This window comes from Camarhynchus parvulus, chromosome 17, assembly GCF_901933205.1.
Source record: "Camarhynchus parvulus chromosome 17, STF_HiC, whole genome shotgun sequence".
NCBI lineage: Eukaryota > Metazoa > Chordata > Aves > Passeriformes > Thraupidae > Camarhynchus > Camarhynchus parvulus.
The window spans coordinates 5,570,739-5,838,920 of NC_044587.1; the positions used below are offsets into that span (position 1 = coordinate 5,570,739).

At 46.3% G+C, this 268,182-nt stretch overlaps 14 protein-coding genes, 1 long non-coding RNA gene and 1 other non-coding gene across 42 annotated transcripts; 8 read left to right on the top strand and 8 right to left on the bottom strand.

Annotated features, from left to right (window-relative positions):
- The first annotated feature begins 4,107 nt into the window (after positions 1 to 4,107).
- On the top strand, positions 4,108 to 11,562 carry WDR34 (WD repeat domain 34). The gene is given in 10 exon segments (XM_030961739.1): positions 4,108 to 4,140; positions 4,142 to 4,285; positions 4,927 to 5,181; positions 5,845 to 5,954; positions 6,970 to 7,127; positions 7,558 to 7,667; positions 8,359 to 8,526; positions 8,935 to 9,167; positions 9,867 to 10,024; positions 10,605 to 11,562. Coding segments are annotated over 10 exon segments (1,608 nt in total). The 3' UTR covers positions 10,844 to 11,562.
- On the bottom strand, positions 11,007 to 56,904 carry SPTAN1 (spectrin alpha, non-erythrocytic 1). 5 transcript variants are annotated; one of them, XM_030961734.1, is made up of 57 exons: positions 56,774 to 56,904; positions 48,452 to 48,691; positions 47,712 to 47,837; positions 46,248 to 46,388; positions 45,104 to 45,250; positions 44,434 to 44,567; positions 43,639 to 43,783; positions 43,394 to 43,548; positions 42,004 to 42,139; positions 41,480 to 41,581; positions 41,116 to 41,253; positions 40,587 to 40,697; positions 40,056 to 40,133; positions 39,726 to 39,881; positions 39,176 to 39,380; positions 38,867 to 39,048; positions 38,348 to 38,591; positions 37,906 to 38,028; positions 36,977 to 37,194; positions 36,166 to 36,258; positions 35,702 to 35,836; positions 35,159 to 35,307; positions 33,737 to 33,796; positions 31,402 to 31,600; positions 30,728 to 30,832; positions 30,216 to 30,239; positions 29,827 to 29,862; positions 28,784 to 28,831; positions 28,362 to 28,453; positions 28,061 to 28,205; positions 27,766 to 27,947; positions 27,500 to 27,599; positions 27,180 to 27,377; positions 26,909 to 27,055; positions 26,266 to 26,369; positions 25,976 to 26,138; positions 25,489 to 25,503; positions 23,667 to 23,798; positions 23,190 to 23,327; positions 22,741 to 22,845; positions 22,322 to 22,530; positions 21,568 to 21,688; positions 21,300 to 21,421; positions 20,728 to 20,860; positions 20,247 to 20,345; positions 19,818 to 19,977; positions 19,521 to 19,597; positions 19,175 to 19,384; positions 18,672 to 18,968; positions 18,094 to 18,206; positions 17,260 to 17,277; positions 14,137 to 14,191; positions 13,427 to 13,623; positions 13,003 to 13,056; positions 12,446 to 12,592; positions 12,011 to 12,158; positions 11,007 to 11,330 (listed from the first exon to the last, which is right to left on the bottom strand). In XM_030961734.1, the coding sequence occupies exons 2-57, from the start codon at positions 48,686 to 48,688 to the stop codon at positions 11,205 to 11,207; spliced, it is 7,434 nt and encodes a 2,477-aa protein (XP_030817594.1). In that variant the 5' UTR covers positions 48,689 to 48,691; positions 56,774 to 56,904; the 3' UTR covers positions 11,007 to 11,204. The 5 variants fall into 5 exon arrangements, with proteins under 5 accessions (XP_030817594.1, XP_030817597.1, XP_030817595.1 ...); XM_030961737.1 differs by lacking the exon at positions 33,737 to 33,796; XM_030961735.1 differs by lacking the exon at positions 25,489 to 25,503.
- LOC115911053 lies at positions 11,860 to 15,359 on the top strand. Its single transcript, XR_004061231.1, has 3 exons — positions 11,860 to 12,176; positions 14,389 to 14,536; positions 15,223 to 15,359. It is a non-coding gene; the product is annotated as an uncharacterized LOC115911053 (long non-coding RNA).
- Positions 56,905 to 58,224: 1,320 nt separating the features above from the next.
- On the bottom strand, positions 58,225 to 68,108 carry GLE1 (GLE1 RNA export mediator). The gene is made up of 16 exons (XM_030961342.1): positions 67,956 to 68,108; positions 67,343 to 67,564; positions 66,688 to 66,816; positions 66,376 to 66,524; positions 65,994 to 66,054; positions 65,461 to 65,715; positions 64,493 to 64,721; positions 64,254 to 64,369; positions 63,964 to 64,033; positions 63,496 to 63,638; positions 62,475 to 62,665; positions 61,948 to 62,077; positions 61,532 to 61,636; positions 60,520 to 60,602; positions 60,310 to 60,373; positions 58,225 to 59,614 (listed from the first exon to the last, which is right to left on the bottom strand). Exons 1-16 carry the CDS (start codon positions 68,049 to 68,051, stop codon positions 59,546 to 59,548), a joined length of 2,112 nt encoding a protein of 703 aa, XP_030817202.1. The 5' UTR covers positions 68,052 to 68,108; the 3' UTR covers positions 58,225 to 59,545.
- Positions 68,109 to 68,485: 377 nt separating this feature from the next.
- Positions 68,486 to 85,770, bottom strand: ODF2 (outer dense fiber of sperm tails 2). 10 transcript variants are annotated; one of them, XM_030961618.1, is made up of 21 exons: positions 85,033 to 85,716; positions 84,696 to 84,774; positions 83,859 to 84,012; positions 82,587 to 82,703; positions 81,781 to 81,957; positions 80,524 to 80,690; positions 79,369 to 79,498; positions 78,935 to 79,066; positions 77,993 to 78,067; positions 77,279 to 77,350; positions 76,597 to 76,713; positions 75,541 to 75,726; positions 75,139 to 75,248; positions 74,314 to 74,449; positions 73,613 to 73,723; positions 73,334 to 73,438; positions 72,620 to 72,778; positions 71,642 to 71,742; positions 70,954 to 71,116; positions 70,501 to 70,626; positions 69,578 to 69,754 (listed from the first exon to the last, which is right to left on the bottom strand). In XM_030961618.1, exons 3-21 carry the CDS (start codon positions 83,964 to 83,966, stop codon positions 69,578 to 69,580), a joined length of 2,469 nt encoding a protein of 822 aa, XP_030817478.1. In that variant the 5' UTR covers positions 83,967 to 84,012; positions 84,696 to 84,774; positions 85,033 to 85,716. The 10 variants fall into 10 exon arrangements, with proteins under 10 accessions (XP_030817476.1, XP_030817482.1, XP_030817481.1 ...); XM_030961617.1 differs by having other exon boundaries at positions 83,859 to 84,027; XM_030961613.1 differs by having other exon boundaries at positions 83,859 to 84,241.
- A 770-nt stretch (positions 85,771 to 86,540) lies between these two features.
- Positions 86,541 to 92,295, bottom strand: PTGES2 (prostaglandin E synthase 2). Its single transcript, XM_030961300.1, has 7 exons — positions 92,069 to 92,295; positions 90,940 to 91,134; positions 90,782 to 90,837; positions 90,052 to 90,204; positions 89,347 to 89,547; positions 88,929 to 89,046; positions 86,541 to 88,533 (listed from the first exon to the last, which is right to left on the bottom strand). The coding sequence occupies exons 1-7, from the start codon at positions 92,282 to 92,284 to the stop codon at positions 88,405 to 88,407; spliced, it is 1,068 nt and encodes a 355-aa protein (XP_030817160.1). The 5' UTR covers positions 92,285 to 92,295; the 3' UTR covers positions 86,541 to 88,404.
- Positions 92,296 to 93,786: 1,491 nt separating this feature from the next.
- C17H9orf16 (chromosome 17 C9orf16 homolog) lies at positions 93,787 to 98,388 on the top strand. The gene is made up of 2 exons (XM_030961408.1): positions 93,787 to 93,914; positions 96,857 to 98,388. The coding sequence occupies exons 1-2, from the start codon at positions 93,827 to 93,829 to the stop codon at positions 97,048 to 97,050; spliced, it is 282 nt and encodes a 93-aa protein (XP_030817268.1). The 5' UTR covers positions 93,787 to 93,826; the 3' UTR covers positions 97,051 to 98,388.
- CIZ1 (CDKN1A interacting zinc finger protein 1) lies at positions 97,904 to 117,205 on the bottom strand. The gene is given in 16 exon segments (XM_030961406.1): positions 97,904 to 99,056; positions 101,725 to 101,846; positions 102,931 to 103,000; positions 103,599 to 103,778; positions 104,108 to 104,208; positions 104,211 to 104,220; positions 104,813 to 104,897; positions 105,312 to 105,442; positions 105,761 to 105,943; positions 106,883 to 106,962; positions 107,317 to 107,396; positions 110,188 to 110,248; positions 111,153 to 111,288; positions 112,270 to 112,436; positions 114,899 to 115,017; positions 116,889 to 117,205. Coding segments are annotated over 16 exon segments (2,217 nt in total). The 5' UTR covers positions 116,993 to 117,205; the 3' UTR covers positions 97,904 to 98,468.
- Positions 117,206 to 124,460: 7,255 nt separating this feature from the next.
- On the top strand, positions 124,461 to 189,853 carry DNM1 (dynamin 1). Of its 6 annotated transcripts, none has more exons than XM_030961770.1 (23): positions 124,461 to 124,777; positions 148,026 to 148,099; positions 148,643 to 148,792; positions 149,166 to 149,369; positions 149,873 to 149,971; positions 150,651 to 150,811; positions 151,666 to 151,808; positions 151,887 to 152,022; positions 153,175 to 153,242; positions 154,257 to 154,395; positions 162,428 to 162,514; positions 162,697 to 162,767; positions 163,231 to 163,282; positions 164,495 to 164,506; positions 165,762 to 165,875; positions 176,225 to 176,334; positions 176,930 to 177,041; positions 178,208 to 178,219; positions 179,477 to 179,647; positions 179,820 to 180,061; positions 180,397 to 180,615; positions 183,921 to 183,957; positions 187,831 to 189,853. In XM_030961770.1, the coding sequence occupies exons 1-22, from the start codon at positions 124,617 to 124,619 to the stop codon at positions 183,940 to 183,942; spliced, it is 2,559 nt and encodes an 852-aa protein (XP_030817630.1). In that variant the 5' UTR covers positions 124,461 to 124,616; the 3' UTR covers positions 183,943 to 183,957; positions 187,831 to 189,853. The 6 variants fall into 6 exon arrangements, with proteins under 6 accessions (XP_030817630.1, XP_030817631.1, XP_030817626.1 ...); XM_030961771.1 differs by having other exon boundaries at positions 187,834 to 189,853; XM_030961766.1 differs by lacking the exon at positions 183,921 to 183,957.
- Positions 189,854 to 191,380: 1,527 nt separating this feature from the next.
- GOLGA2 (golgin A2) lies at positions 191,381 to 210,373 on the bottom strand. 5 transcript variants are annotated; one of them, XM_030961762.1, is made up of 28 exons: positions 210,287 to 210,373; positions 208,957 to 209,079; positions 208,540 to 208,620; positions 205,111 to 205,245; positions 204,506 to 204,549; positions 204,318 to 204,381; positions 203,808 to 203,867; positions 203,251 to 203,331; positions 201,506 to 201,544; positions 200,922 to 200,984; positions 200,590 to 200,683; positions 199,838 to 199,944; positions 199,238 to 199,296; positions 198,888 to 199,029; positions 197,785 to 197,874; positions 197,511 to 197,618; positions 197,328 to 197,415; positions 196,500 to 196,843; positions 195,580 to 195,693; positions 195,077 to 195,301; positions 194,662 to 194,761; positions 194,503 to 194,579; positions 193,782 to 193,935; positions 193,580 to 193,647; positions 193,204 to 193,306; positions 192,843 to 192,949; positions 192,517 to 192,685; positions 191,381 to 192,409 (listed from the first exon to the last, which is right to left on the bottom strand). In XM_030961762.1, exons 1-28 carry the CDS (start codon positions 210,332 to 210,334, stop codon positions 192,162 to 192,164), a joined length of 3,135 nt encoding a protein of 1,044 aa, XP_030817622.1. In that variant the 5' UTR covers positions 210,335 to 210,373; the 3' UTR covers positions 191,381 to 192,161. The 5 variants fall into 5 exon arrangements, with proteins under 5 accessions (XP_030817622.1, XP_030817621.1, XP_030817623.1 ...); XM_030961761.1 differs by having other exon boundaries at positions 196,500 to 196,846; XM_030961763.1 differs by lacking the exon at positions 208,540 to 208,620 and having other exon boundaries at positions 196,500 to 196,846.
- SWI5 (SWI5 homologous recombination repair protein) lies at positions 210,333 to 213,891 on the top strand. Its single transcript, XM_030961747.1, has 6 exons — positions 210,333 to 210,356; positions 211,177 to 211,433; positions 211,529 to 211,577; positions 211,954 to 212,075; positions 213,003 to 213,097; positions 213,348 to 213,891. The coding sequence occupies exons 1-6, from the start codon at positions 210,333 to 210,335 to the stop codon at positions 213,410 to 213,412; spliced, it is 612 nt and encodes a 203-aa protein (XP_030817607.1). The 3' UTR covers positions 213,413 to 213,891.
- A 1,894-nt stretch (positions 213,892 to 215,785) lies between these two features.
- On the bottom strand, positions 215,786 to 219,950 carry TRUB2 (TruB pseudouridine synthase family member 2). Its single transcript, XM_030961653.1, is given in 9 exon segments — positions 215,786 to 216,406; positions 216,409 to 216,663; positions 217,312 to 217,448; positions 217,818 to 217,890; positions 218,435 to 218,516; positions 218,825 to 218,886; positions 219,408 to 219,482; positions 219,580 to 219,708; positions 219,835 to 219,950. Coding segments are annotated over 9 exon segments (957 nt in total). The 5' UTR covers positions 219,935 to 219,950; the 3' UTR covers positions 215,786 to 216,362.
- COQ4 (coenzyme Q4) lies at positions 219,731 to 225,451 on the top strand. Its single transcript, XM_030961654.1, has 7 exons — positions 219,731 to 220,065; positions 220,137 to 220,316; positions 220,748 to 220,844; positions 222,379 to 222,481; positions 222,590 to 222,719; positions 223,495 to 223,588; positions 224,125 to 225,451. The coding sequence occupies exons 1-7, from the start codon at positions 219,933 to 219,935 to the stop codon at positions 224,285 to 224,287; spliced, it is 900 nt and encodes a 299-aa protein (XP_030817514.1). The 5' UTR covers positions 219,731 to 219,932; the 3' UTR covers positions 224,288 to 225,451.
- An 878-nt stretch (positions 225,452 to 226,329) lies between these two features.
- Positions 226,330 to 226,418, bottom strand: TRNAR-UCU. The gene is given in 2 exon segments: positions 226,330 to 226,365; positions 226,382 to 226,418. It is a non-coding gene; the product is annotated as a tRNA-Arg (tRNA).
- A 142-nt stretch (positions 226,419 to 226,560) lies between these two features.
- Positions 226,561 to 236,502, top strand: SLC27A4 (solute carrier family 27 member 4). 5 transcript variants are annotated; one of them, XR_004061227.1, is made up of 14 exons: positions 226,561 to 226,648; positions 229,005 to 229,171; positions 229,852 to 230,246; positions 230,948 to 231,106; positions 231,469 to 231,538; positions 231,644 to 231,735; positions 232,263 to 232,372; positions 232,800 to 233,009; positions 233,222 to 233,348; positions 233,538 to 233,675; positions 233,811 to 233,975; positions 234,381 to 234,527; positions 234,766 to 235,375; positions 236,367 to 236,494. XR_004061227.1 is itself a non-coding variant. In XM_030961701.1 (14 exons), exons 2-13 carry the CDS (start codon positions 229,011 to 229,013, stop codon positions 234,921 to 234,923), a joined length of 1,932 nt encoding a protein of 643 aa, XP_030817561.1. In that variant the 5' UTR covers positions 226,561 to 226,648; positions 229,005 to 229,010; the 3' UTR covers positions 234,924 to 234,926; positions 235,267 to 236,502. The 5 variants fall into 5 exon arrangements, 3 of the variants coding, with proteins under 3 accessions (XP_030817561.1, XP_030817562.1, XP_030817560.1); XR_004061228.1 differs by having other exon boundaries at positions 236,370 to 236,494; XM_030961701.1 differs by having other exon boundaries at positions 234,766 to 234,926; positions 235,267 to 236,502.
- Positions 236,503 to 243,335: 6,833 nt separating this feature from the next.
- URM1 (ubiquitin related modifier 1) lies at positions 243,336 to 260,103 on the top strand. The gene is made up of 5 exons (XM_030961535.1): positions 243,336 to 243,407; positions 246,037 to 246,107; positions 258,005 to 258,086; positions 259,090 to 259,138; positions 259,850 to 260,103. The coding sequence occupies exons 1-5, from the start codon at positions 243,373 to 243,375 to the stop codon at positions 259,916 to 259,918; spliced, it is 306 nt and encodes a 101-aa protein (XP_030817395.1). The 5' UTR covers positions 243,336 to 243,372; the 3' UTR covers positions 259,919 to 260,103.
- The last annotated feature ends 8,079 nt before the right edge of the window (positions 260,104 to 268,182 follow it).

The following is a 268,182-nucleotide window of genomic DNA, read 5'->3' on the forward strand; positions in this document are numbered from 1 at the left end:
TTAATATCAGTCCACATTGCTTTCTAATATAGCCACTGGCTTTAAACATAGCAGTTAAAATTCCAACAACTGTTTGAGATACTACAGATGCAATATGAGTTGATGAAGTGATGTACAGAACAGATAACTAATTTTTAGTCATGCATGGTTACTGAATGTGGGATTAATTGAAGGGATGTCTGTTTTCTTTCACGCTGTCAGCACTGCAAAGGGTCAGGTACCTTTGAGGAGTGGCACAGCAGATTGTACCTTTATTTCTGAGATGAGATGCTGGACATGCTGCTACGAACTCAGCAGGAACTAGAGGCTGCTGAGACCAAAAGGAGAGAGACACTGCCAGTCACCTTGTTGACAGCAGCAATCCCCTGCCCAAGGCAGAGACTCCCAGCTGCCACTGAGTTCAGAGCACCATGGCAGCCAGGACTGAGGATCCTGAGCCTTTCACAGATGCCTCTTTGGACAATCCATGGCACTCGGCCCCGTGCCAGCTCTGCTTGCCATTCCAGCCCTGCTGGCAGTGCCTTTGTGCCCCTGTGGCTGTAACTTGCTGCCACCTGCCACAGAGCTTCCCCCTGCTCCTTCCTGGGCTGCTTACACTTGACTAAAATCTTTGTCTTGTTCTTAATCATGAAGGAATGAACAGGGGATAAACAATACCTGTACAGGGCAAGAAACCACAGCCATATTTATATGGAACCCCCAATAATTCTGCAAAGCACAGTAGGTCATGATTTTAATGGAGATGGATTCTTTTGATAATGTATCATGTCTTTTGGTATAACAGGACTTCAGAAGCAAGCTGATGTTTTCTGCTAACAAGGAAAAATAGGTTTTCAAAGCAAAAAGGGCACAGCATTTGTAGGGACATTTGGGAAGGGGGACAGGGAAAAGGAGGTCACAAATCAGAGAAAATGCATGAGCCTGTTACAGATGGCACTGGAAAATAAATAGCTGGGGGATTCACACAGCTTGAGGTAACTCACAGAGTCCACATGTGGACCTGAACCCTCATCATACTGAGCACCTGGTGGGGTACATGGACATGGGTTCAACACTGACAGTTGTGGGGACCTCACTTCCCTCAAGGTTTGGTGAATTTCAAAATCATCAATTTGTAACAAAAAAGAAACACGGGAGTAACTGATTGGATATTGTCCATACTCAAATAACAAGCACAAAATGTCAGCATAAAGCCACTTCAAACTCCAGGTTACATCCTTTGGTTAATGCAAAGGCAACAGTTCAGTACCCAGGCCTCAGGCAGATCACATCTGTCACCTCGGGCTGTTCAGCAGTGCACAGGTGAGATGGGAACTATCAGGGAACAGCATTAGGTCTTGCTGGTTATGGAAGCTGGAGAAACAAGTAGGTTCTGGAGTGACAATTCTTTGAAACAAACCCTTGCTGCCGGTTGAAGAGTTTTGTTTGTTGGCGGTTTGCTATGAATAAACGAGAATACTAAATAAACGAGAATACGTATAAAGTTCTGTTCCTCTGAACAGTCATCAAACACTAAAGGCAATACCTTCGATTCCCTGTCAAGACCAAGTCCAAGATCTCCCTCATGGCCGGATTGATCTGTGCTTGTTGTTTTATTCTTTACGTGCATCTGTTTGGGGTGGAAGGAATGGAGGGGAAGGTGTAAAAGGAGAAGGCACAGTTACGACTCTCTGTTTTCGGGTACAATCTCCTGTTTCGTCCGTCTGGAGCCTCAACAGAACTGAACGGTTGCATTTATCACAAATCGAGGGCAGCGACTGCACCCCTAGTGGGGGAATTTTTACCGAGATACAGCTCCGAGTATTTCTTTTGCTCAGGTCACAGCGATCACACGCTAGCATGCAGCTTTTTTCTGATTTTTCCCCCCTCGCTTTCGTTTTTGTTTTCTCTTTACCTCAACCTTCTCTTGTTGTTTTTTGATGCTGATTTGCTCCATTATGTAAAAGTGAAAACTTCCTACACTTTGTCTTATGAAACCGGGAGGGAAAAGCACAGATCAGCCCCGTAAAAGCAGCCACTTAAAAGAGACTCGGTAGCCTCAGGCAAGTAACAGCCCTCCCCCACTCATCCCCGATTTTGCCTTATTTCTGATGATGTGAAGACAAAAACATCCATATATCTGGTACTGCCAGGTCAGGGGAAAAAAAAGCAATGTAAGATTTCTTGAAATACCTTTGATATATTGAAACCCCAGAGAAACTGGAATAAAGGATCAAAGTGCAGTTACTTACAACAGTCCTTGTCTGGAGCTGTTTGCTCCTTTCTCATCCTCAGGGAAGAAAAAGCCCAGACATGCACCACGATACAGAGAACGTGTTCTACATTTGCAGTAACTTTGCATAAAACCGGCTAAAAAAATTGATTTATTTCTGTCTGTTTCACTTACTTAAATTCCAGTTGTCTTATCTCTTTGCCATCTCAAAAACCCACAAACTTTTCTCCTTAAGTCCTCTCTGAGAAGTTATTTAAAGTTTTTAAATTGCAGTTTGTGCTTAGCATTTTTATGATGATGCAGCCTGTATATTAATTCACACTCATAATATTTACTCCTCTACTAAAGAGTAATATGCCTCTGCAGTTCTAATCATAGCAATTAAAGATAATTTATTGATGACTGAAGATGATCTATTTATAGAGGATAAATCTTAAATATTAAGACCCTCTTAAGAAAACTACTCTGCTATTGGGTTCAAATATTTAATATCAGTTTTTCAACACATGAAAAGCTGCCCCATGCAGTGACCCAAAGCCAGGAGCCTGCCTGCAGGAGAAGTGAGCTGGGAAAGTGCTCATTTACATCCAAGATGGTCTCTGACTGCCATTGCTCACACTTCCACATGAACCAGCTGCTGCTGGAGATGCCAGGCTTGAACTTTGGAAATTCAGATTAACTCCTGTGCTCATCAGAGAGAGATGACAGGGCTAAAAGGGCCATTAAACCAGCCCAAGAGTGTTTATGCTTTTATGTTCTTGTCTTTTCTATGGGGTATCATGATGGTCTACTCCAGCCAGGATTTGAAATTCTAGAGGATTCCATTCCATTGAGACTTTTTGCTTTTGAAGGAGGTGCTACTGAACCTCCTTCTGCTCGTTTCACTGTCTGTAAAATGGCTATAAGAGTTCTTTACCGTTCATTTTAGGGACACTTACTTCACTGTTAATTGTGTAGTACTTTAAATTCCTCAGCAGAACCATTGCGCTCAGCTGTGATATAAATGGACTCACACGTGCTCAAGAGGTGCAAGCACTACAATCGTTCTGCTGAGCTCCTACTCTGTATCCTGCAGCCTTGATTCCTATACACAGGCCAGACTCCTTCCCAGCAACAGCCGGAATAACTCCACTGAAGTTGGTGCATCTGTGCCTGCTTATGCCATCACTAAATTTAGCCTGTGCATTCATCATCAAGTTGTTCCAATGAGTTAGTTAGAAAAAATGTCCAAGCAGAGTCATGCCTGTTAGGGATAACCACTTAAATAAGCTCCAGCACCAATCCGTGTCCTTGCGAACAGGAGCAGCACAGGGTATCCGGGCGCAGGGGCCGGTACCCGGGTACCGGGCGGCTCCCGGAGAGCAGCCCCGCGGGCGTGCAGCCAGCCCGGCCACACAGCAACTCAGCCTGGGCACGAACTACGCTCATTCCCCATCAAAACCAACCACGGCAGCGAGCAGAGCAACGAGCCAGAACACACCCCGGGCACTAAGTGTGCCTTGACCCAACCCCATTCCCGGGCAACCACACGGCGATTGCCAATAGAGCTTCCCTCACAAGGCGGCCGCGCTCGGCTTTGTCGCCCCCTCCCCGCCGCCATCTTAACTCCTGCACCCCGCGCCCTTCGCCTGCGCTGCCACCCGTGCCCGCAGCGGGACCAGCCGGGCCCAAGCGCAGCTACGGCGGGAGCGACCAAATGGCAGAAGCAGCTTCGGCCGGACCCAGGGCTCTGACGAAGCTGCCGGGATAGGCCGCACCGCTCTCCCGTACAGAGCCACCGCCCGCCCAGCCCCGCCAGCCCGCGCCCTTCCCCAATATGGCCCCGCCCGGCTCACTTTGCCGCTCGCAAGCCGGCGGGCTCGGCGCTCGGGTGACGTCACCGCGCGCCCGTTTCCATGGGAACCGGAGGCGCGGGCGGCGGGAGCGCCACGGGCCGGGACTGCCGGGAGCGACTCCCGATCCCCCCGTTCCCCCCGGGCCCTCTCCCGTCCCGGCATGTTCGCGGACAGGACGGCACCCGGTGCCGACGTGCAGTCGCTGTGGAGGAGCGCCCGGAGCGCGCGCTGCGAGGCGGTGAGAGACCCCCGGGGCGGCCCCGGTCCCACTCCTGGATCGCCGGGCCGGGCAGGGGGCAGCTGTCAAGGCTGTGCCTTCCCCGGACCTTCTGGGACCATGCCCCGATTTGCCCTCTCCCTTGTTCGTCAGCGACCCCCCCGCAGGTCCCGCGGCTCCAGCGCGGCCCGGGACCGAGCCCTCCCGCTCCGGTAGTTGTTGGCACCGTGCGGGGCCGGGGCGGCGGGGCCTGTGCCCGCCCGCCGGCTCAGTCCCGTCAGCGTTGTGCTGATTTAGCCCCGGTGTGCGGAGTGGCAAAGAACCGGCCGAGCGGCTGCCGCCCCGCAGCTGAGAGCTGCTAATGCTGCGCTGTCACCGTGCGCTCTGCTCGCTCCTCACTCTGGAGCTCGCTGCCTTCTTGCCTTCTCCCGTCCTTCCCATTCCATGCTTTAGAGCAGTGCCTGGGTCTGGCATTCGGGCATCTCTGCCTCCAAGGTCACAAACGCATCACCAACACCTGGGCAAGTACGGAGCTACCATGTGGTTAACCATGAACCAGAGGGGCTGGAGTGTCTCCGTGAAGCGGCAGAAAGGGGAAGGTGCTTTGGATGCCTTGTGCAACACTTGTTTTTCTGCTTAGACTGTCTGTCTTCTTTCACTAGAAAACTTGCCAGACTGGGAAAATTTCAACAGCAGAAGCTGCAGCACAGTCTCATACAGCCCGAGATGCTGCGGTGCAGACAGAACAGAGCAAAGATGCTGTCCAAGACGTCCAGCAAGAAGTCCAAGTAGATTACACTGGGCTTCTGTCATTCCTTCAGAGAGTGGAGGATGCTGTTATCAAAGAACTAAATAAAAACTGGAAAAGTCATGCCTTTGATGGCTTTGAAGTGAACTGGACAGATCAGGATGAAACAGTAAGTGACAGAATTGAGATCATTGTCCAAGCAGAGTTCAGTTACTCTAAGTTGTTAGTCCTTATTGCTGTGATTGTTCTTGCCATGTTCTAATAATTAAACATTACCAGTTGGGCTGCCTTGGGGTTTTTTCAGCTTTCTCCTTGCTTGGTAAAACTGTTCTTCCTGCTGGTGACTGAGCTGTAGCAGCAGTGAGAGGAGGAAGCCTGCAGTTGATGTAGGCTTTTCTTCAGCCCCTTCAGAGCTCTCCAGCCTAGCAGGGATCTAGGAACTGTTGCAGTCAGTGAGTTGGCAGCTCTGCCTGCTTAGGTTTGTTTAGTGCGTGGTGCTCAGGAATGGAAGCAATTTGTATCAGTACATGTTGGGACTGGCATTTTCAAACTGTTACTTGTGAAGCTCAGTGAGTGCCAAATTCACACCTGGCAGCTGCTGTAAATTCTTAGGCACAGCCTTCCAGAGCTGTGCAGTCTCTGAGAGGTTGTTTGAGTGGCAGTTGTGTTGCGGGTTTGTTTCCCTACAGGAATTCAACAACCTTTTCACATAAATTCTTGGACTGAGGAAAACCCACACTGTAACCCCACAATCACACCAGGGGTAGGCATGGATCTCATTTCTCTCTGTTCCGAGATTGTTGCCTCAGTGCTTGGATTTGATCTCTTTCAGGTGTTGTGTTTACATTCATTGTCATACCCAGAGGCTCAGGATCAAAACCTGCAGGTCACCGGTGTGTCATGGAATGCCACAGGATCTGTCATTGCATGTTCCTATGGCCGGTGAGTATCCGGAGGGATTTGGGAGTGCAGCTGAGGCTGATGTGATGGCTCAGGCTGACCTGAGTGCTAGATATGTTTGCTTTCTCTGCAGTAACAAACTGACATATATATATATATATATATCCACTCCTTATGCTAGTTAAATTATTAATTTTAAAAGTAACAAAATCTCAGGCAAGTCCTGAATTTTTCTTTTATTTCTTCTATCCTCCCCCTGCCCTGAAAATGGATACATGATCTTACTGATTTGTTTCTAGGTAGATTCTGTTTGAAAGATGTAAAGAGCAGATGCACTTGCAAATATCTGTATGTGAGGTTTGGGAGAATGCACTTTATCTTCACTGAGATCATGATGTTTAATGTGGTCTGTGAGCACCCTGGATGAACCTGGCACCTTTTCATGCATGTGCCTGGTGCCATGGACATGTAATAACATGCTTAAGGATTTCTGAAATATAGGTTTCACAAATCATTTATCTAATCCATTGATGTCTGTAGCAGCTCCCTCTCTCTTGGCCCTACTTCTGCCCTTATTTTTTTTAATGTTCCTCTTTCCTTACATTAAAAGCCCCAGCTAAAATGGTTTCCATGAGAGAATGCATAGGGAAGAGTAAAACAGGGCAAACCTGTATGTTAGCTGCTCCTTCTGCTCTCCCAGTCTAACACTGTTTGCAGATGAGGATGTGGGTTTTGTGTCTGTGGGTACCCTCAGCAGAATTCCTTCCATGAACTTTCCATATGCACCCTTTTGATTGTTCCCATTATTTGAATGGTGAGTAGGTCTTGGAATAGGGAAATTGTACCCAAAATTTACTGGCTGCACTTTGAGGTAAGCACAGACATGTTCCCTGTCACATTGTGGATAAACCAGCCCCCAGAGAAGTTCCATCCCCTCAGGATTCCTTCATGATAGGACCCAAAGCAGCACACTGAGGTGACCATGGGGAATCTCAGAGCTCTGCTGGACTGGAATCTCTGGAACACACAAAGCAAGATGCAGCTTTTTGTTTTTCAGGTTGGACAATGGGGACTGGAGCACAGAAAAATCCTATGTTTGTACCTGGAATCTGGACAGAAGAGGGTTGAATCCACAGCACCCTGACCTGGTGGTGGATGTTCCCAGTTCTGTCATGTGCCTGGCTTTCCATCCCTCCCAGCCATCACTGATAGCTGGTGGGTTGTTCTTACCTCAGACCATGCTTAAACACACCCTTTTTTCCTGCAACCTGGATCCTTTGGTTTCTCTCTCTGAGCCCAGCCTCAGATTTCCTGTAAAGGAGCAGCATTGCAGCTCCTCTAACTGAGGAACTAATGCCCACCAACACAGATAAGTGCACTGTAACATCTGAACTGGGACTTGCTGCTTCTTTAGTGACACCTGCCTTTATATCCCCCTCTCAGAGAGGTGACAGAAGGAAATCCAGCCCTGGCTGTAAGGGAATAAACTTATTTCAGCAGAGCAATATTCTCTTATACCAGAACTGGCTGTGCCCTGCACAGAACTGCCCAGCCTTTGAAGCTGGTGGGTCTGTTTAATCATTGCTCCATTTGTGCATTTGTTCTGAGCTGTCAGACCTCATGTGTTTTGTATTTGTCCTTTCAGGTGGCCTGTTCAGTGGGGAGTTGGTGGTGTGGGACACCAGCAGGACAGAAGACCCTGTGATCTGGAGGACAGGGATGACAGATGACACCCACACTGACCCAGTCTATCAGGTAACAGAGAACACTGACAGCACACAGGGCTGGGGCAGGTGAGAGTTGCCACTGCTCTGTGTCATCTCTTTGGTTCCCATCCACAGCCAGGCAGTTCACAGACATTTCAGCAGTTATATTCTTTTTTGGTTGGTTATTTTCCCCCAAATCTAGCTCCTGAACAGACAGTCTGTAAAAAATAACTTCACTGTCCAGGATAAATGAAAAGCAGGCTGATTCCCAAACTGTAATTGTTTATTAAGGGAGATGCAGCCAGTGATACTTGGAGTGGTTTAAAAACACAAATGGGAAAGTGTCACTGATCCTTGGAAGCTTAAAGCCACATGCTCTAAGGGAATTTACAAGCATGTCATGCAGTCTGGTTTCCTAAGGATTTTGCCCTTCTGGGGCCTTGTGACTCTGGACATTCTGTGTATTTTTCTCATCTGCTACTCAGGAAAATGCTGTTGTTTAGAGCTAGAAAGTGCCATAAATGCCCATCCCAAAAGTGAGGGCAGGTGAACCATAGAAACTGCAATAGAGATTCAGCCCTGAACACTGGATGTGTTTCTGTCCTTACATCAGTCTGTGCCAGCTGTCAGTAGAAGCTCGTTTGGTACCAGGCTGGTGCCTGGTTCTGCTTCTGTGCAGGCTGCATGGTCTGGGCAGTTGTGACAGTCCCCGTTGTCCTGAGCTCTCGCCTTTGGAACAGGTTCACTGGTTACCTGACACCAAGCACAGAAACCACGCCCGGCTGTTGAGTGTGGGGACAGATGGGAAGATCCTCGTGTGGAGGGAGGAGCGGGATGGGCGGCTGGCCTTGGCTGAAGGATTTGCCATCATGGCTCAGCAGATCCCTCGCAGCACTCGGCTGAAGAAGGTGAGTTCAGCAGCTCAAAGAGTGCCCTTTCCATAAAAACACTCTGAACCCTGGAGCCCTAGTGTCAGAGCTTACCCTGCTCCCAGAAGGGCCAGGAAAAACCTGTGGATCAAGGGTGTGCTTCTGAACAAGCACACCCTTGATCCACAGCTCCTTTGCCATACAGAAATCATTCTGAGAAGACTGACAAGAGCTGAGGTTTTGCCATGCTCTAAAGAGAAGTTACCAGGATGGAGAACTTGTAATGTTAATTCATGTGAACCCATTTGTAGGAAGGATTCAGTGCTACAAACACGGAGCTGTCGCAAGCTGTGCTGTGAGCAGCCCGCTGGGCCCCCAGCAGGCCCTGCCTGCCTGCGCCTCTCTGGGGAGCCCCAGCTCACACCAGCTCTGTCTCTCTCTGCCCAGGTGGCCTGGGGAGAGGCAGCCGTGGGGGTGACCTCGCTGTCCTTCTCACCCTTCGATGCCGGTGTGTTCGTTGTGGGTGTGGAAGGTGGGTACTGCCTGCGGTGCTGCACCTCGGCCCAGGGCCCGGCCCTCCCGCGGCCGGGCGGCTCCGTTCCCCTCAGGGCGCCGGCCGAGCTCGCCTTCTCCCCTCACGCTGGGCCCGTCTACTCCGTGAGCTGCTCGCCCTTCCACAGGCAAGTGCTGCATGTGCGACACAATCACTGCCTGGCTCTAAACACAAAAGAGCCCCTGGGGTGTGTACAAGTTCCAAAAAAGAGCCACCTGGCATTAGGAACTTCCCGTTGTGGGAGAAAAACCATCCATCGGCTCTGGTGAAGCTGCCTGCTGGACTGTGGGCACATGAGCAACACTAGCACCTTCCTTAGATCATCCTGTTTGTTACAATTAATACTCAGTTTAAAGCCAAGGAGATGAAAAACTCCTTCACTTGGGCAGATCACTAAGTATCTTACTGAAGATTTTTCTGCCATCAGTTGCTGCCAGAATTTAAATGAGAAGCTCCCATCTCTGCCAGCAATTCACCCACCATCCGTGGAGGCCCCAAGCCCTGTTTCTGTGAAACATGCTGACAGCCCAGGTTTGCATTTAATTTGCATGAGACAAGCCCAGCTCGAACAATGCCCAGCTCTAGATCAGCAGTTCTCAGGCAGCCCTGGGCCACAACCCATCGGCGGTCAATACAAGCCCTCATTAAGCTTAATTGAGGGCACTAACAAACAGCCCACAGCACAGCCTGGCAATTGCTGCTTTAGGAAACACAGACCTTTACAAAGCAGGAATATTGTCCGAGGTCATGCTCCTTGACTGATTTCTGTTCTTTATCGTTAGCAATAAAACAAAAAGAGCTGTTTCTTGCTTCCTCCCTCCCCCAGGAACCTCTTTCTGAGCTGTGGGACCGACGGACAAGTTCACTTGCACTCCATGTTGCAGACACAGCCCCTCTTTGCTCTACAGTTATCAAAGAAATACCTGTTCTGTGTATGCTGGTCTCCAGTTCGACCACTGGTTTTTGCAGCTGCATCTGGAGAAGGCAAGTAACTGCAGGTGCCTCCTCTTGAGCATAAAATTAAGAGTGTTCTGGGTATTAATTAGTCAGGTCGATTGTACTGATTAGCAGATCCCACAAGCACAGAGCAGTGGCTATTGTTCTCACTGTGTAATTAGTACAAAGGAGTAATTTCTAACTTTAACAAGGTGAACCAGCAGTTATTTTTCACTTCTGATGGTACCTTTAAATCTGTTGCCACAGTCATTCACAGGAATACAGTACAGCAAGATCACTGTGGCTAAACCTATTTCCAGCTTGTTTTTGACATCTACTTCCAGAACTAATGGCTTAAAATGAAAACTTTTTCCTTAGAAAATTGCCCAAACATTTTTCAGTTAAAGAATGGAGATTTCACAGAATTTGGCAAGCTGGTTTCAGGTTTCTGACAGTAGAACAAATCCATCCTGCCTGCAGTAATGTCAGCTGTCTGTCACAGCCTAGACACCCATCAGCAGGGGAAACAGGTTAAAAATAACTCTCAGTGCCAGACTAAGCAGATACTCACCTGCTGTTAGAGAGATGTCTGTTGCCATGAAGCTGCAATGAATGTCTGTGTCTGCAGGAGAGGTGCACCTGTTTGACCTGGGGAGGAGCACGCAGAAGCCCACAGTGTCCCTGAAGCAGTCTGTGAGTGACTGCCCTGTGTATTGTTTGGAATTCAACACCAAGCACACGCGGCTCCTGGCAGCAGGGGATGCTGCTGGGACAGTCAAAGTCTGGCAGCTGAGCTCCGACTTCACTGAGCAGGGACCAAGGGAAAAGAGTCACCTGGAGCAGCTGGCAAGTGAGATCATGGACTGAGGGAGCAGCATAACAGCTGTGTGAAACTTGTAACTGCCCTGACTCCAGCAACAATTCCCCACTCACCTGTTCCAGTGTTGGCCTGGAAAACACAGGTAACCAACAGCTGGAATTGCCTCCATATAACAGTTAAATTTGCATTTAACCATTAAACACAAGATGATGTGGTTCGACCAGTAACTTTTATTGAAGCACACTGCAACATGTTTCTTTTCCCTAAGAGTTTTAAGCTAAGCACTTTAAGGTTACATCATAAAGTAACATTGATTATTGTAGAGCACAAAGAGAGAGAGACACATGCAGAGCTACAGTCAGCAAACGTGAGCATGTCCTTCGCATCTTTTGGTTCTAGTGTTTCAGATCAATTCACAAAGAGTGAACGTGTAAATTCTATGTAGTCGTAGGCAGAAGGCAGTTCCCTGCCCTTGCCATCCATGTAGGGTTTCATGTGAGAGATGCAATAATCGGCCTGTTCCCGGGTCAGGTTCTGAAAGAGAGACAGCGTGGGGGTGAGAGGGCTCTGGGGCTGCCAAGGGGCATTGACAGGCAGCCCTCCCATTCCCCGGGGCAGAAACCAGAGCAGCACAACTCCGCCTAGCATGGAAATGCTCTGGCTGTTGGCATTATTTGGTTAAGGCTTGGAAGGCCTGACCAGAGTCTTCCCACCGAACAGAAGACAGAGCAGGTAACTGGGACAAGGAAGCACTGCAAACTCTTTATTTCCCTGCCAGCTAGTGGTATTCAGACAGGAAAAACTTGCTGTTTTGACAGGGCAGTGAGAGGGAGAAAATGTTCATACTGTCTAAACTTAGGCTCAAGCTCTTCCTTTGAATTGCTGTCTGGAGAAACATCCCCCCTCTAATTTCCCAAATGATGGAAGGGAAGTTCTGAGGACAGTGCACTCCATTCCAGGCCTTTAAGTAGCTCTTGTTTTATTCAACCTGAGCAGTTCTTTGGTACCTAAAGCTTTTCCTCTTCCTCTATAGAGCCAAGAAAGCAACTGAGTAGGACTGTCACACAATTTCTGTGTTTGCTGCAGGGGATCCCCTGGCAGGGTCAGAACTGACTCAGCCCCAGTGACATGAGCCTCCAAGCCATTAGTGCTGGGCTTTATCTATGAACAGAAGTCTTGTGTGTTCCTCCCTGGGGTCAACAACCAGCACTCACCTGGTAGAGCTCCTCCTTGGTCACGTAGGGCTTCCCCTCGGAGCTGAGGGCACGGAAAGCGCTCTCGATCTCCTCGCTGGATTTCACGTTCTCCGTTTCCCGGCTGATCATGAAGGCCATGTACTCCTGCAGCGAGACGTGTCCATCCCTGCCAGAGAAACACAGGGTGAGCACTCAGAGCACAGCACTGCCAGTCCTCTCAGAGAGGGGCTGAACTGTTCTGGAAGGAGTGAAGGTCTTAATGCAGGAGACTCAACACTAGATCATTCTCTCAAAGTGAATTTCTTTACAAATGTCAGTCTTGCTTTCCTTAAGGCTTTCACATGAGTGACTGTAGAAACAGCCTCAGCTCTCAGCCTGTGAAGGACCTGCCAGCCAACTCCCCAGCCAAGACCCCCATGTATTTTGCAGTACAGAAAGGTCCAAATCACATACCTGTTGGGATCTACAGTGTCAAGAATAGACTCAAACTCAGGGTCTGGCTCTCCTTCCTCAACCATGGGCAGATCATAGCCGAGAGAGCGCAAGCAAGACTTAAACTCCTGGTGGTTGAGTCGTCCAGATTTGTCCTTGTCAAAGTGCCTAAAAACATAAAACCAGAACCCCCGTGTGTCAGTTATTGAGTCCTGAGAGCTGTAAAGTGAGCTGAAAACTAGATCAAGGTTATAACCAGCCCCTATTCTGTACAAATGAGTTTGTATCAATAAATAGTTCTATCTAGCATACATGAAAAATATGCACAAATTCTTAACTTTCCTTAAAAATCACCCCTTCCCCACCAAAAAAAACCCAGCTGTATTTTCAACTGGAATGCATTAGCACTGCCAGCAGCAGGGGCTGCAGGCTGTTGCCCTCTGGCAGAGAATGGAGCAGCTCCGCACAAAGTAGGGCAGACAACAAAGGAGCCACAAATGGATCCTGCAAACAAGAGCCATCCATGTGCCAGAAATATCTCCCAAGCCTTCCTCTGGCCTGTGTTCCTTGCAACTCACTTGAACATCATGCTGAACTCCTTCAGGGCCTCCTCAGTGACTCCAGTGGTGTTCCTGAAAAGGAAGCAGCAAAGCTGAGTAGCAGTTCCTGAGCTGTGGTACTCAGTCCAGCAGCTGCACCACACAGTGAGGACAAAGGAGCAAAAACCATTCCACATGGGAACACTTGTACACACTTATTCCACAGAATAAAACTGTGCCACTAAGATCCCACCCTTGCTCATGGCCAACAAGAGCTATTCCAAAACTGCTCACTTCATCCCTCTGAAGGGAACTGGGAGGTGGTGGGGATGTACAAGCTCACTGCATGCATTGTTCTGAGCACAGACCATGCAAGGCTGGCTGCAGGCATGGGCAGCTGTGGCTCCTGTCTTTCCCCCCACCCCAGTTAGACACTTGAAACCACACGTGGGCCAGGCAGTACCGGGCTTGGATCTGCTGCTCCAGGTTGTGTTGCATCCTCATCCCCAGCTGGTCCAGCTGGTCCCACTGTTGTGCCAGCCCCACAGTGCTGTGTTCTGTGTATTTGTTGTCCAGGATAAGTGCCTCTTCCATGGCTGCTCCAAGGTCCTCAATTTTCTTTAGCTGGCTCCTCATAGCTCGGATCTCTTGGTGCTTGCGCTGTGAGAAGCGAGTAGAGAGGAGAGAAATCATGGAGCACCAAAAAAACCCCAAAACTTAAAAAAGTTAGAACAGAGGTTGGCAGGGGAGGAAGGGTTATACTCTTCTTTTTCTCCTAGGACTTTATGTCCATATACTGGGATTTGTAAAATAAGATTCAGAGCAATGTTCATCTTCATGCTCACTTTTCTAAACTAGAGCTTGCAAACCAGTTCTGGAGACTAAAAAACTTCTTATTAGGAAATGTGCTAAAAATACTGTATCCTCTCTGCCCTACCCCACCTCCTTTAGGAAAAAGGGAAAAAAAATGGAAAACTACATCAGTGTTGTTTAATGGCCTGTGATGAAGTAGACATCAGATATGTAAACAGATAATCCCAGAGGTCTCTTCAGTATTCCAAATGTCTGAAATCAATTAAGATTTTCCCACACAATTCCATGCATTTCCCTTCCTGCTCTGTGTTCCCAAGCCAGCTGGAAATGCTGTTTTAACCATAGGTGCATATCACTTACTTTAGTAGCTTCCAGCTGTGACTCCAGTGTTCCAGATTCTTCCACCATACATGACCTAAACACAGAACAACAGTGAGAGAAGGCACTTATCTCATAAAAAAATGGCATGTGGGGCTTGAAATTAACAGTCCTTCCTTGAAATGAAAAATCCTTTCATATATTTAAACACTGGTTTTGTGTTTTGTTTATTCTGACTCATCCTATTTCAGACTGACTCTGTACATTTTGTCTGATTCTTATTTCTGTATATAGTTAATTTCTAGCCCCATTCGAAAGGCAACGTGATCAGCAGCCACACTTCATGCCAGACTCAAAGCACCCGCTTTACTGGACCTCGTGGAATTAGAATTTAGTGCAGTCCCACCCCCTGCCCAGCACACACCACACACACCAACTGCAGGTGAGTCACTGGGGATGGGCTGTATTTGCAGTCAGGTACAGGAGCTCTACAAAGGTGTGTTACAAAGGGGAAAATGAGGGTAAAAAAAGATGGTGAGAACTACTGGTTTGGTTGAAAAGTAATCTCAATGTGGCATAATCCTTGCAGAGAGCTACAGACCTCTGCTGCTCAGCAGTGCCTGGTGGAAAGGTGCCTTTCCCACCCCACCTCTCCATGCTGCACCGAGAGCAGCTGAGGTTCAGCCACTCTGCCCAGTGATTTCCACCCTGAGCTTTACATGCAGGTCCCCACAGTGGCCAGGGGCTCCGAGATCTCCTTCATACAGACTAGCTATGGACAGTCTCTGGATGCTCCTTTTCCCCCACCCAAGGATCCCAAGCAATCTCTAAGCAGCCGTGTTTGGGAATCTCTGTCCTTCCAACACGTACGGTGAGAGCTCGCACTGGATGACCCGCACATGGACAGTGAGTCTGGGTGCTGTGCAGATGGGATGTCCTCTGACTCTGGGGTATTAAACTTCCTAAAACCTGAATCTCTGATATTCCAGTCACTAAAACCAGGTTTTCATCCCCACTGGACTCTGTCTTCCCACATGTTTTTGAGCTTCTTGAGAATGGGGATTTCAAGTGCTGAATCACTCTGTAGCAATAAAAATGCACCAAACATCTGGGTGTTTCTCACCACAGGGTTAAGGCTCAGACTCAACGCCCGCCTAGAGATGAAGCGCACGCCCAGAGCCTTGAGCAGGAAGCTGGGAACCAACCGTGGAAAGAACCAACAGGGAAACAAAACCTCCAAGCATCTCTAAGCCGTGAAAGTTAGTTGGAAGGAAAGCGAGCCTTGGAATTAACGAGTGCGTTTGAAAACCAAAGTGAGGTAAGAAAATAAGAGGAAAAAACCTTCCAGATAGATCATCCCCAACTTCATACTGATAGACACGAATGACACGACGATATGCTATGCTAGTCAAAGGAAAGAAACCAAGTAAATTCCAAAAAGGAAGAAAGAAAGAACAGAGGAAAGAACACACCAAAACACGGCCACTGCAGTGGAGCCACACTCCAAGCCAGCACTGCCTTGCAGCAAACACAAGCAAGTATTTAATGAGAGAAAATTATTTAAATGCTGGTTGCACATACACAAAAATAAACTGTTAATATTTTCATGTAAGTCACAAATAAATGAGTCTCGGTAAGAGACAAACTGAAGTTTTGAAGTTAGCTCATCTACAGATTGTTTAAAAGCATTTTTTCCCCTAAACTCCAAATTGTTCTTCCTCCCTTCCCCAAAGAACACCCCTCCCAGGCAGTGCTGGGCACACACAAGCTGCAAAGCAAGGAGTGTGCATGGCAGCTCTCCTCCTGACACTTCCTGAAGCTCTGCCTTCCCTCTCACGAAGCCAGGCTAAGCACAGCCAGTGCCTCTTGGAACTAAATCCACGTTTTTAATCTATTCACAGAGAATTAAGGACAAATTCTGCCTGGCATATCAGCAGCCCTCTGGTAATTTGTTCAACAAAAGAGCCTGGCATGAGGATCTCTAACTCTGACCCTGTGTCTTTCAGTGAATGGCTCCTTTCTGTTCACTCGTTCTTGGATACCAGAACTAATCTACATCACTGCTTGACAAAGGAGCAGGGAATTCAGCATCCATTCCAGGAAAATCTGCTCCGTTCCATTAAACTGTACAACAAAGCCAGGGCAAACTATTTTTATCTGGCAGAACACAAGAGACTGTGATCATTACAGAGCAACTAAGCAGCAGAATTATCTGTGAAGATTCCATCCTTCTATTAGGAAAAGCTTTCTCTTTAGGAGCAAGGCTCTGGCCTCCTCCAGCCCTGTGCACAGGCTCACACACAGCCTCTGCCCTGGCCCACAGACTGCTGGCATTTGACATCACATCTTATCACAAAGCTTCCACTGTGCTGAGACTCGTCCTGCTGAAGGAATTTAACTGGGCAGACACATTTGCAGAGGCTTTGGTAGTCTGAAAACATTTAAAGATCTTATTATTTCCTTTCCACTTCCAGACAAATGGCCAGCACACATCCTCATCAGGAACCACTGCTGTGGACGCAGAGTGGGCTTAAAACTGCTGGCAAATTCCAACAGCTTCTTCAATTCATGTTGGAAGGTTGGTTTTCTCCTGTCAAGGCAAAAATCTGTGTGGGCCATGGTTCTGTAGCAGATTAAAAGTGGGCAGTTCATATTTGCAAGCTACAGGCTTTTAAGATATGTAATATCAGCAAAATGTTGTAAGAATCTTCCCTTCTCCTTATCAAAACTTTGGAGATTTCATTGTTCTCAGAACAGTTATGGTCAAATGTTTTATTTCACCTGGCAAGTCTCTTAAGCTGAAAAACCAGAAATGTCAGAATAGCCTGCCTTTGGAAAGGAGCTACACTCTCACATATCTCCTCAACTAAGGATCTTTTCCTGTGCAAACTCTCAGAGAAAGCAGGAGCAAAAGTCAGGAATTCCATGGTGTGCCTGTGGCTGCCTGCTGTAATTCTGCTTTTGACTAGGAGATTCTTATGTTTCTACTGCTTTATAGCTAACTACTCCAAAATCTTGTTTCCTGTGTCTGTGCACCTCAGCAAAAGGTTGCTCTTTTTAAATAAGAGGGGTTTGAGCACAGCTTTCACAAGCAATGTAACAGGAGAAAACACACAGAGCAGAACACATCACCAAAATTTGAAAGATACAAAATTCAATACTAACCCATCTAGCAGGTAAGTCCTGTAGAATGTGAAGATCCAAACATCAGGCAGCAGGACAGAGACAAGACAGTAAGAGAGGGATAGAGATTTGGGTGGGAAGCAAACATCAAAAAGTTAAAAATCATATTTATATTTCATTATTTCATGAAGACACATACAGAACTATTTGTAAACACACAGACAGAGAATCACAGGGTTACACAGAACAGAACTCACCTCCTCTGACCCCCAGCCAGAACCTGTCAGAGCTGCTGACAGCACTGACTGAGTGCAGCCACCTGCAATGCTCAACCTTGAGACTTTTTATTCCTAACACAGTTGTTTTATCTTTACTTCCTCTCCTTAGAGAAAGTTATTATTAGAACAGTAGCCCAGGGAAATTATTACAAAGTTTTAAGCTCTTTTCACATCTTCTTTCTCTATCTGAACTCTAGTAAGAGTCTCAATACACTGCTCAATACAAAAGGGGAATTAACAGAAATGCCAATGGCACTTCAAGTCTGCTTGGAGCTATTTGAGCTCCACCTCCCCAGCTGTGCTACAGCCTAGTTCAGGAATAACTGGAGAAAAATTAAGTCCTGGATAACTGGAATTACTGCAGGAAAATAAATTCAGAAATAGGAACATTTTTTAAGTCTGGTGTTCCAGGGCTTTCCTTTCCCCTGTAGCTATTGGGGCCTCCCTCAAATCCCAGCTGCAGGGAATGGACAAGTCCTGATGTGCTGTTTTTCAGTAGGAGACATTCACAACTTTGACAGTCCAAAGAGATGGAGGATGCACACAAATAGTACCTAAGGGATTCTCTAAGGGCAGGTCCTGGAAAGACAAACTATACCTGGTCTCCTGAATCCACTGATGGAAGGCATTGGCATGCTGAGCAAATTCCTGACGCAGTTTGTCATTTTCTTCCTGCCTTCGCTGTTCCTTCTGCAGCTCCAGTTCACGTTCCTGAGAAATGAACAACAGTAATTTCAGAGAAATAAAGGGACTGGTCTCATCCTGTAACAGAAAGCAAAAACTAAAAGCACAGTTCTGAGCCTCAAAACAACATTGAGTCCTCGGTGCCCCGGATACCTAGAGAAAAGCATCTCAGGTGGTAATTCAGAACTGAAGTCCTGAGAACTGCAATTGAACCAGCAGTTGCTTCACTGGATAGCAGAGTTAAATGTCTATTACAGTTAGGAAATGAGGCATGTGCTTTGCCTTTGGAAGAGCCACAAATGGAAAACCATGAGAACAACTGACAATAGCACAGGTTTATAGTTAATGTCAATTCTTCTTTGCTCACGAATTTTGAGATATTTTGACTGTATTATGGTGACAAACTCTTGTGCCCATTATCTCAGAGAACATCTTCCAGGGAAGACTGAAAGGTTGTAAAATATGAAGAGACTCTTTCCCTCACTGACTTGCCTTGATAATTTTCTGCAGATTCCTCCAGGTTTCTTCAAGAGCCTCCATAGTGAACCAAGTGTAGGGGTTGGAGGCCACACGGAAGCTCTTGATCTGGCGATCCAGCTCTGCCAGCTGGTTGAAATCAGCCTGGGCAGAACTTAGGGAGGAACGGAAAGCGTCGTGAGCTTCTCTCAGGGCTTTGATTTCCTCCAGGGAGTTGCAGCGCAGAGGATCCGTCAGGTCCTCCTCAGCATTCTCAAACCAACTGTTGAAGGCAGAGGCCTTCTTTGCAAAGGTCAGGAAGAGATCCTCAACCTTAAAAAGAGAAAAAACCCCAGTTGTTCAATAATGGAAATATTCTGTATGAGCTCATCTGGAATTAACATGCAAGAGTCTGCCTTGCAAGCATCTCAGAAATTCTTATGTTAATTCTCCAGGATCTCCAAAATGGTTAGTTGCAAGTGTGTATTTTTTATCAAGTGCACAATTAGATTTTTGTAGCCCCATGGTTGGTCACTCACCTTTCTGAAGTGCTCCTGAGCCTCCAAGAGTTTCTTTTTTCTGGTAGCAGAATTAGCCAGTAGCTGATTCCAGCGTTTCATCAAGGAAGCATGCCGGGCCTCGATGGCCTTGGACTGGATGTGCTTGGCTGCAAGCAGCTGGTCTTTCAGAGCAGTGATGTTTGCAATTCCCTCCTGCTGGAAAGCCTGAAGTCCAGCATCAAATGTTTCCTGAAGCATTAAAAGAACAAAAGGCATTTGTTTAACCTTTCCAATACCCTGCATATATTTCAAACATGGATTCTTGTGTGTTCACAAGAGTTCAGCTGGTCCCTTCCTCATGGGTGGCAGCAGCATCAGCACTGACCTGTTTGGTGAGCAAGGTTTGCACTGAAGAGAGGTCACGTCCGTAATCATCTGTCTTCAGACTGTTTTCCTTCTCTCCTGGAAAATGAAACAAATTTTGCAAAAATGTCATTTCTCCATCTCAAACATTCCCTCTGTTCCAGATCAGGTTACTACAAAGGCATGAAGCAGGGACAGCCCTGCTGATTACTCTGGGCTTAGGTCTGCTTGTTACAACAGCACACAAGGAGCTACTGGAGACCTGTGGAAATGAAGGAGTTTAATGTTTGTTTGTGACCAAATATTGTACAGAACGTACCTATCCATGACTCCACCACATCTGCTTTCCAGTTGAACTGGAGGAAGGCTGAGTTCTCATCCAATTTGGCTTTCCTCTGAGCTGCTGCTTTCTCCAGATCTGACACCTTGCCTCTGAGCCCCTTCATCTTGGCAGTGATGTTTGCCTCGTGGTGATTGTTCTATGTGACAGGGAAGAAAAAAAATACAGCCATCCTGTATGATGTTAAAGTCATCTGAGGCATTCAGGATGTTGGTGACAGAGCAAGGACTTCAGCTGAAAGATATTGTCTCAGAAACAGCTTTGAAAGCAAAATACCAACAGCTTATTCAGCCACAAAAAGTGAATAAGAGCTCTTTTCAAAGACATGACAGAGAAGAGAAAGTCTACTGTAACATGAAGATGTCCTGGGAAGGCTTTGAAGGTTTCTCTTTACTAGTTCATACTCACCTTTTTAATGAGATCCTCTCCATTAGCACAGACATCATTCACTCTGTCCTTGTGGACAGTAAAATCAGTCTCAAATGCCTCATGCTTCTTCAGCAAGCCCTGCAAATACAAGACACAGGCACTCCTAAAAATAATTTCTCACCATTTATTAAAAAGTAATTAATTTTATAAAACAGCATAAACTTCTTCTGTCAAAAATTAATCTTAGCTGGTTAGCACAACTTACTGATTTTCTGTGGACAAAAAGAAACTGAGACTGACTTCCAATCAGAGGTTAAGGGATGCAAAGCTACATCAAACTGCAAGTAATTTCTACAGGAAATAACATTATTGGGATGCTTTTACAAAGTGAATTTACATTTTTACAATGTAGGACTTCAAAAGGAACAAACAACCTCTAAATTGTAAAGACAATTAAAATGTTTGTTATGCTCTAACCAACAGGAATGCAACAATAAAGTGCTGACAACTTCCTCCATACCTGGATAGCAGCAAGTGTGTCCCCATAATCCTCACTGGCTACCAGTGTCATTTTCTCATTGATCCAGGCTTCTTCTTCCTCAACATTTGCTACAAACTGCTGATACTCCAGAGACTCCTCCAGACGCTGCCCCCTGTGTGGGGAAGGTAAAAGTAATCAGTTTTATGGCATTGAGATGTAAGATATAAAAACAATGTGCAGAGTCTGAATCTTATCATTCACACTTCACTCCTCCAGCAGCAGCCATGGCTGGAGCTCCAGGAATTCCTTGGACTACAAAGCCTGCAGCTGCCAAAGGACTGAAGCAAACTCTCTCCCAACAGTTTCTAATCAGGAAAAAATTCCTGGTAGTGGATTAAAGCCAGCTGATTGCAAGCCTGTGGTTTCCAACTGGTGCAAGAAAAGGATAAATACAACATACACCTCAAAAAGAGGTTCATGTTTCTAACTAAGGAACGTTGTCAGTAGTCTTGTAGGGTCTGTGATCAGTGATAGATGCTGTTACATCATATTCCTAATAACCCATCCCCATGTAACTTTGAATTAATACTGAATTTTATAGAAATTCATACCTAGCAGCTGCCAGCTGTTTTAACTCTTTCCAGTGATCCACAAACTGAGCCAGTCTCTGCTGTATCTCCTCCTTTCCAATTGTGTTGTCATCTGAAAGCTTCTTACCCGTGTCCAGGACACCCTAAAGAGAAACAGTTATTGGAACATCACCTGCCTTCCTCATGTGCATTGTCTGGGGTCCAGCAAAACTACTGCTGGCTTTCATCTCTTCCACAGTCAAGGAAGGTGCTGCTTATAGAGGAATCTGCCATGGGAAGAGGCTTTTACCTGGATAGCAGGTTCATGGGCAGCTAATTCTGCTTCCAAGCGCTTGTGTTTCTTCCTCAGGTTCTGCACACCAGTCAGGTCTCTGCCATAGTCCTCTGAGCTGACCAACAGTTTCTTCTCTCTAAATTCAACAGAGGAGAGAGAAAGATAAAATATGAAAATTACTTCTAAAGGTCCAACCTGACAAAACAGAAAACCCCTCAGATGCACAACTGCTCTGCCTTGCACAAAGATCTTGGATGCAAATTCCTGTGTGAAGAAAAGAAGGTGACAGAGGGCCCATCATTTATCTTTGAAGGACAGAATTCCTTTGTGCTGTTTTCTTTTTAAAAATATAGATGTCTTTTGTAAAGTTGTCCAAATTTTGTTTGTTTTAAAAGCATGACAAAAGAAGTGCTCTAATCTGAATGATTTCTATCAGCCTCATGTTTTTCTCTCCTCCTGAGGTACCAACACCAATGTGGAAAGACCATTTGATTAATGACAACTGACTACAATGAAGAAACTATTTGAAACTGAAAAAGGTTTGAATTTTTGGTAGGAGCATTCCCAAAAATACTAGAATAAAATGTCTGAGTCTAAACAGTGTTTTTCTGCTTACTGGGATTTGACCAAAGAAAATTGCAGATAAGAAACCACACCCAAAGCAGCTTTTCTGGACTCCTATAAACACACAGTTGTTGGAAGACAGTTCTAAAGCCAAACTAAAGGATGTGAGTGACATTGGCAAGCCCAGAACTTCCCAGACACCCACTTGATCCAGGACTCCTCATCGTCCATGTCACGGAAGAACTGGTGCAGGCGGTGGCTCTCGTTGAGCTTGGCGCGGCGGGCGCTGGCCATGCCCTTGATGCGCTGGAAGCGCCCGTTGATGGTCTCACGCTTGTCCTTCACCTGGGACGTGTCAAAGGCGCTGCTGGTCATCAGACTGTCAGCCTGGCTGTTCAGGTCCTTCAGGCGGTCCTGGGCACGGAGGGGAGAGAGCAGGGATTGCTCAGAGCTCGTTTCTGTGCTCATTATGTCAGGATGAAAATCAGAATCTGACTCGCAGTTACAGGTTTTGTTAAAAAACACATTTCGACAAGTCTGTGACTGCAGCAGGTATCAGGAGCTGTACCCATAGAATTTGCTTATGGCTGATTTATCTTCCAACACTAAAAGGGAAAGCAATACCTCGTGAGCAGATATATCAGCTTCCAGTAACTGGTGTTTTTTCAGAAGGTTGTTAACAGATGCCAAGTCCTTCCCATAGTCTTCAGATGCCAACAAAGCCTCCACCTGGGATGGAGAAGGAAACATGGAACGAAGAACAAATTGTGTTTCATGAACTCCTTGAAAATATTATGCTTTAAAACCATGCAAATTACTGCTCAATTTTCTACTAAACCTTGACCTTGGCACATGTTTAATACGTAAAAGGTTCCATGAAAAAATTTGCTTCTTCTCACCTTATTGTTCCTAACTAATAAAACATATACAAGAATTTTACTAGTCATAAGGTTTTTTTAAAGTAAACCTAGACTTGCTCAAAGGTAAACAGTGCTCCACAAAATTTAACATCAGCAAAGGTAATGAAAACTGAAAAAAAAAGCTTTGCAAGTAATTAACTCCTATCTTATTACCTCTGAAAGCCAAAAGTCAAAGTCCTTGATGCCAGTATTGAAATTCTGTTGCTTATTAGCTTCTTTCAGTTTCTGACTCTTCTCTGCTGACTTCTGTACCAGGAATTGCCACTGGTCAGCCAGGGCAGCCAGGCGTGCCTGTCAGAAAGTGGGAAAGATAAGTAAGTGTCATAAATGAAACATGAAAAAAGTTCTGATCCATGCAAAACCAGAACATGGTGGAAGTTTGGCTGTTAATTCCAGGTATGCAAGTTAGAGTCACTATTTTGAGCTGCCCAGCTATAATTTACACCTCATCAGAGGATCAGAAAACTTATCCTCTTTGAGACCAAAGCAGAAAGATTCATCTGATCTGCACTGTGTAGTTGAAATACAAAAGCTTCAATAAAGCAAGATTGGTTCTAGAGGGACACGGTCCTGCCTCAGTTACCAAAACACTGCTGAAAGCAAAGCCAAGCAAGACTGGAAGGTGCCCACCTTGACGGCGTCCTCGCTGCCGGCGCACGCACCCCTCTCGATGAGGGAGTTGCCCATGTCGATGACGCCGCGGATGCGGTCGGCGTTGGCGTGGAGCTCGGCCTCAAAGGCCTGGTGCTTCTGGTGCTTGCTCTGCAAGGACAAACCCAACAGCATCAGGCTCTGCACAAAGGGCTCCTCCATTGTTCTCATGGGCTGGGTGCTCATCAGCTTTGTGCACAGGCTGAGCTGAAGTTCTCTCTGGGTAGGGAATTTACTGCTCGCTCCAGTGGTTATTCTCATTACCTGAGTAACCACCAAGTTTTGACCTGGCAAAACTAAGGGTGAGCTGATACACAGAACTCTGGCAGCATGCTCTGCATTTCACAGGTGCCAAGGCAAAATTCCCTGCACTGAGCTGAGCTGTAAATGCAGTAAAGATTCCTAGTTTTCAATGCAGCCCTTTAAAAAGCAGCAATTACATATACCCTGAGTAGAGTAGATCATCCTTTCTACTCCAACAGTAACTGCACAAATTCCTACTTCCCTTCCTAATGTATAGGTAACTAACAGAAATCACTGCTCCAGCTTATCTGCTTTCTGCACAGTTGTGGTATTAGACATACACAGCCCCATTGTATATATAGATAAATACTGAATTAACAGTCAAAAACATCTATTAAAACGTAATTGAATTATTTGTTACGAATTTTTCACTGCCAAGTTGAGAGCACCATGAGAACAACAGGAGCCTTGGTGTGGGAAGGAGAGTGCAGCTCTCATGTATCCACGATCCATCCACCCACCAGGAATATGACAACAGCACAAAAGTGACACGACAGAATTTGCAAGTATAAACTGGAAATGCTAGTGACATTGGACATGGGTAGAGAGTGTCCTAGAGAATGGGATGAAAGGAAATGTTAGATCAAAAATAAAAAAGGAAAGGTACTATAGCACTGATATGAGAAATTCTGCATGAACTGCTTCATTTTGGGAACTGTAACCCCCAAATCCTGAGATTATGAAAGCATATCCTTCAAAGCTAGATCTAACAACTTGGAAACTTCAATTTAAAAGCTGCCAATTGCATATCTTTATATAATTACCATGACAACAAATTGCAGACAAGCCTTTCTAGTTTAATATAATTTTTTTCCAACTAAAAAAATAGTAATTTAATGTACCACACTCTGAAGTGACAAATTATTCCTTCATTTCTTACTCATTGGCTTCTCCTTTCTTTGTTCTATCTACTCCCTGCACATATCCTCATTTTACTCCCCTTCTTGGATTCTTACAAGTGCTGTCAGCTTTCCATCTGGTACATCTCTTTTTCTGGAGTGTTCTTTCTGCTTTATTCCCTTCTATGCTATTGCAAGAACTAAGCCAATCAAGATCTAACATTTACTGAATCCTCCATCTTCAGCATTTGATTTTACAAACACAAGCTCATGAATTTGACATTATGCTCTGTGTTAAATCATCACAAGTGATGATCAAACAGCCAAATTTCTGAAAAAGGGGGACAGAACCCCATTTTCCTATGGGCTAACCCCTAAAAACCCCTAAATTACATAATGAACACAGCATAAATTAAACAGATCATGCAGAACACCTGCAAAACAAATACATAAATAAATGATGCTGAATAGGAGTGAACAAAAAAGCCACACCCATAGGACGAGGATCAACAGCTGTACCTGGATGGAGGTCAAGAACTAACAGAAAAAACAAGAGATTACATGAACTGATGGATGGAGCAGCAATCAGAGTTTGGGCTTACACAGAAGCTTATACAGAGAAAATAAATTCACATACCAGGCTAGTCCAAACTACTTACCAGCAGTTTGGAAAGCTATAAAACAGATTGAGAGAAGTAGTTCAGTGCATTCATACTACTTCATAAACCAGAATTAAAACATAAGAGATAACTTTATTCCTTAATACTGAAAAATAAACGAGATTTCACATTCTAGTTGAGACCCAAGAATTCCATTTCCTTATTGTCTAGATGCTGGGAGAGAGACAGAACAGCCACTTGGGTTTCTTTAGGAAACTTTCTGCTGCAGATACCACATATCTTATTAATTATATGCATGAATAATTAATTATAGGCATGAATAATTACTAACCAAGTCCTATTTTGGGTCTCCTTTCATGCATAATGTAACTTCCATTTTCTCCTTGTTGAAAGGAGAACATGTCCAACATGATGCACTATTCTGTCATCTCTGAACAAGAATTCCTGAGCATGGATTTTCAAACCAGAGCAGGCCTTGCAAAGTTAACAATGCTATTCTGATTTTTAAGCCAAGAACCACATTCACCTGGATATTTGTGGGATCCTTATAGGACTCATCACTTGCAGTCTGGAGCTTTTCACTGATCCAGGCTTCTATTTCATCCACATCACGACTGAACTGCTGGAGGGTCTGAGACTCTCCCAGCTTTGATCTCTTCTCAATCATTTGGGCTTTCAGACGAAGCCACCTGTGGTAATTTGACACATAAAATGAACAAAATACGACAGCCACATGAGGCATCACCTTCAACAGCTACAGAAGACCCCTAAAGAGGATTTCCAGGCATCTGCCTTCTCCTCCCAGGCAGCACTGACCTGTCCAGGACCTCGTTGCGTCTGTTGGCGATGACGCCCTTGGCATAATGATCTGCAGCAATCAGCTGGTCAGCAAAGGACTGCAGGACAGCAATTTTCTCTTCCTATTCAAACCAGAAACCATGAATTAGAACTGTGGTTTCCTAAAGTCAAATGATGAGCAGTGTCTTGAACAGAACAAGCCTTTTTATCTTCTTTAAATTTACATTACTGGGACCCTATGAAGGAAGTCTCTCTTCTGCAGGACTGCAGAGTTTAACTTAGAACACTTTTCACCTGTGGCTTTTAGAGAAAAAAAGCTCTTTTGGACTAAAAACTTCAGCAGTATGGATCTCTCAATAAATCTAGACAGTTTTCTGCTACAAGAAACTGGAAATAGACTCTTTTCTGCCACAAATAAAGGTAAAAAGTAATTCCAAATCAGTATATTTACACAAGTACTTGCCACTATTTCTACACTGTTTGTAAGCAATGAAATACATCCTGATCTACACAAGCTGCTTCAAAACTTCTGCAGCAAATTCCACATGGCTGAATATTTGGAACTGAACTTTAGAAGCCATACATAGCAGAAGTCCTTTTGCTAATGATTCACATGAGAAAAAGGAAACTATTTTCCCCTTACTTCAGCTACAATTCTCACCTGGACATTGATTGCTTTATCAAAATCTTCATGTTTCTTGATGAGTGCCTCCACACTGTCCAAGGAGTCTCCTTTATCCTCTGTATTTAAGAAAGCCTCCCGGGCAGCCATCCAGTTTTCAGCTTGCTCACAGTCCCGATGAAACAGCTGGGGAGAAAAAAAAATCCAAAGCATGAGCAAGACAGCTCAAGAGCACTGTTATCACCATGAAAGTCTAAACTTTTTAATGAAAAGAGGAATTATTTTTCTTATCCAAACTGCAGCAGAGTACCTGTAGTTCCAGGCACTGGTCCAGCATCATTCTGCGCTGGACCCAGGCCTTCTCCAGGTCTGTCCGTTCTTGGTCCAGAATATCCAGTTTCTCCTTGATCTCAGGGCTGGCATAGTGTCCATGGGCAAGAAGTTGTTGTCCAAACTGTTCAAATGCCTGGAAAGTGCCAGCTCTTGCATCTATTTCCGTGCGGTGCTCCTGCAAGGGGCAGAGATGTGCTGCTCAATAACCAGAGCTGGAACTGATCTATTTTTGGAAGTCTAATTGGAAAGTATCAGAAAAAAAGAAGCATTGTTGATATACACTTTTCTTTGACATACCTGGTGTCTTTCCAATAAAGCTTCAGCTCCAGTCACATCCTTTGCGAGTTCATCTGAGGAGACCAGGCCCCGGATGCCATTGATCCAAGACATGAGGTCCCTGTGAACACACAGTAATAGGGCATTTTTCCCTTTCTCTACTGAAATAAGTCACAACAGGGAGAACAGTCCTTTTCTGAACCCTTCACAGAAATATTCCTGTGGAACAATAAGCCACGTATACTTCACTAATAATAAACAAATTGAGAGGGGGATCACATCACTACCTGAAGTCGCTGAGGAAACGCTGCAGGTCATGAGAATCTCCCAGCTTCTCCTTGCGCTGGTCAGCGCGTTTCCCCAGACTGTTCCAAGCCTGATTCAGCTCAGTGCATTTTTCTTGGAGATCTTCAGCAGATTCTGGATGTGACTGGATTAGACGCTGGGCAGTTTCACCAAGAGAATTCACCTGGGATTACAGAAAGGGAAGTGAACACAGTGAAGACAGAGAGAACTGCTATAGTCCAATCATTTCTGGTAGATAAAAACAAAGCTTTTGGGTTTTCTTCCTCAGAATCTCACCTTGTCTCCCAGAGCTGCCAAGTCTCTCTCAAAGCCCTCATGTTTGCGCTGCAGAGCCTGAACACTGGCCAGGTCATGCCCATAGTTGTCTGTATTTAATGCTTGATTCTTCTCCTCTATCCATTCTTTGGTTTCATCAGCATCTCTGATTTGAAGGAAGAAAAAGCAAAAAGGGAATTAAAAGATCACCCTCCACTGAACAAGCTGGGGATTGAATATGATTTGTTTAGAACAGATCCTGCTATATTTTAGAATTCTTTTCAGACAAAGCATTTGAGTTAAGACCAAACAAACCTCTCACCTGTGGAATCTCTGGACCTCGTGGGCACTGCCCAACAACTGGCTCCTCTCCTCTGCCAGCTGCTGCAGGGATCTCCAGCGCTCATTCAGCTCCTGGATGAGGGAAGTGAAAAGTCAAGACTGGCCTTTCACTACAGGTAAAGGTTACTTAATTCTGCTTCATTCCAGAAGAATGCACAAATTCAGACAGCTTAGTTAGATAGAAAAATTTGAAGGGCTTCTCCTGAGCTGTAAAACCAAATTATTTTATGTATATAAGATAGTGATGTAACTTGAGAAGCAAATACTGTATATACTAATGCTTCTTGAAATAAATTGATTCAAAAGAGTTTATAAAGCTTAATGATAGACAAAGAATATGGAAAAGGAGGGTAAAAAATGTTCACAAGTTCTAAATAAGGTCAGAGAAAGTTGTGGAATTACCTTGATTGAGTTGAAGGTTGCCACAGTGTGTACCATCAAACGTGCAGACTGTGTGAAAAAGCAGAAATAAAAAATATAGTATTGAAGTCAAATCTAACCAAAAGCACAACCAGACTGAAAGAAAGGTCCTTAAAAAACCAAACAGAAACCACTAAGAAAGAATGTAAGTAAATTACAAAAGCAATTAAGAATAACTGGCTGTAATTCCTAAGGTCTTATAGAGCAGAGTAAGAACAGTCAGAATTCACAAGTAAGCACTGTCATGTTAGTGTAAACTAAAGCAAACAAATCTTAATGAGGACAAAGATGAGGAAATTTAAAGGCAACATTCAATACATTAATTAAAAACCCCCAAAATCTGTTTGCTAAGTTACTATAAGACTCTTAGAATTCAATGTACATGTTTGTAATTTGCAAAAAAATACTTTAAAAGTCACCAGTTCCTGGCAACATGGCTGCATTTTCTGTCAAAATATTGCATACTAACCTGGTTTCCCCACATTCTTACAGCTTAAAAGATGTACAAGCAGCTTTAAGTCTAACAGGGTGGATGCAAGACATAAAACATGGGAATGAAATGCTAGGGAAACACAGTGTTGGATAATTTAAAAAATATTGAAGATATTTTTGTGCTTTAGCAGGTGACAGCTCTTCCACTGTAAGTCTCTAATGAATGGAGAAAGGCTTCTTCTAACTATTGTAGTAAATAAGCTGGAGATGACTAATGGGATACAGCATATTCCTTACTAAAGAAGTATTGACATAAATGGTTTTGACTTTGAGGAATAAAAACATTTTTGTTGTAGCAAGCAGAAAGCAAAGAACTCATGGAGAGTGAACAAGGGATTATTCAACATCTACTGCCCAGAAACTGGAAACCCTCATACTACAAGCTCAAAGCTAAACAGAGTTTTGTGGCAGAGAGGTAAAAAACAGGCTGTTGAGAATTTCTATGGTACAGGAGAAGCAAATGGTGTAAAAAAGATGATGTGCTAATTTTTGTTTTATTTTCTTGTTGTGTGCTACTAAGCAATGACACCTACCTTCCAAGGAGAGGCTGTCTTAGAATCAGTTTCATCCTGTTTGAAAATGTGAAGAAACAGCTTTAAATACAAAGCAGAATCTAAAACTATCAGAATACAGTAAAAAAAACTTGAAAATATCTCAGTGTTCAATCCTTAAAGGAGTTCAGTACATTTCTTCATGCAAGTATTTGTATCAGTTTGGATTATGCTGCTTGCTGAGATCTGTGATGTGGGGCAAGACACTCGGGAAATAAAGGGATCATAGATAAGATAATCTTTGAATGTCCATTCAAAGTCATTAGTGAGTTCCATCATGGAAATGAACTACAATTATGGCTGAACTTCTCCTTGTACATCCCAAACCTGTTACAATTGCCATTCCACCCACCTCAGAAACCAACACTTACCCTGGGCATCATCCCATAGACTTCCTGCAAAGGAGACAGGACAAACAATTTGTTATTTTCTAACAGAAAGAATGATTATCCAACATGCTTCACACTTAGCTGGCACAGGATAAAATTACTTAGCACAAGTATGTAAAAAGCTGGCAAAAAAAACCCAAACCAAAACAGAAAACCACAAACTCCCTCCACTCTGAATTGCACTCTACTTTATTTTTCTTTTTCCCTAGCAGTCCTCACCCATTTTCCTGAAATTTAGCATAAGTAAATGCTAAATTTCAAATTCATATGAAGCAAAGTTAATGAATGGATTCTCCATGACTTTTAATATTATTGTAAAGACTTTCCATTCCTAAAAAAATTTTTATTACAGAATATAATTCTAAAGGTCTTTCTTGGGATGGCCACACTAGAAAAAAGCCTGAATCTTGCAATGCCAGACAAAGATAACAGACAAAAGAAAGGAGGAACATCTTTTGCTTCTTAGATTAGAATAAAGCAGAAGAAAAAAGCACCTGTTGCTGTACTGCTTGTACTTCATCTGCCATCAGCCCTTCTGACTCCAGGTCCTTGGCAACCTTGTTTATATCCTTCAGGCGTGACTCGTTGGCTTTGAGATCCTACAAAGAACAGGGAAATATCCCAGCATTAAAATTCACCCAAGCAGAACATGTGGAACAAGGTGGCTCCCCAGGAGAGCCCAGTGTGTGAACAGCAGGAATTGAGCACAGTGACCCTGAATTCCCAGACAGCCTGGGCCAGGGAATCCCAGCTGCCAGATTTTTTACCCTCCATATCTCAGGGAAATAACTCTACAGATGGAAACCAAATGCATCTTCCCTTTCAATAGGAATAACTTAGCTGAAGGTTATGCTTTACACAAACTGAAATTCCTCCAAAGCTTGGCAGACTCTACTGCAAAGTGTTGAAAGAGAGTTTCAGCTCTCTAGGAGCTGAGAAGCACGGAGCAACCTGGGGAATGTAATCAAACTGAAGACACTTTAATATGAGATTCTCTGTCCTCACAAAATTAAATTTAAAAATTCATATATGCCTTCTATGGACATTTTATGTCCAATCAAAGCCATGTTTCCCCCTCAGCTATGAAAAATTGTCATGGATACATGATCAGAAAGCCTGAAGGGAAAGGCCAAAATTAACACACACACTATGCAGCATCACAATATACCTTCTGAAAATCATCAAATTTCTTCTGCAGAACTTCCACCTGCTCCAGATCAGCACCCACTTCCTCACTGGTGAGTGCTGCTTCCTTCTCATTGATCCACTGCTGGAGCTCGTTGGCTTCACGGAAAAGCATGAACTTCTTGCAGCTTTTTTCCAACATGCCTTTACGTTTTTCTCCCAGTTCCAGGAGAGAGTGATACCTGGGACAAGCAGGAAAGGAAAGCAGGGAACAATCAGATGGAACTGAATCCAGTCACAGGAATTTCCTAAGTACTGGAGTCCCCAAAAACGGGGAATCCCTGAATTTATGCCCTATTCTGCTACAGGATGAGCTACTCATGTGCAGTTGGGAATGAAGGCTGTCCATGTCTCTCCTCCACATGGATTGCACACCAAAATGAGAATTCTCACATGCAACACCTCACTGGGCAAATGCAAACCCAAATCACAGCCTAGACTGGGGTAGGCTCTTAAACCACAGGATCACTGCAGGGCAGGAATGACTCCATAGGCTCTTGCTTGCCAAGGGATATTTTCCTAGAGTACATCAAGTTCGCCATCAGGCTATGAAAATCCCCCACCTTTAGGACATAAGCATCTTCACTAGCCATTTGCCAGTACAAAATCTGCTGAATGTTTAAGCAAGGTGTGACTCTTTGATAACACACCTATATTCAACTGAGAAATCCATGAAATTGATTTCATGTATGCTTTTTCTATCTGTGGAATTCTCAACATCAGTGATGTAACTCCTCCTTTACATTAGACACAAAGTGAAACCTCAAAAATCTTTAAATTGGTCTGCACAGGCAAATAAACCTCTTAAAACCAGCCAGTTATTTAAAATCATCTTGTAATCAACTAGACACAGATGATCCTACAAGAACTTTTGCTATTGCTGAAAAAAGCCAAGAGCAGTTTTGCAGTTACTGATACTGAATTATAAATCTCTCTAGCACTGCATAATGCCTGTTTTTTAAAATCCTGCATTCAGAAAAAACACACTCTTAATACTCATTTTTACTTTAAGTCTTCCAGAAGATGAGATATTTTAGCTGCATCTGGAAGGGCTTTTATGTCCTGAATCAGTTTGGACATTGGTCTACCACAATGATCAACAGCAGCAATAGATTCTCATTATTAAGCACATTCCTTCTGATGTTATTAAATCAAATAATACCACTGCTGAGGTACCTGCAGGGCCTCAAATGGGGATGTTTTCATTTCCCACCCCAAAGCACAAGGCCACAGACTGAGCAGTTACAACCTCCCAGCTTGAGGAGTGCCGTCCTGCAGCATTTTCCTAACCAACAGCTCAGAGATGACAAAGTCCCTTCAAAAAAATCCTCAGTATCCTGGGCTGTAATACAGGTATTACCAAAGTGATAAATCAGCTCTCCTTCCATGGAAGCAGGGACTTTGTGGCTTCCTGTTTACTGTAGTTTAAGAGTGGGCAGAAAGGAACTAAGGATCTTTCATATTAGGTTTAAATAGAAACTTTCTACCCTGACTTGAAAACACTGTTTTGAAGCCTGCCCTAACTGCAGCTGTTTGCCTCAGCAAACAACATTAGGTATTAAGTACTTGTAAAGCTCATAGAGGATCTGGGGCAAAATTCTTTCAGAAGCAAACCTAACCTCAGAGCTGCTTTGCAACACTTGAGAGATTTACATAGAAGTGTCACTTTTAATTTTCAAGAAATACATTTGCTATGACAAGCCAGGCACAGCCAATGAACACCGTGGCTTTGGATCTCCCAGCAACTTCCACCAGTATAATGCAAACTTGATATCTTTTCCAGGAGACATGAACACAGGTTTTAAAATCTAGTCAATGTTAAAATGAAGGAATAATCACCCTATATAAATAATGTTTTTGAGTACCCAGCGTGAATGTTACTTTATATGATAAACCATGACAGCCCCACCCTGCCTAAACTCTTAAGACATTCAGATGTGATCCAATACTTGATAGATGTATTTTATATATATTTATATAAACAAGCTAATATTTCCATCTGCACCTCAGAAAATGCAGGAGATGCTTTTTAAGAAAAACAGTCCAGATATCCCTAAAGCCTCTTTGGTAAGCAAAACCAGAGTGATGGAATAAACATGAACCAATTCAGCAGCACAGAGGTGCCCAGCAAGATAAGCAGCTGGCTGTGAGGAACAGAGGAAACACAGACCACCACATTCATCTAAACTAATCCTCCTTGCAGAAATGGCCTCCTTCACGTCTTTTTGGAGCAGCATTCCCAAAGAAAGAAACAAAGGGAAGATGAGCAGTGACAGTGTGGAGACAGCATGGTTTAGGAAAGGGCTAATCCTACTCACAGTTCTTCGACCTGTTTCATACGCAGAGAGACACTGCCGACCTCCTTAGTAATGAGAGTCCTGCACAGACAGGGAGCACAGCAAATGCATGCGAAAAATTAGTCAGATTAACAAAAATAATGAAAGCAGCAGCTCCATCCATGGCTGGTCTGTGGTAGGAGATGGGTAAGAGTTCACATTTAAATGGAGAAAATTAGGTGTTGTTCAGAAGCAAAGCAAATCAGATCAGGAGTACAATTCATGTAAAGAAACCTCAGCAGTACAGTTGAGCTCTCTCTATAAGGTCTCCTCATTTCCTCATGATTGTGCCATGGGATTGGAAACTAAAAGGTGGTCCCCCCTCCTTGGCTCTAAAATAAGGCACCCTGTTCTAGTTACTAAAAGCCATATGCAAACCCATGGAGGGATATTGATAGGGATTGAAGGGATATTTAATAATGATATTATTAAAATCCTGACCAATGTGCCACAATTCTCCAGCATTTTTCTTCATGCTGGTAAAAAGGTTTTTTGTTATGGGTTGGTGGGGGTTTTTTGTGCGATTTTATTTTATTTTTTTAATTCTAGAGCTAAGGCTAGTAATTATTGCATGGCACTGTAATAACTGATGACTCAACACAACTGAGTGGGAAGAAATTCTCACACAGAACGACAGCGTAGCTGCGCAAACAGATGGGAGTACACAGAAAACTTTCAGCTTCAGCTTTCAAGTGGCTTGATAAGATGGGCTAGCACTCACAGCTATCACCCACAGCCCTTGCTTGAATTAATCTCCAGCCGCCATGTGCTTTAAGAAGGTCACTACCAAGCAGCCTTGCAGTTTTCTGCTTGAAACGATATGCTGCTCTTTTAAAAAAAAAGATAAAAGTTGAAAAAAAAATGAAGGGGGGGACACATTTTAGCTCCTGTAATGGCAACAAATAGTGGCACCACATTTCAGAAAAAAAAGTGATGAGCTAGCAGCAAAGTAGCCCCAGCTCATAAGGAAGGCACCTTCAGAGGCAGCCCTGTATAGGGAGAGCACTGTACTTAATGGAATCAAATTTAAGAAAGCTTTTCAAAACAGATCACACGTTAAGAAGTGACAACTACATATACAAGAGTTGCTTAGGACATATATAATTCACAAACAAGTTAAGTAGTTAAGTACAACAACAAAAGGAACACAAAATACTCAAGTCAGACAGTAAGTTGAGCTCTAGTGTCATGAGTTTAACGGTTAAAAATGGGAAAAGCAACAAGAAAATCTAGAGTAGGAATAAAGCAACTGAATCTGATGACTCTGGCAAAGGAGCCCCTTGTTTTGCTCCAATTAATTACTCCCTAGTGTAAGAAGCATTAACCTAAGCTGGTGGCAATCTGTGAAGTAAAGGCCAAGCCAGCTGATGCTGGCAGTGTCACATCTCATCAGTCAGAGCTTACTGGTTGTCGATCTGCTCCTGCCGCAGCGCGATGCTGCCCTGCTCCTCCAGGAGGTTCTCTCGGGATGCAGACTGGGCAGGATCCAGTTTCTTCACATAGGCAGCAGGTACAAACCCCTGACGGTCATTGACTTCCACCTTCCACCAGTCCTGGAAGCAAAAAAACCACAAAGCTCTGTGAGGACATCATCAAGCATAAAGAATGCTGGGCAACTGAATGCTGCAAATCAGAGACTTCTATTAACACAAGGAAACCAGTGATGCTCTCAACAGTTTGCTCTTGTTATGGAGATCATTTCAAACAGTCTTTTGAAGATGTCTCCCCTTGTATTTGGCCAGAAGTTCCTTCACATCAGGGAATTAAAGTTCTCACAGACATGTGCCCTGTCTTGGAGAAGTTGGCAGCTATAGAGGAGTGATGGAAATGAAGTGAAGTTCAGCTGAAGTGCTGAATGGGGACATGGGCTAAATGTGCCAAAACCAAACAAAACATACAGCACTGAGAGAGCCAAGCACAGCAGCAAAGCAGGAGGCCAGAACCCACCTTGTTGGTGCTGTTGAGTAAGGTGAGGATATCGCCTTTCTTCATTGTCACCTCCCGGGGACTCTTCTCCTGGTAATCATAGAGTGCCAGAACGAGCTCTTTTCCAGTTTCATCATCTGTGGGAGCAACTTGTTGCTAAAAAAAAAAGCACAAGAAAAAATGAGCCGCTCTGTGTTTATTACAATCAATGCTGTTGTCCTAGAATAGACTGCAGCCTTAGTTAAACCTACTGGAGGGTCACTTTAGGTGCTGTCTGAGCTCAAACCCTGAAAACCACCACATTAAATTGCTTTACTTCAAAACAATACAGCTGTCTTATGATTATAAAAACAGACTGCTATTTTTTTTGAGAAAATCAAGCACAGTCTGCAATAACCTCCCAAAACCAACAACTGTTATTGAGCTTTGTTTTTACCTTTTGCTGACCCATGAATTTTAGGTACATGACTGGCATCTCTCCTTACCCTGCATGACTGGGCCTGTTCCCTCAATGCCTGGATGCTGCTGCCATAAGCGGAGAGATCAGACATCAAAGCTTCATGTTTCTTCAGAAGAGCCTGAAAGTGGATGATAACAACAACATGCACACCTTGCCATTTTACAAATATGCCTCTGCTTAAAATATATACTTTGATTCCACACAAAGGGAATGGGGTTTTTTCAGAGCTGCCAGCCTTGTGACTCTCATGGGAATAATCACTTCTATTTATTCACAGGCTAGATAGTAGGCCTAATGCTTCTGGTGCTTTGCCTCTACCTTATCTCAGCAACATTCTTTTGTTCTGACCAGAAAGAACTATTTCCAGAGTGATACGGGTAAGTTTAAAGTGTGCCTTTAAACTGCACTTCATGTTGATAAAATGTCAGTCAGCACTGCCTGGGATGTGGTGTTTGACTGCAGAATGATATCAATAAAACAAATGCAGACAAAAAAATTACTTCCAGGCCAATGAATTGCTGAAAACCAGACTCAAACTGAAATGCTCATCCCATGAGGAATTTGCTGATATTATTTTCATTATACTTAAAAAAAACAAAACCCTGTAAAAGAGTGCATACAGAGGTAAAGCTTTCTCACAGTTGGTTTAATATACTGAGCAGCAGAATTTCATGTTGACACAGAAAAATATGTCATCTTTTGACTAAGAGCCAAAATCTTGCTTGATGCAAGAATCCACCCTCAAGAATACTGAAATTATCACAGCTTATTTTTTACCATTGGACAAATCTTCACTGTACTTATGCAAAATTGATTTAAACAAGAATCTCAAATACCTCAGCAGAGTCTTCATCTTTCCCATAGTCTGTACTGCCTACAATGGGCTCCTTTTCCCTCATCCAGGATTCGGCCTCATTAGCATCAGCAAAGTACTGCTGAGCCTGCAGGGAATCCTCCAGGTCCTGCCGACGCTGAGATGCTTTGGCTTTCAGAGAGTCCCACTTCTGGTTCAGCTCGTTCAGTTTGATTTTCACATCCTCAGCTGCAAAGTGTCCTATGGAACAGAAGGAGAGGGAACTGAAGGACCTCAGCAGACAAAAGTAATAGACATTAAAAGATTACTTGTAATTCTTCAAGGTCAAAAAATTAGTCCAATTTAAAGTCCATTTAGACTAGAATTATAAAAACATAACTCAGCTGGTCCTTTTGCCTCAGACTGGAAAACACAACCTGCAAATCAAGCTGTACTAGCATATCTTAATCAAGAGGAATAAAATGAGACACATCATAACATTTCTCAATGATGAAACAGAAAAGGTCATCGTTTTCCAGAGTTCTGGCAGCAGACAAATATTATTTCAGACCTGCAGGATATTTTTTTAAATTTTCATGTTAAAAACACCCAGTCAGAAATAAAGATGCCTATTTATTTAAAAGCGAGAATTACTGTTTTTGTAAAGAATTTTCCCTCACATCATGATTACGTACCTCACATAGAGCCCTTTAACAGATTTACTTATAGAGACTAAATACAATAGGCACAAAATTGCTAAATAAGTGTTCATCAAGAGTAGACAGAGAACTCTCAAAATTCAGACAGGTTCCCATCTAGGAACCTATTTTTATTTTCAGGTGAAAGGATGACCAGGAGTTCAATCTGCTAGCAGGTACATGCCTATTATCAGGATAAAATCAGGCAGTAATTCTTAACTGTGCTGGGACAGACAACAAAAGACTGACAGAGTTAAAAAATATTGAGACATACCTTCTTCCACCATAGCATTTCCCTTCTGTGTGACTGCTTTAATGCGAGGCTCATGGCCTGCAATTTCTGCCTGCAAAGCCTGGTGCTTCTTTAACAGATTCTGGACACCAATTAAGTCCTTGCCTGAAAGATACAAAATAATTAAATCAGCTAAATCGGAGTCACTAGATGAAACAAAAATTTCAAGGCAGCTGCAGCCAGCAATACACAAACTTGCACAGAGAGAACTCTAACAATGAGGACAGAGTACTATGGAAAGTATGTTACCATGGCAATTATATAAGCAACATAACAGAGAGCCAGGGGCAATGGCAAATATAACTCTGGGCGATGTTAATTACACCAAACAGCTCTGAAATTTTCAGAGAATGTTCTATAAAGATACAATTTATAACAGAGTAATTCTGACATCTGAATCCTAGAGATCCCAGGATGGACCAACCTCGGTTTGTTGAAGCTGCAATAGGTTCTTTTTCCCTAATCCAGGTCTCCTCGTCCTCAATGTCACGGAAAAGCTGTTGCAGGCGAAGAGAATCTGCGAGTTTCTGCTTGCGAGCCACCATGGGGTCCTTCAGAGCTTCGTAACGAGCCACTAAAGCTTCTTGTTTCTTCTTGATATTGTCAGCATCAAAGTGCCCAGCCTCCTGGAACTGGCGGGCCTGGATGGTAATGCCATCTATCCGATCCTAAAATTGATCAGGGACACCATTAGGTCAGAATTTCTGTGAGGTGGCTGCAGTGACTGAGAAGCTAATTTCTATTAAAGTTATAAAGGTATTTTTTCAGAGACATACAAGTTATGTTTTAGTTCAAAATTATTTCTGATAAGCAAACTGTAAAACCCAAATCTAAAAACATTATAAAAACCAGACCTGCTAAGGTCTCTGACTGAGCATATCTGAAAACACTATCTTTTGAGTGAGCAGATCTGAAAAGGCAGGAATAAAAATTATTTCCTTACCTGATGGGCAGCAACATCTGCCTCTAGCAGTGCGTGTTTCTTCTGAAGATTCTGAACATTAGTAAGATCTTTTCCATAATCATCAGAAGCCAAGTGTCCTTCTACTTCATACAGCCAGAGCTCAATGTCCTCCACATTGCGATTAAACTGCTGCTGCTGATTGGCTTCTCGCAGTTTTATACCTGAGAGAGACAGGCAAGAGGAGAACAGGACAGGTAAGTCAAGTAGAAACTGAAGTTAACTCATTTCCTGTCTTCTCCCAGCTAAACTCTCTAGAAATTTGCCCATATACTCCTGAGCAAGTCCTACCTTTGAGCTCAGTGGCCTCCAGAAGTTTCTTCCACAAGCTGATGACCTCATTCATGCGAGCTGCCACCTCATCGGATGCGTAGTGCTTGACATCAATCAGCTTCTGGCCAGCTTTCTCCAGGGCATCGATCCGGCTCTGGTTAGCAGACAGCTCTGCTTCAAAAGCCTGGTGTTTCTGAACTTTACCTTGCAAGTTTGATGGATCCTACAGATGAATAAAGAAATAGAACATTTCAATGCAAAACCAGTACCCAAAGATCTCTGAAGGATTTTTGAAATTGGACAACGTTCATAGACATGCCACGGTGTAGCCAGAGGATCTCGTGCCAAAAATATGCCTTAAATCAGAATCCTTAAGCTACTGGATAGGCACAATTACTGCATGATGGGAAAATGCCTCTTGAGGCTAGGAAGAAACTACACAATTCCTCCTGTTGCCTTTAATACCACTGACTATCAGCAACATTTTAGCTGATGTTGCTTCATGTCATTAGACTGATTAAGCCTAGTACTGCCTTAAAAGCATTCTACCATTAATCTTTGTGTTTACCTTGTAGGCCTCATCAGTTGCAGTTTTCATCTTTTCATTAACCCAGCTCTTGAGTTCATCAGAATCTCGGAAAAACTGCTGCAGATGGAAAGAATCCGCCAGCTGAGCACGGCGGCGCATGGCTCTTTCATGAAGGGCATTTCGGCGGCTCAGCAGCTGAAAAAAGAAGAAAGTAAAAGGTTTTTAAATTCTTCAAGCTCGTAAGAACCATCACTGTATCCCTCTTGGGACAATTCCACTGACTTATCCTATATTGAAGTCAAACCATGTAAAATAATAAAGCAGAACAAGATTTAACGCCTACAGTCCAAATGTATTTTGGATACTTACAGCATCTCTGCGTGTAGCAACATCATCCATGGCATAGTGGTTATTCTGAATCAACTTCGTAGCAAACTCATCTAATGCCTAGAGGGAAAACAAGTTTCCATTTATTTGGTGTAATAGAAATTGCTTGTGCAAATTTGCTTAGTATATCAATTCCCCAAAGTTTATCACAGTAAAACTGGCAGAAAGCCATTAGCAGATCTATCCTTACACCCTTTTCTCTCTGTACCCTCATCCTCTCCATGTGGAAGAGTGCAGTTTTTTGACAAATATTCATCCACCTGTGTGCTGGTATGATAAGGATGCACCAGGCTACCTGGTTCTGAGACAGAAATCAAGCCCTATCCCATACTTTTCCACTCTTTTCCATTTTAGAGACAATACCTGTTATTTAGAGCTAATACATCGCACATAAGAGAAGATCATTCTGCAAAGCCAACCCCATCCTTTACCACCAGTGACTCCTCCCCAGCGAATAAATGCCCTTGTTTCACTTCTTGTCCATTTAGTGATGGCCTAATGTCAATGTCTTACTGTGATTTTCTCCTCTTGGGCACTTAGGGATTTCTCAAAGTCTTCATGCTTCTTTAGAAGAGCCTCCACACTGTCCAGAGAATCACCAAGGTCTTCATTCAGCAGAAAAGCCTAAAGTAGGGACAAAGACATTTTTATGTTTCCATACTCAGCTGCTCTAAGTGAGCTCAAGCACAGCCAGGAATATTTCCTGCCATATATTACTGAAAGGTGAAGATGGCATGGTGTTTGTTTTATGCTTCTAACAGTCAATAATTCTTTTTAGCTTCTTATTCAACCAGTATTTTACAAGAGTTAACACACATAAAAGCCACATCAAGCCCACTTGTCACAGCTCATAGTTTCAGCATTAGATGGAAACAGCCATTGCACCATTTCAGGCAGTCAGATAAATAACTCTGCACAGCACCCACTCACTCGTGGGTGTTCATGGCACTGCCAGCAGGTAATACCGATTGCTTGAGCTTACAAAGGACTACCCAGAAATTAAAGTCCACCATATCTGGAGAATTCAAAGATATGCACTCACTTCTTGTTTGCTCATCCAGTTGTCAACTTGCTCAGTGTCTCTGTAGAAAAGCTGCAGGTCCATGCACTGCTCATACTGCTGCCTGCGGAGCTCCCACAGTTCCAGCAAGGCAGACCTTTCATCTGAGAGGATGGTCAGCTAATTGATTGGGAAGAGGAAAGTATAATAATTTAATTAACACTCTAGTTCACTTCCATCTCAATGTAAAATCAAACTGTGACTCAAAAAAAGTGGTTAGCACTGAATTGAAAATGACCTCCTGTATAAACAATGAAATCTCCAGTTCCTGATGTGATCATCCTTTTAAATTAAGGGACACAGAAGAAAGACAAAATTCTTCTAGAAGCTCTTGCTCTCAACTTACCTTTTCTTTAACTTCATCAGAAGCATAGTGCCCAGCAGAGAGCAAAGCCTGGCCTGACTCATCAGCAGATTTGAAGCTGTCTTCATGGGCATCAATTTCTCCCTATGGAAGGAGATATGAAAAAGCTGTTACCAAAATTTATCTTAGCACAGAGTGTCAGAATTGCCTTACAATGCACATAAGGTAGGTATAAATTTCTACATTAAAATGAAACTATAAGTTTATTTGAATTGTATTCTTTCTGCTTAATTATAGGAATTCCTCATGATGGAGAATGAAAACAATCATTAGTCCAACTAGCTGCTATCAGGCCTATTTTTAATAAAATATTATCATAAGCATTCTTAAATACTTAGTATATATCTACCATCTAGAAACAATTTAAGAATATTAAATCAAGACAGCAATCTAGTACTGTATCTGTTGCATGATCAAAGCATTCCAGTGCTACAACACTGACTCAGACTGTGTTAGACACACAAATCAGAGGGCTGCTGACTGGGTTTTCTGTATAACCACTCTACCTTATGTTCCTGATGTCTGTCTAGAAGGGCTTCTGCCCCAGCCACATCATTGGCAAGTTCATCAGCATTTATCAGAGCCTTCATCTCAGTCACCCAGCTGGTGAGGTCTCGGAAGTCTGCGAGAAAGCGCTGCAGCCTTAGGTAAGCAAAGCAAAAAATGATTAGGAATAATTAATTTGCAGTTTCTCTCCCTTTCCCCAAAGAAAGGGTTACAAACATAAAAGCTGTTCCTCAGATACAAATAAAACAACACAAAAAGCTGCTCAGAATATTAAATAACTAAATATGCTTTCAATCAAAAAGGAAGTCTTTTGAAGTTATGGAAATGTTGGGTTTTAAATCAATGTCTCAAAGATATATTTTGCATATAACTTATATTGTAAGCAAAATTAATATTCCTAACTACACACCGAGGACAACAGAAATAAAAATATAGTTCTCAAGATAATTCAAAGGGCTGCTTCTGTCACAACCATAACAGTATGTGGGGGAGGGAACTGACGGAAAATTTCAAGTGCACATGCCTCAGCCCTAAAACAAGCAAACAAATCCTCAAATTCCTTCCAGAATGCCTTCAGTTGTTGGCTTTGGCATATGCTTAACACTTATCAGCAAATGCAATCAGTTTCTGTTTCCCTTTTATATTTGCTGTTAATTGCTCTGAAGAGACTATGGCAGGGGAGGTAAAGAAAAAGATTATTTGTGTGAGTCTCCACTGCCAAAAATCCCACATTGTGGGAAGGAACAAAGGGCAGAAAAACAAAACCAGAAAGGATGTAAACTAACCACCATATTTGAGTTAGTTAGTTTTTAGAATGGTTTCTCAACAGTAATCTAACAGGTTATGTTTCAGAGACCAGGTTAGTGTAGACAAGACTGGACGAACACAAATTCCACAGCAAAAAAAACTACCATAGAAACAGGGAATTCATTTGGTCTCAGACAATATATCAAACAATATATCATACTCCAGTCTTCATAAAGACTCTAAAAGACTAGTGAACCGATTTGTAATAAAAGTATTAAAAAAGCTTTTTTTTCCCAGCAAAACTGAAACATATTCAAATAATGTACTTCCAAATGCATGTCTCAACTTAGATGGAGAAAATAGCAAATGTCCTAAAACACCACTGTGTCTATTTTGATAGTTGATCCACATCCAGAGAACGACAAAAAGCTGCAATAATTTTTCAATCACATAAATATTTCTTTTACTACAAGAAGTTAGTAGAAAAAAGAATTTGGTGAAATAGAATTTGGTCAAGACTGCTCTTAAAACACCAGAATCATCTCAAAATTTTGGAACTGGCAGCCCTTTTTCTCATTCCAAGAGGCCTGTGTCAGATGTGCCCAAGGAGGGAAGCAGCCCTGTGCTGCTGCAGTGACCCACCTGTAGGAGTCGTTGAGGCGAGCGTGCCTCTCTGCGGCCAGTGTGCGGATCTGCTCCCAGTTGGCGATGAGCTCTTCCCGTTTCACTTGAATTTGGGAAGCATTTATGGGGTGAGACTGCTGCAAACGGTCAGCTTCTGCACACAGGGCCTTCACCTAAACCCAAGCACAAACAGAGTGAGCTTCCAGCCTTTTCCACACTGGTTACCTCATTTAAACTGTAGGTGAAATACATCTCATGGGTACCTTATCCTCCAGAGCTGCCAGGTCTCTTTCCAGGCCTTCGTGCTTGCGCAGTAATGCCTGCACACTGGCTAAATCTCTGCCAAAATCATCTGAGGCCATCAACTGCCCTTTCTCCTTAATCCAGCTGATTGTTTCATCCACATCCCTTCAAAACAAAGCACAAATTGAAAACAGTTTGTCTTGTATGGAAAAAGGAAGGAAGCAAGATGTGTTCCCATACATGTGCCAGACGTACCACATACAAACCTATATATATAAACGCTGCAGCCAACTACAAACATCCTTTAGAAAACAAATAAATAGACTTTCTCTGCATCTCAAGAAACTATTAACAGGCCACTGCCACCAGAGGCAAACCAGGAATTACAGCACCACTGAGCACTGTCATAGAGTGGATCCATTTCCCACTCTGGACCCTTCCCCAGCTTAATTACAGCAAATCTCAAAATGCTGTAGATGGAGATGAGAATAGAAAGACATTGCTCAGAGCCTCCAGAACAATTGGGCTGACATCCAATAAAAAAAGCACACCCCATTTAAGGTTCATCTAGGACAGAACTGGGGGAAAAAGCCCTCAGAGGAAAGGAGAGCAAAACTGCCAAGTTCTGAAAAGCTCCATCAGAATGATCATTCTAAAGTAATTGTAGAAAAATGAGGTCTTCATTCAGCAAGTCATGCAGAAGAGCAAAGCAAAAGGAGACAGTAGCTCCTCTCATACTACTGTCTGCAGCTGAATGCATCATTAAACACCCACACAAGGGTTACATCATTCAGCAGATCCAGCCAAGTTCATACCTGTTGAAACGCTGAACTTCAGCTGCCCCAAAGAGTTTTCCTTGCCTCTGAAGGGCAAGTCCCTTAAGACGCTGCCAGCTTGCATTTACTTCATCTTGTTTGGACTTTATCAGTTCCTCTTCAGGATGTGTTTCCTGGCAAGCAAAGTAAAAATGCTATTTTCATATGTTCTTTGCTTTTACATCCATTGACAAAACGCTGCTGGTCTTCAAGGGATCAATTTATAATTACTGTCCTTTCCAGATGATCACTCAATTCAATAGTTTCCCTGAAATTTCACTGTGCAAACATTCAATACTCATGTAGTGTTTTCCCTATATACTGATTAGTCCATGGGAAGAGGGCTATAAACAGTATCTTCTGTTTCTCTGGAATGCCCTGCCTCCATCCTTCATCAGGCCTCAGATATCAAACCAGAAGAGATATTAAACCTCCTTGTCCAAGGGAAATAAATTTAACCCCAATATGACAGTTTCTCTTACTAATCACTGCTCTTCCCATTTTCAGGAGCACTCCCAGATGGGACAGTTATTCAGGCTGTTCAGTAGAACAAAAGTGAATCAAAGCTTAAAGATCTGCCCTGAACCAGGGGGGAAGGAGGGGAAGTTACAAATATTTGTTGTGGTAACTGACTTGCCAAGAGAGATTTTCAACACCAATAAATGCTTACCTGGATAAGTTTGCCAGCAAACTGGTTCACTTCATTTACTCTTTCTTCATGAGCTGCAAGGTCTGTCTGGAACTCTTCAAACTTCTTTTGCAAAACTTCAACATGCTCTAAGTCCTGTCCAAGCTCTTCTGATGTCACTATTGCTTCCTAGCATATTAAAAAAAAAAAAAAAAAGTTAATTTCAGTATATCCTATGGGAAATCACTATTAAAAATTAGGAAGCACACTGTCCTAATTTTCAATAGGTCAAAGACAATCACAGTGTTTAAGGTCAGACTTAGAACTATGAAGTTTAATGAATAAACTCCATTCCCTGCCCTATTGCAGAAAATTCCCTGCCCATTATTGCAGAAAATATGCAAGATCACTAAGGGGATTATTTTTTCCTCTTCCTTAGTCATATTAATTTTTCAAGTACAAATTCCTACCACACAGAGTGACTAGAATTTGTTCCTTTTTACACTGTTTATGGGCATTTGCTGTAGGCTTCTGATCCAAGATTTCTGCACAAGTGCAGTGCTGTATTCAGTAACAGTTATACAGGGTTTACAGTTTGAACCCACAATGATACAAAATAGCAAACCATCATTTAAGGAAACCAGAGTGAATATTTTGTGGCTTTTTTTCCTTTTGATAGTGTGGTTTGTGGTTTGTTTCCTTAGAGTTCAAAGAATCAAGAGCCAACATTCCTCCTGCAGTTCATGTCCTTACAATATCTAAAGATATTCCAATCTTTTAGTAGCTATCTACACACTGCTTGCTGCTTGGGCCAGTTCCTTTCTGAAACAAATAATTTATAATATTTAATTTAAAATATTTGCTTTACATGTTGAAGACGTCCCTTAGAGGAAACTTGAATTTTATTTGTCTTCTCAAAGCAAAGAATGAGTTGATTATGCTAAAAGTACTCTCCAACAAACAGGCTTCCTCTTAGACTAATAACTTCTATTGTGGCTGCAAAAAACCAGCAGTACTTTGCACATGTACTGCTGATGTAATGTGAATAACTAAATAAAACACACAGGTGGCCTTCACAAGCTTTCTGAGACTACCTGACCTCCAGCAACTCTATGCTGACAGAAATTTTTCACACAAACACATCAAATTTCCATCAAGGACACACTAAAGGGAGGTAAGTATACACCTTGTCATTGATCCAGTCCAAGACATCTTCACATTCCCGTAAATATTGCACCAACTTCTGTGCTTGCAATAATTTCACTCCCTTCTCTCTCATCTTTTCCATCAATAATTCCCATAGTCGGTGCAGCTCCTGCAGTCGAGTCTGAAACGAAAGGATGTTGTTATTAAAATCCCCTGTCAAAGAAGATGAGATTTATTCCCTTCCTGTCCTTAACAGTAGATTTATTTATTTTTCTGAAGTTGTACATCCTAAATCTTACTTTAGACAAAGGGCAAGGGACAAACCTCATGATTTTATCTCTAGTGAATAGTTTTCAAATTATGTAAAGTGTTGTAACACAAAATTAGAAATCACAGAACTGAATATTTAGACAGTTGTTATTAAATAATGAAGCTATCAAATAGTTATCTTTAAGTAACTGTGACCTAAACACCTTGAGATAAAATTTTATTTAAATTCTATGCTAATATGAAGTCATGCCAAAAACTTGCTGCTCTCCCCTTCAAATGTTCAGTCTTTTATATGAAAGTCAACTCCCAATAAGTGTATAGCATCTTCCTTTGGGAATTCTTATGACAACATATTTGTTTTAAGTCAAACTTATGCCATTTCACTGTATTTTAACCACTTCTCTTAACACTAAAGAGTAATATATATAGCTAACTTTGTGAAGTGACATGATATGGACACACTAGGAGCAATTATTAGTTTTAATACTGAGTTTCTCTGGCTGCACTTGGCCTTTCAATACTATTGGGAGCCACTAGAAACTTTATAGACAAAAAAAAGTAAAACCACACTCCCACACATGCAGACAACTTGCAAAACAGGAAAGTAACTGCTCCACCCATTGTCTATTACACTTTGCTCATCGAGACCTGAAACTTGAAAGTCATTCAAGAGAAGCTTTTGAACATCATGGGCGGATACCACTTGATCCACTCAGAAAGTTCAATTAAAGAGGTTTCAAGGGAGGAAAGAGCTCTGAGCACTGCCCAGAAGGATGGTGCAAACTGTCAACTAAGGAAGGAAGGAGACATTGCAAAAACAAGTTGCACTGCAGAGCCACAAGCTTCACCTACTCGTATGTGGGACCCCACTTGGGTGGCCGTGACTATCGGGCGCTGGGCAGTCCGGTACGGCGTGAAGGACTGAACCAGTAAAGGCAAGTTAGAATGATATGCTGAACTTATCAATTAAATTTGATAATCACTACAAAAACATCTCATCTTTAAATAGTTCTCCTCAGAACTGGATCCAAAAGAAGGTATGAGCTGGGTTGCTCGTGAAAGAGAAAACCACCTCTGAGCTTTACAAATACAAATTTTTTCATGATTTCACTAATCAAATACCTGTAGAATGTTAAAGAGGAGTTTTGAAGACAAAGTTATCTGTGCAATCTGAACAAAGTGCTCAAGGAAAGGCCTGTAAGAAGCAGCAAGGGAAAAAAGCTTTAAAACTCACTCTTATGGTTTCAGATGCAAAATGGCCTTCATTGATCATCTGATTTCCAGTCTCATCCAGTTTAATGATGGCTCCTGAATTGGCCTGCACCTCAGCTTCAAAGGCTTGGTGCTTCTGCAGCTTCCCCTGAAAGGAAAACATCAAAGAATGCAACTGAGATTTGGTGCGGGGACTCTTCCACATTCCCCAGCAGCAAGATTTTAAGTCTATTTTATGCATATTCAGGACTGACAAATAAATATTAAAACTGCACAGTTGAAATCAGTTGTATCATGTGGTGGATCAACAGGTAGATCCAAACACCCCAGTTTCAGTTTATTATTTCTTGTGTTTGCTGTTGCACATGACAGTGTTCAAAGCCCTGAGAACCTGTCAGCTAGTTCTACCCACGCAAGCTTATTTTCTACAATTTTTATTTTGTGGAAACAATAAGTGATAATTCACTTTTATTCACGGAGTTAAGGCATCCAACAAATTCTAGAATTAAACAAAGTTGATTTTACACTACATTACACTGAGCAACTTTTTCTATGCTGATGTAGCATCTAATCCATTATTAGAAATACTGCATCAGCAAAAAAGCCAGGCTTTTGAAGAGCACTTTGCAAGGTCATGGGTATTTGCATCCATCTTTCTTCACTCTCAGATCAAGTTTCATTTCTGTGTTTGTTCTATCCCAGCTGACCTGTAACACCCTAAAATCCATAGTACAGGAAATAGAAAGTGGCAGGATGACTTGCCTGCAAATTGCTCGGGTCTTTGTAATTTTCATCAGATGCAATCTGCAGTTTCTCTTGGATCCATTTTTCAAGCTCATCTGCATCACGCTGGAAGAACTGGAATCGATAGGAATCTTCAAGCTTTTGGCGCCTTAGAGAAGAGAGCTCCTTGAACCTGTGGTAACGGTCCAAAACTTGCTGACGCCTTTCTTGGATATCTTCTGCTGTTTCCAGCACTTTTACACCACTTGGGTCCATTTTCTGAAAGCAAAAATAAAACCCCATTACGTTTGTCTTACAAAACATTGGTAGATCAGGAAGAGATTCATGCAGAAAAAAAGTGGTTTTTTAAAAATCACACGTGATTTACTTACAGTCTCACTCTGTGTGTGCAGGTATGTGTATAAAATTTTGCATATAAATAAAACCACACTTGTAGCAGAAAGTGGTAAAGGAAAATTTACAAAGACATTTAACACCTATTTGGTTTGGACAAATATGGCTGCAGTCATGTAAAGTCTGTGTCATCTCAAACTGTAGCATGCAAGTGTCCAACACAACAGCTAAAAAGGTGAGTTTGTGCACAAATGTGTGTAGATACAGACATGACATATTTCTTGTACAGCATACAATAGCTCTAAATATTTTATTTAAAATATTCAATGCCAAAGAATATTACTCTTCTTTGAACAACAGTTAAGTGGTCCACATGTATCTATATACACTTACATATATATATAGACCCACATTCTCTGTCTGATGGATCTCTTCTTTATTCTCTCAATTTGAAAAGTTACAAATCCATCCAGTCACTCTCTACATAACCTTTTAGAAGCCAGTGAGAGGCTTCACAGATGTGACCTTAGTCAAGTAAGTCAAGGAGCATTTTGCTTAACCAATGATCTTGCTCTGGCTGAAAATCCTTCCACATTGGTTTATGTACTAAAACCTAATATTGTTACCACAGGCAGCAAAGACCTGAATACTGATCTGCTTTTTCTCCTTTTTATTAAAATTGCAACAACCTTTAGTTTTCAGTTCCTCAAACTTCCAAAAGCAACTTGATTTTCAGTAAAAGGTCTGGGGACTAGAATAGAACTCTAACACAAGTTTTAGAAGTGGAACTATTATGATCATTGAAGTTTGAATATTTAACCACTTATTTAACAACTAACTGCATATCAAGAGGTTGCTGCAACAAACACTCCGTGCCTGAACAATTTTGCAATTAATGTCTTTGTGTACAAGTGATTACACCAGTCACTCACTTAATGCTTTTCTACCAATTCTGCACTCTCCAAACTAAAGGTACTTCTCAATCCTATCAGACAGGGAAGAAAGCCAGACTAGAATTGAAGACTAAAAGGCATGGACAATCAGTTAAAACACATCATTAAATAGTAAATTGTTATTTAGTCATAATTAGCTGCATGCTTTAATTAGACATGTATCTTGCATAATTGTATGGAAAACTCCACAGGTTGGAAAGTGATCCACAGGGCCATGTTTTCCAAGCACTTGTAAAAGGACAATCTGACAGAAAGGAACATATGGGGACGAACCCACACATTCCTGAGCTACCCTTCCAAGGTCCCCACCCTCCAGAGGACAGCCGTGCCAGCAGCACTCCTGGCTCCCATGAACTCAGCCCCAGCTGCACTGCGGCACTTGCAGGAAGGAAAGAAAATTCAGCTTTGTTTTTCCTTCTACTCATTACTGTCAAAAGAAGGCAAGGAAAGAAACCACCCCAGTGTGTGCAGACTGTGTTACAGAAACGAAACCCAGGTTTTGCCTGGCGGTGCTACCAAAATCTCCACTTGATTAGTGTATCTGAGTATTAAAAGCTCAAACCCCTGAACATAACTCGAGCTCAGGCACAGATATGGTTCCCTGAGAAAGCAGCTGTTTGTTCCAGCACTCTTTCAAACAGCCTTTTTCCACCAGCAAAGGAAGTTATTGCTAAAATCTTCCTTTCCTGCTCTGTCATGCTGTGTTTGAACGCCAAAACCACTTCTTTTAAACTGCATTGTGTTCTGGAATAACACAGTGGCAGCTGGTCTAATGTACTGCATGGCTGGAGCCCCTCTGCTGATTCTGGGTTTGGGCAATGCTGGGAGAAAATTAAATCCTGGTCAGTCTCTGGAACCCTGTAAACTCATTCACTGTACAATACAACTCAACTTGTATTTCAATATTAAAAAATAACCTCCACAAAGTGATTTGAAAACATTTTAAATCATTTAATTATTTACAATATTAATTTTGGGAAATATTTAAATTATAATTTCAAACATTGTTACAATATTGAAAGTCAAATGGGAGACCTTCTGTAATTTACCCTGAGAGCTGGTTTTCCTCTCACCACACAAGCCAGGCAATCTGGCTCCTCTTTTTGCTGGAATTGGTTAAAATAAAGGCTCCTTTTGTAACTACAGTGGAGCGAGTCAATTGTAAAAGAAGTGCTTTAGTGGAGCAATAATGGACTGTTCTTCCTGCAGCCCCAGCCGACGTCAGCAGTGTCTGTGCTGCCAGAGCCACCAGGGAGCTCAGAACTCAAAAGTCCTGGATGCTGCAGAACAATGCAGTCTCCCTGCCTCCCATGGTATCACCTCCAACTGCAGCACTCCCTGGAATACCAAACACCCCTCCAAAACAATCCCAGAACTTCTTGGTTCAACTACACCCTTTGAAGACACCTAGGAGACACCTCTGCACTTCCTGCACGAATCCCACCAAGTAAAAGTTGTGCTTTGTGTTTTGAAGGTGAACAGCAGTGGGATGTGACTGTGCCGGGCTGTCCCCAGATAACCGGAGTCACCCCCCGGCCCCGCCCAGCACAGCCGGTGCAGGCTGATAAGGAAAGGGCTCAGGGAAATTTCCAGGCCCCAAACGGCAGATCTGGACTGTCCTGGTGACATTTCATTCCTCCTTTCATGCTGTAAGACTAGCATTAGGTCAGCTTATGTCTTAACTAAAAAAATCAGAAATGCTTCTTCACACTGCACCGTTTTGGTGATGTTATTAAAAAGGAAAAGAAACAGCCAACAAAAAGAAGTAGGAAAATTAAAGGAAAAAAACTGGAACAACAAAACAAACTTATTAATCTCATCCTTCCACCTCTGCCTTCCCCAGTCAAATCAAATGATACATAATAGCACACTAAAATATACAACTGCAGGTATTTACAGACACCGCAGTGCAACAACGATGATGTCAGCAACACCATTCAAGTTTGGGAACAGCGGCATCGAGGTGGGTTCAACAGGAATTACAGTGGTGCCACACAGCAGAGCTGTCAGCATTTCCCTTACCAAAACATGTTTTCAGGGATTTAAAAGCACAAATGTGAAATACATTCAGTGCTAGGCAGAAGATTTTAGTATATTTTTAAAAGCAATTACAGAAAGCTTCAAAAAAATTTAACTCCTTTGCCTGAAAAACAATCAGGTATCACTATATAGAGATCTTCAAAAGTAGTAAAATAATTTTCTCTTAAGACAAGTCCTCATGTGTTACACATATTCATCATACATGACCTCAGCAGTAGCCTGGAACAGGAATATTTTCCCTACCAAAACATTCCTGCTTCCCAAGTATGCACACATGAACAGCTCAATGCATTTTTTAAATGTTCATCAACATCACACATCGTCAATCTTGTCTAAAGAAGATTTAACTGATATCAGCTACTCCCTCCTGGGGAACAGGAACAGATTGCTGATCTTTCTTCTTTAAGCAAAAAATGGATGTGAAAATAACCTTCAAAAGGACAGAGGAAAAAAAAATAACACACATTTTCCCCAGCTTTCATTTTGCAGATTCACAGCTCCCTCAAAACACCAGGGAAGAAACAAAACCACCATGACTGCCTGGCTCAGGGAAGTCCATAAGTACTTGCACTGCTGGAAAATCAAAGAGAATCCTTCTGCAAACATGCACAGCTCCTGCAAAGGGAGCCTGAGCATGCTGTGTTACAGAGAAGGAGCTAAAGGATGCCATATCCTATCCTAGAGATTGGGACAATATTGGGAGAAAATTAATGCCCAGCCTTTTGGTTTGTTGAATTTAACTTTTACAAAATAAAGACATTTTAAGGTTAGACAATGTACAGCAGAACACTGCGTCCAAATAGGCTACTAAGGAAGGTCACTGACAGCCCCAAACCTCCACAAATTCCAAGCCAAAAAAATCAATCAAGCACTGCAGTACCAAAAAAAAAAAAATCAAGATGTGCTGAAGTTGCTTGATGCTGTAGAACTAACCACAGTGCAGGTAAAATTCAAACCAGCCCCAAAATTTAAGGTATTGCAGGGACACAGAAAACATCACATTAGAAGGAAAAAAAAAAAGTAAATTGTTTAAACCAAAGTGGTTGCAAAGCTAGTGATTTAGGCTGACAAGAGGCTTTGAGCACAGCCTCAACTATGCACTTCTGAAATATGAAGACAGATAAAGACCTGTTCATTTTTAGGCATTTAATCTTAAAATCTCCATTCCGTTATTTAAACAAGAGCAGCTGAATTGCTCATCTGAATTTGGTGTCTTCACATAGAAGGGAGCTTTTTGGATTTGCTTTAACATCACAGACCTTTGATAAAACCATCCAGGGCTGGCAAGGACTGCACTCTGCTGAGACTCCTGAGAAAGCAAATTACCTTGACTGCATTGCAGAAATGCAGAGTTTACAGGTAATGCAAGATTATATAATTAACCCCAGCATTTTTCATCCCCATTTGTTATCTTTTCATTATCCTTCTAATTGCAATATAAACATTTACATCACTACCATTTCCAAATAAAATCTAGCTGCTTGTGTTCCCCAGCTGAAGTCTGATCCATACATCCTATTTATTTTATCACCACTGAAACAGAAGCATCACAGTGTAGAAACAGTTACAGCACAACAACTCAAGGATTACAAATCTGTGCAAGCGGATGAATAGGAACCAAACCAACTTTGAATGCACAATGTTCTACACTGTAAATCTCTTCACAGTTGATTTGCAGAAGCTATAAAGAAAAAGTTTCTGCTCAAGCACATTATAAAATAAAAACCTCTTGGAAAATTAATCAGTATCAAAACTGATTATATTGAACTATAACTCCTATAAAATGTTCACACACATGCATCACAGACAGAAATTAGGCAACTCAAAGTATTAAAGGAAAGGCAGATCAGACTCACACTAAGTGCAAATAAAGCACCTGCTGTACAGAATAAATTCAAACCAGTGGCTTTTGTTACAAACAGGTCACTGCAATAAAGGCAGGCAAGTGTGGCAAGGGCACTTCATGCATTATGGAAAAATACCTGGACTTTGACTTTACGAAACGATGACAACATGATGGAAGAATGTAGAGTCTAAAAGGGAGGGGGAAATCAAGATAACATTCAACTAACGACCAGCATAAGGATATGGCTGAAATGTTTCTGTCACAGTACCTGTTAATCACTTTCCTTTTGCTTCCTTGTCACATAAAACAATTTGGTGTTAAGTGTTACCCAAGCTATTGAAAATGACAAGACCTCCACATGCAAAAAAGGTTACAATATCAACAGGAAAACTTCGTTAATTCAGTGTGTACTAACCTTTCCAGTTAGTTCAAAACAAAACAAACCAGAAAACCACCATAACCAGAAGGTCAAAACAGAAAGTAAAGCAAGTTTTCTGGACTTGGCAAATGATGGTTCTTGGTACAGTATAATCAAGTGTGACGGCTTAATTTGTAGACACAAATTCAATCAGAAGGTTTGGAATGCAAATCTCTACAAAAATGTTGATTTTCAATTGCTACAGCAAAAAATGGACAAGTAGCAGTTGCGACAGAAGGTATTTTTTGAGATGCAGCTGTTAAGAGTGTCCAATCCACTGAATTTTCAGCTGAAAATTTCCTTGCCTTCCCCAACCCCACGGACATGCTGCAATCCCTCTGTGGAGAACTGCAGCAGCGTGTGTGTGCCCTTGTGCCTGCTGGAGCTGGGAGGTCTCTGTGGCGTTTGTTCAGCTTCACCTGTCAGCTGCAGCAGAGCTGGCACAATCCCCTCTGCTGGATCCAACACAGCCCAACACGGATCCAACACCTCCGCTGGATCCAACACAGCCCAGCACCTCTGCTGGATCCAGGGGCAGCCCGGCACATTCCCCCTCTGCTGGATCCAGCACAGCCCGGGCCGGGCTCCATCCCCGGCATCTGCAGTCTGCTCCACCCCATTCTTCTGCTGCCTACACTCACTCCAGGGACAAATGGAAAAAACAAACTCCCACACTACACTAACAAGCAGAGGAGAAAAAGGAGGAATTCATATTATTTCCTCCGATAAAGGGGAAGTGATCAATTGTCTCCAAAAAGCAATGTATTTATGATTGAAACAGTTACAACCCCATAAATACATTACATAGGCCAAAAAAGGGCAGAAGATACCAAGCTATTTGTGTTAAAATACTAAGGTTAGTTGTAAATGTCATAGCTGAGAAATACAAATTTCTCACCAAGAGGGTACCACTGTCCACCAAGAGAATCAAGGCTTCTCTTAATGCTACTGCTGTGCAGGAGAAAAACCTGCAAAAATGCTTAAAATGTGTAAATGTAACCACCATATTTGTTAGGGTTGCTACCTTTGTTATTAAAAAATCAACTAGAATTGTGTTTAATTTCCTGAACTACGGATCTCATATAAGCATTACATATAAATCCACTTCTTTAAATAAAATTTTGATTTCAGTCTGACCAATATGGATATTGTGGCTTTTTATTTCAACAAGAACAGAAATAAATGACTTCTTGTGAACAGTGTAACCTGTTATCTTATTGCAAGTATTTTCCACAGTTTAACAATTCCATCATTGCAGTTACAGATCCTGCACACAATGCAGCAGAAAACAACCCATTTTCAACCTTTTGTCCATTATTTTCTCTGCACAATCCATAAATAAGGACAAATGAAGATTTCAAGGAAGAAAACTCTGCTAGTTGTATATAAATGCATGAAAATCCCACAGCGGGATTTAAAATTTGTGTTGAACAAATCTGAATCCCTGACCAGGGCCTTTTGGTGAACACAGTCATTGGAACCTTCTGGCACTTTGCTGAAAACAAAAATGCCAAAAGAAAATGGATTATTTGTTTTCCAGAAAGATACAGAACCATTTCAGGCTGAGTTGGCTTTTTTTGGGTTGTTTTTTCATTTTTTTTCCCCTTGATATGCTCATTCGCCATCTCCAGACAACTGCTCTTCAAAATCTATTTAAATATGTATGAAAGACTGCTCAGGAGTCACGTACATTTTCGACAGGAACACGAACTTGGTTTATGATAAAACAGCTACAAAAAATCCTGAACAGCCAATATGAACCTGCTGAAAAAATATACATTGATAATTGCTTGGTTTTCCTTCAATATAAGGGAAAATGGTTGCCCTACTGGCACATATTTATGACCCAGCAATGCAGATTTATATTGTTATAACCAGGTAAGGTGTATGTGGGCAACAAATTGAGAAACGCTTGATTTGGATTTATTTTAAATTATAAAAAAAAAAAAAAGCTATTTTTTTAATGACCAGGGCAGGGACAAATCCTGATTCTTTTACAAAGGAAGCAGTAGACCTTGCCCTACATACAAAATAACACATATGAAAGGAACAGAGGTCGGGAGATTCTGTTGGAACGCCTCTCTGCTCGGCAGCTCCGTGAGCCGCCCCCACGCCCGTCCCTGCCCGGAGCCCCCCGGGCCCTGCGGCACCGGCTCTGCCCCGGCCCCTCCATCGCTCCTTCCTCCTCCTGCCGCATCTCCTGACCTTGGACAGGGCTGGGCAGCCGCGGGAGCCATTGCTGTGCAATGATTCCCGGCGCTCCGGCTCCATCCCCCGGGAATTCTCCCTGGGGAATGCGGGCTGGCAGCCCTGAAGGGACGGGCGGGCACGGCGGGGGCTGTTACCCGCCGGGGATGTTATTTATGCTATTTTCCGCCTGTTTGTCCCTCCGCGGGGCGCTGAATGGGATTCCAGCCGCGGGTCGCGCTGCTCAGGACGGCTGCGGCCGCTCCCTGCCCGCCCGCCCTTCACTCGCGCCGCGCCCCCGCCCTTCGCTCCGCTCCGCTCGACCGAGGCCCGCGGGGAGCCCCCGGGCCCGGCTCCGCGGCGCCCCTCGGTAAAGAACCGCCCTGCGGAGCCGTGGAAGGCGAGACCGAGAGGCGGCCGGGACGCCCGCGGAGGCAGGGCCGGCCTCAGCCTCCCCCGGCTCACCCGCACACCTGTGCCCGGCTGTGCGTTTGGGGCTGGGTGAGCCCGAGCGGAGCGCGGTGAAGGCCGCGCGGCGTCCCCCGCCCGCCCCATCCCCTCACCGGGTCTGTGGGTGCGCAGGGACGTCCCGCCGGCTCCGCGCCCTCGGCCACGGACCGCGCGCGCAGCCCGCACCCACCCTTTTATAGCCCGGCCGGAGGTGACGTCAGCGCCGCAGAGCGGCCCTGCCCGGTCGGCGGAAAGAGACGAAGAACTTCGGAAAGAATCGGGAAAAGACAGCGGGGAGGCCACGCCCACCCGAGCTCCGCCAGTGAATGATGGGGATCCGGAGAGAGCCGAGTGAATCCGGAAAGAGACGAACAAATCCGGAGAGACCGAGGTGTTCGGAAAAAACCGAGGGAGAGGGTCCGGAAAGGAGCGAGAGGTTTCGGAAGGACCGAGCGGTTCCGGAAAGAGCCGAGCGGAGGAGCAGGGCGCGGAGGGCGTTTGTGCCCGGCAGGGACCTCATCGGGCACCACAAAATCTCATTATTAGAGGGGGAATCCGTTAAAATGTTCGCGCAGGGGGTCGGTAGAGGGGTCTCTGCCCCCTTCTGCGGAGTCAGGGTCAGTTTGAGTTTCAGGGAGTCGAAGTTCTGCGGCTCAGTGATGGGGACAGGCCACCTGTGCAGCATTCAGCCACGGTCAAAGCAGCAGCTTCGTTAGTTTTACATTATATAGATATGTATTTTTATATATATGTATAATACACACACATATATATTTATAAAATTTATATGCAGATGTATAGGTAAGAGGGGCTGCTCGAAGCACCGTGCAGTGTCACCCAGAAGCCTGGCAAGGACACAGCATCAAAAGGCTGCAAGCGCCTGTCAAGGGAAAGCTATTTCTGAAAAGCTGATGCATAAATTCAAAGGAAAATGAGCCTTTAGCATTAAATCAATGTTTAAAATAGACACATTCTACTCTAAAAAAAAAAAAGTAATTAGAGATTAGAGGGCTGGAAGGCAGCAAGAACGTTATTGGCTCAAAGTGGTGAGTGGGTTTGATGGCTGTGTGAATTAATAACACTTTTGAGTGAAGTACTTAATTGGAAGCACAAGCACTTATGGTGACACTGCATGCCTGGGACTGCCTGGAACTCCTGTCTCCAAGCAGGAGTCTGACTCACACCAGCTTTGATGGATCTCATCCTGAAGGCACAGTTATTTCCACAGCTGCAATGCTCTCCTTGGTCACATTTGATATAAATGTACATGCAAACCACCAGGGATATATGCATATGACCTTATTTGCATTGCATCTTAACAGCACCAACTGGCTAACATCCAAACCTGCTAAAATGACAAAAACAAGTCAAACACTCAGCTCAAGCAGCAGATACAACCTCAAGCTACATCTAAAAACAAATATTGATTCTTATGAAGCACACACATTATCCATTTAGCATTCATATGAGTATTTTTTAAATAGTAGGTATGTGGATTCTCTGTACTGAGGCAGAAAAGGATATATTGTTTTTTTATAAAAATATATACTTTTATTTACCCCACAAATGTTAGAAACCCCAAGTAGCTGTCAGCAAAAAAAAAGTAGTTTTGTATTTCACAAGTACATCATCAAACTCTTCCTTGGGTTTGGCACAGGCAGACAATTGTTTCTAACAGACAGGACCAATTACTGTCTTGGCAAAGTGAAATTATCTCCACCATAATTATGAAATATGCAATATATAATTAAAACATCTCCACTCAGTATCAAAAAACTTTGTACATTTTCAAGTACACTAATAAAAGTTGCATTGCTTCAGAGTTATCTGACAGAAAGGACACCAGGAGGACATTTCCAATTTCCCAGAACAATCACAAGGTAACAGTAGTCTAAAATATTCCAGAGTCAGTTTACAAAATACATAAACCAAATACAAATTTAACTTAGGTACTAGACAATTTTAAAGACAATGTTAAGTGTTTTACAGGCCTGAATTACAAAGCACATGTTACAACCTCTTCTAAGCAATCCCAAGAACTATATGGAAAATCAAATTATTATTCTCATATGAGAACATGAATTGTTCTACAGCTTCAAACCATGGTGCCTCTAGGAAAAACAAACCCCAGTCTGATAAAAATAACATTTCCAACTTGCAACAGTATATTGCCAGAATAATTAACCACCTTGTAGAACTCAGAAGTAAATTTTCTCATCTTAGAGGCCACCAAAACAGTTCAAGGACAGCTCACTGTAAATCCAACAGATTTCCCATCTCCCCTATTCATCAGGGAGCTGTGGATTTTCTTGACTGCCCCTTCTCCAACAGAAAAAAACCATAGAATTGTGATTGTTACAGGAGCTCTTCTGGAGCCCCCACAAACCTTTTGGAGCAGTGAGTCTACCTCCCCTCAACCCAGAGTCCTGCATTTTGGAGTGAAGTTACATCCAAGGGAGACACCAGAGTCAGCACTGCTCACCCTTCACTAGCCTCACCACAGATTTTAGATTATGTTGAGACAAACAAGTCCATCAGCATAATTACAGTTGATTTATAAAAGATGTAAGAAATACAAAAATAAATTTGTAGCAGTAATTTTGAGATTGATTATGCTGGTAAGAGTTCATAAAGCTGTGAGGTATTTTCACTTCCATGAGCCAAACAGCACTGTGGAATTTTTCAGTCCAAGAGTCCTTAACTCCAGAGCCATCAGCACAATGGACTTAAAGCATCTTCCACTGCTTAAAAATATGAAGGAAAAGTCTTGAAGTTTCAGTAATTTATTATACAAAAACTTATAAAGATCTAATGCAAAGATTAGCTTTAAGTCTAACAAATAAATCTTGAATTAAACATTAAGGGGAGAGGAAATACAGGCTGATTTATGTTCTCCAAAAGGAAGGTGTCAGAATGCCCTTTGGTAATGGAATTTCCTCGGCACGTAGACATTTCTAATGGAGAGAAAGACAAATAATAAAGATAAATAATAAAGATAAATATTTTAATTTGGCATCTCTTCTCAGGAATTCTGATGGCTCTTACTATACATGCAAAGCATTGCTAATAAAATGTACCAGTTTAATTATTAAATGAAAGTACAACTCCAAAGCTGTCATGTTTTAATATCATAATCCAAGTCAACATTCACAGAACAATTTAAACAATCAAGTAGTTACAGTTTTGCAAGCTTTATTTTAAAAAATATGCAGAATGCAATGCTAAACAAACACTACAGAAAGCAGTTCAAATTGTCACTTCCCCATATATTTAATCAGGACAAGTGCTAAAAACAAACAACTACTGATAAGAAACAGCCTTGACAGAAGTGACTCAGCAGAATCCTCCTCAACCTGTACATCTCCTCTCACTGATCTTCCTTTATAACCAAAATACATTTTCATTGATAAAAATTAGATGTGAGGGAAGAAAGCAGGGAGATGTTCGATATCATAACTATCATTAAGGTAATTCAGCAATTGAAAAGTTACAAAAGATGGGTTAGATCACAGAGAGAGGTCTGGTGGGTGGCAAGCAGTGCCAACCTCATTATCCAAATGATGCATATATTCAGTGATGGGAAAAAACAAAACTCAAACCAAAACATCTTGAAATTAAATGAACAAAAAAACCCCCAAAACTGCTTTACCTGCACAAAATTCTTCAAACGTGACAAACAGCCCATCTGGCCAGAGCTGGTCACAGCTTCGATCCTGCAGAAATAACAGCACGTTTCAAAATCTATTCAGAAAGTTGGGTTTGATTCACAAGTGGGTGTGGGGGTGGATGGCAGGGATTGGAAAACATGGATGAGTCATTTCAGAATGAACACCAACATGCCCAACCTCAGATATCATACCTTGGGATATAGAATTTCTGGATAAAGAACATTGTTTTCCAGAACTGAATCCCATACTGCTTCATCAGAGCATTGCCACACACCTGTGATACAGAAAGGCACCGAGTGCAGGTTACAGAATTCAGTTTCAGACTTGCATGACAGCTGCAATGAACCTGCTCCACACCAACCACTTAATGCTTTACTCAGACATTTAAAGAAATACACCTACACTAAAACAAGCAAATCCTCCAAATGCTATTAGTGCTACCACAATCACCTTCTTTCCTGTTATATGAATCTTGACATCCTTCATTTCACCCCAGTCTCCCTCCAAAAATAGTTCTCTTTGCTAACACCATGTGCTGGGGTACACTGTGGTCATTTCCCCACTGTGATTGCTGCTGAGTGCAGTGATTCATCAGCTTTCTACACACAGTTTACAGGACAAATGCTCCTCTGACTTCACCACCCCTAACACTTTGCACTTTCTCATCTGTACTTTTACAGTTCTTTAGAAGCATTTGAAGAGCAGAGAAGCTGCTTGTGCTCAACAGTGTTTGTGTCCCCTGACTTCAGCCTTTAACTTTGGCTCTTATTTAGCACAGGCCTATTATCTCAGGATATAGGATTAATATCCATCAGGCTCTGATCTTTTCAGCCTGAAAAATCTATCCTGTTTTATGAACTAATTTGGCTGGAGCAGCCACAGGACCTCCTTGCACAGTATGAACTGCCAAGTACTTAGAACAGACCTTATATAAGATCATACAGCTATTTTTAAAATAACAGAAACCTTAAACAGAATCAAATACAACAACAGAAGTTGTGTTTATAAAAACTTCAATTTTGAAATAATTCTGTATTTGCAAAGCTGTATTTGAAAGAATGTGGAAACATTCATGTTCCTTGCTGAAGGAATAAGAACAAGTTAAAAAAACCTGCTGTGAATCTCACCTCAGCAATCCCTTCAGAACCCAAAAGGATGTAAACTGGGGACATTTAACTACTAACAGTTATCCACACCACTTACTTCCAGGAAATCCAAAAGCAGCATAGCTGTCACATCTGCCAGAGGCTCCAGATTCAACATCTGTGCAAGCCAGCGCCACCCATAGCTCAGACCATGAGGATGAGCCTACAAAGCAACAAAGAAGCTACTCAGCTCTTGCTTTATGACTTGTAAAACACAATTATCAAAACAGACAGTTTTGTGATTGACTTTCTTCTTTATAAAACTTGATCATTGTGAAAACATAAAGGAAGTAGAGGTTCACGCCATTAATTACTTGGCATTGCTTTGTTCATCATGTTTTATGATCATTTTCTTTCAAATATATCCTGAGCTAGTTTAAATTCAGCACACCTCAACTACAAAACAAACTTCCAAAACATTTAATAGACTCCTGGGACAGTAATAAGGTTCTAAGTATAATGCCACACACATACCCCTTGTCTGTTTCCATACGGCCAGCGGAGCTGAATGATGGCAGCATAGAGACGAATCATTCCTGACATCCTTTTAAGAAAATGATCTTGTTCTTCCACTTTAGAATCATGAACTTCATATCCAAGCATCCTTAGTAGGAGAAAACATTCTAGTTTTAGTACAGCAAAACACATTCACTCAAGTCCCTGCAGCTCTCAGCTTACTTGAAGTCAACTCTACTGAGAACAGGGATTTTTCAAAAACATGCAACATGCAAGAATTATTGAAAGGCTGATCATCACCCTCTGGATCATATGTTCCACTATGTGGTGAGGCACTGGAAAGGACAGGTTGGATGGGGCTCTGAACAACCTGGTCTAAGAAAGGTGTCTCTGCCATGGCAGGGGGCAGGAACAAGATGGGTTTTTTGTGAGTGAACCTCCGGAGTCAATGCCTGTGTGCTCAGGGATGGGGGAAAGTGGAGCTCACTCAGAATAGTCTTCATCCTTGCAGGGTTCATGCAGAAAAAGCCCAGTAGTGAATTTACCTCTGATACTCTTCCACAGAAGTCCCTTCTTTCCGAGCAGGGTAAAATGGCACAGAATATGGGCACTTTTTGTGCAGATGAGCTAAAAAGATGTCTCCGACTCGAGGGTGTAATTCCCAGATTCCTGAGAGCACCACAGCAATTGGGAAAGCTGAATCATGGTGAAAAGATACTTCTCCTTCCCCATGTTTCTGGAGGGTAGAAAAGGAAAGTCAGCCACCACTCCTTCAAGTAATTCCTCAGGCAAAAAAAAAAAAATTCCTAATTTTTGTAGTTAGCCTTTACTAAAGAATCTGAACGTTTCCATGGCTATGAACCAAGGATAGAAAAGCTGATGAAGCCACATATCCTCAGCTCCCACAGAGGATGACAATAAACTGTGTCTCAAGACAGAAAAATGGGATTAGCAAACACAGGCTTAAAGTGCAGGCTGCACAGATATTCTCAACCCAAAGAATCACTTTCATATATTTACAAATTAGTCACAGTTTTACTCCATGGGCTGATTTTTGCATGCATTTGTTCCTGCAGGGAGAAAAGTTTCAAACAGCCCACATTTTACAAATAAAGACAACAGAAAAATACTGCCAACTCCAAAAAACAACTTTAACTTCATTTCTTGATAGGTGCTAACAAGAAAGCAGGGACTGAAGTTTGCCTCCTGAGCATGAAGGTTGGGGTTTTTTGTCCCCCAAATTCTGCCAAGATATAAGGTTTGAGCCTATATATAGTTTTGTGATACACCATAAATTAACTGTCAAACTATTTTCCACAACACTGCACCTACCTAGTTCAAAATATGTAAGATGTAAGCCTGAAATTTAAAAGTGTTTTTCCTCCCAGAAGAAATAAAATAAGGGTTGGAAGTGAAAGAGAAACTAAGTTTTTTTCACTGCATTCATACAGGCAAACTGAACACCCAAGGATTTTGTTCTTCATAGCTGAAGAGACAGTTCAGTGTCCAAAAGCATCTCCTAGAGCGCTGGCTACCTGTGCCACCCCAAACAAGAGATTTCCTCACCACAAACTTCTCTGCAAGCTTGTAGCAAACAAACTCCAGCCCCTGTGGATGCTGAGTCACAGACACCGTTTGTCCTTCAGTCTGAACAGGCTTCCCAGACAGCAGATTATTGATCTTGTCAAACACCTCTCTCAGCTTAGAGCCTGCAAATACATAAGGAATGTATGGAGACAGAAGATAAGGGAACAGCAGACAAGTCTTACCCAGAACACACCAAGCTCACCAACACCAGACCCAAACCCCAAAGGGCACCTTTGCTCCCTCTGATTAATCAAACTTAATCCTGATGAAGAAAGATGCTTCTGAGGGAAGCAACAGGCCTTCAAAACACAAGCAAACCCTCCTGCACAGATAGGCTGTGTGCAGGTCAGCTTCCTGCTACAGGAACACTTTATATGCTTGTGCCCTCATAAAATCTTTAAAGCAAAAGGAATTTCAGTGGGATTGAGCTCTTGGTGTTTTCCTGACCTGATATGCTAGAGATCTGGCTCACAGGGATGGTAGCAGCTTTCTGCAAGTTTGTTTTTATCTTCTTCACCTGGAGAACAAACAAACAAACAAACAAACAAACAAACAACTTTAAAATCCTTTCCAAACTAGTACATATACATATATATAATAGTTTGGATGAGCAGAGTAATAACAGGTTGCTACAACACAGTTTTTAATTTTTTTTGATGAATGAAAATGAAAACTATCCTGTTTACCCTAGAAATTAATATAATCTCTCTTCAATAGTATTAACAATTTGTTCATACCTCAGTGTTGCCTTTGCAGTTTGCAATTTCACTGAAAGCAGCAACACATTGCTCAGCAGCATCCTGAAGCTGCTGGTACCACTGCATGATACTTTCTTCTGTTTTAACCTGAAGTCCTGTTATTAAAAAAAACCAAAAAAAGATGGTAACTCAGAAAGACCTAAACCTCTAGTGAAAAAATGAATTTTAAAAAAATGCAAGTCAAAGGAATAAAAGATTTTTAAAAAAGCCTAACCAACCTTCCTTCTGCTGCTTTTCCCCTGTTTGTTGTGCAGGGACAGGAGTCTGACTCTTCATCTGCTCTTTTTTCTCCAACTCTTTCTGCTTTTGTTTCTTTTCCTCTTCATCTTTCCTCTTCTTTTCTTCTAGAGCTGCAGTGATTTCCTGCTGCATGCTGGATATCAACCCTCGCATCTCCTGCAGGGCTCGTTCAGTGCTGGCCACATCTGCTTGAGTTGGGAACCCTCTCTGCCATGAAACATGAGAGGTAACACAGCTTTAATCTCTGGTTCCAGGGTCAGAGGGCCATCAGCAAGCACAAGGAGCCTTTGAAGCATTTGCCTTCAGATAATCTGGGAGCTAACTATGTATCTTATCCCCATCTCCTTTATTTGTACATAACATTGGTCCTAATATTTGTAAATAATGCAAGTCCATGACTAAATCTCCTAAGATCTTGGACAACAAAAATTAAGAATACACTTGGACAAGTGCAAGTGAACTCCAGTGCAAAGCCCTGACAGCTCCCTCTGCTGAAAGCCAGCTGCGACAAACTGGAACACAGGATTAGCCTTATTAGTGCTTTATCTTTCAATACTTGTATCCCATCCTAGAAAGAAAAAATGTCAAGGAAAAGCCACTGCAGAAAAGCTCACGAAGAGAATCATAAGATGTTCAGTATTTAACAATTCATGAACCAGTCCACTGTCACAGAGGGAACTTTACAGCACCAAGAGTTTACAGCAATTTAATTTGAATCTTTCTCCTGTAGAAGTTCTCATGCATTTTGATAAGCCATTTCAGGAGAACAGCTGAAGTGCCAGAGGAAAGAATTCCCCTTTGAAATTGGGTGCTTTATAGGATGAATATCTAAAAACATTGCTGTGACATCTCATTTAAGGGCCTCATGACAAGCTACCTTTGAAGACAGCTACAGAGAGCTTTAGGAAGGAATGACAGCCCAAGTTAACACCTGCAGAGCCTGTACCTCGCTCGTGCTGCGGATGAGCCCTGACACCAGTCCACAGATCTGGTTGCCACGATTGCTGTAGGCAGACAGATCAATTCTGGGCAAGTCTTTGTGCCTGTAGTTGGGATCAATTTGCTGGTTCAGCTGCAGCAGCTCCTCCTGGATGGAATAAAGGCGCCGCAGCCTCTCCTGGCCCTCCTCCTTGCGCAAACGTTCCAGCTCCTCCTGCCGCTGCCTCTGCTGCTCTGCCTCACGCAATTTCAGGTTCAGTATCTGGGGAGACAAAGACACAAGAGTCATAAAATACCTCAATAACTCCAGTTGTACAGCTCCTTCCTGGTCTGATGGCTCCAGCTTTACAGGGCCTTCCTGTTCCTAGGACACAAGTGCCTTTACTGCATTTCCACATTGCAGCAGGTACCCAGGATAGCACCGGAAAATCCATCCTCACTTCAGAGTGTCATGAAAATACAAATAAATCAATTGGTCTTTCCAGTTCCCACCCAGCAGTCATGGTCTTTTATGAAAGACAATTCTTAAGAGTCTCAGACCTTTGCTCTATGTCGGTGTTCTTCCTTCAACTTCTCTTGCTGCCCCTGAGCCTCCTTTGAGCTACAACACACATAAAGACAGAAAAACTGTATTCAAGACATTCAGGAGACAAAACACAAACCAACACACAGGAAGCCACTCTTAAACCAAGCTAAAGGAACTTTAGCTATCACAAATGTTGCCTTTTTCTAACCATTGAAACCTCAACAATAGCCAAACATCTACTCTGACAGCCAAACTCTAACAGGATAGTTAATGTAAGACAAACAGCAAGTGAAATTTCCAACCACAAGTGACTAGTACAGAACTGTCAGGAGCAGGAATTAATCTGCACTTTGATTAAATGCTATAAAATTCTAGTAATACCAGAGGTAATCTCACCTCTTCTCCATTACTTCTTGCAACTCTTGGAATTCCTGATGCCGCTTCAGCTCCCGCAGTTCATCAAAGCGCTTCAGCTGCTCGCTGGCCTGGGCATAGGCTGCCCTCACCATCTGCTCCTGCTCCTCCTGCCGCTGTCTCAGCCTCTCCTGCATTATAGAGGGGCACCAAAGGTACTCAGTGAACACTGTGGACAGAAGAAAACACAAACTAAACTGCCCAACATTTATAACTTGCTGTCCTTGCACTGTTACCTCTGACTCTGGAGCTCTCCTGGGATTCACAGACACCCTCTCAATCATTTTTTCTTACCTTTGCTTTCAGCCTGTGTATCTCTTCATACATCCGAATGCAGCCTTCGACTTTTGCAACTTTAGATGACAGAACTGCTGCTGGAACAACTTCTTGCTTTGTTTCCTGGAGACTAAGATGATCATTTTCCTGCATGGTAAGCATAAAAGCAAAATCAGCGACTAAACACAGGATCAGCAACTCACGGAGGAAAACAGAAAAAGCAAGTCTCCTGAACTATTATTTGCCCAGCTTCCTACCCTTCTGCCTTGTAAAATAGAGTCAGAATACATGTAAGTCACACAAAGACTCCAGAGAACCCAGTGGGGTTACTCATGGAGTTTTACAACAGCCCTGACCCTCCTCTGTGACCTTATGGATCAATCCTGTGCTGCCAATCCATAACACAACAGAGCTCCAACTATTTTCCTCAGTTACGGTGAAAAATGGAGTTTGCTTTGGGTCCACTCTGAAACATTTTCCTATGAAAATCTTGTTAATACTAATTTTATCATCACCTGTTCATACTACAAAAATAATTAAAACTAAGGATGTTTTCCCCATAAATTAACAGAGCACAAACCAGCCTTGATCTGACAATTTATGACAGCAAGTGAGGACCTTTTTTATTCTCACACCTGCTCCATAAACATATGGATTAAATTCAGAAAGCTACCTTGGTCTCACTGGGCTCTGCAGATGAAGGTGGTGATGAGCTCCGCCGGCTGTCAGGCGGGATCTTCTCCGCAGACGCCCTTTTTGGGAGTGGGGTGGATTGTTTGGGCGTTGAAGTCCCAGAGAGTGTGATTTCCTCTGCTAATTGCCCACTAAGGCTGTCCAGCACCCAGCCGCAGTAAGGGGAGAGCTCAACGGGAGCCACACATCCTTCCAAGGCAGCCTTGAGAGAAAACATTCTCCGTGAACGGGGCACAGCCTCAATTTCAATAAAACTTTAACACACCATGAGCACACCTGCACAGTTAGTAGCTGCTTTATCATCGCAGCTCAGCATCCCATTTAACCCTTTTTTCTGCTGTCTTTCCAACACTTTTTCAGGACTATCCTACTTTCGCAGGACATTTGAACCCCCTCGGACAGCCCCGCTCCCTGACCCGGCGCTCCCGAGCCTGGACCCGCTCTGGGGCTATTTCAAGCCCTCAGTGTCACCGGCATGAGCGGCCGCTGTTTCCCTGGACCCGCTCTGGGGCTATTTCAAGCCCTCAGTGTCACCGGCATGAGCGGCCGCTGTTTCCCAGCGGGCAGGGCCGACTCCTGGGGCGCGCCCTCACCTCATCCTCCTGCCAGTGGCTGCAGTAGCTCAGCCGGCCCTTGCTGGAGAGGCGCAGGGCCTCCAGAGTGTCGAAGCGGAGCTGCCACGACTCCATGACGATCGTTCACTGGCCCAGGGGCTCCCTCACGCCCCCCAGGCTCCCTCACGGGCGGGCCGGCCCCATCCCGCCCCTTCCGGGCCGCGCTGGCCGCATCCACCGCATGCCGGCGGGACGGGCGGTGCCGCCCCCTGGCGGAGTGGCGGGGCCCGGCCCGGCGTCGCGGGTTCGAGTCCCGCCCCCGGCAGGGCTGCGCTAAGGAGCGGGCCGGGAAACAGCCGCGGGTTCACCAATTTCCCATTTATTCTGTGTATTCTTGCCCAGAGCTGCCTTGTGCTGCAGAAGGAGAGGGAAGACTCCACCCGTGAACCACAGAAATAGTTTGGAATTCAGCTACCTGCAAAACAGCCCCGGGATGTGTTTGCTTTTCCAAACTCACACACAGCACCTGAAGAGAAATCCCCATCATAACCAATTAAAATGTAGTTTATTGGTTTCTCCCCTAGCACTTCTGGGATTTTTCAAGTGTTAAACACACACAATTACAGATCTTTCAAAAACTGATTAGCTTAGAAAACTTTCATGGCAAATACTGCCAGTGACCATACGACACAGCATATAAATAGGATACAAAAGAGAAAAATAAAAACAAGGTTTATTTTTGTCCTCCTAAGAGCCATTTAGAAGAAACAATAGGAAACCAGAGAGCACATGGACTTTAGAGACTTGAAACACAAAAGACCTGATTTTCCAGAAGATGCAGGAGAATTTGATGAAGAAGTTGAATATCTCCAGCTGCTCCTTAACTGGCTTAAGGCAAAGTCAGGATTTCACACACCCCCAGAACTCACATGGCATTTGCACCAAGATCCCAAATGAAATGACACCGATTTCCTTCAAATTTAATTGTTTTGGCTCAGTCCTGGGTGGGTATAGTCAGGATCAGAAAATCAGGGTAAGAGGAGTAAAGCAACATTAGTATCACACTCACAAATAAAGGTAAGGATCAGGGAGTATATAAGAATCAAGTATAAAAAACCAAACCAAACTCATAATTTCTGGTATAAAATTGTTACAAACACTGTGGTTATGCAGGAGACTATCTCTTGTGAGTGTAGAGCCCAGGCACCTCAGTTATTTTCAGCATCACACCAACAGTATAAAAAAAAGATTTTAAAAAACCCCCACATGATCTCCCCAACAGTGAAACTGAATGAGAAGTGAAGCACGAAGAGAGCTCTTACAAGAATAAACACACTCAACAAACCTCTGACAGGTTTTAAGAGCTGAAACCACCATGACCTAGCAGGAGGAAAAAGATCTTTTCCATTATATGCAAAACCACCTGGTTTTGGGGCTCAGTTTATGGTGTAACACCAACCTCCAGCACCAAACCAGTATTGCTGATATTGTCTGATACCCCACATTTTGATCAGATGCCAACATCATTTTATTTTGTCATTCTGCAATAAAAAAAAATCTCCCAAGAGTGACCCTGAAATGCCATCCGGTTTTCTAAATCTATATGGCTTTTGAAACAAAGCTTCTGTGTGCTTAAAAAAGGTGCAAGGAAAGCATTGCTCTCAGAGAAGAGAGCGAGTGGGGCTGAGGGAGGAGCTCAGAAAAGGACATTCCCTGAAAACGTTGTCGTAGGAAGACTTGAGGAACTGGACGTAGTTCTGCATGCTGCGGTTGGTGCTCTCCGACTGCTCCAGCCGATCCCGCAGGTCCTGGAGGCGGCTCTCGTATCGGCGCTCTGCCTGCACAGGGGAGCACAAAAGCGGCTGAAAGGCAGCAACATTCACCCTGTTCGTGTTAAACTCTTCCCCCAAAGTGCTGAGGAGAGCCAGAATTAGCACAGCAGGAGATGACATTACCATAGATGGTGCTGTGATATTTATAATTTCTGCTCGTTCCCAACTCCATTCAGCAATCAGCTGATAAAAGCAGGCGATAATGTGGTTTATCAGTTGGGCTTTTAAAATGTGTTAGCTGTAGTTACCGGGAATGAAACACACCCTTTTCTGAAAAGGAACTTGACCTGATCCATCAGCTAACACAATTCCAAGTAAAACGAAAGCAAGGAACCAAGGTAAATAGGACAAGACAAAAGATTGCCAGTCCTCTAGAAGAAATCCTTTCATCTAGTAGAGGAATTGCACCCTCTCTGATAGAGGCAAAATGAAGTTGAAATCTGTCCATAATACCTGGTGCAAATCTACCTTGAACACAAGGAAAATCTGATTCTTTTCTTAAGCACACATACCTTTACACCAGGTTCATTCACATCATTGTACTCTGACCTGCCTATCACTTACTACACAATCCTGAACTGGTGACAGCAGACATGTCCTATGTCACACATCCATGGACACACACAACAGCACATCACATTCAGGCACAGCTCTGCATGACTTCAGCAGCACATCCACAGGATGATTTATGGAATCCAATTGTTGCCAGGGCACCACCAGAACAGCAAGAGTATCCCCCACAAGCCACTCACATCGTCTTTGCTACGATGCAACTGGTTCAGCTCTGTTTTATTCCTGCTCAGCTGGGTCTCCAAATCCAACACCTTGGACTGGGCTGCCCTCTCTCTGGAGACTGCTCGTTCTCGAGCTTGTTCCACCTACACAGAACAACAACTTTGTTAAAGGGATGTGTGTGGAAGAATGTTTTTTCCCTACCCATTGCCCACAAAAACCCTTTAAAATTTAACTGACACATTCTCATACATAAACAGCAGCTCAGTCTTGTGCTTTTCTCTGTTGCAAACCAAGTTCAGTCCTTCAACAGTGCTGACAAATAGCACCAGCACATTATTTGTATTTCACTGAACATGATGATTTTAATGGGTTTGGTCATAAGCTGAGAAGATATTTTCAGCATTCTTGCTGTTCCCCTTTCACAGCCTGGGTAGGTTTGGGTGAACTCACAAACATGAAAAATTACTCACTTGTCTTTTGGCATCCTCAATGGCCATCTCCAGCTGGCGTGCCAGGGAGCTGCACTCACGGCTCTTCTCCTCCAGCCGCAGCTGACACTGGTGGATCGACTCCTCACGTTTTGCTATGACCTGAAGGAATTCTATGTTCTGGGCACTCGTGGACTCTAGTTTTCTAGTTTAAGACAATAAGGGAAGGAAACCTATTCATTTTAAATGGAGTGTGTTTCATTCTGCCTTTTGTCAGGTCCTGACTCCTCTGGTAATAGATTCTATTCCCGCTTGAAAGGTGAGAGCCCCAGGAAACAGTTCTCCAGTCCTCAAATCAAAATTTCAAATACTGAAGGACCAACAGAGTACCCATATACCTGCATTTTCTGAGACACTGTCACTAAAAGAAATGTATAAAGATAGGTAAAAATACTGTAGTATCTAATAACCTCAGAATGGCCAGGACAAGGAGCTGGTTTCTTTGCTGTCTAAGCCATCATCCTGTCTAACAACATTCACAACAGGTGCTGCTGCAAAAGCATATAACTCTCAGTGGATAGCTACTGATTAGAGAACCTTGTGGGATAGGCAAATGCACAGTATCCTGGAGGCATGTGGGGAACTGGAACAAAACTGAAGCTGTTTCAATCCCCTGTAAAAACAATAGAAATGGAAGGTTAAAAAAGCAAGAGAGCCTAGTATTTCTAACCTTTCTAGCTCCTCCACCTTCAAGGTGAGTTGCTTTTTCTCCTCTTGGGCAGACTGATATCTCTCTCTTGTCATCTCCATTTTGTCCCCCTGGAGGTCAATCTAAAAATTACAGGAATTAATTACTTCACAGAGTAGTCACCACACACACACACATGTCCAGCCATCTGAAACATATGCAGCTCTCAGAAGGAAATATGTTCCATTCATAACTTCTGGAGAGCTTCAGAAAGGGAACCATAGATAGAAAGGAACTAAACATCCATTTTGCTGATGCTTCCAGTTACAATCTGGGAAGGCGTAGGAAAACTCATCTGTACTGCAAAAGAAAAAACAGGCCTGTAAATTCCTGCATGTACAGCACCAGCTACAAACCAAGCACACACACAGAAGAACAACAGCCACAAACATGCCAGCAGCTCACAACAGCATCAGAGCCTGAAACACACCAGGGAGGGTTATAATTCCAAACCAAGCAGACTAAAGTGGTCAGATAGAGATCATGTGCTGTTGTGAGGCACAGCTGTAGATGTCATCCCGTCTGAAATTGTTCTGCAATACTTACACAGTCTTTCTGGGAACAAAAAACAGAAACTGGGAAAACAACCTGAAATGAGAGTGAGAAAATGGTTGGGCCAGCACCATCACCAGAAAACTACAGGAGGGAAAGTTGGCAAGAGGATGAGATAACAGAAACAAGGGCTGGCATTAGCAAGTGCTTCCATGGCTGCTAACAAGTCCCAGAAAGATTCTGCCCCAAGGGATGAGAAACCTTTCAAATATTAAGGAATGCTACCAGCAAAGCCGCTAACTTCTTGCACAAAGAAATGGCACACACTTTATTTTGCAGTGCACGTTTAATCTTTTCAAAAAGAGACGAGAACAGAGGCGATGTTTGAACCTTGCTGTGATTAGAAACTCATTCTGATTTCGCAGTTGAGGTTTGCACTGGTACGGGTACTTTCTGCCAGTCCCTTACCAGCTGACGGAGATCTGCAATCATGCCACACAGGTCTGTGTTCTTCTTCTCGTAACACATGAGCTGTTGATGGCACTCTGCCAGCTGTGTCTCAGTGTACTTCAGGATCTCAGGCAGCTTTTCCAGTTCAGCAAGCTGGCTCTGGAACTTCTCACGAGTCTGTAATTAAAGAAGAGAAGGTGAGGAACTTTCAAATGTTCATAGGATCAAGACTAAAAAATTTCTCAACTTCAATTAAGCTTTGTTAGTCCACAACCATGATGACACTGTGGATATTTGGCCAGTGCTGGAGTTCAAAGCCTAAGGTATTTTCCTGCTCCAAAAAGCTTTCACTTAGGATCTGAAATTCCCTCTGGATTGTGTAAGATTGAGTATTTTGGATTGTGGGCTTCAATTTTACTGGAAATACAAAATCTGCTTCTGAGGTCAGCTGTTACACATTAGATTACGGTGTAACCTATCTAATCCACTGTTCAAAACCACTATTTCTGCAGCAAAGGACACACTAAATAATTTATACACCTCTGAAGAATGCCATATAGTCAGAAAGAAGCTGCTATGTTCATTCTGCAAAACCCATTGAACAAGTCCTGAGAAAAAACTGATGCAAAAGGCAAGATAAGCCTTCTATTTCCTATTCCCAGCTGTTTTTCACTAGATTCAGAACACTAAGACCCATGAATGTCTACAACATGTCTTTAGAGGGATAGTTACCTCTTCAATCTCCCTGTTCATTTCCTCCTTTAACATCTCGTTCTCTTTTTCACACTTCTCCAGTCTTGCTGCCAGCTCATCAGCTTCCTTTCGGGCCATCTGTGCCTGGACATTCAAAAAAAGACCCCAGACTTCATCTGTTATAGTTTTCAACACATGTTTGCAATGCCTTGGAATAATTGAAACTGCTCCAGCTAGCAATAGCTAAGGCATTACAGAATAAGCCACAGTGGAAGGAGAAAACACCTTTGTGCAAGGGCTGAAGGTTCTGAGACCTACCTGTGCCGTGTAGGTTTCAATCAACCCTTCGTAGCTCCTGACAGAGTTCTGGAGATGTTGCAATTCCATCTGTGCCTGGTTCAGTTTGTCCTCCATTGAAATCAGAGCAGCCTGAAAAAAAGAAAGCATCTTCCACTGAGTGCTTGGAAGTACCTGCCATGTGAGCTATCTAATGATGCCTAGACTAAGAAAATACAGTTTTGTCCATGCAAGTTGCCAAAACTTTCCAGACTTCAATAGACTGCCAAATTTGCATCAGCAGAGCACAGAGGTTTGGGATGGAAAAAAAGATGTAGGTCACCCACAAGATCACTCATGGTAAAGGACAACAGAAGAAATATGCCAGTCATTTTTTTGTTCTGGAGATTACCATTCTCTCTCTATAAGCTACAACAGTTATTTGTTCTCTGGTCAGCAGCATGAAGGTGTAAGGACAAGATTCAAGATCCCAGCTAGATGAAACAGTAGTTGGAGATACTTCTAGCCAAAACATGGAAGGAACACAGTTCTCCCAGTATGTACACTCCCTGTGCCTGCTCCCAGCACACTGGCCCTGTCTCAGTCAGGTTATATGAACTGGTTTAAACTGTATAGGAACAATGGGTGAAATTTTACTCTGTCCTCAGTGGCCAAGCAAGTTGTTATAATTCCACCTTCTTTTCCTCCCAGCATTTCATCTTCAAACCCTCAGAGTCACTGACCTTTAGTTTTTCATTGTCTTTCTTCAAAGCACTGTTCTCTCCAGTCAATTGCTGTAGTTTATCCACCAAAGCTTCGTTTTCGTCCCGTGTCTGTTCCTGGATCCTTGCCAGTTGTTCCGTCAGGTCTGCAACACGGCTGCCACACAGAAAGAAAATTAATCCTTAAGTGACAAGAAGAGTAAGGCTCCTAACCTTTGAAAACTAGCTTCAGGAACATGGCTTTTCCCTATCCTTTCATCTTCCTTCTCTAGTCATGTATGCACACCTCTCTGTTAACACTGTTTGACTATTTCAATCTTTTTATACCTCCTGGAAATTCACTGGAGTTGTCCCCCTGGAGCTCAATTGAATTGTCTCAAAGATGCACAGGATAAAGATACACCTCTCACCTCATACCTACTTACTTTTCCCTGCAGCAACATCTGTACTGCAGTGATACCAACATATTTATTTACCTTCACAACAAAACTGGCATCAACTATACTGCTTATGTCTTTTCATATCTTCCATTACAGTTATTCAAAAAGATCTCAAAACAAAAATCATCTTAATTCAAAGCATTACAAAATGACAAAAAACAGTTTTAAGAGACAGCAAAGCTTAAAGAGTCTGCCCTTGCTGTGGCACGTCAGCAGCAGAAGTCACATATCTCTCTCCACCTCTTCAAACTCTGCTCTAGCCCTTAGGCAGTGCTGATTTTGCTTGGTTATTTACAAGCAATCCAATTAAAATATTCATTTCAATGCTATTATTCAATTAAATTATCCTTGAGCTTTGAACTCATTCCCACTCATGCTTCTTTCTCTGCACTGATTTTACTCTAACCTGTTCAGTGTAACAACTTCCAGTTCAAGGTCATCCTTCTCCTTCATTGCTTTGCTGCAGCGATTCCTCCAGCCCTCAAGATTGCACTGGGCCTCAGCAACAGCGGTTTCCTGTCAGACCAGGGAAATACAAGAGGGAAAAAAGTAAGGGAGAAGGCAAAATCATCACTGGTGTGAGATATGCAGACAACACACAGAAATGCCCTTAACTGAGGACATGCAGTGAATACAGTGACAGCTAAGCAAACTGGATTTGTTCTAAACTTGGCATAAATGGGCCATGGCATTAAGACAGAAATAAATTCCATTAGTCGAGAGAAAAGAATCTCCCCTGGGCTGCTACTAGAAGTCAAGAATTTAAAATCATGACCTCAAACTAGGCCTCTCCTGCGTCAGCAGGTACCTTTTCTGCTAGCTGGGCAGTCAGTCTCTGCACATACTCCTCACTCCGCTCTGCCCGCTCTTTCTGTGCACGGACTGCTTTCTTCAGGGCCTCTTTATCACTCTCTGCTTTGCACCTCAGGTCTTGCAGCTGCTCCAGAAGAAGATCCATCTCTTCCTTAGTGTGATTTTCACTGATCTCCATATTCTGCAAGGGAACCACAATATGGATTAATGCACATATTACACCTGCAAACCCAAAGCAGCAACTAATTTCCTAGAAATGATGATGAGAACCAGGCACAAATTCCCAGTGTTCAGTCTGGAGGTATTTGCAGTCAGGTTTCATCTACACAATCCTGTCTAAATGCTGAAAGAGATGGCAGCATGACATCCTCCTTTTCTTCCAGGAGTCTTCTTTTCTTCTTTCATAAACTGCTTCCTAAAATACTGATTTCTCTCCTGATCAAAATAAATACTGTTTTAACAGTCTTTTGATCTACCTGAGAAAATTCTTTTTATTGATGAAATGTTTGCATATAATAATGTTGCTTTATGCAGCTCTTACTAGACCAGATTAAAGCTCCTTTAAACTATTAGCACACTTATGTTCCTTGTAACATCATCCCAACATATGCTAAATATAAAAGTCTAGTCAAAATACACGAGAGCAACTTTCTCCTCCTCATTTATACTGGAGAACAGATGAATGAAGGTGATCAAACTGGCACAGCATTCTTCCAAAAAAGCAAATTAAATAGTTTCAGTTTGTCTTGATGCTTGACTAAACCAAAGCCATCTTTTCAATAATTATGGCGCAACTAACTTAGGAAAAAGAAAATCTAATTAATGCACATAGACCTTAAGGCTAAGATTTTGCCTCAGGCCTCAGAAGTGAAAAGATTTCTCTTTTCTTACTTAATTTGAAAATCATGCTGTGTGTTAATGCAATAAACATCACCAGCCAATATTTCAGTCAACCAGACTCCGTAAGAAGCTTCTGCTACTCCCCTTGTGAGTGAATTCAGTCCATGGGAGCAAAGGAAGAGACAATCCCCAGGGAGCAGTGCAGCCATACCTGCAGCTGTGCGAGCAGACGGTCGTTCTCAGCTTCTCTGCTCCTCAGCTGGGCTTGTAAATGGGCTTTCACAGACTCCAGGGATCTGGCAAGTTCAAAGGCTTTCTTTGCCTGTTCCTAGATAAGCAAGAACAAGACAAATATGATTTACTCAACAAGTTAATAGAAGAAACACTTTACAATAGGCAGTAGTAAGCTCAGATTTCTTCACTGAATGACCTCCAGCCACCTCCAGGTGGACTCTCACAGCTCTTCAGTCCAACCACAAGGGACCAAATGAGCAGCCATGTATTTTACAACACATGTGAAGGACTAGCGTGAAAGGTATATTCTAGAGCAAAATATCCTTCATATCTGATCTCTTCCACTGCATTCCCCCCTTTAATTCCTAAACTAAGGAACAGATTGTAATTTGCCATTGGGAACAAACAGGACCTTAAACAGAATGGCAATTCAGTGCCCAAGCAAAGAGAATTCTACCTATCCATCCCTGTCAGAGGTGTCTTATTAACAGAATATGGAACCCACAACAGTGTGAGTATTGGTATCTGCCTAGTTTTATAAGCAAGCCAGTCATCTGATCTCAAAACAGCAGTCTGCAAACAACCTCATATTTTGGACTGCCTGGGGTTTTACAGAACTGGAAAGTAGAAAAGAGGGAAAAATAGAAAAACAAAATTACCTTTTCTGCCACTATTTGAAGTGTGAGGGTTTCCACTTCTTTTTCTTTTCCCTGAAGCCTGATTTGAAGTTGCTGGAAAAACAAATACCATGCACATGTTCAGGAACAAACACATTTAGGATGGCAGGTAGATGGCAAGAGGTGTAACTGCCTCCTTGTCAAGACCACCTGATCTGTGGCATGGCCTGTTATCCACAACAACAGCATCCTCATCCCCAGAAAAACAGGATGCATTCTACTCAAGCAGGAAGCAAAAGGGATACACATACATTTGTGCAACAGGGCACAGGATATCCAGTCAGGACCATATACACTCCACAGACTAAAAAGGGCATTTACCTATGTCTCACAGCAAGTTTTGTAGCTTCTGTAAATACAGGAACTCTTGTCTCAGTTTACAGAGAAGGAAATTAACAAAAAACTGGCACTCATTCAGGTAACTCATTCAGTGACAGAGCCCAATACACAGAATTATTCCCATTCTAAGCCCCCATACTTCGAAGGCAGTGAAACTCTACCCACTTTTAAATGCAGGTTGTTAACCAGAGGAGCAGTGTAGTAGCTCTGATTACCACAAAAGCTCAAATAATGATTCTATTGACCTAAAAGGCACTAGAGTAAGATTTGACAGTGTAATATAAGACAAAGAAGGCCTTGTCATTTTAGATCTCTCTGCTGTATCATTAAAGAAACGACAGATTGTGGTTTGCTCACCATGTTCTCTGCATCTAAGTCAGCCAGCCTTTTCAGCAGCGTTGCTTGTCGATCCATAACCTTCTGGGCATCTTTCTACAAAATAAATGCATGAGAAAAATTGTTAACTAAAAAGTCCATTTTATACAGGTTCTTTAAATGGAACTGGGAAAATCAACTATTTCCTCCCAGTTGCAGCACCAATTCTTAGAAGATATACAGAAACATCAAACTCACTAAATATTTCACATATCATTATCCATCCCAGAAAGCTCTTCCACTTCCCAGTCAAAGATTAAAATAAAGAGCATGAGGCAATGTAAGATCATTCTGAACTCTCCCACTACTCAGGGAAAGTCATGTGGAAGAATTCAGACCTTTTATCCAACCTCACTGATGGCTAAGGTAACTGTTACCACCAGCCTGCTTTTGCTGAAATGGAATATAAACTACAGAAAAAATAGAAATTTTGTTTTTCTACTGCTCTTATAAACAGTAGAGAATGGTTCTGTACATGCAGCACAGAATTGTTTCCAATTTCTCTGTTGTTGCCCTCAGAGCCTACAAAATCAAAGTTCCAAATATCCATAGGCTCCCATTAGCTGAGGCCATATCAAGTCCTCAGACTCCAGCAACAGCAGCGTTTGAGACCAGCAGGATCAGCAGATCCAGCCATATCCAGAAGAGACAGCTGGGCAACACAGCAGGGCATGAACCTTTTAATGCAGTCAAAGACTTAGAGACTCTACCATCCTCAGAGCAGAAAAGCCAGTTTTACTCTATGAATTAGGCAGAGATAAAGAAAAATCCCAAATAAAAAATATCCAACATTTATGGGTTGACAGGGTCTACTGCAGGGCTGGGAAAAAGAGTTGAAAGATTTCAAACTCAAAATTCCCTTCCAGCCCACGAGACAATACAGCCTCCTGTGATCAGCCAGGTTCCACACCCAGCAGTTCTCACCTCCCGAGACTGATGCTCTGCAAGAAGTTCTCGGAGTGTCCGGTTGGTTTCTTCAAAGGTGCTCAACTTCTGGAGGAGAAGCTCTTTTTGTCTTGTTAGAGCATTTATATCTGTGCTGCTCATGTGCTTCTCCTGAAGGAAAAACATTAAACAAACAAATGAAGAAACAAAAATAAATAAAGGAATGAGAAAAACTAAACATAGTAACTCAAAACCCACAAAACAAACAGAAGAATGTAATTGTTCACTTCTGTGCAGAAGGTAACGGGAAGTAAATACCCCACTTTAAAACCAAACCAGCAAACACCTTAAGGGTGGTTAAATTCCTCCACTTTTCCTTAGATTTTAGTGGATTAGCAACTATAACTTTACTTTTTTAAGACAGCCATATAACAGGACAACGTAGTAAGGCAAGAACAAAAAGGAACACCTACAATGTTGAGTCTCCCAATGGTATTTCTCAGGGCATGGATCTGTCTGGCAGCTGCTGCTCCATCCCTTTCTGCTTCACTCAGCTTGGTCATCAAACATTCCTTCTCCTGCTGCAAGCACTCCTTCTGTAGCCTGCAAGGAGAATTCGGCCATCAGAGGAACAAGCAGCTTTGGCAGCTTTACCAGCCACTGTTAATGTAGAGTTGATTGGGTTAAAATTCATAAAAACCTCAAATCAGAGGATAAAAGCTCTAAACAAAACCTGTTTAAGATCTACCCTCTTTCAGCGTGGAAGCTGTTTTGAGAAAAAGCAGTAAGCAGACACCAGGAGCTGGCTAAGATCACAGCTATGACATTCAGAGGGGACAAATCAGGCTTATACCAAAAGTGAACACACTGCTAAACTCGAAACACAATGCTGTGCTTTTCCTGGGCGCTTATGCCACACCAGAAATAAGACTCCAAATGGCCAAACAAAAAACCAGAAGAGAACACAAAGATATGCAGTTCAACGTTTTTAGCCAGCACTTGTAATCTCAGAAGCATTCCTAGAGTTTTCTGAGAAAGGAACCGAAAGTATTAACTTCCAAGTAATATTTCTTAAGGAAAATTAAAACTAACTCTCCTAAAACACTAATGTCCCCCTGGAGACACAAACTTCATTAATTCTTTAGATACAAAATAGATGCAAAAATGTCAGACTTGCAGACCTCCAGGATCACTAAGAAAAAAGCCCATGGTTCAGTCCTCTCAGGGGCTGTCACTCCTGGCTCTGTATGATCTTTATAAAGGTAAAAAATTGTCCTCTAGTTTTCAGCTCCATGTTTATTCATTCTATTGTTCTATCAATATCATCACAATTCAAGCAGAACCCCTTAATCTTCAATATACTAACAGCAGAGCTAGGCTGACCCTCCACACAAGCCAGCTGCTCTCAGGTTCCTCTCAAAGTAGGGATATTTTCCCATTCCAAAAATCATGCTACAGCCCTTCTCTGCAGCTACTGCAATCTGGAACCCCCCTCTAAAAGGCGACAAAAAATCCAAGTGCATCAGTTCTTCAGCAGCAGCTACAACCTCAAATCATGTCAGCAGTAAAGAAGGGAGGTGCCTGTGGATACCACAAGTTCAGAACAGTGAGAAGTGAAGCTTTCTTACACAGTCAGGTCCTTCTCCTCCTTTATACGCTCAATGTTGCGCCGGAGCCGCGTGTTCTCATTCTCTGTTTCTACCAGCTCTTGTGTCATCTCATTCAGTTCTTCCTTCTGCTCCTCCAGGAGACGCTTTGTGATTTCCTCCTGTTCCTCCATTTGCTGAATCTTGACCTGAGGATATTGGAATAAAACTTAAAGCAGGGGCTTTGGAAGCGATACACGGAATCTACATCCCAAATCAGTCAACCACTCATAGTCAATTAACTTATTGAAAGTATAAAAAAAAATTAAGCATCTCCTCCCAAGCGACAAGTGACAGGACATGAGGAAATGGCCTCAAGCTGTGTCAGGGAATATTCTTCACAGAAAGGGCTGTTCAGGTATTGGAAAGGACTGCCCAAGGAGGTGGTGGAGTCACCATCCCTGGATGTGTTTAAAAAAAACCTGGACGTGGCACTCAGTGACATTGTTGAGTTGATGAGGAGGTGTTAAGGTCATAGGTTGGACTTGATGGTCTCAGAGGTCTTTCCAACCTAGTCCATTCTGTGATTCTTAATGATTCTGTGGTTCTAAACTTGATTTTTGTTTTATAATCATGCAAGTAATTCCACTAAATTTTGTAGCATAAATAAAATGGAAAATGCTTGATGTAAGAATCTACTTGACTCAAATCCTATTCCTGTTCACTGATTTGATGCCCATGTAGCTTTGAGTAAAATAATAATGCAGAATTTGCCACTCTGAGTGTTAACTTGATGTTAAAAATGCAGTTTATGCCCATCTTGATGCATTTTATGAGAGTTGGGAACATCTCCCACATATTTTTAAGTGGTGTCAAGTACATAAGAGCCTATTTGTCTGGAAAACACAACATCACTGGGCTGCACATTTTGGAAACTGAATCAGAAGAAACAATCTCATTGAATAAGGGGATTTTTTGACAATAAAACATCAATGCATTGTATTCACTTCCTGGAATCATCAGTTTTCAGATTTTGGGCTTGAGCAGGAGAGATCGTTTGGAAACTAAAGCACAGCAATACCTTATTAAATTAATATTATTTTGAAATGTTTTATAATGTGGCTTAGTGAATTTCTCACCAGGATAGTTCAGCTATTCTAAACAATCCAGATTGATTTTCAAGCAAGCTACCAACAACATGGGCAGCCATCCATTGCACCAAGACCTGCCTCCAGCCCCCTCTTGTCAAAGGATCAGCTACAAAGCCCCAGCCAGCAGGTCTTTCCACTGTCTCCTCACCTCTTTCTTCAGTGTTCCCACCATATTCATTAGGCTGTCTATCTTCTTCTCATATTTGTTAATTTTGCAGCAGGTGGGATCATCATCGTCTGTGGAGAGGTCACTGAGGCGCATTACGGACTGCATCCTGTCACACTCAGTGATAGGTGGAGCTTCTAGATGCCCACCTGATTCTTGCTAGGGAATAAAGGGGATAATTTTTTTAGTATAACATTATAAATAGTATTTTAACATTGCCAAAAAACAGAGACTGGGTCACATCACTGCAGCAAGGCTAGGAAAGAAAAAATATTGTTTACAAACAGCTCTTCTCTTTCCATCTGGGAAAGGTCAAGAATGCAGAAAGAGTACAAAGAAAAAGAAGAAAATCTAATCAAAGCTCAAATCCTCATCTAGGAAGTGCCAGGAATACAACAGGCAAAACTATCAACCCATGAGAAAGAAAATATGATGCAATGCTACACAAATGCTCCATGCTTTGGAAGACACTGAGAACAGCAGCCCCTCACTGAGCCTCCAGATGAGATCTTGAAGTGCACCAGTAAAATCACAATAAAAAAATAATTGTGTCTGGCTTCTAGAGATAGAAAGGCATGGCCACAGGCTGTTTATGAATTCTCAGTTTTTATACATTAAAAAAGACTGAAAAAGATTTACATTGGAAAAGATTTTCAGAAGACACTTCAAATAGATGGTAGGGGACAGTAGCCTTCTTTCAGATCTGCCCAACTCTCTCACTACACAACTGCTCTCTTCAACCTTGGCTAAACCTCAAAGCTTGTTTTAAAGAGCAAAACCAGGTGTACCTCCCACTTCAAGATGGTATCACGAGTGCTTGTTTTGCCTGGGGGTATCCAAGGGGCCTTAGTTTTCACCCGAACGGCTCGCACACCGTCCCCTTTAGATTTCTGTTTGTGCTTTTGCTAAAGAAAGAGAAAGTAAAACAAATTACAGACCCTTAAAGAACCATTTGCAATTTTTAGTGCTGCAAAACCAAACGAAAGATCATTAATACAGAGCTATCAGCAGTGTTTCACAGGATGCATCAGATGAGATGAGGTAGCAGCCACCAAAGGAAGCTGACACCAGCCAAAAGGAAAGGTGATTGCACACTCAGCTGACAGGATGGCTGGATGTAGGACCTGACAGAACCCTGGGAGATCCCTTCTCCATCCCAGATTCACCTCACAAAAAAGCAGCTATATCATTTGACACCATGATCGATTTTGGGAAGCCCTGGAAGTGTTTTCCCTACTCTGTAGTCAACTAGAAGATCCACATTTATTTGTATTGAACTTGAGCTGCTCTAACTGAAAGAGAGTTAAAGTGTTTTTGCATAATTCTAACCTCAGAGAAAAATCAGATGCTGTAAACATTCCCTACTGGCAATTAATTCATTATTTTCACTGTCATTGCATCCCATTATGAAATTTGCCATTAGCAACAAACACAGAATTAATAGAAGACTTAGAACAGGATGTCTGTAGATGAGGAAGAACGAGATAGCAACTTCCATCAACTTTTCAGAACAATTTTCCATAAATATCCAGCAACAAAAGAGGATATGGGATAGCTAGAACCTCAGCTTCAGTTTTGCCTTGTGCCTCCTGTGGATAAGGCTGGGAAGAGATCTTGGCTGCAGAACTCAGTGGACAGAGAATGTCCTTAATGCCAGAAGACGGTCTGAATGAAGATTCTTTTTCTAAGTACATTTATTTTAATGCAATCAAGATGCTACTTGAAATGCCTAAAGCCTACCTCTCCTCAAAGCTCTCCTCCTAAAAACAGATATGAAGCCAAATAGAAAACATTATCAGGACACACATCCAAGAAATAAATTTATATCACACTGGAAGCAACATTTCTCACATGAACATGAAAAGCAATTCTGTATCACACCAAAATCATATTTCAACAAATAACATAGCAAATGTGTCACTGCAAATTCACCACTGAACATGAAATGAAGTCTCATAACTCTAACACAACAGTAGAACAGACCTGGAAGATTTTGTGATGCTTCTAGGGCCATTCACCTTCTCTGCAGACCTTACAACCAACCAGGTACACACTCCTACCTGGCATTTTGCAGGTGCGGTTTTCTGCCCCTTTTTAATATGGACATGGACAGGGGTGTTTTCATCCACATGGACGTGCAAAGGGGGAGATGAGCAACGGTTCTTCATGGCTCTTCTCCCACAAATGGGAAAGGGAAATGCAATGAAGGGAAACCTGTGAATACGGAAACTGGAAATAACAACATTTCCTTCAGTGTTCAGAGAGAAACAGTGGCCAGCCTTGGTTAACATCTGAGCTTTTTAGCAGTAGCATCTGCCATTTTGAACTTCATGCTATTCTTCTGTAAAGCCAGGATTAACACAAACAATTCCTCTGCTTCCAGTATTTTCTGCTTTTAACTTGGTTACTGAAGATCAAACACAGCTGGATCAATAGCAGGTGTCTGTAAGAACATTGAAGTTCAAAGTCTTAAAGCAAGTGAGAAAATCAAGGGTTCCCATAACCAAAAAGATCTGATTACAAAGAGAAATTTGAAGCAGGGAGAAGAAGAGAATTAATTGAAAAGTTAAGAAAAAGCATCAGGAAATCATCATACCAATCCATCCTAGAACCCTGAACCTGTATGCTCCTTCATATGTGCTTAACTTTGAGCATCTTTTTTAAGCATAAATCCTTTAAAGCCGTTGCATCATAGCATTTCTTTAATCTCCACAGAAACACATAACCATAACCTGACATAACACAGAAAAGTCTAGAGACACAAGGTTCAGATCATCATCTTGGAGCCTCAGTTGATGTAAAGGCATAATGTAATTGCAAATCTTACACAAAGCCACCAGCAGCACTAACCTGACTCTGGCAGAAAGGATATTGTCAGCCTAAGTAAAATTACTTACAGCTATTTTCAAGCTCTTGGCTTTCCTGCACACAGTCTTGGGTGTAGAGGAACTATCTTCAGTGACAGGCGAGATACACCTGTTACAGAAATAATAAAATGATTTAGAGGAAAAGGCGCCAATTTCTTAACATCCTCTTCCTTTTGATTTAAGAGAATACCAAGGCTCAAACATCAAGTACATGAACCCAAAAAACAAAAGTTGGTGTGCCCTAGTTTCCTCTGTAAAGCACTGGATGAGGAAAGGACAGACTATAATTCCTAACATACCGACAATGGAAATTGTTTTAAACAGTGGAAACGTTTTGTACAATTACATGATGGCACTATTCACTTACAAACTTTCATATTCTAGCCGCAATTTTGAAGGAACACAGCAGCACTTCCTTCAGTTCAGGAACAGGGCAGGGACTGACAGAGCCTTCGAATCACCACGAGTGACAACCAAACGTCCAAACGTCACTGTGCCTGCCTTAGCAACAAGGCTCACACGTCAGTGTTCATTCCTCCTGCAATCTCCGCAGCTTTTTCATGGAATTTGCGGTCACCTCAGGCTGGCAGAGCCGCGGTCCGGGGGCCGTGAGCTGCTCGCAGCCCCGAGCAGGGCAGGCCTTCAGCCGGCAGGGCCCGGCAGCTCCCAACGCCCGCCCGCGCCGCGCCGTTATCCGGAGCCGATGGCTGCCGCTGGCCTGCCAGCAGGAAGGAGCCCGAAAGGCAGGGAGGAAGGAATAATTCCCGGGGCTCGGATACCCACACGGTGAGGGGACATAGAAATGGTGAGGAGACACCCTCCGGGGCAACGGAACGCCCACACGGTGAGGGGACACTCCACAGGGCGAGGTCCCCCGCCCCGCCCTGCCCTCCGCGGGCTCGGCGCTCTCACCAGGCAGCTGCGCGCGGGGTCCGCAACCACTTCAGTTCCCCATCAGCGCGGCGAGAGGTGCAGGGGCGGCCGTGGACTGACTTGTGGGCACCTTGCAAGCACCAGGCACAGGAGGAGCGGCCGCAGGGTCCCGGCTGCCGTCGCCGGCGTCCCCCCCGCGGCTCCACCATTGGGCGATTCGAACGGCCCTGAGCGGTGGTAACCGCCCCCGGTAACCGCCCGCAGCGCCATGCGGCCGGCGCGAGCGGCCTCGGGCAGCCCGGCCCCACCGGCCGCAGCACCCTCACGGCTGCAGCACCCTCAGGAGGGGCTGCTCATCCCTACAGAAATGGGGAGGTCTGAAAAGAGGATGAAATAAGTGGATTAATAAGTAAATTTTTTTGGCGTTGCCTTTGAGATGAGTTTTACAGTCTTAAAGGTGACACCAGAATTGTGTACGCAGCCACTTTTACTGTTAAGCAGAACTATACGCAGTTCTGGCCGTCCCCAACACAAGGACACTGAAATGTTGGAGGAGACCACAAAGTTGATAAGGGGACTGGAGCACCTTCCCTATAAAGACAGGCTGAGAGAGTTGGGGCTGTTCAGCCTGGAAAAGAGGTCGTGTGGAAACCTCAGAGCACCTTCCAGGATCTGAAGGGGGCTACAAGAAAGCCAGAGAGGGACTCTTCATCAGGAACTGTAGTGGTAGGAGAAGGTGAAAATTGAAAGAGGGGAAATTTAGGCTAGATATTAGGGAGAAATTCTTCCCTGTGAGGGTGGTGAGACACTGGCACAAGTTGCTCAGGGAGGTTGTGGATGCCCCAACCCTGGCAGTGCTCAAAGCCAAGTTGGATAAGGCCTTGAGAACCTGGTCTAGTGGGAGGTGTCCCTGCCCATGGCAGGAGAGATTGGGAGTAGATGATTTTTAAGGTCCATTCCAATCCCTTAACATTCTAAGACTCCATAAAAGGTGATACAAAATCCTGAAACAATCTTTATTTAATGTAATATTATTGGCATGTTAGTGTTACGGATATTCATCTTGAGAGGACTGATTCATGTACCACAGCAAGGAGAAGTGGAATCACTGAGCCCTTGGTGCTTCAGATTCTCATTTAACATGAAAATCTCTTCCCCCCTCTCAGGTTGAGGTGGATGCTGAAATTATCATCAAGGGTTTCTTCAACCTCCTGTTTATGCATGCTCAATAAAATTCTTTAAAAGAACATTGCCTGTTGAAACTATGGAACACAAGTTTCAGTACAGAACAGTTTAAAGAAATACAAGTCACAGCAGCCACGCAGCCATTTGTACTGTAAACATTTTCTTTCTCCCTTCAATGTCAGATCATAACTGAATTTGGAACTAGTCCTCCATTCAAAAAACCCAAACCTCTATCACCACCATTGTTATAACCAATAAAGGTACTCTCCCTGAACACATACTAGACAAGCAGTTGTATTTACAGACCAACTTCAGCTGCACCTGAAATATACAAACAAATCAGATTCCCTGAAACCTGCCTGTTCTAGGGAAACAGAACTCGATCAAGGTGGTAATTAAGGATACTTGGGCTGTGCAGAGGATCACTCACATTTGAAACTGCATTGTCTCTTGCTACGACAAATATGGTTTCTGCAGTTAGAGAGGGACTTTGACAAGGGGTAGTGGCTTCCCACTGATAGAGAGGAGGGTTACCTGGGATGTTATAAAAAAATTCTCCCCTGTGAGGATGGGGAAGCGCTGGCACAGCTTGCCCAGAGAAGCTGTTGCTGCCCCATTCCTAGAAGTGTTCAAGGTCAGGTTGGACAGGGCTTGGAGCAACCTGGTGTAATGGAAGGTGTCCCTGCCCAGGGCAGGGATTGGAACAAGATGGTTTTTAAGATCCCTTCCAACCCACACCATTCTATGATTCTACTCAGCACAGCTCAGAAGACTTAGCTACAGGTACAGCTCCTAATCTGACTGCCACATCAGCAAATCCTTTGTTACTCTTGCATGACAGAAACAGCTAGAGATCCCCTGGCCATGCAGATGGCTCTTAATCCTTATTTTCCTAAACAAGAACAAACTGATCTTCAGGGATATTCCAGAGAGATCTCATGCAAGACATGCCTTTCCAATAACTGCTCTGCATTTGTGATTTCAGTGTAGGCCATGTTCTTTGGGTGTAAAGGGTATGGTAAGAACTCAGATCTCACAAAGGGGACAGAATAAAGCCAGCCTTTATCCTTGCAGACCGTACAGAATCAAATCCTGAGAGAACCGTTTACATGGAAGAGTGAAAGCAGATGCCTTGCTGAGTGCAGCCTCGCTGCTGTCAGAGGAAGGGTGCCTTCTCCAGCACTGCAGATTCCTCCAGTTCCCTTAGCAAGAGGTTTACAAGATGCTATTGCAGGAAATATTGTCACTTAAAAACCAGTATCCAGTGTCAGTCAGGAAAACACTTCAGGTGACATGGATGAGTAGCAGAAGACAGCCTGAGGCAAAAGCTGGTCAGGCCTACCACATCTGACACAGCCATAAACCAGCCAAGAGTATCTTGCTATTACAGTAACCTGCTCTGAGGATGTCTCTTGTCTGAAAGAAGCCTTTTTGCTGCATTCTTCAGTTCAGAGCATCTCCTTTCCAGCAGCATCCAAAATCTCTTTCTTTTACCTGTCCCCATCCTTCTACAAACACCCAGCTGGACCCTTCTCTCACAGCAACTTGATGTTCCAAACGGGGTGGTCTCTGTGCCCACATGTCAGTCCGTTAGGTGTGACCAGTCAACTCTAAAAATAAAAGCCATTTCTTCTGAAGTTTTCACCATGCAAGTACTTCAGGGAGGCAGCTGCAGCTGGCATCAGATTGCAACTCCAGTTTTTTCAATGACTTCTTCCATGCGCTGGTACCAAGGCTGAATACTGGTGTGAGCCATCATGTCATCAAAGGCTTCCAGCCCTTCCATGACCCGGAGTACCCCGTACACTGCCTGTGCAGAGCAGAGAGGTCAGAACAACACTGAAAAAGCAGTGGAGAATGGCTTAGGGTTCAAGCGTCTCAACAGCTGAATCAGTATTGCCCTTCCCCTGTCCTGCCATCTGATCCATCCTCCTGATTAGCAAGGAGGAGTGAGTGGCAGAAAGGTAATTAAGAATATGCATGTTTTTCCATGAGGAAATAGTAAGGATCAGGATCTATGTGCAGTTATGGAGAAGTCCCCACCACATGGGAACTGCATTACTACACAAAGGACAGTGTATCTCGTGTAGCTCAACTTCTCTGCCTGTACTTGTATTAACCATTAACCATCTCTGTATTAACAGAGATGAGCAGCAGGATAATTTGTGATCCACCTGACAATAACGACAGGGATGAAGCCCTTACCAGGTCAGCGAGGTTTGGCTGGTTCCCACCCATGAACTGTCGATTTTTGCCAACAGCTTTCACCCACTCGTTAACTGCTTCATACAAATCTTCTCGGACATCATCTCGAAGCTGGTGTCTGCATAAAGAGAAGAATCAGTTTGAACACACAAATTTGTTTCTTTCTTTAACCTTCTATCACCTCTCACCTTATGGGCTGGTCTTGGTTTGCAAGTATTTCAGAGTGAAGGGGCAGTCAGTAATTAAACAGTGGATGAGTAGAGGGGTTTAGTACCTCCAGTTACAGAAGTACAGTTGTTACTCATACAAGATTAAATGGTTCAGTTTGAAACTCAGGTTCTGCCCTTTGACAGCTGGGGTTCACAGCTAAGGAGGAGCTATTTCTCCTCTTGTATACTTGATGCTTAGTGATACCAACCTTTTCTTCAGCCTCTTGCTAACGAAGAACATGGCAACAGCCCCCACGTATTTGGCAAAGAGACCTTCCAAGGTGCCAAACTTCCCCTCACGGACAATGTAATCAAAAGATGCCAAGGCTTCTTTGGGGGTGCGGTAAACATTGGGGGAGATGAGGTGAACAAGCCAATCATCTGCCCATTTTCTCCACTTCATTTCTTCCCTGCGAGGAGTCAAAATAAAGTTTTCAGTGAACAAGGTTAATACAGATAGAAGGGCTACAGGAGGCAGGATCACCGTTGCCTTAGCCAGAGATCCTTCCAAGGTCAAACACTCTTACCCAGGTACGCTGGTGGCCCCTCTAAAATGCACCCAGCAGCGCTATCTTTGGCAAGGCTCCTCCAATCTCCAACTGAATTTAAGACTAAGATAGAGCATTAGGTTTTCTGCCCAATATGAGAAATAAAGCAGGAAGGAATTCCCTCAATAGAATTCCTCTGTGGCACAAAGTAAAGGCCAAGAAGGAAACTGGAGGCAGCTGAAGGCCTGTACGCAATGGTGGTAGTAACTAGGCTGTCTAACAGCTTTGTTTTGAATTATGTAACACAGCAAACCAACTACTGAGGCTTGAAACACTAACAGGAGTGTGACAAGACTAGTCAGACCTAGTGGGATTTTTAGGAGGCTTTACCTTAATTGGAGAGCCCAGAAACTGAAGAGCACTTACACTCTCACTTCTTTGACAGGATAGACTCTTTTGGTCTCCTTCTCATCCAGCATGAGCCAGTATTTATTCTCATACTCAACCACCTCCTTGCCTTTTTCAGTCACTGTTTTAACAGGTGGATAAAAGGACACGATTTCTTCTAAGCTATTCCTCCTGTGAAAAGAAACACAGCACTGATCTGGCTCCTACAAAAAAAGGAGCAAGAGCAAAGGCCAGATTCAAAGATACACACTATAAAAGTATAGTGCACCATGTTCCAGATTCTATTTGAAAAAAAAGAGAGACTGGAACAGCTACTTGCAAATAACTATTATTAGTGCACATGCCTTTGTCTGTGGTGGAGCAGAAATTTCTGCAGGCATAAAACTTCCTACCATTCTCAAGCATACCTAAAGGACAGGCCATAGGCACAACAATGCCATTTCATTCTAGATGTTATAACTGGCTAATTGTGAGCTCAGTTCCAGGACTAACACTAGTCCATATTTAAGTAGGTTTTGTGCAAACAGAATCTCACAGATGAGAAAATACTTCTGAAAGGTACAAGCTTTGCTTTACATCACACACATCACAACATATATAGGCATCACCCATAATATCACAACCAGGCTCAGGGTCACCCAGAGCTTCAGAGCCTGAGGTCAGCAAGAGACTTACGGCACTCTTCTAAAACTCTACTTAACCTGGGCCCTCCACATTCAACTCTTCTCTCATCACCCTGTTTCCTTACCTGGAAACAAGATAGGTCTTTATTGCACTGATTATCACCGAGGAGTCGTTCAATTGCTGAAAAACAGGATTAAAGCAACCATTTAAAAGAAACTGGTTAAATTGAAAAGGAAATTCTTCAAAATCTTTTCCCCAAGGCTCCAAGTCAGGGAGACTTACCAGAGGGCTCCCAGCATTGGCTAGCAGGATGGGCACCTTTCTGTAGGAAGAGAATTTGATCTCTTTCCTCATGATTGGGTTCACTTCCACAATTTCATAGGGCAGTCCATGATAATCAAGAAAAGCTCTGACTTTGCTGCAGAAAGGACACGTTTTATACTGGTAGAGAGTGAGCTGCAGGCTCCCTGCAGGCAGCTGGGGAAGAAAGAGAACAGAAGATTTCATTTTCTAATAAAGACTAAACGCTACCTTCCTTCCACCCTTATTTCTGTCCTAAATGTTCTGACGTTCAGTATCTATGTCTGATCATGAGTATATCTTGGCTATCAGATGCTTTCTTTAAATGGTGTCAATTATTTAAATATTCACTATCCATTGGGACCAATAACCTGTTTCTCTACACATCTATTTAATGTGCTGGAAACTCCTCCTCACAGCCAGGAAAAAATAAGTTAAATCCAGACAGCTTACCCCTTTATGGTTTCTATTCTGTAAAACAGAATTTTATAGAAAAACAGAACCATTTGCAGTAATATTCAAATAAACAAAAATAAAGCCTTTACAAGACAATCCCTCCCTGACAACAGCCTCTGTTGAGGCCAAAAGGTGGGGAGAGCAGAGTTTGCATTTGATTTTAGGCACGTGTCTGCCCAAATTCACATTCCTGGGATTAACCAACCTGGGCACAACTGGCACAAGGCAGGGAAAGCCCAGGGCCACCGTGACATCACTTACGGGATGTTTGGCAAAGCTGCTGCACCTCAGCAGCCCTACAGGCCGTGCCTATCATTCCGTACACATTAAAGAACAAATGCAGACACCCCGCTTTGTTTCTCATTCACAATTTACTGGGTTACACAACCCTGCGCGGATGCCGCGAAAAAGCAACGAGAAAAGGCTCCACATCCCCAAGGAAGCCCTCACTGACAGCCTTTCCTTACGGCTCCTCAAGGAATGCTCTGCCAGGGGCCTCACAGACCGTTTTAAGCTCTTCCCTCACTCAAAGCGGGGCAGAAGGAGCCGCTGGGTCCGCGGGGAGCCGCTGTCCCCGGGGGCTCGCTGCGGCCGCAGCGGGGTCCCCGCAGGCCTCGGGGAGGGCACGGCGGGGATCAGGGGGAGCCGGCGTTACCTCAGCGGCCGAGTGCTCCCGCAGGCGCTGCCGCGCCGCCAGGCACAGCCCGGCGGTGCCGCCCAGAGCGAACGCAGCGCCCAGCACCAGGCGGCCGCCGCCGCTGCTGCCTCCCCGTCCCGCCGCGGCGCCGAAGGTTCGTCCCGGGGCCCGCAGCCGCCAGGCTGGCGGCAACAGCAGCGCTCCAACCCGCCAGACGCGGCCGGCACCCGCCATCTTCGGCTGAGGGCGGGCGGAGAGCGGCCGCTCCGCCCCGGGCACGGCGGCACCGCCCGGCACGGCCGCGGCTCGGGGCTCGGGCATGGCAGCGCCGCGCTCCGCTCAGGGCACGCCCCGCACGGGACGGACCCGCTGCCCTGTAACACCAAGTCTGAGAATACACCAGAGTCTAAAGTGGGAGTAAAAAAATCAGTTAAAAGGGTGAGGGAACTGGGCATGTTCAGCCGCGAGAAAAGGCAGCTGAGGGGATTTCATCGATGTCTGTCAGTGTCTGCAGAGATGAGGCACAGAATGGATCAGGCCGTGGTGCCGAGCAGTAGAACAAGAGGAACGGGCAGGAACTGATGCACAGAAAGTTCTACGTGGACATGGGGAACATCTTCTGCAGTGACCGAGCCCTGAACAGGTTGCCCAGAGAGGAGGGTATGGAGTCTTCCTCACTGGGCATATTCCAGAACTGTATGGACACAATCCTGTGCTGTGTGCGCTGGGGTGACCCTACTTGGGCAGGAAGGTGAGACCAGATGATCCACTGTGATCCCTTCCAACCTGACCCCTTCTGGGATTCCCTGGTTCTCTGCCCGGTGGGGCTGTGGAGTCTGACCAGCACATACCCACAATGCAAGTGCACATCTCCACGCTGAAAGTCATCATTTGTTTTATTAACGTGTGGTTACATCCATTCATTACACTTATATTCAATTTCCCTATTTGGGGTGCAACACAAATCTGACTCTGCAGTGCAGCAGGATTATTACTCACAGCATGGAGAGGTGGCTGCAATGTTAAATGAGGACATGACATTTTCTTTTGTCTTTGTCCCAAATACGCAGTTAATAACAGGATCCTTGATCTCAGGAGCACTGCTTGAATCAATGCTCTAATTGTGGGTTATTTTCATCCAGTGTCTTCTCCCCCAGAGATGAAAACACCACGCAGTGATGAGTCTCCTCAAGGTGACTGAGGTGCGGCTGATATCAGGTCAAAGACAGGGAAGGGCAAAGTGAATCGTGCTTGTTGCTTTAGGGAAGGAGTGTGAAGGTGACCTGAGGCTGGTTCAAGCCGCTTAGTGGATGAAGCAGCGCTGGTGACAGGGCTGGAGTTGGGAGTTCAGCAGCAAAGCCCTAGCCGGGACGGGGTGGCCCGCACGGACAGAATGCAGATTTATCCATACGGAACATCACTTGTGTTGGGAATGAAGCGCTTAGTGCTGATGGTGGCCCCTAAGCGGGGTAGTCCGGGAGGACCTGAGGACACTTGGGGAGGGCAAGGACACAGCCTAGCGCTGGGCACGCGTTTGGGAAAAATCCCCGAGGAACGAGGAACGCGGCGCTGACCCCCGGGGCTGCCCCCAGCCCGGCGCTGCTCGCCGCGCCCGCCCGCGCGCCTGCGCTCCGCGCCCTCCGCGCTAACCACAGAGTTCACCGCAGCGCCGGCCTGCGTGACGCGAAGGCGCCCTGCCCTCTCATTGGCTGGAGGCCCTGCGCGTGCACGGGCGCGCCGTGCGGGCGGCGCCGAGGCGCGGGCGGGCGCGGCGGGATGTCGGGGCCCAACGGAGACCCGCACGTGTTGGGCGGTGGCACCGGCGACGAGGGCGACGAGGGCGGGGACACCTTCGAGGAGGAAGGTGCGTGGGGGAGAGCGGGGCCGCCCTCTCGGAAGAGAACCCGTGGCGCAGGATGGCCTGGCCCGGTCCCCTGAGCTGCTGGTGGCAGAGCGCAGGTGTGCCCAGATGTGCTCAGGTGTGCCCAGATGTTCTGCTGGGAGCGGTGCCCAGTGCCAGAAATGCACCCACTGCACGGCAGTGGGGCTGAGGGATTGCAGGGTTTGATTCCCACCCAGCTATGGGGCACCGAGCTCCTACGTGTTGCCCTGGGATGGATTTTTTTTTTTTTTTTTTGTGAAAAAATTATTTTGTGCCTTTGTTGGTGTACGGGTGCGGATGTCAGAAAAGAGGATGTTCAGGTTTCGAAACCACAGGGCAGATCATGTGGGCAGATCTGGAGAAGTAGTCATGCATGGAAAAAGGGAATTTAATGCAGCTTGGCAACTTTCACTTTGGGGCATTTCTGCAGTGCCTGGGTATGCCGGTTCTGATACTGCCCTGTCTGGTTAGAACCAGCCCATGGAGAAAGTGAGACAACAGCGGAGCAGTAATGTGGACGTAGAGGTCACTCTTAAAACTGGAATTCTTTCAGAGTAAGCACTTTGCTACTCTTCTGTTGGAAATGGTGGAGCTGGGTTCTGCTGTTTCCCAAAACATTCTGCTTCCAGATGTGACCCACACAGGTGATTTTAGGAGTTGTGTCTGGGATCTAGCTGCAGTGACAGGACAATCGTTTCTGCCCTGAAACACCCCAAGTGTGTTCACTGCTTTGATCATCACAGTGATTTGTATTTCATATTTTTTGAAGAGCTAAGAGACACATTGGATGTGATGGAGAAAGTCACTAAATTGGATCTACATCCTAACTAATTGTGTTGTTCAGCTTGGAATTAACTGGGCTTTTTCGTGCTGAAGGGCTGCTGCTATTTCCTGGTCTAGTGGGGCTGAGGCTGTGGGTCTCTTCCTTCACCTCAAGTAGGAAACCTTTTGATTTTTGTCAACTATTCTTGTAAGGATGTAGAGGAGTTAATGCAATTGCCATACTCCTACTCAGTGTTTCCAATAGGGATGTGGTTATATTTCCACAAAAATCCACCAAGCTTGCAACTAATGGAAAACAATCAAAGGTTTTTACAACTTATTTTTAAATGGGTAATTTTTTTCATTTCCCAAAGCTGAAGAAATTATATAACCTTCATTTGAGTTTTAGGCACGGAGAAAATTAAGCTTCTGCTGTGATTACAAACTCCTTGCCAAGCTGATGAATGTCCCTTGCCAGAAGTAGTTACCATGTCTGCTTGGGATCTGCTCACCATTTCACTGGAATATGGTGCACCAAATTGAGAAGCTGTAACTCACATACCTTGAAAAATGCTGATAGTTTGAAAAACACTGATATCTGCCACCTTTTTGGAAAGTATGTGTTTGTGGAATTGATTTTTAAATGCAAGAACATCATCAGTGCTATTGCTCATAGTGCTGCCTCTATGTATACAAGGCCAAACTTTTATTAATGAGCTCAAATGCAACATTACACAATTCTCCAAAGAATTAAAGGCTGCAACACTCTGAACAGCTCCAAAGTTATAAGAAAAGGAGGATAATTATTTTTGTATAATGAAACTTCTTAGCTATTAATAATGCAAATGACTTCAATGTTTAAATACTGGAAGTTCTTTTAAAGCTGCTGGAAATGGCAATGCCTGGACCTGGTGTGCTGGGGCACCAGGACACCCTGGCAAAGGGGCAGAGCTGGTCTGGGGGATTTCAGCACAGCCTGACCGTCCTAGGGCACATCCTCATCCTCCCTCCTCTCCCCACATCCCACAGCTCAGCCCAGCATTCCAGGCACTGTGAGTATCACACTGGGCTCAGAGGAGTGGAGAGGAGCCAGCCCCAGCCCATGAGGTTGGGCTTGTCCCACCCACACAGGCATTCTTCCCTGTCCTGCAGCCCCTGATCCTCACAAACATCAGCCCACAGGTCACAGCTCCACCTCTGCCTCCCTGCACTCACCCAGCTGTCTGCCTTCAGAAAGGAACATGGCACTGGCTCCATCTGGGGACCCCTGCATCCTCCCAGGGGTCCTGAATAACCTCTGCAGTTTATCTTGTCTGTTTTTTCAGTTTGGGGTTTTGTTGTTCTTCAGGATTGTGTGAATATTGCTTGGAGCAATCCAAAAGCAAGTGTTGCAGAAGCCCAGCACTCTTCAGCTGGGTAACAGTGCTAACACCACTGTGAAATGCCATTGTACTGAGGCAAACTGCTGCACTTGAAACTATGCTGTGAATAAGAAACTGTACCTGGAGAATCAACTGCCAGGATCGTCTGCAGTGAGTCTAGGTTTAATCTGAAGTACCCAGAACCTTAATAGAGCATGAAAATCCTGTGGCTGAACTCGGTGCCCAACACTTACCTTCCTGTGGAAATAAAGGTGCCACTACCAGAACCTTTGGGCTCATCCCCTGCGCCTCCCACAGCCACGATGGCTGCACTGTTGTGGCAGCCTGACTCCAGCCAGGCCTGAGTGAAGCACATCCCAGCTTGGAAGCCTTACCCAGTTCACAGAAAACAAACCCTACAACATGCTGACAAAGTGCCTCTACTATCAGAAAAGGGGATTCCAAAGGCAGCTGAAAAGGCTGACTTGTCTTTGGCATTTATCTGGTACTGCTGCAGTCAGCACTCAGCCTGTGGCTGGCTGTGTGTGAGATCTGAGTTGTGCCCACAATGGCTTTGGACTGCCCAGGTACTTGCCTTAGATCTTGTTACCAGTGTTCCAGCTTCCCATTGGCCTAATTTGATCAGGGAACAGAGCACATGCAGGATACAGTTACATTTTAGTTCACCCACCCAGGGGCAAATAAGACACAGCCAGAATGCTGCGGGCATGTTCTGCCAGAGCTCTTCCTGCCTGCTCTTTGTATTTAAATTGTTCAGTCTCTCATTTCCTTTGCTTTTAGAATATGCAGCAATAAACTCCATGCTGGACCAGATCAACTCCTGTTTGGATCACCTGGAGGAGAAGAATGATCACCTACACATCTGCTTGAAGGAACTGCTGGAGTCCAACCGCCAGACCCGGCTGGAGTTCCAGCAGCAGAGCAAGCAGCTGAACACAGGAGCTGATGTACAGGGATCCCAGCCTCCTGCTTAGTCTGACCACACACTCTCAGCTGGTGTTGCTAAGGGGACAGTTACTGGTCACCAATTTAATGTAAAACTTGAATAGCAGAGGTGCCTCGTTTCTGTTACTTGTTCCTTTCTGTGTTTGTATCCTGCCATTCATCTCCATGTTGTTTTCCTTTAGCTGTGTGACAGGGCAGAAGCACAAGGGTGGCTGTAGGAGAGCTGGTTCTTTTCTGCTCCCTAGCACGAGCCTGGCACTCACACTTGGTTAAAGCTGGTTGTAGGAAACTTGAGCCCATGCAGGTAGTTTGCAGGCAGGCCCTCTTCACAAAGTGGAAAAATTATCTCTGCTCTCTTTCCCTTAAATCTAAGCAAGGAGTATTATGGCTTTACCCCCTTTGGCAGGGGCTGTCCTGAATTCAGGCTTGTCCTTAAGTGTAATGACACTGGAGAAGATGAATGATGAGCCCTGGAGGAGAGCTTAGGATAGCTGCTGCCTTGAAGCTACAGCTTCTTCTCCCTTAGTCACATTAATTGTGATGTATGAAATACTGGCATATGGTTCCAGATCACCGGACACTTCCACTCCATTCCAAGCAGATAAACTACCAGGGTGATGTTTCTGACCATTGTGACTGGGAGCTGCCCCACTCCTTCAGCTGCCATTAAGGACCAAGGTGTGGAGAGAGGCAGAGCTGCCTGGTGAGCCCCCACCACAGCATCAGCAATAGAGAGCAGAGCCCTCCCTGTACATTCTGACAAGGCACAATAGGTCTGCTCTGCACTTTGTGATCTTGTCAATATGTCCTAGAGCCAGCACTTTTGAAGCAAGTCTTACTGTTCTACTTATGTAGTGTTAAAGGAGTTTTTTTGAAAGTTAAAGGAGTTATTTAAAAGAAATCTGTTTTATTAAAATTAGTTTGAAACAAACTTTGTTCCTGAGAGTCTCCACTATGAGAACAGATTGGATTAAGCTTTGTGGTATTAACAAAGGACCAAGGTGCGTGTTTTTGCCTAGCTTAGGACTTGTCCAAGACTGCTTGTCCAACAGTGTGTATCTTAGAAAGGAAAGTGTTCTGAGAAGCAGAATTCAGCAGAGTCTCTCAAGAGATAAACATTTTCTCTGACTGGAAAGAAAATGAGAGGAACTACAAAGAATTCTTAAGTTTGCATCCATCACTCTGTGAAGTTTGTCCCCTATGGAAATCCCATTACCATCTTCTTTCAGGTTCAGCAATCCAAGCCTCAGTCTTTCCACGTAACTGCTGTATCCCAACTGTACAAGTAATAAGCAACACTATCCTGTATTAGACACGCTAAAGCCAGGCTTATTTATTCTTAAAATAAAAACAGCAGTAAAGTTCAAGGTTTTGCTCTATTAAAAGACTCAGAAAATAAACATTTCCAGCAAATATCATATTGTAAAGGGCTCTCTTTAAGGCCACTCTATCTGGGTTTGCGCCTGGAAGAGCGTCTGGACCCAGCAGAGGTGAGACTGCCTGTCTCACCTTTGGCCAGGGAGGAAGGCTCTGCTGCTGCCTCCTGGCCTGCATCTGCTGCCTCCTTCTGTCCTAAGCCTCCTCCACTCCCTGGATCCTGGTGGTCGTCTGTGCCTGCCCTCTGCCTGGCTGTGTTGGCTTCTTCCTCACGTCCCAGGGGCTCCCCTATGGTGTGGCTCTCATCGGAGAACAGGCAGTCGGCACTAGTGGCAGTGGACTTGTCCTGTAGACTTTCTTCTTCTACAACCATGATACCACATACATCATCAGTCACACTGGCCAGGCTCTTGCCCTCTGGCCTAGAGGTGGCCAGCTCACCCTTACCCTCCAGAGACCTTGAAGTTTGTTCTTGCAGGGCTGACAGCTCTGTGCCCTCCTTATCTATCCCATGATCATCATTCATCTTCTTGCTGGTATGTGCTGTTGTAGCAAGAGGCTGTTTTGGATCATCCAGCAATTGGGAGCTGGAGCCCTGGGAATGCAAAGGAGCCTCGGGGTAGGCAGTTGTGGCACGATGCCTTGCTGCCTTGTATCTCTGCAAATACAAACAAACCAACGTGAGAGAGAAGCCCAGCTCAGCTCCTGTCACTGCAGCAAAGCAGCAGCTGGTCCAGGAACACCTGTACAAAAACAGTGGTGAGTGGCAGGGGCACAAGTGATCTCAGCAGCTCCTGGCCTGGCTGCTGAGGCTCTCAACAGAGAAGGGTCAGCTCCTGTGAGGAAAAGTTTATTAAAAACTGAAGTCCCTCTCGCATTACTTAATGCTGAGCCGAGTGCATGGCAGACCTGTGGTTCCCGAGACAGAAATCATGATCTGGCAACTGTTAATGTCAGTCAGACTCAGGACTCTGTAGATGTAACAGTGCAAGTGACAGCTCCTGCTTCAGTTACTGCCAGGACACATACCCCGGGCGTGTGAGGCTCTGCACAGCCCTCAGCTACTGCTGGGATTAATGTTTATCAGCCAAAGCAAGGCTTAAGCTGAAAGCTTTGTATTTCTTCACTGTGTTGATATAATCTGCACAGTCAGTGGAACTGTTGACAGGAAGGCTACGATATCATATCCATTATATCTCATTACAAGTCACTGGGATTTTCCACAGAGTAAAGGTAAGCATATCATCAATAAAAGGACTCATTTGCACTCACTATCATGATGAACCAGTAGAGGTCTGTAAAGAGATTAAAATGGCTACTACGCATGTTCTAGATGATTTCAGGAAAACAACTCACTGTAGCTAGCTAACACATGGCAGGAACCAAGTCTTCAATGCCCAGAGAGACGTGACCTAAAGGAACAAACTGAAGTTCACTCTTTCCCACAGCAGTTCCCTTCATAATCACCTCCCTTTCAGCTGCCTGCTAAAGCGTTCTTTGAACTGGCACTAGCATTACACCTGACAATTTAAGGAAACAATTTCGAGCACAATGCCTTTCACCAGTCTGCAATGTGGGATTACAGCACATCTGACAGGCAGCTTTACATTGTAATTCAGTTTATCACTGCAGGCTTGTTCTTCCTCTGTCCTCACAGAGGGATATGAACAATATCATATCACACTGGAATTGGATCAGTTGAGTCATACTGTACCCAAACCTAAGCAGGTCCAGGCATGCAAACTGGTGTGCAGAGTGATGCTGTAAATTGTCTCAACAGCACACAATTCTCTGCTTTGAAAACCTCTGCTGAGCTACTCTGCTGAGAATACCCCAGCAACTGGCAGTGATTTAATTCAGATTGTGACAACCCCAAGGCACCCAGGCAGCCAAGAATAATAGTTATGTGCCTGCAGACATGTAAGACTGGACTCTTCTCATGAACTCCCCAGGTCATTCTGGCATGCATTTGAAGAGCATCTGATTTCAGCTCTAAGTGGGCCAAAAGAGTGACAGAAGTGGTTGTTGCTGCAGATTCACTGTATGCTGATCTAAAACAAGCCAGGAAAACAGCAAGTCCAATTCCTTAATTCCTGAAATGACTAGCTGCAGGAGTGGGAGAGGATGAGCAACCATGAAGGAACAGCCGTGGTCTCCTCCCATTCCAAATCCACTGCTCTGAGTGCTGGCAGAATTCTAAAGCACTCCACCCCTTCCTGGAGGCAGTGATGGCTGACTGGGAATAGTTTCTTCTGTCTGAAGACTAGAAGAAAACCATGAAGTTTTGGGGGTCAGGGGTCTATGTATGTGTGTTTGGGGCTTTTTTTAAAACACTATTAAAAAAGGTGGTAGGGAAGCACAGCAGTTTTTGTGGGTGCAGGCAGAGGACCAAGCTGATGTGGAAGCCTCCCTCCTCACCAAGGAAAGGGAACAGTGCTCTCCCATACAGGAGGGCCCAGGCAGTGGTCATGGGATAGGGCAGAAACAGTGCAAGTCCTGTGTACCCTCCACAAGTACTAATCCAGGCCCCTTACCCCCTGGCAAGTCAACAAGGACAGAACAATGGAGGCAGATTCCAGGCCAGCCCAGTAGGAAAAGCTTTAGATACGAAAGCAGCAAGGGGCAATACGGCTTCTTTAGGTGGAGCCAGAAAAGCAAAGGAACAGCATCAGTTTGCAGAGCTTTGTGCTAAGGAGTTTCTAGGAAAGGGCAGCAGACAGAGAGAGACAGACAGATAGACAGACAGACTTCCTCTTGCAGGCTGACCCTGGGGACAAATGGACTCTCACCAGCTTGTAGATTCTATCACATAGAGTCTGTAATGTTAAATTTTCAGATTTCTAAGGTATCTGATTTTACCAGGCCTCTTCCTGGATGAATCACACCCACACTTTTGGCTAAAGGAGCTGTTCTTGCAGTGTCACACCTGGAGATGCGTATGCACCAGCTTTCTTTACAAGGAACAGCCTCTCTCTCCTGCTCAATCCCACCTTGACCAACCTGTAATCTAACAGAGAAGAGGCCTAGGCTAAATGACAGACTCCACAGGTTCAGCAAACAGAGCGGACACTCTGAGGAAGATTCCCAGCCAGAAACAGGCAAAAAGATGACAGCAGCAGTAGCTGGGAAGCAGGACTTAACTGGTTTTAGATCTACAAGGGCCAAGGGAGACAAAGACAGAGCACACCAGGAGAAAGCTACAGCATAATGGACACCAAGGATGATGGAAATGAGCTGGAGACAAGACGGCTAATGTGGTGGATTCACTGGAGAGACACGCACGGGGGAAACAAATGCCAGGCCATGCAATCGCCAAAGGGTCTAACCTGAAAGTTCTCAAAATGCATCAGGGACTTGCAGTGTGCGAGCCGGGCAGCGGAGTCGCTATGGTAGAATTTGTGACACAGCCTGCAGAGGTAACCTGCGACGGGGACCAGAAAATCCAGGCCTGCGAAACGGGAGGGGAAGGGAAATCACAGATCACATTGAATGGAACTCAAATAATGAAAGCATGTTAAAAGAGAAGGGGGATGGGAGTAAAGAAGGAGAGGTGGAAAGCTTTGCTTCTGTTAATCAGGGATTTGCAAGATGACTTGCTGAATATCTCGTCTTACCATGGAATGGCTGTGGTTGATATTCAGAGAGAAATCTGGCTGCCAGAGCAAAGAAACTACACAGAGCGTTAAGGGGGGAAAAAGAGAGAAAAGAATACAATGGAAAACTACAGAGAACATGTGATCTAATGTAATGGGATCAAACCAAGCAGAAGACAGCAGGCGCGCAAGAGGAACACGCAGAGAACATTCACAGCATGAATCATTATTCCATCTGCCACACGATAGTGGAAGGTTACAGCGATATGGAAGATCCGTGTAAACAGAGCTCTCCTTGGGCACAAAACAGCCTCTGCAGAGCTGCCCCTCCTCAAACACGAGTGGCCCTTAGGGGTTTGAAGTTAGTCGCTTACAGGGTGGGGAGCAGACACGGCCATCTGGAGGAACCACTGCCCACCAGGCCAGCAGCACGGCTGAGGAACTGCTCGGTACAGCGTGGGGGTTCTGAAGCGGAGGAAACATGCACAGTTTGGGTCTAGCAGAGAGTTTGATACTGTCAGTGATGCTCAGTATCTCTCTGCAAGCTGCATTTCTGTTGGAAAGCATTCCAATCAATATGCTTTCCGACTCCATCTTTCCAGAGCATCCCTCATTTGCTACCTACTTTCTTCAGCACTCCTGCCCTGCCATGTCCTACCTTAGAAATGTATCTGGTTCTCATCCTTCTTCAAAGCAAAAGGCAGTTGACAAACATCAATCACATCCTCATGTTTTATCACACAGTAATAAAGAAACATCCTGCTTTCAGGAGAGGTTCTTCTCCAGGCAGCAGTGACCTGCACCAGTCCAATGCAGACGCTGGAGCACCATGGCCCAAGAAGTCATTACAACAGTAGGTAGAGACCATCCTCTCCTACAGATACAGCATGTGGACAGAGAAGGCTCTGTGGCCCTTTGTGCTTAACTCTGCTTGCTTACCATAGGCTGTGTCTGGACAATACTTCTCACTTCCTTCGTAATCCTCCAAAGACACTTCCTTCAGCCCAGTCTGGAAACCGAAAGAACATTAGTGCCTACTGTATCTATGGCAATTATCAGGCTCTTGCATTTTTCTGGTAAGCAAAAATGGGAGTAAAACAGAGGATTCACATACCAGTGACAGAGTTACATGGCCTCTGATCAGGGGCAGATGCAAACCCCAATGTCAGCAGACCACTTCATTACAAGGATTAAAATCACTCCTTGCACTCCAAGCCTGAAGGAGCTTAGCCATGTACCTCCTTCTTGGTAACTGCTCTCTACTGGGAATGTATTTGTCAAGATAAACCTCTACATATTTGCTATCAGACCCAGCTACTGCTGGGCTGTTCAAAGAGACTATGTCAAAACTGCTTTGTGCTCCTCAACAAGATTAGTATCTGAATACAGCAGAAGCTGTACAGCCCAGCAGAAACATCTTCATGTATCCCACACACAGTGCCTGATTCTCTTCCACATCACCCTGTGCCCTCGAAGAACCCTCCAGTCCCACCCTCCTGCTGTGCAAGATTGAGCAGACTTAAAAGCCTGAACTCAACCAACCTAAGTCATAGGATCCCATAGCAGATTCTCAGATAGGTCATTCCTTCTTCTGTTGCACAGCATACCTGTTTGGCAGCAGAATCCTCATTCTCCATCAGCACTACATCATGATCTTCCTCCTCACCAGCTCCTCCCTCCTCCTCCTCCTCTTCCTCATCATCATCTTCAAAACAGCCAACAGCATCCACAGTGATCAACTCCTCTGAATCTTCTGGGCTCCCCAACTCCTTCTCTCCTAGCCTAACCTGTAAGGTACAGAAAAGAAAGATCAGATCAACTTTGCACTTGCCATTTAACCAAGGAAGAGCCCAGACTCAGGACAGATTGTATGTGATGAGCAAGAGGGGCATAATGCTCTCTTACTTCTAGACACATCCAACACCTTCTTCCTTTTTCACTCAACTTCTTGCAGCGCTAACAAGTGAAGTTCAGCAAAAGATGAAAATTAAAACAGGGTTGGAAGAACTGCACATCTTCGTTTCAGCCCCACGGTAGTCAGGAAAGCAGAAAGTTATTCTGCTCTACAGTGTAACTGCCTGCAGACCTGCACAGCTCTCCACACAGGCAGTATTACCTCTTTGGCTTTCTGTTTGTGCTCAGGGGACTTCATATGCTCCACAAACTTGCGAGGGGTCTTGAAGTGGCGGCTGCAGACAGTGCAGAAGGGACGGAGCGGCGTTTGGCCAGCTAAGGAAAGAGCAACAATTCTGTAAGTCACAAGAGGCACTGCTTGGGAGGAATGCAGATGAATCTTGAAACAAAGTCAGCCCCGCATCCTGGGAGACCATACATACAATAGTTTTTTCAGCAAAAAGGGCTCCCTAACTCTTATCCACCAAAAAGATGAAAAACATGCAGAGCAAAATAAGTGTGTCTTAAAATAGTGTGTCTTAAATGTTCTGTCACTTCTTCCCTCAAAGTCAATAAATATGCTGGCCTGCCTGAAGTTTAGCTTAAAGAGGCTGCCCACCAACTTCTCCATTCAATTGAGTAGGTGGGCATGATAAGCCATATTTCTTAAGAAAAGTCAAGAATTACAGACTAGAGGTCCCTCAGGCCATACTGACATGTCATGACAACTCGAAGCTCCAACAATGCCAGAGGCAGGAGGTAGCACTGCAGTGCGCTTAGGGAGGGAGTTACTGGCAGAACTTACTGTGCACCCCTCCACTTCACTCACTTCTCCTTTGCTGCTTGGGGAGCAGGAGGTGCTACACACTTCCATTTAATCCCCAGACAAAATGTCAGCACAAAATGAAGTCCATGCTATGGCTGTTACCTTGTGTTCCTGGGTCCTGCGATGTTTGATGAGGTCCCCTGTGAAATGCACCTGGCAGGTGTTACACCACCGCTGCTGGGTCTCTCTGAAGTGACAACAGATAGAGCTGTAGATCACACCTTTTTCATTCTCCATGGAATACTGCAGGTAGCAATCTGTCCCTGGCATTGTTTTCTTCACAGTTCCTATCTTTACAGGCTCGAATTTATCTTCTCTACTTCTCACCCACTTACAGGTTGCTTTAGCTTGTGCTGACAGAAATGCACCAGATAGAACAGGTCTCCTACTTAATCTACTGTATTAAAAACTACACAGGTCAAAGTCAACTCTGATATCTTTCAGCAAGATAGAAAGTTGCCTGAAGGAGATTAAGGCCCTTGAAACCAGAGGGAGTTTGTACCTTACCTTAAACTGAGAGGCACCCTGATGCAGTGAAAAATTTTAGAACCCATATAGGGCCACACTCAGATCCAATTTTCTACTGCAGACCAACACTTACCCATCTTTTCCTGCTAGCACCTTCTGCTGTTTCACCATGGGCAGTAGTGAAACAAAACAAACATTGCTCATGTGCTGAATCTCCCCAAGTCGCTGCTGGTGCTGAATTCCAGCCATGTGGGATTGGAAATTCTGAAAGATAGGTTAGGAGAAAAATCCTTTTAAATGTATTCCAAACACAGAAAATAATAGGTATGAGCTATGCTTTCCTTTCTTTTGACTGCTGTTTAACAATGAAATATAAAAGCTTAAGAGCATGGCTGCCTGTGGATCCGCCCACATTCTCTCTCTAGCAGGTTGCTTGCCAGCTCTCAGGAGAGGTTTATTTTATCTGAATACTTGTCATCATTTCTTATGTTCCTTGTTCCTAAAACATGAGCCCTTGCTAACAAGAGATCAGCCATCTAATTCCCATCTCTTGACCACCCTGTCAGACCTGTGCATTTTTACCTGCTGACTGCAGCAATTGGTCTTGCAGATGTAACAGTAGAATTTAAGGACGGATTCCGGGTTGGGATCAGCTGTGCCCACGTCGCAGGCCCAGTGCCCTGGTTTCAGAGCTGTTGTACTGATAGCTCTGCTCTCACTGCTCTGCTGAATAGTCACTTTCAGTGAACCTCCAGAGCTCAACACCTGTCAAAAGGAGGAGTCAACATTAAATTCAATCCCTCAGTAGAACAAAAATTACATCTGCTTTTTGTATGCCACCTAAGCTCTTTACCCTTTAGGAAAATGCACTTAAGCTTGAGCCCACAGGAGGCTGATCAGGACTCTCATACACATTCCTCCCAAAGCCGCTAAATCAGCGATCCCTGTGTCATAGCACCAGCCCTGTTAGCACAGATGGTTGTTTCTGCAGCCTCTGCAGCCACTGTATGATCCAGTCTCTGGGGACTGGAGCCACAAACAATTGTTGCTAAGGGACACAATCAGCTCATTTTTCTCCACAGCAAAACTAAAGCCTACTCAGCACAACACCTGATGGAGTCAGGAACTCAGACATGGGCAGGATGATACATTTGATCGCATCAATAAACGTCTCCAATTATGGAAGACTGTCAAGTCTGATTCACACCTGAGGTTAAATCTTTGTCTGCTCACAGCTTTACACAGCCTGAGGTCCTGATTTAACATCTAGCATGGGGGCCACGTATTTCATGCAAAAGACTCTCAGGGTTGAATCTTTTAACACCACCTGAATCTTTTTACACTTGCTCTTTAGCAATATGAAAGATGTATTTAGCTATGGCCCTCCACACATCGAGTTTAAGTAACTCTTTCAATTCAGCTTTCCATCTTTCCAGCTGAATACAAAAATCTTAATGAATGCCCCATCCATAGGCAGCAGTAGGTAAGGAACAGGCCAGCAGAGGTACAAAAGCAGCAAGTCAGAGCAGACTGTGCACTAATTGCAGACATATTATGCCTTATTGCCAGGGACAACAGCTTTCAGCAGGAGACAGAGCTCCAGACGTGGGTGCCAGCTGGTTCCCAGTGGCAACGGGCTTCTCCAGGATGGAGGGGGAGGTTGTATGTTCTGCACCACCCCTGCATGGAGCGGTGTCTGCTCACCTCAGGAGCCTTCGGTTCCTCTGAGAATTTCCTCTCTCTGGAGAGATCTTCAGCTGTGTACTCCTTTGCATTGTCTGTACCTAAGAAGGGAGAGAGTCCTTTTAGCAGTCTTAAATCAAAACAGCAATGACAGGAAAAACAGAGCAGCAGGTGAGTGAAGTCAGGGAGCTTTCCTCACAGCACTGTTGGCCATAAGCCAGTTCACAAACCTTTCTCCTTATGCTTCATAATTAAGACAGAAATATCCAATCATTTGCCTTTGGCAGGTAACAGATATTAGGGGACATAGTTTGTATTTGGTTCCTAGATTTTATCTTCCTTTCCCCATCCTGTACAACTGGGGGAAGAACATTTCTGTAGACCCATGGGACCTACAGGTGCTGCTCCACCAAGGAGTGCCCTAAAAGTTCAAATCACAGGGTTCAGCAACTCACCATCAGCTTGGACATGGGTGCATGAGATTCCTGCTTTCTTGCTGTCTGTGGCATCCTCTAATGCAGACTCGCCAGTCACACTTCAAGGATATCAAGAAAAGCACCTTAATTGCCATGTTACAGACACGAGTTTCAAAAGGCACACCAAGGCACAGGCTGGGGTCTAACCTACCACACTCTCCACTAAACACAAATCAATAAGCTACTGGAAGTGGTATTTCAGGCAAGAATTTGGTAGAAATAAATAAAATAATGTAGAATGGGTGTTCTAGAATGGATTCAGAAACAGCAATAATCTGGACAAGAAAGCTACAACTGATTTTTTGGTTAGCTGCCCTCTCCTGCAAGAAGCCTGAAGGGAATTAAGTTCATAAAATAAATATTCTCAATAAGAGCTCTGAGAGCTCTCTCCTGTCATGACTGGTGACCTGTGGGGAAATTGCAACACCTGGACAGTGTTCCTGGCTGCTCTGTACATGAGAGAAGATACCTATTAGCACTGAAGGAGTTCTCCATGGTGCCTTTACAGGGATTTCACCACAGCTGCCTGTTCTATTCATACCAGTCGTGTTTCATTTCAGAGTCCCTAAAGCTCTGCTTGTGGGGGAAGTGAAACTCTACAAGATGCAAATCAAAAGGGCCTTGCTTTTAGTGATCTGCTAAGGAGAAAAGCGCTCCTAAGGGGACTATTGAGAATAAACGTCTGACTTCCAGAGGGCACAAAGTGTTCTCTGCAGTCTCTTTCTACATCCCCCATTTTTCTGTCAGGACTAACTTTCCACCATGACTTGACTGTCTGCTCTGAGGGTGGCTCAAATTCCCACCTGCTGGCGTCCTTGTGCCAAGAGGGAGCAGCACCTTCTGCACAAGCAGGACAGAGGATAGCGCAGGTAGTGCGTCCCGTTATCCGCGCACGCCCACCGCATAATTTATCAGATTGATAAGTGATAAGGGAACTGGGTTACACAGCTATAAATATGCAGCAGGGTTTGGGCACTGCAAACACGAATTAAACAAGAGTGACTGGCATTAACATTATTTGTCAGGTGCTGCCAGCAGGCTCAACGCTGACGGTACCACACACAGATGGTGCCAGCGCTCAGGGCGAGGGTTTGCAGCCTGAACTGCAAACCTTGGGAGCAATCTAAGGAAGCAAAAGCCACCACGAGCATGATTTAAAGAGAAAACGGTATTCTATGGATACTTGTCATGCCATGCTAGAAGTGGGTGTTCAAGGATTTGAAGATGATGAGTGCTTTCTGCACTGGAATGAGGATGTTGTTCCAGGTGTACAGATGCTACATAGGAGCAAAGGCAGAAGTGGGAAAAACCTGAAATGAAGAAGGAGGCTGGTATTTCTGGCTAAAGGGAAATGGAACAATGAAGCATGAAACACAATTTTATGACATAGATGGGGGGAATGCCCTTCTCATTTGTGAAGGGCAGTATGAGAACAGTAAACTAATTTTTTTTTCACAGATCCTTCAACTGTTCATTAGAAGATACTAGAAACACTTCAAAAAAAAGCTAAGGAATAATCTATTCTAGGTAAATACCAGCCATAATATATGCATCAAATCTGGCAGTCCCTAACTGCAGCTTAGGAAAGAATTTTCCTAATAGCTGGCTTGCTGCAGTAAGAGCAGTCATTCCTCAGACTTGATTCTTGTTTTCAGTGCATGTAACAGGACTTTGATTAATACCCTGCTAAATATTAATGTAATTAAAATTAAATTAGCTTTGGCAAACAGATTAACAAAGCATGCACTCAAATGTATTCGACCTAGCTTTAATTGAATTTATTCACTTTCTTGCTAATCAGAGTCCATAACTCACGACGGTCCCTGAGCACACAATATTTACCACTCTTTAATGTTTTACTTTGATGTTTGGATATTACCTTGATAATGTAATCCTGGAATATTCCCCCTAAAACTATCCATTAATCTGTAATCTACAGATGGGAAACAGCGAGGTGAGGAAACTTGTCCAAAAGCAGGCGGCAAACGCCTGTCAGGGAAGGTAAGAGGGCCCAGGAGTCCTGACTCATCGTCGTTAACATATGCTGGAGAATTCTCAAGTCAGTGCCTACAGAAATCTGTATTCACTCCTTCCTCTTCTCCCTCCACACCAGCCAAGGGTGATAGTTCTGGGAGAGGAGCAGCCCGGTGCAGATGGCAGCGGGAACCTCGCGAGGTGCCTTCCCACTAGATGGCAACACAGCCCTGCCTGTCCCTGCTGCACCCTCGGGAGGCTGGGATGGGCCTGCCAAGGCCAGCCTGCCGCGCATCCCTGGGGGATAATAGGATTGCCTTTGTCTATTTTTACCCAACAGACAGAGATACTGGCAAGGCAACCTTTGCAGAATGGATACAGAACTCAACGCTCATTGATACAGGCTTGGATACTAGGGAGTATTGATTCCCTTTCTTTTATCATTTCTCAAAATAAGCTACCCTCTTGTACACCTACTGTAACCTAATATATCCCAAGGCTTTCTTTCCCTTTCTGCTCACTTCACTTTTTTGACATTTAGGGAAGAAACTTAAGAGAAATACATCAGAATAGAAAAGAACCTCTATGCTTACAGGGACCCTGGCAGAAGAATACACGAGCAAACTCAGCTTTGTTGCAAATCTAGAGGAGCTGCAGCTCTCATTTTTCATTCTCTCCCTAGCAGAGACCCCACAACACCTGGTATCTCAGCAAGTACCACAAGATTTTCTGAAGCAAGCTGTCCACAAGCATCTGAAATACCTCTTACAAGCTAGACATCATGCCAATAGAGTATACAGCCCTAATTATCAGAAAATAAAATTAGACAACAATTCTAAAGTCAATAACTATCTCAATACCCCATTCAAAAAATACCTCTTCAGTCTTTTTGCTGCAGGCTCAGTGTTCAACACAGACTCTGCTGGAGTTCTTGGCTCTGCAGGAACACAGAAGGAGAATTCCTTAGCAAAACAGATCATGCCACCTTGGGCGCGTTCCATATCTGAATGGCAAATGCCAATGAGGCTCTGTTAGAGCAAATAATACTAAATACTTGCTTACTCTGAATTTATGAGCTGCTCTGACAAGGTTAGATAATGACCTCAAATATTTGAGCTTTATTGGAATGTCACTGTATGAGGTGCTGATCAAAAAAAGAAATCTGTGTTCATATCTACTAAATGGGTCTCAGTCCCGTACCTAAGTGACAAGAGCCATGATCATGGGAACATTAATATAAGCCAAGGTGGCACATCTACCTGACAGCAACCTGTTAATAAGACAGTTTTCACTGCTGTATATTCCCTGGTCACAACCTCATCAAAGCCTGCAGTTTTAAATCGTGCACTCTTCAGTCAGAAATGACATTCCCACATCTGTGTTGTATGTGACATCAAGATACTCAGTGCCAGCAGTTTCTGTTTTGACAAGTGGGGCACCAGGACTTTCAACTCATCTTTTTCTTAGCTGATCGTTACTGGTTCTGCTTGATGTGTTTGGCTGAATGAGATGCTGACTTCAGCATGGGTAAGGCAATGTGAAAGCTTTAATTTCAGACTGGTTTTCTTTTTGCCCCCCATCTTAAACAGAGCTCAGTGTCAAAAGGGACTTCTGAGAGGCATCCATGCAAGAGAAATGGAGTAGGCTCATAAAAAAAAAATCAGGTAAAAGTGGTAGATGAAGCACATAGTAGAGGGCTATCACAAGCAGCTTAAGTATTTATAATTAGAGAGAAACATAGCTGATTAAGCCTAAAATCATCTCCAGTTTTTGCTGCAGGACTAGTCAAGAGATGTTTATCATATTTGCAAGCAGTTGTTTCACTACAGGCTCCCCCTTACCTGTGGATGGTGAGGAATTGTTCTGCTCTGACCCTGCTTGCATTCCCTCTGGAATTTCCATTTTCTCATCACCTTGTGTCTGAGATGAAGACCCAGGATCCAGTTCCCGCTTCCTGTCAGGAACCCTCTGGAAGTCCTGTAATGGGCAGAGAGTCACTGCCACCTCTTAGTCCTTAACACACACTGCCTAAAGCACCAGAGTTTTACTGTGGGGCAGGAATGGAATTCCAGTGATAATGGAAAGGAATAGATGGTTCATAATGGACTGCCCCACCTAAGGCAAGCTTACATGGTCAAAGAGAGCAAGGTATTTCAGTTCCACAGGCAGCCAGGACATGTCCCCAGTGCCTTAAGCAGCAGCTGTAGGAAATACAGCTGCTAGCAGAGGGTAGGACCATGCTAAAGGAACTCTGGCAAGAGGTGCATGGGCAGGGAAAAGGATAGTCCAAAATAATTCCTCTTCTTTTGACTCTGCAGGACAGTCCAAGAGTGTGAGTTTACCTTATCCACCACATCTTTTTGACAGAATGGGATGAAATATGCCAAAGCTAATCTAAGAGGAGGCAAGTAGCAGTCAACCAAGAACCATTTCCAGGATACAAAAGAGGTCTTAATGATGGAAAATGTGAAAGGTTTTTACAAAACAAGAATTGTAGATTTTACAAAATCCACAAGGACAAATATGAGTCTGATCTTAAAAAGTGGGAAACAGCCCAAAGAGGCAGAGTGTCCATAGTAGAAGCAAGTTGTTTGGGAACAACAAACTGCTTTGGAACAGCAAAGTACTTAGCCAGGATTTCTTCTGTTGTAATTACTTTTAAGCTGATACCTCTAAAGGCTCCTTTTATATCCTAGGTTTAAACAGTTCTATCATGGAGAATTCTCTCTCTTGGGCAAGTAATGACAAAAAACCTTTGCATTGTAAATGTAAATATGGACCACAAGAGCCTTCGGGATGGAATGATTTTTGCATTTCTGTGTCAGCAGCATGGCACAAAACATTATTTTTTTTGTAAGGCTCTCTCCCTTCTCCTTTGTACTCTGCCTACTATACACTCAACAACTGCAAGTGAAAAGGAGCACAAAGCTCCCCAGCAGTAGGAAAGCACAGCCCCACCTTGCGAAAGGTCCGGTTCTGCCGCTGGAATGGGAGGCTGGGGAAGCCCAGCCGAGTTGGCTTTAAGGAGACCCCAACAGGTGGTGGTCCCAGGAGGGAATGTCTTGTAGCCTGAGGGAAGAACTGCTGCAGTGCTGGCGCTGTCATGTTAAATCCACGCAGGTTTCCTATAAATGCAAACACAGCGTTTCACCACCCTGAAACGTGCAAAGGAGAGAAAATCTTCCACCTGAACAAGCAGCAGGTGGGGAAGGGGAGGGGAAGGGCTCCTCTACACATGACCCCGTCTTTTACTGGGCACTGCATAGGTGCTGTGTGCTCTACCCTCTTCAGCACACAGAATGATTTGATGTGAGAGCAACCATTACTATGGATCAGGCTATTTAATTATAATTGCCACTTCAGGCAAAGATCATTAGAGCAATTATTTGATCTGAGCACATTAGCACTCGTGTTTGCAACAAACAAGGTCTCGTTTTACAAAAACTCTCTGTAAAAAAAGGAAAATTCACCCCACATTGGTGCAGCTGACTGCCCACACCATAGCTTGAACCTCTTTAAAACAAGCCAGTAACAGCATTTCATTTAAAACAACACCAAACTTTAAAAAAAAAAAACCACAGTCCTCTCTGCCACCTGGTTGCCATGCAAGCTCAACATGTCAACCTCAACTCTGACACTTGAGACTCTGCCATTTCCAATTATAATGTTCTGCTTTCTGAACAGTTCAGCATCCACAGACTATTAACCAAGTGTCAAAAATTTCTTCTGAAGACAGTCCTTGTCACTCCCATTTCAGGTGTGAGGGAATGGAGAGGCCCAGATGCCTCAGCTATACCCTCAGAAACCATCCATCATTCAGGGAACCTGGACTTAAATTGCCATTTTTTCTCTCTCACTTGAATTAGTGCATACTCCAGCCTTTTAGCAGCCGTCAAAACAGGGCAGCAAAGTTTGGAAACAGGCACCCAACACCTGAAAAACCAAGCTACACTCTGAAAAGCCTGCAGCACAATAGGAAGTACTCCCTATGTTTGTCTTCAAAAGCAATCTAACCTATTATTACTTCCCATATATAATCCCTTACAGTAAAAGGACATAGCTATATTAAAAAAAAATTAAATCTAACACAAGAAATCATCTTCTGCTCTCGGTTTGACATCTTTAAAGAACCACACATCTGTTTCAATTTGAAGTATTTATCTTTTCCTATTCCCACCGCTGAAGCCACACACAGCCAATGAATTATTTATGCTGATGCTTCCCAGGGACAGAAATGGCAGAGCATCAGATATTCTTACATGTAACCCAAACCTGATGGCCAAAAAATTCATATCAGTAAAAAGGGCCACATGGACATTGGCAACCATATTCCATGTTCCCTGTGGCTACCTGAGGTAGGTGATTGAGAGAAGTCACAACTCCATGGAGAGGTGAAGAGGAGCAACACTTAGATAAAGTGCATGTGAAGTGTTCATTAACATATCTTATCCCGCTCTATCTAATTAGCCCCAAGCCCTTGGCACACTATTTAAATACAACTCCTCAATAAAAGATTCAGGGAAAAAATGTCAGCTGACTGCAAATGAATCTAGAAGGAGCATGACTGACTGAAGGCTGGAGTCACAATTTTTCCTGACAACGATATATGGACACCAATCATCAGAGCATGGCTTGTCCTTTCTCACTGTCACTTTCCCTTCAACCTGATCTGTGGAGAGCCACTGGAGTCACTAGAGAGCCCTCTCATTAAATGGGCAAGAGAGAACAAAAGGAGAGTTAACGACATGCAGAATAAATCTTTTGTCTTCACATCTGGACATGATTCACAGGCAAGGTAGAAATTGCAGGCATTAATCTAGACTAGGCACTTGAAAACTATCTCAGGTACTGATTTTCTGTGTTGAAAACAACTGTCAGGTTAAGACATGAGCAAAAAATAAAAACATATCTTTATTCCTATTATCTTTACATTAGTAATTCTATTATTAAAGCAGCTTCATAATTTGTTTTGAAAACACAAAAAGAAAAGGAAAATCCACTTGTGGAAAGATAATAATGGAAAGACAGAGATATTGCCCACCATAGATATCACAGTCATTTCAGGGAATCAAAATTTCACAATACAATTGACACCCAAACCATCTTCTACCTTAATATACTGTATTTGTTTGTACTGCACTAACTTTGGATAAAGACAAGAATGTACTGCAAACAAGGTTAGTGTGTACGTAACAGATAAATAAATGGCCTTAACCTTGTAACCAAGAAAGACAAACAAATAACCAAAATCTCAGTATTTGATCTAAATATATTGATGAAAAAATACTTGCTCCATCATGCCTAAAAGGGAAGGCATGTATTCAGTATCTAACCTGATACCCCCTAGTGCTATTCCCAGTTGTGAACAGCTGGGCACATGTGATTTTCAACAACTGAAGAACCTCTGTTCTGAGGACTATGGACTAATTTAAAGAGAAGATGGGAGAAAAAAAAAAAGAAGACAACAAACAGAACTGCCAAGTACAAGAACTGCACTGGTTCAGCAGGAAATAGCCATGGTATGGTTTCAGTCCAAGAGGATGATTAAATAACTCCAGTAAGTAAGCGTTTCCCATAACGACAGTACCTTGCATCTGCTGCATGAGTAAGGCCCGCTGAAGCATAGGATTGGCACTGAGCAGCGATGGCTGATTTGTTGCCCGTAAGCTCAGCATCTGTTGCTGCTGCGGCGGCGGCGGCAAACCCCTGGAATAGAAGGCATCAATCATGAGAACCCAATAAAAAGTGTACCCTTCCATGCCAGGCATAAAATAGAGGGGCAAACAGCTGAAAGGCTGATATACATGCATGAAAAGACACCATGCACTGGCACTGTATCCTCTTTCCTCCACTCTCCTGGAATTTCCAAAGCTGACAGATTGTCTATCAAAGAATTTGAGGTCAGAGACAACTCCTTAGCACCAAGCCCACACAGAGCCTCCCAAGCAGCATAAAAAAAGCCCAGGAGCTGACTGCGGTTCTACAGAATTATGCAGCACCCGTCAGGAGAAATGAGTGATCTAGATCAGCAGCTACATTTAACACAACAACAAAAAAGTTCTAAAAAAACAGGGAGTTTTTGCAGTAGCTTAGAGCTCGTTTTCCCAAAATCAACACCTCCCACACGGAGCCAGACAGGTCAGAACTGTCAATGGTGCCCCCTAACTGCAAGAACCAGATGGAAAAATAAAGCACGGCCTTCATATTTAAAGCACGAGGAGGAAGAAGCAGCGGGGAAGAACTCTCCAGTTCTAAGGAGGGTGGAGCAGACGTGAGAGAAAAGTCTGAGGAAACTGGCAGGCACTTCTTGAGGCGATTGCAAGGTCAGGCCCACCTCTATGCACGCTGCTGACACAGCTGAATCTGTCAGAGCTGAAGAGAGGTACAAACAGGATCGAAATATCCACCCTGACAAAAAAACCCAACCCCTTTAACAGAATTCACAGCAGCTCATCTTCACATTTGCTGCTCTAGATGGTTCCAGTCTCTGAGCAGAGATATTTATACCACAAAAATCATACTTTTAAAGGTGTAAGATGCAGCCGTGCTATCTAGCAGCCAGCCCCTTACTGGCATTTTAAGCGCAGTTTTTTTTATAGCATAAAACATATAAAAATGGTAAAATGATTTGCAGGTTCATATTTCTAGTAAAACCGAAAATTTCCCACGCTTACCTCAGAGACAAATGCCTTATAAGGATAAAGTAACACAATAATTCCTTAAATAACAAATTAAATTTCTTCCTAAATTCACATCCCATTGCTTTGAATTTGCAAAGAATAAGTCTTTAAAGATAATGGTAACTGCAAATAAATGCATTATTTTGGAGAATTTGTGCTGGTTCTACAAGTCTCAGCTCATCGGGGATAACTGCTCCTATTTAAGTTGTTTCACATCTTGCATTTTTTTTAGGAAAATCGTGGTTATTTTCTGGCAAATGTTCTTTCTCCTTTCACAAACAAAACACAATTTTCTCCATCCCGTCCCTGCCCCACCGTGCTCAGCCTTAGCGCTGGTGCCATTGCAGAAATAAGTTCAATGATCGCACCCACACCAGCAGACCCAGCCAGAGAAAGCAAATAAACAAACAGTTTAAGTTCAACAATAAAACAATAAAGTGCTCGCGTCTGCTGAGGGTGGCTCTGCTGAGTGCTGCGTTTCTGCAGGAGAAGGCGTTTTCCCCGAGCCCCGGCTGCCCTGCCCGCCCTGAGGGGCTCGGAGCATCCACCCACCCAGCGCTCCCATACGGACTGCCCAGGTCACCCACGGGCTCTCGGGGACTCCAGCCCCGGAGGGCGGACAGGGACCCCCGGAGCGCTGAGGGGACACGCGAGACCCCACAGGGGCCGCCGCCCTCCCTCCCACACCCCCGGCCCCCTCGGTGCCTCCGGGCTCGGCCCCGATCGCGGCCCGCGCCCCCCATCCCCAGCCCGCCTCCCTTTGTCGCCTTCCCCACCAGGGGAGGGCAGCCCGGCACCGGCCCCGCCGCGGCGAGGACGGACGGAGCGCGGGGAGGAGGAGGAGAGCGGTCCCCCGGGACAGGCCCCGGATCCCCGGCCTCGCGTAGCGGCGCTTACCGGCCTCCCTGCTGCGCCGGAGGGTGGTGATGGTGCTGCTGCTGCTGCTGGAGGAGGTGCTGGAGCTGCAGCAGCTGCTGCTGGAACTGCTGCTGGTTGAACATGTCTGGGGAGCCCCGAGCGAGGCGAGCCTGAGACAAAATACGGGAGGGCGAGGGAGGCACCGGCTGCGGGGCTGGCGCGTATCAGCCCAGCAGCCATTGAGCAGAGGAGCCGCCGCCGCTGCCGCCCATTCATTCACTGAGCCGATCCCCCCCTGCCGCCTCCTCCTTCCCCCCGGGGTCATCGCAAGCGGCAGCCTGTGGAAGAGGTTTCCAAACCCCACCTCCCAAAACCCGCTCCCACCCTCCCCTGCCCGCGGCGCCCGCAGCCCGTCCCGCTCCCCGCGGCGGGGCCGCGCCGGGACCCGCAGCCGCTTCCCGTCCCTTCGCCTCCTCGCCTCGCCGACACTCACGGCGCAGCCCGCGGCGATCACCACACCCCGCCCGCCGCCTCCATCTTCCCGCCGGGGCCAACAAGCACCTGCCCGGCCCCGCTCCCCGGCCCAGCCCAGGCGGGAGGCAGCTCCTTGGGCAGGGCTGCGGGACAAGGCCGCCCCCGCGGGGCTGGGGATCACCCCCGGAGCCTCCTCTCAGGTCGCCCCAGCCCGCAGCACCTCCATCCCTCATTCCCCGCGCAGAGGCGGCATTGAGGTTCCCTGTCCCTCGAGAGGGCTGGGAGGGAATGGACACCATCTGCCCAGGGCTGGGCAGGGAATGGAATAAACTGCTGCACAGGAGCAGCAGATGGCATCCAACAGCGTGGGCTTTCTGCTCTTTGTTGGTTTTTTTGGTTTTTGGTTTGGTTTTTTTTTTTTTTTTCTGTTTTTTTCCTTTTTTTTAATAGTCCAGGGGAATCTTTGGTAACCATCTCACCGAGATGGAAAAAACCCAAAGCAGCCTCTGGCCATTTGCTGTGGTCACATCTTGGCAAGCCTATTATGAGAACGTGGAAGAAAACAAATAGGGACTTTTGTAATATTGCTTTATACTGTAGACTGAGATGACTTCTCTAGCAGGTCCGTCCCCTTTTTTTTTTTTTTTTGTTTGTTTGGTTGATTGGTTTGGGGTTTTTTGGCAGGGGGTGGGTTTGCAGCAAAACCTTTCATGCACAGCCTGTTTTCCATAGCAAAATTAATTTTAAGCGTTTTCAGTACACACAGACTCTCTATAAAAATATACTGTGACTGTCATTTCTTCTTATGCTAAACCTCAGAAGGATCAAGATGCATTTCTGATCCTTGCTATTCCAGAAAATCCATCCTGAAATAATTTACTTTATAGTCTTTTTATTCATGCCAGTAAAGACTACTTGATTCATAAAGTCTTGGAATTGATTTTTACCTGAAAGCATTGTAAGCTGAACACAGACAGTTACTGATGATATACAGTTATAATTAATAATTTTAAATGCAGCAGCATATGTTGATTTTTTCTTTGGTCCTTTTTATACCATCCTGATTTTACAATCATCAATTTGGAGATGACCATCCATATTAATCAATGATGGGCTCTGGTCATGACACAGAGAAAATGCTTTCCTGTTAAGCATGAAAACTTAAATGTCATCCTAGGGAACACACACATGGAACAAAAAACATGCATGGAGTCTTTTAAAAATAATTTTGCATAGTTCATCCTCTGCTCCTGTAATGCTGTTAGAGCAGCCACTGGCCTGGCTGGTTTGCAGCAGTGGGGGTGAGGGTTAATCCTACAGTCCCAGTACATAAATTCTGGGGAGGCAGAATTCAGGTTGTATAGATAAATGTAAACCTGAAATTGATGTCCTCTGTTCTTAATTCTACAACTAAAGCTCTTGTAAGCATTCTTTGTATGTTCCCTTTGGAAATCTACAAACCGCCACACTAATGAAACGTACAAGTAACTAAGTTTCTTCACTGTCAGATTTTATGTTCTGACATAGTCTAGAGGCTCCCCTCATAGACTGGGCTTTTCTCTCTGAGGGCCTACATACAAATCATTAAATAAACAACATTTTTGAATTTATAAATAGTCCATAGGTCTACTGCCTTGAACACAAATCTGAACATGGATTTTACTCTTGTGCCTGCACAACACAAGAGAGGACTGTGGCTATAGGAAGCAAAGAAAGAAATGCTGCTCCATCAACCTACAACCCAAAGACTGATTTCAGACATGCCTTTGTGTCCAAATGTGAACATCACACCTACCAGAGAGGGTTTAATTGAATGCAGAAGAGAAAGCTCCAGATTCAGGTAATCACACCATTTAGTTTGAAAGTCATACAGAGATATAAGGGAACTGCAGAAAATTGGGTTAGGATCCTTTCCTTCACTACACAGTGTGTCAGGCTGACAGCTGAAAGGTGCTGTCAGTGCCTAGTGATCATTGGAACACAGACCTTGACCTCCCATCCACTGACAGTTGTTTTTTCCTGCAAAGAACATCTCCCTTTCAATAATTAAGCAACTTGCTACTCTGTGTGCAGTGGCAAATAAAGCTCTTAATGGGAGAATACACAGAACCAAAACCCACCCATGTATCCCCTAGGCTTGGGAGTGTCTCATTGGCAATGGAGTGAATAAAACAGAGTAAGATTTAGAAGTTCAAGGTAAGAGAACGACCCAGAAAGCCTCCTGCAATGCAGAGACTGTAGTCAGTGGAGTTGTTGGATCATGACTGTAAGGCAACCTGCACTACACCTCTGTATGATTAGATCAGGATTATGAAATCTGTTGGCAGATAAGAGGACAGAGCATATGCATGCTTTTGATTCAGGAGCTGGATTGTATTATACAGCCAAGTTTTTGCTGGGCTATATGAATTTTTTACAGGGCCTGGATCAGGCATGCAGATAACCAAAGATTTCTAATTTCCAGCATATGACTGCACTGTGCAGTTTTATGTTTTAATTTTGGCTTTGAAAAAGACTTGGTATGCAACCCTTGGTGAAGCCACATCGCTTTTGAAAACCCAAGTTTTCTCAGTGCTTATGAGAGCACCAACATACTGCGGTGCCCACAATTTCCTCTGCAATCTGCAAGGATGGTGTGATTACTCATCCATTTCACCAGGATATAACTAGTTCTCACCATAATGTGTTTAAGCCTCACAAACTTCTTGGAGAAAAAGCATATGGAGCTTTAAAGTACTTTCTTCTCCTGGTTTGGGGGCCTGTCTATTGAAAGAATGGGTCAAGTTTCACCAGACATGCTCTTAACAGCTGACATTAATGACTGGAATTACACTGTTTTCCATGTCTGTTTTATCTGGAGGATGACTGGATTCACACAACATTTCAAACCAAAATGATCTCTGAATTAAAGGATGTTTTCCCTCATTCTTTGTAATATAGTTCTAGAAACCTATTCTTGATATTTCTTGATGGGCAGGACAGGCCCACAAGAAGTAAAGATAGTTTTTATATCCATTTTACCACATGGTCAATCAGCTCCTATTAGTGATTTTCAGTCTCACAAGGTAAAGCATATACCAGGAGCTATTTTGTGACATCTCTCTGGATGCAGAAAGCACAGAGAACTCAGCTTTGTTGCTCTTAAAATATTAATTTAAACTCACATCCTTGTGCAGATCCCATTCTTAATGGAGTATAACATTCAGCTTCTTTCTTTCCTTATGTATACTCTGGCTTCTGGAGAGTCACACTCACAATAATACTGTCCTAGTGTCTTATACACCAGTTTTACCTTCTTTTACCTCTTTTGGGGGGATTTGCATATCAATTCAGTTTAAGTACAGAAGATAAAGAAGCATTTCACTATGTTATTCTACAAATAAATCTTTATATTTGAAAACTCAAAAATTAAAGGCTGCTTTTCTTTCAAATAGCTTTTGCAATTAATAGGAGTATTAAAAATAATTTCTTTTTTCTCTGAGCAACTGATACCACAAGAGATGGATGATGTTACTACTACTGTAGTAGCACTTAAGTACCTATAAAACAGATACTTAAACATTTTCTATCTCTATAGGCACCTTTAGATAGTCATGGAAATTTAAGAGGCTAATTTTAGTTAATATTTTTAACTATTGATCAGCTGTATTATGTAGTATTAGTATGGACAATGACAATCCTAGGCCAGCTTCTTTTTGGAACTTTTAACCTCTGCTTTTAAACATTCAATTTAAATTCTTACCTGTGTTTATAACTATTTTTAGGAACCCAAAAGGCCAGAATTGTCCACTTCAAGATCCACAGTGAAATATTCTAAACATTCACACTACCCGGAGTCAGCAGAAACAGTTTGTAAGTAACTTAGAGACTCATAAGCTAAATGCATTCCACATTTTTGCCTCTTTTTTCCTCTGAGGACTAGATATGTTATTTTTGCAAGGGCAAGGAATGAAGGACAGAATCCAGCTCTCAAATGTCTATTTCTAATTATGCTAACTAAACTGGGAGTCCTATTTGCATGAGGTGACAAAATCAGCATACACAACTGTGGTAATGTTGATAGCCATACATAGAAACACACATATGCTTGGCCACATGCATTTTTAGGGATTCATGTTAAAGTACATTCAGAAATATTTATAGCACTGGTGTGTGGGGGGGAATCTTTCATTCCTCTTGTTTTTCTTTGTTCACATCTTCAGTTTTTCCACTAAGATAAAAAAATAGATTTTTCCTATTAATTCCAGTTACTGAAATACCTTTTGTTTTTCTTGCTCTGTCTGCTACATGCTGCTGAGTAAGACACCGGTAGGAGGTATTACAGAATCAAAAGGTGTGTTTGCTGAGAACATCTTTGCAACTCAGTTTGTGGCAGGAGAGAAAATGGAAGGCTCTAGGAGCGATTCCGAGTGCCTGCAGTTCACTTTTTCATCAGCGGGAGGTGTAGGTTTGTAACGCTTCAGAAAATCCAAGCCTTGCTGCCTGGGATGCTCGAGGTCAGTCTCTCTGGGCTGAGCAGCTGCAGAAGCGTTCAGACTTCACACTCTAAATGAGTGGTTTAGGGTGACAATGCAGGCAGACACTGGAGCTCATTTTGCTTACAAATATCTCTGCAGGACAAAGAAGCTGGAGCAGATTCTGTGCATCTCTCAGTTTTACAGTAATACTGACTCATGTAAAGGTTGCCAATATTTCTGCATGTTTTACCAATTCCATCATTCCTTTTATTCCTTTCTTATGCACCTGGAGAGCACACTATTATCTCCCCTCATCCCTCCTGTCCAGTTTTGCCCTTTAAGACTTCCATTAGTCCAACCCCCCCATATATCCCGCAAAGGATGACGTTTCCTAAGAACTAAGTAGGAGTTTGACAGAAAAATAAAACTAGATAGCATAGGAAAGAACACCTGCAAAGAAGTCATGTATGACCCTTTGTACTGTATAACTGGCAACATAAATCCTACTTTTCCCCTCAGTCTTCAAAATCAGCTGTTGATATATACTTATATATGTTGATATAGTCTTATATATGTTTTCAATAGTCTTTCACAAACATTTCTCAAAGCAAATGGATTAGTTTCATTTTAGCTTTTCCAAAAAAATGGTCTAACCCAAATTATTATTTCTAGAGCTGATTAACCAGAACAAAATACCTACTCAGAGTATATGGGGACAAAGCTAAGGAGTCAACCTGTGAGTGAAACCCAGACCCAGAGACTCCATGGGCTGCAACTGAACCAGAAACAAACAGTTCTCCATCAGTCAGCAGGGACTGATGGCCTTCCAGGTCCACAGATATGGGGGGAAGCCCCAGGTGAGGCTGGTCATGGCCACTGAGAGTTTTTAGTACAGCTGGTAAATTGTGTGAGATGACTGAAGTGATGCAACTGGGCAATCTTTCTCTGTATTGCAGCTGGTGAACTTCACGTTACAGCGAGCTCTGGGAAAAGGATGGTTTTCTTCTTATGGTTCCTCAAACAAAGCTTCAAAGATCCTCATGGTCTAAAGTTCCCTGAGCTTCATCTCTGATCCAGAGAGGAAGGTGACATCATTATTTGAGCCTTTGATACTCTTCACTGTTCTTTTTGTGGTGACCTCTTACAAAGAGCAGCTATCCATATAATTTTTTTGTCCAGAATCCTTCAACATAAATTATCAGAATGGCTGCAAGGATGCTCAAAGGCTTTTGTCCACGATCTATATTGAATTTCTTAAGCTTATGTCTTGAGATTTACTGGGTAGTTTGCTGAGAGGAAAAAAATAGCATTGACAGCCCCCAAAACTGCCCACGTATGCCCTACAATGGTGTTACCCATACAGATGGAACAGCTCCCTTCCCTTCCTTCAGTGCTCTTACCTGCACACTGGTGATCTGTTAGAGCATGGGGCAAATTCATCCCTCACCATGGTTGCCTCAGTTTCTCTGTGTGTCCACGTAGGTATTTTTGCGTGGATTAAATTTGATGGACATCTGTGAAATATTCACTATAATTATTATAACTAAAAAGCTGCTGGTTAAAACAAAACAGCTCAAAATCTGTTGCAGTTTTTTGTATTTCATTTCCCCCTCCACCCCCATCTCTCTATGAGCTGTGAATAGGAGTCTTGGGTAGCACGAACTGAGAGGTGTTTGAAATGTAACATTCTCCATCCTTCTGAGTCATTGCTAGCCATCAGATGCTTTTTTGAACACTTGTTTTCATTGCTATACTTTGAAATCAAATATGGCCTCATGTTATATTCTTATTAAAAACCCATCCCTTTTAAAAACCTAAAACCAAGCTGTTCCCTCTTTATTGCAGACAAGTAATTTTAAAAACAAAATCTGGGTACACAAAATGAAGCACCTGTTTCCATTTCTCTAAAACAAGCCTGGCAACACATCCACTGTTTTACAGCTATGAACAGAAATTGATGCATTTTTCATTTGTGTTTGAATGAAGCAGCAGAATCATAGAATGGGTTGGAAGGGACCTTAGAAAACATATTATTCTAGCCTCTGCCATCTTATTCTAGCTAGATGCTCAGAGAGTGGTAGCGCTTTTGCAAACCTTCAGTTTAATAATCTCAAGTGTCTCCTGTATTCTGGTGATTTCACGAGTGCTGCCTTCACACGAAGCCCTCCCATAGAGGTGCCAGCCCATTCCCAAGTACTGTCACCAAACCGTGGTGCGCTGACCAAAGAGTGTGGCTGCGAGGATCAGGTAGTGCAGGTGTAGTAACCAAGCCGTGAAGGTCCTTTGATCACATTTTACCTGTTCTCTGGCAGCGCTGCACAGCTGGAGGCAGGGAATGCCTCAGGGATCGTGGCAGCGTGCTGGTGGCTCGGCCTCACGGACAGGGACACCGGCACTGATAGCGGGCCGGGCTTACCGGGCTGCGTATCCACAGCGGCTGGGCCACACAGGTGTGCCAACCTGCCACACACAGACGCAGCCCCGGGGCTACCTGAACTGCTCTGGTTTTGGGAGCGAGCCCCGTTCCCAGCTCTCTGGGCACAAACACCCGTGCCGTGCCGTGCCGTGCCATTCCAATCCCGGCCCCCTCGGCCCCTCGCAGCAGTCGGACTACGTATCCCAGGATGCAGCGCGGCGCCGGTACCTTTAACGCCCCCTGGCGGCAGCACGGGGCGCTCCACAGGCGCGGCGGGCGGGCTGAGGCGAGCGGAGCCCGGGCGGCGTCGAGCGGGGCGAGGGGCGCGGGCTGGAGCCGCTGCCCACCGGCCCCAAAGCCGGGGAGGGCTGCGGGAAGGGTTAGTGCGAGCTCGCCTGTGCGAGGAGCCGCGCCGCAACCATGGGGAACCGCGGGATGGAGGATCTCATCCCGCTGGTCAACCGGCTGCAGGACGCCTTCGCCGCCATCGGGCAGAACGCCAACCTCGACCTGCCGCAGATCGCCGTGGTGGGGGGGCAGAGCGCCGGCAAGAGCTCCGTGTTGGAGAATTTTGTCGGGAGGTGAGCGGGGTGTCCCCGGGGGCGCGGGGAGAGCTGCCGCATGGCCAGCGCGGTGCGGGGGCAGCGCCGCGGGGTCCGCGGGCAGCGCGGTGCGGGAGCAGCGCGGGCAGCGGCTCCTCACGGGCAGCGCGGTGCGGGAAAGGCTCAGGCACAGCGCGGGCAGAGCCGCGGTGCGGGCACTCTGAACGCCGTGCGGGCACAGCGCGGAGCGGGGACAGCGCTCCGCTCGCAGCTCCTCTGCTCCACTCGGCGCGCGTGTGTGCGCGGGCAGCGCTGCAGGACGCCCGGGCGCTGCGGTGCAGGGGTACAGGGAGGGAGGGCTCCCCGCCCGGGGACGTTCCGCAGCGGGGTCCCCGCCGCTGCCGCACCTTGGCGGCCGGTGGGAGCCCCCCCTTGTCCTGGCTGTTACATAACGGAGGGGGCTGAAGGGGCTGTGGGGGCCGGCCCCATCCATGCCCTGCTCGGTGCGGGGCTCAGGATGGATGATGTCGCTGCGGGGGGGTGATGCGGAGGGTGTTTAAGTTTAATCTGCTCCGTCCCCCTCCCCCAGCCCAGGCTCGCTGTCCTCCATAGCGGATGCCATGTCAGGAGCTGCGGGGAGGCTATAGGAAGGACGGGGTTATAGCTCTCCTATATGCTCAAATCCCCGGGTGCTACCATTTTGTGACAGGCAATATACTGATGCCTTCCCTTCATGTGACCTTCGCATTCATCATCTGCAACTTGAGTCAATTACAGACCGCGCTGCTTGGGTATCTGCTCCAGTGCAGACACACAACACCTGGGCGGGGGTGTTCCTCACCTTTTTCCTGGCCTGGTTAATTAATTGTATTAAGTTATATACAGGTTTTAGTTATCAAGGTGGTTTTTTCATGCTATAAGGAGCACGCAGGTTTCTGGTGACTTGCCTTAAAAGCAGTGACTGCTGATACCTGGTCAGATGCTTGCGTGGGTTTTTCTCTTTCAGCAAACTGCATTTGTGACAACATCTATTGGATCTCATTTCCCTACCCCCACTTCTTCTTTTAAGCTGTTTGCTGTTGGATGGCTTATAGAGCTTTTCCACTGTCAGAAGGGTCTGTGCTGTGGATTAACTGCTTGTTTAGCTGCAAGTAGCCTCAAATTCTGCACCTGTGCAAGGGTATCTTTGAGCAGTGAGTGCTAGGTGTACTAGGAGGAAGGCTCAGAGGTTGCATCTGGTACAAAGAAAGCATGATCAAAGTAAAAATTCTTCTTCTCTGCCATAGATCAAAGAGTTTTGAAAAAATAAGAATATAAAATTTAAAGAGTTTGGCATCTCTTCGAGCTGACTTCCAAAGGTCCATGCAGTGTATCCCCCAGAGATGCTGGGTTTATGCCAAGGGCAGGACATTGCAGAAACACATTCTGTTGAACCTCAGGTCATAGTCCAAGATCCACTTGTTTGTCCATAGTCACAGAAAAAAAAAATTCCTGCCACCCAAGTGAAAAACTTGTTGGGCTGTAGCTTTCGAAGAAGGGGAAAATGGATCTTCTGCAGTCTTTGAGCAAGATGGGTTCACCTGTTGGCTCTGCTGTTTTCATGCTTTCTAAGTACTGGCAGTCAAACCTCATAAATCCTTTTTAGAGGATCTGTGCAGGCAGTGCTGCAGTGGTGTCGTAGATAATGTAGAGCTGCTGGGCCAGTGGGGGATTTGTTGGAGGAAGGACAGTTGGTGTATTGGGGTAAACTGCTCCTCTCCTTTAGACCAACCACACAAGAGGATTTACTAATCCTTGGTGCATCTTCACTGGCACCAATTTAGAACCCGGGGTTTTATCTGCTTGGTGGAAAATATATGAATTCAATTATCTTCTGTCTCTTTCTGATGACTCCTGTCACAAGAGAGCTTATGACCTCACCGTGTCCCATCTAGCAGCAAGTTATAGTGCTGTGGCTTTTAGAAAATGAAATAATTAAGGGTCCCCTGAGCAGGAGCTGAGAGCTGTCTGTAGAAAGGCATTTAGAGGAAATAATTGGAGGGGAAATGGAAAATGTCAGTGTGAAGAGGTCTTTCTCCATTTGATACCTGAGTGCTGGCTAGTTTAGACTGGTAACTTGAGACCTCTTACCACAGAATGTATGTGTATATGCTGCAAATCCCAATCCTGTTAAAATTGTGTTGGGGCCCTGCTGTAATGTATAGTCTCTTTTCTTTCTGTGTGGGTATTGGAAACCATGATAAGGAGCTATGGAAATAGTATCCAGAATGAGCATGGTTCTTCAGTGTAATTGTGACAAGGGCTGTTTTCTTGTCTGAACAGTCGTAAGAAGAAATTGTGTGTAGACCTACTGTGTCCAAATACAATTATTGCTGTAGTGTGGACATGACATATGTCACTGCTCCTGCTTGATACCAGGATGGTGGTGCAGCTATTGCTCAGCAGCTGCTCGCTGCACAGGGAATGTGAGTGTTGATGAGTTTCTCTCTGAGTGGATGGAAATCTGTGCAAGAACAAATGCTGATGTAGTTGGTACTGGCTGATGGGCATGATGCAGACACTTCAGCACAGGGGATGGAGGCCCCAACAGGGCTGGTTTCCCTGCTCAGGACCTGTGGGGCTCCTTTAAAATTGTCATCAAATCACATTTCTGTAACAGGACAGCACACTTGCCCCCTGCCAGACCTGTGTTGTGGCTGTGCAGGGCTTCAGTCCAGGGCTGCTGCAGGCACCTTGCAGTAGCGCTGAGTCCCACACTCAGTGGAAACCTACAAGCAGGGAGGAGTGATCCTGCCTGCAATCAGTGTTTAGGTACATGTCTTAGCAAACAAATATTTTTCTCCTCCTGAATTCGATGGCTTAGTAGTTACTGCTAATTGCGTTTTCAGTGACACTTACTCTGCTGTTAACAGATTATCCAACAGTGCAGAGCTTGTATTTATAATACCAGATGTCAGTGTGGCTGCTATGTGTGCTTTTGCTGCTGGAGTCTCAGCGTGGTGGCTCGGATATTGGCTGGTGGTGATAAAATTGCTGAAGAAACAAGAAGCCATGTAGAAGCCACATAGGTGACACATCTGCCCACAGACTGGTTTGTCCTGGGCCCCAGAACTGGAAGGAAGGTTAATTGGGTGAGCTCCAGGCATTTCCTGTTGGTGTGGTTATAAGGTTGAAGGATAACTCAGGTTGGAAGGGACCTCAGTGATCATTTAGTCCGTTCTTAAGGTGTTGTTACTTCCCTGCAGCCTCCTTTTCTAAATAAATAGGTCTTGGAGCAGGCAACTGTACCAGCAAAATTGGTCTGATAAAAAGAACAAAGCATGTGGTATGTGCTAATTTGGCTTAAGAGCCCAAATGACTGAGGAGGTTGTATGAGACAGCCCACAGGGCTGTTTGTATAGTCATCCGTGTTCGTGCCACTCTTACTTCACCATGTGAAAATCACAAATATGCTTTAAATCCTATGATCTCAGAGCACTGTTACACAGATCTTTGGGTTTCTGGGGGTATTACTGTTACCTGTGCTTTACAAACAGGAGAACTGGAAGCCCTGGGCTGTGTTCAGCTGGTTCCTGGAGTGGTTGTGCCTCGTGGTGGTGGTGTCTGATCCAAGGCGGGGTGCTGCTCAGCCCTGCTGGGACAGCTGCATTGCTCTTCATGGGGAAAACAAGGCACCTCTGACTTCTCCAGAACAGATGGTTTCAGGGGGCTGCTGGGGAGGCAGTGACTAAGGGCTGGGAAGAGTGGGTGGAAGGACTTGAAAGGAGATGAAACCATCATGTTTATGATCAAGGGACCTAAGCAGTGCCAAAGTTGTGCAAAGTGAATCACTGTTTACTTGACCCCAGACCCAAGCTGGAATCTGGTACCCCATAAGCATCTTCTCTTGGAAGCTGTGCACCCAAAACAGGGGTACTTAGCAGCCTGTCACCAGGCTCTGATGGTATATGCTGAATTCCCTGATATTTTTGTGTTGCCTGGAAGGAATCAGATGACAGGTGTGGGCCTAAACTCAACCATGTTGGGCTAACCTTGCCTCTCCTAACACACTGGAATTTCCACGTGGGTAAAAGAGCAGTGAAAATGCAGCACTGCAATGCCTGTGGCAGTCAAAAGACTAAATACTTATTAGGTGTAGCTGCAGTAATTGCTGTGACAAAATCAGGCACGGGCCTGGCAGCAAGTGTCTCTTTGCCTTTCTATGTCCCATGTTGGTGATGCAAAGCTAGATCCTGAAGCCACAGGGTTTAGTTTGGCTTCAGGTATGACTCTGAGGAGCAACTTAATACTTTCCATAGCCATTTAGAGATAATTACACCCCCAAGATATGATGAGGGAATGCCTTCCTTGATAATGAATACTTTGCTTTGTTATGGAAAGCTTCCCCAGCAAAATACCTTCAGAGACCAACAGCAGTGTTTAGCAACTATGTAGAAGTGAAGGATCCTAAAGGGATGCATAAAGAGATCCAGATACTTGGCCTATTCCTGCAGGAAAACTGTTTTGTTGATGGTCTTTGTACTTTTAAGTTGCTCAGGCTTCTGCTGCAGTATGGTTTGTGAGCTTGAGTGTTGAGGACTGAGATTTCAAATCTTGTAAAATAGCTGCATTATGTATAGATTGGGGATGTCTGTTGTACTGGGCAATGCTGAACATCCCTGCAGTACTTCAGGAGCAGATTTAAATTTAAGCAAGAAGATACATTCATGTGCTTTGACCACAAAAGAGGTTCTTAAGAGTAATTCTTCTAAATTTTTGAGGGTTCTGATTTGAGATGTGTGCTGGCAGAGAGATGATTAATTGCAAATCATGGACCTTTAATTGTTGTGTAATAAATACATCTGTGAGCCAGTCAAATCCTGTTGTCTATTTGCAGCCTAAAAACACAGACACTGCTTGTGAACTGACTTATTTAGGGTTGCAGTGGATGGTGCAAGAGCCAAGAGTAGGATTGTGCTGCTTAGAGAAATAAACTATGGTCAGGTAAGTCCTTCAAATGGCAGCCAGTCTTTGGTCTCCAGTGAAGAAAATACTTATTTTCATCTTGGATTAATTGGGGAAGGAAGAAAATATGGAGCACTGGGGGAAATGGGTAATGTGTTACAGCAGACCCCAAGATAAAATAATTTAACTTAAGAGAGATCTGTAGAGCTCTGAGCAAACACTTGTGGGAGGAGGAATGCTAGAAGAAGATACATAATTAAGTTAAAACATAACATAACATGAATGGCTGTGAGGGAAAACCCCGTAAATCTCAATGTTCATAGATGCAGCAGCAGTGTCTGCCTGTGTTTGTTGTCCCCTTGTTTTAATCCTGTTGGGGTTGGCTCAATTAAGTACAAGCCTAATATTTTTTCTACTTCCTGCAGCAGTTAAATGTTCTCTGCAGATCTTTCTAGCTGTATCTTTCAGCTTAACACTTTAGTGATGATCTCATGCTTCTGGTAACTGCCCACTAGCCTTATATTCTCTAGAAGAAGAGATCTTTATGGCATGTCTCAGATCATATCAGAATTTACCTAGGGAAGGGAAACCAGCTGCAATCCAGTGGGGGAGCTGGTGCTCAGTGTGGTGCAAGTTGGTGTTTGGACCTACTGGTGTGTGAAAATGACAGGTTGCCTTGTCATTGCTGGAATTCATCACCTGATAGCTGACAGATCAGGGATGCTGCATTTCCTTGTGGACTCTTCCTTGTTAGCATGATAATCCCCAAGTTGAGAGTCTTAGAACATCTTGAGGTTTTTTTTTTATTAATTCTTACTGTACTTTGAGATAAGTACGTGTGGAATTTTTTGTGTGTTTCCTCAATAAACAGGATGCAGTGGTACAAGGTTGTAATGAGGGAACAGAACCAGTGGGAAAAGGAGTCAGAAGTTCCCAAAAGCTGAACTGTCAGCTGCTCCTGTTTTTTAAAACTTGGTGTGCTTATCACACAGTCAAAAAACCTTAATACAACCAGGCAAAGCAAAGATGACCTACTGTTTTTAAAGGGTACTGATTGTTTTCAGAAGCCTTTCAATACCTCTCTGGGAATACCAAGCCAAGTCCTTGACCCTGACTCTTCCAGATGCTCAGAGCAGGCAGAACCCTGCTAGACTTAAATAGCAGGAGTGGGAGTCTGTCTGCAACACCTCCTATCTGAGGCAGCTTCTGAAAATGTTATTCTAAGGCAGGAAGTTAATCCCCTTCCTGATCTGGCAAATTCCTGAATGTCCCTACTTTGTTCTCCAGGTTTGAGTCTGTCTGTAAGCGTGAGTAAAAATCCTGAATAAGGTTTTTTGAAGATGGATCTTTTTGAGGAGAAATGGAAGCAACTTAGAATTTAGCGTAAGTTAATTAAGAAAACAGTTCTTGCTGTGTTCTAGCTGCTGGGCTGAAACTTATTATGATGCCTTGAGCAGTGAATTTATTGGACAAGAACAAATCCATGTGTGCTCCACCCATGTGAGCCAGTATTTAGTTTTTTGTTTCAGGCAGTGCATGAGTAGCAAAACCAGAAGAGTTAGTGAAGGGGTGGCAGGCAGTCATCTAGAAGCATGTGGTATTCAGCCTATGTGCCCAATGTAAAATTGGTTTTGAGGCGGTGTCTGTGAAAGCAGATTTACTGATAATGTGCAGGGTAAACCTACTTCCTTGATATGCCACTAAAAAACCACCCCAAAAACTTTGGGTGTAATTCTTTCCTCCTTCTTGGACTCACAGATCTGTAACCATATGAGTCAGAGTACTGCTTGTTGGGAGGAGAGACAAAATTAAATCTGGTCCAAAAAAAAAAACCAAACCCCAAACCCAGAAGTCTAGTCATGCATGGTGGGAAAAATAGCTTACTAGTGGGACAATTCCTCATTCTACTTGAAGTTTCCTCTTCCTGGCCTCTGACCTGGTTTTGCACCTTCTGATAGAGATTGGAATCTCATGGTTAAGGAATATTGTCTCTTATTACAGGCAAATGGGCATGTTCAGCCTTGAGGTAGAATTCTGTTCTTTGCTCTGAAGCTAAATTCTTAGTGATTAATTTTTATACCTTTTTCTCCATCCTTAGAGGCTGTTGGTGTCTCCCATGACATGTAGGTGTGTATCATTAATGGACACTTGAACTAACACTGGAAAAGCTTAAGCATAAAGTGATCAACTGCTTTTCTTAACAATAAATGAAAACTCTGTAAAGATGGCACTGCAGTGTCTGTCTGACCCCTTGCCTTCTCTCCAGAAGTGTTGTGCCAAGAACTTTAATTCTTTGTTTGCAGTAAGTATTTTGCAGGTTACTTAGGTCTGCTCTGCAGAGGCTGGGTCTGGTGCAGCCACCTTTGGCTGCTGGCATGATCAGGTGCAGGATTTGAGGAGTGAGGGTGTTCTTAGAAAGCACTGGAGATGAGAGGCTGTCCTACATGGCCTGGTAGCACTTGAATTTTTGAGCATGGTCTTTCAGGGCAGGGACAGGTAGCACAGATCTACAGAGGAGTGAGCCCAGGGTTTTGTACCTAGGGACTTTCAGTACTTGCATATTCCGGTCAGGTTTGGAGGTGGTCAGCCTGCAAGCAGGTACTGATTCTGGAAAAACTGCAAAAAGTTATTTCTCTTAATTTACATATATCTGTGATCCATCTGAAGCACACCTCATGCCTATTTTGGCATGACTTGATGGAGTTCAGTAATGCAAACTGGATGTGTTGCTCAGAACTCACTACTGTAGATACTGGGTTATCTACAAAAACAGGGCTGAGAACATTTCAGTGTTTACTGACAAGCAGGCAAGACTGCATCAAAACGCTGATGGGCATCTGAGGGCACAATTTAAAGTTAGATATTTAAACATTACTTCAGGTGACTTTTTGATACTGTGTAGTCAGGTCCAGTTTTGTTTTCGAAGTCCATTAGTGAATTTTTTAATAACAGTTGAATATAAAGTGGCTCCACAGTTTTCTTAAGCTGTTTTATGTCAGTGGGCAGACAGGACAATTAAGTTGCTGGCGTTTGCTTCCTTTGTGACCTTCAGGTTTGTCACAGCTCTGAGCCTGGTGCTGACTGTAGTAGATAACTGCTTTGCTTTCGTTCAAGACACAGTACGGGAATAATGAGCCCTGAGTCTGAAATCTAACAGTGTCTCTGTTTTCTCCAGAGCATCTGACATGGAAAGTTTTGGCAGACCCTGCCATGACCAAATGGAAGTGAGATGGTCCCTGGTTAGCAGCTTCTTGCAATTCAGCATAACATGCTTTTGGGAGCTTCTTGGAAGCAGACGTTATGCAAGCTCCTCAAGCTGTGTCTTGCTGACTGGAAGCAAACTTGCCAGCTTCTGCCATTTTTCTGCAAGTCTTGTGACTTGTGTGGCTTTTCTTAGAGCCCTGGCCACAGCAATTGAGGGAACAGAAGAGCAGTGTAGCTTTTGTATTGAAAACAGCAATTTCAGACATGGAGGTTTGAGGATATTTTTTTTCTCTAAAAGATGCTGTTTTCCTAAATGCTTCTGGAGACAAGTATAAAGACTCTCAAAGCTTCTAAGACCTGCATTGTCATCTCTTCCCTTCCTAAAAATCAGGGCTTAGTCACAAAACTATAAGCTCTGCTAAAATACTCGTGTTGCACTCGCAGTGAACAATAAATGAGGTTTGGAATAAACCCAGTACCTCACTTGTGACGGAAATGGGAATTGAACTGGAGTCTCTGGGGCTGAAAATACTATTTTAATAATGTATTGCCTCAACAGTCTCCTTTAACTCTCCCTTTCCTGTTTCTTAAGGCTTTAGGCTGTGTTGTTGCAGCCGTGTGGAAGGGTGAAGAGTTAATACAACCATAACAGACATAGGAAGTGCTGGGCTCCTGTCTGACTGCTCAGACTGTCATTTTGGGGCTGGGAAACACTCTTGCAAGAGGGGCCAGTGTGGTATATGTGATGCCTAAGAGAGGACATGGCCAGTGTTAAACTGATACTGCTGTGGATTTTGGCTGCAAAGCCAGGCAGTGTTGCTGTAATGCTGGATAAAAGCTGATCATAAATTGCAGCTGTGTTTCAGAGTAGTTTTCAGCTGCATTCAGACCCTTTCTCATATCAATAGGCAGAAGTCTACAGAGATGCTGAGCAGTCGGTTCTCCACATCTGCAAATGTTTTCACAGCACAGCTAACTTACCCTGGAGAGCACTAGGAGAAACTACAGTCTTTCCCTTTATAATAAATTTGAGAATGGAGATCCAGTGATGAGGGAGGCGGTGCTGAATTTTTTAGAACAAGGAAAGAAGTACCTAAAGGCAAAAATCTTGAAGTCTTTGTTCAGTTCCTCCTCTTTGTCTTCCTGCCACTCTTACATGTGTAAAGACAGAGTAAGTTACATAGGATCTGGCTCAGGGCTCTGACAAATTACCAGACTGTTTAAGCCCTGAGAGCTCTTCCTCATCCACATAGTTACAAACCTCTAAAAATGAGGCTTATAATGACTGTCCATTTGCCACCTGCCTTCCAGCACAGGAACAATTCCCTGTCAGCAGGGGAATATGTCTGGTGGCCTGTTAATTCAGAATTAAACCAATAAACAACAAAGCTCTAACCCTCCCAGGTTTTATGCTGATATTTAGCCTCACTGACTTGTTTATGATTTACTCAGAGCTTACACTGCTCTGGGTCATGATGGGACCCCTTGATTCTAATACATGTTAGGTTTTCTCTCTTTCTGGCTGCTGTGATCTCTTGTGTAATCTCTGGCTATTTCTTAAGCTGATTGTGCTTTTACTTTTAATAGAAGCTCCTCTATGAATAGCTGGGAATTGCCTGAGCATGGTGGTGGCCTTGAGAGGAGATCTGTCGCAGTGGGGTTAAAGCAACGGGTGAGGAGGAGCTTGGTACATTCCAAAATGCAGAATAGCCTCAGGGATTGGTGCATGACATGTGTCACACTGCAGAGCTGATGCTGCAGCTCCAGCACTGAAACTCAGGTCACCTCTTCTACATCATGCAGCTCTCAGCAGAGATCCCAGCAATAAACTTCTTCCCTCTGGGCTGTGCTACTTTGATTTGTTCCTGTTCCTAAGAATTACTCTGCTTATGCCTATTCGTGCAAGATCTGTTTGTTATCTCAGGCCTGCAAACTACCAGGCATCCCAAACTAATTTTGGAGAAAGAGATCCATTTCCTGAATGAATTTGTGTAGACTATTGAAGGAGTGATATTTAAGGAATGTTTACTTCAAAAGAATAAGTGAGTTACTGCATTGGCACTTGATATTTTGCCAACTTCTGCTTGGACAAAGTTGAAATCACATTAGACACCTGGAAGGGCAAAAGCAGATGTCTTAGAAATCACTGTCTTGGTGGAGTGGAGATACAAGAGAGAGATATTTAGTTAAAGCCTTTACTTGTGGAAAATAAGGAAAGGAATGTAAGGCTGTGAGACTGGTTTGTCCAAGTCACTATGCCCCAATTTTGCTATCAGAATGCCCACTGATAAGGCAACACCTGCTTTGATCTTCCTTTTTTGTTGTTGAATTTAAGTCCTGCCTTTTTTCACCTCCCATGGTCACTGCCCAAATTTGACTTGAGCAAAATGTGCCTTTTGTGCACATGAGAAGTGCTGTTCCACTGGACATTGGAACCAGATAGGAGGCCTGAAGCTCATCTCTTCTGGAACTATTGATCCAATTTTTGTTCTGGTATAGTGGGAAATTGAGATGTTTGTGTGGTTTTTTAAGTAGAGTTTAGTGCTTCTGACTTTGCTCTGCACTAGAGGTGTTTGCAATCAGACTGCTGGGTCTTCTTCAAGGGCTTTAAGTGGCAGTGCCTCTGCACCATGTTCCCAGCTTGGGTTGGTCCTAATTATATCTGGAGCTGCAGAGGTGCAGTGCATAGCAAGGAGCCTGGCACTGTTCCTGCATACTTCTCCAGGCAGAGCAGAGATGTAAATTGACATCTTAAATTCCTTCTGCAGGACAGCTGTGCACTGTGGGCAGTTTGGTCAGGATGCCTGAGTGCAGCATAACTCTGTTACCCCATGGAATTCTGTCCTTCCTGCCTGGCCTGTTGGAAAGGAAGCAGGCTGCCTCTCCATTCGCAACACTCTCTGCCTCTTACCACTGGCCCAAGATAAGCTTTGGGGTTCATGCATTCAGCTTTATAAACTCACCACCAATGTGTGGCAACTAGCAACACATCATGCCTTGTTGAGGTACCGTCCTTCCTCATGCAGCTTCTGTTTGGTTTGTGTCTGTGGGCTCATCAAAGTGACTTTGCCTTTCCCAATGAACTTTTTCAGTTGTCTGTACCCTTTAAGGAATTCAGGCTCTGGGCAGCCTGTCTCCTTTGCTAGCACACAGTGCTGTCTGGGAGTGGAGGAAGTGTCATGCTGCAGTGATGAAATGTGCCTCCAGCTACATTTGTTCTTCTCTTGGGTCTTGCAGCAAATATCAGGACTCCAGAGGTGGAGTTTTGACAAGAAATCTAAGATTATACTTAGCACAAGTATTTGATATCTTTGAATTTGCCATTGTACCTGGTTTCCTTCTCTGAAGGAGAGAAGAACAAAAAGGGGGATAACCCCCTTTTTTATCCAGAGCCTCCATACTATGAGTAATGTGAATATTAGTTGCTGCTGCACAGTATAATGGTGTCTCTGAGCACAGGAGAGCCTCTGCTGCTGGGCAGCCTTTAGACTGCCTCTGCTGCTGGGCAGTCTGGACTCAGCTGCAGCCTGGCTCCAGAGATTAAGACACTGGTGGTGGGAAATAGCCAGGTCAGCCTGCTGCTTGTCAGTCTTAGCATCCATTAATCCCAGGGTGTTATTGTGGCTGTGCTTTCCCATCAGCCATTCCTGTCCCAGAGTTTTAGTGTACAGCTTGTCCTTTTGTTTTCTCACAGCTCAAGTTGCAGGTGCTGAACAGGTCACGTTTTTCAAGGCTGCAGCCTTCTATTACAGCAGAGCCAGGGGTTGTTGGTAGCTTTGTCTGTGCCAAAGCAGAGCAGATTTGCTGCAGTGTTACGACAGATCAGTGCAGCTTGAAAAAGAGGCAAAGATGCTGGGTCATGGGTTTACCTTTCTGGCCTGAAAAAAACCTGTTTCTTCACTACTGTCATAGGCACTGAACTAATCTGATGCTCTGTGGTGTTGCTGCTGCCTGGTATTGTCTTCTTGGGGACTGTATGGAAATTACAGGGAGATTTTTGCCAGGGTATATATGCTTTTGAAGTAGCAAAAGGAAAACTTGCTTTTGTACTGTGATGGTGAAAATTAAGCAAGACAGACATAAAGGTCTGGCTTACAGGTTTTGGGGTGGAGAATGCATCATGCAGTGCAATGTTTCTGGTGTTAAGTTTTTTTTTCCTCACATGAGTAAACCCAGCCTTGTTTCGTTTCTCCTGGGATTGCAATTCTTGAAATCAAAACTGCATTTTCCACAAATGTGTAATCCTTACTGCCACATCCATTCAGGATACACCAGGCTGCTTATTCTCTTGAGTTCCTGATATTGTCATGCAGAATAACTGCTGTATTATTTTTTACCGTGAATATCCCAAGGCAGCAAACAAAATCCAGGATTTCATTTTCTATTACTCAGAAAATCCTAGAGGAAGCTGCACAGCAGCAGTGCTGCAGTTTTGTGCTGTCTCCAGCCTGTGCTTCCCCAGCTCTGCAGCCTGGAGTCAATGCGGCATTTGCTTTAACGGGCAGTGACTTTTTGAGATCAGGCAGTGCACTGTAGGCTGTACCACTCTCTAAATAATTCTCTACAGTAAAATGCAGAGCTCCAAACAAGAAAATGGATTTGCAGTTTTTTACTTGCAGAAACACAGAGTAAATTGGCTCACAAGTGCACGTGAGGTGCTGGAGTATTCTGTTTTGATTTCCCATCTGTGTTCTACGTCCTCACGTATTCTGGACTAACCCATCTGCAGGAAGATAGCAGGGAGGGAGCTGGCAGATAACTCAGCCCTCAAAATGGAGGAGGAGAAGAATATTCCTGATTAATTCTCTCACAGTAGAGATGAACTGAAGCAAATGACATTTTGGATGAGATGGTCAGGTTTGTATGCTGGGAGTGCCTCTTGTGTCCCCTCCAAACTTTTGACCTGTGACTGTACACACTTGATTAAAACCTCAGCAGCTGGGGGCTAATGCCCACCAGTGAGGGATGCAGGAGCTGTGTGGACATCAAACTGATTTGTTTCTATGGAAACAGTAGATTTCACCATGTTTTAGGGAAGTAGGAGGGGAATTATACCCCTGGGCCTGGTTCTGGCTCTCAGATTGGATTGGTTGCTGCACAGCAGTTGTAGAGCAGCAGCCCATGAAGGGATTATCTATCAGCCAGTGATCACAATTAGGGAGGGAAGCACGTGGCTCCAATCTGCCACCATTGTGGGATTCCCAGGGTCACAGCCCTCCGTGGCACTTAAAAAAAAGAGTTTAACCTTGCTTACTCATTGCCCCAAAGGAGGGCTGCATTGCAGTGCAGGCAGCTGCACCCAGACTCCTCAGCTGGGATGGCTGAGGGAATGAACTCTGCTTGTACCTCACAAGAACTGAAAACTATTTGTGGTATCTGCAAGGTCTGGGGGAAGCTGAGATCTTTGAGACAAGCTTCAAGTGATGGTTGCTGATGAAATTATTTTAAGTGCAATTTGTTGTACTGATCTCAGACAGTCCCAGCACTGGGACAAGGGGTGATGATTTTGAGACTTTTTAAAAAAAAATGAAAGGTAACCTCATGAAACCACAGAAGGAATCAAAGCATGAATATGAACCTCAAACAGGTTCAAATAAGAAGTTTTCACTAAACCCCATATATTCTTAGTGATCTGTAGAACTGAGTCTCTTCAAACTGGCCTGGTGCCCTTGTGCAAGATCCCAGTGCTGGTCCTTCTGAAGGAGTTAACCAACACCTCTGTATTTCAGACTCTCAGGTCCTAAAGGCACTTACCTATCCAGGCTCTAACACTGACTGAGAGGCAGAGCTTGTATTTCTAGATAGAAACAAGGCAGACCATGGAAAACTGACAGAAAGGGTAATGCCTCTGTGTGTTTGAACCTTTTCCCAAGGTACTCCTTGTTTCCTGCAAATGTAGGACAGGAGCTGTGTAACTGTCTGTAATGGGGAGAAATTCTCTTTGCTCAGTTTCTGTCTCCCCTTACTGTATAGGGACTTCCTATATTCCATGTTATGTAAACTGAGTTAGGGATGAAGGGCAGCTTCCAGCAGAAATTTTTTCTTTATGCTTTGTAATATAGCCAGTAAGTCAATTGGATGGGATAATCCTGGTTATGGATTTGCAGGGGTGCATCAGAAGAATGCAGCAATATCTCTGCTTTACTTTCAGGTCATCTAAAAATATATATATAGACCTTGAAAGTCAGGCCAGATCCTGCTGTAAGGTTTACCAAGCACAGAGCTGGGGTGTGCTGGCTTCTTTGGAATTACTGTAGACATACAGCAGCAGAAATGCCTGGGGCAGACTCCTGGCTATGCCAGTTTAGTCTGCATGCTGGCAGGCCCTCAGACCATTGACTAGAAGTGTAAGATTGCCTGTGACTTCCTTGGAAGTCCCTTGCTCTGTGGAAGCAGGGCAGCCAGGAGTGCTCTGTGGTTGTGCATTTGATGAACTGGTGCACAGCAGCTCCAGCACAGCCATGACTTGGCATGGTGCACACAGCTGCCTTCCAGATTTTGATGTATCCTGAAGCTAGTGGAGTGTGAAACAGAAAAATCAGCCCAAAGGATTCAAATGAAAATAAACAATAGCAAAACTTATCTTATCCTACTGCTTCCAGCAACCTGCATAGAGGCACGTACAGGAGAGGGGCTGAGATGCAGAGAAAGGAGGTGTGGATGTGGAAAGAGTGGATTAAAGAGGCCCCAACTGCTATGGATGGCTCCTGGGAACCAGTCTGTGCAGTGAGAGATAAGGCAGAAAAGCAGAATTTAGTGCACTTGAGGAGGGGTGGGGGAGAGAGCTGTTTCCAAGTGAGCATTCATGTAAAAATTGCTGTGTGCTTTCCTTCTGGCCTTAGCAATGTTAAGGAAGGTGCTGCAGGCAGAAGACTGAACACAGCCACTGCAGTTGAAGTATCAGTTGTGTGAGAGGACATTGCCCCAGGGTGTTCCTCTCTCATTGTCTGAGCCCCCTCAGCCCACACTTGGCTCAACAAACACATTCTGAGTGGGAAAAACACGTTTTTGATTAACACTTCTGATGTTCAAGGCATGTAGGTCGTCCCAGAGGCATGGGAGCACATGAATATGACAATGCCTTCCAGTAACAAAAATCTTTCTCCTGTTCTGTAAGAAAGATCTGGGCACTACCAAAAATTACCCACCAGCAGTACTGAACACTGCCATCTCTGTAGATGTAAATCAGTGGCCAGTAATTGTGTTGTGTCCCAGGGTGAGGAGACAAGCTGATGATAAAATGGCTAAGATGGAAGCTTGAAATTCAATCTGTCCCTCTGTGGCACATCATTTACCCCAAATGTCAGTGAAACAAACCTCACCATTATGCCTGTCCACGAGGAACTGGATTTGATTTGCCAAACTCATTGTGTAGGCTTTCAAACAGCCAGACATGCAGCTTTCTATGGAGGTGGATTCCCTTGGAGGAGGCAGTCTCCTGAAAGGTTTCTTGTCTTTTCAGCAGAGCCTATGGTGTGGGGTCATTGTGGTTTTTGAAATGTTGTGTTTTGCAGTAGCTGTAGGTTTCTGATGTGGCTTTATTGAGTTTATATGTTAACTCTATAAATACACTGTATTTTTCTTATTTTGAATGAAGTGAGAGCACAGTGTGGGGAAAAGATACAGCAGAGCTCCAGAACGTGGCATATCCTGGTCACTGGTAAAAGAGGTGCAGGAACCTCAGCAAAGGTGATTCTTGTGGTGAGAATCATGTCAGTTCTGGAGCAGGATGTGGTGTGAGCATGTAATACTACTATTGCTATACTTATTAGACAGAATTAGCCTAGCTGCTGTCCTTTCATGTTTGGAAACCTCAGTGCCTCAGTCTGCACAAAACCTTGGGCAGAACCTCTTGCTGGCCCTGTGCTGGTATCGAGTGCAGTTCTGCACAAGGGAATAGAACAACTCCAGGCAGACTGGGAGAAGGTACCAACTCCAGAAGTTATTTTCTTCTTCATTCTCTACCCTCTCTGACTGGTGTCTGCAAATTATCCAGTATTATGTTAAAAATGTGTCCAGCTTATACTGGCACTTGTGTTTTGCCCTGCTTGGGCTGCCCCTGGGAATTTTCTAGGACAGTCCCTGGGAACTCACCTTAAGCGCAGCAAACTTCCACACTTGAGAGGCTGTTTGGTCTTTTTGCTTACTGACTTGGGGAACTGTACTTGGGAGAAGTGGCCAGGTGTTGGAGAGGCTGTTTGAGGGTCAGAATTATTTAACAAAGCAATTGTAAGGGTTCCAAGCCAGCACAATAGTGTCAAACTCCCTCTGCACTATTGTAAATAGGAACTCAAGGTACAAGGCAGTGGGAAGCCTTCTCTTTATTTTTTTTTTGTTTCTCTTAACATGTATATTATGATGACACTCATGAACTATTGCCTGTCTTTATTTTTCACAATTGTTTTCTTGAATAATGAATCATTGTGCACAATAATATTGCCAGTATACTGGAAAATGGTGTAGTTACAATAGATCTTTATTTCTATATGTATCCATTGTGTGACCAGTACCAATTGCATCCTAAGAAATTACATTATGCTAAGTGCTTATGGAATTGCTCTTGTTCACTGTGGGTCAGGACTAGGCATACTTGTGCTGTGGGGATTGGCTGATAAATAATGCACATCCTCTGGCTTAAAGTTATCTAAAAGTGCTAACCTTAATGGAAAAAAACCCATGGCTTAACTAGGAACAAGATTTAGATTATGATAATGAGTCTCTGTGACTGGTGTCCAAGTTGATGTGAAGCAGTATGAAAGGAATATGAGAGTTTAGGGCAGAGGAAAACAGAATAGCAGGTTAATAGATGTTTTTGTTCATAATGCACCTGTTTTTAATGCTTGCTCTTCCTCTTGGCCTGTCTAGCTTTTTTTTTTAGTTGAGAAGTGCTTTGGCTCAGGCAAGAGAAGAGCTCACAGAGGCACCAAGTTAGCAGGAAACTCTGAATCCGCAATGCAGCCCTCTTGGCAGCCTGCTGGGTGGCAGAGGAAAGAACAAACTTGTCCTTGTTCTTGCCCCACACCTGAATTATGGAATTGCTTACAAATGTATGTTGCTTGAAGGATCAGACCAGGAAGGTGCTCCAAGGGCAGTTCTGCATCTTTCTTCCTTGTAGTAGAACTACATGATGTCTACTGTGAAGGAGCCCCAGGAGTCAGTGACCAAAAAGTACAAAGCTTCTACTGTTTGAGGTGTTGGCTTTAGGAGTCTGTATGATTAATAGTAAATATTTTCAGTGTGTGGTTAAAGTGTCCCATAGGTGTCAGCCTGTGTGTTAAGGATTCATTTTGATGTGCTGAAGTAAGAACATGTTTTAAAATACAGGTGCTGTGAGATGAAATGCTGTTCAGAGAAGTGTGTAAGCTGTTCATAGAATGCAGCTTGTGTGAAAATGTCACTGTTGCTGATGGGCACAGTGATCAGAAGAATCATGTGTCAAAGGTACCAATACCCCTGGATTGGCTTGGGATTCTTGTAAAGCCCTGTGCCATCATGAGCTAAGGAGGAACTCTTGATCTGGATGTGTGAGAATGATGAATGATCAATTATAAGCCTTGACAGATGAAAATGGTTTGAAGCTTAGGCAGCAGCAGATCTGAACTGTGTAACCAGACAGTAAAATCCATAGGGACAGAACTGTATTTCTTGTGGTATATTGGCATACTGCTTTGTGCAGTGCATTTCTGATTGAATTGCTGTCCCCAGGCACCATCAGAACACAGGAAGTTACAAATACTCAAATTAAAATACAAACAGCCGTGTGAAATTATGGAGGCTGTGTGAATTTTAATTTTCTGTAGCGAATATAATTCAAACTGGGGATTAATCATATCCCTTAATACCCTGTTTTTCTATAGATGTTTAATAAGAAATCAAGTAGAAATTAAATGATCAGATGCTGCTGTTCCCTTCTGTTCTTTGCAACTACTTTTATGTCTTCATAAACTGCTGTTTTGGCTCTTCAATTGAGGCTTTACCTTCTCTAGTGCATTCTAATTCAAAAATCTCAAAGGTCTGGCAAACAACTGACTGCAGCTATGCTGTTGATTTGTCTAGACTAGGCCTAGATTTGTATTTCAGAGCCCTCTCCAAACAGCTTTCTGAGCCTTCCAGCTTCTCTGGAAACAGGGAAAGCAAGGTCTGAGTTCCGTGTGGAACAAGGGATGGTACCTGGGACTCTGTTCTGGTTCTGACTGCTGAAGAGTTCTGCTGCAACTTCAGTGAAGACAATAATCATGCATGAAAAAGCTTTGACTCAAAATCCTTTCAGAAATACAGATTACCAGTGGATGGAGAAGGTGCAAAGCTTGAATTTGGTGGAAAGAGGGAATAAATGATGCTCATATTTGCAGTAGAAGAGAATCTATGGAGAAGCAGTTGCAGCCTGAACTGATGTGTGGGGATGCCATTCTTACTCTTCCCTGTTAGGAAGTTGTGGTTATCACTTCTGATATCATGGCTACAGGGTCAAAAAGAGATTTGCAAACACCAGATTGCTGGAATGAAACAGCACTGTAAATGCTACAGGAATCTCTAAGCCTTAGAGCACAAACCTAAAGCAGTGAGCTGACACTTGTGGCAAAGCATGAAGGGACAGACTGGCTCATGCAATCACTTGTCTTGTACTTATCAGGATTTCAGAGCATTTATTCCAGCAAAGCTGGTGGAGCAGGCACAACATGCCCCTAACAGTCACTGAGATGCTCAAAGAATTGCTTCTCCTCCTCCAGAGATCTCAGTGTCTCATTTCACAGGAAAACATCAGATCCAAGTGTTTGACCAAAGGAGTAAACAAACATTCTTTGGTCTGAGCAAACTGTGTGTATGTGTGGACACAAATGTGCCCCTACTGCAGCAAACTAACTCATCTAAATATCTTTTAATGGACAGTCACATTTTCTTCAGTGCAGCACAATGAATAAACACAAGCAACATGTCTGAAAGTTTCAGTGTGTGCCTCTTCAGGTAATCCCAAGCTTTCCATATGGGTATGTGTCCTACTTTTTTTGATTGCACCTCTCTTTGCTTCCTTTTCCATACAATATATGTTGATTTATACAAGCAGTTTGTCAATTTCCTTTGTTTTATGAATAGTTTGGGCAAAGTGTCTTTGGTTGATGCTACTTTTAACTTCTAATCCTTTGTATTGTGCAAGTCATTAAATGAGTTCTGAAACTTGTTTATAGAACAGAGGTGGTTTTTTTGGTCACTAATAGCCACTAATAACCTTTCTGTTCTGTAGGATTCTAAGTTACCTAATGCATGAAGGCTTTTCATAGATAGTGTCTGGTTTTAGTTAAAAGCCTCAAACAAACAAACAACAAAACAATTAAGGAAAGCCCAATTCCCAGTGCTCTGATTATAAATGTATTGTTGCATGACATCAAGATTGCTTTAATGTGTTTTCAAGGTGTTTGGATTTTATTTTGGTATTGCTCTACAGTAGTTGCCTTCGCTTTAATATTTTTTTACTGCATTAAGAATGCAGCTTTCAGCCCAAATCTGCACTCTCATGCAGCTCTGCATATGAAAATGGTAATAAGACTGGAGGGGATGCTGTGATTGTGCTTGCCCTGAGGTAGCTAGTCAAGAACATGTGTAAGCACTTCAGAACTGAGCAATGCAAAATACACAATAAATGCCTTTTCAGGTCATTTCCCTGCCTGAACTCTTTCAGCTTGAGACCTGTTAAGATTTGCATCCTTGGTTCTTTTTGTTGCCTTGGTTTAGAAGAGGAGATCTATCTCTGGCCAAGAATTCACCTACCTCAGTATTCTCTTTGCCTGTTGTTAATAAAAAAATGAGTGTGAAATATATAGAAATAAGTCTTCCAATAAGTGATGTTTTGGGAAATGTAGTTACCTGAGCCTAGTTTTCCAACCTTGATAAAATGCTTGGAATTACATTGCTAGAACTGATAGCTCAATATCTTGATTCAGAATTTTGAGTCAATAGCTAAGAAAGCTACAAGCAAATTAAGTATTTATATTCCCTGAATACAGCTCTGTCTGTTTTAGCTGCTACTTTGTGTATTTTCTAGATGAAGCCTAGCCTGGAGGAGTGGCACAGTGTTGTATTCCTGCCTTAAAGCACAGGAAATCAAATGTTGTCGTGCACTTCTGTGTGTTACAAACAAAGAAACAGAAAAAGGATTTCCCAGTTGTTAAGATAAAGAGTGAAAGAGGAAAACAAGGGGGTTGGTGCCCTCAACCTGAGTAACATAATGCAGGCACTCATGTATAGTGGTGAATGTAGTGAGGCTCTGCTGTCATGCTACAGCCGCCTTGTCTCAGCACTCAAAGCCTTTATAACATTTTATCTCTGAAGACTTATTCCATCTTTCTTTTTCCTCCCTCAGCCTTTTACATCTCCCCTGCTGGAAGTGAATAAGCCATTTTAACCCCTCTGCTCTTTCCTGCCTAGGTCACCTGGCAGTGTTGTGGTTTTTACTTGGTGTGTTGTATTCCTGATTCCAGCTTGGTGTCATCACTTTGGGCTGCTCTTTTGGAGCAATAACTGTGTGTGTAGCTCTTCCTTCAGGCTCTGAAGTGAGCTCAGACTGTTGTCTGTGCCACACGTGCTCTGTGGTTTTATTTATTTGCAGCAGCAGTTTGTGCACCCTGCAAGAGGGCAGGCAGGGCTCTCCACTCCTGCTGCTCCTCAGCACTCAGCCAGCTCCCCACGGAATTTACTAATCCTTACCTTTTGCTTTCTATGATTTGAAAGGCTTAGCTGGAGCTGGAGGAGGAAGGAGTTTTTCCAACAGACTGTAGAGAGACATTAAATGAAGAATAGGAAATAATATGGGTACAATGGGTTAATACTACATAAATTGTAGGTTTTTTGTAATAAAGCTATTTGGCTGTGACTCCTGATAGGAGTCAAGTGTAGAGAATATTTGAAAGTTGAACTGCATGTACCTCCCAGTAGTTTGTGGGTAAGAACACACATTCATTTTCTGATATTAGGGATCAGATTTGCATGTATTTTCACTCAGAACTACAGCAGCACTAAAGATTCTTGGTTTAGGTGACAAAATCTTCCATATTGATTTATTGTCTTGTCCTCTAGAGGACTTGGGGGTTTTTCCTTGAAATAGCCTGAGAGCTACTTAAGTTAACAAATAAATTGGATCTTTTTAAAATAATGCTGGAACCTAATGCCATAGGCTTTTTATCTTTTTGTCTTGAGATTTTTTTTCTTAGTAGCTGTGATAAGGACAGCAGAGAAATTGGGATTTTAACCAAAGCAGAAAGTTCCAGGAAAACAGAGTGCAGCATGAATAGGATCTTGCTTCCTATTGATTTCTTGCTTATAAATGCAAGTGGTCCTTTTTCTACAGTAAAGCAAGATTTGATACTGCAAGTTGGAAACCAATAACTAGAGGACTGTCTTGGTGTGCTGGAAAGGGAATCTGTAGTAATATGATTCCTTTTTCTCAGATATAAGTTAAAAAAAAATCAGTGGAACGCAAATGGATTTGTTATGCTCACAACTGATACAAGGATAGGACTTTTCCACATATTGACCACAGACATCTATATAGGAATGGAGCTGATGCAACAGAAAGCTGTTAGAATGATGCAGTGTCTCAGAGATTCCAGGGTTAATCCCACTGGAATGGAAAAACTAAAGCTGTATTATTTGAAAATCAAATGAAAGGCAATCCCCAGTTAACTCGTTATACTTCTGGAAAGTCTAAAATAATGAGAATGAGTTTCAGTCTAATTTTAACTGAAGTTCCATTACTCCTGACTTAGTAATTAACAGGTGATATTTTTATTTGAAGTGTTAGAGGATATACAGTGCCTCCTTACACTCATTTAACTTGAACCTAGTCTTCAGTTTTTGATATTACCAAGTTATTCTGACATTCCCACAGATGGGGAATTACTTTTATAGCTGAGAAAATGGAAACACAGAGAAGCAGAATAACTTGCATAGGGTTACACAGGAAATGATTGGCCAGACCAGGAGCTGAGACAGGGCTGCTCAAGGCCTTGTCTGAAACAGAAACTCACTTCTCATCTTCATGGACTTTGTCAGTCTTAAGTTCATGCAGGAGTAAGAGGAATACCTCAAAGCGGAGAGCCCTGGATTTCTCATGCAGCAGAGTCAATAGTTGCTCCTGAATCAGCAAAATTATTCCTTGCCACAGTTATGAAGGGAAGGAGAATCAGTTCTGAAGGGAAGGAGGATTGTCTGCCAGAACCCTGCCAGTGTAGGCAGGGCTTCTTTTAACACAGAATGTTATGTTCATGCTGTAGGAAACATATTTTGAAGTTATGCTTCTCCCAGTAGGTGAGGAAGCAATTGATTATATTTTCAGAACTGCTCAGTGGCTCTTGAAGAGCCACATGAACAGCCAAGTAGTAGAAAAGCAGACCACAAACTAGCAAGGTCATCAGCAGATGCAGTGAGCACGCCTAGCTTTGGATTGGAAAAAAAGGAAAAGCAAAGGAGAACTGGTGGGCTCTGGCTGCTAAGTCAGCATTTGGAGAGTGTTAGTACAAGGCTGCTTTTCCTTGAAATTACTTGACGTACACAAAAATTCGGGATTCTTTTAAATACAGAAAGAAACTGCTACTTTTGCCTTGGCAATACTGATATCTTGATAGTTATAGCCAGGAAGGGACCCTGTGTGGAGACAAGTCTTTGGCTGTTGGTTATTTTCTCAGTTGTATCACGTGGTGTTTGCACACTGGGACAATGTGGTGTCTTCTCAAGCCTCAAGTGCAGGGTGTGAGTGAATTTTGTAATTGTTTTTGCCAAAAGGAGGCATGCTAGTTCTTTGGCTCTGTGTCAGCTTCTCTTTTCTTTCTGAAAGATGAAAGTGTATTTTTTTTCCAAAGTACAGACAGCTATATTAAATGGGCTTGTTAGCTAACTTGGAACTTCAGCTGAAGGAGATGTACTGCCACAGACATTATTAGAGGGACTGTACTGTGAGCATAAACTGCTTCAGAACAAGCTCTTGCCCTTCTCAAGGAGAGGCATTTTGTTTTTAGTGACTTAAACTTTTTTGTGCTCATAGCTGGGACTCCCCCTTAGAGTCCATGTACACTTATAGAAACAGAAAAGCTGTAAAAAGGGAAGGAAACAATCACACACTCATCCAAAACTTCCTGTTTCATTGCAGGGACTTTCTGCCACGTGGATCTGGCATCGTAACCAGGCGCCCACTGGTCCTTCAGCTGGTCAATGCCAGCACAGGTATGTGAGCTCCCTTCCCCTGTGTGTCCAGCTGGATTGCTGGCTGTCCTAGTCAGGAAGGTTTTATTTGATCACTGGAGAAAATAAATAAGGCTTTTCCCGAGGAAAAATGACCTGCAGCCTTTTTGCCTGTTTAACATCTAATGCATTAAGTGTTGAGAAGCAAAATGCTTCTTAATGTTTTTTTTTGATTGTTTTAATTTATTATTCAAGGTTTCATGCACACACATCATAATTTGCCTTGCCTATGCAGCTGTGACTCTCTATTAGTAAGACCTAAAAGCCAGAGGACCCTGCTGAAAATGTAGTGAATTAAGGGGGGTGATGATGTTGGGCTCAATTGAATTATCTCAGGTGTTGACCACATAAATGTGACTGCAGTAACTACTGTTCCAACCTGCAAACTCTGTTGGGAAAGGCCCTAGCCAGACTTCGTCCCTTCAATTGTGTTTTGTTGTGTTGTGCTTCAGGATGCTTTCATCACACTTCTGGATGTTTCTCTGATTTTGGTGACTATTTCTGACTCTACTTCTGTTTACATAGAATATGGCGAGTTCCTACACTGCAAAGGAAAGAAATTCACTGATTTTGAAGAGGTCCGTTTGGAGATTGAGGCTGAAACAGATCGTGTTACTGGCTCCAACAAAGGGATTTCCCCTGTGCCCATCAATCTCCGAGTCTACTCTCCCCATGGTGAGTCCTAATGCAGAGGGACCAACTCTTCTAGAAGGCTCTGCACCCCGTTGTAATTGAAAACAAAGTACTGTCATCCCTCCCTGTTCAGTGCAGCATATGTGGAAGGACTTTGAGGGCACAATTTTCCTGATCAGTGTGAAAACAAGTGATTTAAAGGGGAGGGTGATGAGATCATTGACAATCACAGTAGAAACAACCTGCAACTGGTTCTTACTGACCCATAACAAGAAGGAAATAGAAAGCTTTGTGTGCTTTTGTGTGCACATCTCTTATCCCTTATTGGAGTCACTTTAACTACAGGTGGTACTTAAAGATCAGAATATTCCTACCTTAACAATCTCTTGTGCTAACTCCTGTGTCCTGTGTCTAGTCTTGAACCTGACCTTGGTGGATCTTCCGGGTATGACAAAAGTCCCTGTAGGGGATCAGCCCCCTGACATCGAGTTCCAGATCCGAGACATGCTCATGCAGTTTGTCACCAAAGAGAACTGCCTCATCTTAGCAGTATCCCCAGCCAACTCGGATCTGGCCAATTCTGATGCCCTGAAGATTGCAAAGGAGGTGGATCCCCAAGGTAAATGTCTCCTGATTTATCCTGGCATTACTAGACAGGGTCTGATTTTCATTTGGTTGTGATTAGCCCAGTAGCTGTGGCTCATGTCTGTTGTCTTGGGATGTATTTTCACCAACATTCTTCTGAGAGGTATTAGTGAGTGTTAACAGTTGCTGTAGTAGAAAGTTCGTTACTCCCGTTTTCTTAATTTGTCTAAGCCCCATTTCTAAAGAGTTGAAGGATTTCCTTTCCTTTAATCATTTGCATTTGGCCTAAAAAGAACTAGGAAAAATACACTAAAATCCTTTTCTGCTGTGGCATAGCTTGTGCATTCAGCAGGATACAACCGAGAACTGATTTTTGTCTGTTTTGCTCTTGTGGCCTCTTGTACATGATAGGAGCTGTAATGTGTGACTTCAAGAGCCCTTGGGTAGCTAAGTAGGGCAATCTATAAGCTCTGTGAACAGAGGAAAATAATACATGAGTCATTTGCTGATCAAGTATGTTGTGTTTTTTTCCCATAGGCCAACGCACCATTGGGGTCATCACCAAGCTGGATCTTATGGATGAAGGAACTGATGCACGAGATGTGTTAGAAAACAAATTGCTTCCCCTCCGTAGGGGTAGGTTTCCTCGTGCTTTGCCCATGATCTCCTTCCTCTGTTTTCCCTGTGTGAGGTGTCCTGGCCTCATCCTCTTCCTCCTTTCCCTTCTTATAACATTTCTTACCACTTGTGCTTAAACCATCTCTGTTCCAACCTAGAAGTGAGAAAAGTTGGGAAACAGGGCTCAGTCATGCTGTTAACAGGAATTTTTAAGTATATATACCTTGATATGTTGTCCTAGCAGGAACACACTTATGCTCTTATTTTTACTTTTTCTTTCCTCCTTTCATTAAGGCAAACTGTGAAAGATGTCTAAAACACTTCCCTTTCTGCCACAGTAAAGAGATTAAATAATTCTTGGCTGTGGTACTTGCTGTGGCCATGGCAAAAGTACCTGTGCTAAGGAGTCATAAAAGGAGAGTCTGAAATAAATGAGACTGGAGTGTGCTTTGTTTTAGGAGAACAGTAACAAATAAGCTAATTCTCTGTTCCATACTCATTTTTGTCCTGCATACCAAAACATCAGAACCTGGGCCATTCAAGGAAAGTCTAATTTTAAACTCTTCCAGTTGCCCCTAATAATGTGCCACTACTAGAATCCCCCTTTTGTAATGCTGCTGGCTGAGTAACTTCCTTTTCAAGTCTGGGTTTTATTTACATCCTTGCAGCTATCTGATCTCTAACCCCACTCTCACAGGTTACATTGGTGTGGTCAACAGAAGTCAGAAGGACATAGATGGCAAGAAGGACATTCAGGCAGCTCTGGCTGCAGAGAGGAAGTTTTTTCTCTCCCACCCAGCCTACAGACACATGGCTGATCGCATGGGAACCCCATTCCTGCAGAAAGTTCTGAACCAGGTACTGTCCACAGTCAGGAACTGCTGCCCATGGTGTCACTGGCTGTGAAACACATTGAGGCCAATAATGGAGCTTGCACCCCAAAGGCAGAGCACTGATTTGTCCTTTCACTTTCAGTAGTTGGTTTGTGGTATAATACACTATCAAGATGCAAGGTCTTTCTGGCTAAATTAAAAGATACCTTCTAAATTCTAGTGATCTCTGTACCTAGCAGTATTTGTGTGTTACTGATAGTTATTTCCCATCTCTTGAGGCTATCTATTTTTCATACAGCAGCAATTTACTGTTGCTTCCTTCTCTGCCCCCTTGAAATACTCTCTGAAATGGAGAGAGTCTCTTTCCTATTTCTCCTTATTCAAATATTCATCTTCAAACTGGAGTTTCCCACAAAGCTGTGCTTTGTGGAAACCCTCTTACTGGAGCCTCATGAATGGTTTTGGCTCCTTCCATCTTACCTTTTCACCCTTTTTTTTTTAAGGCTTTACCACCACATTGGGTGTCAATAGTTTGCTAATCTGAAGGCAGAGTAGCCTTTACCCTCATGTAAAAAGCAAATGCTAATACTTTAATGTGAAGTTTATTCTTGGGTTTGGTTTGTGTGGATGGGAGTTTTGAACCATACTAGAAGGTAAACTGAAGGTCAAGAGTAGAGGGGGCAATAGGCAGGAGCTAGGTAGGGGGAATACCTTCAGCTCATAACTGGTATTTGTCCTGGGATTGACATTTTGTTACGACCACACAGAAGAACTGAACACAGAGAGGAGCTTTCATCTTTTTTATAGTGTGGAGGCAGCAAACTCTTCCCAGCAAGTACCTAGAGGTTTATTGTCATGTTAAACCTTCTTCTTGTGCAGCAACTGACCAACCACATCCGTGACACACTGCCAGGGCTGCGGAACAAGCTCCAGAGCCAGCTCCTGTCCATTGAGAAGGAGGTGGAGGAGTACAAGAACTTTCGCCCCGATGACCCTGCTCGCAAGACCAAAGCTCTGCTTCAGTGAGTGGCCTCGGTGTCCCTCCCTGGAAAGGCCTGCTCAGCAATGAGCTCTGCTTCATGCTCTTGGTTTTCTTTCAGGATGGTCCAGCAGTTTGCTGTAGACTTTGAGAAACGCATTGAAGGCTCTGGAGACCAAATTGACACCTATGAGCTGTCGGGAGGAGCTCGGATCAACCGCATCTTCCACGAGCGTTTCCCCTTTGAGCTGGTGAAGGTACTGCTTCCCCTTGCTGCTGACATACACTTTTTGTTTCCTGTTGTATGTTACTACTTCTGTCTGTCTCCTCGCTCCTCTTGCTATATTTCATCAGTGGACTTTCTCTTCAGCTACTTTGTTTCATGGTTTTCTCTTTTATCACCTTTTTTCACTTGTTTGTCTCCTTTATTGGGATCTTCCCATAGTGCTGACTTTCCCCTCTGTCCCTGTTTTTGTGACAGAACTTAACTTCTTCTGAGCTAAATGACAATGTTTTTTTGGACTTGATTCCTAGATGCTAAATTGAGTGTGAAAAATCACTTTAACAGAACCCATGGTAAATCAATGACTGAATGCCCTCACAGATATGTCAAAGCTACTATGACTGAATTTCATGTGGAAGGAATGGTGCTGAAACTTGTACTTCTTGATCCTGAGCATAAGACTCGATCTAAAGTTGGACTCATAGATACCTAAGAAGCAGGAAAAATAATTGTAGGTATACCTGGTGTTACTTCTGTCTGGCCCTATCAATGGCCTGGAGGTGGGAGTGCTATAGAAACTGTACTCACCTCTTAACAGTGGAAGAGGATTCTTATTGACAAACAGTTTTCTTGGATGGTGAAGTACACTAACCTGATCAGGATAGGTACTGAAAATCTTTTTATGGTGTCAGTTGGAACAAACTTAAGAGCAGATCTTTCTGCTTCAGTATTTTTTGCATTGGCTTTCTTTTTTTCACATTTGAATAAGATGAGGCCTTTCTACTGAAATAAACAGCCTTGTGTTAGATTTGTGATTCACACAAAATGTTTTATCCATTTGTGGTGTTCACTGAAAAAGCAGCTGCCAAGATCTCTTGCTAAATGTTGTGAGGCAAACCAATTTTCTTTAGAAAGCCATCTAACACTTCAGTCCTAGTGCTTTACCTCAAAGAACCTCCTTAAGAGCAGCTGGAGCATCTGTAAATGGAGGCCCATAGCTATTCATGTGTGTACAGGGTGTCCTGCTTTGGCCACAGCAGTTTTGTGGCTGGACTCATTAGCCCAAGTGTTGGATACAATCTCGTGTGTCACATGGTAGTGCTGGCATGGGACCTCTTCTCTTCAAAGTCTGCTGCTGTCCAAACCAATGTCAGAAGGTTTCTGATGGAGTTGTCTCCTGGTGCAGATGGAGTTTGATGAGAAGGAGCTGCGGCGGGAGATCAGCTACGCCATCAAGAACATCCACGGTATCAGGCACGTATCACACACAGGCAGAGCTCTGGCTGAAAAGCCTTGTAAATACTTCTAGACCTTCCAAATGGAGTTGAAGACTTCAGAGGTACGGTAGGTCAGCCAAAGGGGGGGATAAGCTCTGACTTGAATCTGGGAATAGGGGCAGTCATTCAAGAGTTTGCTTTCTTTTCCCATGTGGGAGTCACAGAAGCCTACAAGGTAAAAGCCTGGGTATCTTGACATCTTCTTCATCCTTCCTGGGGCCTTTACATAGGAAAGGGCAGGAAGAGGGATGCAACCTCATACTAGTCCTTTGTTTAGTTAAAACTAAAACATTGATTTTCACACTAACCAGCAGTTAGTTGTTCAAAACAAGTATTGGTACAGAGCCCCTCATCCCCTAGAGATTTGAGGGAACACTGGTGTGCCCATCAACAGGGTCCCACCCACTGGCCCCATATAGTTAGCAAACAGATCTGTATTCCCTTCAGTGTGAAGGTGAGTTGTCAGAAAATGCAGCCCTGAGACCCTGAGTTGTGCTGCTCTTGGGAAGGTGCCCATTGGAGCCCTTCTGCATACAGGGATGTGAACAAACACTGACCTAGATTTATTTTCATTCCTTTCTCTTGGTCAGCTACCAGCTGAACTTGATAAAGGGTATCAGATGTCAGTGTCCTAGCCTTTAAGAAAATCTTCCAGAGCAGGTCTCATCTCCTCTACACCTCTGAGGTCAAATACACTGTGGAGCGGTCAGCCCCTGCCACCCTTAGCCTGAGGTGAAATGGTGACCTGGCTATGACTGTCCAGCTAAGACTGAGTTTGCCCTCAGCACCTCCTTCCTTGCAAATGCCAAGCATCCCTCATTTTTAATGAACTTCAGTCAGGGCTTTTCCAGGGGATGTGACACTTCCCAGCCCAAATGTCCCGGGTTTTGGTGATGGTGGTGCCTGCTCCAAGATGTGTGTGTAACTCTGTGACATTCTCCTTGCCCCTTCTCCCTTCCTGCCTTGTCTTGTCCCCATCCTGGGTGTTTAGAACCGGTCTCTTCACACCTGACATGGCCTTTGAGACCATTGTGAAAAAGCAGGTGAAGAAGATTAAAGAACCTTGCCTGAAATGCGTGGACATGGTCATTTCGGAGTTAATCAGTACTGTTAGACAGTGCACCAAGAAGGTAACCAGAGGCAGCATGGAGTTGGCACCTTCCACCTGCTCGCTGGCTGCGGCGCAGCATCGTGACCTGGGCAGGGACTTGCCTGCAGCCACACTTGGTGTTTTCACCACCTCCTCAGCATGACTAGACCTGAGCAGAACCAGCCTGGAGCGATCCAGCCAACAAGCCAAACAGAAAGGAAGCCCTGTAGAATGTGTGCTATGGCCCTGCTCCCTGAATCTTTTAGAGCTGAGGCATTCTGGAGATGTCCTGGCTACCCCTTTGTCTGTAGCATGACTCCTGGTTCCTTTGAAAACCAAGGGTATTTCGCTATGGCTACATTTTTCTTGAAATTTATTATGTTGGTTTATTTTCCAAGCCAGAGACTGGGATTTAAATTGTGTGCCCTCTGTTCTTGTAGAAGTGAGAGGATTAATCCCAGAGTTGCCCTTGGGCGATGTATGGGGCTGAAATTTAGAGCTACAGCACTTACAGTTGTGGGTTGTATCTCAAAGAAAAGTTCCTGTGGTGTTTGGCTTGGTTTCTGGTTGGTTTGGTCCATATCCTGATCTGGAATAGCAGCACATGGCTGAGAAGAAGCAAGTTAGAAATGTTCATCAGCCTCTGGGCTCCATCTGTGCTCTCTCTCTCAAGAGAGAGGACATCAGGCTTTGCCCTTTGGGATCCATCCTGGTATTTTTTGGGATCAAGGGTGGGAGCCTTGATTCTGCCCTTTGGATGTGTCAGCTTTTGTTTTTTAGGTTGGGGTTGAAAGGGAGCAAGATAAGATTACTTGTGTCATTCTTCTCAGCCATGACTTGCTGCTTCAGGCAGGGCTGGGTGCTGGTGAAAAGGCACCTCAGTTAGAACTAGGTGGGCACTGGAGACTGGAATCGCCACTGGCTTTTCAGGTGCAGGTAAATGGGCACTGCAGGAGGTTTCCACAGAGGCTGACCCCCCTCTCAGCAAGGGTGGGGACAGGTGCCCAAGTGGTGACACTTGCCATCCTTGCACAAGTGCCTGGTCCTTAGGGCCAAGAGCCTCTGCAGAAGGGCTCAGGTGTGCAGACACATGCTTTGCCCCCCAGGACAGACTGGGAGAGCAAAGTGGATGCAGTGAGAGGTTGCTCAGGTTCCTAGAGTGCTGGAGGAGCTTCCTTTTTCTGTCCTGCTGTCCTCTCTTGGGGTGTGTGACTGTGGGAAGCACCCAGAAAATTGCCATTAGAGCCTGTTGACAGGTAAGCACAGGCCCTCGGGCTGCCAAGTATCCAGAGTCACCTGCTAACTGGATCAGAAGGGCCCTCCTTTTTTGTGCCCTCTGAAGCTTATTTTGATTTGTTCTCCATCCATCAGTTGCTATTCAAAACTGCCCATTGATTCTTTCTCATTGCATCCTTTTTTCTTCACTTCCAATTTCTTACTTCATTGTTTCTTTTTCATTCCTCTTTTTACTGATAATTTGAGAATAAACCCTCTGTTTTGAAGGCAGCAGTTCCTCAAGTGATCAGGTGGTGGGTACAGCAGGGTGGGAGATATGGGAGGAGAAGAGACTAGATGGATTGGCGGGAAATAGCACAGATTCAGGAATAAAGGATTCCATTTCAGCTTGGATCCTACTGCTAAGGTGTTCATGGTTGACTTCAGTTCTGGTTGCTCTGTGTGTACTCTAGTAGCCATGGTTACAATTTTGTTTATGAGGAAACAAAATACTGTCATTCAGGTGATACTCAGGTATTGTAAGGGACTAATTAAAAAAAAAATCAGACTTCCCCTGAAGTCCGGTGAGGTAAACATCATAACTGGAGCTTAGCTGGGCAACTGGATTAGTAGGAAGCCTCTGCTGGGTCAGAGGATGTGAACTGGGCTCTGGAAATGCTCTTGCTTTGCTCAGAAGAGGCATTGTTGGCACCTGTAGAAAGACCCTTAGGTGAATCCAAATCCTGTAACATATTCCAGCTCTCTGCTGCTTAAAAGGCAGAGTGGTTGTACATGCCCTAATACACGTTGAAGAGTGTTGCTGGTGTTGCTTGGGGACTTGCAGGTGTTATCCACAGAGATGTGAAAGATGAGGTGAAGGAGTAAATACCTGATTTACATGAAGGGGTGGTTATTTATAGCCATCCCAGGATTGCTGGTAGCTGCAGGCACCCCAGGTGTGATTATAAACTGCAGCTTTAGAAAAGCAATATCCCATTCCCATGCCAAGGGGATGTTATTCCCTGAAAGCACTGGCAAAGTAGTAATGGCCCATGGTAAGACAAGTAACTCAGATTGTGTAACAAAGAGCATCCAGTAGAAGCTCTGAAGTGTTAAAAGAAGTGCTGAAAGACTTTTTTTTGGTGCAGTAGTCTTGAATTGGATTGATCTTGGCTATATTTTAGTAACTTTAGTTTCTGTGAACTTTCTGTTCTTTTTGAGTGGAGCCATTGAGAACACAGACCACAAAATATCAATGGAAATTAATAGCTCCTTATAAATCACAGCAGGCCTGTGTTGGGTCTGATGCTGCAGGTATAATGGATGCTTTGTATAGCTGTGGATGTCCTGTAGCACTTTTGCATTTTCCTAAATACTGGGTGCATCTATTCTTACTGAGGAAGCTGATGTTGAAGGGAAGGTGGGTGAGATGAAATAATGTCCTGTAAGTAGAGTGGTTTGCTCACATCCCTGCAACTGAGAGACATCAGTTCAGCTCTCCCAAAACAAGGTGCAAGTGACAGACCTCTGAGGTCTTAGCCTCGCTCCTGTTCAGGCTTCCTGCAGCTGGAATAAGGAAAACTTGGAAGGGAAGTTAACTATGGTGGGAAGGAAAGGGAAATGAGATAAAGAGAAATGATAAATGATGAAACTCTAGGAAAAGGGACAGTGGCTTGCTGGCAAAAAGTTCTGTCTTGAAATCCTAAGAAGCTTTCCTTCAGGAAGTGATCACTTGATCCCTGGGGGCTCCATTCATCCATCTTGCTCCTGACAGCTCACCATTTCACTGGCCCAGCTGCTCCTACCTCATTCCCCCTTTGACACTTCCATTTGCCTGTAGACTCTCCTGATACTTGGCAGTGCACAGGCCCCATAGCAATGCTCACCTGGTTCAGTAAGCTAATGGAATGAACCAAAATCTCACTTCTCATTTTGCCTTGTGTTTTCTCTCTTCTCCCTCTTCCTTCCTTCTTTCTTCCTCCTTCCTGCTCTTTCTCTGCTTTGCTTTCTTCTTCCTCGTTGCTTCCTCCCACCCTTCCCCTGCCATGCAGAACGGGTCTCTTCACGCCTGACCTCGCTTTTGAAGCCATAGTGAAAAAGCAGGTGCAGAAGTTGAAGGAGCCAAGTCTGAAGTGTGTGGATATGGTAGTGAGTGAGCTCACATCCACCATCAGAAAGTGTAGCGAAAAGGTAAAGAAACAAAAAATCAAAGAAAGGTCAATGCCCATCCCCTTCCCACACACTTCCATGCTGTTTCTCCACACACACACACACACACACACCAGGAACTCCAGCAAATCGAGAGAGAGAAAATTGATATAACAATGCATCTAGAGGAGAGCAGCAACCTGCAGGTACAGGAGCAGTTCAAAGGCAGGCCAGGGGGAGTGGGTGACGCCTCTTTAGCTGAGCAGTGAGCTGGGTCCCAGTGGGTTACTCTGGCATAACTTTTTCCTCTGTTTGGCTCAGTGTGGATCAAACCCTTTGTAAGACCAGTTTGCTGTGCCATTACCTGCACATTTGGAACTTTTTAGTTGTTATTTTAGGACCCCCTTAAATCCAGGTACCCTAGAAAAAGATAAAAAGGCAGAAAAAGACCTCCCACCCCCACAGCATGAGTGGTCTGCACTGCATATTGAACCATGGCATCTACAGAACAGCAGCTGGTTAAAAGTCTGAGGTGCAAGATGTTCTGCAAGGGACATTCAGAGCTCCAAAAGGCTTCGAGAAGAGCTTTTCCAGGCATTACACCCTCTGCATCATTCTCCTGCTGATTTCTCACTCCATGGACTATGCTCAGGGGGAAGTAGTGTGGTGCTTTTCCTTGCTTGCTGTGAACCACAGGAGGTGGAGCCTGAGGGCAGCAGCAGGTGGAGAGTGACAGGAAAGGTGTCAAATACTTCTTGGAGGCTGGGGCAGGAGTGGCTTTGGTTCCCGGGCTGGTTCCTTCCAGGAGAGGGCACCACATGCCTCCTTTAAAAAAAAGGCAGATGTGGCAATTGGTGTTAAACTTACCAGCGAGGGGCCAGAAGAAACATCTGGCACAACAGAAGTATGTTCTGGAAACTAAGTTGGAAAGGAATGTTCCATGGGCTATTTTAGGACTTGGAAATTATGGTTTCCTTCTTCCAGGGTTACAGCCAGACTCACCAGCATTTTGGTGAGCCCTAAATTAGGAAAGAGGGGAAGATAAGAAGTGATGTGAGTTCAGAGTGAGGGCAGAAGATGAGTTAATAAGATCTGGCCCACTTAGAAATGCGGAGCTCATTTCACTTCTGTAAGAACTCATCTTTGACATGCCCCAAGCTCTGCCCAGTCTATTTCTTGAGGAGTCCTGCTGTTGCTATATTGTGGGGTCTGATGTGAGGCAGAGCAACTCCTTCTCAGTCTGTTTCTGATGTGGATTTTTATTTTGGTGGGTGTGATTACTTGCACTGTGTTCTGTATCCAGCTGGTGATGTCTGCTCTGGGTGGGGAGAGAGAAGGGTGATGATAAAAACCCCAGGGGTGTTGAATTCTAGTTTCTCTGTTGGATCATGTCATTAGAGTGGCTGGATACCCACTTGCTCTGTGGATTTTTAATCCATGATGTGATGGATGACCCTGTGAGGATATTCCAAGGTGATGCAACCTGGGTAATCCTGTAAGGAAGGTGATAGTGACACTGTAGGAGACTAATGGTGTGATTAAAGCCAGAGAGGCCAGGGAGGCAGATGTTAGATGTAAAATAACTGCCTCAACGAAAACACATAGCAATAGTCCTGGAAGAAAAAGGAAGGCTTTAGTAATGTTTTAAGTCAAATGTCTGCATGTAGTGAGAAGGTTAATCTTGCCTGTACCTCCCTCTGAAAGAGTAGAAAGAAAGAAAAGGCCACTTAAGGATTACAGCTGGACTGAGATGGGTTCTGTTGCCATAAGGTAGTAACAGCACAGGGACATTAGTTAATTTGCAATATTTATTTTGCATGTTATAGCTCTAACTGCTTGACATGGACAAGAGCATGTGCTATTAGGGGAAGCATCTGGAAAAGGCTACTTTAGGACTGATGCTAATTGTAAGGTAATACCCAGCCTGCCATTTTGTGGACTGATGCTGCATCTAAAAAGATGACAAAAACCTTTAAATTCACCAGAAGTCCTGCAAGGCTTCTGGAAGGAAAGGCTGCTTGGGCTAACACCTCTTGAATTAGCTTAACAGTCCTGTAGCCTTGGTTTGTTGCTGTCCTGAACTGTTGTGTGTTATTGTTTATGTTTTCTCACAATTATTTCATTTCACCTCAGATGGTGAAGAAATCATTGTATGTACAGTTGATAAAGCTGTATAGATTGAATATTATTAGACTATCAAAGAACACAGAAGGTGACAAACCCATCTGTGTTCACAGTACAGTTTTCCTGTATGAAAATTGACTATTTCTTGACTATTAGACAAAGTTGAGGGCTGAAGAAGACAGCCATTAACAGCTGTCCTGTGACTGGCTTGATTCTGAGCTTCTTCCTACTGAAGGGTAGCTCCAAAAGCAGCAGAAAGCTGGTATAAGCATGCTCCCTTACATTTAGGAAGATAATGTTCTAGCTAGTGTTTTTCCAAAAGCAGGAACCTTCTGTGCCAGACTGCACTGCAGTGTCTCACAAGTGCAGGAAAGTCTTGCAAGTCAGCAGCCCTTCAGCTGAAGGTTGATCTCTGGAGTGCTGGCAAGGACTCGTAGAATCTGCAAAGAGGGGAACTAAGGAGCATTGGGACAAATTGGTTTTCAAAGAGGGCTGTAAGCTTGTATTTTGATTAAACAGGAAAATGATGCTAAAGCAGGATGGAAACCCCACTGAGCTGGGACACAATCCCAGGCTGACAGACTTTACCCCTCGAAGGGTCGCCTGCTCTCCTGTCTTTCAGAGTCATGGCATTTCTGGGTGCTGTTTGTCCTGCTGGTGATAACTCCTTGCCCCTCTATACCCTGTTGCATGTTCCTTGGTGGTGTGACATCCTGTGGCTTGTTTATCCTTTCTCCTTGCCCACCCTTGCTGCTCCTGTGCATGCTTGGGGTCAGAAGCGCCTGCATGGGGACCAATGCTGCCAATTTATTTTTGCACATGGATGTTGCTGGACGAGCTGGATTCTGAATAAAGCACTACTTGTTTTGCACTTTGTGTGCATTTGAACTGGTTGGGACTGGGATGGTGGGGGGAGATTTCATGTGGTTTTTGTTTGACTGTGTTTGTTTGTTGATTTTTTTTTAAAATTTGAAGCAAAGAAGCTGAGACTTGCTTGAAGGTTTTCCAACTTCCTGTTTTTTCTGTTTGACATAACTTGCCCATCTATCCTTTGCCAACCCCCCAAAGGAAACAGGAAGCTTTCCCTGTCTGTCTCTGAAGCAACCAGCTGCCTGAACCAAAAGATCATGGAGAACACCCAGTTTCTGCTTTTAAGACAAGGTGGTACTGGGTAACACAAATTCCACTTTTTTTCCTGCCTCTGTGGCCTTCAAAAACAAACTGCACATTTAAAAATAGTGTCAAATCTAGTCCAAATTCCAGTTCTAGGCTATTGCAAATTGTTTGACTGCAAGGGAGCTCAAAGGGTTTGAAACTATTTGTTGGCAGATGTTAGGAATATTGCTGGTGGTTAGTGTGGGTTCTGGCTTCCAGAAGTGATGCTGCACATTTTGAGGCTGTTCTTTGTAGCATGTTATAATTATGTATACAAAAAAAAGGGCAAACCAGTTTAAGAAGAAGATTTCATAAATGGGAGGAACAAAACAAATGCAGTACATGTCTTGGGCAAATGAGATTTTCTTTTTACATATCTCCTTGAGCAGGTATAAAAGACTGATATTGGGAAATACTGTTTGACATCATAGTGAAATTGGAGATAATATTTAGAAAAACAGGGAAAATAGTTTCCCAGGGGATAGGTGAAGTAGCGAAGAAAGGGCTGGATTCTGGATCTAGAGGTTTAATTTCATTTGGCTGTGCTGGGCTTGACCTGAGATGCAACAGTTGTTGCTGTAGGAATCACTAGAGGTTTATGACTCTAGGCAAGAAGGCAGGAGCTGTGGAAACCCAGAGGACTTTAAAGGTGCTGATTCTAGAAGTGCAACTCAGGTATTATCTCTGTAGATAATCTTCCCTTGAAAATCACAGCTACCAGAGTCCTCCTGCTTCTCAGTGTGGGCAGGAAAGGATTCACTCCTCAGTAATGTGGCAAAAAATGTGCTGTAGATGCAATGTGAGCACAGATCTCAGTTATGTAATCCTGCCCCAGCACAGGTAGAAGCAGCTGGATGCCCAGAGCTCGGTGTTTCTTGAAGACATGAAGCCTTGAGCTGCTCAGATCCTGTGTCTCTGCTTGCAGATGTCGGAGAGAGACAGATGCTTTCGCTTAGTCGCTCAGCAAACAGGGACTGAAATCCACTTCACTTCCTAGAGGACTTAACAGGTTGTAAGAACAGGCCATTCACCTGCTTAGCTGCTACAGTGAGATGCTTAACATTTAGAGAAACTACTCATTTAAATGGGAAAAATCCCACCAGCAAGAAGCAGTGCACTTATATCTGGAGTTTGCCAAAAGCCTCATGACAGGAAGAATGTGATGCGTTTGGAGCAGGTCTCTGGTGAGACAGAAAGGTTGCTGCAACACTGAAAAGGGCTTTTCTGTAAAGCCCAGAGCAAGCAGAAATTAACTTTGCCTGCAACGGACCTCCAGGAACTTGGAAAAATCTGTCTGCAAGTCCAGCTTTCTACAACTTCCCTTGAGAGTATCTGGTAGCAAGGTGTATGTGTGCATGTGTACATGTGGGGGGCTGCAGCCCCCTTTTTACCTCCCTTTCCCATGTGCACGTGTTTCCTCTCTCCTGCAGCTCAGCCAGTACCCTCACCTGCGGGAGGAGATGGAGAGGATTGTCACCACCCACATCCGGGAGAGAGAGGGCAGGACCAAGGACCAGGTGGGGATCAGGAGTGTGTGTCGGGGGAACTGGCTGGGGGACACCTTTTGAGGATGTCTGAGTTGGGCCTGAGCCAAGGGGTGTCTGGCTGCAGAGGGGATTGGATGAACAGTGTGCAGGGCTCTGTGTGCCCTGTTAGCAGTGTCAGTCACTAACCTCCTGTCTGTGCCTCTCTTTGGCAGGTCATGCTTCTAATAGACATTGAGCTGGCTTACATGAACACAAACCACGAGGATTTCATTGGCTTTGCCAAGTAAGCACCCACCTCCTATTGCCTCCTCTTCTCCACGTGTGCGTCCTGTGGCTCTGTCCTGTAGCTGCTCCAGTATAGGAGGTGCAGAGGGCCCTGGTGCAGATGCTATTGTCCCAAAAATGGTGCAGCAGCTCTCAGTATTGCTTATTTTTTCAGTGGCTCTGGATTGCAAGGCTGGGGTGAGAATAGAGATGCCTGGAAGGGGGTGTTACAGGATTAGATTTGTGTCAGAACAAAAAAACCCAGCAGCTGTGGAGGGTTAGTGACCCAAATGAGGTTCATGTGGGAGCAAGAAGATGAGTAGTCCAGGCTGAGAGAGCAGATGGCAAAAGATTGGGTTATTAAGGCTCGGAAGTCAGTGCTGGGGGGCCCCAGCTGATTGCAGCAGCTATCCAAAGGGAAGGGAATTCAGGTGATCAAGAAGAGCCTTAGAAGTTTTGAATGTCTCTGCTGTTGTTTTCAGTGCTCAGCAGAGGAGCAGCCAGATGAGCAAGAAGAAGGCCGCTGGTAACCAGGTAGGCCAAGTTCCATCTCCTTCACTGCTGCAAGGAGGACATGTTTGCTACCTGGAATCCACCAGGTGGACAAGTGCTGGGCTGGATGCAGCACTGCTCCAAGTTGTTTCATTGTGTTGCCTCTTTTTTGTTGTTTTTAACTCATCAAACTGTTTATAACTGGAGGATAGTGGTTTAGGCTATCTGCAGTCAGGAAGAACTGAGCATCTGGCAGCAATGGAGGGCAATGGCAGCTTGATCATCAAGATCAGGTCTTTCTTTTCTGGTAGAAATCCATATTAATTAATGTTCTGTGAATTCCTGTTTGTTCAGCCCCTTCACTAACTGTGCCAACTCTCCTGCCAAGGTGGGAGGTACAGAACACCAGGTCTGACCTCTTACAGAATTGTTCTTTCTAGTTGTCTTTTCCCATGAGTGGTATCTACTTTCTGAAAAGAGATTTCAAGAGAGTTCATGGGCTCTTTTTCTGAAAAACTTCTCTGGAAGTGTATAATCTCTGTACAGGGAGCTAGAGAGTGATGACAGCCATGGTTGCAGTGGGTTTGTATCAGAATACACCCATGGGAGAAGACAGCAGTGGAGGGGAGGACTTCCCTTAATCCTCCAGGAACTGTAAGGAGTGTACACAGAAGTAAAAAGAGAATAATGACACTTTGTCCCAGATTTGCTGGGGACATGGCAAGGCTATCTTGGCTAGAAGATCTTGGAAACAAAGCCTTACAGGCAGCTTCATAGAGAATGGAAGCAAATGCTTTTTCTTAGTCTTTTAAAAAGACATTCACTCCTGACATCTATCTTCATAACAGAATGTTGGCCACCTCTCCCTAGACATGACGTTGCAGAGTGTTTCAGATTGTTGGCAGGCAGGTGTCCTCAGCAGGTTGGGCTGGCCAGCCAGCCATTTTGGAGCAGCTGTAGGGAATCCCATCCTCTGCAGTCCCTTCCAGTAGAGCTGAGGGTAGAAGAGTGCAAAGGGCAGACTCCGGATCTACCTCTAAAGTGCTTTCGCTTTCCCATTAGCAGATTTATTTTGGGATGGGGGTTGCTTGTGTTAACACCTGGGGTAAAAGATTTGGTACCAGCCTCCAATTTATTTTATTTTATTTTTGAGCCTCTCTTCTCCTGCTCCAGCTTTCCTGGTAATAATCTCTCCTCTCTTTGCTCCTCTCCTGCTCTCTGCTCTGCTGCTGTTGCTATGGTTCCCCTTTGCAGGATGAGATCCTGGTGAGTAGAAGGCCACTCAGCAGGGTGTGCTAATGAACATTAATGTTGCATCTGGGAAGGCAAAACCAGGGCATAAACACATTATTCCCTCTGCTGCCGAATGGGGAGAGGAGGGCAGCTGGCATTAGACACAGATGAAGCAGAAACGAGGTGCACAGGTAGTATGTTGAGGAAGAATTCAGAACTGCGGTACATCTTTCGAGTGGGTGGAGATAGAAAGCAGCAATCCAAGGATATGCAGTTCTGTTCCACTGCCCCCTCCTGTCCACATGGAGAGTAGGACTAGCTCGAGCTTAGAAGGCAGAAGCTGAACATCCGAGGCTCCTATGTTTGCCTTTACAGAGTAAATTGCCAATTAAATGATCCTGTACCTCAGGGCAGGTAACTGGGTAGGCCACCTGGGTAGGTTGCTCACACAATGCAACCAGCTAATACACAGTGCAGTCTCATGGTTTTTCCATGCCAGGAAGTTTTCAGCAAGCATATTCATACAACACAGTACAAATAAAGCATGCAGATGTTTCTGGGTGTGAATAGTGCAGTAACAGTAAAAGCTAATGTCTTTAAGCTGATGCATACCTGCATTTGATTATGGCAAGTGTGGGGTTCTGAACTAGCACTTGGTGAATAGGAGTCCCCTAGAGAGTAATAACCTGGCTTCTTTACAGACTAAACTTCTAGGAACTTGTCTTGCCCAAGATTAATATGACTGCCCAAATACCTGGGTATGCTGAAGTCCAGGATACTAATTCCAGATGCACCATTTTGTTCTGTTATCCTTAGTGACTTCTTTAATTAAACTAAATTCTTTCTGGGGTGCTTGGTTGTGTCCTGAGCTAGTTCCCCCTACCCTGAGTTGAGTGAAGCACTCCACACTTGCAGAAAGGTGTGCTGGTGTCCTGGTTTCCTCTAGATGTGGCCTCTTCTGGGTGTTTTGCTGTGATTTGGTGCTTGTGGATTGTGTCCAAGGCACTCCTGGTGTAGTTCTTTCTGTATCTCTTTCCTCTTGGCAGAGGGTATAATGCACAGCACTGCCAGGTTCCTTCCTGCCTCCTTTTTATGCTGTTCCTGGCCCTTTTGGGGCAATGACCTCCACTGGCCAGTTGAATGGGGGCTCTTCTGGCAGCAGCAGAGAGCACCATGTTCCTTGTCTTTCCATACTGCTCTGCATGTAGGGATACCCTTGGATCCCTCCTCTGTCACCTGAGGCCAGGAATGATTGTCCTTGTTAATGCTCACTGCTTCCACCCCTCAGGTGATCCGGAAAGGCTGGCTCACCATCAACAACATTGGGATCATGAAGGGTGGCTCCAAGGAGTATTGGTTTGTCCTGACAGCAGAGAACCTCTCCTGGTACAAGGATGATGAGGTGAGTATCTCAACTCTGCTGCTCAAGTCTCAGGCATCTGATGAGGACCAGCCCTTCAGGTCACTGGGTATTACAGATGAAACTTCTGAGTGCTGTCTGCAGCTTGTGACAAGCTGAAACTATCCTTGGGCCAGGCTCCCCATGGCCTCAGTACTGCTGAGCATTTCAGAATTGATGTGAATGTGGCTTGTTTGACGCACAAGGAGTAATATTTATGCTTGAAGTTCTGGCTTAGTGGGAAGTTGACAGGCATTTGGAATGAATTTGACCTTTATTCGTTTTGCTGTGGCAGCTGTGATCATCAAGGGTGTGATGGGTTAGTTCCAAGATTTGGACTTTCAGGCATTTGTGGGGCAGCAGTGAGTTTTCTGAAGGCACGTGGCAGTGATTTCATGCATCTCCTGGTTCCAAGAAAAAAGCTCTCTCAGAGCAAAGCAACAGGAGCTGTGGACCTGAAGCTCTAGCTCAGGTACTGGCTCCTTCTGACTTGGAGTAAATTAGTTAATCTCACCCAGGTACAGCTCTTAAGCGTGCAAAGTAGGAATGTCTTTTCACTGATTCTATATTGAGCATGCCAATATAAAAATAACATATTTAAAATGTTGTATTTAAAATTGTTTGAGTTGTAAATGGTCAGAGTTCTGCTGATCAGAAGTACAGTGATGTGTGGAATACCACTGATAGGAACATGGACCTACTCTGTAGAGTTGCTTGATATCTTGAATATTAGAAATTCTGGCAACATGCTGTGATGTGTTTCTGCTTCAGTGGGAATTGTTATAAGCAGACAGAATCGTTCCAGCTGAAATCACTGTCAACAGCATCTTGTTTCCAATGCAAGACAAAGGTAGATAATTGTCCCTTTTGATTACTTTGAAAATAGAAAGAATAGCTGCATGGTTCTGGTAAGGATGTGATTGAAAGGTTTAGTCCCCTCAATGTGCTGGGAGATTAAAAATGTCTGGTATGATGTAATGGCCCTGAGTTGATTAGGGTTTCTGATTGCAAATGAAGAAACTTCTCTGCCTCTTATTGTGGTTTGTGTCCCTCAGGTGTTCTGAGGCACTCACTGTTGTGTCTGGGAGCTGCAGCCAGGACTGGATTCTTGTCTAGTTGCTATCAGTGGGCCTGTTTCCTTCTCAGCAGGTAGAAATGATGACAAATACAGTGATGAATCAGCCTCTAAATATTGCTTTCTGTATGGAGATGACTGCTGTGCTGCTATGGATGAGCAGGCAGCAATTTCCTAATTAAAGAACCAGGCATTGAAATGGCTTTCTCTAAATCAGTGTGTCTCTGCTGTAAGACCCCTGCCCTTTGTGTTCAGAGTTGCTTGGGGAGGCTTCCCTCTCCTCTGGGCTTCATATGCAGGTCGAGTGGTTATAAACATCAAGTAGTTTAATCAAAGCCAGCTGCTGCATCTGTATTACAGAGATGATCAGAATTCCCTGTTCTTCCCCCAGGGAGTGGGAGGGAGGGCGGTCTGCAGTGGGGATGTATAAACTGTTGATAGATTCCAGTTGCCTGGGATGAGGATTGGACCTCCCTCCCCTCCTGAGGGAGGGCAGCCTTGGGGGTTGATAGCAACTGGAGGTCTGCACCATTTCCCTTCTGCAGAGCTGCCTAATCAAAACAGTTCCCTGCCAGCCCCTGTCCCTTAAACACAGAGAACCAGCACCAATGAGGTCTGAGCTGCCTCTGAGAAAGGAGCCTTTGTTTTCAACTGAGTGGGAGCAGGGGGGAAAGGGAAGTGTGTGTTTTATTTGCTTCCTCCCCAAGTTCAACTCCTTGATCACTGGCTGTTGTGAGGGAGAAAGGAAGCAACGTCTGCCTGGACTCAAATATTGAATCAGGCTAAAAGTTGGTGCATTTGACGGGCAGCTGGGAGAGGCTTGAGCGTGGGGATTCCCATCCCAAACCTCAGTCCTGCATGGAGCTGACTCAACACCCAAGAGCTGCTCACAGTGCATGGTCCCCTGACAGACAGGGGATTTTTACATGTTTGTTACAGAGCTCTCCTTCTTCACCAGTTTGGGAGAACTCATGTCCTCTTCATCTCCTGAAACAGTCTCATGTGTTTTTAAAGTTGTACACCATGGTCTTTCTTTGCTTCAGCTCTGGAAGGAAGGGGGAGGCTGTCTGCCCCACCCTGCAGTTTTGTGGGCTCTCATGTCTTAGTTCCCCTGTGCTCTGGCTGCTTTCCAGAGGGAACAAGGAGAAAGCTGAATCTGCCTTTTGTGGATGGAAGCGCTGGTAGCAGAGCTGTGGGTGCTGATGGGGGAAGGAGCAGGGTGAGGTGGTGTGTGCTGGGGCGAGGGTGAAGGCTAGGCCAGCACCTCTGGGGCCAGCAGGGCTGGGGACACTGCCCCTCCCTACCCTGTCCCACAAGGCAGGACCCAGTGTCTGTGGAATGAAGACATCTGGACCCCATTAGTGAAATACCAGTCTTTCCGCAGCACTGGCTTGTTTTTTTTCTCTGCCTCTGAAGAAAGGAACTGAAGCTTAAAATGTCTTAAAGGGCCCAGCATTACATGTTAGCAGGGATATATGGCTGTTGATGCTCTGGAGGGGCCTGAAGGAGTGTGCTGGGGAATGGGAGGGGAAGGAAAGAGTGGGCCAAGCGGGGGTGGAAAGTTGGCTCCCCACTCTGCCTTGCTGCCAAGAGCATGTGTGTGTGCTCCTGGGCTCTCTGTTTTTCTTCCTGTCTCCTTTCAATAAGTCAAACACTGGCCCCATGGAGAGTGGCCCCACAGAAAGCTTGGCCTCCCAGGACCTGGCGACCCTCCTGAGGTACCTGCATGTCCTGAACCCTGTGGGATCATGCTGCAGGCCAGCAGTGGGAAGGAGAGGTGGGGAGGAGCCTGCTCTGGATGCTGGCTGTACGGAGTGAGGTTTCCTTGCTCAGGGAGGCCATAATATCCCAGTGGAGCAGCAGCACAGCACCAGAGCACACTGGCTGCTCAGCAAGCGCCACAGTGGACATGATACAAGAATTTGATTTGAATACTCCTCCTGTCCAGATCCCTTCTGAAATGCACAGTGCCTGTGACTCTGCAGGGCTTTCCTGCCTGCTGGAAAAGATGGTCTGTGAGCTTGGAGAGAGCTGCTGGTGACAGGGACCTTGTAGGCAGGGTGGAATGAGCACTGTGCTCTGTGGTTCCTGCCAGTAAAGCTCACACCCTGCTCTACAGGGTAACTGTTCCTTCTGGAGTGCCTGTGTGCCACTGTGTGCTGGAGTGTTTGCACAGCTGGGTGGATGGATATATCTGCTGCTTCCTTTGGGTATTTTTGTGAGTGTTCAATACAGATGGAACCTTTTGTCCTTACTCAGGTAAATAATGTACTAGAAATTTGGGTCTTGTGTGAATGAGTGGCTACATAAGAAGAATGACCTTATTGGCTTGGGGATGTTCACATGTTGCATGCAATGTTGCTGCATTTCAGACCTGTGTGTACAAGGAGGGATGGCTGCAGAGTCTTAGATACTTTAGGTGCATGCAGATGCTTCATATTCCTTACAGATTGTGTTGATTCCTGATGCTGTTGAGCTTCTTCTCTGTCTTCATGCCTTCTCTTTTGCTTGAAACGTATTCCTGTCCTGGGGAAGTGACAGGCACTAAATAGCTGTGTATTCTGTACCTGTCAGTGTCCCTTACCCAATTCTAGTTTACAAATAAACACATGGATCAGTAGAGACTGTCCCCCCACTGTACACATGCACTTCCCTCCTCTCTGGCCCTGTCCACTTCCCAGTCCATGTCCTTGAGGCCCAGATCAGATGGTAGAAATCCTTTTTCTTTACTCAAATGGCCCCAGTCATCAGAAGCTTGCTGTGATGAGTTGGCTGCAGTCAAGTTTTTGCATCCAGCTTGTTTTAAAGAGCATAAGAGTAGGTCTGCTCTGAGGTGGTTCCTCTCCTGCTTTCATGCTGCTCTCAGGTGCTCTCTGGAAAATGTTCATTTTCTTTACATTCTCTGTGGAGCCTTTCCATTCATGCACTTATCTTTTTTCACAAGTGTATGTTTTCTCATAATCTTACTCAGATTTTATCAGTCCTCATTTATGCTTTCACTTATTTTCTCTTCTTTCTCTGGCTGACAAACATCAAAGCAAACACAACATCCAGAGCATCCAAAACTGCAACTTTGAATCCCTTGTGGGTTTTTCTTTGTATTATGACCAATATTCTTTACAGTATGAACTCCCCTTCCTCCAGTCACCTTTCTATGCTTGAACCTGCCTTCTCAGGTAGCAAAGCACACCACAGTTGTGACTCTGACAGGCCTGTGTGTTTATTTCTGCATTTTATGGCAAAGCTTAGCATGTGAAACACAAGCCATCCTGAACACAGCTACCTTGAGACAAGCACGTGAAACTGAAAGAAATAAGAATGGAATGAGAGAGACAGAGCAGAAATAAGAGGGTTGTGAGTAGGCTGGTGAACAGGCAGGTAGAAGTGATCATCAGGCATTGCTCCAAAGAGTTAGACCCTCCCAGGCTGAGAGATGAGTGACCTCTGCATGCAGCCATCCCCAGAGCCCACCCTCTCCAAGCGTTCCCTCTGCCGTGCAGGTGTTGCCGTCCCCGTGCAGCACTGGCAGTGTGTGGTGTATCCCAGCACAGCCTAACCAATGTGCAGACTACTGTACAATCTCGTAGTCCTGAACAGGTAGTCTGAACACTGGGCAGACGGAGTGGAGCCTCTGCGATCTGCTCTCTGCTCTCCGGCAATCAGCAGCTCGTTAGTCCTCTCCCCTCCCTGCTTTTGGGATGGGGTTGTGCGGGGCAGAGATGGGGTGAACGAAAGTCCAAGTCCTGATTGGAAAAACATCCTCCTCTGGCAGCTGGGGGAGAAGAAATGTTGCTCCCTGCATGTTTCCAATTTGGAGCAAGTCTCCAAGCGCCTTCCTCTTCCATTGCTGGTGTCAGGCTGGTACCTGGATTCCACCTGGGAGATGCTGCACCTTTTTAGAAAGAGAAAAAAAAAAAATCGATTACTGCAGTTTGAGGAGGAAGTCTTGGCTGTCACCCAGATGTGCAGAACTTGTTGCTTCATTCAACTCCTTCTCTTCCCCATGGAGCTGTGTGGGAGGATCCTCAGGCCCCATTGCACCCTCATCTCCTGTCCTGAAGACCAGCGGGTCCAGAGCAAAGCTCAAACAGAACCAGCCTTTGCTTCCAAGCCCTCCAGAAGGTCCTTGGACAGGGTTGCAGAAGGCAACCTTGGCCAGCTGCCCTTGCAGCTCACCTCTGGCTGCTGCAGGAGCAATCCACATCCCTTCTTTCTCTCCCCCCACTACGCCCTGGCATTGCTGAGCCTCCCTCCCTCTTCTGGTTTTTGCTCCCTCCCTTCTTGCCTCCTTTCTGTCCTTCTGCCTCACTTGACGTGGCAGTGGAAAGCTAACTAGACTCGAGGGAGGAGCTTGCTGGCTGCTGGGAAGGCAGAGTTTGGCAGGAAGTGAGCGGCTGACGGATGGGGTTGCGCGGGGGAAAGGAAGGTTCCCTACCCTGCATGGAAACTTGAGGAATGCTGTCGCTTTCTGTGACGCCTGGCTCTCATCTAGTGATTCCAGATGTTACTCCCTGCCCACAGGATTTGCTCCCTCTCCCTGTGCTGCAGGGATAAAAGGGGACTTCATTCCTCTTCCCTTCCAGGATTCCTTCTCCTGGTGTGGATGGTTAAGATTTGTGACCAAAAATGTGAACACTTGGAGCTCCCATCTTGGCACTGGTGGTGCACTGGGGAGGTGTAACCTGCCCTCTCTCAGGGGTGTGAAGCACTTTGTGTGTGTCTGTGTGTGTTGTGCTTTCCCTTAGCAAAGCAAGTCAGATACTCTGGGATGGTTCATCCCTGCCCTGGCACAAGGGGACTGGGGAGAAGTGCCTGGTTGTCCTTTGTGAGGGCTGGTGGGCATTGCTGTGATGTTAAAGGGGTCATGACAGTCGAGTTTTGGGCACTAAAGTCTCTCTCAAGCAACTCAGGCTTCTGCCTCTGCTTCTTCATAAGCCCCCTCATGGCTTCCTAGGGTGGCACTTGGCTGCAGGTTTAAATCTGCTCATTCTTTCAGCTGATGTGAATAAAAATCTTTAGTGCAGGTGAGTTAATTACCATTGCTGTGCTTACTAAGCCAACAGTAATGGTTGTGATCAATCATATAAGTCCAGGTCTAGTGTCTACAGAGCTTTTGAAATAAATCAGCTTAAAATCTTAGGATGTGTTGTTTAAGTTAAACCAAGGCAACTTTCTGATGTAAATGAGCCATTACAGCTGCTCTGCAGCTTGGGGGAGGAATAATTCCTATAAATTATGGTCTGAGGGCAAAAGTGACACAGGTGGGCTGTGTCTGGGAAAGATGGTCTCAAGATGTGTGTGTGTAGTGGGATGACCAGGGCTTCCTGGAGGACTCACATCTCACAGATTCAGCTCTTCTACTTGCTAAGACAAGAAGCAGAAAGCAATTGCTAACATCTTGAGAGTGGTTGGTTCCACTTAAAAAGCTCAGCTCACTTGCTTTCAGATAGCCCCTGAAAAACACTTTGGAATTTTTCCTAATAATCTTTTAGTGTGCATGTATTTGTGCAGTGTGTTTATTATAAATTATGGTGTTAATGTTTCTCCATTGGAGTAGAGTTTTATTACTGGAGTTCCCAAAACGCTGTGCATGTGTTTAACAGAAACAATTTTACTGAAACTCCAGGCATCTCTGGGGCAGATTTGTTTACCTGTAATACTTTACATCTTGCAGGAGGAAAAGGAGATTAAGACGTTTAAGCAAGATGAATTTCTCCTAATTTCACACAGCTTCCAATTAAAACAATGGCAATGTCTTCTCCCATATCCACAGACCTTTGTCTCTGTGCAGAAAAAGGTGTTTGTCATAACAGCTACAGGGAAACCTTTAATTAGTTTATTTATGCTCCAAATGCAAACTGAGATCTGATAATTCTGCCAATTACTTTCTTGTGCTGTGAGTGCCAATTTCCAACCTTAGGGAGCCCACACATGCATCTGTCAGCTTCATTTTGCATGTATCCAAGAGCAGGAAAATTTACTTTGCTGCTGAGGCAGTCCAGGTGAATGGAGGGAATGCTTGGAGTCAGGTTGGCTTGCTGCCTGGTAAATTCTGTGAACTTCTTGCAGCTTATTACCTACAGTTTAGCAACAAATAATTCAAGTGATAGTGCAGATTATTGCTATATCTGGCCAAAACCCCTCTCTAGGATTTAGCCACCATAAAGAGATGTGTGGATTTAGCCACCATAAAGAGATGTGTAGCAATAATAAAGGACGTTGGAACATCAGGCTGCAACTGCAGCATCACTTTTTTCCTGCAGTTATTGTGCTTGCCAGCCCACAACTGGAATGGCTCATGGATCCTGGTTGGTTTCCTGGCCATGTGTATTTTCTTTCCCTGGTAGATGCAGAGTACAGAGCCATATGGCTGCATTCTGCACTGTGCTGGGGGCGGGGGAATAATCCTCTGGCACTTTTCCTGCCTCTGCAAGGAGCTTGCAGTCATCTCTTTCTGCAGCTCTCCATGCAGGCTGACTCCTGGGGGGAGCAGCAGCCCTGATGAGGGGTGGTTACCCTGTGCCTGCAATATTCCCAAGCCAACACTGAGCACCATCGTCTGTTTTGTACAGTCTGGGGGTCTCTGCCTCTGCCACACCTCCCCTTGGCCTCATGGCTCTACAGATGAACTCACAGCCAAGGAGCACATTTTATATAACACATACTCTGCTGCTGAGGGACGGTTCTGCCTGATTTTTTTTTCTTCTCCTTATTGATGAAGGGCTATATGAATAACATAAGCCTCTTGGGATCAGACTGAGGACTTTGAATATAGGATTTCACAAACTACTTTCCCATTTCTATCTGTGCTCTTCCTTCTCTTCCCTCCTGACTCCAAGTCTGGAAAGCCAGAGAGAGAGAGAAGCCCTTTTCCCCTCTTGGCCAGGATGCTGCTCAGCCATAGCACACCCTGCCAGATTGCTAACGTATGGGCAGAGTGCTCAGCCAAAGTTTGGAGAGGCTCAGCCCTTGGCAGCTCATTCCACACTTTCCTGTCTCTACATTCAGGAAATGAAGTCAGATTGTTGATATAAAACAGGCTGGGTTGAAAGCTGAGAAGCTGGAAAGGCTGAAGTGGGGGACTGGGAAGGGGGAGGTGTAAGGAGATGGGGAGCAGCAGGGGCTCACTGCAGCCTGCCTGGCCTGGGGGCTCCTTGTCTTGTGCCCACATCCTCCACTTGATTGCTCTTGCTGCCTCCACCTCGAGGACTGATAAGTTGTGCTGGCACACAGATATTTTGTCTTCTGTTGTCTGTGGCAAGATCAGCGTGTGGAGATAGTGCTGTCTTGATCATGTGGCAGCATTACTGTGAGAGCTTGGAAAGGGTGAAAGTTGAAACTCTGGCAAAGAGCACGTTGTTTCCATATCAGGGACATGGAATTCCCTTACTTTTGGACATTTTTTCCTGAAGAATGACACTATTGCTGAACTTCTATGAAATTATGTGGGCCTAATGCAGAAGGTTTTCCTCAGACATCTTTAACATCAGCAGTTTTTGTTGTATTTGTTGAGTGGTTTTTTTGTGGGTGTTTTGGTGGTGTGGGGTTTTTTTTTTTTTTGGGGGGTTTTTGTGGTTTGGGTTTTTGGTTTATTTGCAGGGGTTTTCTTTGTTTTGGTGGTTTTTTGTTGTTGTTTGTTTTGTTTATTTTGGTTTTTTGTTGGCTTTTGGGGGGGATGTGTGGGGGGTGGTTGGCGGGTTTTTTTACTAGCCCAGGGACTGTGGAGTGGATGCAGGGAGTTCCATTTAAGTGAGGCTGCAGTGAGGATGGTCTTACTCTGCCTAGAATTTAGCAGTTGGTGTTGTTCTCTTCTAGGTCACTAGCTCAGCCTAAGTCAGCGTAGTGACAACCCAGAGTAATAGAAAACTTGCAAGTTCTTTGTGGCTCACAGAATCTGAAGTAGTCTGAGTAGCTCTGAGAGCAGCATGTGGCTGACAGATATCCCAGTAGAAAAATACCTGCCCACATCTAATTAAAGCTGATCAGCAGTATTAGAAACTCCAGGGAAAATTGCTTGGAAGAATTCTTGTGTTTTCATGGCCTGGCATCTTTGAAAGGGAGTCTGGCAACAGCCCAAGAGATCTCTTCTGTTTTCTAGGTGCTGTTTTTTGGGATATTCCTGTTGCATATGATTAGCAGTGAACTGGTACAGTTTTGTCTTTGGGATATCTCAGTACTGTGAGGTGCTGGTATCCTTAGCAAACTCAAGTAAATTTAGCTGAAGCTTAAGAGGATGTTAGGCTGGACTTGCAATTGTCTGGGTGTTAGAGCTCAGCAGCTTTGTCACTTTTACCTGCTCCTCTGCCCTGCCTTTCCTTCCTGGTCAGCTCTTCAGGATCTCTCCTCACTGCCCAGCTTTGTTTTCCATCCTGTTTCCCCCAAGAGTGATCATGTTGTTTCCAGCCAAGAAAAGTCTACAAACAAGATCTCACAAGGGGACAGTCTCACATGCTTGCTTTGCACATTGGAGGATGCTCTGGGTTTGGCTTGGTCTTGGAGAACTGCATTCTGCCTTTTGGAGACCAGTGTGAGGGCTCCCTCTCCTGTTATGCTGGGGTATAATTCCCAGCTGGGAAAGGATGCTCTGAATGAGGGCCTTAAACCACATTCAGTTCTGTTAATTTGCTGTAGATCCAGATTTGAGACTAAGCACAGGTTATAATTTCTGACTTAGTTTCTGAATGCAAATGTAAAAGGTAATCAAGTTTTGATTTTTTTTTTAATGAAGGTGAAGGGTTCACAGTAACTAATAGAGTGTAGGACTAGGACAGTGATAGGATGAAGTAACAAAATCAGCAAGTCAAGTTTTCTGAAGAGGTAAATTTGAGATATATATACATATATACATACATCTATATAAACAAACCAGATCTTTAACACTGTATTTCACATCAAGGTTTATTGACACCTAACTTCTGTATCAAACCAGCTTCTCAATTACATCTCTGGCTTTTCCTGAACCTGAGTTGACCCCCTTTGCTAAGAAGAGTGGGACCACAGTGCTGAGCACAATCTGGGGAGGTTGGATATTGCTGTGCTGGTGTCTGGTCCTGGAGGAGTCAGTGGGACAGGGTTGTTGGGCCACATCACAAAAGCAGTTGGGAAGGACAAACTCTTGTTTCCAGCTTTCCCCTTCTCTCACAGACTGAAGGAAACAGAGGACCTGGGTCTGAGGATGCCTCTCTGTTGCTGTGGGGCCCTGATGCTGATAGTCCATGCTGGCAGAGCAGAGGTAGCCCTGGAGCAGGGAGTGACTTGTTCCTCATTCCCTTTTCAGGAAAAGGAGAAGAAGTACATGTTACCAGTGGATAACCTGAAACTGCGGGATGTGGAGAAGGGCTTCATGTCCAGCAAGCACATCTTTGCTCTCTTCAACACTGAACAGAGGTATGCTCCATCTCAGCACAGCAAGCTGCTGGAGCCAGGGACAGGATTCATGTAACAGAGTAGGGATGAGTGTGTTAGGATAGCTGTCCAGGAAAGATGTGAGGTCCTTTCAGGACAGCCACTTCCGAAGGAGATGGGAGGATTTAACTTCATTCCTTCTGATCTTACAGATATGTATAATTTTCCTTTTGTTTGCCAGTGCATGGCTTGTGGTGTGAACTTAACCCTTCAGCCTTTTGGTGTGGTTACCTCGGTCTGCCTGTGGCTGGGATATATATTTATAATCACAGTGTTCTTGGTGAGTGACTAGGGAAATCCATAAGACCTGGAATGGGTGAAGGAGTCCAGCAGCGAGCAGAATTGAAAAGAGAATCTTTTCCAGGCCTTGTTGAAACATACAACTGATTTGAGAGCAGTCAAACCTGATTAAAAAAAAAAGTTCCTTCTGCAGGGTCATCAGGAGGTTCCTAGCAAGGGACCAAGTGTCTCTGTCTTAAAATGACAGGAGGATTCCCTAGTCATTGATATCCTTGTCAAATATGGGCAGATCTGTGAGTCGAGAGAGAGAATAATAAAATATGTGTCTTCCTGTCAGGAATGTTTACAAGGACTACCGGCAGCTGGAGCTGGCCTGTGAGACCCAGGAGGAGGTGGACAGCTGGAAGGCTTCATTCCTTAGGGCAGGAGTCTACCCAGAGCGTGTTGGGGTAAGTGACAGCCACAATAATGGGATAAGCAGGAGCACAGCATGTGTCTTGAGAGGGATAGCTTCATCTTCTTGTGTTTAAAATAAGTCTGTGAAGGTTTTGTCTTTCCAGAGCTGAGAATTCTTTCTGGTGCTTCCATTAGGGAAGCTTGAGATAAAGTAATTGGCAGCTTCAAAGGGAAGATAAAGTAGGAAAAGACTGCCTTGATAAATCCCTCTAGCTGTCTTGTTTTGTGGACATTAAATTCACAATATAAGGGTGACATTTAATACTGTGACTATTAACTGGTATGGTATCCACTGAGCAAAGGCACTATTCCTTTTTGTTAACTCTGTACAGCCTTATTAGGAACCTCCTGATTTAGCAGTTCTCCAACTTTCCTTCCTCCAGCTAATTAGGGAGGGATGTTCTTTGAATTTTGCTTTGTGGATACTCTAATATGCTCCTTTAGCAAGAACTCTTATCTCTTCCCTTCCCCTTGTCCCACAGCACTTATTGTCAGCATTATTTTGTGCTTTAAAAGTATCTTCTAGACAATTGTGATATTTGTTTCTGTTCAAAGCCTTTCCTGTTCCTCTGTGAGAGGAAGCTACTATAAATAGTTTTCCCATTAGAAAAGTGGTAATTGCTTTTCTGTTTGTATTTGTTGCTTCTAATAGATTTTTTGCATTCTGTCCTGTTACACTTGAATTTTGCTGGTTTTTCCTAACAAACTGATAAGAGATTTTAAAAAGAGGCTTAGGGACTTGATTTTAGCAGTGACATGACTTCAGATTAGCTTTGAACCAGACTGGGCCTCTTAGCCACAGTGGCCATTGGCACCTGTTGCTGTGCAAGTGGAGGGGTGTGACATGGGAACCCTGGTCCCTGTCTCAAATCCCCTGTAAGGAATGGCAGTGGCCCCTGCAGGTAAGAAAGTTGTCCTTTGTTACTAACAATATGGTTTCCTTTGCAGAACACCCCACTTTTCAGTTTAGCTAAACAGTTCACTTGTTCCCCTTCTAGAGTAATAGGGGTACTGATGTATTTTTAGTGGGATTGGTCTTTTGCTTGTCAGTGCTATTTTGGGACCTTCTCCAAATTCTGAGACCAACTAAAAGTCATTTTTTATTTTTTGTCCCTTTTTCTTTTAATTTTTTCCATGTATGCTCAAACTGGCCTGCCAGGACAAGGACAAAGTAAGTCTGACCCCCTCTGCCTGTGTTGCCTCCTGGGGCTCTCACCAGATATTTCTCTCATTTTTTTTCTCCTTTTGTCACAATTTCCTGAGAGGCATTTGCTTCTTCTCCCTCTTTGTACCCTCTGTTGGATTCCTGCTGTCTGTTTCTGTTCTTGGTTTGAGTTTTCCTTTTTTCTTTTTATTCCTCCCTTTTTGTATGACTTCTGAATCTTGGTGCAAGCTTCTTTTTGGGTTTTTTTTTACCCTCACTTTTTTTTAAGTTGTCCTGTTTGACATCCACTTCCTTTACTTTGTTTCACACTGAGACCTTGCATTCCTTCATTATGTAAGATCTTCTCAGCAAAAGCTCAAATGAACAAAAGAATTTGCCCTTTCTCATATATTTTGTTCCCCAAAACAAAAGAGAAGCCATTTCCTACATGGCAAATTGTTCAGACTAGGGCTGTTTAAAACAAAGATGTTTCATTATACAATCATGGGGCTTTTTTTTAAATAAACATTGAGGAAGGCAGTTCTTTCATGCTTCAATACTTTGAAATTGATCCCAAATGGAGGGGCCTTGGAGCTTGTTTATTCTGTAAGGTAAAACCTGGACTTTGATGTTTGACAGCAAGCAGTGTACTTCAGGCAGACAGGAGGAGATTCATCTGCTTGGTGTGAAAGAAAAGATAATTATAACTTATGATGCAGGAGTTGCAGTTGAAGTGATAGGAAGTTTTCTACTTTATTCCATCTACTTGTGGTCAGCCTGAGAGGAGCAGTTGTTTCACTTCTCTGTATCTCTTTTCTCATTTGTATAATGAGAACAAAGATGCAGCATGGCAGAGAGCCTGTGAGACTTAATTTATGGTGAATGATTCTTGGTTTTAACTGACTCTGGTCATGGAAAACCCAGATCAAATGAAGAACCTTTCAGGAAGCTGTAAACATTAAAAAGTAATAATACAGCTTTGAGATGCACCAGAGCCATGACCTCTGAACATGTGTCAGGAGTCCCTGTTGCCTTTCACCTTTTCTTAATGACTTTCTATTAAGAGAGCAGCTTTATTGCTAAGACTTCTCAGATCTGAGCTGGAGAGGTCTGTAGAAACTGAGTTGTGCATTGACAATCACAACTCAAGATGTAAGTTTAAATAAATTTTATTTATTGCATGCGCTTCCTGCCTGTTCCCTTTTACTCTTCTCTCAGCTCTCATGAGAAGCCAATTTTATGTTACATTTGAAGAACCAATATGTTTCTCCTTTTTTTCTGCAGGCCAGTGAAGCAGAGGAGAATGGAGGAGATAGTTTCATGCACTCCATGGATCCTCAGCTGGAGAGACAAGTGGAAACGATCAGGAACCTGGTGGATTCCTACATGGCAATTGTCAACAAAACCATCAGAGACCTCATGCCGAAGACAATCATGCACCTCATGATAAACAATGTACTTATCTCGCTGTGGTCAATGGAGGTGGGAGAGGCAGGAAGGAGAAAAATAGGGAGGGAGGAAAAAATGAAGAAAAACAGAAGGCAGCTTGGAAGGAAGAGGTGGGGACAGAATAGAGTGTTTTGGGGGAGATGGTGAAAACTGATTCCCTCTCTCTGCTCACTTACAGACCAAGGACTTCATCCATTCAGAGCTGCTGGCAAACCTGTACTCCTGCGGGGACCAGAACACGCTGATGGAGGAGTCGGCGGAGCAGGCGCAGCGCCGCGACGAAATGCTGCGCATGTACCACGCGCTGAAGGAGGCCCTCAACATCATCGGGGACATCAACACCAGCACCATCAGCACCCCCATGCCCCCACCGGTGGACGACTCCTGGCTGCAGGTGCAGAGCGTACCGTCCGGACGCAGGTACCAGAGGCTCAGGGGGAGAGCCCCCAGAGCTGCCTGACGCCTCTTCAGAGCCTTGCTGGGGCCTCCCACTGACACAGGGAGTCCTCCTCTTCTTCCTGTGGATGAAGAGTCCTGGGTGTTTCTGCTGGCAGGCTCCTATGACATCTTTACAGAGATTTTCTGCTTGGGTTGGATGGGGTTGATGTAGCTTTGAAAGCAGCCTGGTGTGGTTCTTGAAAGCCAAAGGGTGGTGTGTAAAGTGATGTGAAGCTAGAGAGAAACTAGGCTGAGTGGTGCCTGTGGTGACATCCCAGAGCTGTTGCTGCAGTTGAATGCCTTTGTTTGTTTGGCAGGTCCCCCACATCCAGCCCCACGCCGCAGAGGAGAGCTCCTGCAGTGCCCCCCGCCAGGCCTGGGTCTCGTGGACCAGCTCCTGGGCCACCTCCTGCTGGTGGGTCCACGCTGGGTGGTGCCCCCCCTGTGCCCTCCAGGCCAGGTGCCTCTCCTGATCCCTTCGGGCCCCCACCTCAGGTTCCTTCTCGGCCTAATCGTGCTCCTCCTGGTGTTCCCAGGTAAGTCCTGAAACGCTGCTCCGTGCAGGTGGATGATGTTCTGGTTTTGGGTTGGAGCCTTGGCAGCACTTGGCCTGCCTGGGCCATAGGAGGAGAATGGAGTGCATGGTGTGGGTAGAGCCTTTGGATATTTGGATTGAATCCAGAGGCAGGAGCATCGTTGTCCTCTGAGATTCCATTGTATGGATGAGGCAATGCCAAGGAAGCTCTCAGAAACAGAGGGGCAGCTGTTTCTCTCTACAAGCCTCTATAAAGAATATGGGAGAAAACCTTGAACCCAAGGTTTACAGCAATTGTACCAATGCCTGTAGTCACCAGATAAATCACAGGACTGGGGTGAGATTCCCCTCTGTGTAGGGCTCCCCAAAGTCTGAAGTTGCCCCTTTTCTCTTGGCCCAGAGTTCTTCATGGTGAGTTGGAAGACCTTCAGAGCTGTTGTTCAGTTGCTTTCTGGCTAGGAGAGTATCACAGGATCACTGGCAGGGAAATGAATTCTTAGGCAGTTTTGTTGCTTGTGTAATCAACTTCAGCATTTTCCAGTCTAGAGAGTTCAAATCACACAGCTTTGCCTTCCCATTAGGAAACTCATTTCCTTTCCTTTTCAGTCACTTCAGACACACTTGAACATAGTAATAAGGGATTATCCTGGTGCAGCTGAGTACATGTTCCTGAACAGGACTTGGGAAGCAGTCTGGAACCAGGAATGCTTTTATGTTGGGTACTTAGTTTCCCTTGAGGAAGAGTAGGTAATTGCAGTGTAAAGAACAAGCACAACCAGAAGCTCCCCAGTGACATGACAGAGGGAATGCTTCCCTTGTGGAAAACACCTCTCCAGTGGGTGCTGGTGGCACAGGTCTGAAACTTTGCCATTTTCTGTGGAAACACCAAGCCTGTCCATGGTTGGGGATGGTGTGTGGCAGAGTGGGTTCAATATTCCTCCTGCAATAATGCCCAGCTCATGTTTGGTGTTGCCTGTTTGGAGGGAAGTGTTCTCTGCCAGGCTGCAGCCGGCCCAGAGGTGGATGAGTCCAGACAGCTTTATAGACCAGTTTCTGACTCTGGTGTATGCAAATGGTTTTACTTTCTTGGTGCCTTTGCCCCAGTCCTTCCTATGCACCTTGATGCAGCTCCCACAGTAACTTGTCCTCACATACCTCAGTGTTGCCCTGGAGGCTGTGGAGGCACCTATGGATGTCAGCATGCTTCTACTGTGTATTTTGGCTCCTGCTTCTTGTGACCCTGCCTTTCCATATACTGTTACTTTGTGGTTTTGTTTTCAGTATACTTCGCTTCTTTATGTCTCCATTTTCCTCCTTTCACTCGGTTTCATTTCTTCACTCATGAAAAATATTCTATATACCTGGCCATGGTGATAGGATTCCCCAAATGGGCTGAAATGAATTGGCCTTTTTTAAAAGAAACCTGTCATAGCTTATCTTAATGGCTTTTCTGCCTTTTGCATGAGTACAAGGGCTTAGGGAAAGGTAGGAAAACAGCACTGGAGCAGAGGAGGAAAGAGTTTCATGCTTAACTGAGCAGCCCCTTGGTTTAGGAGAGATGGTAGGTTGGATTGCATGCTACTGACTGCCCTGATCTGGAGTTGAGAATGTAATTCCAGAAGCTGTGAAGTGTGATGCTCATTCTCTGATCCCCCTCTCTGATTCTTCCAGTTGTTCATAGACTCCTCCGGATCCTGATACCAGCTTGTCATTTGAGTTCACTGATGAATGGAGAATTTCCAATGACAAGGGACTCTTTCTCTTCCTCTCCTGTATATAGAATAAGAATGTTCCCTGCTAGCACTTGGACTCGGGTCCTTCTGCCATGGGTGAACGAATGCCATCTCCATTGTTGCTTTTTTAATACCCATTTTTCCCCTGCTAACTGGGCTGTGCAGTGTGTGAGAGAGGAACAAAGCTCTTGTGTTCAGCACAGGTGGGCTTTGGTGGAGGAGTTGGTCGTGTGGAGTGATCTCAAATGGGTGGTGGTGGCTGGGTGTACTTTGTGTGCTCATTGATGCTTGTGGAGATGTTTGGTAGTTTGTACCTCTGGTTTGAGCATTTGATTTTATGAATGATGAACTTACACAAGTGTCATGCTCCTCTTTTTTCATAAACATAAATGTATAAACACATTTTCACATGTAATCACCACATGGTACATTTTTTTGCACAGAAAGATTTTCCTGCATATAATTAAGGACACTTAAGGCTTACCATTCTGCTTCTGTGCTTAGCATTTATTCACTTTACTGTGGAAATCCATATAGACAAATATAGCTCCAATTTTGGGAGCTGACAGTTACAAACCATCCAAGATCCTATCCATGTGCAGTGGACTGCATTTAGGATTTGACCTGGGAAAGAAATCTGTGAAGGTATTCCCTCACATATTTAGGGTCTAGTTTAAAATAGTTTGATAGAACCTGTAGGTAGAAGAGCTTGAAGGAGAATTAAGAAAATTTCAGTGTGAATGACTCAACCATTGGAAAAACGTATTGAAGGCATAAATGTGTTGTCCATTCTTTGGTATCACAAGGGCATGGGTCTGGGGTTACCTCCTGGCAGGGATGGTTCTCACTGGCTGCTGTCCTGGTCAGTACAATGGGGGCACATCACTGGAACTCCCAAAGGGTTCCTGGGCACACAGTTTCAAGGGACAAATTATCTCCCTAGTGATTTAGTGGCCAGTGTCCATTCCCATGGCCAGGGGTTGGAACTAGATGATCTTTAAAGTCTCTTCCAACCCAAACCATTCTATGATAAGGTCTCACAGCTCTATGACCTGAATTATTCAGGAGGTCAGAGTAGCTGATTTAACGATTTATGACCTTCAGAAAAACGTTCACCTGCTTTGTGCCATTTGAGGTAGTGCTCAGGACTACATGTTATGTCCCTCTTTCCTGAGCTCTTTCTTAAACATTTAATTTGGTCAGAAGATAGGAGTCCTATCTTCTATCAGAGAGAGACAAGCCCAGCTGCTGTGCCCAGCTGGTGGGTGCTGAAACCTGGCTATGACACTGGTGAATGTGAGCAGCTTGGGTGAGTGAGCAACAGCCAGTAGGTGTGTGGACAGATGGATGGGGTTTGATGCACCCCTGTGCACAACAGGGTCTGGATGTGTGCAGAGATGAGGCCATGAGTGTTTTCTGGGTGTTTGCAGTCCCCCTGCTCATGCTGTGCTTGGAGGGGGATGTGTGACTGTCTGTGCCAGCGCCTGTGTATCTGTTCCACCTTCCTGACAGTCTGTGTGGCCTCTGCCTTGAACTGTCTGAACTGCCATGTTGATTTCATGTTGTCTTTCAGAATCACTATCAGTGACCCCTGAGGACTGGCAGCCACGGTAGGTTCTGCACTCTCACTGTGATGCATGAGTCACTGTGTCCCCATCCTCCAGCTCTGCTCTGCAGCTCTCCTCTGCTGCCCAGTTCTTGTGTTAGTAACAGAGTCCCTTGTCTGATGAACCACCTCTGCCAGGATCTCATAAAGGGAGGAGTCTTGAACAGAAAAACTGGCTGATCAGAGCCAGAGCAGCTGCTTGAGCTGCAGGAGCTGGGAAAGCTTCAGTACCTGATTTGAGGTCTGGAGGATCCTTTCTCTGCTTCTAAATAGAGAAGGTGGGATGGGGGAATGAGCTCTGACAGCAAGGTCTAAACTCTGTGTCTTTCATTTGGCTTATATCCACACTGACTGTAAGATCAGCTGAATAAACTCTGCTTTGATTTGGTCTGTCAGCTCTGTTAGGATCCACACAGAGACTTGGGGAGCTGATAGTTCAGACTCCTCTTCTTATATTCTAATGTCTGGCTGGAGAAGTGCTCCCATCCTCACTGTATCCCTAGTGCTCATGGAAGTCAAGAGGAGTTTGGGTCATTAATATCAGGACTTCCATGTCTGAGTGCAGGGTAACTCTGACATTGAATGTTCCCTTTTATCCTTGTGTCCCACCATCAGATAGATGTGAACTCCCTTTGTTTGTTCTCCCCTTGACCCTTTACCTTTTGGGTTACTCTCCTGCTTCCATTCAAACTGCCTTCTCTCCTCTGCAGGAGGAAGGGTGTAGTGATCTGTGTCCCTCAAACACTCTGCCCTGAGCTCCTGTCCTCTCAGCCCATTTCCCTCTCCTCTCTCTCCCTGCATTTTGCAGCATTGTAGTGGTTCAGTGATGTAGCAGGGTGTGGGTTTGTGCTGTGTGCTGCTCATCCTCTTAATGTCAGTGGGGGTGTGAAGAGGGACATTAGCAAATTCTCCTGAGTCCTTTTCTTGGGAACCTCCAGCCCTTATTAACAAAGAGGTACAGAGGGCAAAACAGGGCAGGTGTGGATTTTCTGGGCCCCTCCTCCCTTTCTCTGTGGATGTTGTTTCATGACAGAGGAGTGGAGAAGCAGCAGCTCCTGCAGATTCCCTTGCTGCTGATTGTGGCAGAGAGATCTGGGGGCGAGGAACATGTGCTGAAATCCTATTTTAATAGGAATAGCGAAGTTCAAGCCCCTGTTCTGGGGCAGGGGGGTCTCAGCCAGCCCCCATCTTGCAGTAGATGGTGTCTGTTACTGCTGCACAGAACTGCAGGTAGAGCTGAGAGGTGCCACATTGCAGTGATTGCTCACGATTGACATCTTTGAGGACGTCATCAGCAACCCTCCTCATTGCTGACACACTGCAGAGGTGTTGGAGCAATCAGCAGTTTCCTCCCATATTCTGCCTACTGCAGACATCCCTGGCAGCCCTGGAAACATGCATCCTGGGTGAACAGCCTTGGGAAGGACCCTTACTGTTGTCTGTACCCCATTCTGGGACTCGCTGTTATGGGGCATTCTGGTTTTAATCTGGCATAAAGAGCACCAAGGAAATAAAAATAAAAAAAATTTAAAAACCCAACCAAACAAAACAACAACAACAACAAAAAACCCACAAAAGCAAACAAACAAACAAACAAACAAACAACCAAGAAAAAAAAACCCAACCACTAAATGGTCCAAAAAATTATACCCAAAACCTTTTGCAGTCCAAGGGAATAAACATGATCCTTTCCCACCTCTGTTAGGTCCTTATCAACAGAGCTCCCTATTTCAACAGAAATAGTTCAACAGAACTCCCTATTAGCCCAGTGGTTCTTAGATAGGATTAGCTCAGTGTTCTCTCTGGGTATGGCCTGAAAGACTGACTTCAAAGGATGTGACAGTCACTGGAACTCATCTCCCTGGGCTCCTGCTAGGGCTCAGGTCTTCCTTCTTATGTACTGGAGACAGCCACAGGCTTCCCTGTGAGCAAAACTTTGTTCCTTGTCCTGACAGGGAAAAGTGACTTTTCAGTGATATAAAAAGCAATGTAGTCTGACTGAAGCAGCATTTTGGGGGTAGATGTTGCCTGAGAGACCTCTCTGCCCCTTTTAGTGCTGGTAAACAGTTTTCAGCCTTTTCTAACCTTACCAGGCAGATTCTGCAAGCATCTCCAGAAAACCTCAACAGAAATAGCCTACAAGTCTAAAAACTAGCCCCACACCTTAAAATGCTTTGAATGCTGAGAGAAATAAGTGCAAAAATCAATCATAGTACATTACAAAAAGCAGCCCATCTACCAGTGAATTACTTGTGCTCCTTTCAGCCCTATTTATCCCGCTAGGGTCAAGTGGCCACTCCTGCCAGAACACTTGACATACTCTGGTGGCTTCAAGCACCTTTTTCATGTGAACCCTTAGAGGCTTTTAGCACAACCTGTGCAAACTCCTGAAATGCAAACAGTCCTTTCACCTTCTCAAAAAATGCCTTCTAATATGATGATGCAATAGCATCTCTGTAAATGTCGAGCTGAAGTTCTGTAAGGTTTAAATTCAGGTGCTGTTGCTGTTCCAGTGACAGTAGAAGCCACCAAAGGGTTGGTGTGGCTGCATTTACCCCGTGAGCCCTTTAGAGATCATGACATGTGGGAACTGTGCATTTAGCTCTGAGGCTTAATAAATCTGGAGCAGTAAGTTCTGCTGAGGTTTAATAAACAGGACTGGAGAGTTGCTCTGGTTTATTTGCTAAATGAGGGAACTTGCCCTGATTTATAGGAGTGTAACTCCTCTAGTGCCAGTGTGATTATAGATTACTGGTACAAATATCCTCATTTCTAGCAGCAAGTTGATTCTCTGTAATCTAAATCTTGTCAGTGTGGAATTATTGAGGCATTAATTATGTGGCACCTGGTGATCAGTGTATGATCAGTGCAAGGGCTTCCCCTCCATTTGGTCTACATGCTGTTGGCTTTGCTCTTTGCATTTCAGGCAGTTTGGACCTTAAAATTACCCTGGCTTGGTACTGAACAATTCATTTATCTTAATGAAACATCAGCAAAATGCAGTTGAGGTCGCAGACACTGCAGGGAGCATACTTTAAAGGAAAAACTCAGATTGGACTCAGTTTTACAGAACACATTTTTATTTATAGCCTTCTTACAGCCTGTAGTCTGAGACTGAAGTGGTATTTCAGATAATGATCTGAGAGCCATATCAGGAGTGTTGTCTTGTATGTTTTTGTTGTGGCTTTTTTTTCCCCCAGTCCCTTACAGGAAGGAGATTCTAGAACACTTATTCCCTGCAGAGGGCAAACACTTAAGTGCCACCCATTATGTAGCTAAAGTATCAGCAAAAGAGTTGGAACAGAATGGAGAAGAAGTAGCCAAAGCTCCTTTTATTGAAGTAGAAGCTGCATTTACTCTGTGCCAGAACTGGACGACTGAAAGCTGTAAGCCTGCCCCTGACATCCAAGATCAGTCTCATGTCAGAATAGGGCATCTCAGGCTTGCAGGGGTAGAAGGTGCTCCTCCAAACCAGCCAAGAGCCTCTGGCAGCAGCGCGTCTCAGAGGACCCATCCATGCTGTGTGACTGTCATGTGCTTGATACAGGAGCTCACTGTTGTCCGTGCTTCTCCACTCATCCCAGAGCCAGGGCACTTACTGGCAGTAAATCTCTGCACTTCCAAATTTCAGAGGGAAGCAAAACTGGCAGTCCAGGGGATTGCTCTGCTGGTGATCTGTGCTGTGCAGAAAGGCCAGTGCGAGGCCGAGTAGAAGCCTGTGAGTCTCCTTTGTGGAGCTGCACTCTGGGGGTTTGTGCCTCAGGTTGGATTCTTTTGCTGGCTCAGGCAAAGTGGAGAAGCATGTGTGGTTGTGACTGCAATTGCTGTGCTAACCACAGTGTGTGTTCTCTTGTTTTTGTTTCCTGCTTTTTCACAGCAGAAGGGGCCCCGCCTCACCTACTCGACCTACCATAATCCGACCGGCTGAACCGTCCCTCTTAGATTTATAACTTGAGGCTGTAGACAGCTGGCGACGAGTGCCGTGCTGGTGGCTTCCCCATTCCACCCTCCCTTCCACAGCCACAGTCACTCCTCTCATCCATCCCACAGCCCTGCCTCCCACCACCCCTCCCTGGTGTGTGTAAAACTCTAGCCTAGTGATTGAGCTCTTTGTCTTGGCTCGTGCGTCCTGTATTGCTTTGTGAGCATAGAGTAGCCTTCATTCAGTGGCATGGATCCCTGAAGTACACAGGCTCCTTGGAGAGATCAGCCACAGGGACGTCTTTAGGTCCAAGTGGTGGCTGTCCGTCCAGTAATTCCATCTGCCTAGTCTAGCCTGGATAAGTGTCCTGCCTGCACCAGTTAGCTGTAGCACCCAGGACTGAGCTGTAGCTGTTTTCTTTCCTTGTAGTTTTAAGAGAAAAGCGTGGCTTAGCAAAAATATGCTGTCAAAACACATGACACCCATTAGGAACAGATTAAATGTCCTGTGTATTAGCTTGACTTCTAAGGTGCAAAAATTTCATGTTGGGAACAGTGCAATCAACTTTGTATGAAAGTGAGGCAGGGAGATGAGTGAAGGGGGGAATGAATGGATCAGCGCAGTCCTGCCCGAGTGAAGTCCGAGATAGCACACACACCTCAGCGTGCAGGGAGCTCACAGAGCTGCTCACCCTGGCTCCTGGAGCCGGGCCATTCCTGCTGGGGGCACGCTGGCTCCTGCCAGCACTTGTCTTGCATCACCATTTTTGGCTGACTTTCCTGAACCCAGCAGGGCGAGGGGAATAGACACGCTGCTCCCCCCTTGCAAACGGACAGCCAAATGTTTCAGGGAGTTTGCTGTGTGGTGTTTTGTTGAAAATATTTCTGCTTTGAACTAAGCACATCTTTCAGTGTTTTTGGGGTACTGTGGTGACTTCTTCCGTAGCCTTTTCTTGCATGTGGATGGTACGTGTTTGGGGAAACTTGTAACCATTGTTGATCACAACTCATCTTAAGGTTTGGTTTTTACTTTTCATGCTACGTGTATTTAAAAAAAAAAAAAAAACAAACTGAAAAACTTGAGAATTAAAAAATATATCAACCCTGTACATCTCGGATGTCATGTCTCTACCAGAGCTAAATGAACCACCTGTGTTGCAGGCTGTCCTCCAGGCCTGATTGCTGTTGAAGTTCTCTTGTTTCAGTGCTATTACTCTAAAATTTCTCTTGTGGATCCTCTATTGTTCTGATGCCAGTTCCTTTCTGTATTTTAACTATTGTTTTACTACTTCTCCCCCTTCTCCTTCCCTTTCCCTTTTCCTTTTTCTTTGTTTCTCTTGTCTTTAACCTCCAGCCGGCCGGGTAAGGCCAGTCCCGCCCGCCCGGAGAGCCCAAAACCACCATTTGACATGTAGGCCTGCTCCCTCTGAGACTCTTTGCCTGCCTCTTAGCTGTTCTGTCCTGGAATGGTCTGACTCCAATCTCACACAGGGCTTGTTTTGTTTGTAATTTGTGACACACACATATCAGATGTGATTGTAGTGAAACTGTTTTTGGGGTTGTTTTTTTTTTTTTTTTTTTCCTTCCCAGCTGCTTAAAGGAGTTAAACAAGTATATTGTAGTAATGAGAAACATATCTTTACTGTTATAAATATCTATAAATATATATATAAGATGAAAAATCTATATATGTCCAGGTGTTAAAAGCCATTTGTGCTTCCATGTGAATTTTAGGAAAAACTTAAGTAGGAAAAGAATATCTATATACATATATATATACACACACATCCAAAAAGTTAACCAAATCCCAATGTTGAGTTTTTGAGCTGATTGTTAAATTCTCTGCTGTGTGCAGTTGGGTTATTGTATTACCCCAGACTTGTGGGTGAACTGTCTCAGTGCTGGTAGTAGCTGTGATGCAGTTTGTGATCTACCTGTCACTCTTGTTTATTGGATGAAATAAACTCATTTCTGTATAATGAAGGTCTCCATGACTAGAATAAAACCATCTCTCTTTCTCTTGCTTTTTCTCTGGGTGGTTTTCAAGCTGTGTTTGATTGTAACCTGATCTTTTCATCCCACAGAGTTAACAAGCTGTGCATGCAATCAGGGGCTGTCACTGATAGGGAAGGTGGAGCAGATCTGCATCAGCACTGAATGTCCAGGAGCTGCAGTAGAATGAAACAGCTTGTCAGGTGCAGAAAGGTAAATCCCTTTGCAGAAGGAATTGTGTGGAGGTGCTTCAGAGATGGGGCACACAGAAGGTGGGAGTTTGCACACAAATTGCTTCTTAAAAGGGATTTTTGCCTGTAATGCTTGTGGAGCACAAGAAGTGGACGTTGAGTAAAGGTGAGGTCCAGGAATCACTCCTGAGAGGGGTCAGGGTAAAAAACAAATCTGAAGCCAGAAATTATATGAGATGCTAGCCAAGAGCCACCTCTCAGGCTTGTCAGCAGTCTGTACAGAAAACATTCATGGAAGCTCAGTGAAAACAGCATCACTGTCAGGGCAGGTGCTTTCAATAAAGAATTTATTCTTCTCTTTTTCTGGCCAAATTTCAAGGTGATCTATGCAAAAGAAATACCTCTAGTCAGTGCCCCTCTGAATAAGTTTATTCAGAAAGCAAATTTGTAACAGGGTTAAGTCACCTCTGCAACAGACCTTCACTGGTCTTGTCTCCTTCACAGTTCTAGAGTAAACACCCAATAACTATTTATTCCTTTTACAGTAATACTCTGTCTGAAATGACAGCCCTTCCCCTTTTAGGTATGATACAGATTTATGAATAGCCTGAGCAGCTGTAAACACTGAACAGGCTTAGTCTCTCTTCAAGGAATATACACCAATTTACACAGATACAGAATGTACACACCCCATGCTCTGGGGAGCCCAGTCACTTGTGCTGAGGAGAGACTGACAGCACTTGTGCCATTTAAATGAAAGTTCAAAAAGCAGCTTCCCCTGGGGCCTCACAGGGCAGCACTGATGGTTCACACAGCACAATCTCTGCTGTTGAACAGACACAAATCTGTGTCTGGGTTCCTGTGCTTCCATCTCAGCAGGTAACAGGGTGGCAGCTGATGCTGCTTCAGGCAGCAGCCCAAACTCCTGTGTTTAATTACACAGCTCCAATGATCAGGTCCCTTTAACCTCCCCTGTGGTTTCCCTCCAAATTCCACTCTTGCCACCACCCATCCTAAGAACAGGCAGTTCTTGCCTGAAGGCAGAGTCAGTTGCAGGATATCCACATGCAGTTCACTTCCACACCCAGATTTGTTTTGCTGCTGTTTCAGGGAGTGCTCTCCTCCCTCCATGTTCTATTTTCTCCCTAGAATCAGGGCTATGGCTTCAAGGCAGGGCCAGGACTACCACACTTGCTGCTCTATGTCCCAGGACCTTAAACATGCGCCATGGGATCTTGGTTTCCACTCATCTCCTGCAATCCTTACCAAAATGGGAGAAGAGGAAAGTTCAGGGATGGAGAACTAGAACCCCTAGTCCAGAAATTCAAAATGAAGCATGTTTATTAAGTGGTTTCCTTTTACTTATTTTCTCCCATTTCTTAAAATAAATAAAACCTTCAGACACATACAAGTGAAACACATCATCCTTCAAAGTGCAGTTACATTTCCACCCCACTCCCAAGAATCACATAAAGCTTTGTCAAGTAACCAAAAGACCCCTCAAGGCTCCCTTGGGTCCCTTCCCCTGGCAATGAGAACAGACAGGGCTGTGCTGCCCAGGAGCTGCTTGCTGGGGGCCTGTTCAGAAATACAGGTGCAAGAGGCAGGGCTGCAGCAGCAAGGGGGAGTTTAGGATACGTAGTATGAAAACAAACCCAACCTGCTGAGAGTCCAAAGAGTCCATTCTCAGAACAGTTAGTTACTGGGAGCCCTGGAAGGAACTGGGCTGATGACAGGCATGAGTGATGGATCAGAACCATGGGGAGCTCCTGTGGCAGCAGAGTCTGGGAAAAGGGATTAAGTCATTTTGCCGAAAGTCATGGACTCCCTTTGTCCCCAATGTGGGCCTGGCCTAGGTGATGTGGCAGCACCAGCTGCCTCCCAGGATGAGTTAAGAGTCTGCCTGTACTCCAAGCACACCGAGTAACAGAGGAAAGAGAAGATGAGGTCTGATGCTTGAGTTCCATCTGATACAACCTCTCTTTACTGATGTCTTTAGGAACCTGTTCTCACCAAGGGCACTGAGCAGAGGTATGGGCACGTACAAGTCCATCAAGTCCTTTCAGGCCCACAGAAAGTTGCTGTCAGTAAGATATAGCACCTCTTAAACTACCATGATTTTGACCTCATCATTCTCATCAGCACGGTAGAAGAAGGGAATGCATGGGTTTTCCAGCAGGGAGCCCAGCCTCTCCTGAGGGTTCTGGATTTCTCTGAGAAGCTGCATTATTTGCTTTGCTGTGGGGTCCTCTTGGTTTGGCTGAGCAGCTTTACTGTCAGCAGGGGGGAAACCGGATTGATGAACAGCAGCCTCTTGTTCTGCTTCATCTGATAGATTCACCTCTCGTAACCCTGCAAGGAGCACACACAAGGCAGGCAGGTAACTCCTCCCATCCCCACAGAGGGCTGAGAGCAGGGGCTGCTCCCCCTGCACAGAGTTTGTCCTGCCTGCAGCTCACCTGCTCCATCGGTGGCGTTCAGCTCCATGCGCCTCTCTGCTGGGAGCCCGTCCTCAGTCTGGCTTGCCAGCAGCTCTGGGTTCTGAGCAGCTGTTACATACTTGCTGTACCATTCATTTCTTTCCCTGACCAGGCGCATCACTAAGTCCTGCAGTTCCAGCAGTTTCATCTGCACCAAAGTAAAGGAAAGCCCATGAAACATGCACACAAATACACCCCTGCAGTTTGCAGTCCTACTCCTGTCACAGAATTAGGAAATCAACACGAAGGTTTGCAGTCCCCAGCCCCACCCTGCTTGGAGTAGTACCACAGAAAAGAGTCCTTGCCTTCATCTCTTCCTTATCCTGAGCCAACCTGCTGATGTACTCCTCTTTCTCCTGGTGCCGCTGTTTGAGGATAGCCCTTTGACTCTGATACAGTGCAATGTACTCCCCTGGAACACAAGAGAAGCCTCAGGAGTGTCTGAAAGATTGAGGTACAAGCCCTATAATGAGGTACAAGGCATGAGGACCCAAGAAACCCAGCCCTGGAGTGGAGACCTAGCCCAGTTAGGCAGCAGTAGGAGACATGGAGAGCTTGGTAGTTTGAGGGTTCCAGCTCCAAAACCTGTCTGGGGAGCTGTTCCCCACATAAATAAGGCCCTGAGCAAGCTCTGTCTGTGCTGGTGCTGGTGCTGCCTAGACATACCAATGGTGTCAGTCTCTCCAGACAGCTGGATGCAGCGGTGCTCCAGCTCCTCCAGCCGCTCCTTCAGGTCAGCCTTCTCATGCATCAGCTCTGTGAAACGCAACTGCACACACAGAGGGGTCAGTCACTGGGCTGTCACACACAGACAACACCTGTGCTAAAGATAACACACCCCCCCCCGACACTGGTCTGAGCCTGGAGAACAAATCCTGCCCCTTTATAAACAGTGAGCAAGCTTTTTAGGATGGAGCATCCTTTTATGGAACATCTGCTGCTTATTCCCCTACAATCTGTTTGTGTTGTGTTTGTCTGACACTGAGTCTAGTTTGGCTGAACAGTGCAATAGGGCTGAAACAACATGAGATGCTGTGCTTACCTGTAGCTTGTCCATGGCAGTTTTCAAAGCCTCGTGAACCTCCACTGGAACAGTATCCATAATGGAGCCTGGAAGAGATGTGTGCAATTTACAGTTTCTCCTGGGGCAGGATGCACTCACAGACCCAAAGGTCTCAGAGCAGCCATGGCCAGCTGGCCGAGCACCTCACGGTCACACTGTCCCCAAACTACTGGAGCTTTACCTCCATCCAGTGTGATGTGATGTTGCTGCTCCTGCCTAAGAGCTGTGATTTGCTGCAGGAGGGTTCTGCACTGCTGCTTCTGAGCAGCCAGCTGCTTCCTCAGATCTTCTCGCTCCTGCTCCACTTGGGACATGGCAGAGGTCACGAAAAGGACCTAAGAAGAATTTCAGAATGTGGACATTAGTGCTTCCCCTGTGTTCAGCAGGATCTATGGTGCATCTCAGGACAGAGTAACAGTTTACCCCATTTTATTTATGGGTGTGAAACCAAAGAACTGTGTGACTGCCCTGGAACTAAGCCAGGCAGCAGCTACTGCCTCTTCTCATTCCCAATTAGTGCAGGTTAAAAACTGGATCCCTTGAGAGCTATTTGACTGCAGTATTATGACTGTACTTGCAGATAAATCTTGTAGATATTTGACACCATTCCCAAATTGCCTTCCAAACTAAAAAGAACATCATCATCAAAGCCCCATTAAAGAGCTGCTCTGCCAGCTGAGTTGTCATCATAAGGAAACCACTGCCAGACTTCCAGCCTGTTTTTCAAGGATGCTGCAGAAGTCTTGGCTTTGCTGCTATGCACAAGGTGTTGCATTTCCCTCATGACTGCACTCAGCTGGTAGCATAACAGCTGATAAACCTCTCTGCAATTTAACTGGATTCCTTTTCTAGATATTTGTTTAGAACTAAAACCAAAGGCATTTCTACCCATTAAGACTCACCATTTCTTCATGGCTTTCAAACTTCTCTGGGATCACAAGAGAAGGTTTTTGGATTTCTTCGGTCATTGCTTCATCGCCTTCAGTAAAAGAAGGAAGGTGAACAAGGAGGCAATGCTGCAGAGAACCCAGCTCTGCCTCCTCCCTGATGCAGCCACTCACCCTCCAGTTGGTGCAAAATCCTGCCGTCCATTTCTGCTGCCAGCTGACTGATCTGGGCCTGCAGCTCTTTGTTTTCTTTGGCTACAGCTTCTAGACTTTCCTGCAAGAGAGAAGCAGAGGATCACAAAAACCTGCACAAGCCAGAATGCAAACAGTCACACTGTCTTCAAGCAGTAGCACCACACACACAAACACACAAGCACTACTTTGCTCCAGAGACAGGTACAACTCATCTGTATGGCACAGGGTGTAATCACAGCAGTATTATGACTGCACTGCAGATAAATCTTGTAGATATTTGACACCATTTCCAAATTGCCTTCCAAACTAAAAAGAACAGCCCAGGGTGGAAGGGACCCACCAAATCTCTCACTGATTACCTCCCACCTTTCCACTTGTCCCTTTTTACTCTTACCTTTGTCTGCTGCAGCTCTTTCAGGTGCATTTCCACTGTCACCTTGCCCTGGACCTCCTCGTGCTGCAGGCGGTCCATGAGCTGTGTCTGAAGCAGGAATTGCTTGTGCAGTTCCTCCTTCTCAGCAGCAAGCTGCTGGAAGGCCAGGGTGTACTGCTGCAGGTGGCTGTAGCACTGGTCCCTCTGCTCCTGCAGGCCACGGGCCTCCTGTGTCTTCAGCTCCAGCTGAGAGAACAAGGTCAAACCACCACATCAAACCCCTTCTGCCTGGAAAGCTGATCCCTGTGACATGATCCAAACTGTCAACATTGCCCCAAAGCCACCAACCAGGCAGACAGCCACCATCTGCCCCCACATGCTGGTCCCCCACATCAGGCAGCAGATGATAGGGGAAGGCTCCCAGCTGGATCTTTGCAATACCCATTTCCATCCTTCCATCAATGTCTGGGAAGTTGCCAGCAATTTGCAGAATCCAGCCCTGCCATCCCAGTGCTGGTGCTCACCGTCTCTTTGAGCTCTGCCAGGTTCTCCTGCAGCTGCCCAAGCTTCTTGGCCAGCTCCTTCTTTACGTGTTGCTCTGACTGCAGGGCACTTGTAACCTCCATGTTTTCATTTGTCTGCAAGACAAACACAACTGTGTAAGGAAAGTGCCCCAGCCACCATGAAACAGGCTCTCAATAAACCACGTTAGTTCCCAGTACAACAGGGTGCCATCCCTTGTGTTTTCCTGGACTAAGGGCCATAAATTGACTGTTTAGGGCAGTAAATAGCTTAAAGAAAGGTTCAGAAGATGGGACAAGAACAAGGAAAGAGACTGGGGAATTGGTGCTGGGACAGTGCCAAGAAGAGGCCTGGCACATCATGCAGCCTGTCAGCTCCAAAGCAGATGGGTGGTATGAATATCCCAAAGAGAGCTGCAGATATTCAAAACCAAGGAGTTCAAAAAGGACTGAAGAAAAAACCCAGCAGCTAGACCATGTGTCAGTCTGCTAGGACCCCAGAGGGGAAGTGTCACATTGAAAGAAGCAAAGCAAGAGTAAGGATTCAGCTCTAGGATGGGTAAGAATGACACCAGCAGAAGAGAATACTGTTGAGAACTTTCTCATGGACAAATATAAGGGAACAGGAAATGGGTTCTTCAGGTAAAAGGGCAGGAGGGATACCCAGGGACAGAAACTGCCAGGGGATAAGAAGAAAAAGGAAACAGTTCTGGACAAAGATACTGGTTCATCTGCTAGAGCACCTGAGGGAGTAAGGAACTGGAGGGAACCTCCTGGAATGGCACTATGTATCAAAGGATGGAGGATAAGAGTCTCAGAGGATAAGAGAGGGATAATGCTGCTGCCAGTTTTTCCCATCTGCGCTACAAAAGGATTGCACCAGTGAGGGAAGCAGTGAGAAAAGATGCACAGAAGAGACCTACCAGTTTAACAAACCCATTCTGCAGCTCAGCCAGCTGCTCCTTCAGATCCCGGTTCTGGCTCAGTGCCCTGCTGATGGTGGCCTTGTCACTCTGCATGTCCTCCAGGATCTGCTGCCTGTCCACAGCCTCCTCGCTGTAGCGCTGCACGCTCCTCTCCAGCTCCAGCAGCCGCTCCTCCTGCTCCCGGTTGAGGTGGCTCAGCTGCTCATTGTCCCGGACCTGGGCCTGGTACTGCCCCTGCAGCTCCTCCTTCTCCTGCTGCAGCCGCTGGATCTCCTCCTGCAGGCTGAGCTCAGCTGCTGTGGGCCCTGGTGGTAAGGCAGGCTCAATATCCATGGGCTTCACTGCTGAGGAAATGCAATCAGAGGGGCTCAGTCCCAGGGAAATGGCTGGGTGAGACACATCAGTGCTGGGTACACAAAGCACTCCCCAGCCCACGGGGCTCTGTGACCCAGGAGGGCTCAGCAGCTGCAGCATCCAATCCTCAGTGCACAGCACTGAGAGGAACAAAGAGCAAACCTACCCCAAACCCAAGCACAGCATCCTGCTGTCTGCTGCTGATTCCCTCACAACCCTAGAGCAGGAGCATCCTGCCTTCCCAAACTCCTGGGCCAGAGAGGCTGACAGTACAGTCAGGCCAGTACTACACACATAACCAGGCTGCTGGTCCATTCATTACAGGAGTTCACTTGCTATTTCCCAGGACAAAAGGGTTCTTAGGGTCACCTGGTCTCCATCTGCCTTCCCAGCATCAGACCTACTTGCACCTCCTGTGCAGAAGCACCTGCACAGCAGGACAGTTATCCAGACCCACTTTGGAAGCCCTACCTGATGTGCTCAACAGCTCTGTAACATTGTCTTCCAGCTCCTGAATTTTGGCCATGTGTTTCTCCTTCTCCTCTGCCATTGTGTGGACCTGCAAGGCCACACAAATGAAAATTACAACAATGTTCATGGGGCATTTCCTGCTGCCTGGCTTTGTCCAGAGCTGGAATGCTGCCCCTGGGTTACCTGCTCAGAGAGCTGCTGCACCCGCTGCTGCCAAATGCTCCCCTCCTCCCTCAGTTTCTCCACATACTGATCTCTTTCTGCCTGCAGCTGCTGGAGTGACTCTGAGAGCTGTTCAAAACAAAATCAAACAACATCATATTGGCTAAATAAATCTGGTTTAAGGGATAAAACTTGAAGAAATCAGTGTTAGTGCAAAGCTCAGACTACATTTTTCTGCCCCACAAGTTTCCTTACAGACTTCAAGATTTAGATCATATTTCATACAACCTCTTACCTGAGCTACCTGGGTTTCCATGCTTGCCTTGTCCTCCAGAGCCATCTGCAGCTGCTGGTTTGCATCCAGACTCCCTCCCTGGCTTGAGAACTGTTTAAAAAAAATCAGAAAGTTAAGGCAAAATGTGAACACTCAATTCCTGCACAGCCTTTCCTCCTGAGAGTAACCTGCCACATGATCCATGTTGTAACCTCCTATAATTCTTTAAAGTGCTCCAACTCATAGTGAAGTTCAGTGTGAAAAAAATAAGGAGATTAAAAACAAAAAGCTGAGATTTTAGTCCTATAAAACAAGCTGAACTGGGCAGCTCCTCCCTACCAATTTTACATTTACTATATTTTTAATTAAGAAAATAGGACTCAATCAAACTTTGACTCAGAAATTTTGTGCATTTCCAGAGTCTGCATTATACAGCCATATCAGATGGTATAAAAGGCTGTGACCTTAAAAGTTGTCAGACATGTCAGGAATTTAAAGCCAGTGTCTGGAGCATGTCAGTGGACTGAGCACCAAAGCTGGCTCAGCTGAGGCACAGGACTTTTCCCAGAAGAGCAGCAGTTGGCTTAATTTCAAGGGTAACTTAAGACACAGTCTAGGAATTTAAAAAAGAGCATTTTCTTCCCTCCCAGGCTCAGGGTTACACCAAGCTTGCTCTCTGACCTGCTAACAGCTGGCTCCATGCATTCTTTCCCCAGCTGACTTCAAGCTGCCACTGTCCAATTCACCACCTTCCACTGGTGAGTACAAACAGCACCCCTACTCAGCTGGTTACTCAGTGAGACTAAAGAACTAAATAACCAAAATCCTGAACAGATACAATCAGAAAAGTCACTGTATTTCCACATTTCACCCTCTCTCACTGTACAACAGCTTTAGCAGACTAATATGACATTACTTTTCAAACAATGTGTGCTTTTCAATCAATTTACAGCTCCAACACCTTAAAGAATACAAACTTTTCTGATCCCCTGAGGCCTTGCTGAAAGCTTTTTCCTAGGAGGATGTCTTGATGAGATGTCATGCCTTCCTTTAAAGCCAGGAGTTAAGTCTTGCCCCCTCTCAGAAGGAAGTGTGGCAGTGTCATCAATGTCCTCTGCCCTCACCTGTTGAATCATCAGTTCAGCCATTTCCAATTTCTTCTGCAAATCTTCCACATCCAACTTCATAGCTGAGTTCTGGGACACCAGGGAGTGAACTTTCTCTGACAGCTCTGAATTCTGCTGTTTTATTTCCTCACTACTTTTGCTAAAACAAACAAAAAATTAAAGTGGCTCTGGGTCTGCTGATGTCCAGGTCAAAGATCTACAAACCAATCCTGGCAGCTAGAATCACAGAAACATCACTCTTTTTTTTTTTTTTTCCAGTTGAATATCCAGCCTCCCAGTCACTTCCTGTGGTCTTTGCCACTTGTTGTTTTGGGGCCCTTCTGCAGAAATGAGCAGAAGGGACTTACCTTCGTTTGTACAGTTCCAGTTTCAGGTTGTCTCGCTCCTTCACTAACTCTTTGTTATGCTGGAGAAAAAGGAAAATATTGATTCATCTACAGACTTTGGCTAAACAAATGAGGTATTAAAAAAATACTTCATTTCACTTTTAACACATCAGCTAAAACAGAAAAGGTCATAACTTTGGCAAAAGCTTCAGGACAGGTTTGCTTAGAACCTCCTGAATTTTCCAGGAATAAGTCTGCTCAGTCTTTTCAAATGTGATGCTGCAAGTATTTCTGCAAACTTCTGGATTAAAGACAATATAAAGTGTGTGCTTGATGGAGATTTCTGGGACAAGGTGTCTCTCTTGTGTGGAGCTGCCAGACTAATGAAGTGAGGTGCCAGGTCTGAGGACACCAACTGAACCATGTGATTAGTCACAGAAACTTAAATGAAGTTTGCCTTGATCATGGGGAACGCAGGGCTTTAAAAGGTTAATTAACAATTAACAAGGTTCATTTCTGCCTCTTCTGCAAGCAGGGACTGCAGACTTTGCAGCAGTGTAGTAATAAGCAAACAGCCAAAGGCAGAGCTGCTGGTTAAGCATAAACAGAGGTGACTCTCACCTTCTCTGACTGCTTCTGCTGCATGGAGATGGAGGACAAGGTGCGCTCCAGCTCCGACACTCGCTGGCGAGACGAATGTAAACGGGCAGCGAGGCTCTCAGCTTCTCCTGGACAAGTCAGAGCACAGTCACTTGAGGCTAGACCACAAAGAGCATTTTGGAACTGGCTGAACAGCACTTTCTACTTTGTCAACAAGCTCTTCAGGCAGCACAGAACTGTAAATCAGCAGAGCTGGCTCTGCTCCTGGCTCTACAGGTGATTCACTAACAGCCCAGGGAGCACAGCTCTAACTACCTGCCTCACTTTTAGAGGGAGATGATGAAACTTCCTTTGCAAAACAATACACAGTATGTTTTTTGGGTTTGTTTTTTCTTTCCTATTAGAATAAACTGCTCAAATGTAGTTCAGAATAAAAAGCTTGGCTAAAACCTAGATTACATGACAGCTGTGTGGCAGGCAGGGCAGAAAAGGGAAATCAAGTTTTAAAAGAATTAGAAAGGAACGGTCTGGGGTAGTCACCAGGCCCAACAGAGCTGACAGGGCTTTAGTGCTGCACAAAAGAACCTCAACTGCCATGAGACCAACATGCTCCCAATTTGGGGGCAGCCATGATGACAGCAGCAGTGCCAGTGCCAAAGGCTGCTCACAGAGGGGTCAAGGAGTGCTGTGAGCTGGCTGCCAACAACTGTCATGCTTGTGACTTGACATGCACAGTTCAGCCACCAGCCTGAGCTGCAGAGACAGTCACGTACCTGATTTCTGCCGTGCAGCTTGCTGAGTATGGCCAAGGGCTGTCTGCAACTCAGACTTCTCAGAAACAAGAATTCCAATAGTCTGGATATGAACCTTTGGGAAAGGAAAATCAGCTCAGCACAAAACTTCTTTGCTTGCCACTGCAACATCACCGTTGTCACAAAAGGACAATTCAGTAAAGAGCTCCTGCAGTTAAGTACAGTCTGGCTGACACTCACAGTTTTGGTAAAGGAATGGACTTCTGCCTTCCAGGATAAGGACTATGAGTGCTCAATAATCCACAAAACAGCAGAAGTCAGGTGATATTACTGTAAGGGAGGCTCTGCCTTACCTGTAACTGTTCCCTCAGTGCTGCTTGCTCTTTAGAAAATTTCTGCTCAAACTCCTTCTTTTCCTGTAGAAACAAATAATGCTTGGTCAGCACAAACATGCCAATAGTTAACCCTTGTTTTACATCAAACTAAAAAAGCAGGAATTAATTGGTACTATGCCTAGCATCTAAATGATGCCAGTATTTTTAAAGACACAATTAATATTCCATTATTTGAACTACTGAATCATTTTTCCATCCCAGACCAGCAGCAACACACAGTGCAATCATTGCAGCACACACGTGGCAGTGTTGGAATGGAAGCTGCTGGCAAGGACCTAAACTGTAACCACCTGTCCCCACTGCACTCCTGGAACTTGAGCTAATATTGAACTTGATTTCAATGTTAGCTTTGGTCAAAATAAGAATGCTGCCTGTCAGGCCCAACTCATGAAGTCAAAATATTAAACCTTATGCTACAAATAAAACTGAATCTAACACAAGACAAGATCATGCACTCTTGTGCCACAATCCACTGTGTTTTCTACTCCTCAGAGAAATAGATACCTATTTCTGTATCTATCCAAAAATAGGACACACTTTACCTTTTCCAGCTGATTCACTGCTTCTTGGTTCTGCTGTTTCTATGGAAGAAAATTGATGCACCAATATTAAGAGAAAATATTCTCATACTGAAACACATTTTCACTTTGATGAAGTAGGATATATGCCCAGTTAATGCAAGAAAAATTTCCATTTCTGTAGAAGACTAGGAAGTTCATCTTAGCTATTAAGAGATTTGGGGCTCCCTTCACTAATACACGTGCTATGTTTTTCATTGCCCAGTACATTATCACAGTTGTCCTCCAATACCTCTGCTGAAACCCCTCAATGTTCCTATCTAGCATCCAGCAACTTCAGTTTAAACTTGCAATATCCCACATCTATGCAATTAATCACAATCAAACTGGTGTGTTAGGAAAATCAGCAAAAATGCTTTTAATGAAAGACAAATACCTAAATCCCAAAGCAGAAGTCCTTTCCTTTAAAAGTGATTCCTTGGACCTCTATCCCAGTTAACAACTGGCCAAGTCATGCAGAGCTGCACGTACATTGGCAGGCTCCCACCAAGGTGGTGTGAGACAGAGCTGAAGCCAGATGCAAGGAAAGGGATAATTCTGTCCCAGCCAATTTCAGTCTTATGGGTGAAACACTGGAGATCTATGACTGCACAAAGTGCATCTCTAGGTGTGAAGGGGGCAAAGGCTGCCCAGGCTGCCACCAAACCCTGTTTGCCCTTTGCTGCTCTTGTCCCCCTGGCAGTTTCCTCTTAAGTAACTACATAATTAGTATTTTTTCCTCTTCCAAAATGATGAATATTGCCAAGGTGTTTTTTATTACCACTACTACCTCAGTGCATTTTGAAACATGACTGCAGATGGAAAGATGATGAGGTTTTGATTTTAGCAATGCCAGCACACAACCAGGAAAAGCAAAGGCAAGAGCACAAATGCAGCAAAGGCCCTACAGAGTTCCAGACAAACAGAAAAGCTGGCAAACAATGAGAATCCTAGGTGGGCAATGCGTTGTAGCTCTGCAGCCCAACTAAAACACAAAAAGAAAAAGAACAGAACAAAAACAACCCAAAACCAAAAATGAAACAAAAAGAGGGGTCATGGGGTACACTGGGAAATGCTGAACTTTAGGAAAAGTGTGGTTTTAGAGAGAAACAAAATGGGAGAAAGTATTTCACACAAGAAAGGCTCTTTTCAGTCTGGAACAGATCCACTTAGTTGCATTTTTTGCAGTGTTAAGGCTGAAGGCTGAAAAGCAGCAGCAGGAATCCATGCAGGCCACAGGACAAAGCAGTTTTCATTCATTGTGCCAAGAGAAGCTGAGGATATGATCAGAAAACAGCCCCAGGCTCTCTTGGACCTATTGCTCCCACTCTGCTGATATATTTAGAACAGCATCACCACCTGCAGAAACAGGTTTTCACACTGCTGCCAGCACCAGAATTCTGTTTTTCAAGGATTCAGACCAGGACCAGAAATAGCTGTTTTATGAGGATGCTTATCATCCAGGGACAACGTGAGGAGATAACAGAGCACACGTAAATGGAAACAACAAAACTCTGTTTCTGCTTCCTCACATGAGCCACCACACTCAAAAGAGGCCTTAGGCTTTGATCCTCTCACAGGTTTTCCACCCGGCCCATTTTGTTCATACAAAGTGCTGTGTAAGCAGCCTTCCTTGTGGCACTATGAGGAACCTGGAACCTTGCAGACACCCAGAGAGCAGGAGGAGCAGCAAAGACAATGCCAGACTGGTTGGTTGGATTGTTTCTTACCAATTCCTCTATCTTTGTAACGAGCTGTTTGTTAGTTAGATTGCTGGAATCCAGGGCTACTGCCAGCTCCTGGTAACGTGTCTGACGGGCACATGCATATAGGAGAAAAAGGAAGGAGCAGAAGAGGAGGAGGGAAGGAAAAAAGCAATAATTAAAAAGGACAGAAAAATAAATCATTATCACAATTTGATATAATCAGATTCTCCAAACAAAACAAAATCTGTGGCTTGAACAAAAGCAGCTGGGATGTCAACCTATTTTATCAGTTTCTGCTGAGGCCTCATTTTGACATAAAAGTGAATCAGAAATAAGAACTGCAGTTGCATGGAAGCCAGATTATCCCCAGTCCCCAAACTGGGAACATCTCTAATAACTGCCTCTGACTGTTGTGATCACAGCTACCCAATTACAGCCCCAGGTGACACTACACAGTGATGTATGTGACCTGTGCATTCAGTTAGGCCTCACTAACACTGCTGTAAGCACAGAATTCAAACAAGTGATCAACAGCAACAAATAGGAAAAATAAAAAACATGACAGACTGAGAACAACTTACTTCCATTTCCTTAATATTTGTGGAAGAAACAGCACTTTCTCCATTCACATACGATGTAGACTAGAAGTAAATCAAGTAAGTCAGTTTTAGTCCTCAAATCAAATCACTATTTGGTAAGATCCCATTATAAGTGTAACACTCCTCATAGCACCTGTCACTTCAAACAACCACACACAGGCACAGAAAACACTCTTCTGGCTCAGGATAGATGCTGGCTGCCCCTGTGACAAGCTGATGTGAATTATTCAGACTGACTTCATATTCTTTTCCAGTAAATCAAGAGTACATCTTTCTGTGAATGTGTACAATTCATTCATCCCACTCTGCTTTTCTTCCTACTGCCGAAATCTTAAATTCCTAAACCAGCATTTTTTGCTCCTCAATGTTTAAGTACCACATTGGTTAGTAGGATGGCTGCAGACGTCTCTGAGATTGAAGTGTGTTTCTCTGCTTCAAGTTCCACATCAAACACCAAGAAAATTACTGGGACAAAAGGATGAAAAGGAGTACCTGGGAAACCAGGCCATTGAGTTGCTCAGACAACTGACGGAGACCCTCTGTTGACGAGAAAGACCTGGGAACAAAGACCTGGCAATGAGAACCTCTCCCAGAGAGCTGCCCAAATCAACACAGCATTAGGGCAGGAATAAAACCTTAATCTGTTGGGATCCTGTTGCAAAGCCAACATAGACACTCACCTGTTCTCATCCAAAGCATTTTTATGATCCTCAGCTTCATTCATCTGTGGATTAAAACATAAAAACTTGTAAGCCCGCAAAAGATGGGAGTCACACTTATGAATGTGTCACTAAGACTTGATTACACCTGGGCTCAAGTTTCACAGCTCCTGTAATTACTGCTTCCCAAAGGAAGATGAACTTAAAACCACCAACTCAGCCCTGGCTTACACATCATTTCTGAGTGGTGTGAGTCTGGAACAGAGAAATTCAAGTGTATCAGGCTTTATGTCTGCTGTTCCTATTTATCAGGATAATCATCACTTTGCTGAAAAAAGCTACAACTGAATCTTTAATTAGTAAAAGGAAATACAGACTGATTGAAATAGGAGAGAAGGGGAAGGAAGACAGCTTTGGAAGCTGCAGGGCCACGTGTGTGCTAGTACTCCCTCTGCTCTCACAGACAGATGATGACTGCATGGAGAGTGGAGAATGTAGTATTTTTAACAGGAGAAAACCTGAACTAGTCATGTCATATTTATGAAGGTCCCCTTTCTCCACACTAATGTGGCTTCACTAACCAATACTCAATGGTTCAATGGCAGTATTGATGATAAGTCACAAACCTGTGTCAGCTGCATGCTCTCAGGAGCAGGCAGAACAGAACCACAACTAGGGAGGCTGTTGCTGTTAGATAGCACAGGGACATCAGGAGCAAGCTGTTCAGCACTACGAGTGGCAACATCACTGTCAAAGTATGCCTGTCACAAAACACAGCACAGGATTACAGCCTTCATGCAAAATGAACAAACACACAGCAACACATCACCTTTAGCCTGCCTGTGAAAACCAGACAACTGTGAACAGTCATTAAGAAACACATGGAAGGGAACCTGTGTTCTCCCCAGAGCAAAGAGGTGAATGCATCAACTACAGACAAACACTGTCCCAGAGTGTGTCCTTCCATAAAGAACCAGTGTCCCACAATCCAGCTCCCTTTTTAAACACAGGGCAAGAACATCACCCAAACTCTTAAGTTCACACATGAGATTCACTGCAAAAGATTCACCAAAAATCAACTAAGGACAAAGCCAAATGTCACTGTGCTTTGAAAAGCACCACCTTCAAGGTGTTCCTGGGGAAAACACAGATCACTATGCAAATGAAGATGGAAAAGAACAGAGGAGTGACCAGTTGAAAAATGGGTTAGTCAGACTCAAGTGCTCTAAAACTCGCTGTAATTTGTGGCATGCCATGACCCACCAGTTTAGAAACAGGACATTTATCAACAGGCCAGAGGGAGGGTGGCTGGGAGCAGGTGCCTGTGGCCCTGCTGCAGCCATAGATCCCATGACTAGAAGAATCTAAATAGAAAAGAGAAGAGCCAAAAAACTATTTCTGGACAGCAAATTCCTATCCAGCCTCTGTGGGAGGGTGGATGGCATCTGCAGCCCCCTCTACAAAGCCACACTGCACTGACCCATTTGATCTCCTTGCACAGCACTAGAGCCATAGAGGTCCAGCAGTGCTCTTGTGTTTAAAGCAATTTGATTGATTTCATCATCCAGCTCTAGTAAATCATCACTTAAAAACACAACAAAACAAAGGAGATAATCTCAGCATTCAGCCCCACCAATACATTGCAGCTCTCTGCAACTCCACCTGGAAGAGTTTCCTCTTACTTAGTTACTCCCTTCTTGGCATTTCATAGGAACCAAGAAATCTCTCTTGGCATTCCCTGTTTACCTCTCAGCTCTTCACTCACTAATCCAGCAGCAAGGTTAAAACAGCAACAGTGGAGACAGATTTAATGAAGGCAGTAAGTTGGAAGACTACAAAGGGAAAAAAGAATTTTCTGAATTTCTTTTTATCAGGACAGGTACTGATGCTCTGAAGGAGCAGTATATGTTAGGTGCTTATTAGGAAGGTCAGGAACTCCCTCACTTCTTCCAGCTAAAGGTTACTTCACCTTTATCAATCATACACTCATCAATACAAACACCAGAGGGACAGGAGGAATTAATTCCCCAGTGCATCTCAAAATGATAATTTCTTCTGATCTGAACATTCTTCTGCCTAATACTTCCAACATGAAGAAACCAGTAATGTTCCTTAACCACAAGAACCCCTTCCTTCTTTCCTCACAAGAAGCAGTTTTGTAATAAACTGTCAAAAATCCCAAAACTCTTTGAACAACTGAATTTGTTGGAAACAGAAAGCATTAAAAGCAAAACACTTATATGGAAATTATACTTTGTGACGTTCCAATAATGTAGAATAAAAAGTCAGTAATTCTGCTCAGCTTAGCATGTAGTAGGATCCATTTGCTTTCACACAAAGGCTTTGTCTTTGCTGGTTTTCCTCTGTTTCAGAGCCAAGAAAGCTGAAGTGAGAGACAAGGGAGGGCTCTGCCTCACATGAGACACCAATGGCAGCAGCAGCTCAGCTGCCAATGATCAGCTTTTCTGCCCTATTAGCATCAAGTTTCTAAACAGCATTTTCCTGACTCAGGATTTTACAAGACAGCAACTGGAATGAGAAATTGGTCTTTCATTACATATTGCAGTTAAAGATTAGTTTTCAAACAATTCCTAAAACCCCAGGCACAACAATCCAAAAATTCCATAATAGTCAATCAGATCAAACTGTATCTCTGAAGAAAAAAAAAAAAAAAGGGGGAACCAAGAATGAATAGAGCAATAAATTCTCCCTTTGCAGAACATGACTAAAGCTGTAGACACAGGTAGGCCTTCACTGCAAGGCTAAGCACTGGACCACCTATCTTCATCTCACCCTCCAATGGGAAACAAGTCTCTTTTTCCAATATTTAATTTGCTCTGAGCTTACAAGTATTAACTGAAAACAGTCCCCAGAACAACAGTGACACTTCAGTCACAACACAAGTTTTCTGAGGCACACCCAGTACCCCAAACTGGCAGAGTGTTCTTCACATCACTCGAATTCTGCTGGTACAGAACCTACAAACTCAGTCCAGCTGGTAGAACTCTGTGTGTCAGACATACTATCACACAAAAGGAAAAAAAGGAAAAAAGGATACAAAGGCAATTCAGAGGGAATTCCATTCCCCCTTGCAGGTTTCACTTCATCTGTCAGGTACCCCATATGATTACTACAGTTATATTTATTGCTGGACACCCATGGATATACACTAAATATAACCATGAGCTACTTTTTGACAACTACACTGAAACAATGGTAGGGAAATAAGCTACCAAAACAATTCAGGTGAAAATGAAAAGCAGAGCTTTGGTACAACAAAACTGGAACATTCTCAGCTACAAAATTTGACTTCTCCAAGTTCCCATCACAGTTTGGGCCTTATTTTAAATAAACTAACTCTCTGACAATAAGTGTTTTGAAAAGGTTGTTTGTTCATGTATGCTCCTGAACACCTTTCTCTTGCTTCTTGGCATACTTCCTGCCCTTTCCTCTTTGGGATCTTGGGAATGTGAAGACATTAAAGCCTGTACATGCCTGGCTTTGAAGTATCTGACTTCCTGCCTAAGCATATTTACACCCCTGCTACTTGCCAGACTGTACATCACCTGTGCCAGCTTCATGCTTGTCATAAAATGGGTGGCTGGAATAACCAGCCAGTGCAGCTGTTTGCCTGAAGATGGGCAGAAACATGCCCTTCAGAAACCAAGCTCCAGGAAACAAAGCAATGACACTAAGAGCAGGAGAAATACAGAATAAGGAATCACTACCTCTTCTTAGTGCAGTTTTCCTCAGCTGTTATAAATGAGTTTATTGCCTCACCCCAAATTCCTGTTTTCCTCCAAGCTCAGCTGTCTCAAGAAAGACTTTTTGACAAGGCTCACTTTTTGACGTGTTAACTTTGACACAAACCAGGAGGAAACAAGCAATGGTAACAAAGAGCTCCATGTTAATAAAAACAGCAACAAAACTGAAGCAACTGACAATGGAAATGTGGGGACAAGGCTCCATCCCAGAGATGGAGCTCAGAGTGAGCAGAACCCGAAGCATGCAGGAGGGAGAGCGAGTCACTGCGAGGGACACGAGCACTGCCTCACCTTCCTCTTGTCCAATGAGGGTATGGCTACCCCATTGGAGCGGTTAAGGTCTGACACCAGCACCTTCAGAATGTTCTGAATCTACAGGAGGCGAAAGAAAAGGGGAAAGAGAAACGGCTCAGAGAAGGACAGAGAGAAAATGTCAATCCAAGGCAGCCAAGGAACCAGCCTTGTCCAGCTGGTGAGCACCACACGCCTCAGCCCAGCAGCTCTGGGCACACCCAGGGCACCACCGGGCAGACTCTGATGGCAGCTGCCCCCTCCAGAACAGGCAGCTGCCAACTGCTGCAGCACACCTCACACAGCACCTACACCACTCGGCTCTTACCCCAGCACTTCCAGCTCCTGTCAGATTGTCCAGAAAACCAAAGAAGAGGGAGGTGGCAAATGATGTGAGAGAAAGACTGGGACACTCACATTCTCTGGAGGCTGCTGGTCATCGGTGGTGGGAGTTGCAGGTCTGCTGCCTTCTTTAGTTTTGCGTTTTTTCTTAGTTCCTGCAGTTGCTCCAGGGCTGTTCTTCTGCTGATATTCCTTCAGCTGTGAACAGAAGAAGACGAATCTGAAGTCCAAACAGAATATACCTTCTATAACCCCGAAAAACCCTCAAAACCTAACTTCACTGGTAAAAATACAGATCAAGTGTAAGGACAAGAGAAATGCTCTTCCATGAATTCATCAGTCTGGGGGAAAAACAGGAATCAAAATAAGCCCAAGAAGGCTAAAGTTAAGACCAAAGAGATGGGTTTATGACAAGCTTTGTAAACATTCAACTTTTGTTTACAGCCAATGCTGCTCCTGGGAAATTGATATTCCACAGTGCAACTAAAAGGAGGTTGAAAGCACTGGTTTGGGGGATTTTCAGGCTTATAAGAGCAGTAAGGCAAAATTAATAAAGGGCAATTAATCCTACATGCAAAGTGAGGAAGCACTGCCTGACAGTGAAATCTTCCACTCCTTGAAAGATTTTATGAAGGACAGGTGCAATCCCCACAGCAGACACTGCAACAACTGCGAACTAAGGGGAGAAACAATCTACAAATGATTTTTTAATTGCATCAACTTCGCCCAGGAAGTGCCGGTCTGATAACATGTAACTCGAATCCCGCCAGATTTGCCGGCATTTCTGTGCAATTCCTGCACGCCCGAGCCCCAGAGCGGCCGGACCCAGCAGTTGTTTATGCAAATAACGGCGCCCCCGGCCCGCACACCCCGGGCAGGGCACGGCGGGGCAGCGGGGGATGGAGAAGGATGGAGGAGGATCCCATTATTGGTACGATTTCAAAATGGAAGCCTGAACTGCTCCAGGACACTTTCCCGTTCCAGTGACTTTGACACAGAAGCGCATCCCGCCGGGACGCAGGCAGCCGGGCCGCCCCGAGGGAAAAAATACGGAGAAAAAACAGGGGGAAAAAAGGAAGGCGGGGGGAGGAGGAAGGAAGGCGGGGGGGACACGACACCCCCACGCCAGCCCGGGCAACCCTCACAGCACCGCAGCCACCCAGGCCCGGCCTCGCCCCGGCCGCCCGCCGAGAAGGCCGGGCCGCAGCCCCGGACACCCGCAGGCTCCCGGGCCCCACCGCGGCCGGGCCCGGAGCGAGGGGGCGGCGGCGGCCCGGCCCGCGCCCCTCGGGGGAGGCCGCACTCGGCTCGGCCCGGGGTCCGGCCCGCGCGGGGCTCGCGGCACGCAGCCGCCCCCAGCTCCGTTCTGTCGTGTCCCGTCCTGCCCAGACCCGCGGCCCCTCACCTTCTTCTTGGCCGCGGCCAACCGGCTCTGCCTGCTACCGTCCGCCATGTCCGCCCCGCGCCCGGGCCACGTCAGCCCGCCAGGAGCGGCGGGGGCGGCGGCGGCTCCGCCCCCGGCCGGCCCCGCTCCGCCCCGGGACACCCCGGGGTGACACAGCGGGACAGCCCGGCCCCGCCGGGACACTCCCGCCCCGGGACACCCCGGTCCCCGTGTGGCACCCGGCTCTGTCCCGCTGCTGTAGTGACCCGACAGCCCAGCCGGGAGGGGCCAGCCCGGCTCCCCTCGCCTTTGCGGGGCGCGTCCTGCACAGCCGCCTCGCGTTCCGCCCTGTGCTGTCCGAGCGCGGATCCCGCGCGCAGCGCAGGCAGCGGGGTCGCTGTGTGCGATCCCAAATCCTTTGACCTTCCAAGCGCGGCGGCACCCGAGGCTGGGGCAGCCCCGGCTCTGACACACGGCGCTCACAGGGACACGGCTCCCTGCGCCGGGCGGGCCCGAGCGCGGCGGGACGGGGCCTCAGCGCTGTCCGAGCCTCTGTGCGGGACCGGGGGGCCGGGCCGGAGGGAGCTGCGGTGGCCCGGCGGGACACAGGGTCAAGGGGGGGCGTGGTCAGTGCTCACCTTGCGAAAACAACATTGCAGGGGTGCTTAAGGGTAAAGACTGGACATGGCACCCAGTGCCGTGGTCTGGTTGGCATGGTGGTGTTCGATCACAGGGGTGATTTTTCGAACCAGATTGATTCAGTGATTCTGTGTGAGTGACCCCGAGACCCCCTGAACCCCCGTCCCAGCTGAGCCGCGGTGCTGAGGTGTCTCTGAAGCACCAAATGTAACTACCTCGGCTGTGGCCATTGGGGGACAATTTTGTCCTGCCACACCCAATGTCACCTGCAGCCCCACCACGGTCGGGCCCGGCAGAGGACTACAACTCCCGGCGTGTCTCTCGGCGGCACGACTATAACTCCCAGCGTGCTCTGTGGCGGGGAACTACAACTCCCGGCGTGCTCTGTGGCGGGAGGACTGCCGCTCTCCGGTGTGGCGGGAGCCCCGAGCCCCGTTGAGCGCGGACCCTCAGCCCTGGCCGAGCGGGCCCCGGCGGGCGCGGGCCGCAGCCCGCCCCGCCATCCTCCGCCGCGGGCCCTGCCCAGGAGGTAGGAGCCGCTTCCCCCTGCCCCTCCCCTCCCGGGCCGTGTCCCCACCGAGGCGGCGGTGGCGGCCCCTGACGCGGTGCCCTGTGCTTTGGCAGGGTCTCGGGCGGCGGGCGACGGAGCGGCGCGGCCGCGTTCAGGGCACCGGTGAGTGCTGGCGGGGCTCAGCCCGGCCCGGGGGGGAGGGATTGGCCTGGAGGGTTCCCCGGTTAGCGCCGGCACCGCACTTTGCTCTGTGTCGTGCTGCGAGTTTCTCCTAAAAGGCACATTGTGGATTTTAATTATTTATTTTCACTTTACACTGTAGCTCTGGAAAGTGTGGTTAGATGTGGTATGGAGCAGGCTAGTATTATGTACAGTGATCCACATTTTATTTAAACCCCCCCTCCCTGCCCTGGGGATATTTTTTTTCCTTTTTTCCTGTTTTATCCAGTGATACACACACTATTTTCCCATTAGTGCTCCAGCATTGCAGCACCTTACCCAGAGCTGGGTTCCTGCTATGTGTCTCTGTGTTCTGCAGATCCCATCTCCCAAGTCCCTCCAGCCTAATGGAGCCAGCGAAGAAGCCCTGCGGGGTGAAATCAAAGAGCTGAAACAGAAAGACCTCGCTCTAGACCAGGAAATTGCACAGTTATTGTCAGAGTACGTCCTTGGCAAGCTCCGTGTTTACTTGATGCCTTAATTATTTTTGTTTTTAAAATAAAATGTGATGCAGGAATTGGAGCTGAGAGCTGACCTTCTATGATGCCATTGTTGGCGTGGTGCAATGTTGGTTACAGTGTTGTAAGTGAAGGGACTTAGAGACAAGAGGGAATTCTTTCCACTTCATGTGGTAAAGCAAAACAAGTTTTACCAGAAACTTGCATAAGAGGATTTTTGTTTTAGCCTGGGTGTTCCTGAGGTAATTATGTCTTTGCTGGGAACAGATAATTTTAGCCATTTGTTATTTGTTGTGAAAGACTGATATTTTCTAAGGTAAGATGGGAATGGTAGAACAACAAAGGCTGTTCCAGAACCCCTTCTCATTTATCCTCAAGGATAAACAAACCTTCTAGCAACAGAACAAGAGGAAATGGCCTCAGGCTATGCTGGGGGAACTTCAGGGTGGACATCAGGAGGAATTTCTTTGCTGAAAGGGTGATTAAACATTGGACTGGGCTGGCCAGGGAGGTGATGGAGTCATGGTCCCTGGAGGTGTTCAGGAGATGACTGGATATGGCACTCAGTGCTCTGGTTTAGTTCATATGGTGGTGCTTAGCCAAAGGTTGGACTTGGTACTCTTGGAGGTCTTCCATCCTAAATGAGTCTACAATTCTTAGTTTTTTTCCCTAAATACAGATTAGAGATAGGTATCAATAGAATTTACCACAGCCTACTCTTGACTCTGAGAACTTGGGTGTATTGGCTTTCTTGAGCTTGTTTAGATCTTTCATGTTTAGGACTTGCAGGAATTGCACTTTGCTGTGTTCACTCTCTGCTTTTGAGGTGCCAGGCTTGGGTATGTCCCACAGCAGCAGGAAGCCCCAGTCCGTCTGTGTCATTTGTGACCTTCCTGGTGTTATTTTACAGGGGCTACAGCCTGGAGGAACTGGACAAGCACATCTCTCTGCTCCACGAGTACAATGAAATCAAAGATGCTGGGCAGATGCTCCTGGGCAAGCTAGGTAAGGAAGGGAAAGCTGTTCAAGACCTTTTTAGTCAGTGGTTTCATACAAACACAGAAAGAAGCTGCTACCATGGAGGCAAAGCTTGTGTTACAGATTCTTCACTTTATTTAAAATGTTTGGGCAAGCATGACACAGCTGCAAAACCTTGGGTTTCTTGGCTATGGGATAACTGGGGGAGGAAAACATCATGTTTCTGACTTACCTGATCTTTGTTTAATGAAAACAATGCTGTTTCTTTATTTCCTAGCTGTTATCCGGGGGGTCACTACAAAACAGCTCTATCCTGAGTATGACCTGGAGCTCAGTGACTAGTGCTGAACCTGGAGACTGCCATGTCCTGCAGAAGTGACTGTCACTGGGCCATTACACAGTGGTGTCATCCTGGTTTAGGAGACAGAAGATGGAAAAGGAACCTTTGGAAAAGAGATGTAGGATTTTAGATAATTTCATGTACTACTTGATCAACAGGATTTTTTTTTTGGAAAGGTTGTAGTTCAGGTTGATGTTGAGCCTCTTCCATGGAGCCTTTGATTCCCTGCAGTATCCAGGGGCTGTTTGGTTACTGAATGGATAGAGGAAGTAAGGACATACACATGTGCAATGTAATAGCTGCTTTGAAAAGAAAACCCTCAGAAGAAAGGAAGGAAGAAGGCAGAAATTGTGGTGGTTTGGGGGTTTGTTTTGTTTTATCAACAAATCCAGACAAGTCTGGGTGTTCTGCATTTTTGTACTTACCTGCTCTGGTATCTGGAGGTTTTGTATCATTTCTGTAGTAAATGGCAAAATGTAAAGTTGTGTTGAACTGTTCACTCTCAATAAAGCAGCCTTCACATCTGCCAGTAAATCACTTTCAGAGCCTATAAAACAGTGCATGAACCTGGGAACCAATTATATTGAGACAACATGAGCTATTCAAATGTTTTCTCCAGGAATGTGCAGGTGCAGAATCTCTTTTCTCTGCTCTAAGTGCAGAGTCATGGTGGCAGTGAGTGCTGTTCTGGACAGTGGATGGTGTTGGGAGCACGAGTGTTTCAATGTCAGTGTGAGGGCTGAGGGTGACTGCACAGACTAAATTTGGCTGCTTTGGGCAGCTGGAAGTGATGCTCTGCTGACTGCAGATCTATTGTCCCTTTTTCATTCAGACTTGATGTCCTTCTGCCCATTTCTACTTTCCAAGACCTTCTAGCCAGAAAGTTTCCCCTGTGCTCTCCAGTTAGGCCCATCCTGCAGTCTGCTTACATCCAAATTTGAATCAAATTAATCTGTCTTCATTGTGGTTGGAAGCCAGAAACCAGTCACAAGGCTGCTGCTGAGAACAGATAATTGGTTTTGCACTCCTGGCTCTGGATGTGGCACAGAAATGTCACTAATGGTGTCTTGTTTTCCCTTAAAAACTGTGGGGAGTGGTCTCAAGCAGGGGGACAGAAAGAGCCTGTATATTCCATGATTCATCCAAGTCTCTGCTGATGTGCAGCTGTGCAGAATATTTCCTGTGGCCGGACCAGAGTGGACTCTCAGGGGGAACATTCACACCCCTCCTCAACACCTACCCCTCTGCCAAGTGTGGGACACTCACGTGTTTTGGAGTAGTTTTAAGGGGAGGAAAAAAGGCACAAGGTGGCAAGAATTGGGAAATGCAAACTTTGTTACTCAAGTTGCTGTTTTGGCTGGTATTTTCTGTGTAGAAGGACTGGTTCAGCCTGGAGTGTTCCAACCAAAATGCTACTCTGTCAGTGACACACACAACTGGGAATTGTTTTTGCAATAGAATGAATGGAAATTCTCCAGTTTGTGTGAGGTGTGAGCTGAGGGGATAAAGTATAATCCATTACCAGAGTTACTGAAGGTTGTTCAAGGAGTGAGAAGTCCATGTTTTCTTCCCCACTATGTAGGAGCACTGGGGTTAAAACTTGCAGCTGTAGCTGTGCAAGTGTTCTGCTTGTGGCTGCAGGGATGGGTTTATGCTTCAGGCAGCACTGGGCAGGTGTCCAGGGAAGATCCCTGATCCCAATCCCTTGTCCATGGAGGATGAGAACACCCACAGAACCAAGGACAGGGCACCATGTCCTTGGGGAATCCCTGCTGCTGGCACGGTGGCTCTGTCAGGTGGTGGCAGCTGCGTTCCACGGCTGTTCTGGCTGCTCTGTGCAGCCCAGAGGAACTAGAACTGAAATATTCCAGGCACTAAGAACTCCTGGGATGCTTCAGGACAGGACTGCACACTGCCACTGAGGTACTTCATCATGGCCCCCATGACTGCCCCTCCCAGAGTTACTGTCACCTGGAGGATGAAATCTGCTGGCCCTCGTCCAAGTCCAGGAGAGGAACAGAACAAATCTTCTAATTTCCATAAACAGATCTCCAAACTCACTAAGTATATAACTGGAAAACCATTGAGTGCAATAATGGTAAGTGTAATTCCAGACTTTTAACTTCAATTTAGAAAGTGTGTTTCTGCAAAGTCAGACCCAGCTATAATGAGCTAACAGAGACCAAATGGTATCACAGTGTTTACAGTTTCACCAAAGGACAGGACCTGCTGTCTGCAAGGAGCTGCTGCAGAGGACACCAGAGACCACTGAACCCCCTTGGTTCCTCAGGAAAAAAAGGGTAAAATAAAGTGGCACTTGCAGGGTTTTTATGGGCCAATGTACATGGATGAGTACTGAGCCAAGAACCAACCTCTTCCCTATTAGGTCATTTTCCATTTTATTTTTTGTGTATCCTGTGCATTAGTCCCCATTATAAGCCACTTTTCATCACATGCCTACTCTGGATGAAACCATTTCCTTGCATTGCTTTGGGTAAGCTGTGTTTTCTCCTGTACATCCCTCATTTAGCCTGATTTTGAGCTCTCATGTGTCTGAGAGCAGGGCTAATGGAAAGAAAATACTCAGAACACAGGGAAAATAAAATCCATACAGCAGATAAATTATGCTGCCAGTTGCAAGGAAAAACATGTGCAGTTAAGGGAATAGAGCTTTCTAAGACACTACTTCCTGCTGCTAAACAATACAGGAGTGGGTTTTTATATCCCTTAGCAACCTAATGTTCTCAAAATCAACAGGAATTTTGGCACAGCTACCTCCTGTTAATGAACTGTTTGTTATGCTTTAAAAAAAATGATACAGTCTGTCACTGAAGAAAAAAAAAACCTCTTGATAAAAGTCATCTCAAGGAAAGGGTGGAAGTGAACTGCAATTAACCTCTTTCCTTCTGCTGTCCATCACCTCGCTGGCACGTCGCTGCCCTAGTGTGCTGCTCACCGACGCTCCTGCAGAGCATGCTCAGCTGTGTCCCATCCAGCTGATGGAGAGGACTGTTCTCCTCATGTGCTGCCAGGGTTTTCTCCAGCTCTGTTTCCACTTTGAGCTGACAGTTCCTAATTGCCTCCTGGATGCTCTGCAGGTTCCACTGAGTTCTCGGGAGAGCGTCGTCCACCGTGAAAACGCCGTCGCGTGTTCTCCGCACTTGTGTGCACACAGCAGATGATTTCAGCTCCAGACCAATCTCGTGAACCACCTTCCGCAGGTACTGCTGAGTCTCATGCAAGCAATGGATTTCTAGGAGGACAGAGACATTCCTTCAGAAGCAAAACTTGGACACAAGCTCTGATATTGTAAATTCAGACATCGCAGTTACACTGAAAGAACTGGTTTGGCATAAGACACTAAGAACGTACTATGATTTTCTGGAATACTGCAGGGTGTTCCACACCCTTTATAAATACTTTATATACTTTAGATATATATATAAATTTACTATTTATTATTATGTATATTTATATATAAATACTTTAGAAAACAAACCTATAGATATAGAAGAGTAATGTAGAAATTTAGGTGTTTCAAAGGGGAGAAACAGGCACCTTTTTTAATAAGACAAATAATTTGTGAGGGAAAGGGGACTGGCTACAGGAAAACAAATGACACTTTAAAAAAAACCCCAAAACCCAGCACTGAAATGTATTACACTGAAACATTGTGCTAAGAAGAATTTCCCCCATAAGTATTCATAATGCAAATTTTCCAGCCTTGGGCTTAGATCTGAACTGGCAAGGAAAAAATTACAAGCTGGCTGGATTTACCAGAGAAGTTGTAAATTGATAATAAATTAATAGCATTAAATAATGAGTAAGAAAATTAAGTTTACCAACTTATTTGCCATAATACATACTCAGAGCTCCCCAGGACATTCTGTGCCAGTCCTACCTAGCTGGAATTCTGGAAGTGCAAACTGGAGGCATCGGATTGCTGTGATTATTGGGGGGCTTTTTCCCATGGGACGAATCAACCCTTTGACAGCCAGCTCATATGCCTCTTGTGTTTTCATATCAATGTTAGAATACCTAGGGAAAAAAGAGAGCAGCAGAGACATTTAGAAATTCTCTCCAAAGAAATTCAAAATATGTCCATCCCTTAAAACAGAGATGCAATTTTTATTCTTAAAACTATCATGTCTACAAGTTATTTTTGTCAGCCCTAATATAGCAGATTGGTTCTAAACCAGCAGATTGGAGATTTTGGGATACAAGAAGGACATTTAACTGCAACCTCTCCCCAGAGCACAGAGCACACAGAGTAACTCCTCTCTGTCCCTTGCTAGCACTCCAACCTTTACAGACTTTGATTATGGGAAACAAAATCCTCTCATTTGTTTTGAAGACCAGCACATGGCAGTGGGATCAGATCAGCTCATTGCTCTGGTGGATACGCACGTCAGCAGAGCCTTTTGATTTGTCCCTTGAATGACAGCGAGAATCCGCTCCAGCTTCTCCCTTGTGATGTGATCTGCAAATATTAAGGCAAAAATAAAGTCTCAATTATCCATCCAGAAACTGGAAAGTCTGAAAAGTGCCACTGAGGTATTGCTGTCCCTCGGGCAGGCAGTCACATCAAAGGGGGCTGATGAGAGCTGAGGGGTGGCCTTTGGAAAGTCACTTCCCCTGGCTCTACATGGAGCACCACAGAGCTGGACTGCAAAGGGAAGAGTTATTTTGCTTAACTGATTCCAATATGTTGATGCTCCAGTTTTCTTATCATATGTTTTCATTCAATGAAATCTCCTAACTGCTACCTCCAAGTGTGATTCACAGGAGATCTGGGTCCTGACCAACCCAGCAGGAACCACTGTGACCAGCATTCACACTGGCTATGTATATATCATGGTTAGATTTAGAACAGGGGAGCTACAACATCAACAAAGGCTAGAAGACATGCAAGATGTGGCTTTTGTCATTGTGCAATTCACCTGATTAAACACTTTAATCTGTAGTTTGGTGGTCTGTTAAAAAAAAAAACAACAAATCAACAACACATCAAATCAGTTTCTTACCAAATGTTGTCTTCTCTATTAAATTTCCTGTGTCTGAGAAGTCATCAGTGGCTTTACCAAAAAGCCCACCAACAGTATAAACCTGGAAGAAGGACAAAGAGTGCAATTTATCAAAAAAATGCTCCAAGCAATTGAGCAGCAGTACTGCACCATGCAGCTGCCAGAATTGCAGGCTATGAGAGTTTTATACAAAAAGCAGCATCCTGTGCTCAAAAGGCCACAAGTGGATGCTCATGTGAATGATGAAACTCTGGACCCTGAAAGGCTCTCAAAAGCATTGGCAGGTTTGAGACTTAAGTGCAGAATCAACATCACAAGGCTGCTCTTGGGCACTGGGGCAGGATCAAGTTGTGATGGCACTCTGGGGTTCTGTTGAGAGCTAACACCTACCTTGGTCAGGTGGCAGTTGTACAGGTCAGTGAGCAGCTTGTTCCCATGGCCAATACCAAGCACTGAAACATAGAAAATGGGGAACCTGTTATTCAGCCTCACAAAAAGTCACTGATGTGCATTTACACAGCACTGAACACTCACTGCACTCTTGCCCCTTGGACAGGGCTGTATCTCCTCAGGAGTCACGTCTGAGCAGTGCAATTAGACCCCCAGATTATTGTCTGGCATGAAAACCAAAGGGCTGTAACCAGAATTCTTGGATTTCCCCAGAACTTTCCACCTGGGCACTCAGGGCAAATGCTCAGCAGTGCCAGCCACAGCGAAGCCAGCTGAGCTGGTGGAGTAGACATGGGGATTAGTGTCCCCCAGCAGAACCCACTGTGCCTGGGTCTCTCCCATCTAGCTTTGCCAGCAGCTTGCTGGGCCACTTCTTCTGTGTTTTAGCCCTTAAGTCCCAGTGGGGCTGTGAGATCCAGGGGCTGCTGCAGTGCAATGGCCGTGCATCCACCTTTCTTCCCTGCATGGAAACCCATCACCCCGCAGATAGCAGGACATGGTGCTGCCCCGGGACGAGACCCACCGAAAACTCCCGAAGCCTTCACATCCAGCCGGTGACCTGCTCCGATCTTCAGCTTCCTGAACCGCGGGCCTCGGACTGCAACGGAGACAGTGATGGAGCGGGTCCGCAGCGCCTGCCCGGGGCTCCCAGCGGTCCCCGGTGCGCCCCGGGCCAGGCCCCGCTGTGTCCTTACCGAGGGGGTGGTCGGCCAGCACCGGCACGCTGGCAGCCACCAGCTCCACGGCCCCATCGCCGCCCGGGGCCGGGCTCGGGAGGAAGCGGACTCGCTGCCGGGGGGCGCGTTCCGGAGCCGCGTTCAGCTCTGAAAGAGAACCGGAGGAAGAGGGGGGAGTCAGGGCCGGCCGGCGAACCCCGGGGACGGGATGGAACGGGACGGGCCCCACCGGTAGCCCCTGGGGATGGGATGGTCTAGGGGGTCCCTGCTCACCGCGCAGCAGCCGCGTCTCCAGCGCCTCCCGGACGCGGCCCCAGGCCACCCCCGCCGGTTTGTACACGGCGAACAGCCCGGCCAGCCCGGCCGCCGCCATGGCCGCCGCCCCGCCCCGCTCCGGGCGCTTCCGGGGCAGCGGCGGGGCCGAACCGGGAATGCGGCAGCTGCTGCTGCGGGCGGCGCGGGCCGGGGTCCCGCTGCTGCTGCGGGGGGGTCCCGCTCACCCAGGCAAGTGCAGCCCCCGGAGCGTCCGGGCCAGCCCCGCAGCCGGGCCCTCCCTTACCCGCTGCTCCCCGCAGGCAGAGCCCGGCCGAGCCACAGCGAGCCGCGGGGCCGGGATGGACGCGGCGAGGAGGAGGAGGAGGAGATGGAAGGGTGGCAGCAGCTGTACCCCGGGCACATCCCCACCAGCCCGCTGCAGAAGGCGCTGCTGGCCGCCGGCTCCGCGGTCATGGCGCTCTATGACCCCTACAGACACGGTAAGGCCGGCGAGGGCAGCGCCAGGAAATCCCGCTCCCTGCAGCCTGGAGGCTTCATAGGAGAGTCTGGGGCAAGCGCAGGGCTGAGAACTGACCCGGTGCAGGAGGCTGTGAAAGAGCGGGAGTGAGGAAACCCAGACACGCCCCAGTGTGACCCCCTTGTGATGCCCCCCAGACCGGTCTGTTCCTTCAGAGTCCCCCAGGCCTCATGACTGCTCCTCCATCCCGTTCCCAGGAAGGGTCATGTGGGTGACACCAGGGCAAAGTAGCCCTGAAGTTGAAAATCTGTGGTTTATGGGATCCACTCTTTGCCACGGGCTTCCTGCCTGCTCCTGGTCAATGGTTTATTGCCCCATTTCCTCACCTGCCAACCAAGGATAGCTGGGTGTTGCGAAAGCAGCTCTTGGGTCACTCTCTGGTCTCTCTTTCAGACATGGTGGCAGTCCTTGGGGAGACCACAGGCTGCCTGGCCCTGCCAAACCTGCGAGACAAGATGAAAAACCACCCTGAAGGTTACCGCATCCTCCAGTGCGTCCCTCCCCATCCCTCCCTCCCTCGCTGCCTGGTTTGTGGTGGGGTTGCAGACACGAGGCCAAGCAGGTTCCTTGGCCCTGTGAAGGGAGAGCTTGGAAGCAGCACAAGTGTTTTGTAGCTCTAACCCTCCAGGCTAACTTTATTTTTAACGTTCACAGGAGCCCTGTGACACATCTAAGGGCAGGCACCACTTGCCTGTCTGTTCTGCTTCACTGCTGGAACTGGCAGCTGCCAACACCACGAGATGCAGCAGCAGGCACAGGGGAGAAATCCATGGATGTGGATGCTGAGCAGTGATGAGAACACACTACATCCATGGATTTCTTCCCTGTGCCTGCTGCTGCATTTTCTTGCATTGGAGACTCTGTCTCTGCTGGTCTCCTCCTCCTTAGACACTTCCATATTTTTTTTCCTGGCTCAAGATGAAATTAGGCCAGTTCTCTTGTTTTCTTTTTTAAGACTCCATCACTTCTGCTTCCGTGTCTGCAAGGACTTGTTGAGCGCAGCAAGGCTGAGGACCAGGAGGGATTTCTCTTACTGACCAAGCTCTCACTGCATACCTGCCTGCCTTCTCCCTATTCCCTGTCATGAGTCACACCTGCTGCTTGTGTCACATAGGAGCTTGAGAAAAGTTGCTTTTTGCCATATGCTTGTGCAGACCAGTCTCATCCTGGCTTGAGAAGTTGACTTGATAAAACATCCAGAGCACTGGGATGGGGCTGAACCCCAGCAGAACTGCCAGGGAGAGGGTTGGGAAGGGACATACCCACCTGCTCCTTGCCCTGTGGTATTCCAGGGATTTGCAGAGGTCTGAATTGGGCACACAGGTCTTTTTGTTTTTATCCCTCAATCTGCTGAGGTCCCTTTAACAACAAATACACAAGGAAATATCTGCAGCCAGTGTGAAAGTGGTGCCAGTGATGCTTATCTCCCTGGCACCTGCACTCCAGGTGCTGAACAGCTCCTGGATCTTTTATCATGGGAAGAGTTTACCCTGTGAATGGAAATAAAAGGGCTTTTGTTTACTTACAAGGCTGTGAGGCACCTGTTTGCCAACAACCTGTAGAGGAGACCGTGGCTGCCGTGTGGCTGGTGGTGAAAACCTGAGCAGGATTGAAATTAAACCTGTGCTTAGAACAAATTCCTTCTCCTCTTTGAGGTTGCTCCTTTGAAGCTCTGGCTGCTGTGCACGGGCATTAAATTTCTCTGCTCTTCAGGGCTGGCTGTACCTGGCTGGCAGCTCACACAGCAGCAGCTTTTCAGTGCAGGGGACACTGGTGTTTTTCCCACCAGAGTTGTTACAAGCAGACAAGATAAAGGCCCTTTTATTGCCAAGGCTTCAGGTAGATCCTTTAAGCAATTTGTGTCCCAGCCTCTGCAAGAGACGTGCAGACAGTGCTGTCCATACAGAGAGAAAATAGCACGGATGGGCAGGGGCAGGGGTGGGGGTTTCCAAGGGCTCCTTTTCTGCAGGACCTGCTGCCGTGGATTTCCCTGGGAGTCTCACTGAGCTGTGTTTTGCTTCCAGGGAACGGCCTCGCATCCGTCTGTCCACCCTGGACATGGCCGGGCTGCAGGGGCTGCCGGAGGGCTCGCTGGGCCGGGAATATGTCCGGTTCCTGGAGGACAACGTGAGTGTGGGGTTTCATGGGGCGCAGATTTCTGTGGCTGATCCCTCTGCTGGGAGCACAGGTGAGATTGGAGCCACAGAGTTGAGCTGGGCCTCTTTGGACTTGCAGAAAGTTTCTCCAGACACGCGGATGCCGCCCAAGTTTGTCGACGATGAAGAGCTGGCGTACGTGATCCAGCGGTACCGGGAAGTGCACGACCTGATGCACACCCTCCTGGGCATGCCAACCAACATGCTGGGTGAGCAGCAGTGGGCTTAGAGTGCTGCACTGCCAAACCCACCAATTGTGCTCAGCTGCCTCCCAGAAATGGAGCAGGCTGGGCCAGCTGGACTCCCTGATCCTCAGCCCGGAGGGGAGGATTTTGCATCATCACTGTCCTACATCACTGGCTCTGTGGTGACTGAGAGGCCATGAGATGTCACCTTTTCCCTGCTGGGAGATGCTCTGCCCAAGCCCTGGGCACAGGCAGGCACTGGATGGGTGGTTTCTGCCTGGCAGGGAGGGTGGCATAGAGCGAGGGATGTTTTGCAATCTCTTTGTGAAGGCAGAAGGGAATTCCTGGTTGCTCCTTATCTGCATGTCTCTGTGTCCTTTGCCCTGATTTTGTGGCTGACTCAATAGCAGGTCACAGGTGCAGCCTTGCTGGTACCTGTGGGGACCAGCATGACAGGGCTCTTCAGGCTTTGCCTGAGTCCAGGCAGTTTTGTACAGGCCTGTGCTGGCAGAGCCACACGGAGCATCAGGCCTTGGCACCTCATTGCCGAGGTCTGCAAGGAGTTGGACTGCCTGGGATGTGTTCCCCAAGCTCCCAGGGCTTGTGGGGTGCCATCCCTCTGGGGTGGATGAGTGGTGTGTGACACGGCCCATCCTGGCACAGGATGAGGCCCTGGCCAGGCTGAGGCAGCATTCCCGTCCTCGGGAAGGGCAGATGTACAGCCTGTGCGGAGGAGCCACACAGCCCTGGCTGCCCTTGATCCAGGTGCAGTCTGCTCACAGCCTCCCTGCTCCCCCAGGCGAGGTGGTGGTGAAGTGGTTTGAAGCCATCCAGACGGGGCTGCCCATGTGTGTCCTGGGAGCAGCGTTCGGCCCTGCCCGGCTCAGCTCACGGTAGGTGCCCGGTCCCTGCCCTGGGCACACCCAGCCTGTGCACTGCCTTCGCGTGTCCACTGGGGACAAAGAGGGGACACTGCTGGTTTGCAGTGGGGACTCAGTCGCGGATCCCTCCATGAGCCTACTGCTGTCCCCACATGACAAGGGTGACAGCTTTGCCTTGTCGCTGAAGCAGAGCCTGATGCTTAATCTGCATTCAACAGCAGCTCCCCTGTGCCAGGCAGGAGCAATTTCCAGGCCTTGGATGGGCATGTATTGAGGGCCAGCAGGATTCTCACCACACTGGGAGCTGTTCCCTGCCCCAGCACATCTGTTTTGTTGCCCAGCAATTACAGAACCTGAGTTCTGGCCTTGGGTTGGTGCTGGCTGTAACCTTCCTGGCACACCATCCTCTTCTATGCCTCAGTTTCCCCTGTGAGTTAAGCAGAGGGGATGCCAGAAAGTTAAAGGGATACATGGGACACATGGGCTTGGCATCAGCCTACAATGGATGCGGATATCAGAACTGCCACCACCTGTGTCGTTTGTTCCAGAAAGCTGCAGGTCCTGGCCACCGAGCTGGTTCCCTGGGCGATTCGGAGCGGGCTCAACTCCAGCTGTTTCCTGAACGTCTACTACGAGCAGCGCTGGGAGCAGCCGGTGGAGTCCCTGCGGGCGGAGCTCGGCATCCTCCCTCCCCCGGCCGTCCGAGTGTGAGAGCTCCTGCGGGGACGGCCCAGGGGATCCCGGCTGGCAGCAGCAGCCTCAGCCGCTCTCCAAACCCTCCTGCCCTGCCCGCAGCACAGCGTGGCTGCAGCTCTTCCACCAGGGGCCCGAGGGCTGTGTTTCCTCCTGCCAAGAGCTGGCTCCAGCCTGTTGGCAGGGGCCAGCTGGCACCTCCCTGGGCTGTGACAAAACCTCAGCCTGTTTGTGATTTTGGTTGTGGGATGTCAAGGTCAGATGTGCCTTTGCCAGCTGGTCTGGCTGCTCAGCTCTGCCAGCAGCAGCATTCCGGTACTGATGCTCCCAAGTGCTGGGATGGGGAGGGAGCATGCTGCAGCAAATGGATGCCTTGGCCCTCTGCAGCCCCAAGGCTGTGCAGGTAAATCCTTCCTGCCACCCTTCCCATCCTGGGAAGATTGAGGCTTCAAATCTTGGGGCTGCCCTGTACTGGAGCTAAACCCATGATTTTCCAGAGGAGCACAGGGGCAGGTTTGGTGTGTGCAGTGGTGAAATCCCATTTTGTACTGGTGCCTGACTGGTCTCCTGTTGGGTCACATTGGATGTGCCTCACTTCCTGCCTCAGAGACCAGGCAGTGTGTGATTGTACCCACAGGGCAGGCACGGAAATACCTTTGGATATTTCTCCTCCTGGATTGGCTGTTTTGAGAGCTGATCCTAGTCTGCTGTGTCTCCCTGTAGTCCCTCCCCATCAAAAATTATGAAATCCACATGATTGTGCTGGCTGTTCAGTAGGAATCATCCCTTCCTTGGGCAACAAAATGACACAGTTGGGATGATGGGATTGAATCCAGTGAGTGCAGAAACAGCGGCTGCTGGTGCTGTGTCTGGGAGCTGATTGCTGTCTGGGTTAATTAAACTGCTCCAGACTGCCAGCAGCCAGGGAGCAGAGTTGCTGTATGTGATGGCAAAGAGTCACGAGGCCAGGGGCTCTTTGTTCATGTGTGTTTGCTGTTGGAATTCCTTCTTGTTTAATAAATCCATACTGGGGCTTGTAGTTCATTACCCCTGTCCTTTTGCCCCATCTCCCCTTGTGAGCTGGAGACCTGATGTGAAACCTGATCCTTTTTGGCTCCAGCAGGTTTTCTTCCTGCCCCCCAGGCTTCCTTTTTCTAAATTCTCCCTGCATCAGCCACCCCATGAGCCAGACTTTGGGTTTTTCTCTAAATCCTCCCTTGGCCCCCAGAGTTATTTCAGAAACTAAAAGTCAGTATATAAATACATCCTTTAGCTGCCAGTAAAACACACAGTGTGGGGGTTATCTTCATGCAGTGGTCGAGATGAAAGAAACATTTGCCTGTAAAATGACCCAGAAATGTCAGAACCTTGGGGTGAATAAACCAAAGGGCAGCAAAGATTTGCTTCCAGGAACTGTGAGCAGCAGTCAAGGAAACGTGGGAAATGATGACCGTGAGACCGTGAGAGAGGTTTTTGCTGCATTTTGGGTTATTTAAGGAGGCCTTTACGTGTCCGGGCTGTCGGTGCTGATGGTGCCGCCTTCGTGCAGCCACGTGTGGCTCAGTGGGCTGGTGCCAGCGCTACAGAAATGTCACATCATGTAATTTTAAACGGCATCTGCTCAGCCGGATCAAGTAACAGTGTCTGTGGCTCCCGTTCCTGCAGCCATCGCTCGAGGAGCCTGCGGAAAGCAGGCGGCAGAGGGAGCAGAGGGTGGTTCGGGGAGGGCAGACAGCAGCCACACGAAAATGCTTTTTTTGGAGAGGATATATTCGCTGTGGGCAAGTGGCAGCTCCACCATGCCCGTACTGCGGGGACGCGGTAACAATTAACTCCTGAAGTGCTGGGACGGATGCTGAGTACGGTCCCCGGTGGGGGCCGGGTTTTTCGCGGTGCCCCGGCCGCCTCTGACCCCGCTCCCAAAACGGATCTCCCCCTCCGCGCTCTCCGGCAGACGGGCGGACCCTGCGCGGTGGCAGCGCCCGGCGGGGCCGCGGCTCCCCCGACCCGGTGCGGCCGCGGAGCCCCGGGAGCGATTGCCGCGCCCCGGCGGCAAAATGCGACTCTGGTGGGACTCGAACCCACAACCTTTGAATGACTCCCGTCACACGCTAGAAGTCCAATGCGCTATCCATTGCGCCACAGAGCCCTCGCTCTGCCGCGCCGCCCTCACCGCCTCTTCCCCGCGCCCCGCCCGCCCCGCCCGCGCCACCGTTCTCCGGCGCTGCGTCCGTCACCGCGGGGCCGGGCCGGTGCACCGGGCGGGACTACAGCTCCCGGCGGCCCGCGCTGCCCGCCCCTCCCCGCCCCTGCCGCAGAGCCGGGCGGGCCTCGCTCCCGGTGCAGGTGGCCGGGCCTCAGCGGACGCCCCGGAGTCCGGTAAGAGCGTGGCACCATCCTCCCCACCCCGCTCCGTCAGCCCCCGGCGCCGCCTCGGCGGCCTCGCTCCCTCCCCGCGGGCGGCCCCGCGGGCTCCCCATCAGGCGCCGCGGCCCTGCGGGCGGCACCAGGGTTCCTCCGCTCCGCCGGTCTCCGCATGAGGTACCGGGGCTCCTCGTGGGGCACCGTGGCAAGCGCCGGGATCCCTCCGTCCCCCGGTCTCCCCACGAGCGCGCCGCGGGCCCTGGCCCGCCGAGAGCGGCTGTGCCCGGGCGCTTCCGGGGCCTGGCGGGGTTGGGTGGCGGGGCCTGGCTGAATCCCGGTGCGGGGCCCTCCCTGCCCTTCTGCCTCGGGTGATGGGGCTGGACAGCGCTGCTCGACCTCCCTGCCGGGGTCCCCAGGGGGGTGACACGGGGGTCCCTGCCCTGGGCAGGTGGGGGACAGGTGCCTGCCCAGGTGCCATTGACGGTGGGGCTTCTCACAGCCCGGCCACCTGCCCCTTGTCCCCCTGGGACCCGCTCCTCGGGCTCGGTGCTCCCCGGGTGGGTCCCCGCTCTTTGCCTCGGTGTCTGCTGGCTGTGAGCTACAGGCATGGCTTCGTTTCCTCTGTGCTGATGCAGCTGGACAAGACCTGAATCTGTTACGCAGGGCTGGAGGTCTCTGGCAGCAACACACCGGGTATCTCTCGGGAATCCCTCCCCGGGTATCTCTCGGGAATCCCTCCCCGGGTATCTCCGTAGGAGGCACCGGGATGCCGAAGTGAGGTGGAGATAGGAGCAGAGGATAACAGGGGCTTGCCTGAGCCTGCCTTGCCTTCAAGCCGGAGATTAAGCCCTTTGCTGCCCACACAGAGTGGGGCTCCCCCGCTGCTGCCTCTCCACCTCTGGCTGGTGTGAGGCTGTAACCGAGGGCCCAGGTCCCAGCTGAGGCACAGTAGTTTGATGGTGAAGTAAAAATTGCCCTGTGTAAGTGCAGAGAGAGGCTCCCAGGCAAAAGCACAGTGAGTCCTGTCCCTAAAAGGCAGAGGGACAGTGTTGTGTGACATCACATCTGGGAGTAGGTGTTTGGTGGGGAGTGTTCAGAGGTCACTGGCACAAGGGGGAATCTCAGGGTAAGGGCTGTGGGTGGGAAAATGTCTCCAGGTGTCCCCCTGGGAGTGGCGTCTTGTGCTCTGATGCATCCCAGCCTGCTGCTGGTGGCACAGCTCAGAGGTGGGACAGCCAAGGAACAAGATGTGAGCATGTGGCACTGCCTTGGCTCCCACCCTGCCAGCGTCTGGTATCAAATCCACAGACGCTCCTTGGATCTGGGGGGCTGCACAGAGCAGAGGGAAAGCCACAAGTGTGGCTGTGGCTCCCAGCACCACCAGTTGTACAAGAGCCCATGCAGGGCTTCCAGCTTCAGAGCAGCAAATCAATCTTCAAGAGGGAAATGATGCAAATGTTTCCTTCCTTTTGGCCTGTGTCCATGCCAGGAAGGGCCAGTTTTATCTAGGAGCTGTGAGGGTCACATCTCTGTCATTTTCCTCCTCCCATTGCTATTGCCTGAAAAGAGCCATTGCTACCTCACCATCTCTGAGTCTCAGAGCTACTTCTGGAGTGTGTCTGGGATGGGGACGGGGATGCTGTTTTGGAGGGACAAGTACCAGAGTCACTGTCCCCAGGGAATGGGACAGGGGCCTGGGCACTCCTGGCAGCAGCGACAGCCCTTGTTCTGCCCACTCCAGCCTGGCCTCATCCCTGACCTGCTCTGGCAGTGTCTCCAGCCTACCCAGGCCAGGAAACTGCCTGCCAACATGAGGGTTTGCAAACACAAGCAGAGCTCAAAGAACAGAGTTTCCTGATGCTGTCTGAGCTGTGTTCTGGAGCACATGAAGCTGTGCTCTTCCAACAGCTGTGATGGCTGTCCTGGAGCCAGGCATGCAGGAGAGCTCATGCTCGAGGCCTGGGAGACTCTGGATTTTGAGGACGGAGGGATTCTGGGGTAGAATGGAGGCTTCCAATCATCTGTACACAGCCTCCTGCCATGACTTTGCTCACACATCCATGGGAGTGACTTTATCCTGCATCTCATGTTGCTGGGGCGTGGCCAGACCCCTGGCTGGTGTGCAGGATGTGGCTCCCCAGGTGGGAATGGCTGTGCTCTCGTGCTCATGGCTCAATTGGAGGCCACCTCCAGGGTCAGATAAAGTTACATCTCTGGGCTGCTGGGTTACATCCTCACTGCCAGGAGGACTGATGACTCAGGGACCTCATCCAGGAAATTGGGGGCTGCTCAGGCATCCCACGCCCATGGGATTGTTATCACCAGGTCCAGGGTGCGTGGGTTGATGGCCATGGTTTCTCTCTCCCTGCAGGCCACAATGCTGCGTTTGGCTGCTTTTGCAGCTGTGCTGCTGTTCCTCAGGGTCACTCTGGAACTGTCCTGGATCCAGGCCATCCCTGCTCTCTTCATCTTCTACCTGGCATCTGGTGGATGGGAATTCTTCCTCATATTCCTCAAGACATTACCAAGGGACGTCAGGTAGGTGTGCTGGCTGGGATGGTCCAGCCATCCACCCCTGGCCCTCTGCTCTGCCCTGGTGTGTGTGTATGTGTGAGCACAGTCCCTGACTCCCTGCACAGCCTGGGTTTCTGCTGGCACCTTGCCTGGCTGGAAGGAGATCTCCCTCTGCCGTGTCCAGGTGACTCCGAACTCACGGGCAGACTTTTCCCAAGAAGGATAGATTTCAGCTGAGCTGAAATCAAAGTCAAAGTCTATTGACTGTCCTTGTACTTCACCCTGTCCCTAAAGCTGCTGGCGTAGCACCAGGTCCCTGTGCAGAGTTTGTTCCGAGTTGGTATCAGGCTGTGCCAGCTCCTGGCAAGGATATGGGGGGGAGGGAGTGTGATACCTCTTGGAGAGCACTCGAGGCTCAGAAATGCCCTTTTGATCAGGGACATCCCTGTCTGCAGACTTCCAAACACATCTCTCCCTGGCCTCCATCAGTCCCTGGCTATGAGCCTCTCTGCAGATGTGTTCTGCCTATGTGCCCACTGCTCAGGGGAGCACGCAGAGCCGCTGCTGACCTCGAGTGGGGTCTGGTGTAAGTGCTGGGCTCTTGCAGCTCCTCAGAAGGTCCTTGTGCTGTGCTGGCTTTGCTGAGGAAGTGATTTTGCAGGGGTCACTGAGCAGCTGCCCTCTTGCTCCCCTTCCTTTGGCAGCACGGGGCTGGTCCTGTTGCGGGTGAAGTGGCAGGTATGGAGGCACATGAGGGAGAAGAACACCATCGCCAAGATCTTCCAGAAGACCGCAAGGAAGTATCCAGAGAAGACAGCGCTGATCTTCCAAGGCACGGGCGAGAGCTGGACCTTCCGTCAGCTGGACGAGTACTCCAACCAGGTGGCCAATTTCTTCTACGGCCAGGGCTTCCGCTCAGGGGACGTGGTGGCGCTTTTCATGGAGTCCCGCAATCAGTACGTGGGGCTGTGGCTCGGCCTGGCCAAGATCGGCGTGGAGACGGCCCTGGTGAATTCCCACCTGCGCCTGGACGCCCTGCTGCACTGCATCACCATCTCCAGCTCCAAAGCTGTGGTTTTTGGGGTGGAGATGATAGAAGGTGAGGTGCTGGCAGATGTTTTGGGAGCGCTTTGGAGTGGAGGGAGGCGTGTCTAGTCACTGGGTTCAGTGTTCCTTTCCTGCCCACCACAGAACAGAGATCTGGAAGAGAATGGACAGTTGAATCATCCAGGAATTAGATTTGTGTTTGGATTTTTTTGTTTGGTTAGTTTTGATTCCTTTGGACACTGGGCAGGATCTGGAGTGCAGTGCTGTCTCAATCCCAAGCAGGTCAGCCTGGGTATGAGGATCTTCCTTGTGTCTCTCCAGTCCATTCCCAGCATGGAGACCTGGGTTGGACTGGGCCTGCCCCACTGCGCAGAAGGAACCTCCCCTTGCTCTCCATGGCTGTTGCTACATCCTTGCAGCACCTTGGCTCCAGTTCCTTGTGTATTTCAGCCCACACCTCTGAGGTTGAAGGTGTCAACAGACCTCTTGGCACCAAAGAGGTTTTGGATGGGGGAAGGTGGAAAACAGGATCTTCTGGTCCCTGAAGAGGTCTGGGCTGTGGCCCCAGCATCTGTTAATCGTGGGAACAACATCTGTCTGGGATGGCTGTGAGCCCTTTGGGGACTCTGCCAAGCACAGTGGGGGTACTGCTAGGTGGGGCAGGGTGTCCCTCAGGCTGTCTGGGAGGACAGGGGGTCTCTGTGCTGTAGCCACCCTGCTGCTTTTCTCCAGCTCCCCTCTTTACTTTCTCAGCAATTCAGGAGGTGCAGCCCTCCCTGGATAAATCCATTCATCTCTTCTGGTCTGGGGATGAAAATCCTAAATCTGTGCTCCCTGGTGCAAAACACTTGGACCCCCTCCTGCAGATGGCCCAGCGACACCAGCCAGCTCCCCCTGCTAAAGGCTTTCTTGGTATGTACTCAGCTCTTGGGGCCAGACACAAGAGGTGGTGGTGATTTTGAGGGTCAGCTGGTTACAACTCTGGCAAGACTGCTGGGGATGGTGATGGCAAGGGGTGTTTGGGATGGGTCTTACTCCAGTGTTGGAAGCCCAGCCCTGTGTGGAGCAGTATCCTGTCATACCCTCCGTGTGTCCAACAAACCTGGGTTGATCCTAGGATGTTCTTGGAGCTGTTACATGAGAGCTTTGGCTCAGCTGGCAAGAGTAGAGTGTTTAAATTTTGATTGTCCCTCTCTCCTGGTTCTGCCTGGTTCCTGGTCACATTCCCAACCCTTAGATTGGAAATGTGACCCTGTCTCCTCATTGCTCCCCAGATAAACTCTTCTACATCTACACCTCTGGCACGACGGGGCTACCCAAGGCTGCCATTGTGGTGAACTGCCGGTAAGGCTGTGACAGGGGCTCAGGGAGCATGGGGCTGAGCTCTGCCCTCTCCTAGCACAGCACCCCTGACCCTGCTCCTGACATGCCTTTTCACCCTCCCCTCAGGTACTTCCGCATGTCCAGCTTGGTTTTTTACGGTTTTCGGATGAGGTCCGATGATGTGATCTACGACTGCCTCCCGCTCTACCACGCTGCAGGTAACGTGTGCCATACAGAGCATCCTGGGACTGACTCTTCCCTCAGCCAAGCCCAGGGCTCAGGCTGGAGGCTGGTGTGGCTGTGATCTCCATGTTAAGGAGGATGAGACTGCTGCTTGCAGTGTGTGACTGAGGCCTTTTCTGCTTTTCCCCTGGAAGCCAAGAATCGATCTGGCTGACCTTTGGAGCAGGGAGTGTGTGGGGAGGGCGTTATCCTACCCTGATTTTGGAATACCTGTTCCTTATTGCTGCTCCCTGTGGAAAGTAAGGGGGGAAAGTCTAGGGGCAGGGGAAGCAGTGCCTGCCTGGCTGAGACATGCTGGGGTATTTAAGTGCAAAGTGCTGCCCTACATGTTACTGCCATGTGTCTCCTCCCTTGTGCCTGTGGCCCTGGAGGCTTTGGCTGGGCAAACCCCCACTGCTGTGAGCCAGCCATGGCCTCTGCCTTGCCCTGCCGGTTCTTTCCTTGGGTGGGCTGCGCTGGAGGTGTTTGGGGGCTGAGGGTTTTCCTGGCTGCTTCTCTGCAGGGAACATCGTGGGCATTGGGCAGTGCCTGCTGCAGGGCATGACGGTTGTCATCCGCAAGAAGTTCTCAGCCTCACACTTTTGGGAGGACTGTGTGAAATACAACTGCACGGTGAGGCTGTGAGGCAAGGGGCCAATGGGGAGTGGGCAGGAAGCCTGGGGGTCTGTGCCAGGGAGAGAGCTCTCTATGGGGAGAGCCCAGCTGCTGGAAGTGGAGGAGGCCTGGATCGGTTCTGTCTGTCCAAACCACCTTTCATGGTGGTGGGGCTGTGTCCTTCCCACCTGGGCTGGTAGCTTCACATGTCCTTCTCATGTTCCAGCATTAGCCAGAAGATAGTGGATGGGTTTCACAGCCTAGAGAGGTGGGTTAGCCAGGGAAGGACAGGCTGGACGAGTTAGCAGAACTTCTCTTTTCTACTGCAGCCTCTTTAGCAAACTTTGGGTGTGTTGTGCCATTCCTTCCTGCCCTGAAGCAGCCTCAGAGAACCCAGGGCTTGGCAGAGGGATCCTAGTGAGTGTTTCCTCTGTGTTGCTCCCAGATTGTGCAGTACATCGGGGAGATCTGCCGCTACCTGCTGAACCAGCCGTACCAGGACACGGAGCGGCAGCACCGCGTGCGCATGGCCGTGGGCAATGGGCTGCGCGCCTCCATCTGGAGGGAGTTCATGGCCCGCTTTGGCATCCCCCAGGTGGCCGAGTTCTACGGGGCCACCGAGTGCAACTGCAGCCTGGGAAACTTTGATGGCAACGTAAGGCCCCACAATCCTCCCTCGTGTCCCAAAGGGTGACAGCTGGCCTGGGCAGGGTTGGAAACCCAAATGGGCTGTTTGCTCCATCCACCCAGAGGGGTTTTGGCTGTTGTGTGGTGCCATCTCTGTGGTGTTCTGGGAGTGTGTGAGCAGTGTGTTCAGGTGGGACAAATGTCCTTGCTACCCACAGCTCTGAGCTCTTTCTGTTCTAGGTTGGGTCATGCGGCTTCAACAGCAGGATCCTACCAAATGTGCACCCCATTGGTTTGGTGAAGGTGGATGAAGACACTATGGAGCTGATCCGGGGGCCGGATGGTGTCTGTATCAGCTGCAAACCAGGTGAGGACAACCACAGGGGTAAAATCCCCTCAGCCCAATGGGAGTGGGACTGTTTCGCAATACCTCAGGATAATTTCCCTGGATTTGTCTCTGCTCAGTTAAATCACACCAACCCCATTAGACACCCTTTTTGCCTTGGGGGCTGAGGGTGGTGGTGTTTCCCCCCTTCATCCCCTCTTCTCACTGCAGGGGAGCCGGGGCAGCTGGTGGGTCGCATTGTCAGGAGCAATCCCCTGCAGCACTTCGATGGCTACCTGAATCAGTCAGCCACCAACAAGAAAATTGCCAGGGACGTGTTTACAAAAGGGGACGCTGCCTATCTCACAGGTGAGGCCAGCAGGACCCCTCTGTCTGCTGGGAGTGGAGGAGAAAGGCACCTGTGTGGGAATGGGGACTCTGAGATGCTCCAGGGTTGCTCCTAGCCAACACCTCATGGTTTTGCCTGTTCACTGCTTTCAATAGGGGATGTCCTGGTGATGGACAAATATGGCTACATGTACTTCCGAGACCGCACCGGGGACACCTTCCGATGGAAAGGGGAGAACGTCTCCACCACGGAGGTGGAGGGAACGCTGAGCCGCATCCTCAACCTGACGGACGTGGTGGTGTATGGTGTGGAGATCCCAGGTAGCTGAGAGGGAAGTGGACAATCAGGAGAGGCAAGCAGGCCTCCAACACTTAGGTGTGAACATGTCCTGCATGTCCAGATTGATGAGGGTAGGCTGAGGCTCCCTGTGGGCAAGCTGGGAAGAGGCCACAAGGAGTGTGGCTAGCAGGAACCAGAGGGTTTCCTCACTCTCTCAAGCTTTGTTCTGATTCTGGCTGGTTTGTAAGGACCCTGTGTCCTCTCTGGCCATGATTGTGACTGCAGGGTGTCACTGGTAGCCCTGGCCACAGGGTGATGACACAGCAGTGACACAGCTGGACGTGCCAGCGCTTCAGTACAAAGCAGGGTCTTGCTGGTGCAGGGCAGAGGGGAGATGATGCTACAGGGACAGTGTGTCTGAGTGCTCTTCATTCTCTGCCTCTTAGGGGTTGAAGGGAGGGCAGGAATGGCAGCCATCGCTGACCCAGAGAACTCCTGTGACCTAGAAGACTTTTCCAGCAAGCTGAAAAAGGCCCTGCCAGTGTACGCACGTCCCGTCTTCCTGCGGTTCCTGCACGAAGTCTCCAAGACAAGTGAGCCATGGCATGCACACTCACACTGGACATGGAGCTGGGGGAGCTGGGAGGGGAAAACCTGGTTACACCCTCTGTAGGGTGGGGATGAAGCCTCTCTGCCCCACAGAGTGTCCAGTTCCTCAGGTGGTTTTGAGGCATGGGGACACAAGGCTGGGTCTGGGGCTGCACAAGTGTGGTGGGGATGGAAGTGTGTGTGGCTAGTGAGCCCTTACTCCTCCTTCTCTCCCCACTTCAGGCACTTACAAGTTCCAGAAGATGGAGCTGCGGAAGCAGGGCTTTGACCCTGCACTGGTGAAGGACAGGTTGTATTTTCTGGACTCCAGGGAAGGCTGTTACCTGCCACTGGACCAGGCAGCGTTCAGCAGAATCCAGTCCGGAGACCAGAAGCTGTAATTGGTGGGGCTCAAGCCAGGCACCTCCCAAATCCTGCTGGGGACAGGGGGCAAGGCAGGCACTGGGGAAGGAAAAGTTCACAGAGTGACATAAAAGGCACACTAGAGATTTTATTTGACAAGTTTTACAGATAAGGGTTTGGGAGGAACACAGGGGATTGAGGGGAGGGGGATGGTCACATACCAAAGCATTGACTCATTATGGCTTTATTTTCTGCTTGATACAGTTGTGGTGGTCCCATGCCATGGGAGGGGCAGGGCCCTGGGTAGTTGAGGAGGGGTGGGGGTGCCCCTGCCGTTCCACTTTGCTTTTCCTGTCTTTCCCTACCTTTTCCTGCCTGCAGCCACCCTTCCTTGTGAAGGCCATGAAGGGACCGGTGCTGGGCTCTTCCCCACTTCTCTACCAAGCAGCCAGCTTCTCCTTGGCACAGGGACCCAGTTGGCAGAGGGAAGGTGGGTGCCAGGCGCAGCCCCTTCCCTCTGTTCGGCCTTGCTGGTGTTTTGTGTCTGCGGTGAATCAGGGGAGCAGGGTAGTGTTGGGCTCAGGAGGGGGACAGAGGTGTGTTTCTGCCATGCCATCTCTCTCCTGGGCATGACATTTCTATTTTTCACAATTACACGCACATTATATTATATTATATCTATATATATGTGTGTGTGTGTGTGTATATACATATATATATATATAATACACGCTGACTTTTTTTTTTTTCAATCTTAATTTATTGTCCGTACTTTTGAATGTGTCTCGGGTTTGTGCAGTAGGTGGAGGGATAGCCCAGACCTGTCCTCTCTTGGAGAATCCTTTTCTCTCACAGGGAGGTGGGATGCTCATCTGGGACTGATTCTCCTCTTCCAGCGTGGGTGCAACTGTAAATGTCCTTGTGGCCTTGCTCCATGGTGGAGGACATGAGCAAATCCCACTATCTTGTGGACACTTCTCTGGGTCTTCCATCTTTTGTGGATGCAGCATTGTTTTTTGGACCTTCTTCTTTGCAAAAAGCAAGTGGGAGAGTGGGAAGAAGGGCCGAGTTTGCCTTTGCTTAGATGTACTCAGGAGGTAACTTGTCAGGGGAGAGAACATCCTCTGGAGGGTGGCCTCTGTGAGAGCCTCTGTGCATCCCTTCCCAAAAGATGTGCTCTGCATCCCTTCCCAAAAGAGCCCTCCCTGTCTCCAGCACCAGAGCAGGGCCCTGAACTGAAATGTCTGTGTGAAACACCTGACTTGTGCTATGTGAATTCCCCATGTTGTGTCTGATATGAAACAGCCTCAGCTGCAATGTTCAATTCGAGTTCTCAGAAAACAAGCAGAAATTTCTCTTCCAGAGAAAACTCTGGGTTGGGTTGTTTTTGGGGGTTTTTTTTGTTTTATTTTTTGGGGTTTTTTTGTTTGTTTGGTTGGTTTGGTTTTTTTTTTTTTAATAATTTGTTTTTATGCTTTTAGCAGGGTTACTCCTTAAAACGACATCTGTCTTTTGTGAGGGCAGGGTGTGTCTGCTCTTCTAGCTGTGCTTCCACACCAACGTACCTGCCTGCCTCAGTCCGTCCTGGTCTCACAATTAAACACAAGTATGGGTCTATGCTGCTGTTTCCTACCTCTTCCTTGTACAGTCCTGCTTTGTGAGGGAAGGTGGGGGACTTTGCTGGTTTGGGAACTGCCACTCCAGAGCATCACCTCCCTGTGTGCATTTTGGCTCATCTTAGAGCAGGGGGAACAAGCCCCTTGCTGCTGGGTTTAGTGACTGTGTGAACACAACATGTTGATCAGACCCTCCCCAGTTTCCTCCACTAACTCTCCATTGCCATCCCAGTTTGTTCTGGCCCAGTTCTCCCTGTTTACCCTTGGACATGTGGCTCTTCCACCCCTCTCCTGTTCTCTATTTCCTCTTCCTGCTGCTTCTCTCTGTGTTTGTCCATGCTGAACTTCCCAGCTCATTTCTGCCCTTGCAGACAAGTTTTTTGGTAGCCATTCCACTTCCCTTGCTGCCAGAACCATCTTTTACACCTTCTGCATGCAACCCTGGTGATAGGAGAACCTGGCTCCTTCTTGGTATGGGGCTGCCAGGGACAAATGTCTTCCACGAACCTGAGTGAAATGTGTTGCCTGGTGAACCACACCATAAGAGTGTTGGAAATTTGCATCCTTTATATATCAACTTCACCTTTTGACATGTTCAAATGGGTGTCTTCTCCAGCATCTCTAAGCTGAAAGCATAAATTTTAGTATTTCAGTCCTGTGGACACTCACATGCATCTGTCCCAAAGCAGCTGGTGGAAAACAGAGATCATCCCCACAGCCCTGCAGCATCAGGGGACTCAGCCCTCAAACAGCAGCTTTGCCACGAAATTTACCAAGGAAATTTTGCATTCAGGGATCATATTTAGGGGCCGGGGAGCTGGTGCAGGGAGTGCAGCACTCCATAGGTGCTCTGCTCCCACCTGCGGGCTCTGTTCCGCTCGCAGCCGCCGGAGGAGGGCAGGCTGGGCTCGGCAAACGCCTCCCCTCGGGGGGACACGCTCCGGGGCTGTCACAGCCCCCGTGTGCCGCTCAGAGCCCTGCAAGCGCGGCATGTTGGAGTGGGAGGGTACCCACGCAGGGTGGGGGCCTGAGCTGGAGAGGAAGTTTTGGATACAGATGATGGTGCTGGGTGTGAGACCGGTGGCAGTCCCAGGCACTGCTGTGCACTGTGCCCGGCCTCCTGGCTGGAGACTGTGCCTGATGGAGACTTGGGCAGCAGCCAGGTCACCGAGCTGTGCCAGGGGGGTGGTGGGCAGCAACCTGAACCACCAGGCCTCATCCTGCTAAAGGCAGTGAGGAAAAGCTTGGCCACCCTGAAGTCAGATCTGGGGGTGCTCGTCTGGAGATGGGTGGTTTGGAGTGGTAGAGGGGGATACAGGGGGATTGTACTCCCTCCCTGCAGGAGATGGCTGTGGTGAAGAAAGAGGGGTTGCAGGGGAAAACTCAACACTGTGTTTCTGTCTGTCTGAGAGCAGGGTAGGTTAAAAAAACCTACCAAAGGAAATTTATGCATTCAGGGCACTGCCTGTTAAATGCAGATGTGAATAGCTTTGGAAGCTTATGGAAATATGGCTGTTACTTGTTTGCTGGTGAGCCCATACAAATGGAGACTGGCTTGAGTTGCTGGGTTTTGGAGATGGATGGGAATTATAGGCCTGTGAGAGGAGCATGATGTAGCCCTTGCTGGTGCCAACACAAGTCAGGAGCTGGGCCTGGCTGGAGCATAGGCAAGAGCTCACCCCAAGCCCTGTATTTTGGGCTGGCTGTGAGGAGGGGGAGATGCACAGTTCAGGCAAGAGGAGCAGGATGAGGCCCCCCCGAGGTGAGAGCTCCTGCTCTGGGGAGATGGGAGGTGCTTTGTCACTGGGAAGGAGCTCAGCAGATATCACAGAGGGCTCTGATACTCAGCCCATCAATAGCAGAGACCTGGAGGGCTGTGTGTGCACATGCCACACACACCTCTGTGCCAGAGCATGCCCCAGGGAGAGGGGAGCCCCAGGGAGGTGTGTTCACAGCCCTGAGCTATGCTCAAAGGAGCCCCCCTGTGCAGCAAGGCTGGTGTGGGGAGGTTGGTCCCCTCTGGAGATCTGGTGCCTGGGGACCATTCACCATTGGCACTGTTTGTCCTGACTGAGGAGGGTTGTGTGCACTTGGCAGTGCTTCAGGATTCCCTGAAACACCCAGCTACACCAGTCAGAGGTTTTCCGCTGGCTGTCAGCTTTGGCTTGAAATCCTGGGGCCTTTCTAAAGTCCCAGCTCCTCTGGAAAAAATGAAGTTTATGTGCAAGTGTCCCTGCAGCTCTTGGCCCAGAAATGTAAGTGCAGGTGTGGTGCTGAGCCTGGGATCAATGCTGAGACACAACACTTCCAGCAGAGAAGTATTTGGAATGAAGTAGCCAGTGTTTAATCATAGTCTGATTTTTAAAATATCTTTTTATTTGTGCAGTTTTAAGGAGGAGGCTAATTGAATCCTCTATGATTAGAGACACCTTGTGAGACATCCCTCCCCTTTGATCAACGCGCTAGTCTGGCTCAACAGCTGCATGTAGATAAAAGTCCTATACATAAAGTACGAGGTATTGTTCTGTTTTAATTAAAACACTTAAAATTCTGTTTGCATGAGGTTAAGAAAACATTAAAATCCTTTCCAGAGTTATTATCAAACTGCTAATTTAAGCAAAGCCAAAGAGCTTTACAAACTAAATGTACTTTTCCCCATGGAGATGACTGCTTCTCCCAGACCCTGTGTCCTGGACAGTGACAAAATATCAAGACAAAAAATGTGGCAACTTTTTTTCTGGTCTGCTCTAGGTCCAGCCCAGCCAGGGCATGCTTAGTGTGCAAAACTGGAGTGTATTTTAGCCTTAATGCAGATGGGGGCTTTGCAAGTTGCTCACAATCTTTCTGGGTGAAATTAATTTCTGCTGCCGAGAAAGTCTGTGACAATCTTAAACACTGCATCTCTCCAGCCTCCTCCTGCCACTCTTGGTGTGCCAGAGCCTTCCCAAACAATGACAGCTGCCTGCTCCTCTGCACTAAGGGGAGCTGGCTTTGCCTTTAAGCAGTGACAGGGAAATATTCTGGACTAAAGAAGAGACTATCCTTTGGTGCACTCTTTAGAAATGGAAATACTTGATTCCCCTGAGTGGTTCCAGTGTAACCAGGAGCAGAGCCAGGAGTGGCTTCTCCCTCTCCAGTTTGAAGGGACTGTGTGGCCAGGGATTCCACCAAAATGATGGTTTGTGAATGTCTCATCATGCTGTGTGAGAGGAAAGGGACAGCAGCTTTCCTTCCCAAAGCAGAGAGTCTTCACAAGGGAAGAGAATGTCCTTAGGGCTGTTTGCTGCTGAGCTCCTGGACAGCACAGGATGGCTGGACTGTGCAGCTGAGTGAGGCTCAGGGAGCAGGGATGGGCTCTGCTTTGCCTTTTTTGAGCCTGGCCCATTTCAGTGGCAAATCCCACCTTCCAAGTAACCTTGGATTTGATCTGCTTTTCTCCTGGCTCATTACAAATCCACACATAGGCACTAAATCATGGCAGGCCCGGCTCTGGGGGAGCTTTGGGCAGTGGAGATCGCGCAGTACAGGCTGGCAACCCCAGGAATTGCAGGTGATGGTGATGCTATCCAAGTCCAGAACGTATTCCTGCTCAGGATGTGGGTCACTGCCCAGATCTTCCCTGATCCCTGACAGATATTCCCAGGCTTGTGAAGTGGGATATGACCCTTCCTGTTACAGCCCTGCCTTCCTCTAGTCCCATCCCTGAGGGTGCAGTGCGGCCTCCCAGGGCCCCCAGCATCCCGGGCAGGATTTGTGGCCTGATCCTGCCCTGGAGGTGACACCTCCCAGGACCTGCCCGGGACTGTGCCAGGGGCCCCGAGGAAGTGAGGGCAGCCAGAGCCTTCCTCCTGCCCCCGGCCATGCGAGTGGCTCGGCCGCAGGAAGAGGCTAACAGCGGCGGGCGAGCCACCCCCTCAGCTTTGAGTATCACTTTCAGCTATTCTGAAGGTTAAACGCCTGTTTAGAGCTCGCTATTGAAGGTAGAGCCGGGGGTGCGGCATTGTTGGGACGCCCTCCCGCTTTGTCTGGCCGCTTTGAGGGATGCCCTGAATGGGAAGCGGCCCCCAGCCCAGCACCCCGGCAGAAGGGCTCCCGGGGGAGAGCCGCTTCCTCCCGCCCTAATGACATTCAGCCCTCCATCGGTTCAGCTCCCGCTTTCTTTCTGCTGCAGTTTAACCCGGGCACAGAGGCCGGGCTCCATCTTACTGATCTCTGCTTGACACCCAATTACCACATGAATGGCAGAGAAAGGCTGCAAAAGGCTTTAACTCCCACTGACCCTCCTTCCCCTCTGCCTGCTTCCCTCTCTCCCCGTCCTACCCCCTCGCCTTTCTCCGGCGGAGGGAGTTCAAAACTGAGACGGGGAAATCAAACAAAGCCCCGAGTAAGGAAACCCATTGTCACCGCCCCCGCGATGGCTCCCCTTTCGCCGGCCATTGTTCCCCTTGAAGTTTGACTTGCTGTGTGGAAGGATGCGAGCAGCTGTTTGCGCATTCCCCTGATGTTTTATTGAAAAATAATTGAATCGTCAGTTCGGGGCTCTCTGATAAAATGTTTCCTCGTAACGCCAGGCCCTGCTGTATTTATAAACTACGTGTCCCTCTAGAATGTGATGGTGACCTAAGACATTTCCCCCAGGATAAACCCTCAGTGGAGGAGTGGAGGTGTGTTCCTTCTGCACTCAGGGAGAGAGAGAGAAAGCAGGCAAATGGCAGGGAAAAGGACAGAAGATGGGAATGAGACAAAAGAAATTAACCCTCTCTTCATTGCCAGGCTCAATTTCCAACGTATTCCCTTTGCAGTTGGCTTTGTGGGAGGGGAATGGGAGCAGCCTCCTGCCCCAGTAACCCGGGGTTTATGTGTTTTATGTACCTGTTTATCAAACACCGTCTGTGTTTACAGCACTTCAACAATGGCAGCATTACGTTTTCTCGAGGAGATTGCATGCCTAGTTTCCCCTCCCAAACATATCCCAGAGAATTTGTGGTGTTCTGATTTCACTGTGCAGCATGGAGACAGGACTCATTCCTCTCCCAAGCACAAAATGTCCATAAAAACGTCCCCTGTATCTCATGTGGTCACTTTTTGTCCAGGACAATTGTTAACAGTAACCAGCTTTGAATGCTTGAATGAGCCAAATTGGTATTTATGATTACTGTTCCCTTTCCTGTAATTTATTTTTGCTTTTCCAGGGAGGTGCTAGCACTAAATCTGTACCATTTTGTTGTGTAAGTCAGGAATCGAGATTCTTTTAGGAGCTAGTTCTGCTTTTATTTGGCCTCATAAATGATTTCTGGGAGCAAGAATAGCTCATATAAAACCATAACTGCAAACACTGATCTGGAATCAAGATTACCAGATCCTCTGAACACAGAATACTTCACTCATTTCTGAAGTAAAGATTTTTGTTGAAGGCTTCTTTCCTCGGCTGCTTTTCCATACAATTCCATCCTGGGCCATATCTCCGAGATACTCAAAAGCTTTGGGATTTAGAGATACATAAAATCCAGCTGGAATTTTTGGATGAAGACCACGGTCAACAGCCTTATGGCTCTGCCATCACGTAACCCCGGCAGCGACGGCAGCATTCATCTGCCGAGGGACCAGCCTTTCCTGGGGCCCAGCCCAGAGAATGATCTCCTCAGAGAACAAAAGGCCATTACAAACACCACCACCTTCTGCTCCCGGGGTTAGGCGTACTCTGACCCCCGTTAGCATAAACCAAGAGCAATCTGTCTGTGTAAATTTATGCCCCTTAAACATAATGCATCATGTATATGCATAGCTATTACATTTCTATCTGCATGTGTGCACATGTACATGTATTTTTTTTTAATTCCAAACCCTCCTGAGTGGAGGGAGGGTTAAGAGGCTGCAGTTTTTCTACCAGTGCTGCCCCTGTGCAGCTCCATGTTGTGGGGGAGAAGCAGAGCCCAGCTGTCACCGCCATGGCAGCGTTGTGCCTGTGTACACGGCCCTTCTCTGGGGACAGGAGGGGAAAACAAACAGGCGACAGATGTGAGCCGCGTTGTTTAACGCTGCGCTGGGGGAGCCTCGCGCCGTGGGGTGTGCTGGCTGCCAGGGGCTGCCCGAGCACGAGGGGATGCTCAACAGCCATCTCCGATCAGAACTGCATCTCCCCGGTGCTGACAGGAGCTGTCCTTAGCATCAGCCAGCTGTTTCTGCTCCTCCACGACAATCCCGAGGAGCAGCAGGGCGGCATCACAGAATCACAGAGCTGATGTGAACAGAATTCACAGAATCTGTGAACTGCAGGGCTGGGAGGGGTTCAGTCCGACCCCCCTGCCAAGGCAGGGTCACCTGGAGCAGGTGACACAGGAACACATCCAGGTGGGCTTGGAACGTCTCCAGAGAAGGAGACTCCCCCCCTCCTTGGACACCTGTTCCAGTGCTCTGCCATCCTCAATGCACAGCAGCGCTTCCTCATGCTGAGGTAGAACTTCGTGTGCTGTAGCAGCTTTGCTGCAACGAAACACGTCTGCAGCTGCTGCCTTTGCGCAGCCCAGGTGCTCTGAGCGAGCAGGGCCCTGCGTGTGGCTCTGAGCCCGTGAGGGGAGCGCTCTGCGCGGCCGAGCCTCAACTCGGCGCAGAAATCGCTATTTTATATAATATACACCAGTGCCCAGGGGTTTTAAAATAACACCACCGGGGGCACGGGCCGCGCCGCGCCCCGGCACTGCGGGAGCTGCTCCGGGGGAGGAGGAAGAGGAGCGGGAGGAAGAGCCCCGGGAGGGCCGCGGGCAGAGACCCGAGGCGCCCTCAGCGCGGCCCGGCGGGACCGGAAATCCTCCGCGGCACTTCCGGCGCGGCAGCGCGCGCCCGCCCCTCCCTCCCGCCCGCCGCCGCCAAGATGGCGGCGCCCGTGTCGCTGCAGGTGGAGTTCGGGTGAGCGCGGGCGGCGGGGCCGGGCGGAGGGCAGGGCAGGGCCGGGATGGGCCGCGATGGGCCGGCCCCTCGGTGAGGCCGCCGCGGCGGTGCGATGGGGCGGTTGCTGCCTGCGGCCTGGGGGGCCGCTACGGGCGCGGCTGGGCCCGAGCGCAGCCGCTGTCACGGGGCTGCGGGCCGGGGTAACGGGAGCGGCCGCGGCCGGGGAACCGGGGAACCAGACATCGCGGGAGGGATCGGACACTCCGGAGGTTGTCCGCAAAGTGGGGCCGGGCTGTCTGCCCGTCTGTCCCGGGGCCTCGCTCCTGTCTCTCTGTGAACGTCCTGTGCCAGGCCTTTCTTTTTCTTTCACCTCTTTCAACCTCTTTGACTTGTTTAGGTTTTTTTTTTTTAATTTTAATTATTAAAATAATTTATGAAAACCTCCCCTTCGTTTCTCGGCTTTTTTTTTTCTGAGCTGTCTGTGTGTGTGTTTGTGTGTGGACACGTGCCCTCACTGTGCTTTGTGTTTGAGCCCTGTCAGGTCTGTAAAGCTGCCAGGTTCTCACTCTGTAGCATTTCAGTTTCCAGGCCTTTGCTGCTGTAGGATCAGCATTGCTCATGCTCTGGCCCTGGGGTCTTAAAGCATTTGCAGTGGAAGCTGTGCATATTTGTGGAAATACTTGTGTTATTTCGTTAAAGCCTCCTTTTAGCAGAAGCTAAAAGGCAGCTATTTATTCGCTTTTTCCCACCCTTTCACGAACACAGAAATGCCATAACCCTTTAAATACCCTTCTCCTTAAGAATCCTTTCCTCTATCTTTCCCGCTTCCAGCTGCAGCAACTCTCCTAATTTTCCCAGAAGAGTGAGATGCATTTTTGCTTCCCTTGGAAATGCATAAATGAGCTCTCTATGTAGGAACCACAGCTGAGTTCCCCACAGCTCTCGCCTTACAGAAGGACCTTATCTTGCAATCTACATTTCCCGCTGTAACAAAGCGTGACCTTGTTTTCATTACATGAAAAAATGTTTTTCATATCATTGTTATGACTCGTTCCCTCGCGTGAATCTCGGCTCATGTTAATAATCACTGCTTCAATTTTGAGATAACTGTTTGTTGTGAGCTGGTGGAAGAACACCAACAGAGTGCTCTTTAGGAGAGCTGCTGCATATAAGCAATGCTGCTGGAGGCATAACAAGGGTTCTGTTGTGCTCTGCCATTGCAGAGCCAAGGAAACCCACTGTGGCATTTTTAGATATCGAATTTAAAGGAACTTAATAACATCTGGAAGTATCTTTGTTGATACTTAGGTGGGGATTGCTTGTTTTAAATATTTCTCTTTAATATGTTGGTTTCCAAGGGAGGAGAGGCACCAGTAAGTTCCCAGAAAGTAACTTGATATGAAAATTTTTCCAAAGTAATTGGCATTTAAGTTGGAAGAACATTTTGCCACAATTTTGTGCCCTTTAAAAATGTGTTGGTCATTTTTCTTCCTCAGTTTAATATTAAGTGAACTGAGTTTTTTAAGAGTTCTCTAGTTGTTAAAACTTTGGCCAGGGTAGGTTGAGTCTAGAGTCAGAAGCTCACACTCTCTGCTGCTGTGTCCTGTAAATTAAAGTAGTTTTTGTGTTTATTATCCATGTCCCTGATCACATGGTAAAAGTTTTATAATTTGAGTTTGGCCTGTGGCCTTACAACATCATGGAAAATTACTGACGTTGGTAAAACTCAAGATTTTCACAATTGTACTTTTCCAGAACAGGAGTAGAGGCGAGTAGCTTGCTGAGGCTTCTAAGCTGTAGTTACAAAAGTTAGTTACTCTTTTGAAGAGCCTAAGGTTGGGTGCCTGGACCCAATTCAAATCCCATTCTTTTCCAACGTGTTTCCAGCTCCTTTACCTGCCAGCCTCTGCATATCCTGCTCACACCTGATCTCCTGTGCTTGCAGAGGCCATCAGTTGTTATCCGAGGGTATTCCCTAATGAATTCAAAGTGTCACAAGAGGGAGAACATCAGGTTGTTCAGTGGAGGAAGACTGTGTATTTATTTATTTCTGTTTTACCCTGTCACCCTCACCACTTGCTTCTCCCAGTCAAGTCTCCCTCTCTGGGACACTTTGTAGTGAGCAGATCAAGAAAGAGCTGCCAGGACTCTCAGGCTGCTGGCTCTGACTGCTCTGTAACTTTGTGTGAGTCATTTCCCCTTTCTGTGTGTTCACACTTGGGAACTGGGGGATTATTTATTCCAGAAGGATGCTCAATTTTTGAGATTTCTGGCCAGCAGGCGTTGGGGATGAGCAGTGCTGGATGGAGTGTGGTGACTGTGGTGTTGTTTGAGTGGAAGCAGCTCTGCACAGGGGTTTGGGAGCACATGGAGATGGGAACCATCCTCCCATCCCACTGGATGATGCCTGGCACCGTGGGGTTCTGGCTGCAGCAGAGCCTCCTCTCTGTGCTGGCAAAGGGAACTGGCAGCTTCCCCTGTGCACTTCTGGTTTGTGACAGGAAAAAAAAGACAAAGGGAATCCTGTGCTAAATATAGTCTGTGTCATTTGTTTTCTCTGTTGTGGCAGCTATGTAAATTGCCTCTTTTGTACTGCCTTCTTTTGACAATAAAGCAAAATCTCAGTGGTTCATTGTTTTTATTTCAGAGGTGGTGCAGAACTCTTATTCGATGGTGTCAAAAAGCATCAGGTGACTTTGCCCTGTCAACCAGAGCCTTGTGAGTATCAGAACCTGTTGGATAACTTCACAGAGGAACAACAAATGAAACAAAGCTGGTTTGTACAGCACTTAGAGTTGCCAGCAAGGATCAAAGTATTTTAAAAGCTCTTTCAGACATGCCATGGATCAGGAAGCTTGGCAAACAGGGGTTGGTTCTCAAGTCTGAGGTCTTTCCTGTTCTCTAAGCACTTGTGAATCAAGTCCTTCCTTAAGACTTTTGCCTCCCTCCTGCTGGATAGACAACAGCCTCTGGATGTTTCCATCAAGTCTACGTTTGTCTTTCTTGGTACTTGAAACCACCAATAACATCCTCTCTCTTTTGTTTTTTCCTGCCTGTTCTGAGGTTTCCAAGAGGCACATATATATGTATATGTGTGTGTGTGTGTGTGGTTATGTGGTGTATAGATATATGGAGGGATGTGTAGCAATGTAGCATAAATGTTGTTTATCTACTCATTTGACCTTTCAAGTAAATGTGATTATTTTCATATGAACTCTGCAGTTGAAAACAGTAAACCTAATGCTCAAATAGGATGCTGGACATCCTGCCCATGGCCTTCACTGCAATAAAAACTCAGATTTTAGTGCTCAAGGGATAAGCAGTCGTAATTCCTGGTTTGCAATTTGGAATATCAATACTGAGCAGTGCTGCACTAACTCACTCACTTGTGTGCATACTTCAGTTGTAGTGTAATTTTGCCACAGGTATGTTCTGAATTTTTCTAGCTAGATAGCACTGCTTTATGCTATTGGAGTGGGATTATAAACCAAAATAACACAAAGCCATGAGGGAATGTTAGCAACCAATATCTCAAAATGGCTGATACCATAATCTAGGTGCTGGGAACCTCCAGGTCTGAAATCTTTTTGCTGTGCCTGGAAGTAATTAGAGATTGGTAGAAGTGCTTTTGATGCTTGGACATAAGTATGTGTAATTCAAATATCACAGGAGTACTGCAATATTGTGTTATCTTGTGGTTAAGGACAGGCACTAAGGCTCCAGAAACATGACCTGATGCTGATTTGCTTTGTGAGTTTAGTCATGTTGCTTAACTTTCCCCTGTTGCTAATGATATTTTCATGTATCACAAGAGAATTCAGCATTAAATTCCAGCACTGCTGAAGCACTTTAAGATCCTTAAATGAAGAGTAGCAAAGAAATACTAAACCACTCATTTAGTTGGTGTATAAACTTGGGGACTAGAGCATAATTTTCTTCAGTGCTCTGCAAATTTAAAGTACCCAGTAGCACCCACTGTTTTGGTGGTGTTGAAACCATGATCAGATGCTGAAGAAAAGAGGATTATTACAGGAGATGTTTATTCCTGCTAGGGGAGGGGAGGCTGTTAATACCAAAGAGGGATTCTTGCAGCCCCATGGCTGTCAGCAGTGCAGTTGCATTGTTTGCCTGATCCATTCCCACCTGAAGCTGCTGGGAAGACTTCTGCAGCCTTAGTAGGATCTGCATTTATCCTAAGGGATAAATCTCTCCCTGAAGGCCTATCTCAGCCTCAGGGTTCAAACTCCTGATCTCCAGTGATTCATTCCAGATCCAGCTAACACATTATTGCTCCCAGCTTTTCCCTCTGCCTTGTTTTCCAGACACTGCTGTCCCTGTGGCAGGAGTGGCAGAAGTGGCAGTACCCCCTTGTCAGCTGCCCTGGTTTGCTGCTCTCTGGTGCCTTGGCTGTCAGGGAAGTTTAATTTTGGGGCTGGTTGTGGATTGCAGCATCTGAGGAGCATAAACTGAGTTGTGAGGCAGCTGCTGTGGTGACATTTACACCCAGCCCAGAGGTGGCCTGAATGTCTGACAGTAAGGCATTACTGGAAACACCACTCATGATACTTCCAGAAGACAATTATGTTGTGGTGGTGAGGAATCAATGGAATTATATCAGAAATTATCAATAATTTTCTTGAAATTTTATGTTGTTCTTAATGCTGTGTATTTCCCTTGTTCACACTAAGAAATTTTTAACTCTCCTATCTCTGGGTAAATAAAGATATGCATAGCCAGGTCCCTGCTGCCCTCATGCAGCCAGAATTGCAATGATTAGTGAAATAAAACAGCTCAGTTCTACTGGGCACATCCTGTTGCTCACCTTACCCTGAATGTCCATCACTGAATTCTCCAGGGAAAGACCTGTAGTATGAACACTACTTGAAGACCTGCACTTCTAACCCCATTTTAAGTGATTTCATTAGCTGCCAAGTTTATTTTTGGCCATTTTGGCCTCTCTTACCTACTCTTCCTTTTTTCTAGGTTATTTTTGTCTTTGTCCTCCTTTCTTCAGAACAGTTGCTTCTCTCTGGGTTATGGGGCCCACCTATATTTTAATTGTTTAGGCATTTTTATACATATCTCAGAAGGGAAGGGAGGTGGAAAATTATATGAAGAAATACCTACAAATATTTACGTGAATAAAACAATTTGTGCTCCATAGTTGGCAGGGGCAGTCAGTGTTCTCTAAATGATAATGTTGCTTGAGCAAACTCTTTATGTGGTCATTTCTTTTTTTCTGGTAACAGGCACTAGATGGAAAGTAGGTGGGTTCCAGATCCAGTTAACTTTTTCAAGAAGATTTGATTCTCTGTCCTTTTCTGATGCTTGGAGTTGGACTCCTGGAGGGATTGGGAAAGGCAGGAGGAAGGAAGCTGCAAATGGGACGAGAGCAAGCCACAAGGGATACAGCCACGTGGCAGGACCTATTTTTATTATCTGAGGGGCATTTTGTATCCTGATGTCAATTCTTTAGCAGTTCTTTATTTCCAAAGTGGAGCTGTCTCAGGCTGCATTTTGAAGTTGCTGCCAAAGTGGGAACTTAGAAAGGTGTGGTGTATGTGCACAGGCAGCAGATTTACCTAAGCCACACTTTGTGCAGGACTGTGTGATCTTGTAGAGCTGCTGCAGAAAGAAGACCTCAAGTTAAACAAGAGTCTTGTCCCAAATTTCTGGCTATCCTGATGATTTCACTGATAATGATGTTTGAGGATCTAAAGGCATTATGCCCTGTTGGCTTCTTCTGCATAAAAACAGTGTGTGTGGGAGAAAGCAGCTGGGGGAATAACGATATTTGTCACATGGAGAGAGGATTAAATTGGCAGGGAAATCAACTTTATTTTCAAGCATCTAAGAGGCTATTAGAGACAATGGAGCATAAAAGAGAGAAACCCTAGATTAAAAACTGAAAATGTATTTGGCAGCCTTCTCCTGAAACAAGCCACAGCAATTTAACCAAGTGCTTCAGTAATCAAATAGATCATTGTATGACAGCTCTGCAAGTGATGCTGGAGCTCCTTCCTCCATCTCTCTGGGACTCACAGTGGTGGATTTGTCTTGGCCATGTGAGTTGCATGGATGCTGGTGGAAGGGTAGGAAGTCACTGGCATTGTTTAACCCTTGTAGTGGTTTCAGGTTTAGCTCAGCTTCATCATCTGATGAAGAGTGTTTACAAAACCTCTCTGCTGTGCTGTCTTCTGGATGTTGTACTCAGAGGTTGGGGTTGTGTGTAAAGTCTCTGGCACTTGTGCTGCGGGCTGCTCAGCTGCTGTCACAGACCTTTGAATTCCAACTTCTCATGTGGCTTCAGTGATGGGACTCATGATTTTGGAGCAGCAGTTTCACTGGTGCTCACTGGGGCCTTCTGGGCTAATCAAGAATTCACATCTATTTTGGCACTTTACAAGTCTGAAAGGTTAAATTATTAATCAGCTTGTTTTGGTAATTGTTTGTGATTTCCCTTTACCAAAACTCAAGGGAATAAAAGCCCACTGCCAGTCAGATTTTTTTTAAGAGGGAAAATTAAAATAATCTACCAAATGCTGCTTCTGTTGAATCCCTGTAGAGAAGAGCATGGTGTGCTCCTCGAGAGCTTTGCTTTCCAGGGGCCTTGTTCTGCACAGCATGGAGGACTGCTGGGGACTTGGGAGCATTCATCTTCTGGGAGAAGAGCCTGGGGATCCTGAGAGATCAGACCTCTATTACAGGCAGGGTGGCTTACAAAATAGAGCATGGCATGTGTTCAGCATTGACTGGGGTGCTGGACCAAAAGAACCTGTAAAATCCAGAGCTGCAGTTGGCGTTGGCTGTTGGTAAGTGCTAGTGCTGGGTGGTACATCGTAGTTGAGTCATTAATATTCTGGCATGCTTTTATTGCTCTGTTTATTATTCCTAACATTTTAAAACTTGCTCCAAAGAAAGAATAAAAATATATTTGCTAATGTAGAGGCTTATTAGCAGAACGGTAAAAAAACCCCCATAGATCTGTGGAACTTCATGCAGTCAAATCTTTTTAACCACAGTGTGTGGTACTTGCAGCTCTCAAAGGACTTGGGTTATTCCCCTCCTCGTGCATCCCACTCGTGCATCTCTTTTAGGCAGGAAATTACAGATTTGGTGGCAAGGGAAGGGGGCTCGGTGGGTGATGCAGGATGGGTGCTCAGCAGTCAGGGTGGGTGAGCAGTGTTTGCAGTGTCAGAGCTGTCACGATGGGATGGAGCATTCCTGGCGTGGGGCTCAGCTCCCGGTGCCTGTCCCAGCGACTCCCTTTGGAGGGAACAGGGAAATAAACGCTCGTCCTCACAGTCCCATCACCCTCCTGGGAGGCCGTGGAGCTGCTTTACCGGATCAGCTCATCCCAGCTCATTGTGGAAGGAGCTTCCCAGGCACTGGGAAACCAGCTCTTGTGTGTGACCAAATCCCTGGGATAACAAAGCCTGGCTGTTACACCCTCCTTCCCAGCCGCTGTATTGCAGTGCGGACACCTAGCAGGATAACCCCTGCGTCCCACCCCCCTCCTCTGGCTCTTTTCTCTCGGTGGGATTTGCTGTGCTGACAGTGCTGTTCAGAGGGTGGCAGCGGAGCAGGGCTGGGGAGGAGGATCCGGGCCCTTTAAACCGCTTAGCATGCGGTTCACACGGCTCCGGGCCAGCTGTTCCTTTCTCCTCCTGCCCTCACTCGCAGGAGTTGTTTGCTGAGCTCAGAGCTCCTGTGCAAAATTGCTTTTCAAAAGAGCCACTTTCTGCTTAATTAAACAATGAGCCGCCGTCCCTCTGCACATCTGTAAAGCTCCCTCCGCAGCCCCTTTATCCCACAAACTGCTCCATTCTTACCTCCATTCACTTGTAAATCTTACCCCCCCCTCTCCTCCACCCTGATCATCTCACTGGCCCTTTCTTTTTCCCTTTCAAGTAAGACTGAGGAGCTTGGAGTATCTGTGGGGGTGGCTGGGTTGGGTGGACAGGAATCGGTTTAATGGTGCTTGGCCCTGTATGAAAGCCTAATAATAGCAAAGCAGATCTGAGCCCAAAAGTGAGAGGCGATTTCTGTATTTAGAGGAATAAAATCATGGCAATTTCCTGAGCTGAGCTGAGACACTGACTCATCCAGCAGCCAGAGGGGACACAGCCACCAGCCAGGCTGGGAGGGGGGCAAGGATTTGACTTCAAGGCATTTTCTGATCCAGCTGGCAGTGCCAGGGAAAGCCCAGCCCAGGGAATTCCCTCGGCCAGGCTGGCTGTGTGCAGAGCAGTGCCAGGCTGCCAGGGAATCCCTCTGCACTCTGGCAGGAGCAGCCACCTTCCTCCGTGGTTGCACATCAGCTCTGTGTTGTCTCTTTAACAGCAATAAGGTTTTAATTTTCAGCCCTCAGTGCACACACCCAAAACTCAGGAACTGGGAAAATAGGAGAGAGGGGAAATTTCAGGGTTTTGGCAAAGCTTTACACTGGTGGTTAGTAATGCATTCTCTGAATTGTCTTGCTGAGAGCTTAAAAAAAATTTAACACACAGTAACATTCAAGGTTAAACAGGATAAATGAATGGAAAAGTGATGAGGTGGGATAACTCCTTTATCATTGAGAAGGACAGATTATAGCCAGCGTGATGCAATAGCATCTAGTATAGATTGATAGGGAGGAATGAAGAAATGGGAGTTTAGTGCATTAGCAGAAGATTCCTGACTGCAAAACTATTAGACCATGGCACAGTCTCCTTGGGGTTTGGTAGCAGGTCTACAGTGCTCAAACCTCTTAAAATCAGAGCAGACAAGGCTCAGGATGGTCTTTTGTTGAGAATAATTCTGCACTGGCAGAGGGATAAAATCACAGGACCTGTTAAGGAGATGCTTTTTTTAATGTCTGCAATCCCCAGGCTGGTACTTGGCTGCTGGGGCAATCGTCTTTGAGGCTCTCTCAGCTCCCTCCTTTGACAATTTTGAACGAGAGGCAAGACCCTGGGCCAACACTAGTGATCTGTGATCCTAATTAAAAGAGACAGTTTGGTGCACTGGCATTTATTGGGGAGCCTGAAGTGACAATAGCGTTGGGTGTTACGGGATTAGATGCTCTGACTTTGGAAATGAGTAGGGATTAGGTTTACCCTGAGAATCAGCTCGAAGCCGCATTTTTTGTCATGGGAGCTGATGGATCTGGAGGCTTGCTGCTGGCTAGCAGTGGGATTGGAGATCCCTTGAACTTGTATTTCCCTACCAGCAATCTGTGGGGAGTGGAAGATCCCAAGCAGCTCCTCTCCAGTTCATAAGCATTGTGATTAAAACCTCAGGGCTGAGAATTGCTGGGTGATAGCTGGGATCTCAGTCCTCACTGCTGACAGGAAGGCTCTGAAAGACCTCTGTGATCCTTTCCCATTTTGTGGACACAAGAAAATTAAGAAGAGCATTGCTCTTCTAGGTGAGAAGCAACAAAAAGACGTCTTAAAGCAATTAAAATTTACAGAAGCCAAGACCTTGCTGTTCATTTGTGGCAGACAAGAACAGATGAGGGCAACGATTGCAACTCTCTTTTGCCTGTTACCCCCTAATTAATTACCCCCTAATTTCTTCCCTAATACTTCAATCACTGCCCATTCCAGTGTGTGGCAAGATTGGCTTGTGCACTTGTCAGAGAAAATGGATTTTACTCTTGCTGCAAAATTTGCCTGGCTGCTCACTCTGCGTAATACCAAATCCATTTGCCTGTGACTCCATTTATATCAGCCATTCCAGGTCTTCTTCTGCAGTTTATGGCACACCATGGTCTGCTTCAGAGAGTGATTTGCATATCAGATGGGAGGCTGGAGGAGTTGGAAGGATCCCTTAGATCTGGTTTTGAGCTCTTTTAGAGAGCAGATCCCTGGAGGGTCTGCTCGGATCCGAAAGCAAAGAGCAGTCACGCACCTGGAAGAACAGCAGGTATTGGGAGCTGGTTTGTCTGTTTTAAAACAAGCTGCTTAAGCAGGGAAAGGGACATACAAATTGTTTTTCCATACATTTCCATGCAGGCGGGGGAATAATGGCAGAGGAGCGGCAGGGAAGGGGCTTTGTCATGGTTACAGGCCGGTGGCTGAGAATGTGGGTGGAGCAGCGCTCGTCCAGAGTTAGTGACCTCAGCAAATTGGAGCTCAGCCATGGTCAGTATGATAAATGATCTTATTCTGGGTCAAAGAAATGGTACCCCACAGGGAAGTGTCCGCAAGGCGGCCCGGGAAAGCGCCGTGCTCCTGCAGCACTGACCCCTTAGTGACCAGTGCCACATATATCTTATTTACTGCAGACCAGAAGGGAATTTTCCATGGTTCAGCCTTTATAGGGATCCCCTATTTCCCTGAAATAATCTCCCAGTTCTGCGACCAAGGCAAGAAAATGGGTGTAATCACACCTTCTGGGTGCCCTTCGAGGCTTTGTGCAAGTTTGTATGTGGATTTTAAGGCTGGGGACACAGAGATGTCTGGTCCTTGTGTGTGTGTGTGAATCTATGAGCAACCTGTGCAGCTCCCTGGGAGCCAAGGGCTGTGTGTCTGTGTCAAATGGTATCAGGGTTTCACAAAATCCCTCCATGTTTCTGCACCTTTATCAGTTCATTGTGAGATCCTTCTAGTGCAACACCCAGCTTGGTGTTTCTTATTCGAAGCACCTGGTTTCTCTCTGCACACAGTGAGTACCCTCTTTTCTGAGTTGTCACTGATGGATCTGTCAGGCCCAGGAGGTTTTATTGAGCTAGGAAAGATCTATGGATTTCAGCCCAGCTTTTGAGGGTGCAGATGAACCCAGGCAGTGCTAAAATGGACTATTAGAGAGGAAGCTCAGCAGATTCTTCATGGAGGAGGGCAGTGCAGGTGGTCAGGCCTTGGAGGATTCACAGGAGGGCAGAGCAGACTGTGCAGTTCTCTCTGCCACAACCAGGAGTGTTTGTGGTGCAGCTGGGCTGAACAGAAGCCGAGGCTATCGGGGCTTGTGTGCTCTCACTGCAGTTCCTGCATCCTCTTGCGTGACAGGCAATGACTTTGTGTCACTCCCAGCACACATCTCGTTTTCCTGAGCGCTGTGTTTCGCTGGGTGATGGCTTTTCTGCATTCATTGTGGGCTTGAGCTCCCATCTGTGCACTTGAACTAAGCAGTTTTCTCAAACGGTTGTCGGTTTTTCTTTTTTTTAATTAACCTTAGATTATTTTTTTTCCCTAAGAATTTGGATAGGGTTGATGTAGTGCTAGCACAAGCAGCAGAAGCTGTCTCTGTGTAGAAATAAGACAGGGATTTCCTACCATGTGCTTCAGTCCCTCCTTTGCAGTTTGAGAATATTTCTGCTTCCTTGGCTGCTTCAGTCTTGCTTCTCCTCTGCTGCTGCCAATGGGGAGGACAGTTAATGAGAATTAAGAGTGCATTTTTTGATGTTATGTTTGTTTGTTGTGAGTGAAATGCCAAAAATATTTCAATAAGACCATGCAGCAGTGATAAAAATACATCATTCCTGGGATGAGCTGGGTTCGAGTTGGTGATGCTGGAGCAAAATGCTGTATTGTCTCAGCTCTCACCTGAACCTCCCTCTGGAGCCAAAATGCACGGTGGGTTTTGCAGCCAAATCACAGCACCTGTAGTACAGCTGTGCTCCTGCCAAAGCAGATGCCTCTGTTCTGTGATGGGGCCAGCTTCAAACCAACCTGAGTGTGAAATCGTGGCATTGTAATGATGGTTTAACTTCCCAGCAGATGTGGTGCCTGACCAGGCTGAGATTTTTTCCTTTATATGTCATCTGTAGAGAACCTGCTGTTTGCATAGAAAATCCTTGGCCCAGGCAGCTGGAAACCTGTTAGACCTCTAGCATAGTATCAGAAAGGAAATGTCTTAGGAACACTACTTATGTCAGCTGTAAGAGATAAGCAGTTGTGCTATAATTTACCTCTTATTATTTCCATCATGAGAACACCGAGTCCTGAGCTGTTGATCAAGACTGCTGTTTGAGGCACTGAGCTGCAAGATGGCTTCTCCACAGACCACTTGCAATGGAAGTAATCTTGTTCCTTTTCAATATCTTATTTGTGGGGAGATAGTTTTGGTGTGGCTGTGGTCATCTGCCATCCTTTATAATTGATTTGTTCTAGTAATATTGGTGTATAGCACATAGAGAAATGAAGGTGGGTGAAAAAAATTCAATGCTGATAAAACAGATGAAAGTATTGTCTTAAAGTTGGCTGTGGAGAAAGGATCTTAATTTTTGTACCTTTTGGAGTAGGCATGCATAGGGATGTCTGGGGTTTTTTCCTACTGTTTAAATTCTTCAGTATGTGTGTACGTGACTTCTGGGTAGGAGTAAATGAATGTCGGCTCAGGTGGGACTGAAAATAACATTTGTTATGGGAGGAGATGGCTGAGGGAGTCTTCCAGCTCAGCCTGGAATAAATCAGTCCCCTCTCCCCTCCGTCCAGGCTGCTTCTAGGTGGCTGCCTTTTATCCAGCCAGTGCAGCGTGTTTCTGTTTAAATGATCTCTCCTGAAAGGTCCCAGAGGAAAGGGCTGCTTATTCCATGCAAGGAGAATGGTATATGGCACAGCTCATTGTTGTGTGCCCTGCTGCAAGTGCATAAATATGAAACAGCTCGCGGGCGATGCTGCGGTGGGGCTGGTGTCCCCTTCACACCCCCCTCCCTCTCCTGAAGGCTCCTCTCCATCTTCCTTCCTTTACAGCTTTCATTTCTTGGTGATGGAGAGCAGGAGCCATTTGGGTGTGAGATCCTGAGGGCTTGACTGCAGCAGTGTTTTTCAGGGGAAGGTGAATTAATGTGGTTAACTCCTGTTCTGATGGCTGACCGGCTGTGGTGCACACGTGTGTGTGTGTGTGTGTACACACATATATATATGTATGTATGTATGTATGTATGTATATGTATGTAAATACACACACCTTCTCAGTGGTGCTCCCTGTCCCTGGTGCATGTTGCTAGGAAAGAGGCACAAAATGGCCTATTTTGTTCTTTTAACTACAAATCATTACAAGGCAGTCGTGGGTTGGCCCCAGGCAGGTGATCCAGCTCACCAGGCAGTTTGGAGGCACAAAGCAGCTCCTTTTGCCCAGATCAGAGTGATCCAGGGCTTGGAGGTAGCAGTACCTGTTGTGCTCTAGGCAGCCCTGTGGTGAGACTGGGGTTTTGGGGCAGAGTGCTGGTTTGGAGACATCAATGCCCTGGGAAGGCAGGGGGAACAGAGGGGATCTCAGAGCATCCCCCTCCCCCTTTTCCTGGGAGAAGAGGCCCCCATCTGCTGCAGATGGACATATCCCCATTGCCTGGTTGATGTGCACCTGTCTACAGCAGGGCTGCTCATCCTGGGTGTGACAGAAGCAATGAGGGTGACCTTATTTGGAACAATCCCAGTTTGGCTCTGGGTAGCATCCATGATCCCATAAAATCCTGGGGTAAGGCCTGGGCTGAGTCAAGCCACTACAAATGCACACATTATTGCTGGTCATGAAGCAAACACATGGGGAATGGTACACAGAGTGAATTTAACTCAGAGAAGCACGTGTGGAAAGATAACTTATGACTACAGCGAGCTTACTTCACATAAGAAACCCATTCTGCCATCCCTGCTCCTCCTGGAGCAGGGCTGCAGCCCTCACTGGTGGATTTGTGCCTTCAGAAAGCTTCCTTGCTTCTTGAAAACAAACAAAACTCTTTTGGGGCTTTCAAAGGGCTGTTTAAAGGAGCCCCAGGAGAATAACTGATTGTGGATTCGGAATGATGAAGTGGTTTGTGGAACAGTGAAATATAGAGGCAAATGCAGGAGAACTCCACTTTGCAATTTGTCAGCTTCTTTAAACCCTGTAACGGATTGTTCCCCCCCCTCTGTCTCTTCTCACCTCTCCAATAGGAAATTAACTGATGCTATCACTAAAGAAATTGTTTTTGCCTCACAAAGTAAAATTGATACTATAAAAACCCGCCAGCAGTGTCTCCTCCTCCTTTTACATGAAGACAAATCCTTCCTGTCACCTACTGAAATGGAAAGATAAAGGCTGAGCTTTAATAAAGAAGCTCTAAGCATAAAGTGTAGAAGGAGGGAGCAGGCACAGCATGGGGAACACTCCACAGCAGCAGGTGTGATGCTGAGGGATGCTGTAAGTGTCCAAAATGCAACTATGGGCCAGGGCCCTCCTGTCTGTTTAATGCATGGCCATGGACAGGTTTGGGCCCCAGAGCTCCCAATGTCTCCAAGAGTTTGTGCTGGTTTTGGTGCAAAAGTGTCTGTGTTTGCTCCATTCAGGTTCTTAGGCTTGTTTGTTTGGACTTTTAATATCTAATTAAATGCACAAAAGAATTAGACATGATTTGTTGGGTGGCAAGATAATGCACAGGATAAGGGATGTGTCAGAGACCTGAACATCAGGAATCTGCTGCCAGACTGGTGCTTCAGCAGGAACTGCATTCGTTCTTAGTGGGATGAGTTTTCTGTGGGAAATCTCTTCTGTCAAACCACAGGGACAGGACTGTCTGTGAGTTTCTTTGCAGCTATCCCCATCCATCCTGCATGTTCCTGATCTGCTCTTTTGTGGATAAACAATCACTTTGCTCTGGCATCACCGGGAGCCATCAGCTAGTTTGTAAACCCTGTCCTTCCTTCTTCCAGGGGATATCAGAAACCTGCTCAAGTGGATCAAACAGAATATGTTGAAAGAGCGACCAGAGTTATTCTTGCAAGGGGAATCTGTGTAAGTACAACTGTTAGGAATCCTCCTTGTGTTTCTCACAGTTTGGGGCATTTTTCCTCTGGGGTGGATTTCCTATTGAGTAAGTCAATGACCATGAAAACACAGGATTTGCTTAAGTGATAGTGGGAGGTATCCCACCCACACCTTGCACTGTCCACAGAGAGCATCTTTTGCAGCCCTCACCCCAAATCTTTAAACCCTTAACATTAGGCAGGGCCATTTATACTTTCTCTTCATTGTCACTTGGAACAGAGCAGCACCTGTATCCTCAATTCCAGGAGTTTTAGCAGGTCTGTCTGTTCCCTGCTGACATCACTGGGACTGAAGCAGTCATTCTGAGAAATGCCAACAAATACTTCTTCTGGGAAATGTATTTTTATTATCAAAATGGGGCCAGTCTCGTGGAGGGGGGGTAGGAAAAAAAAAAGGAAGGCAAGAGAAATGGAGCAGAGTGAGCTGTGCAAGCCATCCCTGACTGCGGGGTGGCGCTGGGGGTGTTTAACATTCGTCACGGATCTTTGTGAGCTGAAGCGTGTGCCAGGTCCCCTGGTAACAGGAGAGACAATTGCAGGACACTGAAGATCAAAGAGGGGGAATCCCTTTGCTCAGAACCAGGGGCTTGGAGTGGATCCCAGGTGTTTAGTGCCTCTGCTAGGGGCACTGGAATGGCTTTTCCTGCCTTCACACTGAGCTCTGTGCGCTCGCCTGGCGTGCGTGGGTTTTAATTACCTGGCTTTTCTGCACGGTACGGAAATGCAGTCATCCTGGAGCATCCTCACCACGGAGCCTTTTCATTCAAATGAGCTTTGGGATTGCTCCTGCGTCCCCTTTATTTGATCTAGAAAGGGCACAGACTGTACCTGTTTCCACCTCCATGCTAGGATCCCTTTTTTGGCGTTACAGGCAGTCAGCCTGTGATCTGTGCTGTGACATCCCTTGTTCTTAACTATTTGTGGAGCTTTTTAGCAGCCCTGTATCCTAATTATTTCTCTCTATTCTGCAGGAGGCCAGGAATTTTGGTGCTCATCAACGAGGCAGACTGGGAACTAATGGTCTGTACTCCTTCAGTTTGACTTTCTTTGTTGAAAATATTGCTCTCTCTTTTCTGTGGCTGCTCTCACAGCAGCTATTTCTGATTCTTGCCCCAAGCAAAGCATCTCATATTTGAGGGGGAAGGGGCAGGCTGGAATCTATCTCCTGTACAGTGGCTGTTCAAAAGCCTGGAGCCTCTCTCTAACCTGCTGAGTCTCATCAGCCAGGCAGGGTCTGAAGAGACATCACCCTTTTTCCCTGGTCTCTGGCACTGGGTTTTGCACCTCTGGCTGCTGGCAGGTCCCCCCACACGTGGGGTGACAGTTGTGGGGGCACCTGGGACCTTCAGGCCCCACACAGAACCACCTTCCCTGAAGTCAGGTGAAGCCTGGCAGGTAAAGGCCACAGGGAGATTTCAACTCAAACAGGCACCTGGTAAATGTCTTCCCTTCTCAGCCCACTGTTGTGCTCAAACAAACATCCCCTTGCCACTTCCCTGCCTCAGGCAACCACCTGTTCTGTCAAAACCCTGGTCCAGAAAGTGATGTGGGGTGATGAGCATCAGCACTGTGGCTGATCTCTCACCTTCGCTTCTGTTATGATGAAAACATCAGTCTGGCCCCTTCTGCTCTCCTTAATACTCACCATCTTTTTATGAGCTGTTTTCTCTTTGCAGCTTGTATTTGGAAATGACATTTTAACAATTTTTCATTTTTTTTCTTGGCCTGCAGGGTGAGCTGGATTATAAACTCCAGGACCAGGATAATGTGCTTTTCATCTCAACATTGCACGGCGGGTGAACTCCTGAAAAAACAAGAGGATGTAAATCCAAATCCCTGGGAAAAAAAAAAACAAACAAAAACCTTAACCCACCTAAACCTCTCTTGAACTGCCTGTGTCCAGTCTCTGCATCTTCCCACTGCGTTCACTTGTTCTAGACATCCAAATAAAGCCCCGCCAGCCTGCGGCCTTCTGTCCACCACAACAGCATCCATCTTTTGGTCCTCATTTCACCTCTCCTGACTGCACTTCCAGGTACCCTAACAAGCAGAGAGCACCTCAGCATGTGGGACTTTGTTTTTCTCTGACAGGAGGAAGAGAGGTGCTGAACCCTGAGTAGGATAACATGTCTTAACATGCAGTGAGGTGTTCTAGTGCTGGGAACCAGGATTCTTTTAACACAATGCTTAATGTTGGTACAGTCTCTGCACCAACCATGGGAAGGGTGAGAAAGTGCAAGAAAACAAAAGGGGACTTGACTAGCTTTTCCATGGGGTAGCAAACATGGCAGCTCCAGAGCCCTCAGAAATGATTTTCACCTTGTCATGATATTTATTTATGGGAAGCAGGAGAGAAATAGGCCATTTGGGTTTTGTATTTCTGATCCCTCATGCTGCTTTCATACCAGAGCTGAGGCAGGGTGAAGTACTGGCCCATGAATGATGTCAATTTATAATGATTTGGTTGGAGGGGAAACAAACCCTCACCCGGCCTGAGACAGCACAGAGTGATCAGGGCAGCAAATGATCTTTCTGTCACCGTGATAGACAGAATTGATCAGGCTGCACTGCATTCTGTGCAGGTGGGAGCTGCAGTCTGGCTGGGGCTGGAGATGCACAGTTAAAGTGCCAAGACCTGAGAAAGTCAGTGGTTTTTAACCCTTTGTGTCAGTGGGAGGGAGAGGATTCTTGCTGCATGCTCTGAGGACGTCCTGTGAGCACTGTGGAAGTGGGTGTGTGGGGTTCTGCTAGGGCACGGGTGCTGTTGGCTTTCCAGAAGTTTCCTCAGAAAGACAGACTGGCCCCTGCCAGCCAGGAGGCTACAGCGAGAGCAGAGGGATGGGCTCAGAGAAGACAGCATTGGCACCAACAGGTCTGAAACATGCTGCATGAGCTGCCAGGAGTGCCTGACCAGGACTGTGCTCCTGCTCTCCCCCGTGCCCCGCTCACCTGTTCTGCACGGCTCCAGCGGCACGCAGGGTCCCCGGCAGCAGCTCCTGCCTGAGCCGAGGCTGTGGTGGAGCTCAGTGGGTGCCTCTAGAGCTGATCTGCACCACGGACTGCTCTAAGAGCCCTGGATCTTCAGGAGCTGCTGGGGAGCAGCCGGAGCACCAGCCCTGCTCAGGCAGCCTGGCCCAGCACCCGAGAGCGGCGCACAAGGAGCCTTTCCCGCGCTGCGCCTGACAGGAATTCCTCTGATGCAGAGAGTGATTCCCTCAGCTGACTTCTCCACTGACTCCTCTCTGTCTATCCCTCCACAACCTGCCTCACTAAAGCACCCACAGTCTACGATGCTTCTGCATCTGAGGAGCCCCAGCTTCAACCCACTGCTGGTGCCAAACCGATATTCAGCCTTTTCCAAATCCAGCCACAGCAGCTTGAGTCCAGCTCACACCATTTGTAAGTGACACAGACAGGCCAAAGGCTCTTCTCTGCCCCGAGTTCCTGGCCCTTAGCTTAGCTGGGCCAGGACAGTGGAAGGGGATTCCAGGTGGTGGTAGAAGCTGGCTGAAAAACAAGGAACCCGTGTGGCGTGCAGCTTGAAACGGACTGAAGCACAATGGGAAAAGCAGGTTCATCTTCAGCACTGCTGCCTGCCCTTCCTCTACCGTGCCTCTGCCTTAGGCTGGGCTTGTCTCTTCTCATCCCCCCCAGCTGTTTGCTCAGATAAGATGGGTTCCTTCCCCAGGAGCTCTTATTCCCCTCGATAGTGCAGGTAGACCCAGGTGGCTTAGATCCTGCTGTAGTAAAAGCTGTCAATCACTGCTAAAAAAAGCTAGAAATGGGAAGATGAAGGAAGCCAAGGGGGATGGAGAAGAGGGGTACAGCAAAATCCTGTAACAACAAGAGCAACAGAAAGTTTCTGAAATAAAAGCCTTTTAAAACATTCTCCCCTCCAGCTTTGTCCTAGATAGGCTCTTGGTGAAATTCTGCTCGGATCTTGTAATGCTTCCCTCCTCCTCCTGGGTTTCCTTGGCAGCCCCGGCCGAGCCGTTTGGCTGGTGGATTCATAAAGCCTCTCTGTTAGCAGGAGCCTTCCTCCGGCCGCCGTTCCGCGGGGGCTGCTCCGCTCCGAGGGGCTCCCCGAGCTCCGCCGCGGCGGCGAGGGCCGTGCCCGCAGCCCGGAACCGCTCCCGGCCAAACCCGCCCGGTGCCCGAGCGAGCGGCGGGGCCGATTCTCGGCCCAACGGAGACCGGAGCGGCCTCCGTGTGCCCGGGGCCAGCCGGGGCTGCGGCAGCAGGACCGGGAGAGTGTCCCGGTGCAGGGACACGGGGCGCACGCCGAAGTACGGTAAATGAAATGAAGCCGCAATGTTAAAATAGAAAAATAAATAAAGATAAGAAGGATAAACCGGGATGGAGCCGCAGGGCCGAAGTGCCCGCCCGCCGCGCCGGTCTGCGGCCCCACCGCCCCCGGCCAAGCGCCGGTGCCCGAGGCTCGGCCCCTCCGTCCCTGCCTGCCCGGTCGGGGCCGTCCCGGGGATGATCCGGCCGGGGTTTGACGCAGTAACACCGAGAACCCTCGGCCGCGCCGAGCAGAGCGGAGCCGCCGCTGGTGTTTCCTTAGTTTGCCTGAAATCCTGGCCCCGGGAGCGGTTACCTGCCGTGCCCCGGGCCCGGGGAAGGTCCGTCCTCTGTCCTGTGCCCCGAGAACCGTCCTGGAGCCCCGCCGGAGGAGGTGAAACCTCTGCTACAGATGTCCAGACACAATTCTTGGTTCGTACGGCTCCATCGCACAAGAATTGCGTTTGGACAATCAGGAGCGGAGATTCCCATCCCGGGGCTCGCGGGATCTTCCAGGGGGAATCCGGCTGGAGCCTGGAAAAGAAGGACACACGGGCCCTGAGCCGGCTCCCGCCGCCCCCCGCTCCCGCTTCCCGGCCCCGCCGAGCCGCTGCTCCAGCCCCGACAAGTTTCGAGCGCAGCCGCGGCGTTTCGCATCCCGGGTTCCATTTAATGGCACCGCGAGGAGTTTAATTTTATCTACTTATTTCTTACCCTAAAAAAAAAAAAAAATTAAAAAAAGGAAGAAATAAAAAATTTAAAAGCAGCCCTATTTAAAAAAGAAAAAAAAAAGAAAAGAAAAAAGAAAAAAAAAAGCAACATAAAAAAATTAAAAAGAAAAAAGGAAAAAAAAAAAAGAACAAGAAAAAAAATTAGAAAACGAAACCCGACGATCCATCCCTGCCGGAGCAGCCCCGGTGGAGCGGGGGCTCGGTGCTCCGGGGCTCGGTGCCTCCGGCAGCCGCGGGGCTCCGCGGGGGTGATGCTGCGGGCACAGACTCCGGCCCCGCGCTGCAGCCGCGCCGCTCCTGCCTTGGAGAATCCACCAATTCCAAGCGGATCGCCCTCAAAATTCGTGCACTTTGAACAAATCTCCGAAATTTATAAATGACCGCTGGAGGGGAAATATTAATAATAATAATAATAATAAAGGAAAAAGATGAAAAATCCAGGCTTCTTCCCCAGCCCCTCCTCACCGACCGGCGCCCACGAAGTTGGGAACAAATCCCCCCTCTCCAGCCAGGGAAAATCCCGGCCCGCTGCCGGCGCTTCCCCCGCCGATGCCGGTGCCGGTGGCCGTGGCCGCTCCGTGGCGGGGCCGGGCAGGTCGCCCCGGGAGAAGGCGGGGGGCTGCGGGCGAGCGGCGGACCCTCGGCTGCCCGAGCCGCCCTCGGCCCCGGCGGCCCACGGGGCTCCGAGTTTCCACGGGGCGCGGAAAGTGCGTCCCGCGGGGGCGGAGCGGGCGGCCCCCGCGGCTCGGCGGGGCACAGCGGCGGGGCTCCCGCGGCACCTGCTGCCGGCCCCGAGCCCGGCCGAGCTGCCGCGGCTCTGCCCGCTTCCTCCACGCCGTATCCACCCGGGAGGGTCCCAAATCCGCCCGGGAGGGATGCGCACACCGGGGCTCTGCGGGCTGCGCCGGGGCCGGGCAGGGCTTTTAGTTGAACGGCACAACAATAAATGTGTTGCAGAGCCGGCGAGAAAAGAATGGGGATGACCTTCAATTGGTACTGGATTTGAATAACACCACGGGGTGATAAATGCCCATTGTGTTTTAGGAGTAATGAATCTCCACTGTCTCTATAGCACAGAAACAGCAGCTGCAACCTGGAGCCAGCCATCTCTTAAAGACACAGCTCCCCAAGCCCGGCTCCGGCCCGGCCCGCAGCCGCGGCACCGCCGGGCCCGGGGCGCGGGGTGCGCTCTGCCCCGGGGGCTCGGCGCCCAGCCCCGGGGAACGGCCGCCCTTGGCCCCACTCGGGGTTGTGGGGATCCCCCCGAGCCGCCGGGCAGAGCTGGGTCTGGGGTCCCCTCCCACCCACTCGGCCCCCCTTGGAGACCCCCTCCGTTCTTCTGCCGCGGGAGTGACACTGCCCGGGGACCCCCTGGGGTATGGGGTCACCTGCACCCCAACTCGGCCCCCCAGCGGCAGGGAAAGTGCTGGGGATAAATAATGCTCATTGTTTTCCCCTAATGAATATTACCGAGGTGCCAGGCCGGCAGCTGCGGGCTCCGGCCGGAGGAGCGGGGACATCTCCCGCCTCTCTCCGCCCGGGGACCCCCAGCCCCAACCTGCCCAAGGTCCCCGCAGCCAAAGGGAAGAGCCTGGAGGTGGCCGGCGCCTTCTCCACTGCTGCCTGCCACCACCCTGGGTGTCACAGGGGTCCCTGGGCAGGGCTGGATGGGAGCCTGGAAGTGTTTGCCGTGGAGATCCCGCTTGTCCTCGCCTTCCCTCGTGTCCTCACACCGGGACTGGGCACGCGGGGAGAGGGATTGGTGAGTGCTGGGACAGAAACTCCCGCAGCCCCAGGGATGCAGGGGGCAGCCCAGCCCCACGGAGCTGCAGGGTGACCCCAGTCTCTGTCCCCAACCCTCAGCATTGTCCTCTGCCTTAGGCCTCACCCCTGGAGCCCAGGGACAGTGACAGAGACTGTCAGGCCCAAACCCTGAGCAGGGACCAACAGGGCAGGGATCTACAGCTGGACATTGCTTCCCACAGGGTCTCACTCCCTCCCTGGGAGGTTTTGCCCACCCTGAAGAGGCACGAAGGTGTCCCAGGGCTTGGGGACAGCCACACCCTCACAGCCCCTTCCCCGTGGGCGCCAGGGGGATGCCCAGCTCCTGCCACAGCCATGCGCCTCCCTCGGAAAGGCTCCTCTGCATCCCAGCACATCCCTGCCAGCGCTAGTAGCAATAAACCCACTTCCTACGAGTGTGAAAACCAAAAGAAAGACAGCATGTAATAAAAGGAAAAAAGAGCAGCAGCAGCTGACGGCCCCTGAGCTGGGTTGCAGCCATTGCCTGGGACTGGCCACTCTTTGGGAAGCAGGAACCATCCGAGGGAAGCCCCTGCCGCTGCTGCTCCGGGTGTTCTGGCATTGTTTTAGCCCCGGACCTTTTAACTTGTTTTAATTCCTAACGCTTCCCACCACCCATTTTTTTTTTTTTTTTAAGTCTCTTTCCCAAATCTCAGCCGAGTTAATGAAGTTATGTGATCCTATAAATGTTAATTGTCTAAACTTCTCTTCTCTCCCCCGTTTTTTTTACTTTTTTTTTTTTATTTTTTTTATCTCTCTCCTCCTTGCTGCTTTCTGCTCCACTTGTAATAAAGAAAATATCTTGGCTGGTCTTAGCCAGTTGCTTGGCAACCTCAATAGAAAAAAAGAGAACAGAATGTAACCAATCCCGAGACAACCGAAAGATTTTGGTGACATGTGACCTCTCGGAAAAGGGCAGCCTTAAACTGTCCCTTCTGTCCTTTGCTCTGACCATTAGGGTCTCTTGCCCTCCTTCCCCCCCCCGGTTCCTTACACCAATAAATATGGATTAGTGAAATACTTTTTCCCACACTGATGAAAAGCCGGGATTGATCTTTCCACCTCCTTTATCTACCAACCTGACAAGTTTCTAAACAAAATTAAGAGGGAAGAGGCGAAAGGAGCCATCCCAGGTTGTGCGGCCGGGGATGGATCCTGCCCCGCCGTGGGGATGGGGGGTCCCCGGCGGGGCGCTGGCGCCGGCTGTGCCGGGGCTGCTCAGCTCCGCCGCTCCCGCTCTCCGTGTGCCGGCGAGAGCCCCTTGCACGGCACCAGCGAGTTAACAAATAAAAATGCAGCTCTTCTAACCCAAAAGGAGGAAAAAAATAAAGCCCTGGCCAAGCCCTGCTCTCCCTCGATGGGCGCCAGTGTGTCCTGAGCAGACCTGTCCTGCTCCTCACCGCGGAGCCCCAGCGCTCGCGGGCGGTCGGGGAAGTTGTCTGCAAATTTCATCCTGGAAAAAAAAAAAAAAACCACAAACCCACAACATGATGTCATTGATGTCATTGGCTTTCTGGTGTAGCCCGCCGGCGCCCCTCCACCTGCCGCCGGGCGCTGCCTGGCCGTGAGCCTCAGCAGGACCGGAGCCTCGGCGCGATGGTCCCAGCCCGGGCACAGCCCGGAGCCGCTCGGGCATCGCTCCCCCCCTCCCGGCTTTCCCAGGCTCCCGGTGCGGTCAATGCCTCTTTCACCAGCAGTTCCCCACTTCCCCAAAAAGCATCACCTTGCCAGCTCCCTTCCTCCCACCAGCTGCCAGGAAAAAAAATTAGGGCAAGGACAGGGAGCGAGAGCAAAACCAATGAACTTGTTTCCAGCTTTTCCTTCGGATCAGCCGTCCAGCACAGGGAGAAAAACGTTTCTCCTGTAAAAAACCTCCCCTCTCCGTGCAGGCTCCGATCCCGTCGTCACTGGGACACGGTGGACACTTGGTCTCAGCTCGGCAGCAGAAGACACCGTAAGTCTCCTACTTAAACAGTTTCCAGTTTTGTTTTTGTTTTTGTTGTTTTTTTCTGGGGCGGTTATGCCACGGTTTAGGGGCTGAGACCCGCGGGGATGGAGGAGGAAGGTGGGACAGGGGGCAGTTGCGAACAGGGGGGTTTGTGGGGGGCGCGGGCTGCGAGGTGCGGGCCGGGCGGGCACCGGGCCGGGCGGGCACCGGGCCGGGCGGGCACCGGGCAGGGCGGGCACCGGGCAGGGCGGGCACCGGGCCGGGCGGGCACCGGGCAGGGCGGGCACCGGCGGGCCCGGGCCGGCGGCGGCCGGCGGTGCTGGGTGCCGGCAGCCCCGGGGTGCACAAAGCCCCTTTGAGCTCCTCACAGAGGAGCTGCTGATCCCTGGCCGGCCCTCGGAACCGGAATGGAGCCCTGGGCACCCGGCTGGGCTGACGGGGAGGGCAGCTCAGGGCTCTGGGTCTGGGACAGCTGCCCGTGGGGGCCTGGCCCCATCCGAGCCCAAAGCATGGGCTGGTCCCTGGCCAGTCCCGCTGGAATGGGGAACTGTGGGGAGCAGGGGGTGCCCCAGCCATCCCACGTGGGGATGGGGACTCTCCCTCCCAGCACGGGGCACGGTGACATGCACGAAGCCACCAGGCTGTGCTCTCCAGGGTGGCCGCGGCAAGGCTGCGGTACGGGCTGAAGAGGCAGGTGGGACCAAATAGGACCCAGTGGCACCTGCTGGCGCCCGATGGGACCCAGTGGGACCCGGTGGGATCCACTGGGCCACAGAGGGACCCGGTAGGCCCTGGCAGCCCTGCTGCCGAGGCCGGCTGGCCAGGCACAATACCACGGCCCCTCTCCTGAGCCGCCGCCGAAGCCCCTTTCCCAGCGTCGAGCGCCTTTGTCTCGCCTTTGTGATGGAAAGAGCCCCCCCTCCTAAATCACTGCCCTGACACCCCCATTGTCTCCTTCCCGGGGAGGTTTGAAACTCCCCCCCCCCCCCGAGGTCAGGAATGTGGCCGGTTTCTATTGGGACCGAGGAGCCGGGCTGGGTGGGGGGCTGCGGGGTCACGCCGGCTCGGCGGGTCAACCTGAAAACAAAACCTTTTGAAATACCTACTCTCCATCACTGCCAACATTGTCCCCTGCCAGCGGGGGCCTGGCACGGCCCCTCGACGCCTCCAGCCCGGCCGCTGCCCACCCCAGCGGTCAGCAGCTGGGGGGGGACAGAAGGGTATTGTGCCGGAGGGGACAGCTTTGTTTTCCGTCACAGCTGCCCCGGGTTGGGACGGGACCGACCGTCAGCCCCACC

What these genes read in the sequence shown, in the direction of transcription:
- SPTAN1 (XM_030961734.1), bottom strand. Translation starts at nt 48,688, where the DNA reads ATGGACCCAAGTGGTGTAAAAGTGCTGGAAACAGCAGAAGATATCCAA. An exon ending in CTGATATATCTGCTCACGAG is followed by an intron (nt 22,531 to 22,740) that starts GTATTGCTTTCC and finishes CTCCGTGCCCAG; the next exon opens with GACCGCCTGAAGGACCTGAA. An exon ending in TGTGGTGGAGTCATGGATAG is followed by an intron (nt 19,598 to 19,817) that starts GTACGTTCTGTA and finishes TTCATTTTCCAG; the next exon opens with GAGAGAAGGAAAACAGTCTG.
- GLE1 (XM_030961342.1), bottom strand. Translation starts at nt 68,051, where the DNA reads ATGGAGTCGTGGCAGCTCCGCTTCGACACTCTGGAGGCCCTGCGCCTC. An exon ending in GCCACTGGCAGGAGGATGAG is followed by an intron (nt 67,565 to 67,955) that starts GTGAGGGCGCGC and finishes TTTTCTCTCAAG; the next exon opens with GCTGCCTTGGAAGGATGTGT. An exon ending in AACACCGACATAGAGCAAAG is followed by an intron (nt 65,716 to 65,993) that starts GTCTGAGACTCT and finishes TTGTCTCCCCAG; the next exon opens with ATACTGAACCTGAAATTGCG.
- ODF2 (XM_030961613.1), bottom strand. Translation starts at nt 84,089, where the DNA reads ATGTTAACCAAGGCTGGCCACTGTTTCTCTCTGAACACTGAAGGAAAT. An exon ending in AAGGTGGAGGAGCTAGAAAG is followed by an intron (nt 71,117 to 71,641) that starts GTTAGAAATACT and finishes GTCTTAAACTAG; the next exon opens with AAAACTAGAGTCCACGAGTG. An exon ending in TTGAGGATGCCAAAAGACAA is followed by an intron (nt 70,627 to 70,953) that starts GTGAGTAATTTT and finishes TGTTCTGTGTAG; the next exon opens with GTGGAACAAGCTCGAGAACG.
- PTGES2 (XM_030961300.1), bottom strand. Translation starts at nt 92,284, where the DNA reads ATGGCGGGTGCCGGCCGCGTCTGGCGGGTTGGAGCGCTGCTGTTGCCG. An exon ending in CCAATGCTGGGAGCCCTCTG is followed by an intron (nt 90,838 to 90,939) that starts GTAAGTCTCCCT and finishes CCTGTTTTTCAG; the next exon opens with CAATTGAACGACTCCTCGGT. An exon ending in AGCCAAACCTCGCTGACCTG is followed by an intron (nt 88,534 to 88,928) that starts GTAAGGGCTTCA and finishes TGCTCTGCACAG; the next exon opens with GCAGTGTACGGGGTACTCCG.
- C17H9orf16 (XM_030961408.1), top strand. Translation starts at nt 93,827, where the DNA reads ATGTCGGGGCCCAACGGAGACCCGCACGTGTTGGGCGGTGGCACCGGC. An exon ending in GGACACCTTCGAGGAGGAAG is followed by an intron (nt 93,915 to 96,856) that starts GTGCGTGGGGGA and finishes CTTTGCTTTTAG; the next exon opens with AATATGCAGCAATAAACTCC.
- DNM1 (XM_030961766.1), top strand. Translation starts at nt 124,617, where the DNA reads ATGGGGAACCGCGGGATGGAGGATCTCATCCCGCTGGTCAACCGGCTG. An exon ending in CCTGGTACAAGGATGATGAG is followed by an intron (nt 165,876 to 176,224) that starts GTGAGTATCTCA and finishes TTCCCTTTTCAG; the next exon opens with GAAAAGGAGAAGAAGTACAT. An exon ending in GCTCCTCCTGGTGTTCCCAG is followed by an intron (nt 180,616 to 187,830) that starts GTAAGTCCTGAA and finishes GCTTTTTCACAG; the next exon opens with CAGAAGGGGCCCCGCCTCAC.
- SWI5 (XM_030961747.1), top strand. Translation starts at nt 210,333, where the DNA reads ATGTCCGCCCCGCGCCCGGGCCAC. An exon ending in CCGCGGGCCCTGCCCAGGAG is followed by an intron (nt 211,434 to 211,528) that starts GTAGGAGCCGCT and finishes GTGCTTTGGCAG; the next exon opens with GGTCTCGGGCGGCGGGCGAC. An exon ending in GATGCTCCTGGGCAAGCTAG is followed by an intron (nt 213,098 to 213,347) that starts GTAAGGAAGGGA and finishes TTTATTTCCTAG; the next exon opens with CTGTTATCCGGGGGGTCACT.
- GOLGA2 (XM_030961761.1), bottom strand. Translation starts at nt 210,334, where the DNA reads ATGGCGGACGGTAGCAGGCAGAGCCGGTTGGCCGCGGCCAAGAAGAAG. An exon ending in CACTGAGGGAACAGTTACAG is followed by an intron (nt 200,684 to 200,921) that starts GTAAGGCAGAGC and finishes CCTTTCCCAAAG; the next exon opens with GTTCATATCCAGACTATTGG. An exon ending in TGGAAACCCAGGTAGCTCAG is followed by an intron (nt 197,619 to 197,784) that starts GTAAGAGGTTGT and finishes TGTTTTGAACAG; the next exon opens with CTCTCAGAGTCACTCCAGCA.
- COQ4 (XM_030961654.1), top strand. Translation starts at nt 219,933, where the DNA reads ATGGCCGCCGCCCCGCCCCGCTCCGGGCGCTTCCGGGGCAGCGGCGGG. An exon ending in CATGCCAACCAACATGCTGG is followed by an intron (nt 222,720 to 223,494) that starts GTGAGCAGCAGT and finishes CTGCTCCCCCAG; the next exon opens with GCGAGGTGGTGGTGAAGTGG. An exon ending in CCTGCCCGGCTCAGCTCACG is followed by an intron (nt 223,589 to 224,124) that starts GTAGGTGCCCGG and finishes CGTTTGTTCCAG; the next exon opens with AAAGCTGCAGGTCCTGGCCA.
- SLC27A4 (XM_030961700.1), top strand. Translation starts at nt 229,011, where the DNA reads ATGCTGCGTTTGGCTGCTTTTGCAGCTGTGCTGCTGTTCCTCAGGGTC. An exon ending in TGGGGTGGAGATGATAGAAG is followed by an intron (nt 230,247 to 230,947) that starts GTGAGGTGCTGG and finishes TTACTTTCTCAG; the next exon opens with CAATTCAGGAGGTGCAGCCC. An exon ending in GTATGGTGTGGAGATCCCAG is followed by an intron (nt 233,976 to 234,380) that starts GTAGCTGAGAGG and finishes TCTGCCTCTTAG; the next exon opens with GGGTTGAAGGGAGGGCAGGA.
- URM1 (XM_030961535.1), top strand. Translation starts at nt 243,373, where the DNA reads ATGGCGGCGCCCGTGTCGCTGCAGGTGGAGTTCGG. An exon ending in TCGCTGCAGGTGGAGTTCGG is followed by an intron (nt 243,408 to 246,036) that starts GTGAGCGCGGGC and finishes TTTTTATTTCAG; the next exon opens with AGGTGGTGCAGAACTCTTAT. An exon ending in GCCCTGTCAACCAGAGCCTT is followed by an intron (nt 246,108 to 258,004) that starts GTGAGTATCAGA and finishes TCCTTCTTCCAG; the next exon opens with GGGATATCAGAAACCTGCTC.